The sequence below is a fragment of the Dermacentor andersoni genome, chromosome 8 (assembly GCF_023375885.2).
Source record: "Dermacentor andersoni chromosome 8, qqDerAnde1_hic_scaffold, whole genome shotgun sequence".
Lineage (NCBI taxonomy): Eukaryota > Metazoa > Arthropoda > Arachnida > Ixodida > Ixodidae > Dermacentor > Dermacentor andersoni.
The window spans coordinates 13,313,839-13,556,812 of record NC_092821.1 but is presented as its reverse complement, the minus strand read 5'-3'; the positions used below and the strand labels follow the sequence as shown (position 1 = coordinate 13,556,812).

Genomic DNA, 242,974 nt, shown 5'->3' with positions numbered 1-242,974 from the left:
AATATCGGTCTACAGCCTCGCTCAACAACACCGCTTAATAAGTCATCACTTTTTTTGCCGAATGAAGCATACTGTATTTCCTCCTATATATGTCCAATTTTAGGTGTGACCTTGCACGCCCGCCTATTCTGTTACCCTGACGGCAACCGTTGTCTTCAGGCAGCCGGCAAATTTTAAGCTTCGTCGTCACCAAGAGTACAGAAAGCTGTCTTTACAATCAAGCCACCGGGATTCGAGCCCATGTATTTGTAGCATTCTTAATTTGAGAGCTGGGCACGGTAGCCATTACGGCGCCACCTGCCTCCACCACTTTCGGTATATCTGCCCTACCGCTTCTCGTTTTCGTTGCAGATGCAGACAGAACGGACACAGAAATGAAAAAAAGTACAGATTTCTTGAGCAGCTAACTGACACACGTCCAACTTTGGCCGCCTACTCACCTTGGAGCACATGAGGGTTTGCGGCTGCGTGCAGTTCGTCGCCTTATGTTCATTTTAAATTTGCTTTGACTGAATATTTTCGGTTAAAACTGAAACGCTGGACAAAAGAGAGACCTACCGTTGTATTCTATTATTTCTAGTTTTAAACCAAAAACGCTCATTCCTAAGTTGAAAGAAGCAACAGCTTCACATCAGTGACTTGAATGCTCATTTACACAAATAGTGATTTTTTATTAGAAATGGCATAACGATGCTATATTTTGAGGTCATGTCGCTGCCAATACAGGCCGGCATCGTGTATTGAGGAAAGGGCATCGCACTGCCGATGCGCGCGACTGGTTACTGAATGATGGAAACAAAAAATAAGACTGCTTTTCACTTCTCGCTGCTTCTTTTACGCAGAACACAAGGCACCCGCTACTATGACACATTTTTTGGACAACAGTGACACACAAGAGCGGACTTATGTACTGTTTAAAGGCATATAATTTTATTTTTCCTCGAGGAACCGCAAGCGCAGGAAACGCAGCGCGTGTACCGCCGCCACGTATTGTAGGGGCGCTCTTTTTCCTCTAGCAATATGGCCGCCGGCGGCTTCACGGACTCCCTTAGGCGGCGGCGGCTGGCATAGAGTTTCATACAACAATTATTGTAGGAAACAATGGCGGCTGGGACTGGCACTCCAGAAGGTGACGTGTATAACCTCCTCGCAACGGCAGCATAGTTGCTAATAGATTGTTACCCTAAATATGTTTGGCACGAGGCCGAAAACGGCACCCTGTCTTGTAACGCATTCTTGCGTACGCGTCTCGGTCTTGAAGCAACCCGCACCGTAACATGCTGCAAAAGTGCTTGCGTTGAGCGTATGTAAGGCGAGAAACGCTGTTATAAACTGTCTGTTCTCCAACTTTTGCAGTATACCCATGTTTATAGCATTGCCGCATGTGCAAGTGACGAGTATGGCAACCATAACAGTAATCATAACGGTATAGTCGTAATTTGTCGCGACAGCGCATTTGCAACCCACATAGCCTGCTGTTACGAACGGCCTCGAAAGGTACCGACCTAACAAATTTTCCCAGCCAGCCGCAGCTGCAAGGGTGGCGAGCGTTCCAGGAGCGACCATGGAAGCCTTCCCCACCTGCCGTGGCGACTCGTTCTCAAGGGACGACGGTGTAACGCATCAACACCCCCTAGGCGCTGCAATGACTAAACGCGGTCGGCGGGCTAAGCATTGTTCGTGGATTCGCCGGGCCGCCACGGGTTGTTTGAAGCAGTGGAAATCCGGGGAGCTCCTGGTAGATATTGTCACGTGGTGGTGACGTTAAGAACACAGTGGCAATACTGTGAAAGGCAAAACTAGATTTTATTGGGCGAACCTGTGCCCACAAAACAGGCTACACTTATAGCACAACGAAAGCGGCGAACACAGTCGGCGATCGTCGAAAATCTGATCAGCGGGTCAAGCGCGTCGGCTTTTATACAGAATCGTCGAATGTTCCAGACTAATCGTTGGGACCCGCGTGCCTTCCACAAAGTTCTACACCATTCGCGTCAGGCGAATAAATCAGATAACACAAGGTTCCGCGACAACAGACTGCGGATAGAAGCATCGATAACTTTCCAGAAACTTCGGATACATGCAAGCGCGTCCCGCGCTGTGCGATAAGATTTGTTAGACGGCGAAACGTGGTCGCCCGATAAATATAAGTACACGTGTCAATACCCCCCTCTTAAAAAGCATCGTCCCGATGCTACAAATATAAGAGCGAAACACAAAAGGACACTTATTAAACATAATTAACAAAACAACGAAAATAAAGCAAGTCCAAAGTTCAGTTACGCGAAGTCCCAAAGTTCGTCAACGCTGGTGGTACGGTTTGAGTCGTACAACGTGGACAACTTCAGGTCGTGAGCGGCGTCGCTGTGACAGCGAAATGCCGTCTGGCACGACCTCATAGTCCAGTGCGCCAATACGTCGGATGATCTTGTACGGTCCGAAATAGCGACGCAAGAGCTTCTCGCTCAGTCCTCGTCGGCGTATAGGGGTCCAAACCCAAACGCGGTCACCGGGCTGGTACTCGACAAAGCGTCGTCGGAGGTTGTAGTGTCGGCTGTCGGTCCTCTGCTTGTTCTTGATCCGCAGGCGGGCGAGCTGTCGGGCTTCTTCGGCGCGCTGGAGATAGCTAGCGACGTCAAGATTTTCCTCGTCAGTGACGTGCGGCAGCATGGCGTCGAGCGTCGTCGTCGGATTCCTGCCGTAAACCAGCTTAAACGGCGTGATCTGTGTTGTTTCTTGCACCGCCGTGTTGTAAGCGAATGTTACATACGGCAGGACGGCATCCCAGGTCTTGTGTTCGACGTCGACGTACATTGCTAGCATGTCGGCGAGGGTCTTGTTCAGGCGCTCCGTGAGACCATTCGTCTGCGGATGGTAGGCAGTTGTCCTCCTGTGACTTGTCTGGCTGTACTGCAGAATGGCTTGGGTGAGCTCTGCTGTAAAAGCCGTTCCTCTGTCGGTGATGAGGATTTCTGGGGCACCATGTCGCAGCAGGATGTTCTCGACGAAAAATTTCGCCACTTCGGCTGCGCTGCCTTTCGGTAGAGCTTTAGTTTCAGCAAAGCGGGTGAGATAGTCCGTCGCCACGACGATCCACTTATTCCCGGATGTTGACGTCGGAAACGGCCCCAACAAATCCATCCCAATCTGCTGGAATGGTCGACGAGGAGGTTCGATCGGCTGTAGTAACCCTGCTGGCCTTGTCGGTGGTGTCTTGCGCCGCTGACAGTCTCGGCATGTCTTGACGTAACGGGCGACGTCGGCGGTCAGTCGCGGCCAGTAATACCTTTCCTGTATCCTCGACAGCGTCCGGGAGAATCCGAGGTGCCCAGCGGTTGGGTCGTCGTGTAGGGCGTGCAGTACTTCTGGACGCAGCGCTGACGGTACAACAAGAAGGTAGCTGGCGCGGACTGGTGAGAAGTTCTTCTTCACGAGCAGGTTGTTTTGTAGCGTGAACGAAGTCAACCCGCGCTTAAATGCCCTAGGGACAACGTCGGTGTTCCCTTTCAAGTATTCGACGAGGCCTTTTAACTCCGGGTCTGCTCGCTGCTGTTTAGTGAAGTCTTCCGCGCTTATTATTCCAAGGAAGGCGTCGTCGTCCTCGTCGTCTTGCGGCGGGGGATCGATGGGGGCACGTGATAAGCAGTCGGCGTCGGAGTGTTTTCTTCCGGACTTGTATATTACCGTGACGTCATATTCTTGTAGTCTGAGGCTCCACCGGGCCAGCCGTCCTGAAGGGTCCTTTAAGTTAGCTAACCAACACAACGCGTGATGGTCGCTGACGACTTTGAATGGCCTGCCATAGAGGTATGGGCGGAATTTTGCTGTAGCCCAAATGATGGCGAGGCATTCCTTTTCAGTCGTAGAATAATTGCCTTCCGCTTTTGACAACGACCGGCTAGCGTAAGCTATCACGTGTTCATGACCATCTTTTCTCTGGACTAGCACGGCACCGAGGCCTAGGCTACTGGCGTCAGTGTGGATTTCGGTATCGGCGTGCTCGTCGAAGTGCGCAAGTACGGGCGGCGACTGCATGCGTCGTTTGAGTTCTTGAAATGCGTCGGCCTGCGGCGTTTCCCACTTGAACTCGACGTCACATTTAGTTAGCCCTGTCAGTGGCTCAGCGATACGGGAAAAGTCCTTGACAAAGCGCCTATAGTAGGCACACATGCCAAGGAATCTGCGCACTGCCTTCTTGTCGATTGGCTGCGGGAACTTTGCGATGGCAGCTGTCTTCTGCGGGTCAGGGCGTACTCCAGATTTGCTGATGACATGGCCTAGGAATAGAAGCTCATCGTAAGCGAAGCGACACTTTTCCGGCTTCAGAGTGAGCCCTGATGACTTGATGGCCTCTAATACCGTCGCGAGCCGCTTAAGGTGATCGTCGAAATTTCCGGCGAAGACAACGACGTCATCCAAGTAAACAAGACACGTCTGCCACTTCAATCCTGCTAACACCGTGTCCATCACGCGCTGGAACGTTGCAGGCGCCGAGCACAGTCCAAATGGCATAACCTTGAATTCATAGAGGCCGTCTGGCGTGATGAAGGCGGTCTTTTCGCGATCCCTTTCGTCGACTTCTATTTGCCAGTAGCCAGACTTGAGGTCCATCGATGAGAAGTATTTAGCATTGCAGAGCCGATCCAATGCGTCGTCTATCCGTGGGAGGGGGTATACGTCTTTCTTCGTGATTTTGTTCAGTCGACGATAATCGACGCAGAAACGTAGGGTTCCGTCCTTTTTCTTCACTAAAACAACTGGAGACGCCCACGGGCTTTTCGACGGCTGGATGATGTCGTCGCGCAGCATTTCGTCGACTTGTTGTCGTATAGCTTCGCGTTCTCGCGTCGAAACTCGGTAAGGGCTCTGGCGTAGTGGTCGAGCGCACTCTTCGGTTATTATGCGATGCTTTGCGACTGGTGTTTGTCGAATCCTCGATGACGTCGAAAAGCAGTCTTTGTATCGTCGAAGCAGACTTCTGAGCTGTTGCTGCTTAATCACGGGGAGACTTGGATTTATGTCGAAGTCTGGCTCGGGAGCCACGGTCGTCGGGGTAGATGCAACAGAATCCGAGATGACAAAGGCATCGCTGGTTTCCTGAATTTCCTCGTTGTATGCGATCGCCGTGCCCTTGTTGATGTGCTTGAACTCCTGGCTGAAGTTTGTCAGCAACACTTTCGTGTTTCCTCCGAGCAGGCGAGCGATCCCTCTTGCGACGCAAATTTCACGGTCGAGCAGCAAACGTTGGTCGCCTTCGATGACGCCTTCTACGTCAGTGGGTGTTTCGGTGCCGACCGAAATAACAATGCTGGAGCGAGGCGGGATGCTCACTTGATCTTCGAGCACACTCAAGGCGTGGTGACTACGAGGGCTCTCCGGCGGTATCGCTTGATCTTCCGACAGCGTTATTGACTTCGACTTCAGGTCGATGATTGCGCCGTGTTGGTTCAGGAAGTCCATGCCGAGAATGACGTCTCGTGAACACTGTTGCAGGATAACGAAGGTGGCAGGGTAAGTCCGGTCATGAATGATAATTCTTGCCGTGCAGATTCCACTCGGCGTGATGAGGTGTCCTCCAGCGGTCCGAATTAACGGGCCTTCCCATGCAGTCTTAACTTTCTTCAATTGGGCTGCGATGGGTCCACTCATGACGGAGTAATCGGCTCCTGTGTCTACTAAGGCGGTAACTGCGTGGCCGTCGAGAAGCACGTCGAGGTCGGTGGTTCTTTGTCTTGCGTTACAGTTAGGCCTCAGCGTCGGATCACGGCTGCGTCGAGTTGACCTGTGGTTGGTACGTGGCGTCGTCAAGTGGTCTTTCGTCGGCGTGTTCTTTCCTGCCAGACTTCGTCGGGACGGCGGTGTGACGTCGTTGTTATGTCGTCGAGGTAGTCTTTTCGGCGTCTTCGTCGGCGGCGGAGGATCTTCGTCAGTTCGACGAACAGCAACCGCACCTCCATCGGTTGCTGCTTTTAGTTTTCCGGATATGGGCTGACGGACCGACCCCGGGCTGGGCCAGTGTATGGTCGGCGCTGTGGCGACAGGTAGCGGCCTGGTGACGGCGAACGGGACGGTCGTCGAGGGCTCCACTGAGTAGCGGCGAGGTAGTCGGCGATGTCACGAGGGCGTTGACCTTCCCGAGGGCGCGGTGCGTCGACGGCGAACCCTCGCAATCCCAGGTCGCGGTATGGGCATCGGCGGTACACATGGCCGGCTTCTCCGCAGTGATAGCAGAGCGGGCGGTGGTCGGGGGCTCGCCAAATGTCCGTCTTCCTCGCGTAGGTACGCTGGGCGACGGGTGGGCGTGCTGGCGGCGGCGGCGGCGGACGACGGAATTGCGTCGTTGCAGGGCCCTGGCGTGATCGCGGAGGGGGACCTTGACGGCGTGCGACGGCGGCGTATGTCATCGCTTCTGGCTGGGGCTGCGGTAATTGTGGTTGCAGCTCGGGAACTCCAAGCGATCGGTGCACCTCTTCTTTGACGATGTCGGCGATCGAAGCCACTTGGGGCTGCGACGAAGGCAGGACCTTGCGCAGTTGTTCGCGCACAATGGCCCTGATGGTCTCCTGAAGGTCGCCGGAATTCAGTCCTTGGATGGCGTACTGCGGCGTGAGCCCCTGGCGGTTATATTGCCGGGTGCGCATCTCCAGAGTTTTCACGATCGTCGATGCCTCTGCCGAAAACTCAGCTACGGTCTTCGGCGGGTTACGAATAAGTCCTGCGAAAAGTTCTTGCTTGACGCCCCGCATCAGGAAGCGGACTTTTTTCTCTTCTGACATTTCCGGGTCGGCGTGCCGGAAAAGACGGGCCATCTCTTCCGTGAAGATCGCGATCGTCTCGTTTGGCAGCTGCGCTCTGGTTTCTAGTAGTGCTTGGGCTCGCTCTTTTCGCACGACGCTTGTAAACGTTTGCAGGAAGCCGCTTCGGAACAGGTCCCACGTCGTTAAGGTGGCTTCTCGATTCTCGAACCAGGTCCTGGCGGCGTCTTCCAGTGCGAAATAGACATGCCGCAGCTTGTCGTCGCTGTCCCAACTGTTAAACCTAGCGACCCTCTCATACGTCTCGAGCCAGGTTTCCGGGTCCTCAAATGTTGATCCGCAGAACGTCGGAGGTTCCCTGGGCTGCTGCAGCACGATGGGGGACGCTGGGGCTGCCATTGGGGTTGCCTTGTCCACAATCTTCTTGGTCTTCTCAGGTAGAAGTCCGTGCTCAGGGGGCAGCTGTTGAAGACGGCGGCTTGCTCGATGCTCCGGGACTACGTTGGTGTTCTCTTTGCGGTCCGGGCTTGGATCACGGCTTGTCGGGGGCGTCCGGTACATGAACGAAAAGCACCTCCACCAGATGTCACGTGGTGGTGACGTTAAGAACACAGTGGCAATACTGTGAAAGGCAAAACTAGATTTTATTGGGCGAACCTGTGCCCACAAAACAGGCTACACTTATAGCACAACGAAAGCGGCGAACACAGTCGGCGATCGTCGAAAATCTGATCAGCGGGTCAAGCGCGTCGGCTTTTATACAGAATCGTCGAATGTTCCAGACTAATCGTTGGGACCCGCGTGCCTTCCACAAAGTTCTACACCATTCGCGTCAGGCGAATAAATCAGATAACACAAGGTTCCGCGACAACAGACTGCGGATAGAAGCATCGATAACTTTCCAGAAACTTCGGATACATGCAAGCGCGTCCCGCGCTGTGCGATAAGATTTGTTAGACGGCGAAACGTGGTCGCCCGATAAATATAAGTACACGTGTCAATATCTTGCGGTGCCGTCTCAGGCACCTTGGAAGTCATGGACAGACGCGGCGGCCATTGTCTGCGGAGTCAACACTGGGATGAAGAGGTGCCTGCTCGTATTAAGCACCGTGTCGGCGAGAACCTACTCACCCCGGCGTGGTCAGTGAAACCTGTGTGAAAGTATGTGTGTAGCCCCGCCCCCACTCACATGCGGGTCGGCTACGATGACTTTGAACGCTCCGAATTGGTAGCAGGTGGAACGGCCGTTTTACTCTCACCTAGGGATCTAGGGAGGACAGAGTGTTTATAACCAGCTTTTGTGCTGCTGCTGAGAGTGCATTCCTCTTTCAGTCATGTGAGACTGATGAACTGTAACGTTCTCATCTAGGTACTGTAAATAAACCCATATTCCTCGTTCTGGATGAGAAACGGTCCTTCCCTTCAACAACGTCCTCAGCGTGGACAAGTTGGACGATGGCATGGGCCAGCATCCATTTTATTCCCGACTCCAAACATTACAACTGGCTGACAGTGGAGAGGCGGACTTGCGACGTGCTTCTGGGTCTGCGATGAGTGCTTGGTTCTTGCTTTGACTCTCTAGGCTTCATTTTGTGGTTATCTTCTTTAACACAGTAGGGAAGCTGGATTGTTGATTGATAGCTAGGTTGTGTTTACCTAGGTAGATTTAGCGAGCAGGATCAAGGCAGTAAAGCAGCAATCATGGAGCTAAGGACACTGCTGAGAGACGAATTGCTGATTGTTGGTGAGGAACTGGGCCTAGAGGTACACAAGGAAATGCTAAAATGGGAATTAGTAATGCTGATTTCCGAAAAGGCCAGTAAAGAGAACATAGAAATTGGGCTAGAACTTCTTACGAAAGGAGAGAAACAGGACAGAGAGAGAGAGAGAGAGAAGAACGGGACAGAGAGGAGCGCGAATTGAGAAAAATGAAACTTGAGCTTGAAAGAAAACGTTTGGAGTTGTCTCATTCAAGTGAAGGGGCTCCGGGACGATCAAGTGAGGCAAAATCATGCCGCATGGACAGGCTGCTAAAGCCATTTGAGGTCGGGTACGTCATAGGCTTGTTCCTTGGAAATATTGAAAAGACTTCCGAGAAGATGAACTTCAGTCCGAGTACGTGGCTACAGCGGTTGCTGTCTAAATTGCCGTGTGAGGCTGCGGAAGTAATCGCCAGACTCAGTGCGCAGGATCCATATGATTATGCAAATGTTAAGGCTAGTCTTAATGTAGTACTTCTTAACCTTCGGATGAAAGGCTAGTACCGCTTTTCATCTGAAGCTTTTCGGCAGAGGTTTAGAAGTACAGGCAAGAAGGATAGCGAGGGATATCTCGAGTTTGCATACAGCTTAAATGCCAACCTAGTCGAGTGGATGAAAAGCGTGGAAGCGTACAAGAGCAGAGGCATGATTATTGACTGCATGGGTCTAGAGCAGTTTTACAGAAGCATCCCACAATCTGTGAAGCTGTGGGTGCAAGACAAAGGAAATGTTACCACTGTGGGAAGGGCAGGCTGAATTAGGCGAAGAGTACGGAACGCGTAGAAAGCTGAACGCCAAGGACGGAAATTGGGGCGGTCGAAATCGACCACGGAAACCATTTCCGTTCAAAAAGGGTTCGCAGACTAGACGACCGGAACCTGTAGACGTGGAGGAAAAGCCCTCAGAAAAGAGCGAGGAGAAATCTAAAGGGGAAACCGTACAAAAAGAACAGAAAAGAAAATTCGAATCTTTTAGATCGATACGCTGCTATAAGTGCCACAAACTGTGACATATCGCTGTAAACTACGGGAAGCCTAGCGTAGTTTTCTCCTACGTGGATGAAAAACACGAGAATATGGAACTTTTAAGCCCATATCTTCACGACCTGCAAGTTGATGGCAAACCATGCCGGGTGCTGCGAGACAGTGCCGCCACGATGGACATTGTCCATCCTTCTTATGTGACGGTAGATGACTTCACTGGAGAAGTAGCGTGGATTAAACAAGTTGTAGAAGAACACAGCGTGGTGTCTGCCTGTGGCCAAAACCAAAATCAGTGGACCATCCGTTCAGGGAGGCAGTGAGCGAGGTTGCAGTGTCCAAATTTTTGTCGCTGCAGCACCCTTACGTTTTCTCAAATTGGTCGGATAAGTTACTGCGTGACAAAGGGCTTAAGCTGGGAGAGGGCATAGTACAGGCGTTGATGCAAGGTCAAGCTCGTAAAATCGCGTCGCTTACGGCGGAAAATGCAAAGGCTGCTCTAGCGGAAGTAGCAAAACAATAACTTCAGTAACCGAAAGCCAGCTAGGCTCGAGGGACAAAAAAAAAAACGGTCGAGGCAAGCCTGCCAGCTCACCAGCTCAATGAGAGCGGATCACTTGGGTGTCAAAGCTCTCGCCTGCAAGCAGAGCCAGCTGACGCACTCGCAAGCGAGACAGGGTCGTTACTATCACCGGCCTCAAAGAACTTTGATCAGCTCTTACGTGTGGATAGAGAGTCCTTGGTAGCCGAGCAAAAGAATGATGAGAGCTTAGCTAAATTACATGACACAGCTAAAGAAGGCATTGCTAGGCGCAACGTGACGATACATGAGAGAGGAGGATTGTTGTATTGGCACTACAAAGATCGAAATGGTATGATTCTAGATCAGTTAGTCGTACGTACTATGTACAGGGAGGACCTTTTGGGTCTCTGTCATGGAAATGTGTGGTCTGACCACCAAGGCGCAAACAAATCGAAGGAATATTTGCTTATGTAATACTATTGGCCTGGCTGGTTCAAAGACGTAGAAAACTTTGTAAGATCATGCGACGCCTGCCAAAGCTCGGGTAAACCAGGGGAAACATGGAAAGCTCCACTAAAGGTGGTGCCCTTAATAACAGAACCTTACAAACGACTTGTGATAGACATGGTAGGACGTTTACCAAAGACAAAGTCGCGTTACCGGTACTTGTTTACCATGCTGTGTCCGGCTACAAAGATTCCAGAAGCAATCTCTCTGAAAAAGCGCAGTTCCATCGAAGTAGTAGACGCGCTTTTGACAGTGCTCGCGCGAGTTGGGTTTCCAGCCGAAATTGAGGTGGATCAAGTGTCAGTATTCACCAGCGCACTGACTTCCACATTCTTACAAATGTGCCAGGTAAAGTTGATACACAGTTCCGTCTGTCACCCTCAGTCGAATAGTGTAGAGTTCATGTGCTTAAGCGAGTTTTGCGGGCGCTCTGTTTTGAGCACAAGGAGGACTGGGAGATATGTCTTCCGGCCATTTTGTTTGTTTTGCGAACGGTTCCTCATGAGGCTACAGGGTTCTCTCCAGCAGAACTAGTGTAAAGGAGGACACTCCGTTCTCCACTGAGAATGTTAAGAGAGATTTGGGAGGAAAGAGGAAAGTCCAACAGTGGTAGAACACGCGCTAAATCTGCTGGAACGGCTAAGTGCAACCCAAGAACTAGTCGAAAAGAACATAGGAGTAGCTCTAAAGAAGGCCAAGTTCTATTATGAGAAGAATGCGAGGCTTCGTACGTTTAACGCCTGAGACCAGGTAATGATCCTCAAACTTTCAAAGAAGACCAAGCTTTAAGTTCACTGGGATGGGCCCGTGAAAGTGTTGCACAAACTTTCAGATACTAACTGTGCTCTGAAAATTCCCGGTCGCAGGAAGGAGGTGAGGATATACCACTGCAATTTGATGAAGCCGTACGTAGAGCGGAGCGAAGTCGTTAACAGTGCCGTCAAGGAGCAGGATGACACTAGTACCGGGTTTAATGAGTATAAGGCAACCTCCAACTCTCAAATCAGCCTGGAAGAAGTGGTTAAACATTCGGTAATCTCGCACGCTCTTAGATCCGAGCAGCTAAATGAGCTAAAAGGGATGTTAGGAGAAGAGACAGATTCAGCAATCGGCCAGGGAGAACCGAACTCATAACGCATGAAATAGAGCTGATATCGACTGAACCCATACGATCAAAGCCTTACAGGGTGTCTTTACGACAGAGAGGAATTATGGCGGCAGAGATACAGCGCACGCTAGAGTTGGGAGTTATTGAGCCTGCTGAGAGTGACTACACGTCACCGCTAATACTGGTAGAAACCCATAACAAGGACCCTCGTCCGTGTGTTGGCTACAGGAAATTAAATGCCATCACTAAGGAACACCTATACCCGATACCCAACATTGAGGAACTAATTGAAAGAGTTCGTGGTGCTAAATACATGTCAACTATAGATCTCGTGCGGGGATACCGGCAAGTTCCTTTTTCAGAAAGGGCTAGCCGCTACGCCACCTTTATCTCACCTGTAGGCCCTTTTCGCCCTCTCGCCCTCAGCTTCGGGCTGAATAACGTGCCGTTTAGCTGCTCTAAGTCAATGCATGTTGTCCTAGAAGACTTGCAGGACTTCGCCTTGCCATATCTTGATGATGTAGCAATTTTTTCGGACAGCTGGGAACTGCGCGTATTGCATCTCAAACAGGTGTTCTCACCGTTGAGGGAAGCCGGCTTAACAATGAAAGAGGAAAAGTGTAGATTTGGCTGTTCGCAGGTTAGTAATCTGGGCCACGTTTTCGGCCTGGGCACGAGATGGCGGGCCGAGCTGAAAATAGGTACGATAGAAGAATTTGCAGAGCCGCGCACGAAAAGAGACATTCGTTCATTTTTGGGACTTTAAGGGTACTATCAACGCTACATCCCAAATTACTCGCAAATAGAAAGTCCTTTAACGGACGCCCTCCGAAAGGGAGCACCGAACAGCGTGCACTGGGGTAAGGACAAAGAGAACGCTTTCCAAAATTTGAAAACGCTATTGGTATCTCGTCCTGTGCTTCGCGTGCCATACTACGCAAAGGCATGGATAGATCAGTGCGACGCAAGCGACAGAGGTAGGTGCGTGGTACTTAGGTCGGCGACGATAATGAAGAACATTCTATCCTTCATGCCAGCCGTAAACTAACTGTAAGAGAGGAAGCCTACAGCGCTTCATAGAAGGAATGTGCTTGTTTAGTTTGGGCAGACCAGAAGTTGTCATGTCACTTGTACGAGTGAGCTTCATCTTCGAGACCGACCACTGTCCTCTGGCGTGGCTCAATCAAATGTCACACAAAAATGGTGTTTGCTTCGATGGAGCCTCCCTCTCCAAGAGTGCAACTTCTCCGTTAAATACAAGAAGGGAAAGTTGCATTGCAATGCGGCTGGTTTGAGCAGGCTAATTTGAATTCTGCGTTTAGGTATCCTGCCTAAATTTTGGTGTTGTTATTGTTAATTTTGTTAAGTCAAGAAGATTCCCTCTCATTTAGTAGGACTCCCTGCACTATTGCCCAATTTGTCAGCATGAAATTCCTTCGAAATTGCAGCAGCGAAATCCAGCATTTTTTTTTATTTCTGCATTTCTGTTCTTTTCTTTAAAGCCTAGCGGGTCTCAAGTGTGATGCACGGTACGTCATCTCGGCGGAGAGCATTGCTGTGGGGTCCGTATTGCAGTTGTCTGTCCTTGTTGGATGTTTTGGGGCGGTGTCATCATTTCACAGCTGGTCGCTGCAAGCCAAGGCATCCCCCTCTTGCCACCAGCCATTCTCTTCGCGCCCAGTGGTTAGCAGCACTGGCCAGTCGAGGTTTTCCGGGCCATGGAGGATCTGTTACGAACGGCCTGCAAGGCGGCCGACGTACATAATGTTCCCTGCCAGCCGCAGCTGAAAAGGTGGCGAGCTTCCCAGAAGCGACCATGGAAGCCTTCCCACCTGCCGCGGCGACTCGTTTTGTAGGGACGACGGTGTACCGCATCAACACCCTCTCTGCGCCGCTATGACTAAACGCGGTCGGCGGACCAGGTATTGTTCGTGAATTCGCCGTGGCCGCCACGGGTTATTTGAAGCGGTTGAAATCCGGTGAGATCCTGGAAGATATTTGGCGGTGCCGTCTCACGCAGCTTAGAAGTCATGGACAGACGCGGCGGCCATTGGCAACACTGGGATGTAGAGGCGCCTGCTCGGATCAAGCACCATGTGTGCGAGAACCCACTCACCTCGGCGGGGTCAGTGAAACCTGAGCGTAAATGTCTGTGTAACCCCCCGCCACCTCAAAGGCTACGATGACTTTGAACGCTACGAATTGGTAGCAGGTTGAACGGCTGTTTTTCCATCACCTAGGGATCTAGGGAGGACAGAGTGTTTATAAGCAGCTTTTGTGCAGCTGCTGAGAGTGCATTCCTCTTTCAGTCATGTTAGAGTGATGAACTGTAACGTTCTCATGTAGATACTGTAAATAAACACATATTTCTTGTTCTCGATGAGAAACGGCCCTTTCCTTCAACAACGTCCTCAGCGTGGATAAGTAGGACGACGGCATGGGACAGCTACCATCTATTTCATGCCCGACCTCAACCATTACATTGCCACTAAGGAATAAGCTGCGAGGTATGGCCTATGAATAATTGCCAAGCCGCAAGCGTTTTACTAACCATTTATTACCAATGTAAGAGTTGTGGGACGATCCCACCTTTGTCAACCAGGTGTAGGAGTCGTCGGACGATCTCGCCGCTGCCACCATTTCAAGGAGATGAAGGTCGTAGAGAGGAACTCAGTTTACAGAATTTATTTATATATTAACATTTAAAACAAGACATACATCGACAGTCCAGCGTGACTCCCATATGGAGCCCGCAAGACGACGCATGCAGCAAACAGCTTACGAGCACACAGATCACGAGTACATTTCTCGCACGACAACGAGCACACAGCTCACTAGTACATCTCGAGCATGACAACGAGCCCACTCACGCAGCCGACAACCGCTGCTTATAAGCACTTCCCCCCCCCCCCACCCTTGATTCCAAGCGAACGGGAACGTTCGTCCAGTCATCGTTCGACGTCACCGTTCGACGTCACCGAAGATGACCCGCCCTTTTGGAGGAGGCGGGCTGACATACTCGTGTTGCACACACACACAGGTGTGAAGGTCCGGAGCCGACGTCAGAGAGCTTCGTAGAACTCTGCTCCGTCAAGGTTGGCGCTTCGGGTAGCACATTCCTGAGCTGACCCCGCGCCACGTGGCTGCCGGTTATTCGCAGTTCTCTGAAGTGCGCCCCGGGCGTCTGGTTGGTTGGGAACACGTCCAGCAGGCTGAAATAGCTGGCACGTTGCCACCCCGTCAGGCCATTCCTAACAGCTACTCCATGGCCCGGAAAATCTCGCCTGGCCAGTGCTGGCAACCGCTGGGCAGGAAGAGAATGGCTGGCGAGCAAGACGATGGCTTTGCTCTCTGCAAGCCCTGCGTACATGGAATGCCTTCAACCATCTCACAACAACTGGCACAGAACAGTCGATCCCGGCAACACAATACCGCTCTGCGTTCAAACGCCCGGAATTAGCTCTTAACCCACCAGGCCTCCTATCAAAATTTTAAAGCAAGTCACTCAACTGGGAAACCCCAAAATTTGCCCCGAAATTTTGTGCCGCTAAAGCGAGCGTTCACGTTCCTCTTGAGTTTGACCAAACCCGACCGTTGCGCTGCACAAGAGTAAAGGTTTACGCAGAACTGAACCGAAGGCTCTCAAACACCAATACCCAAACATAACTTAAGCCGCCCAACTTCGCAAACAGCCTCTTCTTATCCTATCACATTGGCGTACTTATCTCATGTACTGCTGCCACCAAACCGTCTGGCCAACTCCACAGGTACGTAAATACAATCGCGCTAGATTTGTGGTCTCTATTCAAAACGCGTACTTGCGATGCTTACTCACATTTGTTCCTTCAGTCCACACAGGACACGTTCCTGAAACAAACAACCAAAATTGTGTAACTTAAGCGACACAGAGGAACTTGGAACCTTTCAACAAATGTGTGTTTTCCTAACTAGCTCTACGCACGCGTACTAAAGAAGTCAGAATACGGCTGCCCTCGACACACACGAGCAACCCGGTCATAAACCTTCTGCTTCCTTCCGTCCGCACAGGAAACGCGCTAATGGACCTGAGAGCTCTTAGTGCAAATCACGCACTTACTGAAAACCTACGCGGTTAACCTTAGAAGATAAAATCACTTATAAAAAGAAAGAAGCTTAACTAAAACACACGCGCGTTACCATAGGCTTCTCAACGATAACCTTGACACTCAGGTTACTCACGCACTCAAAAAAGAAAGCTTATCTACTCATTAATGAACACCTCGCGATACTACATGTTTACAAAAAACACGTCTTTCAAATCTCCGAGCTTCTCAAACAAAACACAAACAAAGCTCATACCTTACATAATGAAAGAAACTCTAGTCTCAAATCGCGAAAATTTCCAAATGTTCAAAAATAAAACAAAACAAAAGAAAACGTTTCCCTTCTACGGAAGCTCCCTTGGCCTCCCGTTTCAAACGTTTACGTCTGACTCATACTTTGAACCGTGCCCGAGGTGGTCGCGGTCCGAAAGTTACTCTGGCTACCGAAGAACAGCAAAACAGCTGACTCACTATCAGCTCCCCCAAGACGTTAGAGTCTCCTGCCAATTTGCGTCCTGGCGCCCCGTTTTCATCTCGACCTCAATTTACCGCGTCGCTACTCCCCACCCGGTCTCGTCTTGCCACCTTGCGCTTCTTTGTACTACACGCTGAGCTTCGAAAAGAACGACGGAACGATGAGGAATTTAACTGCCCGGTGCCCTATGTCCGCGTCCGTGCAGAACATGCTTCTCGGTCCCCCTTTGACCGGTGGCTCGAACGTGTTTGACGCGTCAACATCGTCAATGACGACCGTACCTTTCTTTTCGCGCCTGTCACCGTCTTTGGCATCGCTACATTAGCCACCGCATTCCGATCCCTTCGGCGCTTCTTTCTGCGGCGCTTTTTTCTCGAACTCTCTTTCATGCCGTCATCTCGCGCCTCGTCCTGGCCGTTACACATCTCGTCGGCCCGGATCGGTGTCTTGCCCACACAGTCTGAATGATCCTAAACTAAATCATTCCTCTCTTGGCTACCTAGACTGGCGGAGAGCCGCACTGATCCCTGAACAATGCAGTTGTTCTCTCGTGAGCTACGGAGCTCACCATCCTGAGAACTACTCTCAACTGCATCGTCCAGCTGGCACTTCTCTTCGACACGCAGATGTGACTCGACATGGGTGCTCGTGTCTATCGGGTCAGCAGTACTCTTTACTTCGCTAGCAACCTCGCTAACATTACAAGCGACGCACACGCGCGGTAACTGTGCCAATTTGTTCGCAGCTGGCCTAGCTGTCTCTACAGTCCTCTGTTGGCACCGCACCTCGTCGCTCTCACTCTGGCCTTTAACGGCCTTTGCTGCCACTAAGGCATCGTCAACTTCTAGCACTTTGAGTTCACTTATGAACGTGCTGCTGATCTCGCTGGTGCTACTACTTTCCTCGGCTTTTGAGCAAAATCTGCTATCTACTTCCCACTTTCGCTGCTTCCAGCCTACAGATTTCTTAAGCCGCTGTTCTCCTCGTGCGTTTAACTGCTGCAAATCCTGTATCTGTTTCTTCACTGCTGCCATTTCCTTTTCAACCTCTTGCCGTTTTTGCTCACGCTCTTGGCGTTCTTGCCTAATTGATCTCGTTCCTGTATTTTACTTAGAATTCGTTTGCCCATTTGCTCGATGAATTTCAAATCATTGGTACTTTCTAGAATTGTCTTACGAATTTCTGCTTCTGTCAAGTCCTCATCTACGTTTACCTCGATCTCTTCACACAACCACAACAGGTCAGCTCCCGTCGAACACATTAGGACCGTGGTTGCTACTTTAAGCTTTGGCTCTGCTGTCACACAATACTTGCTGCGATACCCACGCAAATCAAAATACAAGTAAAAGATTCCCAGCGAATCAAATCAAAAACACAGAGAAATTGAAGCCTGGTAAATCTTACAGCCAAAACCAAACGCTCACCCACTGAAGCAGCACCATATCACCAGTCCTTCCCCTCCGTATCCAGTCAGTTGCAAGAGGTGGTCAATCTCAAGTCGCCTCCAACTTGATCAGGATACCGGTCGGTCACCATGTGCCAACGTCCGTCAGCTGCCGTTGCTGTCTCCGAGTCGTAGGCCGATTTACGAGCCGTGGGCCGAGCCCACCGCTGCCACCAGTTGTAAGAGTTGTCGGACGATCCCACCTTTGTCAACCAGGTGTAGGAGTCGTCGGACGATCTCGTCGCTGTCACCATTTCAAGGAGATGAATGTCGTAGAGAGGAACTCAGTGAACAGGATTTATTTACATATTAACATTTAAAACAAGACATACATCGACAGTCCAGCGTCACTCCCATATGGAGCGCGCAAGACGACGCATACAGCAAACAGCTTACGAGCACACAGCTCACGGGTACATTTCTTGCACGACAACGAGCACACAGCTCACTAGTACATCTCGAGCATGACAACGAGCCCACTCACGCAGCCGACAACCGCTGCTTCTAAGCATTCCCCCCCCCCCCCCCTTGATTCCAAGCGAACGGAAACGTTCGTCCAGTCATCGTTCGACGTCACTGCTCGACGTCACCGAAGATGACCCGCCCTTTTGGAGCAGGCGGGCTCACATACTCGTGTTGCACACACACACAGGTGTAAAGGTCCGGAGCCGACGTCAGAGGGCTTCGTAGAACTTTGCTCCGTCAAGGGTGGCGCTGGCGGGTAGCACATACCTGAGCTGCGGTTATTCGCAGTTCTCTGAAGTGCGCCCCGTCCGGTTGGTTGGGAACACGTGCAGCGGGCTGAAATAGCTGGCACGTTGCCACCCCGTCCGGCCATTACTAACACCAAGACCGGCGTGCGCCTATTCAACTGTGAAGGAGGCAATGTCTGACTGTGACTCCAATCATATACTCGCCACATCTCAAATCCACACTGGAAATCATTCGGTTTCTCAAGCTCTCGCTTATTCTCTCTCGACCCTAAATGGCGGCTTCGCCTGCCACCCGGACTCCAAGAGAGAGAGAGAGAGAGAAAGGCAAAGGAAAGACAGGGAGGTTAACCAGAGATTCTCTCCGGTTGGCTACCCTGTACTGAGGGAGGGGCAAGGGGATGCGATAGGTGAGAGAGAGAAGGACTTAAAAAAAACCACACACACACGCACGTACACACAAACTGTTTCTGTGGGCACTGTCACCTAGCCCGCAAAGGCGTTCCTAGTGTTATGCAGTGCACCGTACAATCCTGCGTCACACAGTGAAGTCACAATCTGTCAGAAAGTCCAGTGTCTTTTAAATACCGCAGCAGCACCTTCATAGCCGATCGCGCTGATGTTCCCCCGCAGGGGCGCCTGCGTCAGCAGGCGTTTGGTGCGTTGCGACACCACGTACCCGAGCACACGAGGGTTGGCCCCTCCCACCTTCTTCTTTCCTCTCTTCATCTTTTTCTCCCCACACCCCTTTCCCCGTGCAGTGCTGTTGAGGTGTCCTCCTGTGAGAGACAGTTACGGCACTGCACTTATCTCTTCCATTCTCTTTAAAATCACTTCACACACATGTTCGCGTAGGCCAGTATCCAAGGATCTTGTTTTCTGTCAGTGGGCGCTTGTCCAGTTTGTCTAGGGTAGCTGAGAGGACTGCTCTTTGCGGGTTGAAACGAGAGCACTCACAAAGAAGGTGCGCGATTGTTTCATTGCACCCGCAGAAGTCACAAAGTGGGTTGTTGGACATTCCGATAAGAAAGGAGTACGCATTTGAAAATGCTACTCCAAGCCATAGACGAACTAGAAGGGTACAGTCGCGTCGTGGAAGCTCGGGCGGAATACGGAGTTGTAAATTAGGGTCCAGGGTATGAAGTCGTGCACTTGTGAAATCGGATGAATTCCACTGTGCTAATGTCAGGTCGTTTGCCAGTACGGCAAGTTTTTTTGCTGCGTCGGCTCTCGAAAGAGGAATGGCAACGCAGCTGACGCCGTCATGGGCAAATCGGGCAGCTGCGTCTGCTCGATCATTGCCGTGTATGCCACAGTGACTAGGCAACCACTGATATATGATATCGTGTCCTTCGTCAACTATGCGATGGTGTACGTCTCTGATCTCCGGGACGAGCTGTTCATGTGATCCATGGCTCAGTGCTGAGTACACTCTGTAGGGCTGCCTTGGAATCACAGAAGACTGACCATGCATAGGGTGGTTCCTCCTGAATGAAATGAAGAGCCGCACGCAAGGCTACTAGTTCAGCAGCTGTCGTTGATGAAACATGCGACGTTTTTAGCTGTATTTCAACGGATCTTGTTGGTATCACCACAGCAGCAGCTGAACTTGCAGATGTGACTGAGCCATCGATGTAAACGTGTACGCGGCCACTGTGCACCTCATGTAAAAGTTCTAATGTGGCCTGCTTCAGGGCAAACGACGGCATGTTAGCCTTTTTAGTGATTCCTGGGATGGTGAGGCGTACTTCAGGTCTGTGCAGGCACCATAAAGGTGAGGATGGTCTTGCTGCAGGCATGTAGTTCAATGGCAATGAGGTGCGATTGGCAACAATCATACGACTGATAGTTGCGTGTGGCCTTTCTGCGGGTAGAGCGGCAAGGTGGTGAGAAGGTAGCCGGGCAACGTGGCGAACATGCGCTCTGAGAGCGTCGGTTACCAAGTACGTTGATATTGGGTGATCTCGAGCTATGACAATCGTTACCGCTGTAGACGCACACCTCGGAAGACCGAGACACGTCCTTAGGGCTTGAGCTTGGAGTCCCTGGAGTACACGCAGGTTTGTTTTGCAGGTGTTACCATGCACAGGGAGGCTGTATCTTGCGAAACCGAGGAACAAGGCGTTATAAAGCTGCAGCATTGATCGCACCGATGTGCCCCATGACTTTCCGCCGAGAAATTTGACATGTATTATTGTCAGCAACCTCTTCTTTAGGTACGAAACGTGCGGGCTCCATGATATAGGTCGCGGTCGATAATTACCCCTAAAAAGCGGTGTTTACGTGCATTTGCAACTGCTTGTCCGTTAACACTTGCAGAATAACGCTTCATTGCCTTCCGAGTGAAAGTAACAAGGCAGCATTTCTCTGAAGACAGCTCTAAGTTCTGTTTTCGCAAGTCCAGTGATGTTAAGGTTGCTGCCTTTTGTAGCCGTGCTCGTACCTGCAGTCGCGTTACAGCAGACGCCCAAATGCAGATGTCGTCGGCATAGATTGATACTTGAACTGTGTTGGGCAAGCATCTGACTAGGCCAACGAGCACTAGGTTGAATAGCGTCGGGCTCAACACTCCGCCTTGCGGTACTCCACGGAACGTTTGGTGTTGAGTCGTGGCGCCTTCCTCGGTCATCACGAAGAAATGCCTGTCGGTCAAATAACTGCACAGCCACTGAAAAGTGCGGCCACGGATTCCTGCTTTAATCAGAGCCTCTATAATGACATAATGTGCTATATTATCATAGGCGCCTTTTATATCAAGGAATAATGCCGCAGTGAGTCGTTTCATCCGTTTTGGATGTTGAACATACGTGACCAAATCGATGACATTATCTATGGATGAGCGCCCACGCCGGAAGCCAGCCATAGCATCTGGGTACACGTTGTAACTTTCCAGGTGCCATTCCAGGCGAGTCAAAATCATTCTTTCCATTATTTTCCCTATGCAACTGGCCAGAGCGATGGGGCGGTACGATGACAAATCCAACGGTGATTTGCCAGGTTTGAGAAGCGGAACCAAGCGGCTGCATTTCCATTCACGTGGAGCCATACCATTGCGCCAAGACTCGTTGTAAAGGTTTAGCAGCATGAGTCGTGCTTTCTGCCCAAGATTGACGAGCGCCGCATAGGTAACGCCGCCCGGCCCAGGTGACGAAAAGCGCCTGCAAGTCGCTAGTGCACCTTCAAGCTCCTCCACCGAAAACATTACATCCATGCGGGGATCCCGTGGCATAGGAGCGGCACATGGTGCAAGGGCGCGTTGAGGCTGCGAGCTGGCAAGCCTTGAGCAAAATTCTTCGGCAACGTCTATTTCGCTGCGATCTTGCTGCAAAGCGAGCGACTTAAAAGGAACACGCTGTTGCAGTGATACGCGAAGTCCTCGCACAGTTCGCCAAATCTGAGATAGTCACTGACGTTGATCCAACGACTCACAGAAACATTTCCATCTTTGAAATTGAAGTGCATCAATGCGGCGTTGAATCTTCTTTTGCATCCGCCTTGCCTCTCTGAGATCATGGATGGATTTGGTTCTCCTGTATCTTCTTTCAGCCCGCCGGCGAACTGCTCGTAGTCGCTGCAGTTCGGCTTCAAATTCTTCGTATTTCGGGAAAGGCTGAAAAGCACGCGTAGTATCTTGCATGGCTTTTTGAATTTCGTTTTCCAGACTTGAATGGTTCCCTTGCTGACATACTTCCTCCATGTGCGACTGAAACGCCGACCAGTCAATTCTCCGGAGTGTCGTGGAGGGGCATTTAGATAGTCCCTTGATCTTCAGGTACGTCGGACTCCAAGGTTTCCTCTTTCTGTTCACCACTGCTTTCTCAATGTGCTGAGACCTGCTTCCACCGATGTTTGCCCCTGCTTTTTTCTATATAAATGAAGGAATTCATTCATTCATTAAATCCTTAATTGCTGCAGAAAAAAGCGTGTCTTCATACCCATAACAACCCTGTCTCTCACCTGGGCCTCCCAATGCAAAACAATCTTGCTGTGTTGCAAATGGCTGGGCACCGCATATACAATTTTTAGGAATGGCCAACAGCGCTGCCTACAACATTCCGCGGGTGGTGGTCGTGATAACTTTATTGCACACAGGGGAGTGGCGGACACGCAGGCCCTTGGGCCCCCGCACGGCCCCACTGCACTCAAACGTTCATGTCCCGGAGGCTCATGACGCTGGCAGCCCGGCCTGAGGCGATGGCTTGCTTGGCCGCGTCCTCGGAGCGCAGTAGGGTCTCCCAAGCCTCCCAAGTAGTAAGGAGGCGCGACAGTATAGAGCAGTTTCTCTGCCACTTCCACACTTGGTACTCGGCTCCGTGAGCTACTATTAGCCGCTATGACGAAGTATGGAATGAAACCTAGCTGCGCTGGTCGCGGGCAGCTCTTTTCCGATTCGTGATGCATCAATTTAATATATCAATTTCTTGTCTAAGCCCAAGTTACAGCGATATAGGCGAGGTGAGTTACGGTAGCTCGTTGGTATGGTCTAACGATGCACTTTCGTCTTATGCCTGTTTGCGAACCGGAATAAAGGGCAGGAGGGTAACGCCCCTTCCTTAAATTAAAAATTCGAAATATTTCTTTGTTCGACGGATGGAGATATGTCAAGGGCCCACGATACGAACCACCTTCAGGTGGGTATCAGCTTACAAAAGGGAACTCAGATGAAACGTTTTCAAGCGGATAGGCTTTTAATTTTTGAAAGGACAATTTTTATTTTTATTTTCTTCAGGTTAAAGCTGACAAAGAGGCACTTAAATTTTTCTTGTTATTAAGACCTTTAGTAATATATGGTTTCTGTCTTTTACAACCTCCTAAATTAAAAACTAAGTTATGATTAATAAATTGCGTTAAATGTGTCACACCCCTACAATATTCCGAGTTCCTTTCCCAGTATTCACACAGTAAAAATGTAGCCCGTCTATACTGTAACGTTGTACTGATGTGAAGAAGGCAGGCAGTTCCAAAAGAGCGAATCACTAAACTAACTTATTATAGGTGTACTTGCATAGGAAAATATAATACTGAAATCAGAAGGGCTGCCCGCGAACTAGTGCTTCCTCTAAATCTCATCTACGGATCAAGGCATCGACTCATCAGATAGGAATGCTCGTACATTGCAGCGCAAACTCGGGCGCTCAAATATGATCGAGAATAGACTGTTTTAGTTACACAAACGTAGAGGCTTCACGTACGCAAACGTGAAAAGCCTACGTACCTTACGTGCACGCCATCTGAAACGCTTTTAGCTACACGTACGCGACGCACGTACACGTACGCGGTGCAGTGGTGGCGTAGAAGTAGAACACCCGGCTCGCGTGCAAGAGGTCCGTGGTTCGAATCCCGGCGCCGGCAATTTTCCACCGGATTAAAAAAAGAATCCGCGTGTTGATAAAATTACATAAACAGGCCCGGAGTGTGGTCTGATCCCGGTGACCAGAACCGGCAATGCACTCCCTCACCAGAGTTGGATTGGCCACCCTGGTGCAGTACTTGGCCAGAACCTCCTATATGAACACAACAATCAAACCCCGGCCCTCAGTCCTCAGCAGCTGCGATGCAACTGACCACGGCGGCGGTCAGACCTGCGACGCAGCAGAGGGTGCTAAGAATCCCTCGATCCGGACAGGCCGCCATTGGAATATGAATCTGGCAACGTTTAACGCTCGAACGTTATCTAGTGAGGCGAGTCTAGCAGTGCTATTGGAGGAATTAGAGGGCAGTATATGGGATGTAATAGGGCTCAGTCAAGTTAGGAGGCCAAAAGAAGCATATACAGTGCTAAAAAGCGGGCACGTCCTGTGCTACCGGGGCTTAGCGAACAGACGAGAACAAGGAGTCCGATTCCTGATTAATAAGAACGTAGCTGGTAACATACATGAACTCTACAGCATTAACGAGAGGGTGGCAGGTCTTGTTGTGAAACTTAATAAGAGGTACAAAATGAAGTTTGTACAGGTCTACGCCCCTCCATACAGTCATGATGACCAGCAAGTCGAAAGCTTCTATGAAGACGTGGAATGTGCGATGAGTAGAGTGAAAATAAAATACATTATACTAATGGGCGACTTTAATGCCAAGGTAGGCAAGAAGCAGGTTGGAGACAAGGCAGTGGGGGAATATGGCATAGGCACTAGGAATAGCAGGGGAAAGTTATTAGTAGAGTTTGCGGAACAGAATAATATGCGGATAACGAATACCTTCTTCCACAAGCGGGATAGCCGAAAGTGGACGTGGAGGAGCCTGAACGGCGAGACTAGAAATGAAATATACTTCATACTCTGCGCCAACCCTGGCATCATACAAGATGTGGGCGTGCTCAGCAAGGTGCGCTGCAGTGACCATAGGATGGTAAAAACTCGAATTAGCCTAGACCTGAGGAGGGAACAGAAGAAACTGGTACATAAGAAGCCCATCAATGAGTTAGCGGTAAGAGGGAAAATAGAGGAATTTCAGATCAAGCTACAAAACAGGTATTCGGCTTTAACTCAGGAAGAGAACCTTAGTGTTGAAGCAATGAACGACACTCTTATGGGCATCATTAAGGAGTGTGCAATGGAAGTCGGTGGTAACTCTGTTAGGCAGGATACCAGTAAACTATCGCAGGAAACGAAAGATCTGATCAAGAAACGCCAATGTATGAAAGACTCTAACCCTACAGCTAGAATAGAACTGGCAGAACTTTCGAAGTTAATCAACAAGTGTAAGACAGCTGACATAAGGAAGTATAATATCGATAGAATTGAACATGCTCTCAGGAACGGAGGAAGCCTAAAAGCAGTGAAGAAGAAACTAGAAAATGCCAAGAATCAGATGTATGCGTTAAGAGACAAAGCCAGCAATATCAATACTGATATGCATGAGATAGTTCAAGTGGCTGAGGAGTTTATAGAGATTTGTACAGTACCAGTGGCACCCAAGACGATGATGGAAGAGAAAATAGTCTAGAGGAATTCGAAATCCCACAGGTAACGCTGGAAGAAGTAAAGAAAGCCTTGGGAGATATGCAAAGGGGGAATGCAGCTGGGGAGGATCAGGTAACAGCAGATTTGTTGAAGGATGATGGGCAGATTGCTCTAGAGAAACTGGCCACCCTGTATACGCAATGCCTCATGACCTCGAGCGTACTGGAACCTTGGAAGAACGCTAACATAATCCTAATCCATAAGGGGACTTCAAAGACTTGAAAAATTATAGACCGATCAGCTAGCTGTCAGTTGCCTACAAACAATTTACTAAGGTAATCGCAAATAGAATCGGGAATACCTTAGACTTCTGCCAAGCAAAGGACCAGGCAGGATTCCGTAAAGGCTACTCAACAATAGAGCATATTCACGCTATCAATCAGGTGATAGAGAAATGTGCGGAATATAACCAGCCCTTATATATAGCTTTCATTGATTACGAGAAAGCGTTTGAGTCTGTCGAAACCTCAGGAGTCATGGAGGCATTACGGAATCAGGGTGTAGACGAGCCGTATTTTAAAAATACTGAAAGATATCTATAGCGGTTCCACAGCCACCGTAGTCCTCCATAAGGAAAGCAGCAAAATCCCAATAAAGAAAGGCGTCAGGCAGGGAGATACGATCTCTCCAATGCTACTCACAGCGTGTTTACAGGAGGTATTCAGAGATCTGGATTGGGAAGATTTGGCGATAAAAGTTAATGGAGAATACCTTAGTAGCTTGCGGTTCGCTGATGATATTGCCTTGCTTAGTAACTCAGGGGACCAACTGCAATGCATGCTCACTGACCTGGAGAGGCAAAGCAGGAGGGTGGGTCTGAAATTTAATCTACAGAAAAGTAAAGTAATGTTTAACAGTCTCGGAAGAGAACAGCAGTTTACGATAGGTAGCGAGGCACTGGAAGTGGTAAGGGAATATATCTACTTAGGGCAGGTAGTGACCACGGATCCGGATCATGAGAATGAAATAACCAGAAGAATAAGAATGGGCTGGGGTGCGTTTGGCAGGCATTCTCAAATCATGAACAGCAGGTTGCCACTATCCCTCAATAGGAAAGTGTATAACAGCTGTGTCTTACCAGTACTCACCTACGGGGCAGAACCCTGGAGGCTTACGAAAAGGGTTCTACTCTAATTGAGGACGACGCAACCAGCTATGGAAAGAAGAATGATGGGTGTAACGTTAAGGGATAAGAAAAGCGCAGATTGGGCGAGGGAACAAACGCGAGGTAATGACACCTTAGTTGAAATCAAGAAAAAGAAATGGGTATGGGCAGGACATGTAATGAGGAGGGAAGATAACCGATGGTCATTAAGGGTTACGGACTGGATTCCAAGGGAAGGGAAGCGTAGCCGGGGGCGGCAGAAAGTTAGGTGGGCGGATGACATTAAGAAGTTTGCAGGGACGACATGGCCAGAATTAGTACATGACCGGGGTTGTTGGAGAAGTATGGGAGAGGCGTTTGCCCTGCAGTGGGCGTAACCAGGCTGATGATGATGATGACGCGACGCACGCCAAGAGGGACCCCGTAGCTCCATCTATCGGGAAATGTGAACACACCGGTAGCCAATTCAATTCTGTCGCCGTGTTTCGATGCGAGCCATCTGCGCGCGCGCAGCCCACTATCGCTTTTTTGTGATCTTGCGGAATCCCGCGCGAAGCTGTCTACGTGCGCAAGAAACGCACGCAATGAATTAGACACATTTAGTTACACGTACGTAGAGGCTTCACGTACGCAAACGTGAAAAGCCTACGTACCTTACGTGCACGCCATCTGAAACGCTTTTAGCTACACGTACGCGACGCACGCCAAGAGGGACCCCGTAGCTTCATATATCGGGAGATGTGAACACGGCGGTAGCCAATTCAATCGTGTCGCCGCATTTCGATGCAAGCCGTCTGCGCGCGCGCGGCCCGCTATCGCTTGTTCGTGATCTTGCGGAACTTCCGCGCGAAGCTGTCTACGTGCGCAAGAAACGCACGCAAAGAATTGAATCTCACGTACGTCCGTGAGACGCGCGCGCACCCGCTACGTTGTACGCATGCGCACTGCTGACACGTAGAAGCTCTACGTACGCAAAGCCTCTACGTACTGTAACTAAAGCTGTCTAGTTTTAGACTGTGTCAGAGCTCATATTTCACGTTAATTAAGTAATTAACAGCATAAGTTGACACAAAACCACCGTATTTTCTTCTTTAGGTCCTAAAATGAGACACTAAATGTCAGCTGAAGTTCGGCGTCTGTCCTGTGTGCATTCTTTACGTGTCCTGTTCTGGGAATGCACATTTAAAAGCAAGTTCCACCTAGACAGTCAAGAGATATGTAGCAATAGCCTCATCTCAGTATTTCAGTATTTCTCGTTCTAACGTACATATTCGCGCTGATTCATAAGTTACAAAGTACTGAAAGGCTATCCAATGCCTTACACCAGGCAGCTTTTGTTCTTGATGATGCCAGGAAACCGAAGCTGATGTCACCAACGCTCAGAAATCTAATCGGGAGCACGCAAATTTTTAGGCACACCTTGTGTGATGTATCGTAGCGCTGACATCCTTCTCGTATATCTAGTGGAATCGGTTCTAAAGGCAGAAGTACACGGGTGGACAGATGCGTTTAAGCTTACGAACTTGATTTGCGCCAAGATAACCCGTGCAGTTCCATACTTGCTTTATAAGAAAGCCACTGCTCCATCAATATGCTGACGGTTCTTAACTGCACCAAACAAAGCTATTCAACCAATAGAAATACTGGTGACATCATTTTTTTACACCAAACTTGTATCCCCAGAACACGATCCGCAACAGATATGTTTGCTGGACGACAATCATGTTCTACTTTGAGACAGTCATTGCACCTCGGCATTTAACACATTCTTTTCGTCTGTTTTCACCCGAGAAGACCATTTTGACGTTCCATACGTACCCGATTTTGACTTCCCACAAATGGAACCGATCGAAATAACTGCCGAGGGTATAATACTTCTAATTAAAAACCTTAAATTAACCACTTCAGCCGGCATTGGCAAAATTAACTCTAAAATTCTTAACACTGTCTCCGTTTCTGCTAACATTTCCTACTACCTTTTCGGGCAATCTTTAGCGACAGGTCAACTGCCCTCCGATTGGAAAATTGGTAAAATAGTGCCTGTGTTTAAAGACGGTGATAAACATACCCCCTAAAGCTACCGTCCAATTTATTTAACTTGCATCTACTGCATACTTCTTGAACACATAATCGCTTCTTATGTTTACCGACACTTACGATCTAACAATTTCTTTTTTAATGACCTACACGGATTCAGGAAATGTTTCTTTTGCAAAACCCAGCTACTAGAATTAAGTACAGAACTACATTGCAACATGAACAATCACCTACAGACTGACTGTATTTTTCTTGATTTCTCAAAAGCCTTTAATCGCGTCGCCCATTGCCGTCTGATTTCTATATTATCTGCCCTTCGATTAGACACGCTAACCTCATCTTGGCTCCGTAACTTCATTTTACTCCGCCAGCAGTTCACGGTTATTAACAATTTCCAATCCTCCCTTTCTCATGTAACTTCGGGCGCACCACAGGGGCGCGTCCTCGGCGCCCTATTGTTTTTAATCTACATAAACGACTTGCCAGAAAACATTTCTTCCTGCATGCGAATCTTCGCGGACGATTGCATCATATATCGTCCAATAACCTGTGCCGACGACCACTTAACGCTGCAAAACGACTTTTAGGCATGAACAACTGGTGTAAAAAATGGGTTATGTCGCTCAATACAGAAAAATGCAAAATAATCTCCTTCACACGCAAGTAAAACAGTTGCAACTACTGCTACACCATTAACAATTACCAATTGTTGCAGGCATCATCATATAAGTACTTGGTATTCATTTCACATCCAACCTCCCCTGGTCTCACCATATTACCACCATATACGCAAAAGCTTCAAAATCTTTGGGATATTTACGTCAAAATTTACCTAAGTGTCCCACTCACGTTCGTCAACTAGATTATCAGACCTTCGTTCGCCCACAGCTTGAATTCGCCGTATCTATCTGGTCCCTCTACCCCAATTATTTAATTAACATGCTTGAAGCGGTTCCGAATAGGGCCACCCGTTTCATTTCACGCAATTATGACAACCATAACGGCATAACGCAAATTAAGCTTGACCTTTCACTTGAACCCCTTAGTGCTCGTCGCGAGATTGCCCTTTTATGCCTTTTTCGCAAATACGCATACAGCAATCGACCATTCCCACTTCACCTTGATGCTCCTTCCATTACATCACGTCGGTTGCATAATCACTTAAGTTTCACGCGATTATATGGATCAACTCACGCCTTCAACTCATCTGCTCTTCCTCGCACCATACATTTGTGAAATTGTCTTCCAGACAACATCGCATCCGAGCCAGATCACGATAGTTTCCGTCAACATCTGCACTCTTTCTTTTCGCAATAAAAACTTGCATCTAGTTTTTCCAATCTTGCTTTACTTCCGGTGCCATGTTCTGTATACCACCCATTTATTTATTTATTTGTTATTGTGACAGCTTTAAGACCAAGGACATCCGTCATTTTTTGTACCACTGCGCCCATTTTTCAGTTTTTTTTTCAGTATCCTACTTTGTGCCCGACTGCATTTTTTATATAGATAACTTCTTTTACTGTGCACGCAATTAGTCCCTGCTTTTTTATCATGCCCTACCATTGTGCGTTCTTGAAACCCTGCCAACTGTTCCTGCGCCTAGAATCCGCATATCTGGCTGTCTATCTTTGGTTGTGGTTTCTTTCTTTTTTACTGTTGTCATTGTGAGTGGTATATTTTATAGTTCTTGTGTTCAGGTTCGTCATATGTACAATGCCAGCCAATATTGTTTTTTCGTGTTATCCTTTTTCCCGCCCAACCTTATATTTGCCGTCATACCACATTATCATCGATTCCACTCCTTTTCTTTGTGTTAAAGTGCAAATTCGAGCCTTATGTTTGTACACTGAAAAGTTACTTTACACTTTTTATTACCTTCTTACTCAATGCCCTACAAGGGGCCTGTCAGGTATGTTCAATAAATAAATAAATAAAAATACTGGTATGGTATGGTGAAACTTTAATGAAGTCCTGCAGATTGTGAGTCTTCACGAAGCGGGCCGCTCCCACGTGGGAGCCTCGGCTGCATCCTCTCGGCAGCATCGTGGGCCTGCTGAACAGCCCAGAGCTGGTCAGCCAGAAGAGGGTTGCGGAGAACCGCCTCCCACCTGGTCGAGCTGTTCTCGATGATAGAGCGTGACCGGACACACCGCCAGAGCATGTGGTCTAACGTGGCTATTTCTCCACAATCGTGGCAGGTAGCATTGGTGTAAATATCCGGATAGATTTTATCTAAGAGCGACGGATTGGGATAGGTATTCCTTTGTAGTAGACGGAGCGTTAATGCTTGAGCTCTAGCGAGCCGCGGATGAGGAACAAAGTAGGTTCTACGGCTGAGATGGTAGTGTTTAGTAATCTCGTTGTAGGTGAAGGGAGTTTCCCTGCTCTCTGGGGAGTCGACTTCCGATTGGTCGAGGGCAGTGCGGTGGGCAAGTTCACGCGCAGCCCCGTGAGCCGACTCGTTGAGGTTGGGAGGAGCACTCTTTATCTGACCCTGATGTGGGGGGAAACCAATAAATGCAGTGGTGCGCGATTGCCTTTCCCCAGGAAGTCTTAGGGCCTGTTTGGAAACGGTGCCTTTTTCAAATGCTCTGACTGCAGATCTTGAATCACGATAGATGACATCCCGTAAGCTATCCAGCAGGGCTATTGCAATAGCCGTTCGTTCAGCTACTTCAGAGTCCCTCGTCCGAACCGAAGCAGCATTGGTGATTCCTTGCCGAACATCGACAGTGACGATGATGAACGCCCGAAGTCCCTTACAAGAAGCTGCATCCACAAAGCTGACCTGTCGCTGATCACTGTGTATTTGCCTAAGGAGGTTGGCCGCCCTTGCCCTCCTTCTGCCGCGATTATGATCGGGGCGCATGTTCCTGGGTATTGGCGCGACCGTAATATTCTCACGAATCGACGGAGGAACGTCAGAGAACTCCTCCGCTACTCTATCGGTGTGATATCCGAGTTCCTGCAAGATGGATCTCCCTGCCTTCGCTGTAGTGAGGCGAGTTAAGTGTACGCGCTCCTGGATCTCTGCAATCTCTTCAAGAGTCTTATGAATGCCAAGCTGCATTAAGCGCTCTGTACAAGTGTATACGGGCAACACGAGAACCCGCTTAGTAATATTCTGAAGCTGTGCATTTAATTTATCCCGCTGTGCCCGTTTCCATCGATGCACGGCTGCCACGTATGTAAAGTGGCACAAAACGAAGGCATGCATTAGTCGAATGAGGTTATCCTTGAGTTCATGATGCCGATTTGATACCCTCCGAACTAAAGGAACAGAACTTTCAGTTTTAGCAATTAGCTTGCGTATAGTCTTGCCATTTGTACCCCCTGACTCAACGACCATGCCCAAGACCTTGATTGAATCGACTCTGGGTAAACCGCAACCATTTCTTGTATATAGGTTAATGTCTCTGTCTTCTAACGATGTCCACCCTTTGCGCATTGGATCGCGTTTCTTGGGACTATACAGCAAGAGTTCCGTCTTCAAGGGGGAGCATCTGAGATCGGTGGGTTCGAGACAGGTTTCGATACTGTCTATGGCCTCCTCTAAGGCTCCCTCAACCTGACCGTCATTGCCTCCTGTGCACCATATAGTTATATCGTCAGCATACATAGTGTGTTTGATGCCTTCAATCTAGAGAAGCTTTCTGCTTAGGTCGACCATGGTTATATTGAATAAACCGGGGGAAATGACTGACCCCTGTGGGGTGCCCCTCTCGCCAAGTTCCAGCAGTTGTGATTCGAGATCTGCCACCCCATGGGTAGCCTTCCTCCGCGAGAGGCACAGATCTAACATAGTTGGAAAATCTCTCACCCAAACTGAGCCGAAATATCGAAGCTAGAATATGCGAATGTAGAACGCTGTCGAAGGCCTTCTCAAGAAAAAGTCCCAAAACGGCCCGAGTGTCGCTAGAGTGGTTGTCTATGATTTGATGCTTAATCAGTTTCATGGTATCCTGTGTAGATAGGCCTGGTCTGAACCCTATCAGACTATGGGAGTAAATGTCGTTATTCTTCAGGGACCGGGAGTGTCGACTCAGGACCGCGTGCTCAGCTGCCTTACCCACACAAGATGTAAGCGAGATGGGCATCAAGTTGTCAACGCTAGGTGTTTTGCCAGGTTTGGGGATAAGTACTGCGAGAGCAGTCTTCCAAGGTAATGGGACGGTTCCATTCCTCCAAATTTGATTAATGTACTCTGGGAGGTATGCAATTGATTTGTCATCCAGATTTCGCAACGCCTTGTTGGAGATGCCATCCAGCCCTGCTGCGGATCTATCATTGAGTCCATGTAGAACCCTACAAATCTCCTCAACGCCAAACTCCGCATCCAGGTAGGAATTGGCCTGGCACTGGCAATCGAGATGTACAGGAGACCGCCCTGAGCTGACTGGGAGATATTTGTTAGCAAGCGTGCGGATTAATTCGTCCTCAGAGGTCCTTCATGCGGTCTCATGTATGGTTCTACCAAATACATGCCTCTGATTAGACTTAGTATTGGTCTCGTTAAGCAAATGCTTAAGCAAGCTCTAAGTTTTACCATTGCGCATGTGGCCGTCTATCGAATTTCATACCTCGTCCCACTGCTGTTTAGAGAGGGTTACACAATGCTCCTCAATGTGTTTGTTAATCTCAGACGTCTTTTTGCGTAGCCTACGCTTAAGTCGTTGACACTTCCATCTGTTGAGAATGGACTGCTTGGGCTCTAACAGGTGCGCTAACCTGCTATCCATTTTCTCAACAGGAAGGTCGATGCATACCTTAGAGGAAGCTGAGCCTCACAAATATAGTGGTCACTACCAAGGTTCTCATCCAAGTTGTTCCATTTGGCCTCAGTCACGTTCTTGACGAAGATGAGATCAGGGGTAGAGTATCTACACGTGGATGTCCCGATTCGGGTTGGAAAGTTAGGGTCAGTGATCAGTGTCAGGACCGAATCCATGGCATTCTGCCAGAGATGCTTACCCTGATTGGTATCATATTTATAACCCCAGACATGAAGCGGGGCATTAAATTCCCCTGCGACAATAAGAAGGCTTGAACCTGCCATGTCTACGGCCTTGCGGAGCAGAGTCTTAAATCTTTGCCTTTTTTCATTAGCACTACTATATATGCTAAGAACATATATGCTGTCTCGGTTGACCCCACCAGGTATGATCTCTACCATAACATACTCAATAATACTACCAGCCGATTTGAGATCAAGTGTCACAGATCAAGTGTCACATTCGGGTCCTGGGCATGTTTGTCGAATACAACGGCGGAAACGGAACTGCTCTCCGCAAGCTTATCGCAAAGACGGACAACGCTTTCCGCCTCGTTCGCAGAATCGCAAACCGGCATCGAGGCATGAAGGAAAGCAATCTTCTCAGGCTGATCAATGCCTTCGTATTCTGCCACCTCACGTACACGATTTCTGTGCACAACTGGCTCAGAGCGGAGCGAGACAAGCTCAACGTTCTTATCCGCAAAATAGTCAAGAGGGCTCTCGGGCTACCCATCAGGACCCATACCGAGGATCTCTTGAAGCTGGGGGTACATAACACCGCCGAGGAGATGGCCGAAGCCCAAGAACGCGCGCAACTCACTCGCCTGGGCACCACAGCAGCAGGTAAACGCATCCTCGAAGAGCTGGGTTACCACCCTGCGGGATTCCCGATGGTCAGTACCCCGATCCCTAGGTGCAATCGAGACAAGTTCGAAGTCGACCCTGTGCCCCGAAACGTCCATCCCGTCCACAACGAGGGCAGACGCAAGGCCAGAGCAGCCGCCATCCTCAAACAGATCAAGCAACACGACATTAGCGCAAGCTTCGTCGACGCTGCGGAGTACAGTGACGGGAAGACCTTTGCAGTCGTTGTGGTCGACTCGGGCGGCAACATTTCCAATAGCGCCTCAATTCGCACTTCAGACCCCGGAGTCACCGAGCAAGTCGCCATCGCCCTCGCCCTGCTAGACGGTCGCGGGTCCGAAATTTATAGTGATTCCAAAACGGCAGTTAGGGCTTTTCAAAAGGGTTGCATCGCCAAGGAAGCTGTTCGTCTTCTTAGCGGCTCGAGTCCACATGCTCTCACAAACCATTCAATTCACTGGTTTCCCGCTCACGTAGGATTGGTCGAGGGTGCTCCCCCGAACCTCAATGAGTCTGCCCACGAGGCTGCGCGTGACCTCACCGACCGCGCTTCCTCTATAAGGAGCACTGACTCCCCTCCTCTCTACGGCCACAGGGACGCTCCCGCTACTCACAACGAGATTATTAAATTCTTCTACATGCCTAAAAGGGTCTTTCCACCCCCTCACCCCAAGTTGAATAGGGCGCAAGCCGTTTCGCTTAGACTTCTGCAGACCAGCACATATCCGTGTCTGTTCGCTCTCCACGAGGCTTACCCCGACGTGTATCGCGACGACGCCTGCCCGTCCTGCGGCCAGACCCCCACTCTACCTCACATGCTCTGGGAGTGCGGGTCGACATACACCAAGTTCATCAAGGAGGAGTGGGACTCGCTTTTGCGTAGCCCCGCTCTAGAAAAGCAAATCCTGGCCGCCCGGCGTGCCCGCGACCGGGCCGGTGGGCTAGACCTGCCGGTCCCGACGTGGGACTAGCCGGGTGCGCGACGAGTTCGCGTCCTCGCCGGACCTACAATAAAGTTTATTCACTCACTCACTCACTCAAGTGTCACATGAGTGAATTTCTTACTAACGAGAGTACATACTGGTGACATCATATAATCCCTTGGAGAGTGGAGATCGGTAACCTCTAGAGGCGGAGTAAGTTGAGAAGTTGCGTGCGTAGTTAACGAAGCTACGCTCACTAAATTTTCATATATGTTATTAGGTGACTAAAGAAAATGAGTAGTTTGGAACTCGTACTCGAGAATATCATGCCGAGCGAAGAAATTTTGTTGAAACATCCTTCTGTAAGAGCTATGTAAACAAAAATTTTCCAATGAAACGCTCTTGGAAAGCGTAACCGACACAGAAAAAGAACATCAAAAAGAACAATGCACCAACACCTCGAATGTCACAAGAAATACGTGGGCCGATCCCGATGATAGCGCAACACCGGCCAGACCCGCAGTGGAGGTGAAACAGACGTTAAGCACTCGCTATACGTGGGGCGATGCTGAAGGTTGTGCAATGCCGGGCCGACCCGCGGCGGAGGTGAAGAAGGCGTTAAGCACTCCCCATACGTGGGTCGATGCCGGTGATAATGCAATACCGGCCAGACGCTCGCCTGAGGTGTAGCATGCGTGAGCACTTCCCATACGTGGGCTGATCCCGAAGATAGTGCAATACCGGCCAAACCAGCGGCGGAGGTGAAACAGACGTTAAGCACTCCCTATACGTGGGCTGATCCTGCAGGTTGTGCATTGCCGGGCCGACCCGAGGCGGAGGTGAAGCAGACGTCAAGCACTCCCCATACATGGGGCGATCCTGAAAGTTGTGCAATGCCGGGCTGAACTGCAGTGGAGGTGAAGCAGGCGTTAAGCACTCCCAATCCGTGGGCCGATAGCGTAGATAGTGCGATAGTGTAGATAGCGAATAAGCACTACGTTTGCTTTGGTTCGCGTTCGAGTACCGGTGGACGTAATCTGCCATGAGTGATGTAAGTATTACCGATTGCGCAAAGTGGGAAAAGGCTATAGAAGCTGACTGTCGATCATTAATATGCAGTGACTGTTCGGGACAGTATCACCTAGGTTCCTGCTCTGGCGTGTCAGAATCTAGGTATAAATCTAAAGGGGACGACTATAAACAGTCTTGGAAATGTACGACGTGCCGTAAAACCAAGACCACTGCGTCCAGCTCCAAGGAACCCGATGACAGCACTGTCACGGCGCTTCTGCTCGACATAAAGGGGAAATTAGATGAGCTGCTTCCTCTCAAGAACACTGTAAATGATATGGAGGCTTTAATAAAGCACATGTCCGCCCAGTATGACAGCGTCCTCGCCTCCGTCGCAGAACACTCAGGCGAAATTAAGCAACTAAGGAACAGAGTTTCGAAACTTGAAGAAGTTAAAACAGACGTTGAACTCACGAGAGTGTCTGCGGCTGTAAATGACCTTGAATACCACAGTCGAAAGCTAAACCTTGAAATTCATGGGCTGGCTTACCATGAGAATGAATGTCTTATAACCAGAATAAACGCCCTTGCTGCAAAACTGGAACTTGATGCTCTTAACGAGCAGACCGTCTCCGCCATTCACGGTCTTCATTCACAAAAAGATAAGACACCAGCCGTGCTCGTTCGCTTCACGCGACAGTCGACAAGAGAAAAATGGTTTGAAAAAAGGAAAATTATATCAAGGGTAGAACATGATGCCTATATGTCCGAAAACCTAACCGGGTATAATAGATCGTTGCTCAAAGTTGCAAAGGAATGGGCACACTTAAACAATTTCAAATTTGTGTGGCATCGCAACGGAAGAATATTAGTCCGGAAAGCAGAACATGCCCATGTACATGTAATCAAGACCGCAACCGATCTCCAAAAGCTCAAAGTATGATCCTGAAGTGTTGTCCCTACGTTTTCCTGTTTCGACATGGCTTCTGTTGACTCGTTACCCCAGTCTGATTTGTTGCATTTTGTTGGACCAGACCATAAAAAATCCACTCGATGCTTCCATCTCAACTGCCAGTCAGTGAGAAACAAGCATGACATGCTCGACCTTTTTTTCAGCAGCTTGAACTTTCAGTTTGATGTCATTATGTTGTCTGAAACGTGGTATGACCAGCACTCGGTCGTATGGCAACTACCTAAATATCAGTGCTTTACTAAAAACAGAGAAACGTCGCGAGGCGGTGGTGTCAGTGTGTTTGTCCGTGATAACATTGATGCAAAGTGCATCAATGAATTTTGCTGTATTACTGATGACTATGAAGTCCTAACAGTCGTGAGTGCTCGAACTGTCTACTCAGTTTTCTACCGTCCACCAAGCGGTAATTTAGAAAATTTTTTTCCAGTTTATTGAAAAGTTCTTCCTTTACGTCGGTGAATTGCAAGTTAAACTCGTGTTGGGTGGTGATTTCAATGTCAATATGATGCTCGACAACTCCATGAAGCGAAATTTTGAGGCAGTTATATACGCACATGGCTGCTTCAATGTCATATCATCACCTACCAGAACTACTGATAATACATCTACGTTTATCGACCTATTTATTACAAACATTGCTTTGAGTAAGATTAAATCGGGAGTGTTTTCCTGTGGCCTTAGTGACCATTTGCCTATATTTCTGAGCCTGAATCATGCATGTCAACGATCAACTGCTACCGATACCTTCGTAAAAGTGATTACGCAGAATGCATTCGAAAATTTCCATGCCGAATTAGGAAACATCGACTGCACGGATGTTTATGCCACGCAAATACCGGATGTCGCATATGAAAGTTTCCTCAGGCTATTTTCCTCGTGCTATCGCAAATATTTCCCCTTTACTATTATGAAAAAGAAACCTTCCAGGATGCGCAAGCCGTGGGTCACAAACAATCTTCTCCATCAAATAAAGAAAAAAAAAATGCCTTTATGATAAGTTTATCAAGTCACGAGATACGAACGACTGGACGGAGTTCAAACGTTTTCGCAATCGTCTCACGAACGAGCTTCGCAACGCGAAAAACCATTATCATACTGACTTGTTTAACTCTTGTGAACGTGACAGCCAGAGGACATGGAAACAGCTAAATCTTCTGCGCAACCATACACCTATTTCCCAGTCACGTATTAACATTGTCAGTAACGGTGTTCAACTAACCGATGAGTCACTACCTGATGCATTCAATGATTTTCTAGTCGGTAATATTTAATATTCCTGTATGCATGAGTGCCTGCGATTTCATAAGGACAAGTGTTGCAGACACGATATTCCTGCCCCCGACCAATGAATCGGATTTGATATGGCTTTTTTCTGAGCTGAGCAACAGCCGCAGCCTGGATGTAGATAATCTGCAGATAAAGCCAATTAAGTATGCCCTAGATATTGTTGCCCCATTGCTAGTATACATATACAATTTATGCCTCGATACCGGAGTCTTCCCGCATAAAATGCAAGTCGCTAAAGTAATCCCGTTATTCAAGCGTGGGGACAGGACTCTTATGACAAATTACAGGCCCATATTCATTTTGCCAGTCTTCTCAAAAGGCCTGGAAAAGGTTATATTTAAACGTCTTTCTACATTACTAGAAACTAAAAACCTCTAAACTGACTGTCAGTACACCTTCCGTAAAAACCGGTCAACACAACTTGCCTTGTTGGATCAAAAAGAATTTATTCTCAAAAACATCGAAGAGCGCTTGCTCACACTTGCAGTGTTAATAGATTTTACAAAAGCTTTCGACTGCATTAATCATGAACTTCTACTCTATAAATTGTTTAACTATGGAATTCGCGGCGTCGCCCTTGACTTAATTAGATCATATCTAAGCTCCAGAGTTCAGTTTACACACGTAAATAACCTGTCATCTCAGTTAAGGAACACATGTATAGGAGTGCCGCAAGGGAGCCTACTTGGCCCTCTACTTTTCAATATCTATGTTAATGATATTGTCAATATTGACAATGACACAAAATACATCATCTATGCTGATGACACTACACTACTGTTTTCGTCTCGTCATGTCTCAGACTTGTTAAGGACTGCCAATGCAGTACTAGACAAACTACATGTGTGGTCCGTTAAAAATGGTCTCATAATTAACACTACTAAAACTAAAGCCATATTATTCCAAGCCAAGAACAAAAACGCTACGCTGCCTGCTGATATTACACTAAATTCGGAGAAAATTGAACTAGTGAGCTCAATTAAGAGCCTAGGGCTCATTTTCGACCACGATATGTCGTGGAATGGCCATATATTATCACTTGTCACTAAACTTTCACAGATAGTTAGACTGGTTTTCTCCCTTAGGTACCTTCCACGCCATGTAAAAATGCTAACATAAAACGCCCTTTTCATCAGTCATCTGAATTATTGCTCCCTTGTCAGGGGTACCACATCTGTCATAAATATAGGTAGACTATTCATAATTCAGAAAAAAATTATCTGTGTGATATGTGATGCACCATGGGACTCCCCAAGTGAACCTCTTTTCCAAGAACTGAAAATACACAAAGCGCATGATTTGTACACTTACAAGTTAGTCCGTGCATACGTTAGAGAGTGTAAATCGAATACTTGCTGTATCCGTTCCATAGCTAACCTTAAACAGAACATACGCCATTATCAAACACGATCTCCAGAATATTGCCACGTAATGCAGCCGCGCACTAATTATGGAAAGCAAATGATTGCTTATACGCTGCCTGTCCTGCTTAAGACAATGATCGCCGTTGATATCGATGTTTTACAGTCTTCGTTAACTAGTCTGTATAATTATTATTGCAGCTAGAGCTGGTTTTATGCCTAATACTTTGTACTTGTGGATCACAATATTACTTTTGCAACACTATCTGCTGTTAGTATGCGTGACTGATCTGAGTGTCGTGTTTTTCATACTGCTGATTTCTTAATATGCAATCTAAGTAACTTGTTTTGGTTTGTCAATGTTTGTGTTTATCAATTTGTGGTTTATCAATTTGTGTTTGTTTCTTTTGCGTTAATTTATTTGCCCTTTTCTGCTTAATTGTTATCATTTCCATATGCACTGTTTTCCCCCCTGCGGCTGACGCAGCTTTCTTCTTCAAGACCTGTCCATATTCAAATGTATGTTGTATATGGGAATAAAGCACTTACTTACTTACTTACTTACTTACTTGCCTGCGGCGGAGGTGAAGCATGCGTAAGCACTCCCCATACGTGCCGATCCCGAAGATAGTGGAATGCCGGTCCGACCTGCGGTGGAGCGGAAGGAGGCGTTCTGCCCTTCCCATTCGTAGGCCGATCCCTAAGTTAGTACAATACCAGCCCCATCCACGGTGGAGGTGAAGTAGGCGTCAAGCCCTCCCCATGCATGGGCCTATCCTGAAGGTTGTGCAATGCCGGGCCGACCCGTGGCGAAGGTGAGGGCGGCGTTAAGTTGTCCCCATACGTGGGCCGACCCCGAAGGCAGTGTAATACAAGCCCGACCAGTGGCGCATGTGAAGCAGGCGTTAAGCCTTCCCCATTCGTTGGCCGATTGCGAAGATAGTGCCGTACTGGCCAGACCCGCGGGGGAGGTGAAACCTGCGTCAGCACTTTCCATACGTGGGTCGGTCCCGAAAATAGTCCAACGCCGGTCCAACCTACGGTGGAGGGGGAGCACGTGTTCGGCACTTCCGACACGTAGGCCGATCCCGAAGTTAGTACTATACCAGCCCCACCCGTGGTGGAGGTGAAGCAGGCGTTACGCACTGCCCATACGTGGGCCGTTCTTGAAGATTGTGCAATGCGGTTCCGACCCGCGGCGGAGCTGAAGCAGGCGTTAAGAACTCCCTATACGTGGACCGATCCTGAAGGTTGTGCAATGCCGGGTCGACTCGCGGCGGAGGTGAGGCAGGCGTTAAGCACTTCCCATAGGTGAGCCAATACAGAAGATTGTGCAATACCGGCACAACCCGCGGCAAAGATGAAGCAGGCGTTAAGCACTGCCCATACGTGGGCCCATCCCGAAGACTGTGCATTGACGGCCCGACCGGCGGCGGTGGTGCAGTTCGGCATCATGGGGCTATCATATGTAGCTTCGCTGGTCATCCTTCACAGTGTGGAACGACACTGAGGTTTTTCTATGTTCCTGCTATTCGCCCTGAGTTCGCGAAAAACAAGCTCGACCATGGTGTTCAATTTTCCGGGGAGCCATACACGTCTTAAATTGAAGATGTGCTCGCTCGGTGCCGGCGTGTAAACTCCGCTATGTCCGAAAGCGACTGCATCGGAAACATAATCAAGGGAATCAACGCTATTGGCTTCAACGTCCTGACAGCACAGAACCCTACCACCATGACAGACGTCGTCCTCATGTGCTAATGCCTTGAGGAACTATATTCTCTTCGCTTTCACACCGATACATATGGCGGTCGCATTCCTGAGGCTATGGACCTGAGCACTTTGATCCATGCTATCATATGTGAGGAACTCCACGCGCAGTGCTCTTACTGTGCTTCTGACACTATCACTTCCCCTTCTGTATATTGTGACGTGTTCATTCCCCCTTATCGCCGCATTTCATCTACATGAATTGTGCTCACTACCAGCCTTCTTCATTTCACTGACGGGTGTATAAGGGTTACTGCATTGAACACTACCCCCGATACCCAATTGTTGCCATGTGGATTTCCAATCACATATGCTGCTGATACTCAACTCGTTGTCCTCGATTCTTTCCCTGTTGCCCCTACGGAATCAACTTTGACCCTTCTCAACTCTTCTTGCTTTCTTCTGACAAGTTCCTTCAGCCCATACTTTTCACTTGCTCAGACTCGAGATGCACTACATTTCTTTTAAAAACATAGTGACTTGTTCGACGTTCATTCACCCGTCCTCGGTAGAGCGCCTGTCGCCACTCATCCCATTCAGAGCTATGACTCACTCATCGTCCACGGACGTCCGTGAAAGTGTGTGTTACCAAGCGCAAGATCGTCGAAAAAAATGTGTGCGATATGCTTGACCCGAATATAATCCGCCCTTCCTCGAGTCCCTGGTCCTCCCCTGTGGTTCTTCTACAGAAAAAGGACGGCTCAGTTCTCTTTTGTATCGACTACCATGCGCTCCAGAAAAACACACGCAAGACGCTTATCCCCTGCTACAAATTGATGACGACGCGTTGGACTCATTGCAGGGCGTTGCGAACTTTTCTAGTCTTGATCTTCAATCTGGCTACTGCCAAATACCAATGCACGAGTCTTACTAGGAGAAAACAGCATTTGATACCCCAGACGGGCTCTAAGAAATCGACGTGATACCATTCCGACTCTGCAACGCGCCTGCCACATTCGAGCGAACGATAGACAGTTTCTTACTTAGTCTCAAATGAAAGACCTGCCTGTGCTATTTTGACGATATAGTTGTCTATTGACGCGTGTACTTATCTTTATCGGGCGACCACGTTTCGCCGCCTAACAAATGTAATCGCACAGCGCAGGATGCGCCTGCATGTATCCGAAGTTTCTGGAAAGTTATCGATGCTTCTATCCGGCTGTCTGTTGTCGCCGAACCCTGTGTTATCTGATTTCATCGCGTGACGCGAATGGTGTAGAACTTTGTGGTAGGCACGCGGGTCCGAACGATTAGTCTGGAACATTCGACGACTGCAGTATAAAAGCCGACGCGCTTGACCCGCTGATCAGATTTTCGACGATCGCCGACTGTGTTCGCCGCTATCGTTGTGTTTTAAGTGTAGCCTGTTTTGTGGGCACAGGTTCGCCCAATAAAAGCTAGTTTTGTCTTTCACAGTGCTGCTACTGTGTTCTTTAACGTCACTACCACGTGACACTATTCTTTAACATTCTCAAAACATCTCGAGAGCCTTGATTAAGTTTTAGCCTGTCTTGCCAAAGCTCGACTGCAGGTGACAACAACAAAAAATGCCATTTCGCGAGGAAGACCATCAAGGCTCTGAGACACTTAGTGAGCAAAGAATGGATTCGACCGGAACCAGAGAAGATTGTCGCAGTCCTCAACTTTTCGAGGCCAAAACGTCAGGAAGACATGGGCAGTTTTCTCAGCCTCCCCTCCTTCTTCCGCCGTTTTATACCCAACTTCGCAACGCTTTCAGCTCCACTCCACCAACTTCTTGGAGCTGCCATACCCTTCGATTGGACAGGGGCCTTCGAAGCAGCGTGTCAGGCTCTGAAGCGAGCGCTCACGTCTTCACCGGTATTGTGCCAATTTGACACGGCTTCACCTACTATCGTCTACACCGACGCTAGCGGTCATGACACAGGCGCTGTTGTATTACAACGTGACCACACCTCTCCCGAGCAAGTCATTGCCTATTCCAGTCGTTGCCTGTCCACAGCAGAGAAAAAATATACTATTACTGAACAGCAATGCCTCGCTGTTGTTTGGCCTGTGCAAAAATTCCGCCCGTATTTACACGGCCGCCATTTGACGGTCGTTAGAGACCATCACGCATTGTGCTTGTTCTCCTCGTTGAAGAACTTATCGGTTCATCTTGGGCGATGGGTAATTAGCTTACAGGAGTACGACTTCGACATGATGTACAGGTCCGCAGAGAAGAACCAAGACGCCGACTCTGTCTCCCGTTGCCCGCTTCTGCTCTCGCATCACTCACCCACGCTTCCACAATATAGCCCGTCTCACAAGCCATTTCCATCCCCTTTGCATATAGCAACATTGGACTGGCAAGGCGCTGACTGTCATCACGTCCTTATTGCGCACCAACACGCGTACCCTTACTGTCGGACTATTCTTGACCGCCTCAGTGGTTCCTTTTCGACCCCAAACTCCCGTTTGCGTCGACAACTTGGCCAATTCGAGTTGCACAAGGGCACCTGATACTACTACATTTATCACCCAGGTGGGGACAAATGGGTCCCCGCCATTCCCCGTTCTCTGCAAAGCGACGTTCTACAAGCTTTTTACGACGATCGAACGGCAGGGTAGCTTAGATATCACAAGACGTACGACCAGATCTGAGGCCCGTTGTCTTCGTCTGGCCTCTCTTCCGCCGTGGTCAAGTATATCGCCTCTTGCGTCAGAATAGACTTGTACGGGCCTCTTCCCCTGACTGCGAGCGGTAATCGCTGGATCGTGACAGCTGTTGATCATCTCACTCGTTATGCTGAGACAGCTTCTCTACATCCTCGTACAGCTGCTGAAGTTGCGGACTTTTTCATGCGAAGCATATTGACACGTGTACTTGTTTGCATTTATCGGGCGAAACGTTTCACCGCCTTACAAATGTTATCACACAGCGCAGGACGCGCCTGCATGTATTGGAAGTTTCTGGCATGTTATCGATGCCTCTATCCGCTGTCTGCGACCGAATCTTGTGTAATCTGATTGCATATGTGCGCGACGCGAATTATGTAGAACTTTGTGGAAGGCACGCGGGTCCCAGCGATTACACGAATACTTTGTTTAGCGCAAAACAACAGACACAAGAAAGACGACCAGGACAAGGCGCTACTCTCAACTGACATCATTTTATTGCGTCACTCCTTTATAGACTGCTGAAACTAGAGGAACATGCGCAGTGAGCACCATGCAGTGGAGCCACCGACATCCAATCCCAAGAACGCACTCATGCGATAGAATCCAAAAAAGCAAATTCAGTGCTGTACAAGGTTAAGGAAGTCACTTGCCTTCCTTAACCACCGCTGATGTATAAAACTGATGTATTAAGGATGGTGTATAAAACTGATGTATTAACTGATGTATAAAAGCCGACGCGCTTGATCCGCAGAACAGATTTTGACGATCGCCGACTGTGTTCGCCGTTGTCGCCGTTTTTTAGGTGTAGCCTGTTTTTGTGGTCACAGGTTCACTCAATAAAGTTAGTTTCGTCTTTCAGAGTATTGCTACTGTGTTCTTCATACGCCACTCCACGTGACATCTGGTGGAGGTGCTTTTCGTTCATGTACCGAACACCCCCGACAAGCCGTTATCCAAGCCCGCACCGCAAAGAGAACACCAGCGTAGTCCGGATGATCGAGCAAGCCGCCGTCTACAACAGCTGCCCCCGGAGCACGGACTTTTACATGAGAAGACTAAGAAGATTGTGGCCAAAGCAACCACAATGGCCGCCCCAGCGTCACCCATCGTATTTCAACAGCCCAGAGAGCCCCCTACCTTCCGTGGAGCTAAGTCGGAGGATCCGGAAACCTGGCTCGAAAGCATCGAAAGGATCTCGACCTTCAACAACTGGACCTGTGAGGATAAGCTACGACATGTGTACTTTTTCTTGGAAGATTCCGCGAGGACTTGGTTCGAGAACTGAGAGTCCTCCATTACAAAATGTGAACTCTTCCGCAGTAACTTCCTGAGGACGTTCACGAGCGTTGTCCGTAATGAAAGGGCCGAAGTTCTGCTGGAAACCCGAGCACAGGTACCCAATAAGGCCATCACTGCTTCACGGAAGAGATGACCCGACTTTTCCGGCACGCTGACCCGGAAATGTCAGAAGTGAAAAACGTGCGTTTCTTGATGCGAGGCGTAAAACAAGAACTTTTCGCCCGACTGATCCGAAACCCACCGAAGACCCTATACCGAATTCTTGACAGAGACAACGACGATTGAGAAAATTTTAGAAATGCGCACTAGGCAATATAACAGCCAAGTGCTCACGCCTCACTGCGCCATCCAAGCATTGGGCTCCGGTGATCTGCAACAGACAATCAGGGCCATTGTGCGCGAAGAACTTCGCAAGGTCTTGCCTTCGTGGCAGCATCAAGTGGCCTCGATCACTGACATCGTGAATGATGAGGTTCAGCAATCGCTTGGAGTTCCTGAGGTGCAGCGCTAATTGCTGCAGCCCCAGCCAGAAGCGATGACCTACGCCGCCGTTGCACGCCGTCAAGGTCCTCCTCCGCGACCGCGACAGGACCCTGTAACGCCGCAGTTCCGTCATCTGCCGCAGCCGCCGCCAGTAGGCCCACCCGTCGCCCGGCGCACCTACGCGAAGAAGACGGATATGTGGCGCGCCCCCGACCACCGCCCGCTCTGCTACCACTGCGGCGAAGCCGGCCATGTGTACCGCCGATGCCCATACCACGACCTGGGATTGCGAGGCTTCGCCGTCAACGCAGCGCGCCCGAGGGAAGGTGAACGCCCTTGTGACGTCGCCGACGACCTCCCGTTCAGTGGAGCCCTCGACGACCGTCCCGTTCGCCATCACCAGACCACTCCCTGTCGCCGCAGCGCCGTCCATACACTGGCCCAGCCCGGGGCCGGTCTGTGAGCCTATACCTGGAAAACTAAAAGCGGCAACCGATGGAGAAGCGGTTGCTGTTCGTCGAACTGACGAAGATCCTCCGCCACCTACGAAAACTAGGAAGAGACTACCTCGACGACATAAGGACACGCTGCCGTCCCGAGGAAGTCTGGAAGCAAAGAATACGCAGACGATAGACCACCTGATGACGCCACGTACCAGCCACAGGTCAACGCGACGCAGCCGTGATCCGACGCCAAAGCCCAACTGTAACGCAAGACAAAGAACCACCGACCTCGACGTGCTTCTCGACGGCCACGCAGTCATCGCCTTGGTAGACACAGAAGCCGATTACTCCGTCATGAGTGGACCCATGGCCGCCCAGTTGAAGAATGCTAAGACTGCATGGGAAGGCCCTTAGAACGACAGAAAGCTGAGCTAATTGATAAGGATTCATTACGCAAAAAAGAGGTGAGGCGTGCAGACGGTACACAAGGGTAAAGAAGTGGCCAACACGAACGCCGCGGCGTTCGTGTTGTCCACTTCTATACACTTGTGTACTGTCTGCTCGCCTCACCTCTTTTTTTGCATAATGGGCAGGCCCATCAATTCGTATCGCTGGAGGACACCTCATAACGCCGAAGGAAATCTGCATGGCAAGAATTACCATTCATGACCGGACTTACCCTGCGACCTTCGTTATCTTCCAACAGTGTTCACGAGACGTCATTCTCGGCATGAACTTCCTGAACCAACACGGCCCAATCATCAACCTGAAGTCAAAGTCAATAACGCTGTCGGAAGATCAAGCTATACCGCCGGTGAGCCCTCGTAGTCACCACGCCTTGAGTTTGCTCGAAGATAAAGTGAGCATCCCGCCTCACAACAGCATTGTTATTTCGGTCGGCACCAAACACCCACTGACGTAGAAGGCGTCATCCAAGGCGACCGACGTCTACTGCTCGACCGTGAAATTTGCGTCGCAAGAGGGATCGCTCGACTGCGCGGAGGAAACACGAAAGTGTTGCTGACAGACTTCAGCCAGGAGTTCAAGCACATCAACAAGGGCACAACGATCGCATACATCGAGGAAATTCTGGAGACCAGCAATGTGTTTGTCCTCTCGGATTCTGCCGCATCTACCCCAAAGACCGTAGTTTCCGAGCCAGACTTCGACATAAATCCATGTCTCCCCGTGATTAAGCAGCAACAGCTCAGAAGTCTGCTTCGACGATACAAAGACTGCTTTTCGACGTCATAAAGAATTCGACAAGCACCAGTCACAAACCATCGCATAATAGCCGAAGAGTTCGCTCGACTACTCCGCCAGAGCCCTTACCGAGTTTCGACGCGAGAACGAGAAGCTATAAGACAACAAGTCGACGAAATGCGGCGCGACGACATCATCCAGCCGTCGAACAGCCCGTAGGCGTCTCCTGCTGTCTTGGTGAAGGAAAAGGTCGGAACACTACGTTTCTGCGTCGATTATCGTCGACTGAACTTAATCATGAAAAAGGACGTATACCCCCTACCACGGATAGACGACGCATTGTATCATCTCTGCAACGCTAAATACTTCTCGCCGATGGACCTCAAGTCTGGATACTGGCAAAAAGAAGTCGATGACAGGGATCGCGAAAAGACCACTTCCATCACGCCAGACGGCCTCTATGAGTTCAAGCTTATGTCATTTTGGCTTTGCTCGGCGCCTGCAACGTTCCCAGGCGTGATGGACACGATTTTAGCGGGATTCAAGTGACAGACCTGTCTTGTTTACTTGGATGACGTCGTTGTCATCGCCGGAAATTTCGACGATCACCGCAGGCGGCTTGCGACAGTACTAGAGGTTTATCAATTCATCAGGGCTTACTCTGAAGCCAGAGAAGTGCTGCTTTGCTTAGGATGAGATTCTGTTTCTAGGCCTCGTCATCAGCAAATCAGGAGTCCGCCCTCACCCGCCGAAGAGAGCTGCCATCGCAAAGTTCCCGCAGCCCATCGACAAGAAGGAAGTGCGTAGATTCCTTCGCATGTTTGCCTAGTATAGGCGCTTTGTTCTAGACTTTTCACCCATCGCGGAGGCGCTAACCCGTCTAACCAAATGTGATGTCGAGTTCAAGTGGGAAACGCCGCAGGTCGGCGCATTTCAAGAACTCAAACAACGCATGCAGTCGCCGCCGGTAATTGCACACTTCGACGAGGACACCGATACCGAAATCCACACTGAAGCCAGTAAATTAGGCCTCATTGACGCCCTAGTCCAGAGGAAAGACGGCCTTGAACGGGTGATATCTTATGCTAGCCGGTCGCTGTCAAAAGCGGAAGGCAATTATTCTGCGACTGAAAAGAATTGCCTCGGCATCATTTAGGCTACAGCAATATTCCGCCTTTACCTTTATGGCAGGCCATTCGAAGTGTTCAGCGACCATCACGCGTTGTGTTGGCTAGCTAACTTAAAGGAACCTTCAGGAAGGCTGGCGCGGTGGAGCCTCCGACTGCAAGAATATGACGTCACGCTAATCTACAAGTGCGAACATTAACACTCTGATGCCGACTGCCTATCACGCACCCCCATCGATCCCCCGCCGCAAGACGACGTGGACGACGACGCCTTCCTTGGCGTCGGAAGATTTCACTAAGCAGCAACGAACAGACCCGGAGCTAAAAGGCGTCGTCTGCAAGAATATGACGTCACGGTAATCTACAAGTCCGGACATTACCACTCTGATGCCGACTGCCTATCACGCGCCCCCATCGATCCCCCGCCGCAAGACGACGTGGACGACGACGCATTCCTTGGCGTCGGAAGATTTCACTAAGCAGCAACGAACAGACCCGAAGCTAAAAGGCGTCGTCGAGGATTTGGAAGGGAACACCGACGTTGTCCCTAGGGCATTTAAGTCCAGATTGTCTTTGTTCACGCTACAAAACCACCTGCTCGGGAAGAAGAGCTTCTCACCAGTCCGCGCCAACTACCTTCTTGTTCCGTTATCGCTGCCTCCAGAAGTACTGCACGCCCTACATGACTATCCAACCGCTGGGCACCTCGGATTCTTCCGGACGCTGTCTAGGATACAGGAAAAGTATTACTGGCCGCGTCTGACCGCCGACGACGCCCGTTACACCAAACATGCCAAGACTGTCAGCGACGCAAGACACCACCGACAAGGCCAGCGGGATTACTACAGCCCATCGGACCTCCTCGCCGACCATTCCAGCAGATCGGGATGGATTTGTGGGGACCATTTCTGACGTCAACATCCTGAAATAAGTGGATCATCGTGGCGACGGACTATCTCACCCGCTTCTCTGAAACAAAAGCTCTGCCGAAAGGAAGTGCAGCCGAAGTGGCGAAATATTTCGTCGAGAACACCCTGCTGCGACATGGTGCCCCAGAAGTCCTCATCACCGGCAGAGGAACAGCCTTTAAAGCAGAGCTCACCCAAGCCATTCTGCAATACAGCCAGACAAGCCACAGGAGGACAACTGTATACCACCCGCACACGAATGGTCTCACGGAGCTCCTGAACAAAACCCTCGCCGACATGCGAGCAATGTACGTCGACGTCGAGCGCAAGACGTGGGACGCGGTCCTGCCGTACATAACCTTTGCTTACTACACAGCGGTGCAAGAAACAACCCAGATCACACCGTTCAAGCTGGTCTACGGCAGGAACCTGATGACGACGCTCGGCGCCATGCTGCCGCACGTCACTGACGAAGAGAATCTTGACGTCGCTACCTATCTCCAACGCGCAGAAGAAGCCCGACAGCTCGCACGCCTACGGATCAAGAACCAGCAGTGAACCGACAGCCGACACTACAACCTCCGACGATGCTTCGTCAAGTACCAGCCGGTCGACTGAGTTTGGGTTTGGACCCCGGTACGCCGACGAGGACTGAAAGAGAAACTCTCGCGACACGTTTCGGACCCTACAAGGTCATTCGACGTATTGGCGCACTGGACTATGAGGTGGTGCCAGACGGCATTTCGCATTCACCGTGGCGCCGCGCACGATCTGAAGTGATCCACGTGGTGCGTCTTCAACCATCTTATGGACGCTGACGAACTTCCTTACTTTGTTGTTCTCTTTGCTACAGGTGTTTTTCTTTATTACTTTCGTTTGCAGCATCCGGTCGATGCTTGTTAAGAGGGGGGTATTGACACGTGTACTTGTTTGTCTTTATCGGGCGTCACGTTTCACAGCCTAATAAATGTTATCGCATGGCGCAGGACGCGCCTGCATGTAACGGAAGTTGCTGGAATGCTATCGATTCTTCCAACCGCTGTCTGACCGAACCTTGCGTAATCTGATTGCATGTGTGCGCGACGCGAATGATTACAACTTTGGGGAAGGCACGCGGGTTCCAGCGATTACAATGGAACATTCGACGACTGATGTGTAAGAAGCCCGCGCGCTTGGCCTGCTGATCAGATTTTGATGATCGCCGACTGTGTTCGCCGTTGTCGCCGTTCTTTAAGTGCAGCCTGTTTTTGTGGGCACAGGTTCGCCCAATAAAGTTAGTTTCGTCTTTCACAGTATTAACGCGACAGCGTTAAGGAGCTCGTGTCGCAGAAAAGCCGGTGTCGACGGCGTCGGTGTCGGCGGCGTTGGCCGTGAGCGATAAATCCCAGCAGGCACTTCATGAATAAAAACAACTTGCAAGATGGGCTGGGTGGGAATCGAACCAGGGTCTCCGGAGTGTGAGACGGAGGCGCTACCACTGAGCCACGAGTTCGATGCTTCAAAGGGGTACAAAAGCGCCTCTAGTGAACGCGGTGCTGCCTTAGAAACGAGCTGTTTCTAAGGCTCAGGCGTGTGTCGCTTGCTCAGGCGCACGTTTCGTTGCCGCGCCGAACGCTGCGTTGCTCGACGCTCACCGCGTCCGATGCGGGGCGCGTAGGCGCTGCGCCGTAGCCCATTGTCTTACACCCCTTGGCGGGTCGACGGGAACGCTGTCGCGTTCCACTCTTGAAGGCGAAGCTTAAGCGTCGTCCAGTTTTGCTACTGCGTTCCATACGTCACTCCATGTGTCAATATTTTTACGCCATGGAGCACCACGCGTTCTCCTCAGCGACCGCGGCAAGATGTTCCTCTTTTACATTCTTGTTGAAGTTCTACGAGCTACCAGCACTGTACATAAGGCAATTTTCAGCTACCATCCACAAAGCAATTGCTCGACCGAGCATTTCCATCGTACACTCTCCGACATGATCTCAATGTACACCAGCCTCAACCACACAAACTCGGATGCAATCCTACCGTTTTTGACTTCTGCCTATAAGAATGCCCCTCTACGTTCCACCAGCTTTTCCCCATTCATCCCTGTCTACGGCCGCTCACCAACTTTCTCCCTTGCATCTTTCATTTCGGCTCCTATCTCATCGGCAATGCCTTTTTCAAACATTTTGTTTCCCGCCCACCCCACTGCCACTACATCGCCCACATTAACACCGACATCTCCCAAGATGCTCGCAAGCAACGCTACGACTCCACCCGCCACAGTGTGATTTTCTACCCTGGCGACGAAGTACTACTTTGGACACCTGTACCTTTCCCCAGTTTATGTGACAAATTTCAGTCATTTTCTTGGACGAACATCGGCTGGTAATACGCACTTACATACAACATACACGAGATATGAGAACGAGAACGTAACAAAGAACAATGGACAATACTTATATATTTTCAGGAAAATTATTTCAATTGAATTTGTTTCAACACCAAAATTTTCATGAAAAAAAGCCTTTCTACGGCTTGACAGAGTCCGCTGCCCTTTTTAACAGGGTGAAGTGCTACATTTTCAGTTCTAGTCAACTGAGTTCTATTAATGTGAGCGACAAACACAATGCACATATATAGAATGCGTACAAGTGAAAAATAATGGACATATAGAACATATCAAATGAACGTATGTAATGATACAATTGAAACAGAAAGAAAAAAGAAGAAAGTGAAGGCTAATTACGCATGCACGTTGTACATACATGAAATCAACAAGTGTGTAACGCGAGACACGCTGCAATATTTCAGACATGCTGCAATATTTTCTTTTCTTTTTCTTCTGCTTGCTCCAGAAAAAAGAAAGGAAGTAAAAAAGCACAATAGCGAATGTTTAGACAACGTAAGTTTTGCTTAGACGAAACGGTAATCTAAACTGCAGCATTTGGTAGGTGTGATTAGTCCTTGCCCGTGGCATCCCCCAGAGTTTGCAAGTGTGGGTATTAAGCATCATATCTCTACATTTGAATTTCAAAATAGTATTTAACGTTTTATTACTTTTGGTAATACTTTCCTATACTGGTTAATTAGTGTTTCCTCGTAAATATCAGGTATAGCAACTAGATTGAGCCAGTTCTTTAAAAAGTGAGTACGTATGGGAGTCGTGGGGAACATCCAGAATACTACGGACGGCCTTTTATTGTATCCCATGTAGTGTGGCGATATTATTAAAAGCCGTAGTACCCCAAACAAGATGGGAATAGGTAATTTCACTTAGAGGTAACGACTTGTATAGAAGAAGCTTGATGTCTCCACGGAGATCAGATCTTAATCGGCACAATATTCCACTCACACGTGATATTTTAGAAGCGACTAAATTCGCTGGGTATTCCACGACAAATGTTGCACAATACAACCCCAAGAACAATTTGAATAATCTAGTTATTGAGTTATGATGTTAAGTCTGTAGTGAATTTACAATTTTTCGGCCCGAACAGAACAGCTGTCGTTTTCTTGGCCAGCGAATTTGTGGTTGACCAAGAGGGCAGTTTTATTAGTGCTTGCTTTGCAATACCGATTGCCCCAGTGGAACTCGGTGACGTTACCATAACCCGGTGTACAATCGAGTTCCAAAGTTAAGCAATTGAACGATAGGGATGACTTTTGGTTTTCCAACCACGCCATGTCGGCGTGTTCCAAGAAAGAAATGGGATGTCGCTGCTTGTCTTTGTACATTTAGTTCGTGAAGGAACACGCTCTTGAAATGATTCTCAAGCAGCTCTCGGGGTTTTCTGACGATGGCTTACAGAATCTGGGTGGCTACCTGAGTTGCAGCGGAACTATAGTCTCAGTCGACACCGGAGATATCGTCATCATAGCTGCTGATTTTCCCAAGTTCTTCCTCGTATGCGAGAGGTAGGAGTGTACTTCGGTAGCACTTCTTGTAGCCGACTAGTAGCTGACTATTCTTCGGCGACCTTGGCACTGTCTTCATAGCTTGGGCTTTGTTCACGACATGCGTGAATGTCTAGTATACGTTGTATGTGTACCTCCACATGATGTCATATTGAACTAACAGTGAAAAACAAAGTTTTTCGTACAGAATTCCGATTGCGAATCTTATGTCTTTCTGAGCTACTGGCTTGTCAATTATGAGGGAACTGCGGAAGCTTTCGACATTGTGTGATCTCGAGTACTATTTTCTTCTTCACAAAATGTTTACACAGTGACAGGTGTGTGCCAAGCTGCCACAAATCGCAGTTTAGAAAAATATGTAAGACATTTTCAGGGGCCCTATGAAACAGCTACTAAACAATGGTCTCTGCAAAATACAGGCTTCATGGCATAGTTCTGAATGTCAGATCAGACATTTGCAGGAACATACACATGATCAAATCGATCATGGCAGGCACCTTCAATGTGTGCAAACTACAACCAAGAAGGTGTGTACGCTCCCAGTCTACTGGATAGTGGCCATCAAATAAGTGCTGAAGCAAAGCAGCAGTTGCATGATAACCATTCGGTAGCTATGAGTGATCTCTGGAGTCTCAGAAACGATTAAATTTGCACACACTATCGATTCCTTGTCCATGTGGAAAAAAAGTGCGGAACGAAGAAAAAAAAGGAAGGAATTCTTCCTCTCATTCGCTTTTAAGGGATCACACACGCAACTAAACCATCATTCGCACGAATGATAAGAGGTCGTAACTTATAAACCGGCAGTCCTCATCAAGATGTAGCTGATGAAGGGCGATTTAACTGCTTCATAACTGACAAAAAACATACGGCAAAGCCCATCCCACGGTGACTGTATACGCTAATGCGAGTAGCATTGAAGAAGTGTAGCAGCACACTGTCTTGCTGAATTGACGATATAATAAAACCGGTAGCGATCTTTCTGATACTTCCGTTGCTTCGGCTATATCCGGCACACACTGTCTCCGGTATCGCCCTGATTTGCTATGGCGCTCGCTTTCCAAGGTCATCCATAACCATAACGGCATGACGTCGACTGTACGACGATACAATCACGGCGATGTGAACAATCGACTCATTCGGTATGACCACAATGGTATGCGATAAAGAGAAAACAATTCTGAAATTATAATTATGTTATGAAGACGACAGCGGGTTGGCGACAGCATGAGGAATATAGGATCACGACTAGCCTGTGAATACCATGGGGGGACAATGGCGTTATGACGACAACCGAACGACGAAGGCGCACTGACGTCGTTAGCATGACGCAGTTAGCAAGAAGAGGGCAGTATGAATAAGAATGCATGAAGGCGTCTACTTGACGACGACTTGATGAGAATATTATAATCATGTTACATTAGCCAAAATAATGACGGCATCAGAGAATGTACTAAGAAAATAAGGTATTCTCATATGGGAGCCCTAGTCGAAAGCCCCACTGGTCTTAACCGCCCTTCCAACCTGGTAACCAGGAGATTGCAATAAAAACAGATTGGAATAGTTTTACGTTATAGGGCCCCAGATTGTCTAATTGCTTGGTGTACTAGGTATGTATTCGTGGTTCTGGTATGGTAGTCGTCATTCAATCACCATCATCCAGTATTTGTCGTCCTACTCTCATCATTTCTTCATTATGACTGCTTCGTCGTAACACAGTTACCATGCCCAACGTTACTAGACTAGCTTCAGTTTTCAAACTCGGCGCCGTTGCGCGGAACCGCCACCCGCGCGCCTTCGTGGCGCTGCAGTCGCGCCCAGCTTCACTTTCTCACTACCCGCTACGCGGGCGGGCCGGTCTAAGCACGCGGTGCAGTGAGTGAGTGAAAAAACTTTATTGCAGGTCCGGCGAGGACGCGAACTCGTCGCGCACCCGGCTAGTCCCACGTCAGGATCGGCAGGTCTAGACGAGGCCCGGGCACGCCCACCGGCCCGGTCCGGCGGCCCGGTCTAGTCCACCGGCCCGGGCACGCCAGACAGCCAGGATTTGCTTCTCTAGAGCGGGGCTACGCAGAAGCGAGTGCCGCTCCTCCTTGATGAACTTGGGGTATGTCGACCCGCACTCCCAGAGCATGTGCGGTAGAGTGGTGGTCTGCCCGCAGGAGGGGCAGGCGTCGTCGCGATAGACGTCCGGGTAAGCCTCGTGGAGAACGGACACACACGGATACGTTCTGGCCTGCAGAAGCCTAAGCGAAACGGCTTGCGCCCTATTGAACTTGGGGTGAGGGGTGGAAAGACCCTTCTAGACATGTAGAAGAATTTAATAATCTCTTTGTGAGTAGCGGGAGCGACACTGTGGCCGTAGGGAGGAGGCGAGTCGGTGCTTCTTGCAGAGGAACCGTGGTCGGTGAGGTCACGCGCAACCTCATGAGCAGACTCATTGATGTTCGGGGGAGCACCCTCGACTGACCCTACGTGAGCGGGAAACCAGTGGATTGAATGATGCGTGAGAGCGTATCGACTCGAGCTGCTAAGACGAGCAGCTTGCCTGGCGATGCAACCCTTCTGAAAAGCCCTAACTGCCGTTTTGGAATCGCTATATATCTCAGACCCACGACCGTCTAGCAGGGCGAGGGCGATGGCGGCTTGCTCGGCGAATTTCAGCAAGCATGTCATCCGCGAAATTGTAGCCTTCGCCGACTTTGTTAACAATATCAGCAGTCGATGCCGACGTGCTGCATACCTGGCTGCATAGGCGGCTATCGGAACGATGTCGATAGTTTGGCGCGCCACTTTTTCCGTGCTCCCAGCAATGCGATGCTTCACTCGGCGTGGAACAGAGCGATTCCTCCTGCCGACCGGGAACTCTCAGCGAAATCCACGGCACGCGCTCCTGCCATTGCTCCCGCGTTCGTCGTCGTCTTCCACAGCTGGCTGCGTTGCCGTTCATCATTCCAGCGTAGAATTTCACTTCTCTTCTGTCATCGTAATGGGGAGGCTGCGTTTACGGGGGTATACACCATTGCTCAAGGGAGTATGAGCCACTCATTGTCTTACGTAACGGACAGATTTAATTTTGAAGAAATTTCATTTCGAAGAATCACGAGCGGCAAATGGCGGGCTAACCACGCCGCCGAGCAAACTCGAGACATTGAACGCAAGCGACAACGGTAGACTGCGGGCATACCATCAGTGATGTCGTTCTCTCCGTCGCAGCCGATTGGGTGCGTAACCTCATAATTAAGAAATACTTTAATGAACCCCCGGGATTAACCCAGCGATAAACACAGGGGCCGCACGTTTCAACTTCGCTGGTTAACTATCTTTAAGGAGTGGAACAGCCGACAATGTTTTTTTCTTTTTTGAGTGTGGCATCCTTGTTCAAAGACTAACCTCATGTTTCTATTCCTAGCGCTTCTTTGGCGTGGTGACAAGCTTCGGTGGGGATGAAGATCATCCTACAATCACGCACTTTGGACAACCACGCACTTTGGCTGGTCTTCAGGCTCCTGAGCCTAAACTGCGCGAAACGTTAAGACGACAGGAAGAAACACATGCCATTTAGAAACGCAGCTGCTGCGCTCCCCTGTATGCATTTCTTCCTTTCGGGCAGTTTACCCGTCTTTCAGTATGAACCAACTGGCCCGATAAATCTTATTGCTATAGGTGGACACCGCTTTCTCATGGCATCGCTAATTCGGACAAGGGAGAAAGCCAGCGAGCGACAAACACGCTCAAACTGCCCGTTCGCACGAGCTCTAGGCTGCGGCGAGGAGTCTGCAATTGAGCTCGATGGAACGGCGCTGCCATCTGGCGGCTGTCACAGAAGTGGCGACGGCGGCTGTAAGCGCGCGGGCGGAGAGTTTTGCAACTGAAGCTAGTCTAGTAACGTTGACCATGCCTTAGTCGTCATAGAGTCGCCAAGAGGCCTTCATGGTCTTTTCATCACCACCATTGCCGCTTCGTCATTTCGCTATTTCGATGCTACCGTCGCCACGCGATCGTCGTCACGCAGTCATCCTCAAGTTATTGTGGCCACGCCATCGCCAAGGTATCCTTTTACAATCGTCATAGTTTCAGAATTGCCATACCGTGCCGGCACTGTCATACAGTCTTCGTCCTTCCATCGACGTCATTGCTTCCTTATCATCGTATCGTAAATATACTGCTAGAGGTTGGCTCTGAGAACCTCAATTTTTCTATTCAAACGCACCTTAAACGCTCAAACACTGATGAAACAACCGACTGACCTATTTGAATGACGCTTGTTGCACATTAAACAAAAAGTTAAAATCTGTAGAGATTTCATAGGGTATTTTTATTTGATGTCTGCAGTGTATACCGAAAGTTGCCGAAATTAGTAAGTGAAAAACGAATTACATTCACAAGCTTTAACTCTTAACAAAATGCATACACCGGAGTTCTATACACTGCATCTGTTAGAGCATCTCAAGCAGACCAATTCTGCGCGTAAATGTTTTTACAAGTTATGGATGTTTTTCAGAGTAGTACTTAAGACATCATTTTTTTTTTCAGCTGTTATATTAGGTGTGCTTTACAAAATTGGGAGCACTTCTCATTGCTGAGCAGGGGCGTTGCCGGGGGGGGGGGGGGGGGGCTTGTGGGGCTTCAGCCCCCTGCCCCCCGAAATTTTTTCGTGCTGTCCATGCACCGCCGACCAAAGCAAACCCCGGCGCCGGAAATCATTCTGGATTTTGTCTAGAACGTCTTTTTCACGCTCGAAAAGCCATTTCACCTCAAAAATTGCGAACTCGGGCTGGATTTCGCGGCAACGCCCATGCACCGGGAGTCACATAGCGCAAGCAGCCCCATCCGAGCACAAAGTTTCAAGGACGTTTTGATGGCGAACGGGATCGCCGGGGCATCTCGCTGAGGCCGCCGAATCCACACTCTATCATGGAATCTACGGAGCGCGTGAATGTCAATTCCGAAACTTTATGGGTATAAAGTTCTCATAAACTTTTGATGTGGAAGGTGCATTGATATTTCCAAACGTGTGCTTTAGATTTTCAATTGCGGAACTTTGTAAGTTTAATGTTCCCATAAATATTTGACGTTAAAGGTTCATTAACTTTTCCAAAGTCGTACATCGGGCCATACAACGAGACAAGCCAAATCAACACACTATCAGACAAGTTGACAAAGCCCGCAGCGAGGCCCGATGAGACGAAACGTTGTGGTGGTTCATTCGTGCCGTCATGTCACATAAAAAAATATTAACATTTTTTTCCACCTGCGCCAAAGCATCCAGTGAAGACACTAAAGCCAGCCAAGGTAACTACGTTCTTACTCATTTTTTTCTACTTTGGCATTTATTCGCGAGGACACATTGAGAGTTTTGGACGCTTTCTAGCTAGCAGACGAGAAAAAGAAACAATGGTCGCTCGCCGCCATCACTGTGGGGACTCGATGGATTGCACCGCGTTCGCCTGAGCGCAACCTCTCCAGAAAGTCTTGTCTAGCCGGTGTAGCATACCGAGCAGTATGCGTATGGTTCTCGGTGGACCAAACGTCTCACGATTTCTTCGATATTCTTTCGGTAGCCAAATTAAGTGCCCAAAGTAGGATTCGATTGTGGAGGTACTTTCCTTTGCGTTTCTGTATTTCGGTGCCCCCGCCCCACAAAAGGAAAAAAAAAGACATTAATTGTTGTAGCACAGCGAATTGTCGCATGGTTAAAGTTCGATTTTGTTGCTTCTTCTTTTGCGGAAAGTAATGGGCAATGGAACGCTTCAGCTGCCGGATACCTTTATTATATTATTGCGATAGCAATTATATGGACACTCTAGGCGCATTCCTGCCGTTGCCGTCGCCCTCATGTTCCGCTTAAAGACCAAGGGCGATAACATCATAACCGCGCACCGCATGCTGTATGCGCGATTCACGTAGGGAGGGGGATGGGGGGGCTGCAATGGGTGAGACGACGATGGTGACTCTGTCTTGTGAGCGCAAGGGAGAAAAGTGAGGAGCAAGCGCGCCGCTTACGTCGCGCGCGATACATCGGAGGGAGTGGATGGAATGGGGGAGGGATCTAGGTTTCTGTGAATCTGTGATTGCGCAACATGTTTATTTGCGTTGTTTGACCCATTATATACCGTGACTTTTCTTAGATACGTAGATTTATTGGAGACTTATACGTACGTTTAGATATCTTGTTGCGAGGTTTTGTGCATACGTGCAGTGAACTTTGTTTCCAGTGGCACTTTTTTGCCCTTTATCAAGCTGTATCTTGGCATTTGTATATTCCATTGTATCTTCGCGTTTCTAATGTACGAAGGCGAGTGAAATGAAAGTGAGCCCACCCATCCTGCGCAATTATGGCTTTGTTAATTATCTCAAAGGCCTGCGCGTAGCACACAGGCATCTCTCATTTACAAAAGCGACACGCAGGTGTGAGGATAAATGTTCTTTAATGCGCACATACACTGGGTTGAACATGGTTGCGAGAGGTAATGGACGCTCCAGAAGTTGAGCAGCGCGGTGCCGTGAGGTTTTTGACAGCTGAAGGTGTTTCCCAAAAAGAAATTAATGACCGTATGGCTGCCGTGTACATTACAAGCAAGCAAGTAAAATAAGTAAGTAAGGTAAGTAAGTAAAGTAAGTAATTAAAGAAAGTAAGTAAAGTAAGTAAGTGCTTTATTTCCCATTTACAATATACATTTGAATATGGACAGGTCTTGAGGAAGAAAGCTGCGTCAGCAGCTTGACTAAGTCCTATTGAACATTGAACATTGCGTTTCATTGGCCACTGTCAAGCGTTAGAACAAACGGTTCAAAGAAGGACGTGAAAGTTGCAAAGACGATCCCAGACCGCACGAAAGCCAGCGTACAATCACTCCTAACAAAATTGCAAAGGTTGATGAGCTGATGACACACGAACGGAGGATAAGCATCGTCACGGTTCGATTCACCGTCACCGTTCACGCCATAATTCATGAACATCTCGGTTATCGGCTCTTGTGTGCGCTATGGATGTCCAAGATTTTCAACCACCGCCAGAGTACGGAGAAGTTCGGCGCTGCCTTTACCCTCTGATCCGGTATCGCAATAAGGGTGACGATTTCTTGTCTGCAATTGTGATCGGAGACGAACCATCATGCCACTGCTACGAGCCTGAAACACGACGTCGTAGCTTACAATGGAAACATTCGAATTGACCACCCCCAAAGAAAGCAAAGGCCGTCATTTCTGCCGGAAAGATGTTGGTGACTTTTATTTTTCGATTGTCAGGGGCCATTACTGATAGAATTTGCTAAATCTTGAGAGACTATCAATTGTTACCGATATTGTGAAACGCCGGATCGGCTGCGTGTTGCAATCAAGAATAAACTACGTGAAAAATTTACGAATGGGGTCATCTTGTTCCACGACAATGCCCGTCCCCACGTCGCTGATGTGGTTAACACAAAACTGGCAAAGTTCAAGCGCGAAACGCTGCAACATCCGCCATACAGCTAAGACCTGTCGCCTTGCGACTTCCACATTTTGGGGCAACCGAAAAAACAGCTCAATGGAACCAGATTCCTCTCGGACGATGACGTGAAAGTCAGTTGCAGACGTTTTGAAGAAACAACCCAAGGAGCTTTATGAGACGGGAATTACGCGACTCGTTAATCAACGGGACAAATGTCTAAATGCTCATGGAGGCTACTTTTAAACAAAGTACCCCGTCTGTCATATATTCGCATTGGCTCACTTTCATTTGACTGGCCCTCGTATATTCTGCAGAAGTCCTGCTTTTTATACGTGCTCTCTGTTGCGACTATAATTTCGGTGCAATTACTCACGATACATGACCGGTGACAGCTGCTCCTGCGTAATACATTGGAACAAATGACAGCGGCATTGAGATTTTTCACTGGCCCTTGCATATGTACAAGAATGTAAACAAGGATCTTGAATGACAAAGTTTCATTAACATATTTGTCCTCAACTTGTTAATTTCATGGCCTTTACATTTATCATATCAGCGGCATGCACTGCTTTGCTGGTTTAGAACTGATGTAGTTCTGAAGTTCGTGTGATATTTTCTTTACTTACTAAATAGACAAAAACATGGAAGCATTGACATCAGTTATGTTGGGCACAATTTTTGGCACATACGAGTATAATATTCTATGAAAAGATACATATTTTGCTTGTATTGACAGTGCGTAGCATTGAAGAATTCGTTTGCAGCATCTTTGGTAATGACAATACAGTTATTATTCATGTATTTGATCCCTAGGCAAATTGTTTAAGAGGAAGCTTTAGCTCGGGCCTAACTCCGACGCGGCCTATTCAGATACATGTAAAACGCAGAAACGCTTTTCTGAGATAAATCTTGAATCGCTTTTAATGAAATTTGTTGCATTTGAGAGAGTAAGTTAAATTCTAGTGTCTGTTGGAAGCGGAATTTCTATTTAGGGCCCGAACGTTGTTTAAAATATGTTGAAAAATTCGAAATCCCGAAAAAGGTAGAAGCACGAAGTTTACAATTTAATAGCTCTTCATCAAGAAGAGATATCGTGGTTCTGACAAGGCATCCTTTACACCATTCGAAGCGGTCAAATTCGATATGTCTATTTGAATTGGTTATGTTATGTACAAGGGTTCTGCAAAAGCCTTATTTCCATAATACTTAATTTATTGAGACTCATGTGTGACATCAATTTTGTCCGCTGTAGATGTACTATTATGTGCAATTTACAGAATTGTAATATCAATTTTCATTGATGATTTACAGAGTTGTAAACTTCATTCTTACGTTTAATGAAAATTTTCGATGTTTGCCACTTTTTAATAAAATATTGACGACCTAAATCGAAAATTGAAAACAAAGAATCAATAGAATTTAAGTTTTTCTTTTAAATTCAATAAACCTCATCAAATTTGGTGAACTGGTTGCCGAGAAAAACGAATTTTCCTTCAACATGTATTTAGATAGGAGCATCCGACCTAATGTTTCCTCTTAGGAGGTGGCCGAGCTGCATTGTGAGCCCCCTCCGAAAGAAAATTTCTGGCTACGCCACTGTTGCTGAGTTACCGAGTATTTACCTTCGGAGTACCGTTCTCATAAAATTTACAAATAACAATTGTTATTATACAAATTGACATTATAAGTGAAAAGCGGCGGTACACATCCGACGATGATTGCCGGAGGTAAGGCGTTAGCATTCAATCAATACGGCGACAAAAGGTATTACTGCCGTCATAACGAATTATCTGTTAGGCGTGTACAGCAGCGGGGCTTCTCACTCGCGCTTCCCTAAGAACACTCGGCGCCATGAGGCGCCGCTGTCGCGATGCCTGCACGTGGACTCCAAATGCATGGCGCGCCGGTGTCGGCGAGCACAGATAGAAGCGTCATGCGACATCGGGGCTATAGCGTACAAGACAATTGGCTAGTGAGCTCACTCTCTTAGCGAGGCCGTGCGTTGCCGTGTCTCTGGAAATGGCGACAATTTTTTTTCGCCCAGAGGGCCCACCCAGGGGCGCTGCCGTCGTGTTCAATTAGACGAATGCCAGACAGTTCGTGACAAAGTAGAATGAATTTAATTTATAAAGGTAAGGGGGAGAAATATTCAGACGTATTGACCGTTGCCCATTACATCGGTACTATAGAGGCTAGCTATGCAGGCAATCAAATTAAATCTGCAAGCATGGGCAGAGAATAACGGCATTTTGGGAGAACTTCAGCATGGCTTCAGAATAGGTACACGTTCGGGTTATAATTTATTTTTTCTTACTCAGTGTATTGAAATATCAAAAGTAGAAAGCATACCGTTATATGTGGCCTTTTTAGACAATACAGGAGCCTATGACAACGTAGACCGCAACATTTTGTGGGATATTCTGGAAGGGAAAGGCTTAGGTGACGATTGTCTACAGCTTTTGAGAGATATTTACTTAGAAAATTGCGTTTCCGGCGAATCGGAAGAGATGAGCTGCGAGGAGAAAGTTCATATGAACACGAGAGTGAGGCAGGGGTGCCCTTTATCCCCACTGCTGTTTATGATGTACATGGTGAGGATGGAGAGGACGCTAGAAAAAAGTAATATCGGCTTTACTCTATCACACAAACAGATGGGTACAGTAGTAGATCAGCAGCTTCCAGGTTTGTTTTATGCGGACGAGATTGTGTTGCTAGCTAAAAAGCAAAGTGATTTGCACTATCTGGCTAATATCTGTGGAGATGAAGGCAACAATTTCGGTTTAAAATTTAGTGTTGGAAAATCAGGTGTTGTGGTATTCAATGAAAACAGTGAATAGACATTCGCAATACAGGCCAGGAAATACCTGGGGTTAGAGAATATTGTAACGTGTAGCTGATATACAAGACTATTTACAATATATTTACACGTAGACCAACGTTGGCAAAGATGGCGACGCTATATCAAGCGGGGCCCACGTCGTCTTCTTCCTCCTCAGTGCAGCCTCACTGTGGCGGCTGTTCCGTAGCATCACCCCCGGCAGTAGAAGCACCGCCCCGGTGCTTAATCTACACATCCGCGGTTAAAGGTGTCTGGTATGGCTTTAGTCTCGCCACATGAACGATGTCACTTGCAGCCGACGATGACGCTGACAGGTCGGCGGGGATGACTTCATACGTGACATCGGTCACTTGTCGCACCACACGGTATGGGCCAGTGTAGCGCGACAGCAGCTTTTCGGAAAGGCCCACACGTCGAATGGGTGACCAGAGAAGCACCAGAGAAGCCGGAGTAAAGTGCACGTCGCGATGGTGGCAATCATAGAGGCGTCTCTGATGCTCCTGTCAGGCCTCGAGACGGGTGCGGGCGAGCTGGCGCGCGTGGTCGGCGTGTGCGATCGCGTCCCGGGCGTATTCAGCGGTTGAACGTGTGGCCGAGGGCAACAAAGTGTCCAAGGGCAACACGCGTTCTCGGCCATATAGGAGATAGAATGGTGAATAGCCGGTGGTGTCGTGACGCGATGAATTATACGCGAACGTCACATATGGTAAGTGAAGATCCCAGTCGTGGTGGTCGGTCGCAACGTACTTTGAAAGAATGTCGGTGATGGCCCCGTTGAGGCGCTCCGTGAGGCCGTTGGTCTGTGGGTGGTAGGACGTGCTCAACTTGTGCTTTGTTGAGCAGGAGCGGAGGATGTCCTCGACGACTGCCGACAGAAAGCTGCAGCCACGGTCAGTGAGTAATTGGCGCGGAGCACCTTGCACTAAAATGATGTCATAGAGCAGAAAGTCAGCAACGTCAGTAGCACAACTTGTCGGAAGGGCTCTGATGATTGCAAACCGCGTAGCATAATCAGTAGCGACGGCGACCCATTTATTTCCGGAGCCCGAGAGAGGAAACGGTCCAAGAAGGTCTAGACCAACACGGAAAAAGGGTTCCGGTGGGATGTCGATCAGCTGAAGACATCCAGCTGGAGGTGTGGAGGGCTTCTTCCGGCGCTGACAGGGCTCACAAGCGGCAACGTAGCGCCGCACGGAGCGGGCGAGACCTGGCCAAAAGAACCGACGGTGTACACGGTCGTATGTGCGCGAGACGCCCAAGTGTCCAGCCAAGGGAGCGTTGTGAAGTAGTTGGAGGACAGTCGAACGCAGGTGTGATGGAATGGCGAGCAGAAGGTCAGGGCGGTGTGGATCGAGATTGCGGCGCAATAATGTCCCCTCCTTAAGGAGAAACATCCGGAGGGAGGCGTCGCGAGGTGTTGACTCCAGATGGTCGATGAGGGCTCGTAATGAAGGATCGCGGCGTTGCTCGTTGCCGATTTCAAGCAACTGCGACACAGAGAAAGCGCAAGCGATGGCGTCCGGATCAGTCGGTTCGTCGACGGGGTAGCTGGACAAACAATCAGCATCCTGGTGCAAGCATCCCGTCTTATATACCACGGAGAATGTATGTTCTTGCAGGCGTAACGCCCAGCGAGCGAGTCGTCCCGTGGGGTCCTTGAGCGAGGATAGCCAGCAGAGCGTGTGGTGATCAGTGATGGCACAGAAGGGGCGTCCGTACAAGTACGGGTACATTTCGCAACAGCCCACACAAGAGCGAGGCACTCGCGTTCTGTGATTGAATAATTGCGCTCAGCGGGTGATAGAAGTCGGCTGGCATAGGCTATAACGCGATCATGTCCACGCTGCATTGTGCTAACACTGCAATGCCGTGACCACTGGCATACTTCCGTTCGAACTTTCGTTGAGGCAGACGGGTAAAGTGGGCCAGAATTGGAGGTGTGGTAAGGAGAGTAGTGAGCTGCGAAAAAGATTCGGCATGGTCAGGTCCCCAAGAAAATGGGCCGTTTTTCTTCAAGAGGTCGGTAAGAGCACGCGCGATGGTCGCAAAAGCCTTCACAAAGCGTCTGAAATAAGAGCACAGCCCTACGAAACTACGAACGTCCTTCGTAGACTTCGGAACAGGAAAGTTCGTAACGGCGCGAAATTTGTCCGGATCGGGTCGCACGCTTCTGGCGTCCACGAGGTGTCCAAGGATGGTGATTTGGCGGCGAGCGAAGTGACATTTTGACGAATTCAACTGGAGACCGGTGCAGCGGAACACGTCAAGAATCGCTGAAAGACGGTCTAGATGTGTGTCAAATGTGGGCGAATAAACGATGACGTCGTCCAGATAGCACAAACAGGTGGACCACTTGAACCCCTGAAGCAAAGAGTCCATTCGTTCGAAGGTAGCGGGCGCGTTACAGAGACCGAAGGGCATCACCTTGAACTGATAAAGGCCGTCAGGGGTAATAAAGGCAGTCTTCTCTCGGTCCATGTCGTCGACGGATATCTGCCAGTAGCCGAACCGTAAGTCGATAGAAGAAAAATAGGTGGCACCGTACAAGCAGTTTAGAGTGTCATCTATACGTGGCAAAGGGTAGACGTCCTTTTTTGTGATATTGTTCAGGTGGCGATAATGTACACAAAAACGCCATGTTCCATCCTTTTTTTTTACAAGTATGACGGGAGAAGCCCAGGGACTACAGGAAGGCTCGGTAATGTTCTTTGCAAGCATCTTTCTGACTTCCTGTCGGATAACAGCTCGTTCCGACGCAGAAACACGATATGGACGTCGGTGAATAGGGTTCGCATCGCCAGTGTTTATGCGATGGGTGAGGACGGAAGTTTAACCTAAGGGTTGATTGTCAAAGTAAAAAATGTCGCGATAGCCTTCAAGAACGCGGAAAAGAGCTTCAGCTTGAGCAGATGTAAGGTCAGAGGACACCATATTCTCAATGTCGACGTCAGTACCCTGCGATGCCGTCATGGTATGGGCTGATCTGTGACGAACTTTCACTGTGAATGGCTTGATCTCACCATCCCGCAAAGCGCTAATTATAGCCAATGAAATCCCCTGAGGTAGAACTTGCGCGGTTAGCGCGAAATTGACAAGGGGAAGGCAGGTGCGGTTACCAGTAATGGTCAGAACAGTGTGTGGCACGGTAACACCATCTGGAAGTATAACTGCCGGAATTGGTGCGACCACGTAATTACCGTCAGGTACAGCTGGTGAGGACAACAAGTCGACGTGCGTCACAGATTGAGGCGGTAGGCGAATAAAATCCATGCAGCTCAAACGGCTTGGAGGCGGGTCCACAGGGTCGGCAAGAAGAGGCAAGTCAAGGCGAAGTGAGCTGGCCGAACAGTCAATGAGGGCCGAATGATTGGCAAGGAAATCTAGACCGAGAATGAGTTCGTGAGGGCAATGCTCGATGACGGTGAAGAGAACGACGGTGTGTCGGTGAGACGGGCAGAGCACATGCCAACAATAGCGACAGTCGCTCCGTCGGCGACTTGTAGAAATCGGTTCGGGGCGGGTGTCAGAACTTTCTTGAGCCGACGGCGAAGAGCAGCAGTCATAACGGAGCAGCAGTCACATGCGCCCCGGTGTCAATCAACGCGCACACAGGAACATTGTCGACGAGAATATCCAAAAGATTCTTGTTCGTGGGTAAGGTGAACCGAGGATTTTGAGCCAATGTCGTCTTTGCAGCTTCACCTCCAGAAGCTGCACTGTCTAGTTTTCCGGTCGGGGGTGCGGCGAGTAGGTCGGAGAAGGACCACGGCGTGACGGGGGCGAGTGAGATTGGCGGCGGGAGGGAGAAGGTGAGCGGGAGAAGGCGAGCAGGAGTAGCGGGGTCGTCTCAAAGGTGTCGCAGGGTCAGATGATGGGGCGGGCATAGAAATGGCGAAGGAAAGGACGCGCTAGAGGGGCGAGGGTGGTAATCAGGAGAATAGCGTATCGGAGAAGCCCAGCGGCTACGGCAGTGGCGAGCGACATGTCCAATGCGTCGGCAGTTAAAACAGATCGTCTTGTCGTCCACGGTTCGCCATTCGGAGGGGTTGCGCTGTCTGTAAGAAGAGTAAGAAGAACGCGGTGGGGATGTGCGTGGAGAAAGAGGTTCCGAGCGTATGGAACGAATGGATTGCAGGCCGACGTTGGACAACTCTTGACGGATGACGGCCTGGATCAAGGAGATTGTCACCGGAGAATGATCAGGTGACGTGAATGAAGGGGCCGACGGTTGTGCCGCTTCGACCTCACGACGAATGATGCGGGTCAAGTTGTTACATCGTGACGGCTGGTGGAAGAGGTCGTCACAGGATGACGTAGCAGCTGTGTTGGGAAGTCGCGTGATGTGCTGGGCTACTCGGCGGCTTTTAGCATGCTCGAGACGGCGGCACTCCTTGAGGATCGCATCGATGCTGTTGACGTTCGTAAACACCAGTAAATTGAAGGCGTTGTCAGCAATGCCTTTGAGGACGTGATTAACCTTATTATCCTCAGACATGGTCGGGTCAGCTTTGGCACAAAGGGCCAAGACGTCGAGAATGTACGACAGGTAGGTCTCGGTCGACGTCTGTACACGTGTGGCAAGGGCTTTCTTGGCACTGACTTGGCGACCGAACGGATTGCCAAAGAGGTAGCGGAGCTTCTCTTTGAAGAGATCCCAGCTCGAGATCTCCTCTTCGTGAGTCTGGAACCAGGCAAGTGGAGCTCCGTCGAGGTAGAAAAGAACGATCGCAAGCATAATAGTCGGGTCCCACCTGTGACTGGTGCTGACACGTTCGTATAAGCAGAGCCATTCAACATCAGGGCTGCCGTACCCGTTAAAAACACAAGGATCCCGAGGGGGGAAACGGCGACGTAGGTAGGGGCTGCAGGCGGAGACGGTTGCGTAGAGAAGTGCCGCCAGCAGGAGCCGAAGTTGCACTGTCGCCATTGCGACCGCTGCGAAGCTCCATGTCGGGTACGGGGAACGTCCGCCTCCACCAAATTAATGTTACGTGTAGCTGATGTACAAGTCTATTTACAATATATGTACACGTAGACCAACGTTGGCAATGATGGCGACGCTATATCAAGTGGGGCCCACGTCGTCTTCTCCCTCCTCAGTGCAGCCTCACTGTGGCGGCTGTTCCGTAGCAATATGAATACCTTGGTATATGCATAAACGAAGGCAGTATCTATATATATATATATATATATATATATATATATATATATATATATATATATATATTGTGACGCAGCAGTTATCACGACGTTTATTCCGCGTCAAAAGATTAGGCGAACCGACCACGCCCACAGCACGGAGCACACCCGAGAGCCAGCCCCACAAACGATGATGAAGAAGAACACCATATGAACCCCCCATGATGATGATCATGTACAGATGACAAAGAATAGCTTATAAATTCCCACACTAATGTCCCCACACGCGAGAGCGGCCATCCTGGCCGCAATTCAAAGGGGCGGTGAACGTCTCGTGAAAGGCTTCATACGGGAAACGTGGACAATCTCAGCGGCGCGGCAGCGGCCGTCATTTGGAACAATAACGGGTTCCACGCCATAGTTCACTGGAGAAGTTTGTTCCAAGACTTTGTAGGGGCCGATGAACCGAAGCTGAAACTTGTCACGCAAGCCAGGAGTACGAACTGGTGTCCGGAGTAGTATTTCCTCGCCAGGGCGGAAGCACACGACGCGATGAGAGGTGTCGTAATGCTGCTTGCGGTCCTGTTGCCGTGCTTCGGTGTTGATGCGGGCGAGCTGGCGACAACGCAGAATGCGGGACACATATTCTTCGCAGGAGGAAGGACACTGATGGACAGTTGGCGCGAAGAAAGAGACGTCAAGACAGAAAGAGGGCGAACGACCATAGACAAGGTAGAATGGCGAGTAACCGGTCGTGCGTTGAACGGCGGTATTATATGCAAAAGTCACGAACGGTAAAATTGCGTCCCAGTTTCTATGATCCGGGTCGATGTACACGGCTAGCATGTCTGACAGCGTGCGATGAAATATCTCTGTGAGGCCGTTGGTTTGCGGATGGTAACTGGAGGTAGTCTTGTGGGTGGTTCCGGAGGCTCTGAGTACTTCGTCTAGTAGTTGCGAGAGGAATGCTTTTCCACGGTCGCTCAGGAGGACGCGAGGAGCACCGTGACGCAGTATTAAGGATTGAAGTATGAATGCGGCAACTTCAGAGGCTGAGGCAGAACTCACACAAGTTGTTTCGGCGTAGTGTGTCAAGTGATCAACGGCTGTCACAATACATCGTTTACCGGTGAGAGTCACAGGAAGAGGACCACACAGGTCAATGCCAACGACCTCAAATGGTTGGGACGGACAAGGAACCGATTGCAGTTGTCCGCTTGGAGCTGATGTAGGGAGCTTTCGACGCTGACATAGAGCGCAGGAAGCAACATACCTCGCCACACTGGCGGACAATCCAGGCCAGTAGAAGCGCCCTTTGATGCGGTCATAGGTTTTCTGGAAACCAAGGTGACCAGCAGTCATGTCGTCGTGAGAAGCCTGCAGGACATGAGCACGTAGAGAGCGTGGCAGGACAGGAACCCAGCGTTGACCGTCAGGGTGATAGACATGACGGTATAGGGCGCGGTTGTCAATCTTAAATTGCGTCAGCCGCCGACGAAGGCGGGCGTTAGGCGGACCCGAAGCTCCTTGAAGGTGGTCTATGATGCGCCGACAGTAAAAGTCGGCAAGTTGATGAAATTCGAAGGATTTGTTGTCGTGTCGAGGCATCTCGTCGACAGTGGCCAACAAGCAAGCATCTGAGGAGGGATCGAGCGAAAGCTTGTCACGGATGGTAGTTGGAGGACCATTGCATGGTGTCGTAGGAAGTGGACAGCGAGAAAGCGCGTCTGCATCTTGGTGTTTTTTTCCGCACTTGTAGGTAATAGTAAAGTCGTATTCTTGCAAACGAAGAATCCACCGACCAAGTCGTCCAGACAAGTTCTTCAGCGTTGAAAGCCAGCATAATGCATGATTGTCTGTAACGATCGTAAAGTGGCGGCCGTGAAGATAAGGGCGAAACTTCTGCACAGACCAAATGATAGCTAGACATTCCTGCTCCGTGATGGTGTAATTCTTTTCGGCGTTTGTCAGAACGCGACTTGCGTATGCGACGACCCTCTCACCTAAAGTGTCGTCTCGCTGTAGGAGAATGCCACCAATTCCGTGACCACTAGCATCCGTATGCAGGAGGGTCGGAGCAGCTTCATCAAAATGGCGTAGTACTGGTTCAGATGTGAGAGCGCGCTTCAGATGGGCGAACGCAGATTCACATTCGGGAGACCACGCAAAGGGAACATTAGAACCAAGTAATTTGTGCAGAGGTGACGCTATTAAGGCGAAGCCCCGTATGAATCGCCGAAAATAGGAAGCGAGGCCTAGGGAACTACGCAAATCTTTGGTCTTTTCGGGACGAGGGGAGTGCTGAACTGCGGAAACCTTGTCAGGATCAGGACGAATGCCATCTTTGCTCACAATGTGACCTAGAACTTTGATCGTCTTGCGCGCAAAATGGCATTTCTTGGTGTTTAGCTGAAGTCCAGCGTTGGCAAGGCACGTGAGAACTTCATCCAGACGTTGCAGGTGCTGAGAGAAGGTTGACGAGAAAACAACAATATCGTCCAGATAGCACAGGCAAGTCTTCCACTTTAGGCCACGAAGAACGGTGTCAATCATGCGCTCGAACGTTGCGGGCGCATTGCAGAGGCCGAATGGCATGACATTCAACTCGTAGAGCCCATCTGGTGTTGAAAACGCTGTTTTCTCCTTATCGTCCTTATGCATAGGTATCTGCCAGTAGCCGGAACGCAGATCGATGCTGGAGAAGTACTCGGCACCCTGCAGGGAATCTAAGGCATCGGCTATTCGCGGCATAGGGTATACATCCTTGCGTGTGATCTTGTTAAGTGCTCGGTAGTCGACACAAAATCGAACAGAGCCGTCTTTTTTCCGAACCAAAACAACGGGGGAAGACCAAACGGCTAGCAGAGGGGCGTATTATGTTTCGTTGGAGCATGTCGGTGACGTTCTCGTGAATGACTTTCCTCTCGGGTAGCGATACGCGATATGGTCTACGGCGCACGATGGATCTACCATCTGTCTCTATCCGATGCGTCGTAATCGAAGTCTTTCCCAACGAAGATGAATGCGCGTCAAAGGAAGCTTCATGTTTTTGGAGCAAAGCAAGCAATTGTTGTGACTGCGAAGGTGTCAGGTCGGAACTGATGGCAGCTGCAAGAGTTGAAGGAGATGCGGCCCGTCCGGTACAAGGACCTTCAGAGGAAGCTGGTTTAAAGGAAACAACAGATATAGACTCCGATTCAGTGGCGCAAGCTAATGTAGTGTCGTTAGGGATGAGAATCTTTTCGGATGTCGGGTTTGTAGCGTAGAGAAGTGCAGAGCCATGATCAAACCTAACGAGCACTGATGCAAAGGCTATCCCTCTTGCAAGACAGCGTGCAGATGGTAATACGAGCACGTCGCCGCAGTCAATCACATCAGACGTGATAGTAACGATCCTTTGATGGCGAGTAGGTAGCGTGGTATCTTCTGCAGCAAGGAAGTGAAGGGGTGCGTCATCTGCAAGAAGTGAATAGGTCGTGTCGGTCATGTGGAGAACGCGTTGTCCACAGCAGATGCAGGCGGAGGCCGTAGAAAGAAAATCCCATCCCAACATGAGCTGCTGGGCATACGAACTTAGCACTGCGAATTGTGCGTAATGCAGAAATCCATCGATGGAAATACGAGCTGTGCACATGGTGATAGGTCGAATGGAGGCCCCTTGAGCAGCGAGTAGCGTAGGTCCATCATAGGGGGTCGTAACTTTCCGAAGTCGTGAACACAATTCACGGTGAATGACTGAAAGACTAGCACCAGTGTCTATTAAAGCTTCTACTTGTACACCTTCTACTACAACCAATATCACATTGCCCGGACGCGATGGAGGAATTTCTGTCCTGTTGTTCGATGCAGCTTTTCCTCCAAAAGCTGCATAATTCAGTTTTCCGGACGACGCTCGGCGAATTGAGAAGCAGGTCTCAGTGGGGACGTAGAGCGGCGAAGGGGTGACGGCGAGCGGCGTCTCGCAGGACGGTACGCCGTCTCGGATGCTACAGTAGGCGATGGAGAGCGTCCGCGCGGTGGACCATAAGGACGGCGTTGGTCATGGAAGCTCCCTAGACGTTGGAAAGTAGCTCCGGGCGAAAAGTCATCCCGTTCGTATACGTCATATCCGCGACGCTCGTCTTGCTGGCGCTTGCGGCAAAAACGTGCTATGTGGCCACGATAGCCGCAGTAGTAGCAGATGGGACGAGGAGGACGCCACTGCGGATAGCTGGTTTGGGTAGGTGCGCTGGTAGTCATGGAAGCGATGTGAGCCGGTGTTGGTTTTGGAGGCATTGGTGGGACGATGAGTGGAGTAGCTGCGGCTACTTGTGCGTACGTTGATGGGGCCCTAGGGGTTAGAGGGTCCGTGTACGCTGCACCAGCCATGGATGCCAATTCCTCCTTGATGACGTCTCGCAGATTGGTATCGGAGGCATGAGAAGGCATAGGCCCTGCGGGTAAGCCCAGATACGGGAGCTCTTCTCGAATTATTGCGCGTATCATTGCTCGAGACGTAGGGTCGTCGGCGGTAGTGTGTGCAGTGGCGTCTGGCTGCAACCGTACTGATTCGAGTTCGTCAAGGCGCTGGCAAGTAGCGACGATATCAGCGACGGTAGCGGGGTTCTGGATGGCTAAAGCATTGAAAGCAATAGCTCCGATGCCTTTGAGAATGTGGCGAGCCCTGTCCGATTCGGCCATGGCCGTGTTCACGCGTCGACAAAGAGCAAGCACATCCTCGATGTACGACGTATAAGATTCACCGGGTTGTTGCTTGCGAGTGTCGAGCGTCTTTTTTGCGAGGGCGGAACGAACAGTCGGTGTGCCGAAGATTTGGCGGAGCTGCTGTTTGAAAGCGCCCCAGTTCGTGAAATCAACCTCATGGTTGAAAAACGAAGTCTTCGCTACTCCTGTCAGATAAAAGGCGACGTGACGTAGCTTGGACGCATCGTCCCAACGGTTAGCCGAACTCACTCGGTCATAGTCGTCCAGCCAATCCTCGACGTCTTCACCCCGAAGTCCAGCAAACAGATGGGGATCACGCTGGTGCCCACTGACAACCCAATACGGAGACGCTGGGGTAGCCGAGGCCGAGATGGTGGAAGTAGAAGTGCCTGTTGGCTCGTCCTGCGACATGCTGGCGGATAGCTAGCACAATCGGCAACCCGATCGAAGCTCCAGGAGGTTGAGCGGGGAGTCAGAGGACGGAGGACCGAAGAGCACACTCCACCACTTGTGACGCAGCAGTTATCTCGACGTTTATTTCGCGTCAAAAGATTAGGCGAACCGACCACGCCCACAGCGCGGAGCACACCCGAGAGCCAGCCCCACAAGCGATGATGAAGAACCCCATATGAACCCCACATGATGATGATCATGTACAGATGACAAAGAATAGCTTATAAATTCCCACAATATATATATATATGTATGTATATATATATATATATATATATATATATATATATATATACATACATGAAAACAAAGAAAAAACAATTACAGTGAAGGTGAAGAGAAATGCAGCCATTATGAATCACAGAGCGCTATGGGGATACAACAAGTACGAGGTGCTCCGGGGTATGTAGAAAAGTGTAATGGTTCTAGAATTTACTTTTGGAAATTCGGCTGGTTTGCTTTAAATTGGGTGTAGAATAAGGACTCGATGGGAACCAAACGTCAGTGGGACGCCTCGCATTGGGCGCTCATGGAAAGTCACAAATGAAGCTGTGCAGGGTGATATGAGCTGGGCTAGTTTTGAAGTGAGGGAAGCTCGCAGTAAAATTGATTATGAAGAATGACTGAGGTATATCAAAAAAGTAAATGAGCAGGGAGAGTGTTGAGTTATCTGTACAGGAAAAACATTGATTAACACTGGAGGAAAAGAACTAGGAGGCTTACCAACCAGTATGGAGCCTGTAAGGTGGGCAGTACAGCAGCAAATAACGTTAAGCGGAAAGTCAGAGAGGCTGAAATAATCTCATGGGTGACGGCAATGGAAGAGAAACCTGCCATGAGTAACTATTTAGGAGGAAAAAACGAAATAAGGAAAAAACATATTATGATAACTCAAAGGGAAGCTCATTAATTTTCGCAGCCAGATCGGGATGCCTTGGAACACGCACCTATAAAGAGAGAGATAAGCAAGAAGAAGCATGTGCTTGCTGCGGTAAAGCTAGGGAAACGATGGAGCATGTTTTGTTAGAATATGAAGACGTCTGCCCAGCGGTCGATTTAGGCACCACTGGCCTTCTTGAAGCCCTTGGGTTCAGTGAGAGCAGTGGAAAAGTAAACATGTCGGCAGTATAGATTAGTAAGAGGCGAATGGAAGATTGGTGTAAGTAAAGTAGGCAAACGACAAAAAAACGGAGACGTACAAAAGCAAAGTTTTCAATAGGGGATCAGAAAGTTTGGTTGTAAGAGTTTATAGATCTTTTTCTCTTTTTTTCATTTTAACCTAGGAAGGACATTAGGCAGTATAATATCAAGAGCTTGGTGACGCAACCCACCACCCCGTTCCAAAGGAGACGTTCATAACATCTATCCATGTAAGCCCTCCGCTGGCTTTCTAAGCCTTCACCTTTCAGTATGCAGGCGTTGCCCTCGGTTGTGCGTTCCTTCGGCAGTTCTGAAGTTTTGGTCTCTCCAAATGATGCAGCTTCGTCGCGAGTACTATATCGTACTCCTCGCAGTTGTATGAAAGATCACCACCTTAGTTGAACCACTGCTTTGCGCCCGGATGTCAAACGGGCAACGTATATGTCAAAGGTCCTCCAAAGCCGTCGTTGGTGCACTTCGCAGACAGTGGGAAAAGAACCTACACCGAGCGGACAAGCCGCTTGAAAACGCAAGCTGCATTTGTGAGCTGCATTTTGAGCAGCACTACATAATTCGTGAATGTGCACATCACTGGCGGCGAGGAAGTGCGAATCCCGCGTGGGAAGCCTATGCTAATCAACGATGTGGTTCCAACCATTCTTCTGAATTTGCCAGCGTATCTAAAAGAAAACTAATAAAAGTGAGGCCTCATCCGAAAAGGAAGTCTGAGAGTGGTGCGCCGCCAATGTAGCGCAGAGCGTGCTCCAGCGACAACTCGACGACGCCGTGCACAAGCGCCGAGACTAAGGCGCAGCAAGGCGCTGCAGCCGCAAAGGAAGCAGGCACAGAACCGGCCGCTAATGAAGTTTCTTTCTCAGAATGCCCATCGCACAACCAGGAGCCCATGACATGTTACCTTTTTTGAGGTAACATCGCTTCAATGGACCAGACACAGGTTTCTAGGTCACGACGGCGTTGTGTATATACTGCACGTCTGTGTTGACACAAAGAAACGGAGTGCGCTCAGACCTAATGGTAATGTTCTTTCAGTCACATACTCAGAGCTACTGCAAAGTGTTTATGAGAGCCATTCTGCTGAAAGTGTCGTGAAAACAGGTGGAAGCCGAACAAGTGCAGGAAACAGTTGATTTTATATGCGTTTGCGCTGGAGCAATGCTACGTGAACACTATGAAGAATGTTTTCTTTACGAAGGCACTTAAAGCCCACGCCGTGTCTTTTGGGCAAATGTACTTCAGCGGAAACTTCCGGGGCCAGCCGCCGAAAGAGGTATTTATAATGTGCATTTCGACTACTCTGAGACTTTATTTGATTTTGTCAAAATCTATTTCACACCTATGGGTATCTAATTCACTGCACCTTTTTTGGGAGATACACAGTGTGTGTCCTACCGCTATTCGAAACGTGCACTGCAGACGAGACAATAGCAAGTAAAGAGAACATACAAAAAGAGCTACCAATCTCTTGTACTCAAGCTGGGAGCTCCAACCAAGACGACTCAGAGGCTGTTTGTTCACCTAGGAGATGCAAAAAAGGACCTGTCAAAAATGCGAGAAAGAAATGCTGCCGCACAAGAACAAGCTTTGTAAGCACAGATCATAAAACTCCCACCCGAACAGCAGGAAGCTCTTCGACACTGTTTTTAGGCTTCACAAATGAAACCCAATGTATTACGGTACGCTAAGATCTGGGTCTTAGACTGCCTAATAATGAAAATGGAAAGGCCTCATCTACATGAGCATCTTCACCGCAATAACGTCCTTTCCTTGCCGTGCAAATGCACCCTCAAGCATTAAGTATCAGCATACCCCACCGTGTTTGGACTCGGCGGCAGAGTGCTAAGGCAACTAAAGGCTAAATCAGTTCAGCTGGATGCTTGGAAGAGACACGGTGGGTGGGTCATTTAGGAGCTTAAGCTGTCGGAGCATGTTTGAGTAAAAAGCTCTGGGGTTATTGAGGGCTTTTTGAAGTTAGGTCCATTCACAGAAGCCAAAGACAAAGGTGTACCCTGTCACCGTGGAATGGTTATCCTGGTTGTTCTATTTTAAGGAGCGAGGTTATTGGCTATTTCGCTACACATGGAAACATGAATGGGGACACGCATGCCGAAGTGGTTATTGAGGCTACCATATTAGCCGAAAAGAGTTCACTCTTTGTGGATTTTATTAGCTGCGACGGCGCGAGCTGGAATGGTCGCTTGTGGAAGACTTTCGGAATCCAAGCAACAGCTCACTCTTCATCGTGCAAATTCAACACCACAGCGATGCATCACGAAACCTTTTCTTTATACCAGATGTCCCACATCTGACCAAGTGCCTGCGCAACACACTGCTGAAGCCTGGGTTTAATACCCGGGCTGGCCATGTAAGTTTGCTGTTCATTGCTATATGAGATATGGTATTCAGGACTTTTTTATGCTTTTACTATGCCTTGCGTGTAACAGCGCACAATTATATATGATCTCAAATTTGTATTTAGGTGGATATGCATCATGTAAAGAAAACCAACAAGATTCATCCACTGTGCCCCTTAAAATTAGGCCAGGCCGTTGTCACATTGAGCCCAAAGGGTTTGATAAGATTAGGGTCAGTTATGCCTTCCAATTGCTTGGAACGCGATTACCAAGGCTTTTTTTTTTGGGGGGGGGGGGGGGGGGGCTACACCATTCTCCCGACGGTGGCGCGTGCGAGCTGTCGTCTCTTTCGCGCAGCGCACGATTTTGCGTGCTGTGCAGAAGAAAACATGACTAGCGGTATAATTCAGTGTTACACAAATACAGAGGCAGAACAAGCAGATCGCGGAGCATGATCACGCGCTGGAACACGGTAGAAAATGGCATAGTTTCGGTACCTACAAACGTGACCGCGCGACCGTGGGAACAAGCAGACGAAGCGGAAGTACATCTCTCTTGCTTCGGCGCAAATAAAACAAAAAACAAGCAGACGTTCCGTTTGTGTGTTTTATTATTTCTCTAAACTTCAATTCGTCAAAACAAGCAACAGATCGCACAGATAACACACGTTGTCTTGAAGAATTATCGAAGTCATGTGTCACCACGGACGACGTCACACTGCGAACACGACTACGCAAGCGCAGTGGCACGACCACGCCACCGTCCGGCTTGGAGCGCGGCGGCCGCGAACAGAAGGAAAAACGGCGTTCAGTTTGAAATTTCAGATCTTTCCGCGGCGCGTAGGGATGTAATACTTTGCAGACACGATCGTTATCGCGCAATGTATGCTCTGCGCTAGTCAGCTCAAAATGGCCAGACCTGCACAGACTGGCTGCACAGACATCTGCGGAAATGCAGATATTGAAAATAACATTGAAAGTACTTTATAGTGTCAACAGAATCAGCCTAATTTTACCTTAAAGTATTGTCCCAGCGAACACTGATGTATATGCGCATGGTCTCTCGCACAGGTGTGACAAGTTATAGCATGTAATGTGACCTTAGGGTTGCTGCGGGAAAACCAGATAGGTTGCGAACTTGGTAGCCTGCTTACTTTACTCCGATTTTCCAGTTATATTACGCCCTCTCAAAACACCGTATTACTGCGACATAGCCTTTGCTTTGCATCCGCTTTCTTGCTTTTATAAGGTGAACAGCCAGAGTATGAAATTCGCAACTTTAAAAGAAATGCGACAGTCAAAGATGCATACGTCGCCATAATATACGGTAATGAGGGTAGGACCAGGCACCAGATCCTGTCCAATACAATACACGGAGGGCGCTATTATGATACTCGATTAGCTAATATTGAATTACGCGCATGTAAATACCCGAACTTGCTGGCAATGCAGAAAACCGCGAGGGCTTTAGTAAAATTCTAATGAGGGTTTTTGCTGCAATGCAAATATTACGAATTTCCACCGATAGCGGGCGCAAGCTGAGCAAAACTGACGGTGCCATTAAGCGGCTACAGAACAATCTGCCGACCCATTTGTTCAGACCACAAGGAGGAGGATGCTTCATATAATAGTGACACGTGGACTTGTTTATCTTTTTCGGGTCAGTGTTTTTCATCGTCTAACAAATGTTATCGCTCACCGCGGGACGTGCCTGCAGTATCAGAAGTGCCTTGAATGTTATCGATGGTTACATCCGCTGTCTGTTGTCCCTGAAGCTTGTGTAATCTGATGGCATGTATGTGCGACACGAATGATGTAGAACTTTTTGGACGAAACGCAGACACCAGCGATTTCTCTGGAACGTTCGATGGGTTGTTTATAAAAGCCGAAAAGCTTGACCACCTGGTCAAATTTTAGACGATCGCCGATTGTGTTCACAGCCTTCGTTGTTCTTTCAGTGCAGCGTGCTTTTGAGGGCACAAGTTCGCCCAATAAAACGCCAGTTTCGTCAACAACACTTTTGCTGCCTTCTTCACTGTCACTACTACGTGACAAATAGTGCTGTCCGCATTCGCCCTATTCACCACTGCATTTTGTTTGAATGCCTTTATTAAAACCAATCTGGGAATGGCATCACGCCTGCCTATCATTCTCCCGTTTCTTCGCGCCACACCAACATACACGTTCAGGCGCCGTCCCTGGAGCGAAACATGCTGCACCGGAATGACAGGCGCAGAAAAATCCTCCCATATAAGAAGTTCGATTCGTGAGAACATCACGGTCGCGCCAATACTTAGGAACATGCACCCCGATCATAATCGCGGCAGAAGGAGGGCAAGGGCGGCCAACCTCCTTAGGCAAATACACAGTGATCAGCGACAGGTCAGCTTTGTGGATGCCGCTTCTTGTAAGGGACGTATGGCGTCCACCATCGTCACTGTTGATGGTCGGCAAGGAATCACCAATACTGCCTCGGTTCGGACGAGGGACTCCGAAATAGCTGAACAAATGGCTATTGCACCAGCCCTGCTGGATAGCTCACGGGATGCCATCTATAGTGATTCAAGATCTGCAGTCAGAGCATTTGAAAAAGGCACCGTTTCCAAACAGGCCCTCAGACTTATTAGGGGCAAGGCAATCACGCACCACTTCATTTATTGGTTTCCGGTACATCAGGGTCAGATAAAGGGTGCTCCTCCCAACCTCAACGAGTCGGCTCACGGGGCTGCGCGTGAACTTGCCCACCGCGCTAGCCTCGACCAATCGGAAGCCGGCTCCCCAGAGAACAGAGCACGCCCTCCACTTACAACGAGATTACTAGACACTACTATCTCAGCAGTGGAACCTACTTTGTTCCTCATCCGCGCCTCAATAGAGCTCAAGCACTAACGCTCCGTCTAATGCAAACAAATACCTATCTGAATCCGTCGCTCTTACATAAAATATATCTGAATACTTACACCAACGCTACCTGCCACGATTGTGGAGATATAGCCACATTAGACCATATGCTCTGGCGGTGTGCCCGGTCACGCTCTATCATCGCTAACAGCTCGGCCAGATGGGAGGCGGTTCTCCGCAGCCCTCTTCTGGCTGACCAACTCTGGGCTGTCCAGCAGGCCCACGATGCGGCCGAAAGTCGCGGCCTTCCGGTTCCCACGTGGGAACGGCCCGCTTCGTGAAGACTCACGATCTGCAGGACTTCTTTAAAGTTTCACCATACCATACCATCAGTGGCGTAGCAACAGGGGGGGCCGGGGGGCCGTGGGCCCCGGGTGCAAGGGGCCAGTGGGGGGGTGTCATTTACGGCTGAATGCACCCCTCTTTCCGCCGGCTTGACTGGGCGCAAATCGCAAAGAATGCTCCGGTATCCAGTAGCCCGAGCTCAGGCACCCGATGCGTTGCGCCGCAGAATTGTCGACTGCAGCTCTATCAACACCCCACGAAATAATAGCACGAATGTGCGGGCTAACAAATTTAATTCGCGAAATGGTCGCTAAACTACTCGCCTTAGCGGAACGTTTCATGTGGGGTGCGCTCGTGCTGTGCGTTCATGCTGGGAGCAAGAGTCGCGAAACATACAGTGCGGCGTTGTAAGGCGTTGGGGCTCTTGGGTCCCTCTTCCGTTCAGAACGTGGAGCGAAGACGAACAAAGACAGCAGCAAGAGGGCGTTCAACCAGCACGCCCGGCGCTCGCGTTTACGGCGAAGCGTTCGTTGAGAGCGACGTTGCATAAATGGGGCCGTCAAAAGTCGCGAATGGGATTCTCTGCATCGTCTTCAGACTCGGTTCGGCCGAAGAGTTTGGCGGCGTATGACTCGACAGGCTGTAGTCGCGGGCCCGCCGTGATGTCCGGCTCGCTTTTACTTCCCCTCTCCCGCTTGCTCCGAGAAGCCGCTGCGAAACCTGCCGTTATGTTTCACGCTTTCCTTCTTACCCTCGAAAGTTTCAGAAAACTGTTGTTGTGTGACTTCATGCCACAAGTACAGTGTCTGTATCAGCTGCACAGAATTTTATTTAAAAAAAAGAAAGGTGAATTTTGTGAGGATATTTCCCAATCGAGATTCTATGAAGTTATGTCTTTTTGTGATTACTAGGAATTCGGTAGCGCGAAAAATATGGCAGATAAGTAATAACCATATCCTTAATAATCCCGTAGTTAGTACTTATAGAGGAAGCACTTCAATTTGAGAATTGAGGACTCAAAGTCATATCATTAACTCAACAAAAACTTCTTAAACAAAATCGTTTTAGGTGTTACAACCTACAGTACTTTAGCACTGCGGGCGGCGCCCAGTATGAAACCCGCATTGTCGATATCCTCGCCGTCCTCGACTACATCAGGGGGGGGGGGGGGGGGGAGTGACAGAAGACCTATGGGCCCCGGGTGCCAGGCGACCTAGCTACGCCACTGCATACCATACCATATAAGAAGTTGATCATAAACTGGCATTTCACAATATGAGCTTGTTTCTGAAACAGCTACTACCGGGCTTTCGCGCTGTCGAAAGCAACAAACTGCGAGCGCCGGGAGCCAGCGTTTACACTGAAGACGGCGGTGGCGCCACCTGCTTGCTGACACATAAACTGCGACAGCGAATGCAACTCAGTCAGCCCACTACCCAATAGTCTAGTTCACGTTAAGCGGGCTCCTATCTGGCGCTTGTAAATGGATAGACGGATGGATGCTTGGCTGGATGGATATATGCTATGAGCATCCCCCTTGAAACAGAGTCGTGGCTTGAGCCGCTAAGGTCTTGTTCATATTTCGTCTAATGTCTTAGCTATCTTTCTTAAGAAAAAAAAAAGCACACACACGCACAAATCATTCCCAGCATCCAACTTTTTTAACCGCTACTGGGTTAGAAAATCTGAACCTGGCAACGTTTAAAGCTAGAACGTTATCTAGTGAGGGCAGTCTAGCAGTGCTATCGGAGGAATTAGAGGGCAGAAAATGGGATATAATAGGGCTCAGTGAAGTTAGAAGGACAAATGAACGATATACAGTGTTAAAAAGCGGGCACGTCCTGTGCTACCGGGGCTTAGCGGAGAGACGGGAACTAGGAGTCGGATTCCTGATTAATAAGGATATAGCTGGTAACATACAGGAATTCAAAAGCATTAACGAGAGGGTGGCAGGTCTTCTTGTGAAACTTAATAACACGTACAAATTGAAGGTCGCACAGGTCTACATCTCTACATCCAGTCATGATGACCAGGAAGTTGAAAGCTTGTATGAAGACGTGGAATAGGCGATGGGTAAAGTCAAATTAAAATACACCATACTGATGGGCGATTTCAATGCCAAGGTAGGCAAGAAGCAGGCTGGAGACAAGCCAGTGGAGCAATATGGCATATGCTTTGGAAATGGCAGGGGGGAGTTTGCAGAACAGAATAACATGCGGATAGTGAATACCTTCTTCCGCAAGCGGGATAGCCGGAAGTGGACGTGGAATATGGCATAGGCACTAGGAATAGCAGGGGAGAGTGATTAGTAGAGTTTGCGGAACAGAATATTATGCGGATAACGAATACCTTCTTCCACAAGCGGGATAGCCGAAAGTGGACGTGGAGGGGCCTGAATGCCGAGACTCGAAATGAAATAGACTTTATACTCAGCGCTAACCCTGGCATCATACAAGATGTGGACGTGCTCAGCAAGGTGCGCTGCAGTGAACATATTATGGTAAGAACTCGAATTAGCCTGTACTTTAGGAGGGAACTGAAGAAACTGGTACATAAGAAGCCGATCAATGAGTTAGCGGTAAGAGGGAAAGTATAGCAATTCCAGATCAAGCTACAGAACAGGTATTAGGCTTTAACTCAGGAAGAGGACTGTAGTGTTGAAGCAATGCACGACAATCTTGTGGGCATCATAAAGGAGTGCGCAGTAGAAGTCGGTTGTAACTCCGTTAGACAGGAAGCCAGAATGCTATCGCAGGAGACGAAAGATCTGATCAAGAAACACCAATGTATGAAAGCCTCTAACCCTACAGCTAGAATAGAACTGGTAGAAATTTCTAAGTTCATCAACAAGCGCAAGACAGCTGAAATAAGGAACTATAATATGGATAGAATTGAATATGCTCTCAGGAACGAAGAAAGCCTAAAAGCAGTGAAAAAGAAACTAGGAATTGGCAAGAATCAGATATATGCGTTAAGAGACAAAGCCGACAATGTCATTTCTAATATAGATGAGATAATTCAAGTGGCTGAAGAGTTCTATAGAGATTTATACAGTACCAGTGGCACCCACGACGATAATGGAAGAGAGAATAGTCTAGAGGAATTCGAAATCCTAGAAGAAATGCCGGAAGAAGTGACAAAAGCCTTGGGAGCTATGCAAAGGGGGAAGGCAGCTGCAGTAACAGCAGAAGGTAACAGCAGATTTGTTGAAGGCTGGTGGGCAGATTGTTCTAGAGAAACTGGCCACCCTGTATACGCAATGCCTCATGACATCGAGCGTACCAGAATCTTGGAAGAACGCTAACATAATCCTAATCCATAAGAAAGGGGACGCCAAAGACTTGAAAAATTATGGACCGAACACCTTACTGTCAGTTGCCTACAAACTATTTACTAAGGTAATCGCAAATAGAATCACGAACACCTTAGACTTTTGTCAAGCAAAGGACCAGGCAGGATTCCGTAAAGTCTACTCAACAATAGACCATATTCACACTATCAATCAGGTGATAGAGAAATGTGCGGAATATAACCAACCCTTATATATAGCTTTCATTGATTACGAGAAAGCGTTTGATCCTGTCGAAACCTCAGCAGTTATGGACGCATTACGGAATCAGGGTGTAGATGTTTCGTATGTAAAAACACTGAAAGATATCTATAGCGGCTGCACAGCCACCGTAGCCCTCCATAAAAAAAGACACAATATTCCGATAAAGAATGCGTCAGGCCGGGAGATACGATCTCTACAATGCTATTCACAGCGTGTTTACAGGAGGTATATTGAGACCTGGATTTTGAAGAATTGGGTATAAGAGTAAATGGGGAATACCTTAGTAACTTGCGATTCGCTGATGATATTGCCTTGCTTATTAACTCAAGGGACCAATTGCAATGCATGCTCACTGACCCGGAGAGGCAAAGCAGAAGAGTGGGTTTAAAAATTAATCTGCAGAAAACTAAAGTAACGTTTAACAGTCTCGGAAGATAACTGCAATTTACAATAGGTAGCGAGGCACTGGAAGTGGTAAGGGACTACATCTACTTACGGCTGGTAGTGACGGCGGATCCGGATCATGAGACGGAAATAATCAGAAGAATAAGAATGGGCTAGGGTGCGTTTGGCAGGCATTCTCAGATCATGAACAGCAGGTTGCCATTATCCCTCAAGAGAAAAGCGTATAACAACTGTGTCTTACCAGTACTCACGTACGGGGCAGAAACCTGGAGGCTTACGAAAAGGGTGCTACTTAAGTTGAGGAAGGCGCAACGAGGTATACAAAGAAGAATGGTGGGTGTAACGTTAAGGGATAAGAAAAGAGCAGATTGGGTGAGGGAACAAACGCGAGTTAAATGTCATCTTAGTTGAAATCAAGAAAAAGAAATGGGCATGGGCAGGACATGTAATGAGGAGGGAAGATAACCGATGGTCAGTAAGGGTTACGGACTAGATTCCAAAGGAAGGGAAGCGTAGCAGGGGGCGGCAGAAAGTTACTTGGGCGGATGAGATTAAAAAGTTTGCTGCGACGACATGGCTACAATTAGTACATGACCGCGGTCGTTGGAGAAGTATGGGAAAGGCCTTTGCCCTGCAGTGGGCGTAACCAGGCTGATGATGATGATGATGATGATGATATTGTACTGAAGTCTATCTTTTTGGCCCTACTTTTATAAATAAATTTCCTCTACTTGTTGCCAACTGTCTGGCATTTGCCTGTCTTGTCAGCTTTTTTGAACTGCTTTCAGCAAAATTTTCTTACTTTTTGGAAGAAGTTCACTATTACGCCTAATGGGAACCTAGCATAACCTGTTGCCTGCGCGCATAAGAATTTTTTCTTCACCTTTCCTCCCGCTAAAATTCCTCAGCATCAACTTCTTTTCCATCTCGTTCTCGTTATTTCTCCTTATTTTTTCTCGTAAGGGACCACACCATTGCGAGGAAACAATTCGGCTGTTATTTTTCAGATGTAATTTAATGCCGCGTCGCTTTCCAGTTTATATCGACCTTCGTCTAAGATATGTCGTTATATTGTTAAAGACTTCCTACCTAATACGTTGATGTGGTTCCAAAATATTCTAGATGTGACCTTCTTTTTTCACGTGTTTCCAACCAACGTTCATTTTTACTTTTGGTCGAACCAGTGTATGAATCAGTTTTTTTTTTCTAGGTATGTATTTCCAGTTTTCTGTCTACTTCATTCTGAGGCAACTATATTTTTCATGCCTGCCTCTGCTCTCATGATGCGCTCTGCCATTCATCGATTGCTTCCCGTATTTCCCCGTTGCACCAGTTTCTCGGTTTCTCTTTTTCTTTCCGACAAACGTGGTGCTTCTCTTTCCTCGTTTATCTCGTCATTGCACTTAGAAGTTCAGAATATTCCCACTCTTTGCTTAGCCATCTGGCGAGTTCTCTCTCGACTTTTCTAACAATATTTGTCATTTGTTCTGCATTCCAACTTCGGCTGGCCATTCTTTGCTCCTTACTCTCTTTCTGAACTACTTATCCCATTTTCAAAGTGATGCGTTTATAGTCACTTCATATCCTGCTATAATCTTCCTCATCAATGACCATTTTTCTCAACATATCTCGAATTCCTTACGTCATCAAACATTAATCAATGGTTTATAGGTCCGAGTTCCCGTGTGATCTGTCCATCACAATATGGCCCCGTATTCACAATAACGAGGCTAGGTTACTCACAGAGATCTAGCGTAAACTTCCCATTGTTGCCCGTGTAAGCCTATGGATTCTATATGTGAGCACTCATTTCACCTAACCGGATGATTTCGGCAACATTCCCGAAATCCTCAATGTTCGCACTCAGGCATTCAGCTACCTCTTGATTTTTTTCCTTGCTACTTTTATCCGACCATCAATAGGTTACGCCCAGCCAACTTGTCTTTTCACTCACTGTGCCCGATAACCAAATATGCTCTTGACACTTTCATTTTACTCTTTGCCATTTCGCTCGCTGATATATGAGCCTTCGGACTCCCCCTAGTTTGTCTAACGGCATACGCACCTAATTGCTTTCTGTTTACCTACTCTTCAATCTCTGACTACTTTTCCCGCATTTCTCACAAAACGTGCACTGCTAATTAAGGGAATATAGACTAATTGGACTCATGTGCACGAATCTTCACAATGGCCTGTTTCCGAGAGCTAGTGCTGCTCAACGCGACCAGGCCCACCGAGCTTTGCTAACTATCATGCAGAGAACTGATTTGGCCTGCCGTTTATATTCATCTATTTCCGTGTTCCCACTTTCTTTTGTCCGCGTCTCGGTCATTTGTTTATTTCCTATTTCCTTTCCTATATCTTTGTTTCCTATCTTCTACCTCTTGCCTGTTTTCTTTTCGTCTTCGCGAAAAAGTAGGAAGATGTTGTAGCCACATCGTTCCAATTGTCAGCTTGCTCCCTGCCTGTTTCCTTTGTGTCCTTGTTTGTTTGGATATCAAATAATAATAATAATAATAATAATAATAATAATAATAATAATAATAATAATAATAATAATAATAATAATAATAATAATCAGCCTATTTATATCCACTGCAGGACGAAGGCCTCTGCCTGCAATCTCCAATTACCCCTGTCCTGCGCCAACCGATTTCAACTAGCACCCGCAAATTTACTAATTTCGTCGCACCACCTAGTTTTCCGCCGTCCTCTACTGCGCTTCCCTTCTCCTGGTACCCATTCTGTCACCCTAATGGTCCAACGGCTATCTAAGTTAGCGCATTGCATGACTGGCCCAGTGCCATTTGATGGCTATTAGAATATCGTCTATACCCGTTTTTCTCGCATACCCGCTTTATATATAATAATAATAATAATAATAATAATAATAATAATAATAATCTTTATTCAGTATAGGTAAAACAGTATACAAAACGGAAGCGCCGAAGCCACAAGAGGGCTTGTGCGGCGACAACCGGCAGCCGCGGCAATCTACGCGCCACACCAGAACTCCATCAGAAGCTGGTTGTGCATTTGGCACAACCATCACACATTATCAAAGATGCACTGATAACATCAGTACATATTAAAGGTTCTCTAACGCTTGAACAGCAACTCTCAGTGCTTTGCGGGTGGACAAAGAAAATACATCGTCCGGTAGTTCATTGAAGATAGCAGGAACATAATAGCGTCTTGTTGCTTTACCGTAGTGAGTGCGCACTCTCGGTTTAAGATAACGAGGAACATGTCTCAGTGGTACCGATTTCGTATTTATGTGCCTGTATGCACTGCTCCAAAAATATTTAAGTACTACGATTTGTCTAAAAAGATTCTCAAAAGAAGGCAAACCGGCTGTTCTAAAGACACTGCTGGGCAAATTCTCCTGTGGCATGTAGAGGACGCTTGTAGCGATGTTTTTCAAAATCCTATTAACTCGACATTTCCATGTGAAAGAGCAGTTAAAAAAACAACACATACCGTATCTTAAAACACTATACCCCAGAGCCTGGGCGATTAGTTTTCTGATAGAAAAAGGCATCATGGTTTTTAAGTTAAACAACAAACATGCAACACTTCTAAGTTTCTTACAAATGTGGGTCAAATGAGTATTCCACGTCAGATCACTGTCTATGTGCACACCAAGATACTTAACCGACTGGATGCTAGCTATAGGTTGACAAGAGCACAAAGAGCAATATGAAGGGTGCAAATATATGGAAGCGACGCTTGGTACATCCTTGTACTGGTTACGAAAACAGACGAGTCTGGATTTGGTGCTATTTATTTGTATTAAGTTTGAGGCAAACCAATCACTAACTTTAATAGCGTCCTCTTGAAGGTTAGCCAGGGCACATGAAAACTCAGGGTTGCTTGACACTAGTAAAGTGTCATCGGCATAAAGGAATACGGTGGATGCTTTCACTTGGTCACATATATCATTCACATATAAGTTGAACAACAAAGGCGATAAGATAGACCCTTGCGGGACACCGCACACCAGACTTACCGCGTCACTGCAGATAGGCCCAAACATGACTACTTGTGAGCGATTGTGAAGATAGTTTTAATTAGTGACAAAAAAGGACCCCTAAATCCATATGAATACAGTTTAGAGATTAAAATTTGATGATTTACTGCGTTGAAAGCTTTTTTTTACGTCCAAAAAAAGCCTAAATGCCACCTCATTGTTTTCCAGGCTTTGGTGCAGTAAATCAGAGAGATTTTCTAATAGCACCTGTGTTCCAGACCCACTAACAAATCCGTACTGATTCACACTCATTAGGTCATGTTTAGCAACAAATGCATTCATCACAGAAAGTACGTGTTTTTCTAAAATCTGGGATATGCAGGAAAGAACAGAAATAGGGCGGTAGTTGGCAATATCATTCTTTTTCCCACTTTTGTACAGAGGAACAACGCGAGCACTCTTCAGTGAATCTGGCCATGTACCAGTTGCAATTATGCCGTTTAAAATAAATAGCAGAACATGTTTCAGAGCTGTAATGTTTCTTATCAGATCAGCTATGAAAATGTTGTCAAGTCCGGCGGATTTATTACGTTTCAGACTCGACAAAATGCTGAAAAGATCAGATTCTGTCATAAGAGGAAGGAAGGCTGATGGCGATACACTGTTTTTAATCTTTGTCGAGCTCAAAGTTTGGACTGCGACCCGTTGCTCAGCCGAAAATACGTTATTGAACTCATTAGCCAAAATAGGCGACACTACACCTAAATTATGCTCCACTGCTTCTTGGACGGACGAGCGTATGTTACCACGTAACTGGTTTATCAGAGACCAGGTGTTCCTTACGTCGCGACGAGTGTTGTGAAACTGCTGTGCAAAGAACTTCCTCTTTGATAAGCGGATAAGCGCAGTTACCTTATTTCTGATGCAACGATATTCTGCTCGAAGTTTGTCATTTTTTGGTGCCCTGCGGCATCGAGACCAGAAAGTGTCCTTTTCTTTGATAGCAGCCAGGATTTCCGCAGTCAGCCACTGACAGTCAATTTTACGTTTCTTCACAACCAAAGTTTTTTTGCACACTTTCTTTATTTCGCCTAATATCCTGACCAAGCTATCGTACGCAGTGTCGTTAGTGTTATGATGAGTAAATGAATCCCAATCATATTCAGTAACATGATTATCGAACTTTTTTTGGTCTAGAATGGTCACAACACACCTGGTAGAGTTAGCGTGCTGCATAGAGTCTGTTTTCATAAGGCGACACGCAATGTAATAGTGATCTGCCAGTTTCTGTCTGATTACAGCTCCGGACACTGAAGAAATGTCCGACGCACGGACGTTAGCGTGGTCAATGCAAGTAGTTGTAATGCGATTATTAAGAAATTCTTCTCTAGTAGGATCGGCGACATGTGGTTCAATGCCAAATTCTTCGAGTACTGTTAAGTAACTTTCAGTGTCATGGCGATCACCCTTCATCAAATCGATATTGATGTCCCCTATCATGCACACGTTATATGTAACTATCATGTAACTTTAAATATATATATATATATATATATATATATATATATATATATATATATATATATATATATATACATATATATATATATAAAGTTACGCCTAGCATTCTTCGTTCAATCGATCTTTGTGCGGCCCTTGTTCTCAAGCACGCTTGTCAGACTCCAAGTCTCTGCCCCATATGTCAGCACCGGTAAAATGCACTGATAGTTTACTTTCCTTATCAATGATCGCGGTAAGCTCCCAGCCAGGAGCTCACGATGTCTGCCGTATGCGATCCAACCCATTTTTATTCTATGAGTTTCATTTTCATGGTCAGGGTTCCCTGTGATTAGTTGACCTAGGTAATCTTACTCCTTCACAGACCCTCGAGGCTGACTTGCGAACTTGAACTCATGTTCTCTTCCCCAGTTATTTATCATTATCTTTTTCTTTGGCATATTAACATTCAGCCCCACTCTTACTGTCTTCCTGTTAAGGTCCTCAATCATTTGTTGTAACTCGTCCGCAGTGTTGCTGAATAGAACAATGTCATCGGCAAATCGAACGTTACTCAGGCACTCGCCGTCGATCATTACTCCTAAACCGTCCCAGTTTAATAGCTTGAATACTTCTTCCACGCACGCAGTAAATAGCATTGGAGAGATTGTGTCTCCTTGTCTGAACGCTTTCATTTTAGTATCTTCCTACTTTTTGTGTAGAATTAGGGTGGCTGTAGAACCTCTGTAGATATTTTCCAATGTATTTACGTAAGCGTTCGGTACTCCTTGATTACGTAATGCCGCTATGACTTTTGGTTTCTCTACTGAATCAAATGCCTTTTCGTAATCTATGAAAGCTATATAGAGAGGCTTATTGCACTCTGCGGATTTCTCGATAAGCTGACTAGTGACATGGATGTGATCCATTGTAGAAAACCCTTTCCTGAAGCCCACCTTGGTTGATTAAAGTTCAGTGTTGCCCTTATCCTAATAGAGACTATTTTGGTAAATATTTTATATAACACTGTGACTAAGCTAACAGACCTATTATTTTTCACTTCTTTAACATCTCTCTATTTGTGGATTAGTATAATGTTTGCATTCTTGCAGTTTTCTGGGACCCTTGCAGACGATATACAAGCATTATGTCTTCACCATTTTGATTAAATTGACTGTTATTCCATCTTCTCCTGCCAGTCTTCAAAATGGTGAAGACATAATGCTTGTGTATCGTCTGCAAGGGTCCCAGAAAACTGCAAGAATGCAAACATTATACTAATCCACAAATAGGGAGATGTTAAAGAAGTGAAAAATTATAGGCCTGTTAGCTTAGTCACAGTGTTATATAAAATATTTACCAAAATAATCTCTATTAGGATAAGGGCAACACTGAACTTTAATCAACCAAGGTGGGCTTCAGGAAAGGGTTTTCTACAATGGATCACATTCATGTCATTAGTCAGCTTATCGAGAAATCCGCAGAGTGCAATAAGTCTCTCTATATAGCTTTCATAGATTACGAAAAGGAATTTGATTTAGTAGAGAAACCAACAGTCATAGCGGCATTACGTAATCGAGGAGTACCGAACGCTTACGTAAATACATTGGAAAATATCTACAGATTTTCTACAAATATCTTCACCATTTTGATTAAATCGACTGTTATTCCATCTTCTCCTGCCAGTCTTCCCGGCTTCATGTCTTGCAAGCCTGTCTGACCTCATCGCTTGTTGTAGGACGAGTTTCTCTATCTTGTTCATTACTGCTCCGAATGGAGGTACCCTGACTCCTCTGGGTATTGTACAGGTCAGTACAGATTCCGCTGCTTTTATTATACCTTCGAGATTGCTGAAGATATTACCCTGCTTATCTTTCAGTGCATACATCTTTGTTTATCCTATGCCAAGTTTCCATCTCACTGATTTCAGGCTGCGTCCATTTTTACGGCTTCTTCAGCCTTTTTCACGTTATAATTTGTAATATCATTTATTTTGGCTTTGTTGATCAGTTTTGACAGTTCCGCGAATTCTATCTTATCTCTTGAGTTGGACGCTTTCGTTCTTTGTCGTTTCTTTATTAGGTCCTTTGTTACTTGGAAGAGCTTGTCTACTGGTTGCCTTGGTGCCTTGCCTCCCATGTCAAATGCTGCCTCTGAAGCCAGCCTCGTTACAGTTTCATTATTTACCTCTATATCATCATCATCATCTCTCTGTTCTAAGGCTCAATATTTGTTTGCACGTCCTAAATTTGTCTGCTTCTACCCTTTGTGCCTCTAAGTTGACCTGTTTTTTTTTTCTTCACCAATTTTACTCTTTCTCTGTTCAAATTGAGGTGAATCCTAGGCCTCACTAACCTATGATCACTGCACTTTACCCTACCTATCACTTCTACATCCTGCACTATGCTGGGATCGGCAGAAAGTATGAAATCAATTTCATTTCTTGATTCAAGATTAGGGCTTTTCCAGGTCCACTTTCTGTTGCTACGTTTCCTGAAAAAGGTGTTCATTATTCTCAGCTTTCTGCGAATTCTACCAGCATCTCTCCTCTAGCATTTCTAGAATCGACGCCGTAGTTGCCAATTGCCTGTTCCCCCACCTTCTTTTTCCCCACTTTTGCATTATATTCACTCAGTATTACTGTACACCGAGTTTGTACTTTTTATCGATAATTGAACATCTTCACGAAACTGATCTACTTCCTCATAGTCGTGAATGGATGTTGGAGCGTAGGCTTGTACGACCTTTAAATTACACCTCTTATTGAGTTTGATTACCACTACTACTACCCTCTCATTAGTGCTGGAGAATTCGTCGACGTTGCCCGCTATGTCCTTATGGATTAGGAATCCTGCCCCGTATTGCTTCTTATCAGGGAGACATCTATCGCAGAAGACAGGGCCCTTATTTAGCAATGCGTAAGCCTCACCAGTTCTTCTAATCTCACTAAGGCTCATAATATCCCAAACAATATCTGATATTTCATCAATGAGTCCTGCTTAACTAGCCTCGCTCGAGAGGGTTCGGTTGTTAAAGGTTAGAAGGGTCAGTTTTCATTGGCGTCTTGTTCGGACCCTATTAACTCAAAAGGAAGCTTCTTATTTTTGAAAGCAAGATGAGGATGCCTTACAACACGCACCTATAAAGCGAGATATAAGAAGGAAGAAGCATGTGCTTGCTGCGGTAAAGCTAGGGAAACGATGTAGAATGTTTTATGAGGACATCTTGTGAGGACATCTTCCCAGCGGTTGATTTAGGTACCACTGGCCTTTTTGAAGCCTTTTGCTTCCGCGAGAGCACGGGAAAAGTAATTATGTCCGCAATAGAGATTAGTAAGAGGTGATTGGAAGATTGGTGGAAGAAAAGTAGGGATACGACAAAAAAGAAACGGTGACGGCGAAGCTTTAGCGTACTGCAATTTTTTCGTTCCATCGCTTTTTGCAGGGTCGTACATTTTTCCTTCACCTTCTTTGTTAACTTCCCAGTTTCTGACCCATATGTTAGCACCTGTAGAATGCAATGATTTTACACTCTCTAATGTCCTACTTGTTTGAAGAGATGTTTGGAAGTAACTTGCGATCATGGTATTGTAGTCATCACGCGACGCATATTGTTATTTGATCCCACACGGGAACTGATGAGGCACAGTCCCAAGCAGGGCTGCTTCCTGTATAGCAGCCTTTGTGAATATTACGACATCCGTTGTTCGCAATAAAATAAGGTACAGTAGCTTCGAAAGATTTGAAATTAAGCGCAGCGTCTCCTGAGACCCACCTATTCTGAGAATTTCCGGGACGTTTAGTTAGGATGGGCTCTCCGCATCAAGCAGCATGTGTTACGACTGGGTAGGTGAGCCTCAGCTAGGCGACTGGCCACTGCCATCCCGTCGTGTTGAGCGATCGGGCAGTGACGAGACGCTCTCCCTATGTCTATAATTATCCTCCAGCTTCGTTCTTGACGCCTTTTATGCATGTCCCCCCCTCCTTGTATCCGTCAACTCCTTCCTAATATTGTTTTTCCGTTAGTCACTACTACACTCTTCAAAATTTACCGGTTTGTTGAACAGCGCTACGGCCGCTAACATTCCTACATTTCTGTTTCTGCATGGACTTCAAGGCCATGCACCTACCCGCCCTCCCACCTGTTTGTTGCTGTGGTTTCTTCGCTTCCATGGCCCAGCACCTCCGTCCTTGACATATTTTTCTGTACGCAAATCAGCGTTGTGTAGGTCTTTCGTTCTTGTCCTGTTTTAAAGCGATGCCTTCCTTGCTTTTTACATCGACTTTCCCACTACTGCTGTTGCTGCTGTCTTGCACGCGGCGTCGGAGGTTGTGCCGAGCGTGTATATACATATGTGGTGTTGATCGCCACATTAACCTTTTGACAGCTGTAATTATCGGTGACCCCCCGCAAAAGCACTGCATAAATTGCAGCGCTTACCTTTCTACTATACCCAAGTCCAGAGGAAAGCTAGATGAAAGGGTAGAGAGGAGGCACATAATTCGTACAACCAACACAGTCGCTAAACGATTGAATAACAGCCTTGCCACTCTTCGCTTGCAGTTCCCTTATAAGGGGGTGGATAGGGAAAAGGCGACTTGAGAAGGCAAGGAAACGCTACTACTACAGACACGACAGCAGTTGCGGGGAAACTGGATGAAATTAAGTTCAAGGTGCGGTGACATCGCGCTAGTCGGAAGTTTGATTCTGTTGAGGTAGTCGGAAGTCCAAATCCCCCGCCCCCGTTTTTTTTTTCTTTTTTTGACATTCTCTAGTGCACTACATTTGGAGGCTTAGAGTGACGCCTGACACCGGCAAAAGATGCCGAGAGCGAGTGGGGCTATGCTAATCCAGGTACAGCCAAATTAGGAAGGCCCACTAGCCTTGAACAAACACTCCCTCACCAGAACAGGAATTGCCCTCCCTGGTGCAGTATTCGTCCACAACCTCGCTGATGATGTCTACAATTAGACAAATAACCAATGGCCTTCAGTTCCCAGCAGCGGCGGAGCACCTAACCAAGACGGTGGTCAGACCTCTAACGCAGCAGAAGGTGCTAATAATAATAATAATAATAATAATAATAATAATAATAATAATAATAATAATAATAATAATAATAATAATAATAATAATATAAACGCTCAGTGATCTTTCGTCTTTCCTTTCCTGCTCTTTCTGGTATTGACGGTGATTCTAGTCTGATGTTTCCCTAGGGGACCTTCTTCATTAGCACCTACTCTGGCCTCCTAATTGCCCATGCCCCCCCCACCCCCCCCCCCCCCAAAAGAAAGAGAACTACGCGACCTGCAAGTCGCCAGCACACTTCTCGTTCAAGCTTATTATTTAAGTGCATTCTATCTCGTTGAAAACGGCAACACCTTGTCACTGCACTGTTTGCTTCCACAACCTCGACGCATTTCTCTCGGCTGACTCTCCATATAGCCTCATCAGCGGCCGCAACCGCTCCTTTGTAGGTTAGTGTGACGTTAAAACTCCTCCGGCAGCGTGCACACCAAAATCTGCAGACGAGGGTACATCTCGCGCAAGTCTACACCCTCCGCAATATGCTGGGCTATTCCTGCCTTTTTTATTCTTTAGCACGCCATTCAGGCCGCCTGCTAGTGCTACAAGGTTGCGTACCTGTGCATTCTCCGCGAACTTTTCCCTAGCTCGCTCCATGACATAGCCCAATGTCTGCCATAAAAACGTCCCTACTGCCGCTCCTTTCTTCCATTTCACCTCCTGTATACAATCGCCACTGAGATCCTAGTCGGCTTTGACTAAGTGCTCATGGTAGGTGAACCTCCTTCCAGCAGTCGTAAGCGCACGTTTCACGCCTTTTACACGTAATAAGCATTCCATGTTATTTGTCGGCACTTCTGGTCCTTTGACACCGGGAGGCGCCATTATATCGTCACTACCATTTTTATTCTGGATGATGACCCTGTTCAGCATCCCTTCTGCTGCTGCCAGTCTCTCTTCTACCACTTTCCGCGTATCACATTCCATATTGAACTCATTTTTTAGCTATAAGACATGTTTCGCAATTTCACCTGAATATTGAATATTCTCAATTTTCCTTAGTCTGGCATCGACATCGCAGTGTCTGCCGATCGACTCGATTTCATTTCCATTTTGATCCTTCCGCTCATCTACCTTTGCGAACCCCGCATACAGCGCATACTTAATCGTTTCTTTTTTTAAAGCGTAAGCGTTTCTATGGTTACCTAACGAGAAAACTACGTCCGTTCCTCATTCGCGTAAGATGATCGCTTTAGATGGGGCCCGCAAGCTGCGGAAGACGACAACGATCGCGCAAGCTGAGGCACGAGTGCGTCTCTGTGACCACGTGACGCGTACAATCAGGCACGCACCAGAACTATGGAGCAGCCGCGGCTTCGGATCGGGACCTCATCAGCGCGCCTTGCGCCGCCTTCCACAGCAGTTCGTGTCGCTGCAGCGCTGTCGCGTTTACCGCAATGGCGCCAAGATTCAGTGAAGAATAACGGAAACGCAAAAATGCAGAGCATGAGCGTGAATGCAGATTACCTGACAAACAAATGAACGACGCTGCGCAGAGCGGGGAACTACAGCAACGCGCTGCCCAACACAGCAAACAAGAGGAACGACGGCCCGCCGACGCCGCCCGATACCGACGTTCCAGAGAAAACTGCACACGTTTCCTTCGTTTCACACATCTCCCCTCGCCATTCCAGCCCCCGTCCACATCCTCTGCTGGCTCTTTATAACACGAGTGAATATTGCTTTCACTCGCCTCTTCTACGTCGTCTTGTGAAGGTTCTACTTAACACTTCGGTGTTGAAACCGCGCTTCTCCGTTTCATGATTCTTTTGATTATTTCGCGATCGTGCTCTTAATTATATCAAACACGCCGGCGCACGAGCACTCAACACCACGTCGTTACTAGAAAATTCTTACGCATCATTCAGGTAACTCCCTGAAGATGTTCTAAGTACAAATCTTTTTGTTTTGGCCACGTGTTGCACTTGGCAATGTTAAAATTGTAGAGGAAGTCCTGATACAGCTTTCTGTTGCTCAATACAAGCTACATAATTTTTTTTTCTGGCGTAAATGAATCCCGCAAATAAACGCAAAATCTCTCGAGTCACGCGGAAATTTTGCGTGTATTCGCGGGCTGCTTTCGCGCTCGGAAAAACACTTTTATGTAGCACGTATTCAGCAACAGAAAGCGGTATCGGGAGTTTTTCATGTTTCTCGACAATTTTCTCATTGATACTTTTCATATAATTGCAATATCTGAGAATTTGACTAATTAATGAGGACTGAATATCTGATTAAGCAGAATGAAAAAAAAAAGAATCTTAGTATATCCAAGCGACGGCAAAAAACATTATCTTTGTTCTGTCCAGCTACGAGGCATTCGCACATTTTTAATATTTGACTCAAGTTACGTGGGACATCCGGTATACAGAGTGTATGAAAACCACCATTTGCAAAATCGGAAAGGTATAGAGGAGCCACGAAAGGGGGTAAAGACGACTGACAGCAAATTTAGGGCGTCAAGTAGAACCATATGTAACGATTGCACCAAACAAGAATAGATAACCAGGCCCGCCGTAGCAGCTTAATGGCTATGGCGTTGCAGAGCTACGCTCGAGAACGCGGCATGGAATGCTGGGTGCGTTGCCTACATTTCGATTAGCTCGAAATGCAGGAACCCCCGTGTGCCGCGCATTTCGGGCACGCTGAGGATCCCCAGGTGATTAAACTTAAGACTGAGTCCCCCACTAGGGTGTGCGTCATAATAGAGTCGTGGATTTGGCACGTAATGCCCTGCCATATATATTTGAATAATTACAAGTTCATATTACAATATATTACAATAAACACCACATAGTAATACAAAGTGGAATGAATGCGCTAACAAAGCTGTCGATAAGGATGTGGCCTGACGACACTCAAACGACAGTGACCCGATAGTGCTTTTGTACGCGTTAGTCTAACAACAATGACAGACACACATAGCGAACTCATTTCCGTCCATTCGGTTGGACAATGTCGCCCTAATATTTGCGGTGGCGCTCATCACGGAAGAGTGAAAAAAGGACAATAGGCCAACAGTGTCCTTCTTCCTGCGCTTTCCACCAACTCGTTTTCTTTTCCGATGTGGGTTGCTTCCGATAACGGTACGACCAGGTTTCGCACCGAGAGAATGAAGTCATGGGTGTCTCTTCGCTTCCCTCTCGCTTTCTTGCTTCCCGCAGGAGATGCTGGACAAACGCCAACGACAGGAAGAGATAACTAAAAAAAAAATCTAGCCGTACAGTGGTGGGGTCTTGTCTGCGCCAACCCTCGTTTCGAAGCGATCACGACAAACAAACTAAAAGCTGGTTGTGCCTCATTGTTTCGAGGCGCCTTAATCGCTCTCTTCAGTCGGCCGGTTCGCGAGGGGAAGGAGGAGACGGGGAGCGAGTTTCTTTTGCGTAATGTCAGGATGGCCAGCGGAACAAAAAAGCATAAGTGCTGGCGCGTGTAGGACTCTGCGGGCAGTCGAAGTCAATTAAAGGGAGGGGGTATGGGTTAGAGGGCACTTCGTGGGCGAGAAGGTGCTCGCCACCCCGCCTGCTTCGCCAATTGTATGCAGCGCTCACCTTGCGTCTGTGTCGACTTTAGAAAAAGGTGAGACTGGATATTTTTATTATATTTATATTTAAAACAATGGTGCTCGAAACCAAACGGCAGTTTTCAGCTTGAATAGAACATAACGAAACACATTTTATTGAAATGGAAAAAGCCATCGGAGTTACCAATTGCCCGAATTTTAACTCCGTGCGAGTCCCTTTACACAGCGGGATGTTGGCTTCCTTTTCTTTTTTCGCCTGCTCTCACAGAAGGGGTGCTCTAAATCCGTAGTTGTAGCGCAACAGATTATACGGCACGGTAATGCTGGTACTATATAGCTAACGTTCGATACATTCGATCATTGTCCACCTCTGATGCCTATAATGTTTAGATACGGGCTCTTAAATGGTTCGAGGTTTCAATTTATTGGTTAAATACTAGCTATCCTCCAATACGACGTCAGTCACGTCATGCCAAAAAAAATAATAGTTTGATTATTATACAGCCTAACACTGCCTCTGATTTTTGTTTTTCGCTTGTGTTGGTAGCTGTGTGTATCAAGCAACAAGCAAGAAGCTTCATATTAGTGCGCAATTAACTGGCTCCGTGGGCAACAGGGGTCATTACAGATTACAGGGAGAAGCCTTCGCCCTGCAGTGGACAAAAAAAAAAAAGAAACAGGCTGCTGCTGCTGCTGCTGCTGCTAATGATAATGATGATGATGAACCGACTGCTGCTGAGCAATGGTATGGTTCAAACTCGAAATGCTGCGGAAGAAAAAGGATGCACGCATAGGCGAAATGGTTCGCTGGTCGGTTGGTTTTATTTTACTGATCAGCTGTAGATTTTCCTGTATTCATACGTTTTGTTCTTTTGTCTTTCCTGTGGCCATTTGTTGTGCATCCCATTGCTGCAGCCTCTGCGCTGCTATCAGGTGCTAACCAGTGCTGTATAAATAGTGGAGTTAGCTATGACTGTAACGTATGCGTTCATCTGAACGTAGCCATAATCAAATCGTGTAATACGCGAGGCCTAATACGCGAGATGTTCCACGTTCTCGGTAGGTATCCATATACATATAAAGCACATGTTGTCACATAAATGGTACTGATAGCGAGGGTCTCTACACTTGCGCCGGAGTGAGACCCTTAACACAAACAGAGAAACAGATTTCGTGTAGAGTAGGGTCACCGTGTGTCTACCCGTTCCAGTTCATTTGTTCCGGACTGTACTGCACCGAACATTGTCCACGTGCTTTGCCCCCTCCTCTCGTCTTCGGCGCGGACGAGATGGGCGAGCAGCAAAGGAGCCGCCGCTCTCCTTGAGGCCGCCCAGTCGGTCTGCGGAAGACAGCCTATCACGACTCCGTTCCGCCCCCGCTAGCCTTCCGCCAGTGGCGGGCTCCCGGCAGCGATAAGATTGCAGACTCGCAAGGCCGGCTCTACGGTTTAGCACATTTCTCTTTTTGCTTCCCACTTGGCAGTGGCCTCACCTGCGGACAGCGACACTCATCCAAACCGAGCACGTGAGTACATTGATTGACAACGATTTCTTCTTTTATTTCTGAAAAATGGTGCCTAAAATATGACAGTTTTATGAAGTCTGTGGTGCATTATGCACATTAAGGTGCTGCCGCATTTTCATATGCGTCGTGAAAGTTTGTATTTAAATATTTCAGCGCGTTCTTTTGTTATTAAGAGCAGAAAAAGATTAAAACTATCCCACGGCTGGATAATATATATTCCACGCATCACGCATAGGTTTTCGTTACAATTCTGTTCCAGATTCTTGTGTTTAATCTCCCTTGTTCTTAAGAATATGTCATAAGAAAAAAGTGTTCATCCCTAGTTTATTTCCTTCCTTAGTACTAGATGATGTTCAGGTTTCTGCCTCATTGTTGGTCCTGCCGAAAACTATCACAATGAAGGGATTATACTTCACTATGAAACAATGACTACCACTTGCGCATCACAGGTGCGTAAGCGTGCTCATTTTTCGTCCTCGTAAGTAGTGTAGATGCTTCTGCAAGTCTATGATTCCGTCTAAAGTAACTTTTAGCAATGCTTTTTACGGATTTTAAAGTGACTGATTTTACCACAAGCTTTTGGTGATTCTTTCCTGCTCCTGCTCACCCAAACCGTCTATTTTATTTGTGCACAGAGATGTAATGAAGTTTTTGCACTATACGATTATGACTGTAGCACGAGCGTTATCGAGTTGTCTAAGACAATGGTAGGGGCGGAATGCATGACAACACCCCCCCTCCCCATTTCAAGGTACAGAGTAGCAACGAACAACAATTTCAGCCCCCATGTCGCCATTACACACACCCTCGATAGTACAAACTCTCGCACCAAACATGTCCTTATTGTCCAGGCACAGTTTTATCTTACCTACGTATCGACATATACACGGCGTGATCGCGCCAGAACAAATGTGTTGCTCATCGAACGCACTCAGACTACCCAGTGAAAAGAAAATGAAGAACTGTGCATCAGCTCAACAGCTTCGGACGATAACAGGATACATACATGGCTTTGGGGAGCAAGGGTTTTGATGACAAAAAGGTTTCTGGTTGTTTAGTATATTTTCGTTTCAATAACAATTATGTGGACACTTCAGAAGCATTTCTACCGTCGTCCTTACCGTCGACGTCCAAGTGTGATACATAGCCGCCGGGCGCTGTGTGATGTATTCGCAAGCGAAAGCATGCGAGTGTAAGGCGACGATGGCTGCTCGCTTAAGAGGAAGCTTTAGCTCGGGTCCGACTGCGACGCGGCCTATTCAAATATGTACAAAACGCAAAAACATTTTTCTGAGATAACCCCTTGACCGATTTCAATGAAATTTGTTGCATTTGAGAGAGAAAGTTAAATTATGGTGACTGTTGGAAACGTAATTTCGATATAGGGCTTGAATTTTGGTAAAAAGATTTTCAAATATTCGACGGTTTTAAAAAACATAGAACCACGAAGTTCACAAATTCGCAGCTCTGCATAAAAAACATATATCGCGGTTCTGTAAACGGCATCCATTAGATCATTCAAAGGGTACAAATTCGATGTGTAATTTTTGGTCTCACGTTAATTGGTTACGTAGGTTAGAAGAGTTTTCCAAAAGCTGTATTTCCTATTAATGATATTTTTATATTCATGTGTAACACGTCAATTTTGTACGCTTTAGATGTACAACTAGATGCAATTCACAGAATTGTATTATCATTTTTCGTTGTTAAGTTATAGAGATTAAACTTGATACTTTCATTTTCTGATAATTTTTCATTTTTGCAAGTTTTTAATAAACAATTCACAACCTAAATCAAAAATCCAAAGCAAACAGTCACTACACTGTAAGTTTTTCTTTTAGATGCAACAAACCTCGTCAAATGTGGTGCAGTGGTTGCCGAGAAATACGAATTCTCCTCTTACATGTATTTAGTATAGGAGCACCCGAGCTAAAGCTTCCTCTTAAGCGCGCGGAAGGGTGGAAAACGCAGAACGTGCGTTCCGCCTTCCATCGCAAGCGAGGAACCGTGGCTCAGGGAAGGGGGTGTAAAGCAAGGGGGCGAAACTTTGTGGGTGTAAAGTTCTTTTCAACATTTGATGCGAATGGTGCATTGACATTTAGAAAGTCGTGCTTTGTAAGTTTGTGGGTTTAATGTTGCTGTAAAGAATTGACACCAAAGGCGCATTGACTTTTCTCAAGTCGTACATTGGACCAGACAACGAGACAAGCCAAATCAACACAATATTACATAAGCTGACAAATCACGTAGCGAGGTCCGATGTGACTAAGCGTTGTGGTGCTTCATTTGTGGCGTCATGTACGTCACAGAAAAGAATATAAACATTTTCTTTCACCTGCGCCAAAGTAGCCATGTAATGACACTAAAGGCGGCAGAGGTAACTACGTTCTTATTTACTTTTACTTTGACTTTCATTCGCGAGGACCCATTGAGCTTCTTCAATTTTCTTGTTCTCGCTACGCGTGGGCTGCCAGAGCCAGCCAGAGTGCATGCGTCAAGGATACCGTGTCGCTGAAAATCCGCTGTCAGCATGGGACGTTGTGCCGGCAAAAAGATTTTCGAACGACGCATACCCAGGCCCTCCATGTGGCGCAAGGAATTTACTGAGCTAATTGAATTTCTCAACAATGTGGAAAGTTGGGCGAGTGGGTGAATAACCATCCTACATTGGGGGTGAAGCAGCGCACTCACAAGGACAAGGCGAAGACACACAAGTGTCGTGCAGCGAGTGTCGTGTATTTCCGCGTGTCTTTGCTTTGTTCATGTCAGTGCGCTGCTTCGCAAACAAGGTATGATTAATTTCTCAAGCTAAAATATATAGTAAAAATTGTAAACTATGCCTTACAAACAATCTACAGACATGGTAGCTCTCGGATTGTAGTTTGACTGTACGAGCAAACGTAATGCCGTTGCACGAAAACTCGAAGAAACCCCTCTTTCAGCGTTTCTACAATTCACAGACCGGCCGCAGCATCCGCCATTCTCGCACGCCGGCGCACGGGTGTCTTGGGGGCCACGGAGCGGCCCGCCCGGTTCCTTGCAATAGCTCCAGCTGGCGCTCGCTTCCGCCGCATCGCGGCCCACGCAAGAGGCCACGTTTCAAACAGAAACCCCGCCTTCGTTTACAGCAGCCGACAAACATTACGGTTACATGCGCTCCACTTGCCAGGAATTGTGAGAAGCTGCCAGGGATCTTTGAATGCTGTTACGCTCCACTCTTAAAGTCGAAGTTAACCGCCATCGAAATTTTTTTCTTGTGTTGCCCAGACCACTGCGCGGCGCACTTCAGTGCGCGTTCGTTTTTCTCTGGCCGAGGGGATTTTCGCTTGGCATAGTTTTGGACGCTCTCTGGCTAGCAGACAAGAAAAACAAACAATAATGGCTTGCCGCCATCACTGTGGGGGCTCGACGGATTTCAACCCGTTCGCCTGAGCGCAACCTCTCCGGAAAATCTTGCCTCGCCGGTGTAGGATACCGAGCAGTATGCGTATGACTCTCCGTAGACCAAGCGTCTCACTATTTCTTCGATAATCCTTCGGTAGCCACGTTAGGTGCCCAAAGTAGGTATTCGATTGGGGCCACCATGCATTCCTTTGCGTTTTTTTTTTATTTCAGGGCCCCCGCAAGACACATAAAAGAAGACGTTCTAGCGCAGCAAATTGTCGCATGGTGAAAGTTAGATTTTGTTATTTCTTTTGCTTAAAGTAATCAGCAATGGAACGCTTCAGTTGCCGGATAGTCTAATTATATTATTACGATAGCAATTATATGTACACTCCAGGCGCATTCCTGCCATCGTCATCGCCCTCATGTACCGCATAAAGTCCAAGGGCGATAACATCGTGACCGCGAGCTGCATGCTTTATGTGCGAGTGAAAGCGAGAGCAGGGGGGTGGGGGGGTGGCACGGGTGAGCCGATGATGGTGCCTCAGTCTTGTGTGCGCAAGGGAGAAATTCGGGGAGGAAGCGCGCCGCCTTCCGTCGCGCGCAACACATCAGGGGGAGTGGAGAGAGGAGGGCGGGCCTCAGGATTCTGTGGTCTCTGAATCTGTGATTGCGCAACTTGTTTATTTGCCTTGTTTTCCGCGTTACATACTGTGAATTTTTCTTAAATACGTCGATTTATTAGAGACTCGTGCGTATATTGAAATATATAGTTGCGAGGTTTTGTGTGTGCATGCACTGAACTTTGTTTCCAGTGACACTTTTTTGCCTTCTATCAAGCTGTATCTCCACATTTGTATATTCAGTTGTTTCTTAGCATTCCTAATGCAGGAGGGCGAGTCAAATGAAAGCAAGCCGACCTACCCCGCGCCATAATGGTTCGCTTCGTTATCTGCGAAGCATGTGCGTAGCACACAGGCATCTCTCATTTGCATAAGTAACACGCAGGTGTGAGCATAAAGGCTCTTTAATGCTCTAATACACTGGATTGAACATGGTTGCGTGACATAAATGACACTCCAAAAGTGGAACAGCGTGATGCCGTGAAGTTTTTGACAGCTAAAGGTATTTCCTAAAAAGAAATTAGTCGCCGTATGGCTGCCGTCACGTTGAACATTGCTTTTCATTGGCCAGTGTGAAGCGTTCGAGCAATCGGTTCAAGTGATGTAAAAGTTGCAAAGGCGAGACAAGAGAGGGCCAAAGCCATCGTGCAATCACCCCTAACAAAATAGCAAAGGTTGATGAGCTGATGAGACAAGAACGGAGGATAAGCATCGATGAACTTGCAGACCGTGTAAACAACAGTCACGGTTCGGTTCACGCCATAATTCACGAACATCTCGGTCATCGGCACTAGTGTGAGCAATGAATTCCTAAGATTTTAAACCACCGCCAGAAGACGGAGACGTTCGGCGCTGCCTTGGCTCATCTGATTCGGTATCACTATGAGGGTGACGACTTCTTGTCTGCAAATGTGACCCGGGTCGAAGCATGGCGAAAATACAACGATCCTGAAACAGGACGGCAAAACGTTCCGTGGAAACACTCGAATTCACCACGCCCAAAGTAAGAAAAGGCCGTCATTTCCACCGGAAAGGTGTTGTTGACTTTCTTTTTCGATCGTCAGGGGCCATTACTGAGAGAATTTGCTAACTCTTGAGAGACTATCAATTGTTTTGGATATGATGAAACGCCGGAACGGCAGCCTGTCGCAATCAAGAACAAATGACGTAGAAATTTGACGAATGGGGTCATCTTGCTCCACGACAATTCCCGTCCCCACATAACCGATGTGGCTAACACAAAACTGGCAAAGTTTAAGTGGGATACACTGCAACATCAGTCATACGGCCCAGACCTGTTGCCATGCGACTTCCCCATTTTGGGGCAATTCAAAAAACTGCTCAATGGAACCAGATTCGTGTTGGACGATGACATGAACAAGTCAATTATGGACTTTTTGGAGCAGGAACCCAAGAAGTTTTATAAGACGAGACTCATGTGACTCGTTAGTCCGTGCGACAAATGTCTAAATGCTCATGGATAATACTTTTACATAAAGTGCGCCGTTTGTCATATATTCCGACTTGCTCACTTTCATTTGACTCACCATCGTTTATTTTGCAGAACTCCTGCTCTTTATATGTGCTCTCTGCTGCGACTATTATTTCAGTGCAATTACTCACGATACACGACTTCAAACAGCTGCTCCTGCGCAATACATAGGAACAAAGGACAGCGTCATTGAGATTTTTCCCTGGACGTGGCACATCTAAAAAAATGTAAACAAGACTCTTGAATGACAAAGTGTCATTAAAATATTTGTCTTCATTTTGTTCATACTAGGGTCTTTATATTCTTCATATCAGCGGCATGCACTGCTTTGCTAGTTTTAAACTGATATAGTTCTAAAGTTCGTGTGATATTTTCTTTACTTTTTAAATAGACAAAAAACATGGAAGCATCGATATCAAGCATATTGGACACAATTTTTAGGGCATACGGGTATATTATTATACGAAAGCATACATATTTTACTTGTCTTCTGGCAATGCACATGTGAGAGTTTGAAAACCTATGTATCTGAGTGATCAACCTTATGCAAGGATTGCGCATCGTTACCGCGAAATCGTTCACAAAGTTGTGAATTTGATCAAAGGAGAAATTTATATTCTAAACGACAGCGTGTAACTAACTGCTTTACCACGCTAAATCTCCCAACATGCCCCTAGAAATCCTCGCAATGTTCTGTAAGTATGGCCCCCTGCTGAGGTGGCTTACTGACTATTGTATGCGTTCTAGTGCTGAGCCCGAGGTCGCAGGTTGGATTCCCAGCCATGGCGCCGGCTTTTTCTATGCTGCGGATTCGAAGAACGCTACCGTGCCGTTATTTGCGTGTAACTCCAAGGGGTTTCCTTTAGTGCCTGGGAATTCCTTTGGAAAGATATTTCTTGTCAACGAATAAATCACTCAGTGTACATTGCATGTTTATAACACACAGTTCATCCCAGCCGTCGGCCGCCCCAATCATAGACGGTAGCCAGCTGGGCGTGTCGGTACATGTGTATTGTTATTACTTAAAGCGCGCACTGAAAGGATCGAAACACAGCGCTCCTGTTTCGTCTCTTCTTATTCTGTATTTTGAGTGCGGGCTTTAAAAAAAGGCGAACAGTACACGGCACAGTTATATCTCACGCAGACGAGAAATATCCCAAACACCTTGAAGTCCATCAGTAGGGGTCCATTTAGGCACAAGAATGAAAAGCTTTATCTCGATCATCGGCCTGCCATAATTTGACATCAAATGTTAGCATCCAGTTTGCACAAGGCAAACACTTCTCACAGGTGAGGTTCTAAGATAGAGGCCATACGCGATCCTTCGTGTTCTATCACAGGTACTAGGAATGTGCGCATTCTGCCTCGGTTCTAGCTTCATCGCATCAAAGGCCGTTGTCGTGTGACAAGCGTTTTGGATTCATCTTTTTAGTTTAACTTCATGTGCCTTTCACGACAGGCCAAACCTACGAATAATGGATTCGGAGCTACGCTCGTACAGTGGCAGTAGCGCGAAAAGTAATTCACTTGGAATATGGCTGCTACCTTATATCAGCTCAGGGTTCGTTTGTCCAAGAATGTGATCGTTAAGGATGGAATGGCAATTTATCAGGCCTTCCTTTTAGAAAGACCACGCTTATTTCAGCTATTTTCTCTCACGGCCGAGGTAATACAGAGACGAGTGGATGGTAGCTGTGTATTTTACCATTGTGGTAATAAATATTTCACAAAGGCATTTTTGAATTCACTGGCGCAGACGACGCAAACGATGCAAGCGGGAAGGTGGATCCAGTAGCCCCCCGCCCCCCCTTGGTTGTTGGAACTATAGAATTCAAGTACAGGCTAGGGCGACGTCAATCTTGAACTGCTAATCGGTTCTGAAAGAAATGTACAGTGAGGGTAACAGAAGAGCGTCACCTAAATTAAGGTTTTGACGAGAGATTTTACAAAAAAGACAGATGCACAACGTCTTACCACGGGTTGACAGGTTAGGCAAATCAAGATTGTACTTCATTAAAGTGAGACATGCTGTGTGCGAGTAGTTGGATAAAATAAAACGTACTGGGCGCTTTCGAATCGCTTCTATGGTGAGAATGAAGACACTGACACGAAGATCCCAGATTAAAGATGCATATTCGACTTTGGAACAAACTAATATTTCATCAAGATAAATATTTAAGTTGGAGGGCGCTACACTAAAATTAAGGGTAATTGGAGATCGCAGGGAAAGGCCTTCGTCCTGCAGAGGACATTTAATAGGATGGTGATGATGATGACACTAAAATTACGTATATATAGCGCCATTCATCTCTGAATGGCGAACATGTTTTTGAACTTAAACTATAAGTGCCTGAAATATATGACACTAATTGCGAATGCAACCTTAGCAAGTCACAGGTCGACGCAGGAAACCGCACCTATTTGTGAGCCACGTTACACACGCATCTTAATACACAGGTGATGCTGCAATCTTGGTCTGCGTGACTCTTCTAAACTAAACATCTCGCAGCGGTCGATCCACGCAGCGGTAGTGAAATGGTAGAGCCTGTATGTCGGTCGAACCGCGCAACTCCCGACACAGAGCATGGCGTCCTACCCACGACTGCGGTGGCCTTTCGCAGCGCTTTTAGCTGCTCACGAGTCGTGTCTCCAGGCAGCAACATTGCAATGCACCGGCTAAATCGCTAAATCCTTTCTTTGGCCGCGAGTATGCAGGTGTTGGCATTTCTCACGGCGATACTTGAAGAAAACCTTGTTAACGCGTGCATTCGTGCATTGCGCTGGTTTGATCCAGAGTTCATAGTACAGTGTGTCCCAACTAAATTTAGCGAAAGCTTAAAAATATGCCCATGCACTTCTAAGACGACCCGACCAAATGCATGTTGCTGACTTTTGCATGGAGTAAGTCACATTGGTTTTTGTATTCTGATTATTTCAACAATTAGTCAAGAATAATTAGCCAACTTCTGAAGCGACGAAGCTAGGAAAGATTTCCAATTAGAAAGCTGTAGAGTGGTTTGCAAAACTTCTGAATAAACCGTTTCTAAATTTCTATCTTTTGAGTGTTAGTTGTTTTTCACTTACTGCAGATGCCCGCGGAATACAAAAAAGAGAAGAACGTGACGTGGCCGCTAGCGCGCCTTGATTGCATTGGTCGCAAACGTTCCGCGTACAAACGAACATAAACATCTCGAAGGGTGTGCTGCCGCTTAAGAGACGACAGGACAGCGATGCGGGCATTGGTTGTGCCATTTACGCCAGCAACCGTTATCGCTTGTGCTGGGGCAACGGATGCCCTGTCGCCTTTTAAGCGGCTGCACACCCTTCTGAATTCTATGTTTGTTTGTAGGCGGAACGTTCGGGAGCATTGCAATCAGAACCCAGGTAGCACAAAAGAGATATGTAGCGTTTTCGTAGCGTTTATCCAAGACGATAAAAACGGGTTAAAGAAGACACGAATGAGAGAACTTCGTTGGGAAAACGTCGTATATGCCTGCTATTGTCCGGCTTAATTACTCTCTTGAGACGACCTAGAACAGGTCTGCAAGATGTACTCGAAAAGCTGGTCTAGAAATAGGATTGTGAAAGACACAAATAATTCCTTTGCCAACACTATGGGTAACCAATTTCTAAACGTTTTTGGGACGTTATCAAAAAAGCGGTCTAGAAGTGGTCTTTAAAATTTTACGATAATCTGACGCGAATTTTCACGGGTGCCAGGGGCGCAATCGGACATCGTTGTTCAAAACGCGCGTTCAGTTTCGCCTCACGCGACTGGCCTATGTCGCGCCGACGTCGTCAGCCGCATACGTCGGCACGGCCTAGGCAAATCGCGTGAGGTGAAACTGAACGGGCGTTTCTAACAACGATCTCCAATCGCGCCCCAGATGAGTAGAAGCGTCGGTGTTGACTGTAAGAGCCATGGCGCAGTGCCAAGCACTGTTGCCCGCATGGACGGCGCATCCTCTACCAAGTGACATGAAAATGAGCCTGTTTGGAATAATGAATCCTTAATACAGCCTTTAGTAAGCTACGATGCTTACAACCAAAATGGGAATGATATCCTGCAAACAACAAATGCTCACGTCTTGGCAGGCGGCCAGACCAAGGCCTTCATGCCAAGAGTGCATGAAATGAGAACATTGTGACCAAGCAAAAACACTTTATTAAAATATAACGCTTATGCCAGGTTCGAGCAAAATGTGTGATAAATACAAATATAAGTAAAAATACATCAACAATGACAAAAGTCGCAGAAAGGATTCGTAATGAACTCGAAAGTGAGCATTCACTAGTACATAAACTAAATTCCAAGTACACATACAAAAAGGAACAGAAAAACATGGATTGTACTAAAGCTTCTCATTTATCATAGTAAAGAGCACTTGCTATTAGATGGACTAGAGTTATTCAGAAGTGACATCAGAGCGAATGGAAGAAGTAGACTGAAAAATGCAAGAGTTTGAATCGGATGGTAACTGCCTCCAAGCAATGTTACCAATCAGCTAGAAGCTTGAAAGGAGCTCAAATAGAAATACCACCCCATACCATCATAAAACGATCCTGTGACAGAAATCAAACAATGGGAACAATGCAAAATTGGAAATATTGCCTTTAGGATATATCAAAGAAGGTAATGGCGAGAAAAAGAACCATACAACAAAAAAAAGCAATAAAGTGAAATTAGTACAGAATACTTAAACGGAGGATTCAGTGTAACAAGTGAGCTCTACTGTAGTACAGTGAACGATGCGACTAGAAACTGAACGATGATATTAAAAACTTACACAAACATGGAAATAAACTGGAATGCACTAGAAGCTGCCTTTCTGTAACAAAGGAAGCAATGGTCATAATACATAGTAATTGGTTTATCTAAAAGGCCCTGCACGAGAGGCAAATTTGTACCACTCTGGCAAAAACAAAGTTGCAACGAATAATTTGCAAACCAGCAAATACAATAATTAGCACACTGGCATGTCGCAATTTGCGCACATCTCCGGTCTCTTAAAGTAAAAAACGCACTCTCAATGAGAAAAAGGTTCAACACATGTAGCCCAGAGCGAATTCTATACCAGTTCGCCCACACTTTCACATCCAAAAATATTTGCCACAGAATCCAGGCACAGTTCTACTGATGTTTACCCGTTCACGCCCACTTTCACGTCCAAAAATATTTGGCACGCAGTCCAGGCAGAGCTTCATCGATGAACACCTTTAGAGCACGCTACTCAATATTCCGCAGTCCCGCTGGAAATAGAACCGCCGCACATGCTGGTAGTGGTTTCAATGTAGACACACTTGCTGCCTTGGACAGGTATGCCCAGATATCTACACTGGTGCTCCATTTTGTCGAAGTAGACACATTGATGCACTACGATGGTAGTTGAAATGTTTTGACTGCACAAGCATTGGCTTCGCCAGAAAGACTTGCCCACATAGCACCGCAGGCACATATATACACTTGCTCTTCACTCAGTAGCATTGAACTGAAAGTGTTCCCTATGTGGGAGCCATGTGTAATACCGGTGCCACACGACCACTCTAAATCGCGATCAAGCCCGATCCGGATCTAAATTATCGATACAATTGGCTCACTCGCGCAGCTTACGAAAGGAGCCAATCACGACCGAGAAATTCGATTTGTAACGGACTGGATTGCGGTTAAAAGGGCCCCGGGTGAAACCGTTATCAAATAATGCACAGACGTACCGTAGGAAAATGTGTAGCACAAGGACAAAAAACTGTGGCATGCCCTGTTGTGCGAAGCGCGCATCATCATCATCAGCAGCATCAGCCTGGTTACACCCACTGCAGGGCAAAAGCCTCTCCCATACTTCTCCAACTACCCCGGTCATGTACTAATTGTGGCTATGTTGTCCGTGCAAACTTCTTAATCTGATGCGCCCACCTAACTTTCTGCCGCCCTCTGCTACGCTTCCCGTTCCTTGGAATCCATTCCGTAACTCTTAATGACCATCGGTTATCTTCCCTCCTCATTACGTGTCCTGCCCATGTCCATTTCTTTTTCTTGATTTCAACTAAGATATCATTAATTCGCGTTTGTTCCCTCACCCAGTCTGCTCTTTTCTTAACCTTAACGTTACACCTACCGTTCTTCTTTCCATAGCTCGTTGCGTCGTCCTCAACTTAAGTAGAACCCTTTTCGTAAGCCTACAGGTTTCTGACCCGTAGGAGAGTACTGGTAAGACACAGCTATTATACACTTTTCTCTTGAGGGATAATGGCAACCTGCTGTTCATGATCTGAGAATGCCTGCCAAACGCACCCCAGCCCATTCTTATTCTTCTGATTATTTCCGTCTCATGATCCGGATCCGCCGTCTCTACCTGCCCTAAGTAGATGTATTCCCTTACCACTTCCAGTGCCTCGCTACCTATCGTAAATTGCTGTTCTCTTCCGAGACTGTTAGACATTAGTTTAGAGTTGGGAATGTCGCTGGAGCCACGTAACCGACATAGGGGACAGCTGTATTTCAGTGGGTATTATGTGTCTGTCTGACAAGAGTGAATCTGCTTGTTTGTAGTATGTATGTATGTATGTATGTATGTATGTATGTATGTATGTATGTATGTATGTATGTATGTATGTATGTATGTATGTATGTATGTATGTATGTATGTATGTATGTATGACAAGTCAAACCGTCGTCTGTGTGTATGTCTAACAGTCGGTCAGTCACTCTGTCCGTCTTTGTTATTTGGCATGCGGACATATCCATTTTATTATGCAAAAAGGTAAGGCGTGCAGACAGGACACAAGATAAGTGGACAACACGAACGCCGATTCGTGTTGTCCATTTCTCTTTTCTTGTGTCCTGTCTGCACGCCTAACCTTTTGGCATAATGAATCCTTACCCACTAGCTCAGCTTTCTGTCGTTCTATCCATTTTAGTTATTAGGATGTGGTTAAAATTTTAATTGACATTTTTATGGTTCCATAAGCGAAGTGTGCTTTGCGCGGCAGGAATATCGTGTGGTAAGCTGCTGTACTTTCCTTTAACATACATGTCAGACAAGGCTGCTGTAACTTTTCGACCATGGCTAGTTATCTCCGTCAGTATATATAACCTTAAATCACCCTTCTTTCGTTAACTACTTCATTCTGTGTCTTTCGTCGAGCTAGTGTGCAACGCTTTGAAATAGAGACATTATCTTTTATTCTTTTATCATATCATACTGCCACATGCATTTGACTGTAGCGCTACCTCAATGGTAACGCTCCGACGGCAACTAGAATATTGTCATAGCCCACTGCTCTACTTTGTTATGAACTATTGATGTAACGCGACTACTACATGTCGATTTCAAGAAATGTCAAGCACAAGCGGGAGCCGTAGGGTGTAACTATTCGGTCTCCGAAGAATTCAGTTTGGCGGTAGCGTCACATTTGGGCGGTCTGCTGACGTAATGAAAACGAAAGGAAGGACAGAGGCCAATTGGCGCTCAGATTTTTTTCTGGATGTTAATGTCACAAATAAAGCCAAAATATAGCAAATTAGGAACGCTTCTTCGTTACAACAATTACTACAAATAATTTGTTGATGCTATTGACAAGGTTTATGTCTTTAATTATGAAGCGTGTGTTTTCCATACTGGGGGTTTGATTTATCGTATCTTGTTTACTTCGCTGGACCCATTTATACCGCAATGTGGTGCATCATACGTTAACATTTTCTGCAGAAACTCCACTCCAGTCGATTAGTTATGCGTAAGCATACCGCCATTTTAGATGAACCATTCCGAAATTTTAGTTCACCCACCCACAAATTTCACGTTGGTCAACTCTCATATTTCATTTGGCCCACCCGTACTACAAGCTCTACAAGAACGTCGATGTCGCCCGTGCTCACGGTGTACGCACAGGCTCTTCACACGGCACACGTTGCCTTCGGGAGACACCGAAGCACCTCGCGCCATTTCACTTCGCAGCTGACAAACAAATTCGGTGTGCACATGATTGGCATGTGCGTCACGTCCACATAACATGTGTGCGCGTCCCGAGCCGATGGTGTCACCCAAGCGGCGACCGATTGCTGCTGGCACAAAATACGGCTCGTCCCAGAATACGGCTCCATTTTCCGGATTATTGAAAGTGTCAGCGTGCAGTGAGTACATCAACGTAGCCGGCATCAGTGCTTCCGGTCTTCTCTCGGCGGCTGCCGGTGGCCGCCCCGCTTTTAAATTAGTGAAATTCGGTGTCATTTGTTGCCCATATCCTAAAATGGTTACGGCCTTCCTTAATGTTTCAACAGGTGCGCAACAGAGCTTGAGTCAGAACTCGTGCCGAAGTCATTGGGCACGGGAAAGCTATAAAAAGTATGTTAAGGACACCTCACGAAGGCAAATATGGCCGTGACATCTCTAAGACACAGGACACGTCCGAATATTAAAGGGTTATGAAATGAAAGGGCGGCTTTCTGTCTGTTGAAGTGTTGGTTTCAGCTAGTTGGTAACTCTAAAACAGCGCGAGTAACAGACTACCACTACTAAAGCTCGATTTTGACCCTTAAGGGCACGTGAGTTATATATATATATCTAGACAGCCGATGGAGATGGCTCACACAGCGGCGCTGGATCTTTGCCACAGAGGCTGCCAATGCTCTAAGCGAAATCTCGGCTTTAAGAAACCTAAATTATTTACATCGCCTCGTTTTCAATATGCAATTATTCTGAAGGTCGTCAATTTTCTACAACCGCTTCAACAATTTAGGAAACACCATAGCTTAATGCCTTTAACACGATTCGGAGTGTTAGCACTCGCATTCAGGATACGCTCACATGCAAGGCGAATGCAGTTGTCCATTGAATACCCTATTGAACACGAAAAATTTTAAGACTTTACGAAATCTACCACTAGAACGCTTTAGCCAACTCCACAGTATTTTAACAGAGGTATCCCTGAAACGATTAAGGTCGCAGATTTATTGATAATTTCTGATCCTTTTTCTGCAGCTCACGGCCTTCCCAAACCCTCACCACGAAGTGCGGCTGCTCGAGCGTCGACATGACGCTCTTTTTTTTGCTGGTGGCTGGGCTTTGTGCGGCGCAGCTGTCGCTTGCGCAGCACGAAAGGAAGGTTGGGCGCCTGAGTCGACCAGGAGTGGTGAGTTTCCGAGATAACACGGGCAGTAGTCGCAGCAGTCTCGTTGTTTGGATAAGCCAAACTGATATGTGCAGGTTCTGCACAAAGGACTGGAACAAATGAGATCACCCACTAATTGGCGACAACGGAGAAATTTTCCTAGCATTCAGGCCGCCACTTCCCTGAGTTTAATGGAGCATGCGGGTCAAACGCAGGGACGGTTAGAGCATGGGTCCTCAGAGGAGCGTACTACCCTTGGCTAAAGAACTGACGAATCGAAGTGAGCACAAGAAGTTAACAATCAATTGCCTCGGTAGTCGAGCCAGGTAGCCGTTGTTCTTCTCGGTACCAGCGTACTACAGTACTTTCGCTGCTGGCACGACCACTGTGCGCACGCATGCTGTAAGTCCACTAGCATTCCTGCTGAGCTTCTGCGTCACTGGTCCGAGCGGAACGGGCAGCAAATGTCGAGCACGCGTTGTCTCATATTGCACTGGGTGCTGAATGTCCCTCATATTCCCCCCTCTGGCTTATTTTGCCCATCAACAACGCCTGTAATGATATCGGCATCGCCCCCTATTACGCAAGCGTTGTGAAACGCCTGGTAGCTGCCTGAGCGATGCTCCTTCCGTCGAACAGTATAGCTGATTGCGTGCTGCGTCGGGCACATAGGTTGCAGCCTCGTATAGTTGGCCCATCTTCCCAGCAGTTCAAGTACAAAACTAGCCATTGGTATTTATACTTTTTTAGGTTTTTATGTTATGTTTTAAATATCCAAGATTACGGGAATCATTGTATAAGATGGTGTCTGTCCATGGCACTGACGATGTCGTTTTAACACTCGGCACTTGTAGGACGTAAAATAACTGATAGGAGCAGAATAATTTGACAACTGGGAAAAAGTGCGCGTCCTCTTCCGTGCAGCGCCCGAACTGCGAAATCTGGTTGGAAATCAAGATATACCCCCGCTATTCCTATCGGCCATATTGGACCGCTTCTTGGCTAACTGAATTGGAGTCAGTCCAGAGATCAAGTCTTTTTTTCCTCTGTTTATGTAAACAATTTGCGTATTACAATATAAAATCTGGGTGTTCGCGACGAAATTAATTTCCGCTAAGTATTGATGACGTTATCTCTAAGAAATTCGCTAAGACGTTCAGGCTTCATCCTAGAACGGTAACGCAAAGGCATGCGTCTACCATGCGCAGTCGAGCGATTATTTAATACATACTGCGCGAGTGGCAAATGGCCGTTCGGTCAACGCTTTCTAACCACGCGAAGCGACGACACGTGCAAGAGTAGTCCATGCGGACCAAGTTCACTCGAAACCATTTTCTCCGATAAACCGGGCAGCTTGCACTGAGTTAATCGTGCCAAGGGCTGGGTCATGCTGGTGTAAAGAGCCTCGCAGGTGAAACTTGCGCTTCCAGTGTACTTGGTGCGCACGCGCTAGTCTTGCTGATCTTGTGACTTCGCGCTCTCAGAAGGCACTGACTGGCTGGCCACTCGACGCTTTCGCGGTACTGCTAAAGAATCGGTCAACTGTCCCTGTGCGGCCGAATGAGCTCTCATGCAGTTATGCTTCGAAAATGTCTTTCTTGCCCTTGTGCAGAATATATTAAAATGATGAATGGGTGTGATTTGTTAAGCGGAGATTGTGGGTGACCGACGGAGCTGTGACGGCCACGCTATGACGCGTTAACTATTTTTTGTGCCATAGCGCAATAATGTTCACATTCCTTTGGAGGATCGTGATGTCGTTCAAGCTTTTAATTGGGGAATATGTGACGCAATTCTACACGAATAGACACTATAGTTTATGTTGTCTCGCAGGTCTTAAGACGAAAGCCTTAGACGGATCATGGTAAAAAAAAATTAAATGTCCGGCGTTATGGGGTCCGGCGTTATGGCACAAAAATTCAGAGGGAGTCGAACCCACGACCTTTGGTGGGAGTCAAACCCTAGACATTGGTGACAGTTGATCTGGCCATACCTCCAAGTTGGATTCTAATTGCCATCGCCAAAGTCGAGAGTCGAACCCGTGACTTTTTGTGGGAGTGGAACCCTCCACCTTTAATGAGAGTGAAACCCAGTTGGCGATATGTGATGGGGAGGTGCGATTTAAGCCATTTCAATGTCATGCTTAGAACATCATATTAAAAGGCGCTAGGACTGTCGGTCAGAAGATCTACACAGAATTTGTTAAAGTTGGGGGTGCATAATACAACAGATAATTAGGGCCCACTTATTAAATCTATATGCCAGGTTGGCAGGAACGAAAACGAGACGCAAGGTGCTGGAGCACTTGAATATCAGGTCTCCTTACTATACGGCAACAAGACAGGACATTCCGAAGGAGTGAGGAGCGAGCAACACACTGCCCCTTCCTGAAAACGTACACCCAGAATATCATCAAGCAAGCAGTAGGACAAATGCCAAGAAGACGGACCGCATCTCTACTGAATTAGAGGAAGCCTTCATCGTGGATGCTGCGGGTCTGCCAGGACGAGTCTCCACATTATCGGTAGAACATCAAGGGCAGACGGTCAATGGAATTTCTGTTTGGCATGAGGAAATGGCAGAATTAGAAAAAGTGGCTATCACCATGCCAACTTCTCATTCCAATTCCGAATACATCATTACGGACTCCCAAACTGCATACAAATATTACACGCGGGGCTGAATTGCGTATCGCTAGCGTGCAGAGTCTTGAAACAATCTGGGGTCTTCACATCGCGCAAAGAGCTTATTTGTGTGCAGTTCATGAGGGTGTCGAGGGAAATGAGCGTGCACACGCCGCAACCCGAGCTTTTCTCCCCCGAGGTCCCTCCTCTTCCCTCCCCAAAGACCCGGACTTCCCATTGCCATTAGTAACTTAGGCAGATGTGTCACAGCATTTGCGCTTATTGCGTCGAAAATACTTGAACCGGCCAAGAGATTAAAGCAGAAGAATGTCATTTACGGAGATAAAAACCATCTGATCAAGCTACATGCTATTGAGCCACAGCCCTTTTCAGCCGCATGTAAATTCTGCGGGCAGAAAGCAGATTTGTATCGTGTGATAGGGGCTTGTGAGGCCTTAGAGGCTACACGACAGCCAACGTGGGAAGGATGCGAGGCGGTGCTGTCCAGCTCAACCATCGAGGACCAGCAAGCCCTCGTGGAAAGAACCAGGGCGGCGGCCTCAGCCAGTGAAATTCCGAAATAAGAATCCGACCACCCTTCTCTTAACTGCCCTCTTTTCCTGCCAATAAAACGTTGTAATGATAATGATGTGATGATGATAATCATCATCTAAGTTGCATTCTAACAGCCATCGTGACCGTCGATAGACGAACCCACGACCTCTGTGGGAGTCGAATGCTCGACTTTTGGTGGAAGTCAAACCCACTTGGAGATATGGGCGAACTGGCCATATCTCCAAGTTGGATACTAATTGCCATCGTGAACATCGAGAGCCAGAACGCGTGACCTTTGGTGGGATTCGAGCCCTCGACATTTGTTGAGAGTAGAGCCCACTTGAAGGTAGAGGCGAACCAGCCATATCAGATAGTTGTATTTTAATTACCATCGCAAACGTCGACAGTCGAACTCACGGCCTTTGGTGGGAGTCGAAACCTGGACCTTTGGTGACAGTGGAAATCACCACCTTTCGCGTTTTCTATTAAATTATGAAAGGATAGGTTGATTCCTGCCTGTGGCGGCGGCTAGTCCTCTGCTCTTACACAACGTTATAGTCGGAAGTTTGCGAACAACCTCAAAACAGGACTAATAAACACATGAACTAATATCCACGTACTAACTCTTAGTACTGCAATATAAATAAATATTCGCCCAAGAGAAGGAATGACAAAGGATAAATACCCGCGAAACTGAAGTGTTCCCATGCAATGCAGAGTTCACACCGCATGAATTTTCGCAAAACCAGGGTGTCCACAAAGAGGTTGTTTAGCACTTGAATGCCGCACTTTAAACACAACAAATACAATACTACATCAACACAACGACAGAATGAACATGTAAATAAGGGTGCCTGTTAATAATAAAAATGCGAGCAATAACTGTTCTATGGCTTAGTATTTTTTGATAGTTTTTATTCCTCCAAAAATTGTACTAAGGCACACACAGCGATGTTTCGAAGTTTTTTGTTGTTGTTGTTGTTGGCCATGAGCCTAAAGTTTTTCCTAGAAAGAGTGGCCCTATTCAAGCCGTGTAGTTTTATCGAAAGGTTTTTGCGAGGTGCATCCTAATTCTTTAACGTGTCGATGAAGGCGTTCTATGTGTTCTTCAGCCTTATCATACACAGGATGTTTTTAGCATAGGCAGTGCCTAGCGCCGAAGCTTATGAATTGTTGTTTAAAGAGGGGCCCTGTAACGCAAAACTATTCCAGTATGTTTTTATTCCAATCTCCTGATGTCAAATTTTCGCAACCGCCGACGCAAGCATCAGGAGGTGAACGGCAGCGTTGCCTGAACAGCCCAGTCATATGCTCTCCTATACTGGAGAAGTTAAAAACCATTCCACAGTTAAGCGCAATCGCCGTCCGCTTCTTCATTATCTACGGGAAGGAGACAATGACTGGAGTATTTCCAACGTGGAGCATGACATCAAGCATGCGGACCTCAAGAGTCATTTGACGTCATTGGTGCGCATTCTTGAGATTCAGTGCTTGGGGAGCTTCCGATGTATCAAATAATATTTGCTTCTGCGACACTAATAGCGTCTTTAAAAGTGAGCTACGTGATACACCGTGTACGACCATTCGTTATGAAGCCTGTTCAGTGCCGGAAATGTCTAAAGACAGGACACGTGAGCGCTTTTTGTAGAAGCAAAGCCACCTGCTCGCGCAGCGGCAGAGAGCATAATACCACCGACCGTGATGCGTCTTCATTTAAATGTCCCAAGTGTACTGGCTCTCACGAAGCGACTTCGACGGAATGCCCAAAGATGAAACAAGAAGTTTGTATTTGTACATTGTTATTTTCCAGTAGGCAGATCGAAGATCGACACTGAATATGTATTCGGCCTCCTGCCGTCAGCCCGACACGTCATCATTTCGTGGCAGGTGATAAAGGTCTTTGCGTGAGAGACCTGAGGAAGGCGTATACTTTCTGGGCAAGCATATCGCGCACATTTTTTTGATAACCTTGCGCTCAGTAGCAGACACTTTATAGACAGAGGTGAACGATGCAGGAGCCAACGGCCTGAATGCGATGGATGGCGGCATGCATTTTAGCGAGGACGGGTGAATGAACGACGAATAAAGCGCCTTGTTATTTCAACGGATCGAGTAGATCTCGAGCCTGAATTAGTGAAAGGTCTTGGCTCATGGAACCGGTCAGAAGAGACCAAGAAGAGCCGAGAAGAGGCAAAGTTGACTCCGTCGATACAAAAGTCAAAGGAACGAGGACAACGAGTTGAGTATCACAAGCGGATCTGATAGCTGATCCACAGAGTAACAGTTTGGGATCGGGAGCAGCATTTATTGCAGCAACTATTGCGCATCCATCAGTGAAACGTAATCAAGGAGTGCAGGAGGCTTACGTGAATATCTGGGAAAATATATACAAAAATTCCGCAGCTACCATCATTTTCCGCAAGAGAAGTTGAAAGACACCTATAAACTAAGGGGTCAGGCAAGGACACACAACCTCTACAATGCTATTGCCTATATGCTTAGAAGTATTGAAGCTATTTAACTTGGAAGGCTTAGGTGTGAAGATTAACGGCAAATATCTCAGCAACCTTTGCTTTGCAACCGACATTGTCCTGTTCAGCAACACTGGGAACGAATTACAACAAATGATTGATGACTTTAACAGATAAAGTTTAAGAATGGCATTGAAGAATAATATGCAGAAGACAATGATAATGAAAAATAGCCTGGCAAGGCAACCAGGGTTCAGGATCGCCAGTGAGCCTCTAGAGACTGTGAAGGAGCATGTTTACCTAAGTCACTTACTCAAAGGGGACCCTGGTGAGGAGAGGGAAACTTACAGAAGAATATAAGTGGGTTGGAGTGCATACAAAAGACATTGCCAGATCATGATTGGAAGCTTACGACTATCATTCGAAGGAAAGGTGTACAATCAATGTGTTTTACTGGTGCTGACATATGGGGCAGAAACTTGGAGACTGGCAAGGACGCTTGAGAACAAATTAAGGAGCGCGCAAAGAGCGATGGAATGAAGCAAGGTCTGACTACGGGCTAGTTGGAATTCCATGGTATAACTCGTCAATTACAGCGCAAACATAGACGGAGGACAAAAAGGTGGGGTGATGACATATAGGAAATTCGCAGCCACAAGTTGGGTCCGGTTGGCGCAGGACAGTCATAATTGGTGACCGCAGGAAGAGGCCTTCATCGTGTAGTTGACAAGAACTAGATGGTGATACTGATGACTCGTTGTTTACAGCGCTTGTCTACGTCGTCTTTTTTGTCCTCCGTCTATGTTTGCGCTGTAATTGACGAGTTATACGATGGAATGAAGCATGCTCGAGAGGAAGAGAGCGGTTTCGAGTATAGAGTGAACGGCTATAGCTGGTATTCTAATTGACATTAAGAGCAAAAAAATGAAGCTGGGCAGGTCATGTAATGCGCAGGTTAGATAACCGGTGGACGATTATTGTTACAGAATTGTTGCCAAGAGAAGGCAAGCGAAGTCGAGGATGGCAGGAAAATAGGTGGGGTGATGACATATAGGAAATTCGCAGCCACAAGTTGGGTCCGGTTGGCGCAGGACAGTCATAATTGGTGACCGCAGGAAGAGGCCTTCATCGTGTAGTTGACAAGAACTAGATGGTGATACTGATGACTCGTTGTTTACAGCGCTTGTCTACGTCGTCTTTTTTGTCCTCCGTCTATGTTTGCGCTGTAATTGACGAGTTATACGATGGAATGAAGCATGCTCGAGAGGAAGAGAGCGGTTTCGAGTATAGAGTGAACGGCTATAGCTGGTATTCTAATTGACATTAAGAGCAAAAAAATGAAGCTGGGCAGGTCATGTAATGCGCAGGTTAGATAACCGGTGGACGATTATTGTTACAGAATTGTTGCCAAGAGAAGGCAAGCGAAGTCGAGGATGGCAGGAAAATAGGTGGGGTGATGACATATAGGAAATTCGCAGCCACAAGTTGGGTCCGGTTGGCGCAGGACAGTCATAATTGGTGACCGCAGGAAGAGGCCTTCATCGTGTAGTTGACAAGAACTAGATGGTGATACTGATGACTCGTTGTTTACAATTTCGACATGGCCAGCGCGGACGAAATATGGCTTTACACTAAGAATAGCTTTACTGATTCCGCTTCTTGGGGTTGGAATATATTTGTGGGAAGGACGAACGTTTACGACGACAGAAGCAAGGAGACAGAAGCATCAACGTTCATCATCATGTGTTCTTGTTTTAGTGCGTCCAAAAGACTTTCTTCGCTTCGCGCACACACAAATAGCTTATAATAGCGCTTCAGCTTTTCTAGCTACTCGTGTTCCATTACAAGATAGTCCGATTATTACAACCTGAAATAGAGTACCAATCTAAAGCCGTAAATTGAAATAAACCGACACTTTAATGAAACCAAAGAAGACGAAATGTCTGACCTCTTCGACAACATCATTTTGGTCGGCATTTTAATAACTGCATTTCTAATAAAAATCAGCTTCCCGACCATGCGAGAGGTCGAATTATTGAGTTTAAACATAAGCAGCAACATGTTTCCGAACAATGCTCCCTTCCAAGCAAATTATCGGCACGTTTAACTGAAGTATGCTAGCAATATATTTAATGCAATAATTTGTCAAGACTGATTATGTATCCTAATGGGGGAAGATGGAGTACGTGATTGTGTTTTTCATAACATTCTTTGGCTTTCTAGGAATGTGTATGTTTTCATAGGAAATTTAGGAAGTTCAATATATGTTTAGTTGATGCGTCTTAGTGCCTACAGAACAACGCTGAACTTAAACAGAGGCAAAAAAAGAACAAGAAACTACACGAACACAAGAACAGCGATGACTGCCAATATATTTTACACGAATAGAAAGCGCTTCTTTAAGGCTGTGCAATGGAAACGGCCAAAAGGAACACATAGTAGCATCCATGTCACCACAGCACCTGCCATCACGAGTGTCTTTGGGCGAACGTAGAAGTAAGTGGTTCTATGTGGTGGGATTGTGCTCAATGATGATTCTGCACGGGGAATTTCGGTAATTTCATTTGGCAATCACGTATATGGTTTTCATGAAAAAAAAAAAAAATTGTTTCGAAGTCGATGCTGCCCCTGCAGTTTCTTGTTTATTGTCTCTGTGTAAGTTTAGTTTCCTGCTCAAAGCATATTTCTCTGAAACATTTAGGCCATCAGTAATATGCAGTTATTTCTCTTATCATTCCCTTTTTCCTTCAGTCTAATATTAGCGCGGAAGGAATCAACATATTCATTTTTATATATAGCAAATCAAGGCGCATTAATTAACTGCGTTTTCCATCGTGCTCTTTGGGACAGGTGTTTCCAAGCCGTGGTGAAGCGTGGCCCCAGCCAATGAACCAGACGACGGGCTCCAACGTGATCCTGCTCGATCCAAGCACATTCGCCTTCGTGTTTGTGGGGCCCCCTGGCGGCTGTGACGTGGCCGATAGGGCGCTTAAGCGATACCGTGACCAGTTGCTTTTCAATGGCTGTGCGCGATCGGGAGTACCGACTGGCAACCTGCGAAGGGTACCCCCCCGCCACCGTTTCGGTGGTGTGCCCGTAGCCAGCATCAGCTCGCTGCTTGTCCACCTTCGCGGGCAATGCGAGCACACACCACAGCACGACATGGACGAAGCTTGTGAGTTACACGATCACTATTAAAGAAACAACCCAAGGAGATTGTGAAACCGATGAAAGCTTTCTTTTTAGTTACATAGTCCCACAATTGAACTATTCTTTATGAAGTAAGTTATTCAGGTAAGTCCCAGAGCCGCGCACAAGTTATGAAATGCAAGCATTGAAGTTTGTTCTTCCTTCAACTCTAAATTATCATAGTTTAAATGATTTGCCTAATAAAAAGCTTTCCTATAATAACCTCGAAAATATTTTTGACTTTCTCCTGCAGTACTAAAAAATGTTGGAGAGATTTTTCGTTTTAGATTTCAGTTTGTTATTATTGTAGTAGCTGAAAGTGTTGTTTGCTGTATACTTGTCACGTCGATTATCTACCTGCATATTGCTGCGCCATGTGCTTTCGGGTGATAGGAGCTGTGTTAGGCCGTGATACAGTGACTTTCACCCCATCTCTTAAGCCATGTGATGTAGCACACCTCTGCAAAAAAATTAAATATTCGAAAACTCAAAACTCACAGAAGGCTTATCGTAATCGCACGCGTATTTTTTTGTTTCGAATTTTCCTTTTTGTCTGTGTCACGTCCCACCACGTGCTGTGTGTATACTGAGTGTCATAGCCGTTCGAATTATTTTACTATGTATGAGCGATGTTTATATAGTCGCTAACCGCTGAGCTACCATGTAATTCGAAGTTGAGCCTTTCTCAAGTCGATCGTGTGGCATTTAATCCTATGGCCTCCTTTCCTGATGAAGGAAATAGACGAATTCAAGAACTTCGTCGACTCACACTGATGAAAATTTGCCTTTTACCTTCATAAGGGTCGTGTAATAACTAATCGCTCCATTTTCGTGGATAAGAAACCAATGTTTTAAATCTATGTGGGACCACTTTTGTTTCGCAGACACTCTGCAGTTGACGGCCCAGTCGCAGCCTTCCCTGTCCGCAAACTCCGTGTGGGGCCTGCTCCGGGGCCTGGAGACGTTCAGCCAGATTGTGTATCCTTACGACGGTACTCAGGTGGGCTGCGATGAATGCTATTATTCAGCGGCTTGACTCCAAGTGCGAGTATGGGGAATGGACTCCACAACAAAAACGGGACAAATTGCGGTCCGGATGGAATGAAACTGTTGCTCTGTATTGAAATATTAGCTGGCATTAAGAACATTCGGGGAAGATTAGCTGAAAAATTAGTGGTAAAACTAGCAAATCTGTATACCGGATTACCAGGCTCTAACTATCTATCAAAAATCAATACAGGTTATAAAACGCCACGCGCAGTGGCTGTTTGTTACTCCAAAGTGTTAGCGCTCTTAGTGTTAACATTACACTACACTGTCGCGAACAATCTTTGGAACTCACTAGGTTAACTCCCTCCTTTTGTTCAGCCTCGCAGACAATGCCTCTCTATTGTCTAAACCAAACAACAAATGAACTTCAAAAGGGCTGGGGAGCAGCACCTTCTGATAACGTCGCATTCTTTATTGAAATATATTGTTTTAGTCGTGGATGTACCTATCTACGAAGCACAATTTTTCATGCAGTTGTGTTGTAGCATACTTTGAGTAGCATGCTAGGCAATTAGCCATGCGAATACGTTCGGCATATTGTTAAAACTTTTACGGGTATCTTCTTGTAGCGTATGGGCTACTAGTTTTTGCCTTCCCCTTTACTACTACCAACGCATGTTGCCCAAGTATGTGCATGGCAACAAAGACTCCGCCAACAGTACAAATATAGGAAGTACGTGTGCGACTGGCATGAAAATCTTTTCCACAAGTCCATATTATTGTATCAAAAGGAAAATCTTGTGATACGATTTCTTTCATGCACCCATCTGGTGTTTCGGTTACGCTGCCGTTGAAATGTAAGGCCTTAGCCCTGGTGCCCTTGTCGCGCCGTCTTCAATAGGCCACTTTCTCATGCTATAAGCTTCACAGTCACCACATGAAAAAAAAAAATCTAGTTTTGCCCTCCACTGCCACTAAACATAGAGCTGAAGTCCATACGAGAATGTGCTGTTAACTCTGAGATAAAAAGTTACAGTGACGTTTCACTTCGTGAAGGCGGGTTACGGGTAAGCGTATGGGTGCTATAACGCGCACAAAGCTATCGGCCCTCGGTGCGCCTAGACGCCGACACTGTACGCATCGCAGAGCGTATTCAAGACAGGGCTCACGCCGCCACGCCATAGCTAGCAGCCGCCGGAGTGAGAGTTCTACCCCCCCCCCCGCCCACCCCCGCGGGAAGACGCGCTCTGCCACGCTTTCCGCCCTTGCGCACGCGAAACTGGGACGCCATCGTCGGCTCACCGTCGCAGGCTCCCAATGGCACTAGTTATTGGTTGAATAATTTGATGAAGGATTCATCATTGGTCCCTTTAACCTTTAATCGAACGATTGCTTTTGATGCAGGGTTTTTCACTAATCGAAATTTTCGAAGGTTAAACAACTTCAGGTGGTCAAAATGATTCAGGAGTCCCCAGCTACGCCGTGCCTGAGTCACAATCAGATCGTCGTTTTCGCACGTAATACTACAGAATTTACGTTTATTTTTGTTGAAATTCTTGTCGGGCAGTTTAAAAACGTTGAAACACAGTTCTTTATCTTGTAGGACCCTATTTTAATGATTGTGAGGTGGAACAAATTTAGAAATACAAGTGTATAATGTTTGATAAAGACTAATCCTTAATTTGTTAAAGACTAAATACACTTCGCACTAGTAGCCCTTGAAGATATAAACAATATATGTTATAAAATGGCACTTACAGTAGCATTATAAAGAAGATGAATCACACTAGTTAAGCCCTCTACACTACAGTTAGGCAAGAAATAAAAAGGGGAAAGGGAAAGCTGAGGTCGAGCTAAATTATCCAAGAAATTGCAATATGCACAGGGGAAAATAAAATGTCTGGTGGAGGATTTTCATTCACGTGCTCTTTTCTACAGAGCTAAGTAATGTGAATTCACTGTGCTGTTTGGGTGAAACCGACACCTTCTCATAACAGTCACAAAACCAGATTGTAAGAATAGACGCTCGGAAGCTATAGATTTGCTGGAATCGACATGAACTCTATCGCTATGTCACATACATACTCTAAACCGGCGCAAATGCTCTGCCGCGTCTCTAGGGGACTGGGAGTGAAGCGACGATGAACGACTGGGTTTCTACACTATGGCTTGGATTGTGAGGGCACATCAAGCCTCCGGGTTCGAGCCTTGTGGTGGCGTGTGCCGTGTGGGGGAAGAAAAGGGGAGCGCCCGGCTGCGCATCACTCGGCACACGGGAAAAGAGTCGGCAGTCGCTTTTCCACAGCCGCAAAGTCACTGCTCGTGCTCCGCCATTCCATTTCGATCTCAAAATTCGCGCGCAACTCATGTCAAGCTCTAGAAAACAATTATTAGAATATGTCTAATCGATTAGGTCGATTGATTTAAAGGTGGACATCGATGACGATTAATCGTTTTGCGGGATATTATTCGATTAATTGCTTACAAATATTACGAACCCTGACTCGCAAACGCAGCGTACGGTGCGTCGAGATGATGTTATCACGGGACGAACCTGGTACGTCCATATCTCAAACAAAACCTGTAGCAACTGCCAGGGCGGTCAACCAAGCGCTCCGCCTTTCTTCCTCCTCATTTCTCCTTCGCCCACCCTCTTCGCTCATAGTCATCTAGGCTCATCTAGGTGGCGTTGCTTTGTCGCACGCTTAGCGCGCTCCTTCGTACTTTCCCCCAGCGCGCGATTTTCTTCGCCTCCAGCGCCTTCCTGACCTTTCTTCGCGGCTTCGAAGATACATTCACCGATTGCATTTGCTGGCCAGTTGCGCTTGTACGTAAAATACCGCAATTTCGTCACGGGCAATGCAAAAAGTATACATATACATTATAGTGCAAGGCGCGCTAACCACTGCGCTATAGCTCAGCTTTGGCGATTCGTAATATTTGTGAGGTTTGGCGCACCAAACAAATCATAGAACTGGTGCATTTGGCGCCTTTATTTTAGAGTACACAATAGTCAATTGATCTTTTTTGTAATGTCAACAGTCCTGTGGAAACGCGCGGATATATTTGGGTTTCCTCCATCATTGCGAAGGTTAGCGCGCTAAATATGAGTGGCAACGCAGCATACACTCGTCAATTCTTTCAATAGCAGAAGAACGGACAAGTGAAAATTTTCTTGTAAACCGTGTGCTGTCAGTAATCGGAACGGTGTTCATGAATTCTTCTGCGTAGGCGCTGCCATGCTGCCATACGGGCACTGTATGGTAGCCTGGCATCGTCGGCCCGCACGCACGCACGCACGCACGCGCGCACACGCACACACACACACACACACACACACACACACACACACACACACACACACACACACGCACACACACACACACACGCACACACGCACACACACACGCACACACACACACACACAAACACACACACAAACACACACACACACACACACGCACACACGCACACACACACACACACGCACACACACACACACACACACAAACACAGAAACTGACTCGCATGTGGCAGCTCATATTTGGTGGGAGAGTATATGCCCCACAGGCATAAAGTGCGTTCCCAGCAACAGGGTCGGTGGTAGATTCTGGCATTCTTCCTACGCACGCGCCCACAACGTGTCATTTACCAGAACAAAGCGAAAGCATAAATGGGGTGAAGACTTGGCAGAAGCTCCGGTGTTTATACTTAGTAGTACGTTGTTCTGCAGTCCATCACAGTTGATTGTAGTTCATTACCGTATTTTTAGGTAGCTGAGAAAGTTTTGGTGTCATCTGATACTTGCTCGATAAGTCAATTAGACAAACTTTGAATGCAGAGCCACATTACATTGACCGCATAATGTCCATGTAAGTTGTAGATTAACTTTAAGAATTTCATTTTCGAATGGGGGGAATCTTAAAACGAGCCTTGTAGAACCACGTATAGTGTTCCAGTCGAACATGTTGCGACTGTATACTTCAGAAAGTGACATTACCTGCCAGCTTTTTTTGCTTTATAGGTCCCAGCAAATTCAGTGTATATTTTCATTGGCTGCAGCTTAATATGCCGTAAGCTTCGTGGTTGTCTTTCTTCCGTTAGGCCTTAGGTATCTCATTAAGTTCTTCTATCAATATTGATAAAATGTTCTATATATAATTTTCTTTTTGTATTACACATCACATCACTATTGCAATATACTATTTCTATATGTGCTTTAGAAATGCATATTAAGGAAATCACCATTAACGGAAGTTCAGTTCATTGCATACCCTTGTGCTTATGCCTAAAGTGTTTATGCCGTTCCCATACTAAGTGCCTAATTTGACCTGCCATAGGTAAATCTCAGTTATAATGCTAACTGAGACATGGTATAACGACCATGACACTATACATTTGGACGGATACAGGGCTGTTTATTTGAATAGGAAATCAAAAAGGGGTGGCGGTGTTTGCATGTTTGTAAACTTGTGTATTAGCTGCGACTACCTAGATGATCTGTCATGGTCCACAGCTGATATTGAAATTATTTGTTCAAAATGCGACAAATGTCTGTTTGCTGTGGTGTACAGACCACCTGATGGTAATTTGAGCGAGTTTTTCAAGTATATAGATGCTGTTTTTTCGTATGTTAATGCAAATCAATACACTTTAATTTTAGGAGGTGACTTAAACATCGATATGTTGGTTAAATCCACTAAGCAAAGTGAATTATCTGCAATCCTTGATTCTCATTTTTTGTCGAATATAATAACCACCCCTACACGTATTACTGCCAACAGCGCAACACTTATAGACCTTTTCATTACCAACCTATCACTTGATGCCCTATTTTCTGCTACCATTAATGTGACCCTTAGTGACCATTTGCCCATTTACTTAGTCACTGACACATCTCATACGGCAGAAGACATCACTACGAAAATAATACATCAGGACATCAACACGGTTGCACTGTCTCAGTTCTGAGATGAACTTGTTACAACTGATTGGAATGAGGTTCTTGCGTGCTCTTCGGCTGATACCGCATATGAGTGTTTCATTGAAATTTTTTCCTCTCTCTATAAACGATGCTTCCCTTACAAAGAAATAACGAAGCCAAAACGCGCACGTAAACCTTGGATAACAATAAGTCACTTAAAAATGATACGTACAAAAAACAAGCTGTACCAGGCGTTCTTGAAAAATTGCGATTTAGATGCGCTAAACATGTTTAAAACTTACAGAAACAGACTTGCCAAAATATTAAGGCTAGCCAAACGTAATTATTACTTTACTATTTTCGACGGCATCATAGACACCAAACAAATGTGGAAAACCCTAAATACAATTATATTTTCACGTAAACAAGCGCCCCGCGTCAACGAACTTAAAATTGACAAACATGTATTTAAGGGAAAAGCGTTGGCCAATAAATTTAACGACCACTTTAGTTCTTTATCGGACAGTACTCACGATGGCAATGCGTTAAGTTATTTACCCACGCCAATAACACCCTCGATATTCATTTGCCCCACAGAACAATCTGAGGTAACTAATTTTTTTATGAAACTTAAAAAAAGTAAAAGCGAAGACATTGACGGCATAAAAATGGAACCGGTTATTTTTGTCCTCGATTTATTAGTACCTTGTTTGACCCATATATATAATCTTGTTTTAAACACAGGTCTGTTCCCTCAGCGTATGAAAAAAGCCAAGGTCGCGGTACTTTACAAAAGTGGCGACAAAAACGAAATGAGTAATTACAGACCAATATCGGTATTGCCAGTATTTTCAAAGGCTCTGGAAAAAATTATTTTCACTAGATTTTCAAGATTTTTGGACATGCATTCTGTGATTACAGCGGCACAATACGGTTTCAGGTCAGGTGTATCGACAGAGACAGCACTTCTACATCAGAAAGAGGTCATACTAGGCAACATTGAAGCAAGAAAGCTCACACTAGGCATATTCGTAGATTTTACAAAAGCGTTTGATAGCATTGATCACCAAAGATTGTTAGAAAAATTGCCGTATTATGGCATCACAGGCGTTACACTTGACTTAATAAGGAGCTATCTTAGCGACCGGTACCAGTGTGTGTCAATAAATAGGGAAATATCTATGCCCCAAAAAATCAAACGTGGTGTACCGCAGGGAAGTATATTAGGCCCTCTCTTATTTAACCTTTATATTAATGATATTGTAAACATAGATCGATCAATAACATACATTATCTATGCAGATGACACGAGCTTATTTTTTACAGGAACAAACCTAAATGAGTTGATTCAAGCCGCTAATGAAACTTTACATAAATTATCCGAATGGTCTTGTCGCAATTCATTACAAATCAACAGCTCTAAAACCAAGGCCGTTCTTTTCCGCGCGAAAGGAACGGCTTGCAAGTACTCACATAAACTGCTACTAAATCATTTTGAACTTGAACTTTCAGAGACTGTCAAAACATTAGGTATTATCTTTCAGCAACATATGCTGTGGGATTCTCACATTGAAGAATTATGTATTAAACTAAGAAAAGCCCTAGGTATGCTAAGGAGGTGTCAGTCGTTTCTGCCGGTTCCCCAGAAACTTCATATTTTTAATGCGCTTTTTAGTTCCCACCTACGCTACTGCCAGTTGGTATGGGCATCTGGAACACAAACATTAAAGAAAAAGATATATACACTCCAGAAGTGCGCTTTGCGGGCTGTTGCCAACTTAGGCTATAGAGATCATACATGTCATTTATTTATGAAGTTTAAGGTTTTAAAATTCAGTGTTGCCTATGAACATCAATTGTTGTTGTCGTTAAGGTCAGAAATTCGTAGAAATAGCTTAAACTTGAGAAGTTTAGCGCAATTACAGCGGAACATTTCATTGCGTCCCATCAGAAATTCTGAACACTGGCACATTCTCCGAACACGAACGAACTACGGTCTCCAAATGTTAAAATTCACCATTCCACACGTACTCAATACGTTCAAGCTTACAGAAGATCACTTGCGTGTCCTTTCAGGCAGGGAGTTATTCAACATGTTTACATAATCTGCTACAAGCCTAGAAAAATTCTGTCTAACTAAAGCCCTCCTTTCTGTTTACAGTATGTCTTACTGTTATGTTACCTTGCAATAATTTTCTTGTCGTTGGTTCTGGTTTTTTTGTGCGTGAATGATTGATGTACTTGTAGGCACCCAAGGGCGCATATAATTATGTATACTTGACAATTATTGTACTGTACACGTTTTTACTTATTTTTCTTTTTCTATAATACGTTAAGACTGTATGAAGTTTGAATGATTGATGTACTTGTAGGCACCCAAGGGCGCATATAATTATTTATACTTGACAATTATTGTACATGTTTTTACTTATTTTTCTTTTTCTATAATACGTTAAGACTGTATGAAGTGTGCTGTGCTGTCGTTCTGCTGCTTTGTACGGATGGGAGGTGGGGCTAGTCAAGCTGCATCAGCGCAGCTTTTTTCCCACTTTCCACGCCACAACTATTCTGTGTAAAACACACTGTACTGTTAGTGGTGAAAATAAACTTCAACTTCAACTTCAACTTCAAATATAATTCTCAGTAGTGCAGTGACCAAGAGGTTTTAACAAATATAAACAAGAGAAACCATATATCTAGAGGAGACAAGAAAGGCCATATGGCAACGCTCACCATCGAAATACTTTTATGATGGAAAAGCGGGTACATTTTGACGTTATGAATATATCGCTCTATAGAGTCATGATTACTCGTACAGTATATTCAACGAATTGGGATTTATATGCCCACGAGATATACCCTTTCAGAGCCGTCCCATGACGCTTTGACCAGGCACTCTGCTTTTCACATATAATTCAATAGGAATTTATTATACAAACTGTGGTTATTTATTAGGAATTTGGTGTCCGGCGGTTACCACAAGAAATTGCAGACAAAAGCAATGCTTGTTTCTTCATATTTCTCTGTATTCGCTGTGTTTCGCCATAACTATGGTGGAAATACTGAATGCTCCTATCTTCCAAATTTTTTTCACCATATTGGTACGTGTGCTTGTTTATCTTTTTCCGGTGACCGCTGTTCAGCGGCCAACAAATATTAAACGTCATCGCTCAACGCAAGACGCGCTTGCACGATTTAGAACTTACGCGAGTGCTATCGTTCATTTTGTTTTTTGTGTATGACCCTCGCCGAACCTCGTATTATACGATTACAGACCCGACGCGAACTGTGTAGTAGTTTCTGGAAACCACACAGGCCCCAGCGAATACACTAGAATGTTTGACGAGTGACCCTTAAACGGAGACGCGCTTGACCCGCTGATCAGATTTTCGACAATCGCCTGCTGTGTTCGCCGCAAACTTTGGCCTTTTCTTGTTTTTGTGGGCACAGGTTCGTCCCATAAAAAGTTAAGCTATTCGCAGTCTACCGACTGTGTTCATCCTCGTCTGTACTTCGTGACCGCTGGTGGAGGTGCTAGTGCGTTCATGTACCGAACGCCCCTGCACAGCCTCGGTGCAAGCATAACACTTGATGCTTGATAACACCACCGTCGCCAAGGACCAGCGAGCTAGCCGTAGGCTGCAAGGACTGCTACAGGACTACATGCCTGTTCCTGAGAAGACCACAGAAATCAAGGCGAAGTCAACAGCATCAATGGCTGGCCCAGCGTCCCTATCCTACGGCAACAAGCTCGGGAGCCACCAACCTTCCGTGGATCATCTTGCTGAAGAAACCTCGCTGAAGGCTTACGGAAGAATGTTGATTTTCAACAACTGAAACTCTGACAAGCTAGGGCATGTATATTTCGCCTTAGAAGATGTTGCCAGGACGTGGTTTGAGAACAAGGGGACAACCCTGACAACATGGGGCCAGTTCTGCAATGACTTCCTGCAGGCTTTTACGGGCGTCTTGTGCAAGCAAAGGGCCGAAGCTCTGCTAGAAGCGCGAGTAGAACTACTCAGCGAGAATATCGTGATTTTCATGCAAATGACTTGCCTGTTGAGACACGCCGACCTCGACATGCCAGAAGAGAAAAAAGTTCGCTTCTTGAAGAGGGGTGTCCAGCAAGAGCTCTTAGCCATATTTTTATGCAACCCGCCCAAATCTGTTGTTGAATTTGTTTTTGAGGCCACAGCCATTAAGAAGACGCTCGCTCTCCGGACAAGGCAATATACAAATCGAAAAACCTAGTCTATACAATATACAATAGACAAGTATATACAATATACAAAAACCTAGTCAGACCGATAATCGAATATGCTAAAGTAATATTGGATCCTCACACAGCAACTAACTGTGACAAGCTTGATAGGTTTCAGCGACTAGCTGTAAGGTTTATCTTGAATAAATACCGGCGAAACCACTCTTCAGCAGATCTCTGCCAACAAGCCCAACTACCTATGCTACAAACCAGAACCAGATATGAAAGACTAAAAACTCCTTACCTGATTATCAACAATGATCTTAAAATAACTAAATCAGATTACTTTGAAATGAAAACTAATGCATCAGCAGGGCAATATCTTAGTAAGTTTACCCGATTGACGACTATAAAAAATAATCGATTAAAGTTTAGTTATTTTCCACGAACCTGTAGAGGCTGAAACTCTCTTCCATATTCTGGTGTTTGTTCGACATCAATAGCAGAATTTCTACGCCACTTAGAAAATTTCGTCAATGGCACTAGCACAGGGCGATGAGGTTAGATTGCTGCAGCATAACATGGCGGTTCGGATTTCTGAGTGATGCATTTTGTTTTGTTTGTGTGTGTATTTCACGAAAAGATTCTTTTATTGACTAATGTATAATTATGTGTTTCAATATGTTCTGTATTACTTATTTTGCTGTTGAGTTTTGTTTTGTCTTTTCCACTCCTGTTGCAGCCCCTGAAAGAGGCTGACAGTATTAATAAATAAAATGAAATAACTGCCAAACGCTGAACACATACTACATCGACGTTCAAGCACTCGGCAGCGACGACCTGCGAGGAACTGCAGAAGCTCTTTCTAAGGTAGCTCCATCAAGTGGCGTCAATCACAGATATCATGAAAGAAGAGGTTAGCGATCACTTGCAGTGCCTGAGCTGCAACCACAATCACGACAGCCCCAGCCAGAAGCGATGACGTACGCCGCCGTCGCACGCCGCCAGGATCCCCCTCCGTGCCCGAACCACGGTCACACAGCGCTGCAAGTCCTTCGTCCGCCACCACCACCAGCAAGCCAGACAGTTGTCCATCAAAGCTTCACCAGGAAGAGAGACGTCTGGCGCGCTCCAACCACACCCCGTGCTCATACCACGAAATGGGACCAGGAGGGTTTGCCGTGAACGCCCCGCGCCCGCAGCAACGCGAATGCCCTCTTGATATTGCCGACTCACTCGCCGCCACTGAATGCAGCTATCGACGACCGTCCCGTTGACCTTCACCAGGCCACTACCTTTCACCGCAGTGAGGACCATACACTAGTCCAGCCCAGGGATTTTTTGCAAGGCCATATCCGGAAAACTAAAAGCAGCAACCAATGGAGGTGTGATTGCTTCGTTGAAATGCCCAAGTTCCTGCCCCGCCGACAACACTTCAAAATGTAGCTAGATGATGCTGCAACGACATACAGCCATCGCGACGAGGACTAGAAGCACAGAATACGCCGGCTAAAAAAAAACCTTATGACGCACCACACCAGCCACAGGTCGACGCAACGCATCCGTGATCCGGCGCCAAGACCAATGTGCAGCGCAAAACAAAGAACCCCCGACCTCGACGTGCTCCTCGAGTGTCACGCAATCTCCGCTTTAGTGGACACAGGGGCCGACTACTCCATCATGAGTAGACCCATTGACGCCCAGTGGAAGAAAGTTAAGACTGCATGGTAAGGCCCTCAAATTCGGACCGCTGGAGGACACCTATTAACGCCGACAAGAATCTGCATGGTGTCAGGATTGGGGGCTCAATCCCATCGCTCGAGATCCGTTCCCAAGATTGGAGTCCGGCATGAATTCGAAGGTAGCTGGCCCATGCCGTCGTCCAACTTAAACACGCTGAGGACGTTGATGAAGGGAAGAACTGCTTCTCATCGAGAACGAGGAAAATGGGTTTATTTACAGAAATTAAATCAGTCTAACATGACTGCTTAAGAAAAAAAGTGTCAGTCCAACATGACTTCTCAAGAGAAAGTGTGTCAGTCCAACCTGACTGCACGAGAGAAGTGTGTCGAGCCTCCGCCCAACAGCCGTTTTTAAACGCTCGGTCCTTCGGCGATACAAGGCAGCGAATGTTCGTTTCGTCATCGCAAAACTAGCCGCCTCCCGCGACAAGGTGACGCACACACACACGCAAACACACAGGTGCGAAGGACTGGAGCCGCCGACAGAGGGGAGTCCTTCCGGGAAGCTCGGAGACATTCTGGGTAGCTCGTTGTCCCGCAGCGGCTTGCTCATGCGTAGCGAAATCAGGTTCGCACTGGGGACCACGGGCACAATAGTTCGTCCGTCGAACCCGTTTCGTCACAACGGAGATGGGGCTCGTGGATGGAGGTGGTTTTCAGCACAAAGCCCGCTTCTTCGAACGCAGTCTAGCTGCAGCGACGGAGAGTGGGGGATGCGCGCCTTGTCCCCCAGTCGTAATTGGGTGGCAATTTTTCCTTGCAGCTCGCCATTCTTAACAACGGCAAGAATTACCGTTAATGATCGAACCTCCCCTTTCGCCTCAGTTATCCTCCAACAGTGTCCATGAGACGTCGTTCTCGGCGTGGACTTCTTGAATCAACACGGCACAGTCGTGCACCTGAAGTCTATATCGTTAACGCTGTCTGAAGATCAGCCAATACTGCCGGAGAGTACTCGTAGTCACCATGCCTTTCGTGTGCTCGAAGATGAAATGAGCATGTTGCCTCGCTACAGCATTGTTATTTCCATCGTCGCCGAAACCGCAGATGTACAAAGCCTCATCGAGAGTGATCACCGTCTACTGCTCGGTCATGAAATTTGCGTCGCAAGAGGAGTCGCTCGATTCCACGGAGGGAAAGCGAAAATGATGCTGACAAACTTCAGCGTGGAGTTCAAGCTCATCAGTGAGGGCGCGATGACCGCATACATCGAGGAAATTGCGGATACCAGCAATGCGATGGTGCTGTCCGACTGTGCCCCACCAACCTCGACGACACAGTTTGCGAACAAGTTTTATACGAGAATTTCAGCCTCCCCATGAGTAAGCAGGCACAGCTCATGGGTATTCTCTGACTAGGCGAAGACTGTTTTTCGAAGTCATCGAGAATTTCGTTAAGCCCAGTTGCAGAGCATCGCATAATAACCCAAGAATCGGCTCGGCCACCCGACCAGAGCCCTTCCCGTGTTTCGACACGAGAACATGAAGCTATAAGGCAACAAGTCGACGAAATACTAAGTGATGACATCGTTCAGCCGCCCACAAACCCATTGACATCTTCTGTAGTCTTGGTGACGAAAAAGGACTTAGCCATACGTTTCTGCGTCGATTACTGGAGACTCAAGATCACAAAAGAGGTTGTATACCCCCTCCCACAGGTAGACGTCGCATTAAGCCAGCTCTCGAACAATAAATAGTCGTTGTCGATGGATCTCAAGACTGGCTACAAGCAATCAGAAATCGACGAGAGGGATTGCGAGAAGACCCCATTCATCACGCCGGATGGCATCTATGAGTTCAAGTTCATGCCATTCGTAATGGGCTCGGCGCCTCCAGCTTTCCAACGTGTGATAGACACGGTGTTAGCAACGTTCAAGTGGGAGGCCTGTCTTGCCTGTGTGGATGACGTCGTTGTCCTCGCCGTGAATTTCGACGATAGCTACGGCGGCTTGAGAGCGTATGGCGACAATCAAGTCATCCGGACTAGCCCTGAAGCCGGAAAGTGCCGTTACGCTTACGAGCAACTTCTGTTTCTAGGGCACGTCACCAGCAAGTCTCGAATCCGTCTCGACCCACAGAAGACAGATACCATCGCTACGTTCTCTCGGCCTGTGTTCCTTGGCCTGTGTTCGTGTTACAGGCACTTTGTGAGATACTTTTGAAGAATTCCGTCGCCATTCACCCATTTCAAGAATTCTGGCGTCGATATTGAATGGAACACACGGAAGGAAGACGCATTTCATGAGCTGAAAGGATGGCTGCAGTCATCACCGGTGCTTTATTATGCCGGTGAAGATGCCGAGACGGAAATCCACAGCGACGCGAGTAGCGCAGGCCTTGCTTACCTGCTTGTTCAAAGGAGCGGTGGAGTCGAAAGCGTAATACCTTGCCCCTAACTGGTGACTGTCGATAGCGGAAGCCAATTATTCTACGACAGAGAAAGTATGTCTCGTGATCGTTTGGGCTACAGAGAAATTTTGGCCTTATATTTATGCCAGGAACTTCAAAGTGTTCACTTATGAGCTTTGGTTTGATGTCCGAGTTGTTTTACTCAAGTGTACTTACGAAGGCCCTCCGCATGTGCACCATGTGGACCAGGCTTTTTCAATCAGTTTCCAATATTTTCGGGAAAGTGTTTCTCGTAAAATCCCTGCAGTGGGCGCTGCCAGTGTCACTGCGCAGTTTTCGAAAGTCGTTCCCATGGCGTGGTCCCGCGCGGCTGCATCGCGACAAAATCGTGTTCGAAACTATGCTGCACCCGCACTTCAATTTATTAATGAGGACAAGAGTTATGATACCTAAGATGACAGCAAAACATATTCAAGTTTTAACGGCGAAAATATTTTGACTCAGCATGTGACAACCGCAGCTGTTCACGGGCGAGTTTCCTTTACGGATTTAAGCGGTCTCTTTTAATGTGCGCGCTCATCTGCCGATCTTTTTGCATGACCTGAAAGCTCTACTGATTATCTTTAGGGTGCATACTTCGCTTGGTTAAGATGTGCTGCCATGGGAAGCAAGCAAATTTCCGTTCACGTCAAGAAGGCCACCCGTAGCACATCTCGGCTCAGCACTACGGATCATCACGAGAGAGTTTACTACCGCGTGGGATTTCTTTCTACTCCTCTTCACTGCAAAGGGGATAAGGGCAATCTGGAAAAATGTAAACAGATATACTTAGATGCATAATCTTGTAGTTACCCAGCTACGCTGAGAGCCATCGGTCTTAGAAAAAGCGCATGACTACACGAACTGGTGAAGTATGCTCCTAGGATTTCTCATCAGAGCATCATCAGAAGATTCGAGAGAGGTGGAACAGCAAAGAGTGTAACGAGGACGGCAAAGCTGGACAAAAACCAGACGTTTTTTGGGAAAAGGGCGGAGTGCACCTATGCTTCACAAAATCCATGAATTGCTTCATCGCATGGCATAAGTGATGAACTGGTCCTAATTTATTTTTCGTATTCAAGGAACAGCGGTGTACTAAGCATTTATTTTTTTCACACTATTTCTGGGTTATTTATCTTTCAAATGTATATTCTAAATTTCCTTTGATACTAATGTTTTTGGTGATATGTTTTTGTTGTTATTTTTGTCACATAGCAGCAATAATGGCGTTTTCTAGAATTTTTATGTTTTACCTAATAACCTTTTTGCTTGGAAATGTATGTTTTTCGAAAGAGCATATCATTATGCACAATACCCTATGCTGCAATGTGTGCTGCAATATTATTTGTAGTGGTAAATATTATTTTCCCGAGACCCATAAAAACGACCCTTTTCTCGCGGTAACGAAAGAGTTAAGTCGCCTAATACGATTCGAGTGTCAGACATCATGAATTCGACATCACGATAGTCTATAAGTTCAGGAGGAAGCATTTTGATGCCGATTGCCTGTCGCGCGCCCTTGCAGACCCGCCACCGAAAGAGTAACTGAATGAGCACGCCATCCTAGGAACAATAAACACAGACGAATTTTCCGAGCAGCCGCGAGCGGACCCAGAGCTAAGTCCTGCTGAGTACTTGAAAGGCAACACTGACTTGGTCCCGAGGGTGTTTAGGCGCGGACGGTTGTGCCGGCAGCGCCCCGGTCAGAAGTCCTGCACGACTTACACGACGATTAGGCCGCCGTGCATCTAGGGTTTCCCGTGCACTCGCAAGAATAGAAGTGTTATTGGCCGCGCCTGTCCGCTGACGTCGCCCGTTGCGTCAAGATATGGCGTGACCGGCAACGGCGCGAGACACAGCCGACAAGGCCGGTGGGATTACAACAGCAGATCGGGATTTATTTGTTGGGAGCTTTCCGGCGTTAACATCGGGGAATAAGTGCACTGTCGTGGCGACGGACCACCTTATATTCGTCGCAGCAACGAAAACTCTGCCGAAAGGTGGTGCAGCCGAAGTTGCGAAATTCTTCGTCGAGAACATCCTGCTGGGACATGGTGCCCCAGAAGTTCTCATCACCGACAGAGGAACGGCTTTACAGCTGAGCTCACCCACGTCATTCAGGAATAGCGTCAGACAAGCCATAGGAGGACAACTGCCCAGCACCAGCAGACCAATGGTCTCACGGAACGGAAGAACAAGACCTTCGCGGACATGCTACCAATGTGCGTCGACGTCGAGCACAAGATGTGGGATGCTGTACTGCAATACGTAACCTTCGCTTATAACATGGCCGCACATGAAACAACGCTGAGCACGCCAGTCAAGCTGGTTTACCGAAGGAGCCCGACGATGACTCTCGATCCCATGCTGAAGCACGTCACTGACGAAGAGAATCTCGACGTTCCCGCCTATCTCCAGCTCACCGAAGAAGCCTGACTGCTCGCCAGCCTGCGCTTGAAGAACAACTGGAGGACCGACAGCCGACGCTACAATCTTCGACGTCGCTACGCGGAATACCAGCCCGGCGACCGTGTTTGGGTCTGGATTACTATATGTCGACGAGTACTTGGCGAGAAACTGTTACGACGCTATTTCGTACCCTACACGATCATCTGACGTCGTGGCGGACTAGATTATGAGGTCATGCCATACAACATTGTGCATTCACAGCGACGCTTCACACGACCTGAAGTCGTCCACCTGGTGCGTCTTAAGGCTTTCTGCGCTCGTTGACGAACTTGTTGCTGATTCTTCTTTATTATTCGCTGTTTGCTTTCGACTTTCATGTTTGTTTGCAGCATTGGGACGATGCTTTTTAAGAGGGCGAAATTCGCCCGTGTGGTTGTTTATCTTTCTTCGGTGACCGCTGTTCACCGGCTAACAAACATTAAACATGAGAGCAAGACACGCCTGCAAATTTTGGAACTTGCGCGAATGTTATTGTTTATTCTACCTGTTGTGTTTCTCCTCGCCAAAGCTTGTATTATGAGATTGCATGGACGACACGAATTGTGTAGTAGTTTCTGGAACCCACGTGGGCACCAGTAATAACACTAAAATTATATAGAAAAAAATTCAACAAGAGTGATTGAGTGAGTGAGTGAGTGAGTGAGTGAGTGAGTGAGTGAGTGAGTGAGTGAGTGAGTGAGTGAGTGAGTGAGTGAGTGAGTGAGTGAGTGAGTGAGTGAAAACTCAGGCAACAGGAAGTGTGTCAGGCTAGTATTAGTGCCGTCCGTTAGCTGCTGCGAGCATCGAATAAGAAGAATGTGAAATGAAGTTAACGACATAGTTTTTACGGCGAAGCTGCCTATAGCTAGGGTATGAGAAAAAGAAAATGTGCCCGAGATGCTGCCAAATGAAATCATCCTGTGTGCCGTTCCTGGCGGTAGTGAAGAAAGGGTCGAAGCTCCATGGCACATGCGCCCATGGGCTCGGAGACCTGTAACGTGTCATTGAACTACCCCTATCTTATGTGGGACACCAAGAAGTCCCAGGCAAAAAGGTACAAAGAGATGTTCTTGAAAAACAATTTTTGTACAACTTTTTCAATGAGGACTGTTAAAAATTTCTTGGCGCCAATCGCGCAAAGGCGCGAGTACGACTGGTCGCGCGTTCGTCGTTGCCGTCTTCATGCGCAGCTGGCTCTCATGTGCTAAACACTATCACCACCAGCAATGGCTCGAGCGTCGTCGTCTTTTACAGCTCATTCCGTTGCCGCTCATCATTCCAGCGTACAATTTCTCTTCTGTCGTCGTAACGGGGAGGACGCGTTTACGGGGGTATGAGCCACTGCTTAAAGGAACACTAAAGGCAAATACTAAGCCGACGTGGACTGTTTAAATACCATTCCAGAAACCTCGCAACGCCTGTTTCATGCCAAGAGAAGACTTAGTTTACGAGAAAATTGTATATGAAGGGTCCGAATACTTCATTCAAAATTCAAATCTTGCGCCACCCAACCGGGGGAGTAGTGACGTTGCATACGCCATCACCGCCTTTTGCGGCCGTCGGTGAGTAAAACGGTGCCTGACAGACGGCGGCACCGAGCATAGACAGAGCGGCCTATTCCCCGCTGCAGCTGCTTTTTGGTCAAGTGGCGTAGAGCATTCGGGTATCACGCGACATCACATGGAAATTGAATTCTCTGCTATTTACAGTTTGTACGAGTTTCGCGAGCCAGCAAAACCAGCGCAGCACTACGCGATCAGAAAAGTATTGAAACGCGAACGCATGGGCGGCGCAGAATCGGGAGAAAACAAAACCTTTCGACCACCCGCGTTGTTCTCAAGGGAAATTTCAATTAGTTCTTTTTTATAAACATGAAATGGAACTGGACAAGTAGCATTTTATTTCATCTTATAATACAATATGAGCATGTTTTTCGCAACGTGTAGTTGAGTACTAGTGACAAAATTTCACTCAGGAGGGCTTTCGTCCTCGGGCAAGTGCTTGAATGTCCTTAGGTAATCTCCAATCATGTCCTGCATTTACCTGGACTTCTCGATTAAGGCTCTGTTCGCGATAATACTGACGCTTTACAGATTCTCGAGCACTAATCTATGACTTTAGATTGACAGTGTTTGTCTTTAGTGTTCCTTTAAGGGGGCATGAGCCATTCATTGTCTTACGAGAAGGACACATTCAATAACAGAGGTGATAAGCCAACGTGTATACGTACCTATATCGCCATGATGACCGCATATTAGGACAATAAATTTGTTCCTGCCTTTGTGCAATATTCTGCGTCCCCTCTGTGTCGGGCGCTAAGCAGCTTCGGTTGCCATCCACCGTCAAAGAATGGAATGGGTCATGAAGGAGACGAAGAAGCAGAAACTTTATTAAAAAGAATGGTCCGGCAGTTTTTGTTCTGGTGGCCTCAGGAGGCTGCTAGAAGTCATTGGACTCGGGCGCCATCTTCGGCTTGCCGGACGGCCCAGAGCTGTTCTTACAACTCCAAACTTTCGAGGCCCGCCTCCCAGTGGCGGCGAAGCCGATGGAGAAGGTCCCCGGCTGCCCCCGCAGCTGGGGCGGCGTCAGGAAGATGCGAGCGCGAGGCTTCCTGTACTCTGGCAACGGCAGCGGTTATGAACGGGTCGCGAACGAAGTTGGTTTCAGTACCGTTGTTGCCGGCACATTCCCAGAGCATGTGTCGCACGTTGCCCTCTGTCGGCAACCTTTACGCGGTTCAGTTGGGTATTAACATGGGCAGGAGGGATCTAAGACGGCGGGGCTAAGGTAGGTGGGCTTTGGGAGCAAACGTAAGGTTACCACCTCGTTCCTGTTTAATTTATCGTGCAGTGACGGAAATGTGGGTCTTTTGAGTCTGTAGTGTTGGGTGAGGTTTCTGAACGTGGTCAGGGGATCGCCCCACGCCCATTGTGATTATTTTTGGTGCATTTCTGCCGTAATGTTCAGACCCGGCCAATCCGATGCGACGCTCTCGAGGCAGGAGACGGCGGCCACATAATATACGGCGGCTCGGTGTGTGAGACCTCGAGCCGTGGCGTGGACCGCCTCGTTGCCCGGGACGTCGGAGTGTGCTGGGTTCCAGAGGAACAAGACCGTACGATTTTGGGTTTCCAAGGGCGATGTCCAGTCGCTGTTGTCACACATGGCTGATGAATATTTTTGCCACTAAATCTAAACAGTTTTGCATAATAATGGCTCCCCCACTGTCAAAGGACATGCATCCCACACTACATGAAGGAAGACAAAGCAGAGCCAAGGGGATACAGAAAAGATTTGGACGAGATAAAGCAGCAGTTTTTGTAGAGGCAGCTAGACTGAAATGCAGGAAAGGATTCACAGCAGTCGTAGTAAATCGCAAAAATGAATGTGCAACAAGCGTCACAACGGCGACAGCATTAGCTATAATACAAACTGAACCATACATAATAATCAGTTGACTCACAAGCAGCTATTCGCATCTATGCAAATGGCCGAATCTCTGGGAAGGCAATACTCATATTATTGAAACGAGCCAAAAAAAAAAGCACAAGAACGTTCAATTACTATGGACACCTGCCCATACTCCAACCTTACCAGGTGACGGCGGAAACAACGAGGCGGAATGCAACGCAGCTCGAGGGCTAACCGACCGATCTGCGACAAACATTGGTGCCGTCCACTCGGGGGCCGCTGTAGAAGGTGACGATAGAGATTTGGAGTAGGGAGACAGATTAACCAAATACAATTGTATAACAATACAAAATTCAGAGGTGCATTTATCCGCCCCCTAAAAAAAAAACTTAATAAATCGCAGTCCGCCCAGTGGCGGCAGTTACAGACGAGGACTTAGTGTAATCCAGTAATGTGGAATATAATTTATCCAGATATATATAAGTTAAGTTAAGTTATATATAAGTGTAAGTTAAGCGGCTTAACAGCAACTCTTGAGCACATGCTCTGGGACTGCAATTGGCTGACGAGTAGCAATTGGGAGAAAGCCTCTAGCGAAAGCCTCCGCGCTCTGGTGTGATGTGGGGCTCTGGTCAGCCCCGGAAGATCAGCTGTGCGCAGTCCATCGTGACGACGGCGCCGCCAGAGCCCAAGGCCTCGTGGCAGACGCCCACCGTACTAACTTGCCGGACAAAATTAAGTTTCTACCACCACCACCTAAATGAACTTATACTTTGTGAGTTATTCTTCTTGCATTGCGTGGCAACAAGCATAACAGCACGCCAGACGCGCCAGATTATGCGTCATGCGTCAGTCACGGCACCGAAGCGAGTGAGGCCGGATGCACGTGTGAAGTTCGCCTGTTCGGCGACCCTTCTGTATGTCTTGTTTATTCCTTCTTTATGATGTAACTTGGTTTGCTGAACTCCCGGCATATTCTTGTGTTCCTTCTGCCTTTCGAAACGCACCACTGCACTAGGGGACTACCGTAAGGTGAGAAAGCGTCGTCTTGCTGTACTGCACAATCAACGCTGGAAGTCGTTTTGTGAGTCTCTCGACCCACGTAAACCTCTGTCGGTTGTCTGGAGAACAATCCGTGGTCTCTCAACAGCGTCGTCCATTTAAGTCTCTAGCCCTACATCAAGGACGCCGAGAAGTCGAGGTGGCCGAAGATTACTGCGCAAGGATCGCGGGTCCGGCGCTCACGTATTCGCCTTGCGCACCTATTCCCATTGTGCCCCCTTGCTCCCGGGATCCTCGTATGGACGCTGCTTTCTCCATCGAAGAACTGGAGGCCGCACTTGCTGGTTGCAGGCGATCTTCGTCACCAGGACACGATGGCATCACATACTCTGCGCTTGTAAACCTTGGTCAAGAGGCCAGAGATGCCCTTCTTGGCCTATACAACGCATCATGGCGTGACGGCTTGGTCCCTACAACGTGGAAATCCAGCCGGCTTGTTCCACTCCTCAAGGCTAGCAAATCCCCGTTGGAATTGTCATCTTACCGTCCAATAGCACTGGCCAGCTGTGTCGGCAAGGTAATGGAAAGAATGATACTTGCACGGCTAGAATGGTACTTGGAATTCTACAACGTCTATCCAGAGGTAATGGCTGGTTTTCGACGTGGCCGCTCGTCAATAGATAGCGTTATCGACCTGGTAGCATACGTACAACACCAGAAACATCTGAAACGAATCACTGCGGCCCTATTCCTTGATGTTAAAGGTGCGTACGACAATGTAGATCATCAGGCAATTCTGGACGCCTTAGAAGCAGTAGGGATTGGTGGACGCACCTTTCGCTGGATATGCAACTATTTGCATGGAAGATCTTTCTTTATTTTGACTGAAGACGGACCAACGCCATCTAGCTATACCAGTCGTGGTGTACCGCAAGGCGGAGTACTCAGCCCTACCCTTTTCAACCTGGTGCTCGTTGGTCTCGCTGATTCGTTACCGCAAACTGTACAGCTCTCCGTATATGCAGACGACATTTGCATATGGGCTTCAGGCGTGACACGTGTACAAGTCCGCGCACGACTTCAGAAAGCCTCAACGGCTGTGTCAAGATACCTAAGAAGACAAGGCCTGGAGCTTTCTGCTGAGAAATGTGCAGTCGTTGCTTTTACTCGTAAATCGATGTCCCCGTATGCTTTGCGGATTAATGACCAAATCATACGATATAGACGAACGCACCGATTTCTTGGCGTCATCATTGATAGAGACTTGTCTTGGAGCCCTCACATCTCGTACATGACAAAGCGTTTGGCCGCCATTGTGGACCTTCTTGCGTTTCTCGGCGGGAAGTCCTGGGGCGCAACAGTACCGTCAATGTTGCAACTATATCAAGCACTGTTTTTGGGCTTCCTGCGGTACAGCTTACCTGTAATAGGTAATACTTGTACTACGAATATTCGCAAACTCCAGAGCGTGCAAGCCCAAGCACTCAGGACTTGTCTCGGTCTTCCCAAAACAACGTCATCGATTGCGACAGTGGCCATAGCCAGAGACGCGCCTTTGACAGTCTACATTGATACAGATGTCCTGAGAGCGCACATCCGACACCTGACTCGGATTCCCTCACACCATCTTGCTTGCTTGCCAGCAAAAAGGCCACTTTCAACTTTTGCTAAAACTATTGTAAGACATCAGTCGTACTTGCCATCAGAATTTACGCCCGCTTCACGATTGTCAGATCCATTGTGGTGTCTGCACCGGCTGCAAGTGCAACTGACAATTCCAGGAGTCAGAAAGAAAGCTGGAGCGCCATTACAAGCTTTGAAGCAAGCAACTTTGGAGCACATTCACAACGTGCACAGATTCCGGAAACATATATACACAGATGGCTCAGTAAAACTCAACAGCGCTGCTGCTGCAGTCATCATCCCGGCACAATCTGAGGAAATCAAATTAAGAACTTCATGTGTGACCACATCGACGGGTGCAGAACTCGCGGCGCTCCGTGCTGCACTTGATTTCATTAAGCAGAAACCACCGCAACAATGGACAGTCTTCAGTGACTCCAAGGCAGCCCTTCAGTGCATACGAAGCCCAATGCGCCACGGACCCAATGAACAACTGGCCTCAGAAATTCGGCACATATATAATCAAAGCTATGATAAGGGTCACAACATAATCTTTCAGTGGCTTCCAGGACATTGTAACATCAGCGGGAATGACCAAGCCGACGAAGCCGCCCGATCTGCACATTAAAGTGGTCAACGAGTTTTCATTCCGCTTTCGCGAACAGACGCTGCGGCTGGGCTGCGATTGATGTCCCGTGAGTGTACTTTGCCCCTGTGGGACTCAAATGTTTTCACCATGTGTCGGTTGCGTTCGTTGTCTCCGGACATACGGATGCACCTCCCGCCTGGATTACCACGACTCGAACAGACCATGCTTTACCGTCTGTGGCTAGGCGTTGCCTTTACAAACGCCTATGCTTTCCTCATAGGAATGGCCAACAGCCCCACGTGCGACACATGTAACATCGACGAGACGCTCGCACACATTATCTGTGTCTGCCCGCGATACAGTGCTGAGAGACAAGTGATGTGCAGGGTACTGGACCAGCTGGACAATCGTCCACTTTCAGAACTAAAAGCTTTAGGCCAATGCTCCGAAAGAACATCCGCGTTGAAGGCCTTACTCGCGCTATTAACGTTCTTGCGGTCTACGGGGCTTCACGACAGACTCTAAGAATGCCGCCCCCTATCGTTCTGTAGTGTGCGCGCTTTGTTCGTGCTTGTCTCCCTTTCTTTCTATCTCCCCCTTCCACTCTATTTCTCTTTTTATCCCTCTTAACCCTTCCCCCTGCGCAGGGTAGCCAACCGGAACTACCTCTGGTTAACCTCCCTGCCTTTCTTTGCATTATTTTCTCTCTCTCTTTTGTTTGACAATCTGCGACTAATTTCAAGCAATTAGGCTTACTGCACGGAGCTGATACTTCTGACCAGTTAGCGGATAACAGCTCGTACCTTCTGGCGCAGGTAACTGGAGTTAAGGGATCGTACTGGGAGATGTTTGTGACGCTTTCTATAGGCAACAACATTATTTTAACTTATTTCGGTAGTTTACGGGCGCGCTCACTGCACCTGACTTTGTGACGCAATTTGCGAAAAGCAGCGCGGCCGTGTGACGCAGTTAGTTTCGCTTGTACTGAACCTTACTGAGGCAAGTTCGTGACGCTTTCTCTGACCCCAACAATATTACAGCGAAGCTCTCTGTGGCTAGGATCTGGCGAATCGCGTCCACGCGTAGACCAAAAATTTTTCATGCGTGGACTGATCCCGAAGGCAGTGCAGGCGCCTGCTTCACCTCATCCCGCGGAGGAGGTGAAGCAGGCGTTAAGCCAAGCCATATGGGGCCCGATCTCGTAGATAATGCAATGCTTGACCGAGCCGCGGCGGAGCTGAAGCAGTTATTAAGGGGCCCACAACACAGCTTCGCTGGTCATCCTTCCTCACAGAGTAGAAGAGCACTGAGTTCTTTAAGATTAATTTCGTTACGTTTTTGGACCCTTCTGATGCACGCTCGCCACGCCTGGCATTGTGACGCAGTTAGCGAAAAGCATCTCGGCCGTGGGACGCAGTTATTTTCGCGTGCACTGAATTTTACTGGGACAAGTTCGTGACGCTTTTTGTGGCCCCGCAACAACATATGCCTTATTTCAATACTCGCGCTTCTGGAAAACGCGACTAGCGATTGGCAAGGGTGATAACGCAAGAGTGTATTGCTTGCGCTGGTAGAACACGCAAAAAATTAACCGGAGGAGCTCAAGAACTAGGTACTTGTAAATCGAAGATTGTCTTCTGAATGTCTGAAAACAACCTTTGCACCCACGCATTTGTATTGAGGGCGAACAGAAGACATTCGGAAAGCGTCTAGCATAGTATAGCTGAGAGCCTGTGTTGTGGGTGCCTCACTGTACTTTGCATACCATCGCGTCGGCTGAGGCCAAGTTGTTTTGGAGACGTGTAGACGCCTGTGTATTCGGCTCCTAAAGTGCAGGAAATAATGGCCGGGATTGTGCTAGTGCTTGGCAATGAGATGCTTTCTTCATATTTTAGGGCATCCTTTGAGATCAGTCCGGCTTTTCTACGTCATGTGTGTAAAAGTGAATTTCTCTTGTTTGCTATGCCATCCACTCACGACTTACGCACATTTCTATATTCCTATATTCCTATATTCCTATAGGGAAATATTCCTATAAGGTCTAAACACCAATATGCACATGCTTGTAATTTCCTTTTTTCCATGTGTTGTCGTCCGGTCGAGCTTCGTACGGGAACCACTGCTGCTTACCTGGTGTCACAACGTTCAATTAATGCACAAAAATCGAAACGAGCATATATATACATAGACAGCAAAATAAACATTTCATCGTTTCAGAAGTTGTTTTGCGTCTACTTTATGAACTTTCGCCAGGTACAGATTCGATGGAGACTTGTAAAGATCGTTCGCAATACTTTGCACTTTATAATAAAACGATTCCGCACCAAAACCGCGCACGGTTCAGCAGTAGATTGGGAAATAAAAACATGCCACGCCGATTAGCGCAGCCGGCCTCACGTTCAAAACGCGGGTGCCCAGAACCCAAACCGGAAGTCTGGTTCAGGTATTGATGCGGGCGGCTTGGTGCGCTACTGTCAATTTGGCCGCCGGGCTCTATGGGAATGTGCGCTCTTGTTGAACGTCTTTCTCTATTTTAGAACCTCCAACGAGTGATGTGTAAAAGCGGACGCGCTTGAGCCGCTTATCAGATCTTCGACGGTCGCCGACTGTGCTTGACGCTATTGTTGTGCTTTTATTGTAGCTTCCTTTGGCGGGCACAGCTTCGTCTAATGAAAAGTTCAGTTATTAGCAGTTTGTGTTTTTCCTCGTCACTACTAAATGACAATATGAACTGTATCTGACTGCGCACATTTCCGTTAGACAGTTACCGCTGTTACCAATATTGGCTGCAGCTGATTCCTACTAACTACTTTAGTTAACATGAAGGCATGATTGTGACGCGACATATGCTCAAGAACGCAACACAACCTTCCTTTATTTCGTTTCGACATGGGGCCACATAACGTAAAACTATTCCAATATGTTTTATTCCAATCTCCTGACGTCAAATTTGCGTAACCACCGACGTAAGGATCGGGCGGTCACTCGCAGAGTTGTCTGAATAGACCAATCAAACGCTCTCCTCGTTCAGAGGAGGTCCCTTTTGTTTGCTTGAAAAACGAATAACATTGCCTACACTGAGCGGCTTGTCTTATCTAATTGGCTGACAAGAGGCGAGGAGCACGCTCAAGTGGAGAGGGATTCGATGGGGCCGAGCCACTGCGCCGAATATCGATGACCGGATCAAGATGGTGAAGCCGGCGTCTGCGGTTGGTCCGCTTTTTCTTACTATCTTGCAGTGCCTCGTCGAAAATTGCGGCGGCATGAAACGGAAGCTTAAGAATGACGCTGAAACGGATCCTCGGCAAAGAAGTGTTGGCAGAACGAGGTCGTAAACGTGCCGAAAGTGCTCGAAAACGTTACACGGCCACGCAAGAAGTTTTATTAGACGCAAATAAACCCATGCTCTCCGGCAGAGGCGAGTAGCCAGCGCCGGAGCGATCGGTGGCAGCCATCTTTTATTCCTTTCGGAACGGGCAGCCTGCGGCTATTCAGAAGGAAATTCACTTTTGCTCGGCATATTAATGTATCTTTAACGCGTACACGTCAATTCAACGCGGTAAGTTTTTGCGGTTTTGTGACGTCACGCGAGAAGCAGGTGAAGTGGGTGCAGCCCGAAAACTTTGGACCAATAGCCGAGGGCTATGGCGAAAAGGCGTCGAATCAAAAATAACTCTTTTTGTTTTGTTCGGTCAAATTATGCATAATCAGTGTGTACACGTCATATCAGATGGGGAGCTATCACGGTTTTCATGACGTCGCGTGAGAGACAGGTTAAGAGGGGGTGGTCCAAAAATTGTTTACCAATCGTCGAGGGCTGATCGCAGAATTGGAATAGAAAAGTTTGAAATGGTTTTACGTTATAGCGCCCATGGTATTCTATTTAATGCATTAGCAGCGCAACTAACACCATACGCACTAAATAAACCTCTTTCCTATAATAACGAATAACTGTTTTCGCTTAGCAAATAACTGCTTCATGAACAGAACACCCATTTTGCGCAAGTGCTCCAGGCTATGGTTTCTATGATGTGAAGTGGAGACAACTTCTCTTTAACCATTACTTTCCGCTCTATTCTCTCTGTTCAGTTCGCTGTCAACGAGACTGTCATCCACGACGCCCCAAGGTTCAAGCACCGTGGTCTCCTTATCGACACTTCCAGGCACTTCCTCCCACTCAAGTCAATCGTTGAGACATTGGTGAGTCTTCTCGGGGTGAATAATGAAACGTAGGACATATGAGACGGACCGAGAAACGGCTCTCTACCGTAAATATTGTGAGTGTGTATTAGAAAAGAGTGCTAAAATGGTATTCGAGCCTAATTGGAAATTGGCAGAGGAAAGATCACGGTTCACATCGAAATGTTCTCTGCGTTTGGTATTGGAGACGCTACAGCTTGTTGTTCCTTTCACCACTTTGCCAAGCATTTTCCCCATGCCCTCGCTTCATATTGCGAGTAGTTAGCACACGTGTAGTCGCGTTCGAGGAATTCATTTGGTCTCCATGCTTGTGGAGCAGTCTCTGCTGGAATGTTTATCTATCTTGTGTTTAAGTGTTGCTGCTTTCTAATTATTTTGCACATATTTGTACGTGTGTATATACTTTTTATTTTCTGGCGTAATTTCTTAACACTGAAATTTGAAGTTTTCTTCGTGATGTGGTACCTAGCTCGATGACGTGTGCGCGACGCAAAAAGTTAACGAATCGTCATGAACGTCTGGGTCTGCATTAGTCACTGATTCACAATTCGCACAAAACTGCGATCTTAAGTAGTAATTCCCCCAATTTAGTGGCTGCCTAGTTCGTCTGCCATGCAAGTGACGATTCTGATTTCAGGACGCCATGGCCTACAACAAGATGAATGTGTTGCACTGGCACGTTACAGACGACCAGTCTTTTCCCTTCGTCAGCAGAACGTTCCCTTCCTTGAGTGAAAAGGTAAGGCAGACCCCACCATTGGCTTGTCAGCGCCTTTATTTTTCAGCTCTTGAAGGGAGTTGTAACTGCCGTATGAATTTGTACACGATCCACCACTCTATCCTTGCTTGGCGAAACAATTGGTGAGCATTATTGGTCAACGTGAAGCATATTGTGCTTTCTTTGCTAATTATGATGTGCGCGGACGTGGAACCTAATCCAGGCACAATCTCTCCGATGCTATTCACTGCGTGCTTCAAGCTATTAAACTGGGAAACATCAACGGTGAATATCTCAGCAACCATCGGTTTGCAGATGACATTGTCATGTTCAGCAGCACTGGGGACAATTACAACAAATGACTGAGGACCTTAACAAAGAAAGTGCAAGAGTGGGGTTGAAGATTATCATGCAGAAGACAAAGATATTGATCAAAAGCCTGGCAAGGGAACAAGAGTTCAGAATCGCCAGTGAGCCTCTATAGTTTGTGAAGGAGTGTGTTTACCTAGATCAATTACTCGTAGGGGACCCTGATCATGAGAAGGAAATTTACAGAATAATAAAAGTGGCTTGGAGCGCATACATACATTGGAGCAGACATTCTCAGATCCTGACTAGAAGCTTACCATTATCATTGAAAAGAATGGTGTATAACAAGAGCTTTCTACTGGTGCAAACATATGGGGCAGAAACATGGAGCCTAACAAATAAGCTCGAGAGCAAGTTAAGGTCCGCGCAAACACTAATGGAACCAAGAAAGCAGGGCGTAATGTTAAGAGACAGGAAGAGAGCGCTGTCGATCAGAGAGCAAACAGGGATAGCCGATATTCTAATTGAGATTAGGAGAAAAAGATGGAGCTGAGCAGGTCATCTAATGCGTAGATTAGATAACCGGTGGGCGTGCCTCATAATCGGTTCATGCTTTTGGCACGTGAAACACCGTAGTTTAATTTACATGGAACCGGTGATGTTTGAACCGAAGAGTTATTATGGAAATTATGCGGAATTTAGTAGAATTTTATATAGATTTCTAATTAATTATATGGAGAACATATGAAATTATTGTATTGCATACGGAACGTTTCAGCAGCATTGGCCAGAATATTTTCTTGTGGATGTCACGCCACCTATGAACGTGCCATTACCGTGGCAAATGAGTTCTGCGGAAGTCCGCAAGGTGGAACGAGGTTCATGACAGCGAAAATTTTCATGCACCCGAGGGTAGCTGGAATCTACAAAGGAAATCCTTTTGCATAGGTGGGCAGGTTTGTAATGCGTGGGGCGCAAAGCGTATGGTCTATGAGACCTAACGAAGAGCTTCAACACTAGGGAGACGCAGTGGAAGGCGGCAGAGGAGTAGGTGCTTCGAAGAGATTAGAAAACTCGCACTCAGTAAATGGGGTCAATTAGTGCGAGACACGGGTAATGAAACATTATATGGAGAGGACAAGCTCATGAAAATGATAAATATTGCTATTAAGGTTGCGTTGAATGTAATGTTCAATGCGCGCTGTAAACTAAGCGGTTTTTTTATGAGCCCCAAGTTTGTTTGTTTTGTGTCTCCTGTGAATGCTTTCTACGAACAGTTCCAAAGCTGAGGCAGACACAAATGAACAGTAAGGTAAAGTAGATGGCAATTTTAATTTAACTTTCAGAGTGATAGGACCGTATATGAAAAGAATGACTTTATAGCGGGTGACTTCGTCAGATGTTTTTTTCACTGTCAACTACTGTGGAGTCTGCTTAGCTTCGCCTATGCCAACTAATCCTGCTTGAACACAATCTTACTATTGTATAGACCAATTTACTAAATATTCACTTTACTTTTTTTTCTTTGTAGACTACCCTACTTTCGGCATCTGGCCATAGTTATTGCTGAGTAAATGTACACTTCGGCTTCCAATTTTACGATCGCATAATTTGAACGAGTGTATCCGGGATTTACTTAGCGTTTTTCTTTCTCTTATCACGCAATACTACTGCTTTGTACATAGATACACGTTAAATTAATGCTTTCGTTTTCATCCCGAGCGTCATTTCGACACCTGTTGTGTGTCCAGTGTGACATAATGCGTCAAGTTGTCTAATTTATTACGAGACAAATATAATTCGATACCAAAAAACCACGACTGGTCGCTACAAAGATCTATTCAAGGAACAATTCTCATAAACTAAGTCACGTCGTATTCCGTCATGTAGCGGTCGTCTTGGGGTAATCAAGTAAACGATCACGCCAATTCCATTTTATGAACATTTGGATTTCCCGAATTGGTGCATAACACCGCCTACAAAGAGATCTGTGAAGACTGCTTCAAGGTTGGTAATCGCGATTAATCTTTAAAGCGTCTCATATTTATTCCTCGAATGTAAGTTACAGTGAACAAGACAAGCCGGATAATAAGTGTTACAAGTGTTACGTTGAGTTATCATTGGTTATAGGCTATACACTCTTGATGGAATAGCGGAAAGCAATGGGAACGACACCAATGTATGTCAGCGTGCGGATGGATGGCGAGTTCTTGTTTTCATTCTCGTATTAGATGTCATGCATGGACCTCATATGTATGTTGATGCAGTTCTACTTTGTTTACGCTATCAGACCTTGTTGCTGAAAGAACAAAACTAAAATACAATCGCTACAAACTTGTAGACTGGCAAAGAAGCTTCAGAACAAATTAAAGAACGCGCAAAGAGCGATGGAACAAAGAATGCGTGGCATAACGTTGACAGACAGAAATAGAGCGGTTTGGATCACAGAGCAAACGGGTATAGCCGATATTCTAATTGACACGAAGAAAAAAAGATGGAGCTGTGCCTGTCATGTAATGCGCGGGTATATAACCGGTGGACCATTGGGGTGGCAGAGTAGGTCCCAATAGAAGGGAAGCGCAGTCGAGAATGGCTGAAGACTAGGTGGGGCGATGAAATTAGGAAATTCGCGGGTTCTAGTTGGACTCGGCTGGCTCAGGACGGGTAATTGGAGATCGCAGCGAGAGGCCTTCGTCCTGCAATGGACATAAAATAGGCTTATTATGATTATGGTGACGATGAAGATGATGATGATGACAGCTACAATAACTTGTTAGCAACTAAATTTCTCTGTCGCACAATGCGCAATAAAGGACAATTTCTGTAAACAAATTAAAAATAAGAGTTTCAGTAGAACTTCATTTAGGCCTAGTTGGTACATAATTCAGAACTTAAACTTACAGCGCAAGCACCTAAGACGGACCACAAAAGGAAGATAGGACACACACTGGTGCTGACTAAATACTTCTTTATTTCTTAGTCGTCGATGCATACGTAAAGCCTAGGCCACACAACCGCGCAGGTGCGGTAGCATAGCTTTGAAAGCTTGTTAGGCGCAGAAAAAGCAAAAGGAACGCCATGCCTGCAAGCTGCTTTCTTGAGTTGATGGGTGACCTTATGTATATAAGAGAACACCGCATACCTTCGCGTTTCACGGTCGGTGGCAGGCCTGTTTGAGGTTTTTCTACTCTGAATCAGAGCTTCAACCACGGCAGCCAAAAGCGACATAGGGAAACCAGATGCCAGAAGTCGGCTGATCTGATTATCAAAACTTTCTTGCATCTTCTACACACGCGAACTCTTAAGAGCCAATTCCATACACGAGGACGCAATGCCTCTTTTCAAAATCTTCGAGTGCGCAGACTTAAAGGACAAAAGTTCCTTTTTCGCACGGGGTTGATACTCCCAGCACACATGGCGATCACACGTAAGTGAAACATGACATGACGTACGTGAAACGGGAAGGCCGCAGTGGTCCCTTATCCACATAAGGTCATTCATCAACTCAAGAAAGTTGCTTGCAGGTATGGCGTTCCTTTAGCTTTTTCTGCGGCTAACAAGTTTTCAAAGCTACGCTCCCTCACCTGCGGAGAGAGCAGAGGAGGATGCCGAATTCGGCATGTTGCCTCATGCGTGTCGTGCGCTGTCGGCGTGGTTTCTGCCATTCTACTCTCATGTGGTAAGACGTACGTTCACCAGACATGGCGTTGCGTCAATGAGTGACCCAGGGAACATGCGCAAAATGTAAACAAAAATGTAGATAGAGGAGCTCACCTTGTTACGCATATAAACTCTTGCAGCAATTGAAAGGCGCGACTTGATCGGACGTTAGTACTTGGCAAAAGCAAGGACGAGCATGCGCGGCTTGCCTTAGAGGCCTACCACATAAAAAGACATAGCGATAATTGCATCAATGACATATCTTGGTGCCTGCACCCACATGAATTTGAATGCCTACGTTCGCGCATGTAATAATTTGGCAGATCTCAGTAATGTAATCAGCGCGCCTGCGCGGTTGTGTGGACTAGGGTTCATATATGCACAGATGACGAAGAAATAAAGTTGTTAGTCAGCGCCAGTGTGCGTCGTATCTCACTTTTGTTGTCCGTCTTAGGTGTTTGCTCCGTAAGTTTAAGTTCAGAATTTTTGGGAGCTTGGATGAGTGCCTTAATTTGAGCGCACAGAGGCAAGAAACATATTTCGAGCATTTTTTACGTTGGAGATAAATTATTTATTTATTATTTTATTTGAAAAATACTGTCCACCTTATACAGGCCCTTGCAGGGAGTGGACGGGTCGGTACATGTAGGAGTACAATTTATCAACCATACCTCAGTAATCATAACCGATACAACCGCAATCGATACAAAATCCTGTACAACCGATAACAAACAAATCGTGAGCCTCACAAGTAAGCATAAAACATAAGTAGACATAATATAACCAAGTATAGCATGGTGCATGTTGCATAGTGCGTATTGCATATGGGTTCGATTAGAGAAACAGCAACCTTAATTTGAAAGCGTCAATATGCAGCATGCCAGTTAGGGGGAGCAATACAATGTTTACTGTTCTGTGATGTATTGTTACGTACGTAAAGCACAACGTGACGTACTTCCCAGCAAATAAATTACTTAGACGCAAGACCAACAAAATATCGACAACTCGCATACGGAACGATACCGTTTTCTTCGTTCTTCTCCACAGCGTTTGCACTTTGGCGTTTACGTAAGTAGTGCTGTATCAATATTTATATAAAACTAAAAGGACGATTTTCCGTAAGGCTAGAAAATTCATGAATTATGATGTGTAACAGGCAATGAATTTACCAGACTTTATCAGCTTCACCAACATCCACTAATGAGGAATAGGCAGTGGCAGGCATGGCTAGCGGATGAGGTTCGGGAGAGCCAATTGGCTCTTCTGGACCAAGCTGAGCGAGTCGCTCGTGCCAGTGAGGCCCTGTAATAGGGGCGCCAACCATCATGCATTATTTTCGTGATTTTTAATAAAGCGTTTACCCACTCACTCATCAGATTTTGTCACAGTGATGCTATGAACTGCTAAAATGAAGTAGAGTATGCGTCTCAAAGCCTGACCCGATGCACTTCGGCTTCGACTGGGGTGGGAAGCTGGAGCTCACGTAAAGGCAAGTGTGTAAAGGCAAACCTTCTTTCTGCAGGTGGTTCAATGACAATGCAGCTCCGGCATATTCACAGTGCAATAACAGTGCTTTTAACCGATGTTTCAGGGGGCCTTTGACCCCGAGACTCACGTGTACAAGCCCACTGAAGTGCAGTACGTTATTGACGAAGCCGCTGCCAGAGGCATTCGAGTTATGGCCGAATTCGACACGCCTGGTGAGGGAGGGCTGTCTTGACATTTTCTTTTGATTTAGCTGTGGCTCGTCCCTAAAGATTCAGCGATGCTCAGTCAGAACGGCACATACCTTTGGCGTGGAGTAATCAGACATAGATACTTTAGCTTTAGCCGGTAAGACTTATTTTGTCTTTGTAGAAGTTTATACCGAAGAATAACCATGAATTACGCTACGAATTTTCTTTAAATAATTCTTTGTCTCTTCTACCAAAAGAACACATTCGAGCGGCGTTAAAACAATTTGTTCAAGTTCTATTTCGCTGAAGAGCATGAAGAACGGGGCAAGTCGGGATTCATTCATGGTTAGCGCATAGTGAAACCGCGGCTAGGATGAGTACTAGCGACCCCAGACAAGTGGCTCGTCTATTTCCATTGTGGGCGGTAGCTTGTCATCGCTCCAACACCATTACATGGTCTATATTTTTTTTTCATTTCACATACCCACTGCAGTGGTTAAATTGGTACATGACAATTGGCAATTGGTAATTGAAGTGAAAGGTTCAGGGAACGGCCATGATGAGAAAATTCTCGCAGAGTGCAAAGAACAACGAAAATACTAATAACCAACATACTTTGGCATATTTTAAAGATGTTCGGGAGTTCGTATTCAGTGACAAGCAAATAATTTCACACTATGTCACATCTCATGAGCAATATCATGAGAACCCAACAAACACTGACACCAAGGACAACATAGGGGAAATTACTTGTGCTTAATAAATGAAATAAAGAAACAATAAGTCAACGGAAATTAAAGTGGATGAAAAAACAACTTGGATGAAAGGCAAGTGGATGAAATGCGAAGGTTGTGGGTTCGGTTCCCACCTGCGGCAAGTTGTTTTTTCATCCACTTTAATTTCCGTGAATTTATCGTTTCCTTATTTCATTTATTAAGCACAAGTAATTTCCCCTATGTTGTCCTTGGTGTCAGTGTTTCTTGGCTTCTCATGATATGACTAATAAAAATCGGGCGCCTCGGTTAACCCCCTTTCTTCTCGTTTATTACATAACGAGGGTCTCGAATCCGGCAACATTGATGCATTCAGGTACCATATGTGGGTATATTGACCAGTTGCCTTAACCCAAAAAGATCATGTTCTCGTGACGCCTGCGGCAAAAAGGACGTTCCACGTTCGCCGCCCAGGTCTGTGAGTGGTGGCGCTGGCTAACACTCCCAGAGTTCTACTAGTACACATAAATACCCAAGAAAGTGAATGGGGAAACGCCGCCGTGGTAACTCAATTGGTAGAGCATCGCACGCGAAATGCGAAAGTCGTGGGTTCGGTTCCCACCTGTGGCAAGTTGTTTTTTCATCCAATTTAATTTCCGTTAATTTATCGTTTCCTTATTTCGTTTATTAAGCACCAGTAATTTCCCCTATGTTGTCCTTGGTGTCAGTGTTTGTTGGCTTCTTATGATATGACTAATAAAAATCGGGCTCCTTGTTTAATCCCTTTCTTCTCGTTTATCTCATGAGCAAATTATAGTTGGGCCGCCTGAAAAACGACTGCTTGTGAATGTGCTTTGCAAGTGCTGGATTTGTGCATTGTTTGTACACTTTTTCTAGTATTTAGCGCCGAAGCTTATAAAAACGCGAATCACGGCTTTTTATTCCCAAGACAATATCAAGCTCGTTTTTACTATGAACCAGGGAGGAATAATGTTTCTTTCCACGATAAGGATATCGAAAGAATACTAACACACTCTTTGTCAGATTATCTATTGTTCAGACACAATTAATAATCTTGTAATTTCGTCCTTCTGCCTGCGCGCTACAACGCATTCATGAAAAAGAGGCAAGCGGGCTGCAGCTGAAGTGCTGTAGCATGCTGGCGTGCTGCAGTACGCGGCTAACCAGCCGTCGCGTAATTTTTTGACAATAATGTTAGAGGGGTCTCGAAGGCTGTTCTTGCCTGACGCGATTTGATAAATGATTTCTTGTGCAGAGGCAGAATGTCGAAATGACCCTAGTGATAATTGGATCGAGAGCAATAGAAAAGTTTGGCGAAGTGCGCGTAAGTGCTGCGCTGATATCCTAGAGAGGTAGGAGCGGTCGTTCGTTATCCGTCTTCTTATGAGCCATTGGAGAAAATAAAGCCAGTGTTTATCTGCAATTTTGTCCGTTCTTCACGTTTCTGCGCTGAACACTTCAAAGGTTATGCATGCAGACCTGAATTCGTGCCTGACGTTTCTGATAACGTGAAAATCATGCAGTTCATCACTTTTTGGTGCGGTGCGCTAACAAATTGTAAGAGCGGATTTGGTATGAAATCAGCATCGTAAGTGGGGGGGGGGGGGAAGAGAGAGAGGCTTTTACGGTGTTGCGTGAATGTGAGAAAATAGCTAGCCTTTTGCGTCGAGCTGGCATGACACCGGGATTCATTTCAGTAATGTACGTCAGTATGAAAGGTCGCACTACTTTAGAAGGTCCGGATGCTCCCATGCTGGGCGTTGTTTATGGACTGGGTACGACAAAAATGAGATAACGCGAAATACCGAATATGCATGCTTTAAAGCGTTCGCCCGAATTTACGTTGCGACCGAGTGGTCAAGCGCGATTGTGACTATAGTGGCTATAGATGCGGACTAAGATTCGCTGAGGCTCCTTAGCAGAACATGGAGTAGTGACCATAGAGCGTGCACTGATTGGTCGCAATGGCTTTAGTCAGCACGGACAGCCTATTCCTGTGGAACCATTCGACATTGATTTCAATATCCGTTGTAGTAGTGGCAAGGATTTGTGCAACAAATCTGGACATGAAATGTGAAGATATTGCGTCGTCCTAGGCTCGCTTGTCATGCGATCGCACGCGCCAGCTCGTCAGTAGAGCGTGACACTTATAAGGACCACACGGGGTTATCGCGCAGTGTGCTATACAGACCCATTCCGTGTTGTTCATAAACGTCCTTTCTTGTTGGATTCCACTCGTGGAATGCCTGATACATCCAAGTCTCAGGGGTAAACATTTTCTGTATGCAAGACGTTCAGGCACAAAATAGACTACGGTTAAGAATGACTTCATGAATACTTCATTCATTTCATATGTACTGTCGTGCCGAGTGTTGCGTGGAACATGCGCCTTCATTTCTTACCGCCTACATGGAGTCCTGTACTAACGTATTTTTATCATTTGTTCTCCAGAGAGAGTCATTCATGTTCTATTACATAACAGCATACGTACTTTTTGCGTTGCGCTGCCATTTTTACTAATGCAGGATGTAAAAGAAGTTTTGTTTTTGAGTATGCTCCTTAAAACCCAATTCAATATTTCTGGTAACGTGAATTAGTGTTTTTTTACAGGGAGCTGCTTTTGCAATCGAGCATGAGTATCACTGCCAGTTTTTCACTTCTACGCAGCATTTTCTACCAGTAAGCTGTTGCTTGAAAGAAAACTTAAATATTTTATCTTGTCACCCTGTATGTTCCTATATTGTTTGCCTGTTTGTTTTCGTTTGTGATCTTGACATGTGCAAATAAAGTATGCGAAAATTGCAATCATTATAAACCAGTGTCTGCCTCGTCTTCCCCGCCGTTCCCTCAGGCCACACGCTTTCCTGGGGTGAGGCATATCCCGAGCTGCTGACCACGTGCTATGATGGCCACGTGCCAAATGGCCGGCTTGGGCCGGTTGACCCGACGCGCAATGAGACGTACGCTTTTCTTGGCCATTTCTTCGCCGAGGTTGCGCGCGTGTTTCCGGACCAGTACCTGCACCTAGGAGGGGACGAGGTCAGCTTCCTATGCTGGTAAGTGTTAGTAGCACACGCGGCCGCAGCTCCGCTACTATCTGTTCATATAACCTAATTTTCTTAAGGGGATCATAGCCCTGAGCGACGTAATTTACCGTGCCATGGGAATACAATGAGGTCATTACTTTTTAGATTATGTGATTAGAGTATAATACAGAGACTACGAACCGAAGACCGCGGAATATAGGAACGAAGGGGTAAGATAATGAGAAATAGGAGTCGAAAGTAAGCGAAATCGCCGAACTCAAACAGGAATGACAGACGGTCGATCCAGCAAGGAAAAGAGAGTCGTAGCTTCGCGCGAAAGGTGCAGTATTGATTGCGATAGCAAATTATTAGACACCTTTGTGAAGTAAAAGTAAACATAGTAGATTTATTAGCCGTATAAATTTGTAAACATTCGCTTAGGGACTAAGCTACCAAGTAGGGTGTCACGCACGCACAGGAAAACATGAACACATCTGACTTGATGACCCTGGACACTCTCTGTCACAACGTTGGAAATGAGGATGCGCGGCGGCAGCAAGTGAGCAGACCTTCGTGCTGTTTCTCACTTCAACGCAAATTAAGTGGCGAAAACACAGCATACACGAAGCTCTAAGCCATCGGCACACCTACAATGTGACCCCATCGCAGGTCGCTTTCAAAGTAGGGCCCTCGCGATGGAGCTTAGTCGCGCCATACGCCCCCGCCGCTGGAGTAGAACCCCCCCCCCCCCTTCCCGCTCCCACACCAGTGCCTTGCGAACGATGGAAGACGGCGTACTTCATCCCCGCCTTCTCCCCTTGCGCGCGTGAGATGGAGCCAGCGTCCTTGGCTCACCCTCGCAAGCTCTCACTCGTGCTACACAGCGTACGGTGAGAGCCCGCGATATTCTCACACTTGGCCTTATTACGGAACATCGCGGAGATGGCGTAAATGTGCGTAGAGCACTTATATATTTGCTATAGCAATTAGAAGAGATTTATTATGAACTCCACTACTTTGTGCCGTTACTGTCGGCGATTAAATTTCCTATCCTATAAAACTATCACTACGTTCGCGCCTTGCAGAATCCACTGGGTGGGATGCTAACCAATGATCAAACAGTATTCTACAGACTATCCAATGTTGGCGAATGCTGCGTGGGCGACTGCACGTATTATTCATAAAGTTGGTGTTCTTTAAAAATTCGCAAGTGCTAGCTGGAAATGGTTGGCGCAGGACAGGGGTAATTGGATATTGCAGGTAGAGGACTTCCTCCTGCAGTGGACATAAAATAGGCTGATGATGGTGATGCTGGTGATTGTTGTTGTTTCTGCAGGATGTCTAATCCAAACGTCACTAGCTTCATGCGAAAGATGGGTTTTCCTTGGCGTTTTGACAAGCTGGAGGAATACTACATCCAGAGGTTTGTTATGGATTTTCTCAATATCAAGGTGTTGTCTAGGTTCTGTGGCACAAATAAGTGAGCAACCGCAGTGGATTTTGATTAATATATGAGGTTAATATGTAAATTTGCCCCGTGCACATAGCTCTTATTTCAGACGTGCCAAGACGTCTCTAAAAGCTAAGCAATAAGGAGCTGCAGTTATGATAAAGTTGTGAGGTGCTTTTACGTTCTACACGTAACACCGAATGCGCACTGGTTACACAGTTTGATAGCGCATGGTGATAGTGACCACCACCGAGCTACATTTGCAAATACTGACTCGTGTTCGTTTGCGCAAGGAAATGGTAACTTTCCCAGTTGCACTAAACCGACCTGGAACAGTAACCGTGTCGTAAAAACGTGTTTCAGAACAGTAAGCTACTGGGCTGGTTGGTTTGACATTATGTCTTGGAAAGGAGAGCTGGAGAAGCGTTGCGGAAAAAAGGAGACCAAGACAGTGGGCTCCTTTTTCCTGCAACACTTCTGCGCTCCTATTAGCAAAATATAAAAAACGAATTAAGGAACTTCGAAGCAGCGGACCAAACAGCAGCCCCACAGTCTGGGGCTTTATAATTTATTTGTTTTATTTTAGCCAAAGGTTTTCGAACAGCAGCATCAATTTTTTATCGCTCACGTAAAAACTTTACCATAGAAATACCTTTATTCCGCTAAACGGGAAGCGAAACTCGTTGGTGTTATATTTTATAGTGATAATCGGAAGTGCCCACCCTAAATCTCAATCTCTTTCAGCGTGGGCATAGGACGCAGCTAGTGACATTCCGTTGGACGTTCGTATTGCTGCACGACGAGAAGGCGTTCCTGGCCATTGAGGGGCAGTTTGTGGTCGCATAAGATGTTTTCGTGAAGGCAGAAAGAAGTACAGTGAAGGGACGGGTGTGGGAGAGCTAAGACTGTCGATGGTACAACGTAAAGCCGAGTCGCGGCGTTGTTTGTAACTCATCCTAAGGAAGTTCTAATAGACAAGATGCAGGCGTCGATGCCTCACTGAACGACTTGGGCGGATGCATGAGATGCTGTGACATCCACATGGTATCTTGGTGGAGGTTACCCGGTATTAAAACAGCCGAAAGCGAGTATTCTTGAAGACGGGGAGCCCAAAGGCCAAGGCAGCCTGCTAGGTCTTTGGCTGTTAGGCTGACGGGTTAGGCTGACGCGCTCGTACATGACGATCCAGTCCCTGACGTCTGAGCCATCCACGTGATCAATTTCCCAGGCACCGAGGGTGCAAAAGAATCACAATAGCTTGTGACTGCTCCGCCGTCGTTACGCAGGCTTGCAGCTGTTGCGCCGGTGCAATCAAGAAGGTGACCGCTTCGAAGCTTGGTTGACGGAATGAGCACGCGGGGCCGGCTTACGCAACACTTCCACAAGAAAAAATATTTGCGGTGATGGCGTACCTTTACAACTTGCAACTGTATACAACGTTACAATTGGTAAAACAGCTATGAGCAGCGGCGATGGCTGCAAGGCTCTCGCGTGCTTTTAGCCTCTTCGTCATACTCGTCGTCATCGCCCGATAGTACTAGTCTGTTCGTTGTCTTCTGACAATATTATAGTGGTTGTTACTGTAGATTTCATGCTCTAGTTCTTCCAGTTATTTTATGGCCAGCCGATTTCTTTGTCTCAGTAGCTGTTCACGTCAAAACAAGTGTTTGATATAAGGATAATCCCAAAATGTGGCTCTCAGGTACCCTTCAAACGAAGCAATGGCACCACGAAAGTCCTTACTTCCTCACAATAGCTGCAGTGCTCTTTAATTTTATCTGTTAAATTTTCTAGGAACACACACTAACAGTTGCACAAACCTGCATACGCGTGTGGGAAGGTTAATCATGCGTATTTTTGTGTTCATTAAGTTTGCGTAAATGAGTAAAAAATTTTCGCCAGATAGCAGATTTCCTTCCGCTTAGTCCACAAACATCAAAAGTGAACGCCACCTAAATTAGAAAAAGAAATGTGGAATTATCCAAGTAACGTACTCTTTAATTGAAATATTTAGGTATTATGTGGTCATCTATAGCAATGGCAGCGTTCAAAGAGATAGGTGCAGCAAGAGTGTCCCCGTAAATGCACTGACGTTCGTGTTGAAAGATATTCATGCCCCGCGCGCTTTGTGCAGAAGTTAAATGTCAATACATATCGCTGCACACAACCGCGGCCTTCAAAAAACTATATATGTATACGTAGCAGAAGACTAAAATGAAAAATGTAATAAATTTGCTGGCGCCAATAAGGTTCATGAATAAATTTACGAGGGGGAGGAAACGGTTGACTTTTTATGCGGCAGCGTCAAATGTCCTACTGAACGAAGAAGCCGCCGTCTGTAGCAGCGAACCGGCATCTAAATTTCCATTGGCCGCTACGCCACGTCACGTGCACGGCTTGACGGTGTAGAGCGGCCAAAAAGGAACGTCTGCTGTGCGCTGGCGCGCCAGGCATTGTGCGAGGCGATAGCGCATCGCTGCGAAGCCATATCACCCTCCCTCTCTGACGCCTGTGTTATCCGCGTGTTTTTTTGTGCGCGAAAGCTCTCGCCTGCGTCCTAACTTCGCTTCGGTAATCCCGAGAAAGAAATTATTTTATAAACATATGGTTGAGCATTCTTTCATAACTACCATTAGAAACCGAAAGTGAAATGTGTCTTCTCAGAAACTGCTTTATGTTTGCTTCGTGAACTCACAGTCCACAGCAACAAAAGGCGCACGATTTGTGGGTCGGCGACCGTGCTGCAGGTTTGCTTGGCCAGCGGCGTCCTCTTGACAAGCGGCGTCGTGCTGCCGAGTCCCTTCGGTGAAGGTACGAGAAGGTCGCGCTCCATAGTGCTTCGGCCATCCAGTTGAGTAGCGACGCGCTCAGCTTCGAGAATACGAGTGGCAGAGTTCGCAGCGTGTGCCGCGAACGCGCGAAGGGGTTCTGCTTCACGCTGGCGTATCTCCTCTCCAGACCGAAGCGAGATTCGCCCGTCGACGTCCTTGCTTTTCTTCCATTGGAATCGAACTAGTAGGCGGCGTGTAAGCCCTGCTGATGCATGTGCAAGCTGTACTACGTAGGCGACGAGGCGTCACAGGCTAACCGGGCGCGAATGACAGACCATGCGCAGAAACTGCGTCGTCACCTGAACAGAAGACCTACTCCACCTAATCCTATTGCATTCCATTCGGCCTATTCCTACCCCTAATGCATTTGTCACCAGTGGCTTGCTGCAGCGTGTATCCCTGTCTGACACTTGAAATTTTTACCATACGGGTCAGTGTGTATCTGCCGAGTTTTTGTTGTATCTATCACACCTTCTCCTGCCGTTGCTGCTGCTGCTACTGTTGCTGTTATAGTGCCTACTTTTTCTTAAGCTGTGCATTACTGCCTCTCTGTATCTACTTGTAGTGTTGTAATTAATCTTGCAACTTTGAATTTCGCAGTACTTGCATAGCATGACAAAGGAAATGCATAAGTTGTTTGAGGACGAGCGAACAATGATGCAGTAATTTCGTGATTTTCGATAAAGCCTTGATAGGGATTTAAGAAAGAACATCAAGGAAATAAAGGCTAGCCTGAACTTCACACATGAAGGCTACGACTAAATGAAGGTGTCCGTAGATTGAGTCGAAACAGAAAATCAAGCTTTAAAAGAAAGTGTTATGGTGTTGGAGGGTAAGCATGATGCCCTGTGTGCGGAGCTGAAGCAACATGAGACTAGACTTATGCACAGTGAACAGCACTCGAGATGCAATAATGTAGAAGTCAAGGGCGTGCCACATGCTTCGAACGAAATATCAAAGAAATCGCCAAAAAACAAGGACAAGCAGTAGGCATGCCCCTTGAGGACTCTAACATTAAAATCTGCCATTCTTTATTAAAGCATCAGGCAATACTACTGCTCCTAACATTGTAATTCAATTTGCGCGAAGATCATCACGAGTCACCTTCCTAGACAGGGCTAGGAAAGAAAAGCTATCTTCCGATGTCTTGGGATTTTCACCTAAGTTCCCGTTCAGGTAAACGAGAATTTGTGCCCTGGCATAAAGCGGCTATTCGGTGCCGTGAATGAAAAGAAGAAAGATTGTAAATGGCAGTATGCGTGCACAAGAAACGGCAAGATATTCGTTCGCAAATCAGCTGGGACGCCTGCTGTTCTCATAAATAGCCTGGATGATTTAAGGAACATCGTGTAGGAAAGCTCAGTCGTTTTTGTGTTTTCCTTTTTTATGTGTTTCTGCTTCAGTTATCGGTTTTATATTAGACGATGTTAATATACTGGTGAATGCAAAAAGACCATCACTGTCATTTTTCCACCAAAATATTCGTTCATTAGTAAATAAAACTAATGAAATGGAAATGCTCCTGGAAAGCCTAAATGTGCCGTTCACAGCTATAATGCTTACGGAAACGTGGTACACTAACATGTCACAAGTGTTTTGTCCCCCCGGTTATCAAAGTTTTTATCGAAATGAGGAGGTGGTGTTTCTATTCTTGTTAAGGAGGCCATCACATGTGAAATTGTGGACGATGTCTGCGCTATCAGTTCTGATATCGAAGTACTTACACTCCGAAACCGCCACACTATTTTTTGTGTCATCTACCGGCCGCCCTCCGGTGATTTCAATCGCATTTTGAGTTTCACCGGAAAGCTTTTCAGCCATGTTGCGGAGGAAATTTTTAACCTTTTTCTAGGAGGTGACCGTAATGTGGACATGCTTACGCACACGCACTATTAGCAACAATTTCAGGACCAGATAATCGCGAACAGTTTGACCAATGTAATTGCAGCGCCAACACGCGTTACCCAGGGAACTGCCGCACTGTTGCACATTTTCATCACAAACACTTACTTTGATCCCGTAATAGCGGATATTATATAGACAGATATCAGCGACCATTTAGGTAGTGCTGTGTTAATTAACAGTACCTTCCGTTTAGTAAAAAAGAGCACAGCAATTCGCGATGCTCAAGACATAAGGGCACGTTCTCTGGAAGATTTTCGCAGCTCCATCAATTCGTAGCAGTGTGACAATTCAAACAATAGTGAATGTGCATATTCCACTTTCGTCATTACATTAAAAAAATATACCATGAACAGTTCTGACTAAAAAAGTTAGAAAAAGCTCCGAAAGCTCGTAAACCTTGGGTTACTTATGAATTATTAAACATGATTCAGTATAAGAATGCGCTGTACGCCAATTTTGTTTAACAAAAATACCAGCTAGTTTGGAAGAATATGGGTTGTACTGAAATAAACTTACAAGTAAACTGAGAACAGTTAAAAACTTATATCTAGAAAACCTATTTTCAAAACCGGAGCTTACGCGATCCCATGTGACATGGAGAAATTTAATCTTTCTGCTAGACCTTGGTTAACCTCACATTATTCCCCATAACTTTCTACGTCAAGGCAAACAGCTATCTGGCGCAGCACTAGCAGATGCTTTTAACGATTTCTTTATCCAACAAGTTAACCCCTGTACTGATTTACAGCGTAGTCATTATGATGCCTTGCCCAATAAAACATGAGTGCGAAATCGTTTTTCTTCACTCCTACGAATTGTGCTGAGGTCCTTTCTTTTATAAGCTCTGTTAAATATAGTAAATCGCAGGACACAGATGGTATTAAAATTGGACTTATAAAGCATGTCCTTGACATCATTCGTCCTGTTCTAACTCACATTTACAACTTGATTCTATCGTCTGGCCAATTTCCGAAAGACATGCAAATTTCTCGAGTGCAGCTGGTGTTTAAAAAAGGTAACAAAAATTTGCTAGCCAACTGCCATTCAATTTCGATCCTACCAATGTTTTCGAAAGGCATTGAAAAAATAATTCACGCTAAAATATCATCATATCGTGACAAATATAATTTTCTAGGCGGTTTACAACATGGCTTTAGGAAGCATCGCTTCACCGAAACAGCGCTTTTAATTCATAAAGAAGCCATTCTACAAGCGTTCAACAATAAAATATTACTTATGGAAATATATATATATTTTTTCAAAGCATTCAATCTTGTAAATCATAAAATTTTACATGCTAAGCTGCTAGCTTATGGTATCCGTGGTATTGCCTTGGAGGTCTTTGAATCTTATTTATCGCATCGAGCACAATCTGTAGAGTTGGAAAGGAAAAAGTCCAGTCTTCCAGCTGTAAAAGTTGGAGTGCCGCAGGGAAGCATCCTTGGACCACTCCTGTTCGTGATGTTTGTAAACGATATGCCACAAAGTTCTAAACGGGCAAAATTTATTTCTTATGCTGATGATACAGCAATGTTTATCGCTGCTAAGTCAGAAACTGATCTACACCTTCATGGGAACCGAGTGTTAAGAGAATTTAAAGATTGGACTGGTGCAAACTGTTTGCGAATAAATGCCAGCAAGACAAAAGTTGTTGTCTATATGCAAAGCGGCAAAATGTTACGAAGTACAATAAACATGAAAATAGATACGGGTCAACTATATATTGTTAACACGGTCTCTGTCTTAGGCGTAACATTCGCTAAAGATTTAGGTCGGAATGATCACCTGGAACATGTAAGTAAAAAGGTATCTTCTGTTGTAGCTATAATAGGTCGATTGAAATCCTTTCTTCCTGTTCAAATAAAAATTTTCTTTATTATACTTTAGTATTGTCAGTTCTGCAGTATTGTAACCTTGTTTAGGGCACTACTAGCAAGCTAAACCTTACGAAATTGCATTTGCTCCAGAAAAGAGCAGCGCGATATATTGCCAATGTCCCTCGTTTATTTTCTACGACAAATCTGTTCTCAAAGTTTGAAATCTTGCCTGTATGCTCTTTGTACAACTATCGTTTAATTTTACGCTACAGGTCATACTTGAAGTCTAATAAATCTATTATGTTTTCACTGGCCGATTTAAAAGCTAACGGTAGCATCCATGATACTAGGCATAAGGAGGAATGGCACGTACGCACACCTCGGACCAATTACGGTAAACAATCATTAACACTTACAGTACCCATTCTGCTTAATCAACTCGCACAGGAAAACTTTGATCATTTATGCAACTCCAATAATGAAATAAGACTATTTTGTAAGTTATGCCAAATAGACTAGAATCTCATAATATATTTATTCGCTTATTACTATCATGAGTGCATGTTAGCACACTTGTCCACACGTGTAGATAGATCTGTGTGCACTGCTTGTGCATGTGGTCTGTATCTGCATGTGTGTATATATGCATAAATGCGAAATTGTATGTGTATATAAGTATGTATGTATTTTTGTGTAACTTAATACTAGATTTTTCTTTTTGTTAAAAGTGCATTTGTTTCCAGTATTTGCTGCAAGTGTTGCATTTGTCGTGATGTTTCTGCAGTGCTCTGCCGTCAAACGTATAAGGGGGCGGGACGCTCGTCGAGCTGTGCCCCATCTTTTAGTCCTGTCTCCTCTTTTTCAAAGTGAAAAGAAATAAAAAACCATTGATTCATTTATTCATTCATTCATTCATATATCAGAATACACCGCGTTGGATCCTCCGCCACGCTGGGACTACCGAAGCGCTCACTTTCGCGGCTCGTTAGTTTTATGATGCAGTATTTTGCTTCACCGCCCCCAAACGGCAGCGCCATCCCCGCCAAGAGAGAGTGTATTGTACGCGTTCGCGCCGACGTCACATCCGTTATAGAAAGTTGATGCTGGACCCCGGCATAAAACATTTTCTTCGTAAAAACATTACATTTCCGAGGAAAAACTTCAGCGGTAAGGAGTGTCGAACCTAGGACCCCACGTTTAGATGCCGAATGTCTTACCCCCTGGGATAAACCAGCACCTGGTATATGGCTGACCTGTGCCCTCTGCTTTATGACATCACGCTACTGGGACCGAAATTTTCATTGCGAAGCCACTGTTGACGAAAGCGGTGACATCGAAATCGCCAAGGCATACTCGGTAGCGACCCCAACACATCTTGGGGCAGTCGGGCAAACACGACGTCACGGATCGAAGTGCACTTGCCTTGTGCTATCTAGGAGGCGTTGGCCAAGCGTCTAAATGGGCTCGCTTGCTCGAGAGGAGTTCATAACTCGAAGAACCGCTGAGCATGTGCTGGTAGGCGAGTTGTTTATACATGAACACAATGCGAATGCTTGGCAGCAGCTGTTTATTCCTGTGTCAAGAATTGAAGCGCTCAGTTGTTAGTGTGCCTTCGTGGCTGTCCCGTGTCGCCTTCCTTCGTCCGTTGCTTTATTTGGCGCCTTCGTTGTAATTGAAGAACCACCCAGCGGCCCTCAAGTGAAGATTGCAGCTTTTGCATTCACAAATCGCAAGAAATGCTTAGATGTCCTCGGATTTTTAGAAGGCTATTCTCTGACACTACTTAACCAAGAGAGGCAAGCAGGTTCAGTTGTTAAAGTAGAAAATTTGGGTGTGTTTTGGTCATTGCATCAATGATAATGCCACACTAATGAAACAAAGCAAACACGAGAACGGTACTCAATTTCCCGTCTCTTATGTACACTCTACAGACACCTTATGATCATATAGCCGCGATGCTATCTGTGCCCAACCACGCTGACGACGAAGACGACGATCTCGAGTGTGCAAGCGAGGCGCTATAGAAGAAGAAGCCTCAACTCAACGCGTGTTCTAATTGCCACGAATAAATACAGCTCTCTGGTCTTGTCTCAAGCGAGCCGTGGCACCGAGCGTGAGTACAGTTCGCAAAAGTTTAGCCGTGAACGCGGTTCCCTTGTCGGTTACGATGACCGCTGGAGCACCGTGCCTCAGGACGACGTTTTAGATGAAGAACTGTGAGGCCTCGGCTGCTGTGCTGCTCGAAACTGCCTTGGTTTCTTCATATCGCGTGCGGTAATCTGTCGCGACTATGATCCACTTATTTCCCCGCAGATATTGGGAATGGGCCCAAAAGGTTCATTCCAGTTTGGGCAAACGGCATTGCCGACACTGGAACGGGATGTAACAGTCCGACAGGTTTCATACGTGGCACTTTTCGTCGCTGACAGTCAAGGCACGTTCGAACCTAGTGCTTCACCTGTGCTGCAAGCCGTGGCAGGAGTACTTCTCTGATTCGTGCTAATGTTCTTGTGTATCTTAGGTGACCGGAAGTAGCTTCATCGTGACAGGCCTGCAAGATTTCATAGCGGGGAGATTTAGGGACAACTAGTAGGTGTCTCTTCCCTGTTGAAGATAAGTTCCTCCTAAAAAGAACACTGTTGCTCATGCAGAATGATGACAGGTCCCTTGAGAACAATTCGGGCTTGTTTGTGGTGCGGCCTTCTGAGAAACCAATTAGTGAAGCGAGCTCTTGGTCCTCTTGTTGTTGAGAAATGGTGACCACATCAACAACTCCTAAAAAGCCTGCGGGTTTGTCATCATCTCCGCCTGACGACTCAATCGGCGATCTGGAAAGACAGTCGGCGTCTAAGTGCTGCCTTCCCAATTTATAGAGCACTGTCATGTCGTACTTTTGAAGCCAGGGGATCTAGCGTGTTAAACGTGCAGATGTATCTTTCATGTTGGTCAACCAACAGAGAGAATGGTGGTCACTTGTGGCTAGAAATGGGCGGCCGTATATGTACAGACGGAAGTTGGTAACTGCCCATACTACAGCCAAGCATTCCTTCTCTGTGGTGGAGTAGTTGGACTCGGCATTTGACAGTGTTCTACTTGCGTAAGCAATGACTCGCTCAGCGCCGTCTTGCCGCTGAAGAAGGATGACGCCTAGACCCACGTTGCTGGCATCGGTGTGGATCATTGTAGGCGCATCCACGTCAAAGTGGACAAGAACAGGCGGAGTTTGTAGACGGCGCTGCAACTCGTTAAATGCCGCCTCCTATTCCTCGCCCCACACAAACGTGACATCTCTGGTTAGGCAGGTGAGCAGTGAGGCGATTCGTGCAAAACCCACAAGAATTAGCCGGTAATATGCGCATAGGCTCAGGAAGCGTCTGACTGCCTGCTTGTCCGTAGGCCTTGAAAAGTGCGACTGCTGCGATTTTCTCAGAATCAGGTCTGACACCTGTGTGACTTAAACGTGGCCGAAAAAGTGTAGTTCTTCATAGCCAAAGTGGCACTTTTCATGTTTTAAGGTAAGCCCAGCGGACCATGTGGCTTGAAGAACTCACCGTAGCCGTTTGAGATGTTCATCAAATGTGGCAGAAAAAAACCACATCGTATAGGCACCCTAAGCAAGTCTTCCACTTAAGGTCTGAGAGAACAGTATCCATTAGCCTTTGGAACGTGGCTGGGGCGAAGCACAAACCAAAAGTCAGAACTTTGAATTCATAGAGCCCATCAGGCGTCACAAAAGCAGTCTTTTCGCGATCGCGCTCATCGACCTCTATTTGCCAGTATCGATGAGAAGTAACGTGCATGCCGTAGCCTGTCGAGGGAATTGTCGATGCGTGGTAAGGGACACACGTTTTTTTCATAATCCGATTGCGCTTGCGATATTCGACAGAACACCGCAGGCTACCATCCTTCTTCTTAACGAGTACCACCGGCGATGGCCAAGGACTTTTTAACAGCTGGTTACTTCATCCTTTAGCATTTTCTTGACTTTCTGCTGTATTTATTAACGCTCTTAGCCACGCGATACGGATGCTGTCGGATGGGTATTGCTGTTTCCTCCGTAATGATGTGGTGTTTCATTAGTGGTGTTTGACGCATTCGGGACGTTGTAGAGAAGCAGTCCTTAAAATTTAAAATGGTCAAGCAGTTCCCTGAGACTTTGTTTCTGTTGCGGCGCTAAACCTGGGTCAATGTGGACGACGTATGCATGTGGCGTCGTATCAGTGGTTGATTACTCTTTTACAGCAAAGCAGTGTTGAACGTGGTCAATTTCGTCATAGTATGCCACAGCGGTGCCTTTACTGATGTGCTGGCGTTCATTGGTAAAATTTGTCAGTGTACCTCTGTGGGACCACCGATTCGGCAGAAGATACCCCGAGCGATGGCAACACCGTGATGGAACAGAAGTGCAGTTAATTGTTCGGCTACACCGTCCTTGTTAAACTCTTCTCCCCAACTGATGGAGACAATACTGCATGATAATGGTGGTATGCAGACGTCGTCATCGGCGACACGTAACGATGTACTCTTCGTCGTGTCTCGTCTCTGTACTAGTTGACAGGGTTATCTCGCCATCCCGTATTTTCACTACGGCGCGTACTCCCGCAAGAAGTCCATTCCAAGTATGAGTGATCTGCTGCACTCTTGTAAATTCATAAAAGGATCGACAAAAGCTGTATTTCCTATCTTGAGTTGTTCAGTACGTTTTTCTGTAGGGGTCGTCACCTGGCCTCCGGCATCTACAATATAAGGGTCCGTCCATTGCATTTTGACTTACTTAAGCAGGCCTGCCAACTGCTCACTCGTTATCGTAAAGTATGCGCCAGTATCAACTAAAGCTGTCCCGTCGTGCCCATGAATCGTTAAGACTAGGTCGACACTCAGAAATTCGTCGGCTTTCCGTTTCTCCGGGTTGCCCTGTTCGTTTCTCAGTAATAATGGGGGATTTCTGGCGATTCGACGACTTCCAACCTTCCCCCCGGAGATCGCTGATTTCAGTTTTTCCGCCTGCGACGGTTCGGCGAAGAATAACGTAACGGAGACGGTGAGCTGCCTTGTTCCCGAGTGACACTGTCGTCGACGCGCAGATGTCTCTCTGGAAACTGTGTAGGGGGGGGGCAGGTGACATTTCCTGGATGCCACCCTGGCGATGAGGGCAAAAACAGTAAATGTGCCCTGGTTTGCCACACTGACAACACGATGAACGGCGATCAGCAGTACGCCATACGTCGGTCCTGTGAAGCTGGGGTTGCTTGAAATGCTCCCTCTGTATCCAGCAGGCAATAGGTGGCCACTGGTGGCACTGCTGTACTGCCACGGTAGAAAGCGGGCGACGGACGGGTGCGTGGTTCGAAGCACGGCTCGGGATATGGTTCAGAGAGTGGCTCAGGAAATGCTTGCTGGATTTCTTGGCGGACAACTTCAGCGACCGAAGCAACAGTAAACACCTTCGGTGTCGCAGTTTGCTTAGCGACCTCCTCGCGCACAATGTATCTTATCAGTTGACGCAGCGGTCTCATCACTGACAGTACTGCGGCTCCTGCAGGCGCATCGTTGGTCAGGCGTTCGTATTGCCGGCAACGCTGCTAGGGCGCCCGCTTGATTACTGTGGCTTCCTTAATAAATTCTTCCACTGTTGCAGGCGGGTTACGCACGAGACCAGCGTATAGCTGCTCTTTGACGCCGCGCATGAGATGGCTCAGCTTCTTTGAATCAGGCATCTTGGGATGCGAGCGGCGAAACAAACGAGACATGTCCTCGGCACACATGGAAACACCTTCGTAGGGCTTCTGAATGCGCAACTCGAAAAGGCGCTGTGCATTATCTCGGCAATCGGTGCTTCCGAAAGTATCAAGTAGCCGACGGCAAAACTCGTCCCGCGTTGTCAAATGTCCCTCGCGGTTTTGGAACCACGTCCTTGCGCTACCTTCAAGAGCAAAGTACACATTGGAAAGCTTCTTATACGGACGCCACTGATTGACCTTAGCTAGGCGTTCGTACTGGTCCAGCCAGTCTTCGGCGTCTTCATACTTGTCACAGTGGAAGCTTGGGGGAACTACATTGTTTTTAAAAGTCACCTATGTTGGACTTGCAAGCGCCATTTCCTGAGTTCGTGAGGTCGCTGACACAGTTTCTTGCAAGAGGCCGAATTCCGGATACAGACCTTGCAGGTAACGCCCTGCGCGGTGCACAGGTGTCGCGACGCGTGGATGATGTCTTGACGGGCTGGATGCAGGGCTACTCACAGGAGTCATCCCTATCATTAGGTGATGATGCCGTACCTAGCACGTCCACCAGTGCCACGGCTCACTTGGTACAAGAGCGGAGAGCGGTATTTAATCGAGACAATTAGAACAAGCGCTCAGTTCAGGCTTCTTCTTCGCTAGCGCTTCGCTTGCACACTCGAGGTCGTCGTCTTCGTCGTGGTTGGGCACATATAGCGTCGCGGCATTTTGACATTGCAAGTGGAGTGCACCCATTCTTAAGCAAATGCGATGTCTTTATATAAAGACAGAAATAGTAATGTTGATTTTATGAAGAGCGAATATTTTGTGAGGTAATCTTATGCAATGCTGAATTTTGTTCTTCACAGACTGCTGGAGATCATTCAGACCCTGCGTAAGAGTTACGTGGTATGGCAAGAAGTGTTCGACAATAAAGTGCAGGTGAGCGCTACGCTGCTTGAACCACTTGTACGGCCGAGTTTAACTTCTGCAATGTACCTTTTCTTTCTGAATGCATGAGAGAAACACAAGTGCATGGTGATGTCAAGAATGACACATTATTTTAAGAGCACTGCTCCTAGGCACCCGTTCCGGCGGCGAGCGTCGTTGTGGGCGTCCTACCTTGTGACCGTGTGAACGAGCACAGCGAAAGATGTAAACGAACGCGGACCCCAGCGGGGGATAATATATCCCTCCACCTGTCTGTCACGCGACGTCACGAAAACCGCGATAGCTCCCCATCTGATATGACGTCTAAGCACTGATTATGCATGATTTTACCGAACAAAATAAAAATAGTTACTTTTGATTGGACGCATTTCCGCCATTAGCCCTCGACTATTGGTGAAAAGTTTTTTGGCTGCACCCACTTCACCTGCCTGTCGCGCAACGTCACAAAACCGCAAAAACTCACCGCATCAACGTGACGTGTACGCGTTAAAGATGCATTAATAAGGCGAACAAAACTGAATTTTCTTCAGAATAGCCGCAGGCTACCCCGTTCCGAAAGGTATAAAAGATGGCTGCCGCCGATCGCTTAGGCACTGGCTACTCGCACCTGTTGGCGAACATGGGTTTATTGACGTGTAATAAAAGTTTTTGCGTGGCCGTGTAACGTTTTCGAGCAGTTTCAATACGTTTACGACCTCGTTCTGCCAACTCTTCTTTGATGAGGATTAGTTTTAGCGTCATTCTTAAGCTTCCGTAGCATGCCGCCGGAATTGTCGACTAGCCACCGTAGGCTAAGTAAGAGAAAGCGGACCAATCACAGACGCCGGCACCACCCTCTTCATCTGGTTATTGATTTTTATTGCAGTGGCTCAGCCACATCGAATCGCTCTCCACTTGAGCGCTCTCCTGGCCCCTTGTGAGCCAATTAGATAAGACAGGCCGCTCAGTGTACGCAAACAAAAGTGACCACTATGAACAAGGAGAGCGTTTGATTGGTCTGTTGAGACAACCCTGCGGGTGACCGCCCGATGCTTGCGTCGGTGGTTACGCACATTTGAAGTCAGAAGATTGGAATCATAACACAGTGGAATGGTTTTGCGTTATAGCGCCCCAGCTGCGCTCAAATTTTGCATCAGGGAGTATTAATTATTTGTGAAATTTGTGATTTTTTTCTTTATTGCAAGTATATCCCGCAGAGCCCAAGGATGTTACAGCAAGGAATAGAATGCACCTTCACTGTTACAGTGAACTTGCTCTTCATTCTGCTTTGTCACTTGTCTAATGCTCGGACAAAAAAGGAGTAGCATACACGTTCGTCTTAATTTGGTACTCCAATTTTACAGTCGTGATCATTACGTCTTGATAATATAAATGAAGGGGTTATTATATGTTTGAATACAAGTTTGAATCAAATTAAATCTTGATTTGTGAAGTCGCCGATATGAACAATTTAAACAGATGAAGCAAACATTGCCTAGATTGTTTTATATGTTCATTGCATTTCTTAGAGGCTCCGCCTATGTTAATATTGTCACGTAGTAGTGATGGTGAAGACAGCAGCAAAACTGTGATTAACGAAACTAGCACTTTATTGGGCGAACTTGTGCCCTCAAAAGCAGGCTACACTCAAAGAACAACAATGGCGGCGAACACACTAGGCGATCGCCGAAAATCTGATCAGCGAGTCAAGCGCGTCGGCTGCTATACATCAGCCGTCGAACGTTCCAAAATAATCGCTTGGACCCGCAGGTCTTCCACAGTTCTACATTATTCGGGTCGCTCAGACATGCGATCAGATTGCACAAGGTTTGGTCACAGACAGCGGATGGAACCATGGATAACACTCCAGAGACTTCCGATACATGCAGGCGCGTCCTGCGCCTGCATGTAGACAAGTAATACAATGTACAATGATAGACAAGTACAAGTAATACAATGATAGACAAGTACACGTGTCAATATTTATCAGCCATACTCCTAATATAGTATTGTGCCTGTTCGTTGAGTACCACTCTTGTGAAAATTCTAGCAGCTCTTTTTCAGTTCTTTGATACGTGCGCGGGACCTTCCACGGTAAGCGTGCCGATCGCTGTGAGCTTTTATTTCTGTACAGAATTTGTAATAGTACTTTGCGTGCAGTGTGTCAGAGAGCGTTGTCTTCTTTTACTCGTTTCTCATTAGTCATCCCTGTGTGTGGCATTTCGTCGTCTTCTGTGGCAAATCCTCCTCACAAGTCTGAAACACGTTAGGTGGCACAACAAAACCTGCTCCTGCACACTGGGGGCTTGCTTTAGTCAGCATATTGTTGTCGTGAGCATGGGAATGAACTCATCCGGGCTGCTAATAATATGAAGTGGGTACTAGGTTGTTGGTTTTACCCTATTCGTCGACCATGAAGTTTACATTAACGGCACACAGTGAAAAAAAAATCAGCAGAAGTCACCTCATGATGACAGTTGAAGTTATAGCCATTAGCATTCAAGCAATGTAGTAATGTACCATATTGTTAACGACACCTTTATTTACGAATCTGCTCTGATCACGCGGACATCTGCGTAGCTTTGGGTGTATGCGACGTACACTACTTCCGAGGTAGGCCAACTTTTTGATAACACTCGCCCGACAGGATGAGTCATGGCCACGATGGTATCACAATGACTGTAAGACACCGAAGGTGACGATGTCGGAATAACGATATAGGAAGGACGACGATAGAACGGCGATGTTAGTATGACCATGAAGGATGACGAAACAACGAGAAGATGATTCTGAAATAATTACGGTAGTGTAACGACGGCAGCTTGATGACCAGGCATGAGGTTAATAAGCTGACCAGGAGTGTATGACCACGATGGCATGATGATAACGGCAAGACGAGAATCAGATGATCGCTGTAATTACGACGATAGGATGACAACAAATGCATGATGATGACTATACGACGATGACGCAATGACAGCGATGGCATTGCACGGCGAAATGATCATAATTGAATTACAACAGAAATATGATGATGGAATTACGTCGATGGATTAAAATGTGGTATGACGAAGACGCTTGGCAACGGGTGACGATTCTGAAATGGTGACAATAGTATGACGTTCGTGGCATGACGACAAGGGGATGACGACCACTCTGTGACGACGAATGCGCGGTAACAACTCTATGACGATGCCATAAGGGCAAGGGTATGACAATGAGTGCGGGATAATGGTGACATGACCAAGATTGAATGACGAAAGCACAATTACAACAGCAAGAAAAAGCACAAATGGTGTTGATTGAAAAATGAAGGCAGCATGACGACTTTCGGATGATCTTAAATAATGACGGTCCTAAGACGGATGACAGCCAGTCTACAACAGCATGTACCAATAAATTGACGACGAATGTATGACAGTGGTGGCGTCATCATGCCACCACTGTCACCACTATTAGAGCTCGTTCAGAGAAAGGCAGTGCGTTTCCTTATTCATAAATCAGACTCCCCAACAGACTCCCCAACACAAGTTATGAAGGACAATAAATCTCGTTGCTTAGTACACGTAGAAAACTGAACCGCATTTCTTTCCTTCATAAAATTTTGACAGGAAAGCTTAGCCATGCTCCCCCCTCATTCCTCAGGCACTCCACTTCTCGAAGGACCCGACATTATAGCGAACACTCATTACAGGCTATATTTGCTAAAACAAACTCATTTAAACGCAGTTTTTTGCCTCAAACAATAGCTGATTGGAACGCGCTTCCTGAATTGATTTTTCGCTCTCCTGACGTGGAACAGGCCCTTCAAACTTTGTTTCTTCAGTAGAAAGTAAGCAATTTCAACGTTCATTGCTTTAGTTTCTGCTCTGTCATCTTTTAATTTTTGATTCTCTTGTATGTCACATGCAATGTAATCTTTTTTTTTCTTTTTTTTTGCATTTGCGTGCTGTTATGATTTGTGTTTTCGTGCCCCTCCTGCTTGGGCCAATTTGGCCTGCAGTATTGTGAAATAAATAAATAAATATGACGATGATGCTATGACAATTCCGGCATGATGATGATATTAAGAGGAGAACTGTACCAGGAAGATGGAACAACGAGGATGGAACGCTTATGACGGCATCATGACGATGGTATGACAAGAATGGATCACTACGGCATGTGACGATACAGTGACGACGATGACATGATATTGGTGGCATGAGCACAATTCATTGACAATAGCATGATCAGGATAGCGAGACGACAGGAGGCTAGTAAGGATTTTAGGTGATATTTCTACGCATGTACCCATGGTCTCATTTTAGAGCATCGGGCTGCTGTGCTGAGGAAACCTTATTGAAAAGCAACCATCTGAAATGTTTTTAAAAAGTGCGATTAGCATTATTTGCCTGCTTCACGCGTTTTGAGCCTATCTGTCTATCGATGCATCTCTTAATGCAAATAGCATTTTTGACTACTTCAGCCTTTGGTGTTTATCTATCTATCTAGCCCCTTACGCAGACCCGGTGGCAAAAGTAGTCTATCTGCTTGGGCCACTACGTATGTGCTCCTGATAGCGATACCGTCGTGACAGCTTTATCTTCGTTGTTTTATTTTGGGGATCTTACTCTCGCAATGCCGTCTTTATCGCACATTCCATCACGGCCGAATGGGTCAAGTTGTCTAATAGCTTGAGCCACTTGGTCAGGGTTTGTGCTTGTAGTATTACCCTCATTGCAGCTTTGTCATCCACGCTCACCATGGCGTTGCCGCCAAAAATTCGTCGTCATACCATCGTCATCATGTCATCGTCGTCCGACTGTCACTTTGTGGCTGTCAACACTTTCGTAACGTGATACGATTGTCGTATTGCCGCCGTCGTTAAATCGCCGTTGTTGTTCCTTCGACTTTATTATTTGTTCATTACGTTGTACTTATAGTGATTTAATTCTATTGTCAATATGCCACCCTTGTCGTTCTATCATTCATCCTCAGACAGTCGCTATTATGCAACCGTTGTGAGGCACTTGCCATGCCGTCGTGGATGTGCCATCATCGTCACGTCGGATTTACTATTTTGAATTCATCGCGCAATCGTTGTCATAAACGTCTCATGACACAGTAATATTCACGCCATTGACATCAGGCACTTGTCAATACCGCATTGCCCCCATGCCGCTGTCATCCGATCGTCGTAATTGCGTCGTCGTCATACAGTCGTCGTCGTGCACTTGTACCGTCTTCGGGATGCCGTCTCTGTTGTTCCATAATTCGGATTGTAACTTCAACATCCGACTGTCGTCATGCTGTAATTGTGAGCCATCGCCTTCCCACAGTGGTCGTCAAGCCATTGTCATAATTCCGTTGTCCGGCGATCGTTTTCACACAGTCGGCATCATGCATTCTTTGTTATAGCGTCGGTTTGATGCGGTTGTGTTCATTCCATCGTCGTTATTCTAACTTCGGCATCCGCCTCACATCACGCCGTCATTGTGACGCCATCGTCGTCCCAGTCATCGTTATTACGTTGTCACCATGCCGTCATAGTTGTGCCATCGCCGTCAAACAGATGTTACTATGCATGCGTTGTCATACCGTCTCTATAATGCCGTCGGGTTCATTGCATCGTCCTGATTCTAACTTAGGCATGTGGTCCTTGTCATGCCGTGGTCGTCAGGCCAGCGTCATCACAGTTATCATAATATCATTATCGTCAACCCACTGTCGTAACTTTGATAACGGGGTACCATTGTCGTCATTCCGTCATCCTCATGCCGTCTTCGCTGATCCATCGACGTCATTGCTTCTTCATAATTTCAAAGTAATCATCCTTTATGGTCAATAAATCATGGTTATGCCGCCTGTTGTCATTAAACTGTCTGTAAATCTTCATTCGAACTTTATTTCTTTTTCCTCATACCATCGTCGTCGTCGGCATCGTCATCATTCCATTGTCACCGTGACGTCGTTATACTGCCTTTAGCGTTCCATCCACGTCACTTATTCGGTGTCATACAGTCATTCTCCAGCCATGCTCGTGGGCAAACTTGGCAAGTGAGTGCCATAGCGATGTCAGGCGATAGCGGAATATGCCGCATATAAGTGAATGAATGGAAGTACGAGAATGACCACTACAGATGCTAATTAAACGTGATCTTAGAAATACGCTATGTTACTACATACCTGAAATGCTCATCGTTGTACTATCGACAGCTATCGTAACATCAGTGCTGTCGTAATTTTTTCTGGTACCGCTTTTTCGCACGTCTCATCCACAGATCGCCCCAGACACCGTGGTGCACGTGTGGAAGCAACCGCAAGAGCTTGAATTGGCTTCGGTAACGTCGGCGGGCTACAAAGCACTGCTGTCTGCCTGCTGGTACCTTGACCACATATCGTACGGCAGTGACTGGAAAAAGTACTACGCCTGTGACCCACAGCAGTTCCCTGGTGAGACAACGCTCTGCGATACATTAGTACGCCTAAAACAAATATTTTATTGCGCCACATACTACTGTGTCATGGGTATTCAACTAGCCAAAGAAGTATTTTACACGAAGCATACACAAACGCCCAGCACGAAGAGGTGATGCACACAGACAAACTCGTGTGTTTATCTTCTTTGTCCTTTGTTATTGGAATACATTTCACCACCATTAACCATATTGTTATTCATTGAGAAGATTTGGGCAAACAATTTCTTTACAGTATAGATATATATCTACACATTACTACACTTACTTCCTTCATCATTGCTGCCCATTTGATCTGTTTCTTGAACAGCATCACCACCGGAGCTCAAATCACTGAAGCTTGTTGCACCTTCAACACAATGAACACCTGTTTCGCTTGTAGCTGGGCTAGTTTCCTCTTCTTATACAGAAGTGGCAGTTAACTCGTATTCGCACGAGCACATACTCCTGTAAGGCTGAAGCTGTTTTGCCTTGAATCATCACTGTGCTCTTGAGTAAAAATGCCACAAGTGGCTTCCATCAGAGGGCTGTGCAGGTTGGCTGGTGTGTTCAGAAACAACTTGGACCAAATGAAAAATGGAATATTATCACACGGAAATCATTCGAAACTCACGTTTTCTATATGGAAATGTGCCTTGCAGTAAAGCTTTGAGGAATGTTGACGCACACTAGCTAAATTGTGCAAGGTAGAGCGTATGTATTGCAGCATGAATTACATGCGAAGTCGGCTGCCTCCAATTTTTTAATTCTTCTTTATATTCCATTCCGGAAACGGGCAGTAATTAGCTGCGCATTCAAAGAAATGCCTTACGTCCTCAGCTACAGGATGTCCCGTGGTTAATGGTGAATACCTTCTGCACCTTCAACGTACGGGCTCAGTGCGTTCCGGCAACGTTAAACAAAATAAATCCTGGTGTTTCACGCGCAAAACCTAAGATCTCATTATGAGGCACGCCACAGTGGGCGAGTAACGTGCAGTTAAACTTAGGTACCCGATAATTTTTGCGTTCCGCTTACATCGAAATGCGGCCGCCGTGGCCGGGATCCAACCTCGAGCTCAGCAGTGCCACGCCATTGTCTACCGCTGTGGGTGCCGGTGCCGCGCTCTTGCGTGTGTCAAGAGGCGTTATAGTTCGATTGCTAAAGCACTCAGATAGCAGAGCACCGCAGCAAGAAAACACAGAGCTTCGGCAACACAGGCACAAGGGTTCCAACCACACGTTGTTGTCGTCTTTCTCTAAGCAGTGCCTACTGCTCGTTCTTCTTCAGTACAATTGCCTCCCCGGGGAAGAGGAGCCGTCTCGGCGACCTACGGGCAAGATAGCACAGGTGGGTCAAAGTACGGCTTGAGCCGCTGAACGTGCACGATTTCGCGCCCTCGGCGGCGCTTATCGGAAGGCGGCTCAAGGGGTTCTACCAAATAGTTCACAGGAGACGTTTGACTGACGACACGGTAGGGACCCTGGTACTTGGACACAAGCTTGGGTGAAAGTCCAGGGCTGGTAGCGGGAACCCAAAGCCAGATTAGTGAGTCAGGGGCATAGGGTGCCGGAGAAGAGGGAATATCGCGAAGGTGTTTCTGTCGCTGCTGATCTTCCGAAGTAAATGTGCGGGCGAGCTTCCGGCACTCTTCCGCGTGCGCAGCAGCCTCGGACAGGGTAGTAGCCTCCGTTGTGTCAGGGCGATACGGAAGGATGGTGTCCATTGTGCAGGAAGGCTCGCGTCCGTAAAGAAGAAAGAACGGGGAAAATCCTGTAGTGCTCTGTGTGGCGGTATTATAAGCGTACGTCACGAAGGGTAGAATTCGGTCCCAATTGGTTTGGTCAGATGCGACGTACATGGCTAACATATCGCCAAGAGTGCGGTTAAAGCGCTCAGTCATGCCATTGGTTTGCGGGTGGTATGCAGTAGAGGTACGGTGAATTACGTTGCACTCCTTGAGCAGGGCTTCTATAACATCAGACAGAAAGACGCGGCCTCTGTCGCTCAGCAACTCTCTGGGGGCTCCATGGCGAAGTATGATATTACGCAGAAGGAACCAGGCAACATCCCGCGCAGCCGCGTTGGGCAGAGGCGAAGTTTCGGCGTAGCGTGTCAGATGGTCAATCGCCACTATCACCCAGCGGTTGCCATCTGAAGTACATGGAAGGGGCCCATAGAGATCAACTCCGACCCTGTCAAAGGCCCGTCCTGGACAAGGCAATGGTTGCAGTGGAGCGGCTAAGGCATGAGGGGTATTCTTGCGGCGTTGGCAAGCGAGGCAGGAGCGAACATATTGGCGGACGAATCGGTACATCCCGCGCCAGTAATAACGAATTCGCAGGCGCGCGTATGTTTTGAGTACTCCTGCATGTGCGCATTGCGGGTCATCGTGAAACGCTGCACATATATCCGAACGTAGGTGCCGAGGAACCACGAGTAACCATTTGCGCCCATCCGAGAGGTAGTTACGGCGATATAGGAGCCCGTCACGAACAGCAAAGTGGTGTGCTTGGCGACGTAATGCACGGCCAGTAGGAGGCCCTGATGGGTCTGACAGGAAAGCCAGCATAGCGACAATCCATGGATCCTTCTGCTGCTCCGAAAGCATATCCGTGGTGGTGAGGGAGGACTCGCATATTTGTACTGTCTGATGATTGGGCTGGCCTGACACTGGGGAGCGAGACAAGGCATCCGCGTCCGAATGTTTACGGCCAGAGCGGTACAGCACTCGAATATCATACTCTTGGAGGCGAAGCGCCCATCGCGCGAGGCGGCCTGAGGGATCTTTTAAGGACGACAGCCAGCAGAGTGCATGATGGTCTGTGATGACGTCGAACGGGCGGCCGTAGAGGTAAGGACGAAACTTAGTTATGGCCCAAATGATAGCCAGGCATTCTTTCTCTGTAACGGAATAGTTTGCTTCCGCTTTCGTGAGTGCGTGGCTAGCGAAGGCAACAACGTATTCATCGAAGCCAGTCTTTTGTTGCGCAAGAACAGCGCCAATGCCGACGCCACTGGCATCTGTTTGTATTTCTGTCGGTGCGCTTGGGTGAAAATGTCGGAGTATAGGGGGTGAGGTTAGAAGACGACGCAGCGTCGTGAATGCGGCATCGCAAACTGGCGGCCAGGCCAAGAGGTCGTGGTTACCCGCATGAAGCTGCGTCAAAGGCGCTATTATGGTGGCGCAGTTGTGGATGGAACGATGAAAATAGGAGCATAATCTGATGAAGCTGCAGAGTTCTTTGTGGTCGTTGGTCTTGGAAATACGGCAACGGCTTGGAGTTTGGTTGGATCTGGGAGCACACCATCTTTCGAAACAACGTGGCCAAAGATGACTAGCTGCCGGGCGGCGAAGCTACACTTTTTTAAGTTGAGCTGGAGTCGAGCATCGGCAAGGCAAGTGAGCACGCTTTTGAGTCGGTACAGGTGAGAGGAAAAGTCCGGGGAAAAGATGACAATGTCATCGAGATAACAAAGACATGTCTGCCATTTGAGGCCCCAGAGGATGTTATCTATCATTCTTTCAAAGTTGCAGGCGCATTACAGAGGCCAAAGGGCATCACAGTAAATTCATATAAGCCATCAGGCGTAACAAATGCTGTTTTCGGGCGGTCTGCGTCAGCCACGGGGACCTGCCAATAACCGGATCGTTAGTCTAAGAACGAAAAGAATTCAGCGCCTTGGAGGCGGTCCAGTGCGTCGTCGATACGGGGAAGAGGATAGATACCATTCCGGGTTATCTTATTTAGACGTCGATAGTCCACACAAAAACAAATAGTTCCATCTTTCTTTTTGACCAGCAGTACCTGAGAAGCCCGGGGAATGTGTGATGCCTGTATCACGCCGCGTCGAAGCATAGAGCATGTCTCCTACGTGCTCATCGAAGACACGGCGCGCCGTCGCGGACACATGGATGGTATGGACGTTAGCGTAGAGGCGCGCAGCCGGTGGTGTCGATGTGATGAACGACTGTGGAGGTACGTCCTAAACATTGTTTTTCGAGGTCGAAAGAAGTTCGAAATTGGTTAAGGAGGTCGACGATCTGCGTGCGCTGACTCGGAGTGAGGTTAGGATCAATAAATGGAACAAACGTTCGGTCACATGCAGGCGCAGGCCAGAGACAGGGAGAGCCATGGCGTCAACGTGAAGAGGAGTCGAGTCATCAGGCACATCGTACACAGAGCTCGTGTCGAATTCATCAGCAAAACCGAGGCACTCGCCACGATGTAAACTTGATGGACACGAAAACGGATTCGAAACGTAAAGTGCGCTGGAGCCCTGGCGAAAGGGAAGGAGGGCAAAGGGAAGCAAGAAGGGATGACGGCGTGCAGCAAGTTGAGATGGCGTGAAAAGTACTGTGCAATTACAGAAATCAGCACAGGAAACGGCTACAAGGGCGGAAGAGAAAGGAGGGATATCAGCATCGGTGGAGACGAACACCCGAGCAGAAGGTGGAGGCAAATCTTCAGAAGGACTGCCGCAAAATGGAGTCAGTGCAAGTTCGGCACGGGCACAATCAATAGCAGCGTGATGAGATGAGAGGAAGTCCCATTCTAGAATAATGGCATGAGAGCAGCGGGGAAGAAAAACAAACTGAATGTGGTGTAAACTGTCTTGTATGGCGACACGGACGCTACATGTTCCTAAGAGCTCAATTGGCTCAGCGCTTGCTGTACGTAGCGAAATGACAGAAAACGCGTCGCGACTTTTCGGAACCGACCGCGAAGCTGGTCGGCAATGACGGACACTGCGGCACCCGTGTCGACAAGCGCGTAAACGGCGACACCTTCGGCAAAAACTTCAATAATGTTCGTAGGGAATAAACGAGGGCTTGAGTAGTTCGAAAAGATTGCAGTTCTTGCCTCCGGAACTGCGCCTTTTAGTTTTCCTCCACAGCTGGAGGGCGGCGGACGATGGGGTATAGGGAACGTCGGCGGGGAGATGGAGATCGACGAGTGTTGAAGCTTCGGGGAACAGGAGATGAAGGAGCGAAGTGCGGAACTGGTGGCGAATAGCGGGACTGGGAGTCAGGAGCATGCATTCCCTTGACATCTCGCAGTATGGGGAGGATACCAACCCCGCCGGCGGTAAAACCGTGCCACGTGGCCAGCAAGGCCACACGCGAAGCAGATTGGCCGGTTGTCGTGGGTACGCCACGGATTATCAACAGGTGGCCTAGGTTGCGGTGCACTGTGTTGAGCTGGGCGTAGGGGCTACGGAGGCGCGCAGAAGCCACTTCTTTGCAAGTTGTTCGCAGCTGGAGAAGGCGAGGCGTATAAGCCGCTTGTGGGGGTGTAGTGCGCAACTTCAGGCGGTGGTCTTGGCCTGGCGACAACGGCAGCATACGTGAGCGGAACCGGCGCTGAAGGTGGCTGATTAGCGAGAGGTAGTGCGTCGCTGACTTGTTCATGTATGACGCGTCGGAGTTCCGGGGACAAAGAGGACTCAGACGACTGGGTAGCAGGCAGCAGTGACAGTTGGCGCGCGACTTCTTCGCGAACGAATTGCTTTATTTGGCCGAGGAACGAAGAGTGGGCGGGAGCAGCACTGGAAACGTCAGTTAAAGCCGAAATCGTGTCGTTGGTCGCGGCAGCTCGGCGCCCAGTAAGGCGTTGTTTGCGGAGCTCATCGTAGTTCTGGCACAGTGTAATGACCTCGTAAATCGTTTGAGGATTTTTCGCCAAGAGCATTTGGAAGGCGTCATCCTCTATGCCATTCATGACATTCTTGATCTTTTCAGAGTCGGGCATGGCGGGATTAATGCGCCGGCAAAGGTCAACTACGTACTCAATGCAGCTGGTGAAGTTTTCACCCTTTTGCTGAGCGTGACTACGCAAGTGTTGTTCTGCGCGAAGCTTGCGCACAGCAGGGCAACCGAACACTTCTTTGAAACAATGGGTAAATGCTGTTCAGGTGGAAAGGTTGGATTCGTGATTCAGGAACCAGAGATTAGCGACTCCAGAAAGATAGAAGATGAAGTTAGTCGGTTTAGCTTTGTCATCCCATTTGTTATGCGCACTCACGCGATCGTATGACGAGAGCCAATCCTCCACGTCATGGTCGTCGTTGCCGCGGAGGACCGTCGGATCTCGTTGGCGTAGAGCACCGGAACAGACGACAGGCGATGCCAGGGGAGGATCGGGCTGAGCGGCGTCCTGAGGCATGGCATAAACGGTAGGGAGCGTCCGGCTGCGAAGTTCCAGGTTTGGGAAGGGCCCAGCACGTCCACCAAATGTCAAGAGGCGTTATAGTTCGATTGCTAAAACGCTCAGATAGCAGAGCACCGCAGGAAGAGGACACAGAGCATCCGCAAAACAGGCACAAGGCTTCGAACCACTCGTCGTCGTCTTTCTCGAAGCAGTGCCTGCTGCTCGTTCTTCTCCAGTACAATATATATATATATATATATATGCAAACATACTAGTAATAAATATGTTATGTTTACATAATAAGTGCCAATACCATGTTAACGGCGAAAATCGGGAGGTCGGAGCACCGTCTTGCCTGCTCTGTTTAGCTACGCCTCCAGCAACAATATATCACCTAGGAGCGGCATTACAGTGACTTGAATATGTGTAACCGCGCAAATAGACAACTGCCGAGTTCCATCATCAACGCACAAAATTCGACGTTCTAGTATTTTACAGCAAGCCATGTAAACAGTGTACCAATTCGAACAAGCAGAAATAAAGGCTTACGCTTTTAGTGCTTGCAAGCTCCATAACTCCTGTAGTGCTGAGTGTCTCTCAGTTTCGAAAAATGTTTTTTAGTGCCAATTACTCAAAAACAACGAATAAACACAGTTCGTATATTGTCAAACATCAATGTAGAAATTTAGAATCTGTCGAACCATTTTTATAAACGTTTTAGCGTGCGAACGTGCTCTAAATTGCAGAGGTTTGTTGCATTACTTATAGGAGCTGACTGTCGCGACGTATCATGGATATTGTTCACCGGCTTGCCTACTCATTAAAATTATATTTAAAACTTACGTTGCAGCTAGGATAAAGTGAAGCTGTCTGTTCCTGCATGAATACCACGCCAAGTAGTCACCCAGCGTTAGACAGTGTTTCTGTTTTCTCGGAAAACACGCTGAATCGACGCAGCTTCCACCTACGACGGTTGCGCGTTTCCGCAGGCGCGGAAGGGAAAAGTCGCATAAGTAAACCTTTGCTTAGTGGTGTCTTCTGTGTTATTAAACTGGTACTAATAATGCGTTTATGTTTTGTATTCTCTAGTATAAATTAACGCGCATTAGAACGCAGGACTTGTTCGGAGGCGCTATCACTTGTGCGCGCTTTCCCTCCGTAGCTGTCCCTTCATAGCCTCAGAAAGTTGTCCCCGAGTATACACTCTAAGAACAGTTTACACCCTTTGGAGTGCCCCTTCTGCCACACAACAATAATCGTCATCTGCGTTGATGAGTTTCCTTTCTTTAACGCTGCGAGCCCGGTACTTTCGAGTAACGAACGGCACGTGCGTTATCAGCATGATAGCATTGCCGACAGGAAATGCTATCATGCTGATAACGCGCATGCCGTTCGTTACTGGAAAGTACCGGGCTCGCAGCGTTAAAGAAAGGAAACGCATCAAGGCAGATGACGATTATCGTTGTGTGGCAGAAGGGGCACTCCAAAGGGTGTTCTTAGAGTGTAGTGTGCATCCACATAACTTAAACCCGTGAGCAAAGTTTAATTCCGCAGGAATCTGTGCTTGAATTTTGGCATAGATTATGAAAGGAGTCGTGCATAAACATCAACACTGCACAAGAATGAAATTGTGACTAGTGCGGCGTATAAACATTACGTGAGATGGAACCATGTAAAGGATGAAATGAAAAGAAAACTAATGCCATTTAATTCCGTTGTATCTAACTTACCGCTTCGGGAAACGTTTGCGTGGCGTATGTTCCCATGGGTGCATTGTAACTCTATATACAATTTTTAAATATACAGCAGCTCTGTCTATTCTCGCGACATTGCGGTTTGCACCTTTCTGCTCGTTCATGGAAAGATAGTCAAGTTAAGCCTCTAGACATCTGCTTTCTGGACTAGTTGACAACTTGTGCCACTGGGTTTGTGCCCTAACTACAGAGAAAGAAATCTTTTATGTTCGGAACCTGCCTTGCGGTGACAGTGCCCGCGGCCGGCGCGATAGCCTCTCGGTTTCTCGAGATGATGATGACAAAATGTATTTATTAAGGGATGGCGCGAAGGCCTATAATGGGGAATAGGAAGAGGAGGGGGGAGGCGTATTCAGAGCCGTCCTAGAAGCTGCGCGTCCTTGGCGAAAGCCAAGAGCGAGTCCAGAACGACCCTGTCGGAATTCATCGAGCCAGTTGCCGGTCTAATCCACTCCTCGTAGGACGACACTCGCACCGCCCTCAGGTGGTGGTCCCGCTGCTGAGCGTGTCGCTGGCACTCCCAAAACAGATGGGCTGCGCATGGCCGCGTGGCCATGTCGCAGTCAGGGCACCTGTGTGGCGTCTGGAGCGCTTCTTGGTCCGCGGAGGCTGTGGGATGGCCGGGTTCCTGCGATGGAAGGGAGTTGGGAGACGAAGATGGAGATGGAGGGCGTCTTTCCCGGCGTGGCCGGTACTGCCGCCACCGCTCCAGCACATCCGGTGTGAGGACGAAGCCGGAACGGAGCCTATGCAGCAGCACCTGCCCCGACCTGGGAAGACCCGCAGGAAGTGGGTCTGGGTCTGAGGGCACACTCGCACGGAGTTCCCTCTTGCGTCGGTTGGCTGCTGCTCTCAGAGCTCTGTCTGGGTCATACGGGGCTCCATTTGTCGTGTTGCTTGTGCTGGTTGTGAGGGCTTTTGAAGGATCCCGGAGACGACGTGGTTGGAAAGAAGGGCGCGCGCCGCCTCATGGGCTCTCTTATTTCCCTCGATGCCCTGGTGACCAGGGATCCAATGAAGTGTTGCAGTGACCCCGTGGGCCTCCGCACGCCTGAAGGCCTGCTTGACGAGGAGTACTTCCGATGATGCTGTGTGGCGCGACTTGCAGGCGTGCAGCGCATACTGAGAGTCGGTGTATATATCGATGTGTTTTGCTTGCGTGGTGCTTGAAACTCTATCTAATGCCCAGACTATTGCGCGGAGTTCAAGGTCCGTTGGTTCGTCAGCATCAGCAGTTGTAAAGGTAGAATATGTCTCACAAGAACCCACTACGTGGTAGGCGACTGCTCCTTCGCTGGTGCGTGGGTCGAAAGCTGCGTCAGTGTACACTTGTGCATGGCTTGGCGGTGCGTCTGCCAATGTCTTCGCATGGCGCGCAGCGAATGCTGCCCGGCGGTGCGCATGTTGGGCGCCCATGTTTCGGGGCGTTGGTGTAGTGTCGACGACAGCAATGTCATCCCACGGTGAGATGTCGGATGGCAGTTGTGGCAAAGTTGTTATATCCTTTCCCATGTAGGCCAGTAGAGTCCTGCCTTGTCTGGTGTGCTTCAGACGTTCCTCGTGTCCTGCCTTCGATGCTTCGATGGTTGCACGGAGGGTAGGCAACTTCGCATAGCGATATAGCTCCTCGACACGTGTGTGTTTCGGGAGCCCTGTGATAACACGGAGAGCTGATCTGTGCAGTACCTCTAGCTGTGTCCAGTGCCGAGCAAGCAGGCCATAAAAGCGCGCTCCGTATATCGCTCGGGATGTCAGCAAAGCAGTAACAAGCTTTCGGCATACGTCGGTACCACCACCGCCCATGCGGAAACAGATTCGGTGTATGAGGTGCAGAGTGTTGTGCCATGTCCGTCGAAGGTCTGCGAGCCACGCATCCGCTGTGCCTGTGCGGTCAATAGGCATCCCGAGAACGCGCACAGATTTTTCTGCTCGCTGCAGCGTTTTGCCTGCTAGAGTGAGCGTGAGGGCTGCTTCGTCCTGCGTTGAACCTCGGATCACCACATAGGTTGTCTTCTCTGGAGATGGCCGCATGCCAGTTTGTGGCAGGTAGTGGTCAATAACGTCAAGTGCCGCCTGCAGGGTCTCCTGCTGCTCATCAATTGGTCGTGATGCAGTCCATAACGTGATGTCATCTGCGTAAATTGTGAAGCTCAGTTCGGAAATAGCCTCCAGTCGCTCAGCCAGGCCTATCATAGTCAAATTAAAGAGGAGGGGTGATAGTATGGAACCTTGTGGGACTCCCACTATGTTTGGGTAAACCTTCCCGACGTCTCCGTCTACCCGTATGGAAAAAGTGCGATCTTGAAGGAAGGAACGCACAAAGTTGAGGGGGCGGCCCGTGATTCCGTGCCTCTCAGCTGCCTCGATGATTGCCTCATGCGTCACAGTGCCAAAAGCTTTACGGAGGCCCACCGCCACCAGGACGCTCGGGTGTCGCTTTCCGCGACCGACTGTCTTTCGACGCAGTACACCCTCCCTCACAAGTAGGAGGCTGTCATGAGTGCCAAGGTTTGGTCTAAACTCTGTCTGTGCTGGATGAAAGCGGCCCTCTGTTTCCAGAAGGTGAGATATGCGTGTCAAGGCCATTCGCTCCGCCAGCTTACACGTAGTAAGTGTGAGAGATACAGGGCGCATGTTCGACAGTACATCTGGCTGTTTGTTTGGTTTCGGTATGGGTGTGACTATCGAATGCTTCCATCCTGCCGGGATTTCACCGTTGATCCACACTTCGTTAATCTCCTCGAGAAGTTGCTTTTTAGCGTATTCTTCCAGATTCCTCAGAGCCGCCCACGTCACGCCGTCATAGCCTGGCGCGCTGCGTGCGTTGATGGAAGAAAGTGCCTGTTCGAGCTCGAAGAGTGAGAATGGGGCCTGGATGCCCTCATCGGTCACTGGCGGCGGTTTCCGGTAAATGTCGACGTTCGGGGGCGTCGACGGTTGGGGAAAAAACGTGTTCGTGGCATCATCTTGGAGTTGGCTGACTAACTGGCTAGTTTTGAGCAAGACATTTGAAATAGCGCTGCGTGTTTTACGCTGACCTGTCATAGCCTTGAACGTGTGCCACACCTTGTGGAGGCCAGTTCTTTCGTTGAATGATGAGCAGTGCTGGCTCCAACGTTCCCGATACAGGCGCTTGGCGTATCTTCTAGCGATGGCAGTGCGACGTCGAAGTCGCACACGGTCGCGATGTCGTCGGCCATTGGCTTCGTACGTCAATTGTGCTCGCTTGCGCGCATCCCAAAGGTTTAGCATATGTATGTCCGGCGCCGGAGCATCAGCTCTCACCTCAGTCTCAGTAGTGGCCTTGCGCAGGGCGCGTTACGCCCGCTCCCGTACGGATGAAGTCTTGGGTTGCTCCGCAAATGCTCTCATGTAGGCATCCCATCTGATCGTGCGCACAGTGCGCCCGGCCGCACGCTTTCGTCCCACGTTCAAAGTAATCCACAGTGGATAGTGGTCGCTGCCCCAGGCGTCTGGATCGCATCGCCAGTCTTTCACGTAGGCTGGTGGGGATAACGTCAGGTCTGGGGTCGTGTTACGTTGTCCACTATGCAGGGCCGCGCGGGTGGGGTAGTCGGTGTCATTTGCGAGCGCTAAGTCAGCTGACTCCGTGGCATCTGCGAGTGCCGTTCCACGGAGCGTGTGATAATCATAGCCCCACTGCGGATGCTTGGCGTTGAAATCGCCACCTATCAGGAAGTCGTCGTTTGGGTAACGTCTCCGCAAAGCCCGAATCCACGTGAGTGAACCGCGTGTACGGGAGCTAACTTCAGGGCGCATGTATACCGATACCAGCACTGCATTTTGCTTTGCAATCGTGCAACAGACAGCCACCACCTCTTGCACGGCAGTCGAGTACTGAGAAGTGTCAATCTGCGTTTGCGGAATGTCGGTGCGGACAAAGACAGCCGCTTGTCCCCGTATTACAAATTCTTCGGCTGCACTGGCGATACCATTGTGCTGCGGGTTTCGGTGTCGTTTCCTGTTTCTATGCTCTATTGACGGTTGGTAATAACCATTGAACTGTCGTAGTGTCCGATCTGTGCCATTAGTTTCTTGAAGTAAAAGCGCAAGGGGGCGTCCGACACAGCAAACAAGAGGTTCAGTTCTGTCGCACAAGTGCAGAGCCCTCGGCAGTTCCACTGCAAAACGTGTGGAGTGGGACTGTCGAGGGCAGTACGCGAAGCCGGGTGGCTATTGACGCGAGGCGAAGAGCTGTTGGAGCAAGCCATATTGTCGTTGGAAGTGCTTCTCCTGCGCTTGGAGGAGAGGGTGCAAAAGTTGTTGTACCAGCAGAGCCAGGTCTGTCTGCTGTGTGGTAGTAGAGGTTGTTTCTTGCATTTTAGTGAGCTCCTGCGGATTGCATGGCTGCTGCTGTCGCTTGGCACGAACACGTTCGAGCAGTGCTGCATGCCTTTTTTCGTTCTCTTCTAGTTTCGGCCGCAGTTCGACGTTCTGTCGTGCGAGTTCTGCAATCTCAGCTTCTACACTGTCTTTCGATGTATCAACCAGCTGGAATGGTGAAGGTAGCATAGGTGTGGTATAAGGTGAAGAGTTTGCCGGTTTGTCTCCACTTGGTTGAGTGCGCTTGAGCGCTGCTGCGTAGTTGAGGTAGCAGCCGTTTCCTCCCGTTGTTGGTTGTGCGCAGTTCTTTGAAACAATCTCGTTCACTGCTTCCTTTATGGTACGTGGCTGCGTTGAGATGTTTTCACGTTCAAGTAGCTGCTGCGTCGATTTGACGTCATGGCACTGGACAGTTCTAGTGCGGCTTCTCGATCGGTGTGCGCCGTACCTTCTACGACGAGAGCGGGGCCTTGAGCGGAGTTGCTTAGCAATTTTTGCGTCGGACTTCAGTTTAGCTGGACACTTCGGGTCAGTCACCGTGTGACCTTCTTCATCACAGTTGCGGCATCTGGGCATCGTCTGTTTGCATTCATTGCCAGTAGTGCTACCTTCGTGTGTCTTGCCGCATGTAGGACATACCGCTCCGTGCGGGCAGACATCCTTTTTGTGACCAAAGCGATGACAACGAATACACACGATGCTTTTAGGTTCGTAAATTGAAACCCGGGTGATGCGGCCGTAATACACGACCCTGTTAGGGGGGTGGCGTCCTTCAAAAGTCAGTAGACATGCCCCACGCTTTCCCATTGGGCGCGCGTCAAGGATACGTCGGTGCTCACAAGTCAATGCTGCCCGAAGTTCAGCCTTAGTTTCATTGCAGTCAATGTTGTATATAACACCTCGGCACATGTCTCGTCCGGGTGCCTGATACACTTGTACTGGTATCTGTCCGTGGTTCACGTCTAGGTGTGCAAGCTTGAGAAGCCCGTCTGCTTGCCTCTTGTCGTGAACGAGCAATCTAATGGTATTAGATGCTGGTTGCAACGTGTACGTCAAACGCTTGGTGTTGACGGCAGCGGGTGTGGCCATCACGAAGTTGCGGTGGAGGTCCTTGCCTGGTACAGTCGTGAGCGCCACGTTTACCCGTGGTTTCACGACTAGCACAAAAGTTTCTGGCGGTGTTTCCTTCTCGGGCCGCGTTTGGTTGTGCTTACGGCGTTGCACTATCCACGCTCCTTCATCACCGTAATCTTCAAACGCGTCCTGGGAGAGGGCTGTGGCGTCTCGAATTGTCTCTAGCTTCTCAGTTGAGTTTGCGTAAGAATACAGTTCTTGAGACGCGTGCAATGCAGTTTCTGTTTGACGTGGCGTTGTCCCATCAGACTGTAGGCTTGAGGATGTCGGTGGTGCTTGTGTTTGCATGTCGTCTTCGTCACTGGAAGGGGCGGACGCGTCTTCGTAGGTCGATGACGTGAAAGAGTCTTGCCGCGTTCGTTTCGATACCGCACTGGCTGTCGTTGGCAGACTTGCAGAGCGGTCTCGATCACGACGGTGGCGGCTGCGGCTGCGTTCGTTCGGTTCCCTATTGCTCTTTCGTCTTTGGCGTTCGCGTCTATGTTGTTTGGTCAGGGGTAGCATGCCCACAGCGTTCTTCATGCATCCCAGCAGAGCGTTCTGTGGTAGACGCTTCCGGAACGCCTTCGGGACGTAGCGTAGCCGCTTCCTGGCCCCAGTCTTGGGCAGGCGTCATCAAAGCTGATTGTCCCTGGCGTTGTTCATGGTCGTCAGATGGAGGTAGCTTCGATGACCCGGGCTCGGTCATCAACGCAGTCGTGGCCATGCATTAGGCTTAGCAAGGCCGCCCGCTGGCGCGTAGAAGCGGCCGTAAGACGGCCAGAAAGCAACGCACCTTTCCGAGGCTTGTCTGGACGTGTGGCCGAAGCGACACCGATGAAGAGGATGTGCGACAGAAGATGATGAGACGCGAACAGCGCGCGTAACTCGTTTCTCGAGAAAATAGCGTTTCGTCGCAGCACGACAGAAGACGCTGAAGACGCGTCGCAATCGTTTACATGCTCTTCTATGGGCGTGATGCACAAAATTTCGGTGTCGTTGCATAGTTTCTAAATTTTTCTACAGTTCAGGCCATGATGTTACCAAACAGAAGTGGCGGACGTTTTGCCAGCAGTAACGACTTAGTTAAATTACATGCCACTTTTACGGAAACAAGCAACAACAGTACCCCTGAGCAGACCACGTCAGCCAGCCCCACGAATGTCGTTTGCGATATGCGTGCATGCGTACGTGCGTGCGTGGATGACCTGGGGAGGAAAGTCTCGGATTAGTTAGGGCGCGATGTGCTCCAACAAGCAAACTGCTGCGGTTGTCTTGGCGTATTACAAAATTCTTGTCTCTTGTTCTCATTGGCTCCCTCACTGCGCCGGCGGCACCGGTTTCGCAGATACGCGAGCGCGTTTTTCACATTCTTGCGAGGGAGAGAGCTTTCCATCCGTCTCACTTGAAAATGGAGTGAACATAGGTCACGCTAAACTGCAGCAGTGGCCACGTATCCTGCAAGGAAAAAGTAAGTACCTTCAAGGCTCCCAGTGACTCGGTGCAGTTGAAAGTGCGGGCTCGTGTAATGCCGAAGAAAGGTGGAGAGCTAACGCTCACGACTGCGTTTGCGAGAAACACTTCTCGGAAAATGACTTAGGGAGGAGGCGGTGTTACGCCGAACCAAAGGGCGGAGTCCTAGACAAGCGGAAATGTACTGTTTTGTTTCGAGCCGCCGTGGCGTCAATATTGTCACGTTGTAGCGACGATGGAGGACACAGTGGCAAAACTGTGAAGGACCAAACTAATATTTTATTGTTCGAACCTATCGCCGCGAAACCAGTTGGCATTCGAAGCCCAACGATAGGGGCGAACACGGTCGGCGATCGCCGAAATCTGAGCTGCCGGTCAAGCGCGTAGGCTTTCATACACGACTCGTGGAAGGTTTCAGCGTAATCGCTGGTGTCCGGGTGTCTTCTACAAAGTACTTCACAATTCGCGTCGTGCATAGAATTATGTTGCAGGAGGTTCGGTGTAAAAAGACAACGGATAGAACCACCGATAACATTTCAGAAAGTGCAGATTCAGAAAGGCGCGTCTTGCGCGTGACAATAAAGTTTAACGTTTGTTAGCAGATTAAAACCGGTCACCGGTGAAATATAAATATGTAGACGTTATAGACTATAAATATATAAAATATATAAATATAAACGTGATGGTCAGTGATGATGCTGAAAGGACGGCCGTGGAGATAAGGACGAAACTTGCCCAATGCCCAAATGATGGCCAAGCATTCCTTCTCTGTAACGGTGTAATTCATCTCAGCTTTTTTTAGGGTACGACTGGCATAAGCCACGACGTATTTTTCAATCGTGGCTTTCCGTTGGGCCAACACCGCACCAAGGCCGACACCACTGGCGTCGGTGAGAACCTCTGTCGACGCAGTTGGGTCGTAATGGCGAAGATTCGGCGGGGAAGTCAGCAACTCGCATAACTTGTCAAAGGCTTCATCTCATGCTGATGACCATGCGGAAATGCCTTTGCTTGCGGTAAGCAGCTCCGTCAAGGGTGCGATAATAAAGGCGAAGTTCTGCACGAAGCGTCAAAAATAAGAGCACAGGCCTACGAAACTTCGCCGGGCCTTGATAGATGTGGGCTTCGGAAACTCGGTGACTGCGCGAAGCTTGTCGGGATCAGGAAGGATACCGTCTTTCGAGACAACGTGACCCAAGACAGTTAATGTTCGGGCAGCGAAACGGCACTTCTTGAGGTTGAGCTGTAAGTCAGCTGAAGTGAGACAGGTCAGTATTTCATGCAGACGGGCGAGATGTGCGGAAAATCCGGTGAGAAAACAACTATGTCATCGAGGTAACATAAACAAGTCTTCCACTTGTGTGCACGAAGGATGGTATCAATCATGCGCTCGAAGGTGGCGGGAGCATTGCAGAGCCCAAAAGGCATCACGTTAAACTCGTACAGGCCATCGGAAGGGATGCAAGCTGTCTTGGGGCGGTCAGCCTCAGCCATCGGGACCTGCCAATAGCCAGAGCGGAGATCTAAAGACGAGAAGTATTCGGCACCTTGCAGACAGTCAAAAGCATCGTCGATCCGAGGCAGTTGGTAGACGTCTTTTCTTGTAATCCTATTTAGGCGGCGATAATCGATGCAAAACCGAATGGTGCCATCTTTTTTTTGCACTAGAACGACAGGCGACGACCAAGGGCTTTGAGACGGCTGAATGACGCCGCGCTGCAGCATGTCGTCCACCTGTTCCGTGATAATTCGGCGCTCTTCTGCGGAAATGCGATACGCACGCAGTCGCAAGGGGCACGGGAACCGTTGTCGATACTGTGAGAAACACTTGTGCGACCCAAGGATAGTTTGTTGCAGTCGAACGAAGAAACGAACTCGTTCAGTAGTGTAAGAAGTTAAGTGCGATGAGACGGCGAGAGGTCTGCGGCGATGGTGTTGTCGAAAACTGTTGAAGGCGGTGATCATGAGACGCAAATTATGGCATCCAGATGTAAAAGGGGACCGGCATCATGAACGTCAAGGTCTTCAATACACGTGATAGCTTGCACAAATCCTAAGGTCTCACCGCGCAGTATGGTCACTGGTACCGGTGCGGATTACAGATGGGTATCAAAGCGGATTCAGACCTAACAGTGAGGATGGGGAACGGGAGAAATAATTCCTTGCAGTGAGCAAGGATGTCAGATGACGTAAACGCCACAGTTCAGTCTGGCACGGCAGCACACGACAAGGTCGCAAGCACCGATGTCTCCGGAGGTAGATCAATATCATCATCAACGAAGACATTGTGAAAACTGAGGTCGGCGCCGACCGATGGCGAGTCACATAGCGGCGAAAGGGCCACTTGCACGCGAGAACAATCGATGATGGCACATTGACGTGACAGGAAGTCCCACCCGAGTATGAGATCATGAGAACTCCGGCACCCATCATCAAGACTAAATACACCATTCCACATCACATACACGAGAACCTCTACATCCCCCCACTTCCTAAAAAAATGCACCCTGTGCATCACAAACAGCGCAGGAGGCAGCGAGCAAAGGCTCCCCAAAAACAATTCTCCACCTCTAAAGACGTGCTCTACGTTGATGCCGCCGAATATGGGAACAGAAATCATTCCGCAATATCAGTCATTAACTCTCACGGCCAGCTCGCTGCGGCCGCCTCCATTCCTGGCTCTTCCTCTGAGGAGGCGGAGGAAGCGGCCATAGCCCTGGCCCTCACAATTCCAAACTCATCAGTTATCGTTAGCGACTCCAAAGCAGCCATACATAACTTCGGAGCGGGTAGGGTCTCTAAGCCAGCTTTATCTCTCCTCTTGGCCCATCCTTTCCATCAACCTGTGGCATCAATCTGGACTTCCGCGCATGCGAGCCTTGCCGGAAACGAGGCGGCTCATGGAGCCCGAGGATTTACAGTCCGGGCTCTGGCATCAGATGTGTCGGACCTCGCCACGGAGGAGGCGCCGTTTACAGCGCGGGATCGACTTATTACTTACCACGACATCTGCACACACTACCGATTAGACCGCTTAACCTTTCCGCCACTCATGGGCAAATCCCCGCGTAGGTGTGAAGTTCTGTGGCGACAGCTGCAGACTCGCACCTTTCCGTCCCCTTACCTCCTCCACCACATTCATCCCGCCATATACCTTTCTCCCTGTTGTAAATTCTGTGTCTCTCCCAGAGCAGACTTAAACCACACCCTGTGGGGGTGCCCTAAGCACCCCGTTCCCCCTTTCCTCAAGCAATTAATATCTAGTGAGGAGCAGTGGGAGGCTGCCTTGCGCAGCTCCACGCCTGATCTTCAGGAGGCCATCCTGGAGTGGGCTGAGAGGATAAAGGAGGCCTACTTCAAGTAGTTCCTCCCCCCACCCTCTATTCCATTGCCCCCTTCCCTTTAAAGAGGGATAAATAAAGTTTTCCATCATCATGATCATGAGAACAGGAGGGCAACACAAAAAACTCGATGATGTACAAGATGTCTTGGATAACTACACGGATGGTGCATACAGCTGTAGCATGAATACATTGCGCGTTAGCAGTGCAGAATGCCATGTCAGATGGAGAGGTCGTGACTTTTTTCAGCTTGCGACAAAGATTTTCATGGATGACGGAAACTGCGGCCCCGGTATCGATAAGCGCTTGAGCGGATGCTCCCTCGCCATGGACGTCAATGACATTCTGCGGTGAAAATAGAGGCCTTATTTATAAAGTTCAATGAGCTTGCAGTTCTTGCCTCAGGAACTGCACTGGTCAGTTTCCCTCGGCCGTAGGTGGCCGACGACGTATCGGCGACAGCGACCGTCGACGTGGAGACGGAGAACGGCGACTGGCTGAACGGCGGTCGCGATCGGAGGGTCTCGGCGGTGAGTCAGCGGCATCTTGGCGGCGTATCTCGGCGGCATGTTGTGGCGAGTAGGGAAACTGGTCGAAGGCGTCATGGTGCGAGGGCATGTTTCGACGACAAAAGCGGGCAACGTGACCAGCAATGCCACAGGGGAAGCAAATAGGCCTGTTGTCTGGCGTGCGCCACGTGTCGGCTCGACGAAAAAGCTGGGGTGACTGCCGTGGAACGGGAGCAGGCGGAACCCGGTGCGTTTGTGGTGGGACGGAATATGACGGTGGGAGTGGCCGTGTTACAGCGGCAGCATAGTTGAGCGGCGGAGGTGTCACCCGCGGCGGGTAGTCGGCTAAGAGAGCGGTGCCGTCGGAGATGCGAAGAGCGGTGGGTAGTCAACACAGGAGAGCGGTGCTGTCGCAGGAGCTGGCGGGCGAACGGGGGTAAGTACGTCAGATATTTGAGTACGGATAGCTTGTTGTACGGCCGGAGGTAGTGTTGGTGCAGGCTCCTCGCTGTGAGGGAGCAGCGACAGCTGGCGGGCCACTTCCTCACGAATGAAATCCTTCAGCTGAAGGACGAGAGCAGAAGGATCGGTATGGCCAGTGGCATCTGCAATGGCTGAGACCGAGTCAGCGTGTGGGACGTTTTGGCGGGTGATGTTACGTTGGTGGCGCAATTCGTCGAAACTCTGACACAGGTTGAAGAGTACGGCGACGCTGGTTGCACTCTTGGCCAGCAGCATTTGAAACGCGTCGTCTATAATACCCTTCAGAAAATGGTTGATCTTCTCGTCCTCCGCCATCGCTTGGTTAACGCGGCTGCAGAGATCTAAGACATCCTCAATATAGGTTGGGAAATTCTCGCCCAGTTGCTCTGCACGCTTGCGTAGACGCTGTTCAGCGCGTAGCTTGTGGACCGCGAGGCGGCCAAACACTTCGACGAGATGTGTCTTGAATGCGGCGCAACTCGAAATGTCAGATTCGTGGTTCTTAAACCTGAGATTGGCGACGTCACCAGGTAAAATATGTCGTTATTCAGTTTAAACTGGTTGCCCCACTTATTGTGAGTCCTCGCACGTTCCTAGGAGGAGAGCCAGTCTTCGACGTCATGTTCTCCGGTTCCGCAAAAGTTGGCCGGGCCGCGCTGACGGGAAACGCCGGCGCAAGTGACAGGGGCCGCCATGGGTACCGTCGGTGCGTAGGTCGCATCAGTCATGGTGACGGTCGGCAACGTACGATTGCGGAGTTCGAGGTTGACTTGAGAGATTCCAGCAAACTCCACCAAATATAATGATGTTTAATTAAAGGCGAGGAGCAGCAGATAAACAGCAGCCTAGCAGCAGCGAGCAACCCGAGCTCTCTTGCCAAACACAGCACGGGTCGTCGTCGTCGTCTCCGAGCCGCTCTGGGAAACACAAGGCGCGTCTGCTTCACTACAGTGTCAATATTTCCGTTCTGTCCTGTTACTTGTGTTCTGTTTGCGAAATAAAGAAAACTGAAAGAGACGTCAAGTACAATCGTGACGAATATGAGCGGGAACCCGCGAACATGCGGTAAATAGTCCCGAAGCCGAGTGAGAGCGATACGGGGATGGAGCTGTCGAAAACAGAAGGCCAAGGAAGCTCCTCCTCCGCTAACAGTTCGCACTTCCACTGCGTCTGCGTTTGTCGAAATGAGCAGCCTACGGCATTTCGCTGGCCACCGACAGCCGATGAAACGACGGCCACCGACAGCGATGAAACGGATTGGGCGAGTTTGTATTAACATCGCACACCGCAACATGGAAAGCAAGAAAACAGTCGAGCCGGACAGACGAGCAAACAGAGCGCTGTTCTTGTGGCAGAGCTCTGTTCTTTCTTCTGGCCGGCTCGGCGTGTTCCTTCCTTTCCATGTTGTGCTATACCAGTTTAGAATGCGATAAGATAGGCGTGGGTCACAGCGATTCACAACCTAGTTTCTTTTTGTGCTTTTTCATAATTTTGTGCGTGCAACCGCTTGGCGGGGCTTTTAGGTATTGGCTCGTATTTTAAACCGATACTTTTAAGTCACTGGATGCGACGAGTTGCCAGTTGTACCTTGTACAATGTTGCGGTGGCGTTCGAACCAATGACGACGAACTGTCGCTTGTGGGAATTTTTTTGTCCATCCACGACACACTAAGTTTCTTCAGTAAAATCGTGAGAATCCAACAAACACTGACACCAAGGACAGCATAAGACGAATTACTTTTGCTTAATAAATGAAATAAACAAACAATAAATTATTGAGATTAAAGTGGATGAAAAGAAATTTACCCCAGAAAGGAAACGATCGCACAACCGTCGCATGCGGAGGTTGTGCGATCATCCCTTTCATCACCACTTTCATTTTCATTAATTTATTATTTCCTTACTGCATTTATTAGGCACAAGTAATTTTATTTATGTTGCCCTTGTGTCGGTATCTGTTGGCTTCTCATGATATTTACTAATAAAAATTGGGCCCCTCGGTTATTATGCAAAAAAGACGGGAGGCGTGCAGACAGGACACAAGAGTAGAGAAGTGGACAACACGAACGCTGACTAAAACTGAAGGGAGCACTGAGGCGAAAAAAGAAAGAAGACACAAAACTCATCTGCGCAAGCTCAGGAATGGTATCACCACGTGTCAGTCGGGTACACGTGCCGGTCGACGTGAGAGATAACTGTTAAAGTACTTGAACTCTTCCTTGTGTAAAGTAACCGAAGGCTGACTCACGCATGCATTTCCACCATTATAGATATGCCATGCCTCTACCATAAGACGCGTATCTTCATTCTTATGCCTGTACAATATCGCGCATTCATCTAACACAGGCGTGCAGTTACAATCTTGGCAATGCAGGGAAAGATTAGAAGGCGATCCACCAGTTAACGACCTTTTCTGTTCCATTACCCTCTGATTGATACACCACCCCATTCGCCCTATGTATAATTTGCCACATGTAAGGGGAATTTTATAAACCACACCCGCACGACAGTCAGTAAAACTGTTGTTCTTATTGTGCTTCACTGGACAAACATCTGTTCTTTTTTTTCCTTTTACCTGCTCCTTTTTCCTCTGCAGGGCAGCGCATATCTTACCTAGCTTATTGGGAGCAGTAAAAACCACAATAACATCATGTCTACTTGCAACTTTTTAAAGCCTGTGCGACACTGAATGAATCTACGGAATAGCCACTACTCTTTTTTTGCTATTACTGCTTTGAGTAATCACGTCCGTCCCGCTCGAAACCGACTTCTTTAGGCGCTCAGCCACAGTGGACACTGCTACACTACGATAACCTGCTTCTAATAGACAGCGGACTTGCGCATTAAAACTGGCGCTCATTTTGTGCATGCAGAATCTGGTGAGAGAAGACTTAAGGAACGACATGGCATTTCCGTTTTTTACTACTTTGCAATGCTTGGATTGAAAGTTTAGCAACGACTTCGAAGATCTTGGGGAGTACTGCCAACAAACGTGATTTTGGTCGAAGACCAAGGAAATGTCAAGAAACTGAATTACGCGTCGCTGAGGAAATTCCTTTGTAAACCTTAATCCTCCTCCATAAAGTTTAAATTGCTCACTTACTGAGGTAGCAGCGGAATCGAATTCTTCCCTATTGCAGAAAATCAGGTAATCATCAACGTAACGAAATACCTTGATAACGCTATCACCTAAGGCTTTCTCTAAGCAGCTGTCAACCTTACTCAGGTAAATATTACTAAGAATATGGCCAACTTCGAGCCAATACAAATGCCTGATTTCTGCATAAAAACGCCATCTCTCCACCCAATCAGCGTCGACTTCAGGTACATTGAAATAATTTCTAGAAAAGCTCCCGTGGAAACACCACATTTGTCAATAAAAGCCGACCCTTGGACTCCTTTAATGCACTCATTTACAGAATTTAGCAACCCGTCATGCGGCAAGGAATAATACAGGTGTTCGATATCGATATCCATACTAAAAGCTGTACAATCACCAGGATTTTCTTCTCTGAAATACTGAACTAGTGCCTGAGAATTACGCGAGCAAAGGGGGTCTGAAAAAACTAGGTAAGCTAAGCAGTTCTGTAGGAAAGTAGCGACACAGACCTACCACGTCCCTTTCTCTAACACTATAGCACGAAAAGGAATTTCTTGCTCATGGGTCTCCGCCAAGAAAAACAGTTCTAAGGTGAGGGATTTTGCTTTCTTGACATTAGAAACAACCCTATCAAGATTATGTCTTGACAGGAGGTCAACCGTACGTTGCTTAACTGCCGAAGGCTTGTGTTTTACTGGCTGTAATTTCTTTTCTATGGCTGAAATCGCTTTTTCTGAAAACATGTCATCTGGCATAATTACGAAATAACCTTCCTTGTCAGATATTACTGCTCTAAGCTTATGCTCCACAAGGTAATTAACTAACGCTCGGACAAGGTCAGGCGTCTTAAAATCAGAATTTGATCGTTTAATGCTAGCAATGCAATCTGAAATACAGCACGAGCGGTCTTCTTCCGGGACAAACCTGGTTATGGCGGCCTGGCGGATAGGTACATTGATCAGCCTAACGGAAACCTCGTCTAACCCTGTGGCTGTGCGCTTCGGAATTTTCCCTTCGGCTTTCTTCCAGTTTAAATTTGTCAGCACCAGCTCCTTCTTCATGTAGTTCTCTTTCATGCTCTTGTTTTGTTCAAATAAAACGTCGTCAATTCATTGGAAAGATTCTCCTGTTATTTTTCGGACATAGTTTATTGCAGCGTCCCCTTGCAGTTTGTTTTTGTTTCCATCTTCGTCCAGGATTTGTGGTTGTATGGATGCATACTTCCTGCCTAATAAATTTATGTGATTCCAAATATTCGTAGCCTTTCTTTTTCTCCCGCATTTATGACAACCAACGTTCACTTTCACCTGTTATGTTCTGTTCAAACACTATTTCAGGGATAGATTTTTCTCCCGGTATATTTGGAATTTTCTGGCTACTGCATCCTGCGGTAACTGCGTTTTTGTTTGCCTGCCTGTTCTCTCGGCAGGCCTTCCGTCGTTCAGCGATCACTTCTGGTATCTCCCTCTTCCGCCAGCTTTTCGGTTTCTTTTTTCCTTTCAAACAAAAATGTTGCTTGTTTTCCCGTATTTCTGTTGTATTACACATAGAAGCTAACCATATTCCCACTCTTTGCTTGACCATTCACCAAGTTTTTCTTTGAATCTTGCGACTATATTCTCGTTAATTGCGATTTCTCTCAACTTATCATGAAAGCCTTCTGTCATCAGGCAGTATTGAATGGGCGATCGCCAGTTTCCGAATTCCCACGTGGCCTGTCCATCAAAATTTGGCTGTATTCAAAATAACGAGGTTATCTCGATCACAAAGATCTAGCATTGACTCCCCGTTTTTGTCGGTATAGCCATCGAGATCCTGTAGGTGGGTATTCATGTCACCCAATAGGATAATTTTGGCCCCACTCCCAAAGCCCTTAATATCGGCGCTTATGCATTCTACTAACCCTTCATTCTTCTCTCTGCAATTATTTCGGGTCCGCAAGTGCGTTATGCTCAGCCAAGTTTTCTTACCACTCATTGTACATGATAACCAAAGGTATTCCTGACATTTTGAGTTTACTGTTTTCCATTTGGCTTCCTGACGGGTAAACATTCCGACTCCCCCTCCCTTTCCTTCCGATTTAGTTATGTTGCTCGCTTCCCAAATATTGTTCTCAATCACTGGCGGCTCTTCCAAGGTACGTTTCTGTAACTGCATATCTCCACCCACTTTTCTTATCTCCAATCTCCACCACTTTTCTTCTGCCGCTCTGCATGTTTAGTAGCCTACTGCATGGCGAGCTCTCTTTCTTGTTTTTGTCCTTTTCCTCTTATTGACGGCGATGCTATTCCGAGGTACCGCTAGGAGACCTTCGTCATTACTACCTACACTGGCCTCCTGTTCGCCCCTGGACCCCCCAAAAGCGCCATCGCGCGACCAGAAAGTCGCCAGCCCACCTCGTCCAAGCCTGTGATTGAAGTGTATCCTGTCTCGTTCAAAACCACAACACCTTCTCGCTTATCTGTTTACTTCTACAACCTCGAAACCTTTGTCTCGGTTCCTTATCCATATAGCCTCATTAGTAGCCACTACGGCTCTTTGTACGTTACTATCACATACAGGCAACTTCTCACTGAATTCCTGAGCAAGGAACACTAGGCGCAATGTAAAAAAAAAACAGTTAAAACTGAAGTAAAATATGAGCTGCAAGAGACAGGGCCACCGCCTCAGAGAACTTAGTCTTGTTACGGCTTATATTTTTAATTGAGCACTAAAATCGAGGCCACGTGTCGGCGGCCAAAGTTTAGCTCATCCTGTGCCCTGTGGTCTGAGAATACGTATGCCTACGAAGGATGGCAGTTCTCTCTATATTAAGTGAGACGTCAATACGATGAGATCTAAAAAAAAATGTCGAGTAAAACAACGTACCACCATTAATGAAAAATCATGTAAACTGCTCAAACAAGGGGGATGATGCGAAATGAAATGCACCTAACCTACGGAGTGAATAACTGTCGCATGAATCCTCACACACAAACACACACACACACACACACACACACACACACACACACACACACACACACACACACACACACACACACACACACACACACACACACACACACACACACACACACACACACGCACGCACGCACGCACGCACGCACGCACGCACACACACGTGTCAGAAAGTGGGAAGATTATTATGCAGCAAAAAATAATTATTTTGAATAGCCCGTCAAGCGAACAATAATTCATGTTCGGCTGCCAGCCTCTAGAGTTTGTGCAGAAATACGTTTACTTAGGTCAATTACAAACACGGACTCCTCATCATGAGAAGGAAATCTAGTTAACAATGAAAGCTCATCGGAGCGCGTACGACCGGCATTACAATATGATGATCGGGAGCTCACAGCTGTCTTTGAAAGTAAAAGGGTGCAATCACTGCATTCTACATATAGGAGATAAACCTGGAGGCTAGCAAAAAAGCTTGAGACGAACTTATAGAACGCTCCATTAAGCGGCAGAATGAACAAATTTAAGCATAAGGTTAGGAGACAGAAAGAGAGTTGTGCGGATCTGACAGCAAACAGGTGTAGGGGTAGTTGACATTAAGAGGGAAAGCCGACCTGCACCACGTGCTGTGGGTTTGCCCTGCATTGAAACCGACGACACTCCGGCACCTCACAGCAGCGGGACTTTCGCCGCATATTCCTAGCCATTACACTGCTTGGACGCAGTGGCCACATTATTCATCCCTCCTGGACTTTAGTAGATCCGCAAATATTTTTTTTCACTAATTTAACCATCCTTGTTCCCCCGCATCCCATACCCATGTACGCCCTGATGCATGAAACCTCGCATTTAAAAAAAGGGAAATCGGACCTTGACAGGTCGCGTAATTCGTAAGTCACATAAATGGTGGTTCATTAGAAATACAGAGTTGGTGCTAGAGGAAAGTAAGCGCTGTCGAGGACGGCAAAAAATTAGGTGAGGTGGTAGAATAATGAAATTTCCAGGCACATCTTGGAATCAGCAGTGTATGTAAAGGGTTATTAGAGATCACAGGGAGAGGTCTTCGCCCTGCAGTGAATATAAATAAACACTTATGACGTTTTGCAACCTCAAAAATTTGTCCGGGATTGTAAGAAACTGTTGCTCTTGAGCTGCAGTTCGTTTCGTTATACGAGACCGCATTCGTATGTGTACAGAATGGCGTCGGGTGCCGCTTTGACACCACTACCTCAAGTTGGCATCGTACTATACGTGCAGTGATTGCTCTGAACAAAGTGCGGAAATGTCGCAAGATCCACTATTTGAACCGACTTTATCCAAAACAAGCTAGAATGTCGAAGTGTTACGTGCGTCATGTACGGTGCTGTAAAGTATTCTGACGTGCCCTTGAACACATGTTCTAAGAGGCTCGTCAATTTATTGAAACATTGGCGATATTAATTGTGGTGAAGTTGACTTCTTAACCTTGACTTCTACGTGGCATCACTTGTACTATGAGAGACATCATAGACAACCTACGATTTATTACCGGTCTCCAAAATTGATGCGTACGCACCTTTGTGCATTTCGCCTCTGCGGGATTGCGGCCGCCGAAACCGGCAACAACAAACTCTTTAGCTGGTTCAAGGTATCATCGGGTTTTATCAGCTAAGGAAAAGCCAAGAAGCGATGAACGCTAATACGATGTCAAACTGCGATTGCCAGCGAAAGTTGCAAGTGGGGTTATACGTAGTGAAGTTTTCTGTCATGAATTGGGAGGTTCGGTATCCACGGCATCTTTCTGGGTTTCTTGTTTAGGGCTACTTTAAAGGCTCCCCGTGCGCTCGACAGTCATCCTATAGGAAGCAGATAGCTGATGTTGAGCCTATGCGTGGTAGTAGAACTGCACCTGAAACCGTTACAAGCGCGGTTACATACCCTACCGGTGAGTGTAGGGGAGCTGGGCTCATTTTCTTGATACTATACGAACTATTTACTATGGAGCTTTTTTTGTTCACTTCCGTAGTCAGTGTTGCGATAAAGACATTTTGTTGCTTTGTAATACGGTGGTGGTAGTCATGTATAAAGGCAGTTATCCAGGCAGACTTGGCCAGCCATTGATCTGACTGAGCATTTCTGTGTGCGCCAATTATGTCACCATGTGTCCATGAGTCTTCTCTCTCTCGCAGAAATGTAAGGAGAATGCGTAACACTTCGACTGCAATACTTTTGACGGCCGTGCGGTGACGGGGAAGCGCGGTTACGCTTGTACGCGCTGTAGCAGACGGCCGGATAGGAAGTTGTGGAATAGCGATGTGCAGCCATTCGCCGTAAGAGGATATATCCACAACTACATACGCTTGATGTGCTTGATGAGTCGCTTAATCCGACTTTTGTTTTCCTCCTTGCTGTCAGACGCCAGAAGCTAAAGGCGCTGTCACCTCCGTTGAATCCTTACCTCAGCGTAGGAACTTTCTGGTTAGATAGCTGCGCACGAACAGCGCAGCTAAGTGAATTCCATCCGAGGTTCTTGGTCAGCGCATGTATTGTTGATCTTTTTCGTCCTCGTTTTACGCGTTGTTGTTACGCCGGAGCGAGGGCTGTTTCGCCTAGTGAAAATTCTTGCTGATGCCTTCGGCAGTGGCAGTGCGATATTATTGAATGCCAATTCTTGGCCAATTCACCGTAGTTAATGTCCCATATTTACAGAAGGGGTATGTAGGTTTAGATATACTAAATATATATTGCCCTATACACGGCAGGCACCTCCGCGTCAAGCGCAGCCAGTTATACATAGACATTGCAAATAAATCGCAGCCAACCTTTTAGGAGTAGTTCGGGTTTCGAAAGAATTTCAAGTGGTGTGCTAGGCTAGCAGCAATATATATTGCGAAATTACGTCATTTTGCACTGTAGTTGGCGGTGAGATTGCTACATGATGTGTCTGTTGACGCGCGCCTGCAACAGTTCACATGATGATGCGCAGCTGGTCACAAAACAAAGCTGTCGCTGATATTGACAATCATAGTCGATCCTAACTTCCACATTTTTTTAATCTTTGTATTGTACTTCTTTAAATATCAACCAAACGTAACGGCACGCAAGTTTTTCCAATCTACTCTTGTAATGTTTGTTCAAAAGCAAACAATCTACGTTCTTTTCATAGACTTCTCGCAAGTGTCAACAGGCTGCCAAAAATACGTTTGCATATATCGTGAATTTTGTATTTTTGTTTTACATAGCGTGCTTAGTAATGAAAAATTAACGAAATGGCTAACATCGGCAATATTATGATGAAATTTTAGCACCATGTATTGTGCAGTTGATCAAGAGAGAGAGAGATAACAACTTTAGCGAAAGAGAGAGAGAGGAAAGGGGAAAGGCAGGGAGGTTATCCAGAGAAAAAGATCCGGTTGGCTACCCTACGCTGGGGAGAGAGGGGAGGGGGAGGTAAAGTGGTAACAAAGTAGAGATAAGGAAAGGAAGGAGCATAGACACACAATCACAATCGGTCACTGTCACCGAATACTGTCATCGCACAGCACAGTGACACTTGCAGCACTGTCAGCATGTGTTCAGGCTACAGCCGCCTGTCCAATTCTGTCGCCCTCAAAAACCGCAAAAGTGCCCTCGTCGCCCTTTGCTGCGATGGTTTATGATGGCGGTAAAATGCCTGCAGAGTCGGTGAGGCTCCCTCCACGCAGGCAGGACAAGCTTTTACCGCGACGCGGCCACTACGTCAGTCTCGTGCATTGTGCTCCTCGAGGTCTTGGTTCCTCGCTACTTCCGCGGATCCGAGAGGGCCGCCGCTCCCTTCCTCGGGGTGCTGCCCCCCTTCTCCTCGGTTTCGCGTGGTCGCTGCCTCTCTAGAGCTGCCGAGACCTGCTGGACGGCCTTGAGTCGAGGGAAGGCAAGGACGGAAGGGAAAGGAAGGGAACGGAAGGCAAGTCGAGGGAAGTCGAGGACGGCCTCGAGCCGAGGGAAGGCAAGCAGCAGAAAGACGTACCTATACCGGATAACATCAACAGAAAGCTCAGGGTCTGCCTGATCCCGAGGAACGTGAACCCCGAGCACAACAAGAAGCGGAGGTTGGCGAGGGCCAGGGCTCTCGTGGACCTCCACGCCAGAGAAGAAGGCGCCGTCTCCGTGGACGCGGCGGAGTATCGAGAGAGCAGCGACGCATACGCGGTGGTGGCAGTTGACCAATGTTGCGAAAAAAAAATTCAATTTTCGCTTAGCCGCAATAGTGTAGACTTTCTAAATGTACATAATTTTCGGAATGATCAAAGACTCTTCGTTCTTCCGCATAGAGTGGTCCTTCAAACAGTCGCTGCTGCATTGCAACAAGCTACGTCAAAGCTGCCTATTTTGTCCACAGGTTGTGAAAATAACGTCCTGCTGTTCGCTTCTCGCAGGTACCTCAGAGCAAAAATCGTTGGTGCTAGGTGGTGAAGCCTGCGTGTGGGGCGAGTTCGTAGATGGCACTAACCTCATTAGCAGGACATGGTAAGTTTAGCACTCTTATTGAGTTATTGTTTATTATTGAGCGCCAATATGGGTCCTTGCGCTCCATTTAAAAACTTATCAAAAATATTTTTATAATGCATATTGCCTACGCATGTGTATTGGGTTGGTGGATTCATTTTAAGTTATCTTAATAATACACTCGTTACGTATATGAACTTTTCTAAAAGCATAAGTGAGGAAGTTCGCCCTAGAATCGCTGAATGAGTTGCGATGCCAGCGTTTCGACAGCTAGTTTCCGTGGTCATTCAGTCAGATGTGTTCATGTTTGCTTGTGCTCACGTGACACCATGCTTGTTAATGCAGTTAATGTGTTTATGTTAACCAGTTTACACAGCCAATAAAACTGCTGTCCTTACTTGGTATAGCTTTCCACTAATTCGCTATCGCAATCGATGCTTCGCATTTTGGGCCAAACTGACTTTTTCTTAAAGAGTAGGTTTGAACTTCGTTGTCTCTAGCTACACAGACTAAAAAATAAGTTTGTAAAATGGATCAGATTGCGTAGTAAAACTACGGGAATTGTTTCGATAACAATAACTACCGCACATAAAAGCTGAAAACATATGAAGGAGAAGGGTAGTATATAAACGGCGGATTTAAAGTGATTAATACGTTCAAATCGTCCCTATGCACTTGCCCAGCGTACTGACCTCCATAAAAATCAAACATTTCTGTCGTGCAGGCATGTCCTGGGTTTAACCAATTTTGGTTTCGTAGTGCCTAGCTATATCTTTTTTTCTAGCCTCCTGCTCAGTGCTACATGTGTGTTTCTAAGCTTTTATGCGCATTCTGTGCATATTCGCTAATTGCCGTATTGCGCAACTTGCCCTAGACTCCACTACAAAAAGTCGGTGAGGTGGAATAGAGTACAACGCACCATTTTAGCCATTGTAATCTAATGCATAAGCTGAATTTCACAAGCGAAATGAAAAAAAAAGCATCTGAACAGGTAGACGCGGACAATAACTTACATGAGTCGTTTACTCTCTCATGTGTCTATTGTGCGTTCCTTCATTTCACTTCATTTGATTTCATTTCGTGCTTTGCCGCACAGGCCACGTGCATCGGCGGCCGCTGAGCGGCTTTGGAGTCCAGCCACGTTCAAGAGTGCCAAAGATGCCGCCCCTAGGCTAGAAGAGCATCGCTGCAGAATGATGAGGTAAAACAACAACAGCAGCAACAACAACAACAACAATATTAACATTAATTATAATAATATTTTATTGCACAAAGGAATACAGGGTACAAGGAACGAGCCTGTCAAAGCCACCAGTGGCTTAAGGGACTTGGCCCGACAAAATCAGTGAACCAGCGTGCAATATTTACTTTCACATCTACATATAACAAGATAATTAAGGATCAATAACAGTTAGAAAGCTTAACGTGAACAAGGAGCAAATCATGGAGCTAGAATCAACAATTGGTACCAAGTTGGTAAGATGTACATGTTTTACAAATGTGAACCACTATATTTTAAATCTTAAACCAACCGTGTTACAGTGAACAAATCACATTTTTCAATGCATATTTTTATGTTTGGGAAAGTGCCTCATTTGGCCGATCGTTCTGAGTTTTCGGCACATACACACAACGCCTAGCATCACCATATCTCGTTGAGGATTGGAACTACAAGGCGAACACTGCTACGAAGCCTTCGAATGGCTGTGTACCATACCCTAAAATCAGTGAACCAAAAACGTCATAGCACAGAGTCCGGAAGCATGGAAAGTTAAGTGCTGGGAAGATGTTTTCATTTGTGAATGACGAAGTGCTGTAGGCTATGTTTTTTAATATATTTTAACAAATAATCAACCCAGTTTTGCCATCGGGTAGGGCGGAAAGCAAGAACGGTAATCCCATATCAAACAGTGCTGTAGATAAAGGCATGCGCAATGGTTTTTATTTTACAAGAAGCGGAACGATAGTTTTAATGTGAAAGAATAACGACGCAGCGCTCCTAAGCTTATCGCAAATGTGCGATAGTTAACTATGGCATGAAATGACATAGTTAACTGACAAAATGAAATGACAAGAATGACATTTGTGACTGTGCAGGAAAATTGGTGCGTCTATTACTGTTAGTTTTAAAGGGAATCAGAAGCAAACGAGTTAGGTGTTTGAGGCTCTAACCGGTAGACAATTATCAGTGAATCAGTTATTGTCTTGTGTACATTATCCGAAAGATTCGAGATAGCCATGTAATGCGAAAAGTGTTTTGACAGCAACACAGTGTTGTCAGCGTTTTGAACTATCAAACATTTTGAAACAAACCGAGATAAATTATTAATGCGTATATTGACAAAAATGGAACCTTGAGGAACTCCGACCTTCAGTGGAAGCTTACCACTTGCATTTATCGTTTTATCTAAGACAACCACTCGCGACCGTTCTGCAAGATAGTTTTCGAGGACATCTTAAGATGTACCCCTAAATCCACTGGAATATAATTTTTGTAATAGAATCCCGTGATGAACTATATCGAAAGCTTTAGATATGTCCAAAAATGAAGCAACGCTAAACAGATTTTCATCAAGACCTGAAAACACTTCATCCGAGAACTCCTCCAGAAGGGCTGTCGTGTCACGACCGGTAACAAAATCAAAATGTCGAGTCGAAAAAATGAAAAATGTTTAAACAAAAGATGACATGGGCTTTAAAGACATTTTTTATTAACTTGAGAAAGCTGGCACTTTCTGTATCTTATCAAAGCAACTACCCTATTTCTTATGGCTTTGTACTTGAGACGTCGGTTTTTATTTTTTGAGGCATGTTTACCCCATTTCCAGAGCAAATCTCTCAGAATTGGCACGCATTATGTCCGCGGTCAGCTAATTATAATCATTTCTACGTTTCTGTATTACGATGCATTTATAAATGTTTTAAAACTTTTTTATTTGGTCGGAGAAGATACCTGTTCTCTGGTTAATTTGAATCAGTTATAGCCATCCAATCAAAACTGTTAATGAGGTTGTCTAAGACCCTCTGGTCAGTTATAGTGATGTAGATTAAGTTATTGAATGTGGTGGTTTGACGAACAGTTGGCATTGGAAAGTACGAAGACGAACGAGAAGAGATGAGATAGTGATCTGCAAAACGTTGCAAAATAACACAAGAAGCAAAGTAGTAGTAAGGAGCGCGTGAAGCGATATCATCTAAACATGACATTGTAACTTGGTCATCAACTATTTCTTCCCTGGTGGGAGCGGTTATAGTATTAGCAATACTGTACGAGGACAAGAGGGACAAGTAATCGGATACAGAGCCTACTGTGAAACGCAAGGTATTTATATTTATGTACCCACTAAACATAATTCTTCCAGTGAAATCCATGAGATCAAATTTTTTTTCGAGTTCGAGAAGAAAACGGGTAACACTGCTGCAAGGTGGCCGATACAGAGCAAGCAACCTTAAGCACCTAGTACCGAAAGACATCCTCAGTGCTACTCATTCAGCTCGAACAACGTTCACGTCAGTGGACGTAACGTCAAACGTATCTCTAACAAAGATAGTGATCCCGCCCCCTCGTCGGTGACGCCGAGTCACAAAACGGCATTGATAGAATGGCACTGAAAACGTATGCATGCAGCTATCTGAAAATTTGTTTTTGTCAAGGAGAATACGTCAAATAATCCAATTCCCAATGTGGCAACTTGCTTAAGTTTTTCCCGGTGTTTCAGAAGGCTTCTTATACTCCTGTTTACGACAGTGAATTTATTCTCTAAGCTATGACCAAATGTGTCCTTAAAATACTTAAAATTTGGAACCTGGCTGCAGGCGTTCGCCATAGTAGTTAAATAATTTTTTCCAAGTCTGCCGGTGCGGTTATTCAAAGAAGGGTCGAGTTTTCGAGCTTTTTCACATAAATCTTGCCACGCTTAATCCAAGCAAACCTGTAGTCATTCTGTTTGCCCTGGTCCTTGCAGGTCAGAATAAATATCTATTCCGCGTTATCAAGTCGTCGATCAAAAATATCGTTTGGCTCGTTCCAGGTTCGCAAAGATTTTGAAGCTACCTGCGGGCTCAAAACAACTTTTGTCTGGATGCAATGGAAATGAAGCGCACAACAACCCTAGCAATATCGTCACGTCTGCCCGGTAGCCCATTGATTGTTTCGACTTCCGAGAGAGAAAAAGTTTGGACTTCTAGCTTTCCTGCGATTTCACATAAGACTTCCTTGAGTTTTTCGTCCATTTCATCTTTGTGACCATGGATTTCCATGTTCATGTTGCGGCTGTACTGTTCACTTTCATTTAAATCGGCTTGTATTCGTTCGAGTTGTTCGGCTTGCGTCTGGACAGCCGCTCTGAAGGCGGATACTTCCGCCTCTCGAGAAGACGCTTGTTCCTTGGCTGCTTTTAGTTCTTCGAGAAAAGAATCCTATTCTCGTGACATATAATTCGCCGTGCTCCCCTATCTTGAACTGTTGTGGTTAGTGTGGTCACTTCTGTTCTCAAATGGACCAGCGAATCATCCTTGGTGTGAAGCTCCGGTAAGCATTGTAGACTTTTTTATATCTTGTAGTTCCGAAAGCAATGCTGATTCCACGCCCGTATTTTCATCGACCTCGGCAGCATCAGACTGTGAGTTGGAACCATCTGTGCATTTTTTATGCCATTCAACACGTCTTGCATACCCAGACGTCTCTTTTTGCTGTACCCATTTTGTTGAATGTGTTTGACGAAGTTCCAGAACAGTCTTGTTCCAAAAGATAACAAAATTTAGCAAATTAAATTCTGGGTTTTAACGTGCCAAAACCACTTTTTGATAATGAGGCACGTGGTAGTGGAGGACTCCAAAACTTTTGTCACTCTGGGGTTTTTTACCGTGCGCCTAAATCTAAGTAGAAGGGTGTTGTCGCATTTCGCCCTCATCAGAATGCGGCCGTCATGGCCGGGATTCGACTCCGCGACCTCGTGCTCAGCTGCCCAACACCATAGTCACTGAGAAACCATGGTCGGTAAGAAACTTTTTTTACAACTCGCGCAGGTAGTCAATCTGCTACCATCGAGCAGTGCCTTGTAGCAGGTAATTGTCATGCAGAATTGTCACTCGGTCATTGTCATGCAGGTAAGGCGTACACAGTGTGCAGTCAGCGGCAAATTGAAAGTCGATAGATATCAGCCAAATGACACGCTAACTGTTGGAATACAACGTGTTAGCTTGGGAAACGCCCTCGCCGCTGACGGCAAGGGATCCCCGCGGTCCACTGGTTTAGGTAGCATCCTGGCGAATCCTGGTCTTCAGACGAGTTGGCCCCTTGTCGCCCAAGTCAGCAGAACGGTGGGTACTGATGAAGGTGATAGCAGGTGCTGGGGTATCGCGAGGGCTGCATCAAGGTCACCACCTGTTGGAATACAACGTGTTAGCATGACCAACGCACATGTTAAATTAAAATAAAATAATGGGGTTTTACGTGCCAAAACCATTTTCTGATTATGAGGCACGCCGTAGTGGAGGACTCCGGAAATTTCGACCATCAGGGTTTCTTTAATGTGCACCTAAATCTAAGTACACGGGTGTTTTCGTATTTCGCCCCCATCGAAATGCGGCCGCCATGGCCGGGATTCGATCTCGCGACCTTGTGCTCAGCAGCCTAACACCATAGCCACTGAGCAACCACGGTGGGTGGCCAACGCACTCTCCACTGACTGCTAACCATTGAGCAGTATAATAATAATAATAATAATAATAATAATAATAATAATAATAATAATAATAATAATAATAATAATAATAATAATAATAGTAATAATTATTATTATTATTATTATTATTATTATTATTATTATTATTATTATTATTATTATTATTATCAAATCTGCGAGTATACGTACAGAAATCGGTTTCGCCTAAGCCATCACAGTGGCTTGTCACGCGAAACCCGGCAGTCAGTAACAAGACTCAGCCAGAAACTGACTTTTCTTTCTTTTGCAAGAAATAAAAATAAAAAGGACATTGAAAACTAAGGTAGCGAATGATAAAGTACAAGGCAAAAAAAAAAATGGCAGTAACACGAAAAAGCAAAACAAAGAAAACAAAAAAGCATAGAAACGACCAGAGAGTGAAGACACGTTTCAACAATGACAGGAAAAAAATAAAAATATGACGCCTATAATCATTCCGTGTACAATGTCTTTAAATTTTTGCGAATGTCGTGCACAGACTTACAGGAAGAAATTTCAGAAGGAAGGGCATTGAATATGTCGGAAACATAAAAGGCTCGAGTATATCTGCCAAATCTAGTACGTGTGTGAGGAACTCAAAAAGCAGGTGCACGCCGTAAAGGACGGCAAGGTACAGTGGGGATTTTAAAGGTATCCGTCCAGAAGTGTTTCAGTACCACTGTTTAAACAAACAGTGAGCGCATGTTCGGTATTTTTAGCATCTGAAAAATGTAGATCTCTTGTGGTCTGTATACGTCATAAGTAACACTTTTTAACATACATTTTAGCAACCTATTTACACGTTGATGCCAGGTACCAGAACAATGTACGAATGTTGTAATCCCATATCTGAGCACACTGTAGGACAACGAGTGTACCAAAAGTTTCCTAACAGACAAGGGTAAAAACACTTTGGTGCGGTACTGTAAACAGACGATTTTACGAAGTTTGGCACACATGTAAGATAAGTGAGTAGAAAAAAGACTAGAATCAAGCCATATGCCCAAATACTTCACAGAGACCAAAAAATTTATTGGAGGGCAGGAACAATTAATACATCGAGAGCTGTGCAGATAAAGTGACGAAGAAAGTGAAACACGCTTGAGTGGGCTATGGAAGCAAACCAACTTTGATTTAGAATGATTGATGTCAATTACATGTGCATCAAAATTATCCATTAACTGCCCAACGTCATTTTGAAGGATTGAGAATGCGTCTGGAAAATTCACATGTGTGGCTAAAAGTGCAGTATCGTCTGCATATTGAAATAACTTGCAGACAGATAGCACATTGCACATGTCCTTAAGAGGAAGCTTTAGCTCTGGTGCTCCTATCTAAATACATGTAAAAGGAGAATTCGTTTTTCTCGGCAACCACAACACCAAATTTGACGGGGTTTGTTGCATTTAAAAGAAAAACTTAAAATCTAGTGACTGTTGGTTTCGGATTTTTGATTTAGGTCGTCAATTTTTTATTAAAAATTTACAAAAATTAAAAATTTTCAGAGAACGAAACTATCAAGTTTACAACTCTGTAACTCAACCACTAAAAATGATAATACAATTCTGTGAATTGCATCTAATAGTACATCTAAAGCGGACAAAATTGATATGTTACACATGAATATAAAGTAATTTAATCATAGGGAAATACAACTTTTGCAAAACCGTTGTAACCAACGCAACAAATTCACGTAAGATGTAAGATGACATATTGAATTTGTCCGCTTTGAATGATCTAATGGATGCCGTTCACAGAACCGCGATATCAGTTCTTGATGTAGATCTATGAATTTGTAAACTTCGTGCTTCTATTTTTTTCAAACGGTCCAATATTTGAAAATCGTTTAAAAAAAAATTCCAGCCCTAAATCGAAATTCCGCTTCCACCAGTCACTAGAATTTAACTTTCTCTTTCAAATGCAACAAATTTCATCAAAATCGGTCCAGGGGTTATCTCATAAAAACGTTTTTGCGTTTTACATGTATTTGAATAGGCCGCGTCGGAGTTGGGCCCGAGCTAAAGCTTCCTCTTAACGTATATATTAAAAAGTAAGGGAGACAGTATGGAACGTTGTGGCACACCGGCCTTCAGAAAAACACGGTAACTGCAAATGTCTGAAATGGAAACAATCTGGGAGGGATCTGTAAGGAAATTGCGTAACAATCGGAAGAAAGGTCCTCGAAAACCTAAATTGTAGAATTTCTCTAGCATAATCGAATGGCAGACCGTGTCAAAGGCTTTTGCCTCATCTAAAAAAAGTGCGCAACATACAAGATTTTTCTTCATGTGAAGAAAATAAATGGTCACTCAATTCTTCAAATAAAGCCTGACTGCCCTTTTTTTCAATAAAACCGTATTGACAGTCGGAGACCCCCCCGCTTTGTTAATAAAGCTGTTCATTGCTAAGAATATATCTTTTTTTCTAGAACTTTTGCTATACTAGGCAGGATAGAAATAGGGCGATAATTATGCACACACTTAGCACCACCTTTTAGAAGTGGTCGAACTACGGCCGTCTTTAACCACGTAGGAATACTTCCGCTTGTAATTATCCCATTTAGGATTTCTAGCAAGACATTTTTCAGAACGCCGAAGTTCCTGTATAGATCAAACATGCGAATTTTATCGATACCTGGTAATTGATGCCTGCCAAAGCTGCCCAATAACGAGTAAAGCTCTTCTTCCGTCATAGTGGGTAGGAAAGCGGATTCAATTACAGGAGTAGCAGTGCTACCAGTGTAACATGATTGCTTAGACGCCCCAGAAAACTCAGAGAAAAATTGGTTAAAATTGTCAACGACTGTTGATAAATCTGAATCAAAATAGTTCTGAAAATAATTAGCCGAATTTGAAGGTAATCCTCCCACCTCGTTTATTAGAGACCACTTTTTCTTAGGATTTCTACGAGATTCATAAAACGGTGTCTGTTGTACGAACGCTTGGCTGCACGAATAAGGGCATTAACTTTATTTCGAAAAGCTTTAAATTGTGTACGCAGAATGCAATCACTAGGCGAATGTCTGCACTGTTGCCAAAGCAGGTCTTTTTCTTTGATAGCGGATAATATGGTGCTGTTCAACCGGGGCTGGTTCGGGCGGCATTGGCGAACGTAAATTGTCCTTTCACTGGATTTATATACAATGTCCATCGAACGTGAAAATTCATTATATAGCTCGAGCCTGTCGGTATTTTCAAGCAGGCCTGGCCAGTCGAACAAGGCCACCAGTTTATCAAAAGTAGCCGTATCGGTAACAGCGTGGCAAGTGTTGGGGCTAGAACATGACAACAACCGAGAAGGAAAGCGTAACTGACAAGCTATGAAGTAATGGTCGGCAACTTTCTGTTGTAACACTGCACCATGAACTGAAGCAGACTCTGTGGGGATGTTGAAGTGGTCAATGATTAAGAATACCTATATTGAAATTAAAATGTTAGGAACTAACGTCGTCCTTTATAAATGTCCCTCCAGCTCATTTAGAAACAAGGACAGGTTACCTGAGGGTGGTCTACATAATGCCAAGAGTGAAATTAAGTTGGTTTAAAATGTTCAGTTCCAAAGATTCCGCACTAGAAAAATTAGCCACTACCTGATCCACACTACAAGTATCCTGTACGAAAATTGCTATCCCCCCCGCCTATTTGAGTGTCTCGAGTGAACCAAAAGGAAACGAATCCTGGAAGAGTGAAAAGGTTAGTCTCGGCCGAGCATATATTCATTTCAGTAAGAACGAAAACGTCCACTTTATGTAAAATGCTATCAACGTAAGTACAAAATGTGTCCCAACGCTTTCGCAAACTGCTGATATTACCGGATAATAATAATAATAATAATAATAATAATAATAATAATAATAATAATAATAATAATAATAATAGTATATTGGGAGAAGAAGACTCAAGACAGGCATACCAGAAGAATAATTATTTTTGCACACCAATAAGCGCCGTGTTCTCGAGCGCTTTCCTCGTCTTTGAGCCCTTCCTCCAGTCCACCGCCTAGATTTGAGTTATTGAGACTCTACTGTTCTCAAGAAATTCCGTAGAATGCCAGTGCATGGAATACGCGCTTAGCCCACCTGATCTCGGAGGCCATTGTGAGTAAAGCGGAGGGGCAATTTCTGTCGCAGAGCAGTAGCATTTCCACTCTCGCTTTATGTTTAGGGCATAGAACGACGATTGGAAAGCAATGGATTAGGTTTTGATTCACCCTACAGTAATGGGCAATACAGGCATACCGATAAAAATTATAATCATCATCATTTAGTAGAGGCAAGCTCTTGAGTGGAGAGTCTTTTAGGAGTGCGGATATTAGAAGAGATACAAGAGATGCGGTGCTGTTGAAGTCTGGTGTAGCCTTTATTACTACGCTCGTAACAAAAATTTTATCATTGTGATAGGATTGTGCGAATATTCGGTTTTTTTAACATTCCATGTAATACCATATTCGCTTCAGCTCCAATTATACTATTCCAAGCTTTCATATTTTTCGAAACGAAAGAGCGTACATATGCTTCTGCACATAAGCCCCACTGCCACTCGCAACACCTCAGGAAAAAAAAACATGTACATAACGAACAGAAGTAACCACGCACCACGGGAAAATGTTCGTAAAAGCAGCCTTTTCGCGTATGCATGAATTATCCACGTCGTATCTTCCGCCAGGGCCTCTAATCCCGACCTTTTTGATGACGGTGACGGCGGAGAAATTTGACCTGGAAGCAACTCCACGGCAGCTTGCGTAAACCTGCACCTGGATGTGGAATATGAAATACCGTGAAGCCATGCATCAAGTCAAATTTCCCACGAAGCTGCAACCCCGATTTCACTGCTAAACCTTTTCAACTTTTGCTGCGTGTTATACGCTCACCAAAACCATGCATCTGCTCGCGTATCTAAACATATCATTCAAACATATCATTTGCAGCGGCTTTATGAGTTCTCGAGAGCCGGGCGGCTGCTGTGATGTTTGATGCAGCGTTTAGGCACGAAGACTTTTCCTTCGAATCTGAAGCCTTTTATGTATTAACATTGGTTCTCGAGTCCTTGCAGCCCTCGGAATTCAGGCATCAAGTTCCAGGTGACATTGGGTCTATGAGGTTCCTCGATATATATTTTCATTTGCATGCGAAAAGCACGTACGTGCTGGCCTTACGATCCTGGGAGAAAGAAACCATTGTTGTCATTTACCTACTCTCAATCGAAATCGATCAAGAGCAGCATCGTCAGACACCTCCTTGATAATGCTCAAAAAGGTCATGCTCCCATCTAGTGGGGACAGCCTTGATGGCCAAAAGGCTCGCATCACGCAGGCAGGATATAGCGGCCACATTTGGCATCGTTTGCGGAAGCACTACTCGGAAAACGACCTTCCATCTATCAGCAGCCTATAAGGCTGTCTGTGATTGCCGAGGAATGTTTGCCCTTATGGCGTACCTGCTGAAAATATGCCAGCACGTACAGAAATGTGAGTGCCCGGGCAAATGATAGCCTAGTTTTGAGGACCCCGAACAAGCCGAAAATATGATGCAATAGCAACAGCCCACTTATGGATAAACGGGTAGGCTGTGACACGAACCGCAGAACGCGGTGCGTAACCTGCAGAGAACGCGTCGTATACCAGACACCACTATTGTGTGGTAGACGCTACGTCGGGTAAACCAGGTGATATCTAAATGATAGGCCCTGAGAGCGCTGTAGTAATGTAAAGAAAGGTGGTGATCGCTGGTTAGCAGCCCACTGCAGCACGTGTGGTTGCGCACCTATTTTCTAAGAATGTTTCGTTGTGCTCAAACGCAAAGGAACAAATAACGAGACTGATAAATGAAAGTGCAATTATTGATTTCGAGATTGTGTTAGCACGCCTTTACTATCTCTAACTAGGAAATTATTGTCGTATCTCAATTAATCTCAGTTTCCGCATGCCAGAATTGTTGCATGACATATTTAAAATAGCGAACTGGCTTCCAATATACATTATGTTGAAAGTTAGCACTTGTCTGTGTCCCTTCCTGTGTCCGTATGAAAAGGTCTCCACAATAAAACATTATATTAAACATATCGCACCAAGGCCAGAAGCCAATCCTTGCCAAGGCTGGTGAGAATAAATTTTCGTCTACGCGGCAATCGACCAAACTTTGGTAGCCGACACCCGATGAAGTAGTGCGCATTATGCCTAACAGAGAGGGCAGGCGGGGCGATGACCGACAAACCTTCGCAGTTAGTTGGCCGCTCATCGGTGATAGAGCCACAGTTCATGCGTCTCTGCTAGACTAGGAGCAAAAGAGCGGTGAGCTGCCCTACCAAATTCGTCTGCGCGCTTACCGAGCGGAATTTGTCAGGATCACCAGTAGACGGAAGTAGTCAAGCTGAATTTGTGCAACACAGTCTAACGGCCGGACTAGCGCCGTCGAGGTCGCACTTCACAGCATCGCCACGATGCACGATTGGCGAACGCGAAACACTCCCGCAGCCACAACAAGGGCAACATTTTAAGCAGACTAAAGTTCAACAGTGAGCAAGAGCCTGTAAACAAATTTTCTATGCTGCTCGCATTGTAACAGATGTCGAACCTGCATGTTCTCATTGAACTACCTGAACAAAGGCCTTTTGAAAGTAAACTGACTAAAGAGAATAACGCGCTTCCTTTTTGGCAAGTAATGCGACTTTCTTTGCTACATTTGCTGTCATTTGGCTCCTCAGTCGAGATTTTGTGGATATCAGGCAACTATGCGAACTTTTCAATTAAAAGTTACTCGTCAGTAATTACTACTCGCTTAGACTTCGGACCGAGAAATTATATTTGCACAAACCTATATATTGTCTGTGATTATATGGTCACAGATATTGAAGACACACTATAGCTATCACATTATTACCACAAGCAAGAGATGATATGATCACACGGGCAAATATTGTTCTGGGAAGACTTGTAACATAAACAATTAAAATGTGGATAGCAACATTTTTACACTTGTGGCAAAATCTAAATCGGGCCAACTATAATGCATGAATCACCTTAATTTCAACATAAAAATTAAAAACTTCGCATGGACGATGGCAATTTAAGGGCTTTCTCCCTGAACAAGAAAGGAACTATTTCGTCGCAGTTCACAGTATATTTGGCCACGCAGCCGCATCATACACGATTATAATTCCTCATTTACGAATGGGAAATGTTGAAGGGCATGTTGTCCCATAAAGTAGCGGTGAGAACATGCACGATTCGCAAAGAAAACATGCCGGCCCGTATGTCCGTTTAACATGTGTAGCGTCCGTATGCGTCCCGTCTGTATAATATAAAGTGTTAATAAATTTTGACGAAAAACGGTGCGCTTCAATAACGAGTAAAGTAAATAAAACTGAATTGTAGAAGATATTGTCATGCTACACTGAACCTTGACAAAAGCACGTCTTCCAGTAAAACTGTAAATATGAGATTGCTATAGAAATCGAAACGAAGAATTTACTGTGATCCCGCATCTCAGTATACTGTACGCAAGTGCACGCACTTCAATATTATTGGAATGATAGCGAGATCATCATCATCAGTATCAGCCTATATTATGTCCACCGCAGGACGAAGGCCTCTCCCTGCGATCTCCAATCACCCTATCCTGCGCCAACCGCTTGCAACTAGCGCCAACGAATTTGCATATGTCATCGCCCCACCTATTCTTCTGCCGTCCTCGACTGCGCTCCCCTTTTCTTGACACCCTTTCAGTAGCCCTAAGGGTACACCGGTTATCTAACCTACGCATTACCTGGCCTGCACAATTTTATTTTTTCTGTTTTTGTCAATTAGAATATCGGCTGTCCCAGTTTGCTCTCTGATCAACACCTCTCTGTCTCTTAAAGTTGTCTCTTAATGTGCTCGAACATTCTTCGTTCCATCGCGTTTTCCGCAGTCTTTAACCTGTTATCAAGCTTCTTTGTGAATTGTCTTTGTCAGTATTTGTCAAGCTTCCTTGTCAAATAGCTTTCCTCCAAGATTCTGCCCCATATTTCAGCACTGTTAAAATGCACTGATTGTACACCTTTCTTTTCAATGATAATGATAAGCTACCAGTCAGGAGGTTACCATGTCTGCCGGATGCGCTCCAACCGACTTTTCTTCTTCTGTAAATGTTGTCATGGTAAGGATTTCCTGGGAGTAATTGACCTACGTAAATGAAATCCTTCACAGATTCTATAAGCTCAGTGGCGATCCTGAACTCATGTTCCCTTGCGCGGCTATTGATCATTATCACTGTCCTCTACATATTCATCTTCAATCCTACTCTTACAGTCTCTCTGTTAAGGGGCTCTATCATTTGTTGTAACTCGTCCCCAGTTTTGCTCAACAGGACTATGTTATCTGAAACTGAAGCCTGTTGAGATATACACCGTTGATCCTTAATCCTAAGCCTTCCCAATTTAATAGCTTAGATACTACTTCCAAGCACGCAGTGAATAGCAGTGGAGATATTGTGTTTTCTTGTCTGGCCCCTTCCTTTATACGCATCTTGCTACTTTTATTGTGGAGAACTTCCGTAGCTGTTTAACCTATAGATATTTTCCTAGATATTTACGCAAGCATCCCGCACTCCATGATTACGTAATGCCTTTATGACGGCTGGTATCTGTACTGAATTAAATGCATTTTCGTAATTTATGAAAGCCATATAGAGAGGAGGATTGTACTCTTCGGATTTCTCGATTGCCTGATCGAGGACACGGATGTGATTCATTGTAAAGTATCTCTTTCTAAAGCCAGCCTGTTTCTTTGGTTGACTGAATTACAGTGATGCCCTTATACTATTGGTAATTGCCTTAGTATGTTATATAGTACTGGGAGTAACCTAATGGGCCTATTATTTTTCAATTGTTTAACGTCTCATTTTATTGCATTAGTATAATGATGGCATTCTTCCAGTTCTCCAGGACCCTTGAAGTCAATAGACAGTTCGTATAAAGGGCCGCCAGTTTTTCAATCATCATGTTTCCGCTATCTTCGACTAAATCAGCTGTTATTACGTCTTCTCCTACCACTTTTACCCATTTCATGTCTTGCAAGGCCCTTCTAAATATAGTTATAGGAGCAGTCTCTATAGCCTGTTCATTATTGCTTCGAATGGAGATATCGTGGCTGCACTGCTATACAGGTCAGTATAGAATTATTACACTGTTTTTTAATATATATTGAAGATTGCTGTTGATATTACCCTCCTTGTCTTTCACTGCATACATCTTGGTTGGTCCTATGCCAGGTTTTCTTCGCACTGATTTCATGCTGCGTTCATTGTTCACTGCTTCCTCAGTTTTCTCACGTCAAAATTTCGAATAAGCCTTATTTTCTGCTTGTTGATCACTTCTGAGAATTCCGCGAATTCTGTCTGATCTCTTGAGTTGGGCACTCTCATTCTTTCTGGTTTCTTTATTAGGTCCTTTGGTGCTTGGGAGAGCTTACCTACTGGTTGCCTTGATGTCGTACCTGCCACTTCAACTGATGCTTCTGAAGCCAACCTATTTACGATTTGATTCATTACCTCTATGACATCTTCATCTTTTTGTTCTAAGGCTGCATATTTGTTTCCAAGTACCAGCCTAAATTGGTCTGCTTTTATCCTTACACCGTCTAGGTTAGCCTGTTTCTTCTTGACCAATCTCACTCTTTCTCTCTTCAAATTGAGGTGAATCCTAGACCTCACTAACCTATGATCACCATTTGATGAAAAAGAGAATGATAACCAACAACGAAGAAAATTTAAATAATAGACCTTTCACCTCCGACTAGGGACCCTTGATGACCTTATATTAGAAAGCAACAACGCAACGCTCCTACATTAACGGAAAGGATGTAAAACATGAGGCTGCCACGACATGGTGCTGATAAATATAAGCCGACATACCGTGCACTGTCCACGTAATCACAAGGAGTACATGAGCAGACATGTACAGTGTCATCTGCTTTTCGAGAAAACGCGTTATCAATATTCAAACCGGTATTAGTTTAATGTTTTTTGTACATAACGGGGCAAATTGCCTGATATGATGTACAATGATGATGTTGATGAACGAAAGAATAGTTTTCAAAATTTTTTTGCTAGACATCAGCTGCTATGAGCTCATGAATACCAACGATGCGTTTCCTCTAAAACTGGCCGACCCTGCACATGAACTGCATAGTGCGATTCTATGCAAGACTATGGGAACGTTTACTAGCGTGGTCTTTATGGTTGCCGATGGAAATGAGCTACTTTTAATTCGCGTTTATCTTAATAGACTTCACGCAAACACATCATTATATGCTGTATGGATACATGATGGCTACAACCTGTGCATTCAAATAAATGCTTCGTTAAGACTGAATTTTTTTTTCATACTGAGAGATATGGGATTTCGTGATTACTAGCAAAAGATTCCACATCAAGCTTATAGAAAAGGGGCACTGAGATAAATTCGGTCCCTGAAGATAAGCAGCTCGAAGCTATAGTATAAAAGGTACCTCTAGTGGCCCTGAACATCTGCGACATTTCATATACGTAGTTTCTGTGGACATTAAAAAACTGTCCTTGGAAGACCCACGCAAATATTTGGGGCACACAGGGGTGTGTTTATGGTAATCAATTTCTTGCACGTACGGAGCTACATTATATGTAAAAGCGTACATAAGTTGTATGAGAAATTAAAATGAATTCTTCACTAATTTATAACGTTTCAGTGATTAGCGTTTACCTAACTACAGTTCGGCCCATAACGTAATTGGAGAACTGTTGCCTGTGTCTTTGAAAGCCATGTCAACCTAGAACGAAATCTAAAACGACACCACTTCATATATGCGTTGAAAAGCTTTAGCGAATAAATGCGTTGGTGTTACAGCAATTTCCGAGCTTCTTGTTTAAAGGCACAGGTGGATCAACGGAACATTTTTACCGCATATATGGCACCTCGCATTAGAGAAACTGCTCACAGTTTCAGAAATTGTTTTAATTGCATGGGCCTCGTGAGATCTCCGGTTTCCATTCGTGTATTGCAATATATACACTATGATACTCAGGTAGAAGTGTCAATATTGAAATTTTGTGTAATATTTAATTATACGTCTTGATTTGAAGGGTAAATATTGTCCGCTTTTTCAAATATTCTAGTTCAATGGGTGAATTTGGACTGCATTCCATAGGCGAATTTTTAAAAGTTCCTTAATAATGAAAAAAGACACTGCATATTGACACGTGTACTTATATTTATCGGGCGACCACGTTTCGCCACCTAACAAATCTTATCGCACAGCGCGGGACGCGCCTGCATGTATCCGAAGTTTCTGGAAAGTTATCGATGCTTCTATCCGCTGTATGTTGTCGCCGGACCTTGTGTTATCTGATTTCATCGCGTGACGCGAATGTTGTAGAACTTTGTGGAAGGCACGCGGGTCCCAACGATTAGTCTGGAATATTCGATGACTGCTGTATAAAAGCTGACGCGCTGGACCCGCTGATCAGATTTTCGACGATCGCCGACTGTGTTCGCCGCTCTCGTTGTGCTTTAAGTGTAGCCTGTCTTGTGGGCGCAGGTTCGCCCAATAAAAGCTAGTTTTGCCTTTCACAGTATTGCTACTGTGTTCTTTGCCGTCACGACCACGTGACATCTGGTGGCGGTGCTTTTGGTCCATGTGCCGGACGCCCCCGACAAGCCGTGATCCAAGCCCGGACCGTAAAGAGAGCACCAACGTAGTCACGGACCATCAAGTAAGCCGTCGTCTACAACAGCTGCCCCCGGAACACGGACTTCTACCTGAGAAGACCAAGAAGATCGTGGCCAAGACAACCCCAATGGCTGCCCCAGCGACCCCCGTTGTCCTGCAACAACCTCGGGACCCACCGACCTTCCATGGAGCAGCAACTGAAGACCCGGAATCCTGGCTGGAGACGTACGAGCGAATCGCGACTTTCAACAACTGGGACTCCGACGACAAGTTGCGGCATGTATACTTCGCCCTAGAAGACGCCGCGAGAACGTGGTTCGAGAACAGGGAGTCGACATTGACAACATGGGACCTATTCCGTACCGGCTTCCTGCGCACCTTTACAAGCGTCGTGCGCAAGGAAAGGGCCGAAGCTATGCTGGACGCCCGAGTGCAGCTACCTAACGAGAACCTCGCCATGTTCACGGAAGAAATGAACCGCCTGTTCCGCCACGCCCGGATATGCCCGAAGAGAAGAAAGTCCGCCTTCTCATGCGTGGCGTGAAGGAAGAACTTTTCGGCGCAATGATACGAAGTCCACCGAAGACCGTAGAAGAGTTTCTTCACGAGGCCACCAGCATCGAGAAGACACTCGAAATGCGGAACCGGCAATTCAACCGCCGCACGAGCTCTACGAACTACACAGGAATTCAGTCACTGGCCACCGACGACCTGCGCGAGACTATCCGAGCGGTCGTGCGGGAGGAACTACAAAAGCTGTTCCCGTCACCGCAGCCTCAAGTGGCTTCGATTGCCGACGCCGTACGTGAGGAGCTCCAACAACAACTCGGACTAGCCCCTGAATCGCCGCAGCCTCAGCCGCAAGCGATGACATACGCCGCTGTAGCCCGCCGTCACGTTCCCCCTCCGCGCCCACGGCAGGGCCCAGTGACGACACAGTTCCGTCGTCCACCACCAACCCCGCCGCCAGCACGCCAACCCGTCACCCCACGCGGCATTCCAAGGAAGACTGACGTTTGGCGCGCCCCTGACCATCGCCCGCTTTGCTATCACTGCGGAGAAGCCGGGCACATCTACCGCCGATGCCCATACCGGGAGATGGGACTCCGAGGGTTCGCCGTGAACGCGCCGCGACCACAGATTGGCGAACGACCTCGCGATATCGCCGACTACCTCGCCGCCACTCAGTGGAGCCCTCGACGACCGTCCCGTTCGCCGTCACCAGGCCGTTACCTGTCGCCACAGCGCCTACCATACACTGGCCCAGCCCGGGGCCGGTCTGCGAGCCCATATCCGGAAAACTAAAAGCAGCAACCGATGGAGGTGCGGTTGCTGTTCGTCGAACTGACGAAGATCCTCCGACGCCGACGGAGATGCCGAAGAGACCATCTCCACGACATAATAATGACACGCCGCCGTCCCGACGAAGTCAGAAAGCCAAGACTACACCGACAAAAGACTACGTGACGACGCGACGTTCCAGCTTCAGTTTAACGCGACGCAGCCGTGATCCGACGCCAAGACCTAACTGCAACGCCAGACAAAGAACCACCGACCTCGACGTGCTTCTCGACGGCCACGCAGTTACCGCCTTAGTGGACACAGGGGCCGATTACTCCGTAATGAGTGGACACATCGCCGCCCAGTTGAAGAAGGTTAAGACCGCATGGGAAGGCCCTCAAATTCGGACCGCTGGAGGACACCTCATCACGCCGACTGGAATATGCACGGCAAGAATAACCATTCATAACCGGACTTACCCTGCCACCTTCGTTATCCTCCAACAGTGTTCACGAGACGTCATTCTCGGTATGGACTTCCTGAACCAACACGGCGCAATCATCGACCTGCAGTCGAAGTCTATAACGCTGTCGGAAGATAAAGCGACACCGCCGGAGAGCCCTCGTAGTCGCCACGCCTTGAGTGTGCTCGAAGATCAAGTGAGCATCCCGCCTCGCTCCAGCATTGTTATTTCGGTCGGCACAGAAACACCCGCTGACGTAGAAGGCGTCATCGAAGGCGACCAACGTCTATTGCTAGACCATGAAATTTGCGTCGCAAGAGGGATCGCTCGACTGCATGGAGGGAAAACTGAAGTGTTGCTGACAAACTTTAGCCAGGAGTTCAAGCACATCAACAAGGGCACGACGATCGGGTACATTGAGGAAATTCTGGAAACCAGTAATGCGTTTGTCCTCTCGGATTCCGCCGCATCTGCCCGGACGACCATGGTTCCCGAACCAAACTACGACATTAATCCAAGTCTCCCCATGGGCAAGCAGCAACAGCTCAGAAGTCTGCTCCGACGATACAAAGCCTGCTTTTCGACATCATCGAGGATTCGACAAACACCAGTCGCCAAGCATCGCATAATCACCGAGGAGTGCACTCGACCACTCCGCCAGAGCCCTTACCGAGTTTCGCCGCGAGAACGTGAAGCTATAAGAGAACAAGTCGACGAAATGCTGCGCGACGACATCATCCAGCCGTCGAAAAGCCCGTGGGCGTCCCCTGTTGTCCTGGTGAAGAAAAAGGACGGAACCCTACGTTTCTGCGTCGATTATCGTCGTCTGAACAAGATCACGAAGAAGGACGTATACCCCCTCCCACGGATAGACGTCGCATTGGATCGGCTCTGCAATGCTAAATACTTCTCGTCGATGGACCTCAAGTCTGGCTATTGGCAAATAGAAGTCGACGAAAGAGATCGCGAAAAGACCGCCTTCATCACCCCGGACGGCCTCTACGACTTCAAGGTTATGCCATTTGGACTGTGCTCGGCGCCCGCAACGTTCCAACGGGTGATGGACATGGTTTTAGCAGGATTGAAGTGGCAGACCTGTCTCGTTTACTTGGATGACGTCGTTGTCTTCGCCGGCAATTTCGACGATCACCTTAGGCGGCTTGCAACAGTACTAGAGGCCATCATGTCATCAGGACTTACTCTGAAGCCGGAAAAGTGCCACTTCGCTTACCAGGAGCTTGTATTTTTAGGCCACGTCATCAGCAAATCTGGAGTGCGCCCCGACCCGCAGAAGACAGCTGCCATCGCAAAGTTCCCGCAGCCCATCGACAAGAAGGCAGTGCGTAGATTCCTTGGCATGTGTGCCTACTACAGGCGCTTTGTCAAGGACTTTTCACGCATCGCGGAGCCGCTAACCCATCTAACCAAATGTGATGTCGAGTTCAAGTGGGAAACGCTGCAGGCCGACGCATTTCAAGAACTCAAACGATGCATGCAGTCGCCGCCCGTACTTGCGCACTTCAACGAGCACGCCGATACCGAAATTCACACTGACGCCAGTAGCCTAGGCCTCGGTGCCGTCCTAGTCCAAGAAAAGATGGACATGAACACGTGATAGCTTACGCTAGCCGGTCGTTGTCAAAAGCGGAAGGCAATTATTCTACAACCGAAAAGGAATGCCTCGCCATCGTTTGGGCTACAGCGAAATTTCGCCCTTACCTATATGGCAGGCCATTCAAAGTGGTCAGCGACCATCACGCGTTGTGTTGGCTAGCTAACTTAAAGGACCCTTCAGGACGGCTGGCACGGTGGAGCCTCAGACTACAAGAATATGACATCACTGTAACATACAAGTCCGGACGAAAACACTCAGATGCCGATTGCCTATCACGCGCCCCCATTGACCCACCGCCGCAAGATGACGAGGATGACGACGCCTTCCTTGGCATAATAAGCGCGGAAGATTTCGCCGAACAACAACGAGGGGACCCGGAGCTAAAAGCCCTAGTCGAGTATTTGGAAGGGCACACCGACGTTGTCCCTAGGGCATTTAGGCGTGGATTATCTTCGTTCACGCTTCAAAACAACCTACTCGTGAAGAAGAACTTCTCACCAGTCCGCGCCAACTACCTTCTTGTTGTTCCGTCGGCGCTGCGTCCAGAAGTACTGCACGCCCTACATGACGATCCGACCGCTGGGCACCTCGGTTTCTCCCGAACGCTATCGAGGATACAAGAAAAGTATTACTGGCGGCACCTAACCGCCGATGTCGCCCGTTACGTCAAGACATGCCGAGACTGTCAGCGACGCAAGACACCACCGACAAGGCCAGCGGGATTACTACAGCCGATCAAGCCTCCTCACCGACCTTTTCAGCAGATCGGGATGGACTTGTTGGGACCGTTTCCGACATCAACTTCCGGAAATAAGTGGATCGTCGTAGCGACGGACTATCTCACCCGCTTCGCTGAAACTAAAGCTCTACCGAAAGGCAGCGCAGCTGATGTGGCGAAATTTTTCGTCGAGAACATCCTGCTGCGACATGGTGCTCCAGAAGTCCTCATCACCGACAGAGGAACGGCTTTTACAGCAGAGCTCACGCAAGCCATTCTGCAATACAGCCAGACAAGTCACAGGAGGACAACTGCCTACCATCCGCAGACGAATGGTCTCACGGAGCACCTGAACAAGACCCTCGCCGACATGCTAGCAATGTACGTCGACGTCGAGCACAAGACGTGGGATGCGGTCCTGCCGTACGTAACATTCGCTTATAACACGGCGGTACAAGAAACAACACAGATCACGCCATTTAAGCTGGTTTACGGCAGGAACCCGACGACGACGCTCGACGCTATGCTGCCGCACGTCACTGACGAGGAAAATCTTGACGTCGCTTCCTATCTCCAGCGCGCCGAAGAAGCTCGACAGCTCGCCCGCTTACGGATCAAGAACCAGCAGCGTACCGACAGCCGACAGTACAACCTGCGACGACGTTTCGTCGAGTACCAGCCCGGCGACCGTGTTTGGGTATGGACCCCGATACGCCGACGAGGACTAAGTGAGAAGCTACTGCGACGCTATTTCGGACCCTGCAAGGTTATCCGACGTATTGGCGCACTGGACTATGAGGTCGTGCCAGACGGCATTTCGCATTCACAGCGGCGCCGCGCACGATCTGAAGTGGTCCCCGTGGTGCGTCTGAAACCCTTTAACGCACGCTGACGAACTTCCTTATTTTGTTTTCTTTGCTACGGGTGTTTTCTCTGTTACTTTCGTTCGTATGCAGCATCGGGTCGATGCTTTTTAAGAGGGGGGTATTGACACGTGTACTTATATTTATCGGGCGACCACGTTTGGCCACCTAACAAATCTTATCGCACAGCGCGGGACGCGCCTGCATGTATCCGAAGTTTCTGGAAAGTTATCGATGCTTCTATCCGCTGTATGTTGTCGCCGGACCTTGTGTTATCTGATTTCATCGCGTGACGCGAATGTTGTAGAACTTTGTGGAAGGCACGCGGGTCCCAACGATTAGTCTGGAATATTCGATGACTGCTGTATAAAAGCTGACGCGCTGGACCCGCTGATCAGATTTTCGACGATCGCCGACTGTGTTCGCCGCTCTCGTTGTGCTTTAAGTGTAGCCTGTCTTGTGGGCACAGGTTGGCCCAATAAAAGCTAGTTTTGCCTTTCACAGTATTGCTACTGTGTTCTTTGCCGTCACGACCACGTGACAATATAGAACCCAAGGCTAAACGTGTCATGCGCCATTGCTACGTGTATAAACAGGGCACGACTGTGTAGGTTCTTTTGGAATGCTCTACACATTCATTCTTCAAGTTTTCAAATAAGCGATACTTTATTGGCAGCATGCCTGAATGGTCTTGAGAAAAAAATATTTTGCGAGGAGGAAACATTGGTGTATCTCACCGCCTTCTTTTCAATGCGGAGCAGCGTATAAGCCATTATACACGGCTGGCAAAAAAATCTAGGCTTTTCACTAAAGAGTCGTTCTTTTTTTTTTCGTTTTTGTGGACAAAACCTGCTTGCGAAGCACCCTTAGCTACAGCGTTGAGACAACAAAACTAATTAGAAAATGTGTGCCTTCTTTGTGTGATGCTGAAGACGATTTAAGTTTGCTACGCTTCATCAGGTTAACGCAGCGCTAAATGCTAATAAATAAAACGGTCACAATTCGTCTTGTTATTTCTTTGTGGCTGAAACAGTTGCCTTTTAGAATTCATTTCGAGAGACACGGATGCCAGACAGAGCTATAGTGCCTTGTTACGGAGATAACTTACAGGGATATATATAGCTCGCCGATGAATCGTAATGTCCAGATAAGTCATTGTAATTTAGCAGCTACCTTTCCTATGTTACATTTCGGGGCAAACATTCCTGTTGCAATATTGCAGCCAAACACATACGTCAAAATAACATAAATTATAATACGCACTACTATCGTGATATAACAGGCAGTGGAGTTCCAAGAGATTCACTGCAGCCACCACTTCTGAATGGCCATGAACCATTTTTGAATGCCAGTTCCTAAAATCTACCCTCTAACACTTCTTCGGATTTCAACTGGACGCATAAAGTATTTTTTCGGCTATGTCGAGAAGGGTGCTATTATTACAAGCACGGCTTCATCCCTAATCGCATTAATTTCACAAAGAAATTAACAACTGGTCGTATACAAGTGTGGCTTCCTCGCATTTCAACGTGACTTGGGCTCATATTCACAAGGAGCTTGTGCACTAGAACTGTTCCTAAATGAAAATTTCAGGCACAACTAATGCTGGAAATATTGGCAATGGCGACCAGCTGATGGCAAAGATCAGTTAGAAAGAAAAGCTTCACAAAATGCGCCCTCTGTATAATAAACACAGCCGTTGTGAAGCGCATATTTTTCATTTTTCGTTCACAATAATTAGTTTAGTAATTTATTTATTTAATTATTTGTTTATTTGCTCATTTATTTATTTATTTATTCAAATAACTTGGAGACCATAGGGCGATAGAGAGGGGAGTGGGTACAATGGTAATATATTGCATACAGCAGCAGCAACAACAGAATCAATACAATAAAATTAGCAACGATAACAGGCATCATGTAGCAGTTAGGTAGTTACTGACAAAGCAAATTCGTAGCACAATTTCTAAAAGCAATAATAATGTCTCTAATGGCGACAACATTGTTTGGAAAGCGATTCCAACACGAGCATGTACTGGGAATAAATAAGTCAGTGTTTGAAAATGGAATACCGACTTTACTAAGATGATCAATGCGTGTGGAACTGTAGGATACTTTTGTTAGAAGCCTACTCTTAAGCAATGAAATGCTAGTGAGCGCTGGCGATGACCATCCCTTTAATGCGTCAAAAATGTTTGTCCATGTCCCTTTGCACAGCAGTGTTTAAACATGAAATCTAATCTGCTCCTGGGATCATAGCACTCTTGCGCTTTCTTAAACGAGAGCTCCCCTTTCCATTAAATAGATTTATTTCGAAACGCCATACGTTGTACCTTTTCACTTTCTCTGCAGGCGTGGTCTTGCAGTGGAACCCCAGAACGGGCCTGGATTCTGCGAGTGCGACATCGCTGCTTGAGCTGCGCGGCTGCCGCAGCCAAGTCCGTCAGACACGGCGCACTCTCACGTGCCTCAACCGTCGGACCACAAGACAACGCACAAGATCGTCATTGCTTCAGGGAAAATGAACACATTGTTACAATCGCCAATCGAAAGTAACTTATACTAAAAGAAAATGAAAGTGAGAAAAGATATGCTGTACCTTTAAATAAAATATTTTATTAATACACCAGCTTGCACACATCAGTGAAGTCAAGATAAAATATTAACCCTTTAATTCCTCAACACAATTCCACATAAAAAAATTGAAAAATTCGTGACATTTATCTCTGGCCGTAATCTACAATTGCAGAAATATAATGTTGTCTCAGTTATAATCTAATTACCGTACTAATTAATAAGTAATTATTTTGCTATACTTATCCACAAATGAAACTATACTCAAGCTTATAAAAATGCATTAATGGGCTTTGCATTAGGTTTTGTGCAGATCAATCTGCATTTCAAGGCATCAAACTCAGCAAAACATATATCATACACTCTGCATCACGAGGTTAACCTTGTAATGCCCAATGTATCGTGGCAAAATTCATTCGACGGAAAGCAAACTGCTTTTCTGAAAAGCAACAAGGAGACAATGTCTTTTTGTTGTATCGGGGCTCACAACTGGACGCTGAATGAACACTGAAGCAGTTGCCGGACAGGGCGTCAATCACGTCATCCACCGCTCAAGAATTGTCGTTGCAGTCGAGAGTCGCCGCTGCCAAAGCTGACGTGAAAACATCGCACTCGGCATACGGGAGCCACGGGAGATTTTTCTCGTGTAATAAGAGACCACGCGCCAACCGCTTCAAGCACGATTACCAACACGTAAGGAAATTCCATTGCATCGGAGCAGAATCCGAGATCGCACGCTAACGTGGGAGCCAGGGGCGTAGCCAGGGGGAGGGCTGATGGGGCTTCAGCCCCCCCCCCCCCCGAAATTTTTTCGTGCTGTCCATTCACCGCCGACCAAAGCAAGCCCCGGCGCCGGAAATCATTCTGGATTTTGTCTAGAACGTCTTTTTCACGCTCAAAAAGCCATTTCACCGCGAAAATTGCCAACTCGGGCTGGATTTCGCGGCAACGCCCATGCACCGGGAGTCACATAACGCTAGCAGCCCCATCCGAGCACAAAATTTGAAGGACCTTTTGATGGCGAACGGGCTGGCGCGGCATCTCGTGGAGGCCGCGGAATCTACACTCTATCATGGAATCTACGGAGCGCGTGGATGTCAATTCCGAAACTTTATGGGTATAAAGTTCTCATAAACTTTTGATGTGAAAGGTGCATTGATATTTCAAAACATGTGCTTTAGATTTTCAATTGCGGAACTTTGTAAGTTTAATGTTCCCATAAATATTTGACGCCAAAGGTGCATTAACTTTTCCAAAGTAACACATCGGGCCATACAACGAGACAAGCCAAATCAACACACTATCCGACAAGTTGTACAAAGCCCGCAGCGAGGCCCGATGGGACGAAGCGTTGTGGTGGTTCATTCCTGCCGTCATGTCACATAAAAAAATATCAACATATTTTTCACCTGCGCCAAAGCATCCAGTGAAGACACTAAAGCCAGCCAAGGTAAGTACGTTCTTATTTATTTTTTCTACTTTGACTTTTAATCGCGAGGACACATTGATCCCCTTCAATTTTTTTTGTTCTCGCTCCCCTGCCCGCGGGCTGCGAGAGCCAGCCAGAGCGCATGCATTTTTCTCGTGTTGCCCCGACCACCGCGCGGCGCACTTCGGTACACATTCGGTTTTCTCTGGCCGAGTGCATTTTCGTCTGGCAGTTTTAGACGCTTTCTGGCTAGCAGACGAGGAAAAGAAACAATGGTCGCTCGCCGCCATCACTGTGGGGACGACGGATTGCACCGCGTTCGCTTGAGCGCAACCTCTCCAGAATGTCTTGCCTCGCCGGTGTAGGATACCGAGCAGTATGCGCATGGTTCTTGGTGGACTAAGCGTCTTGTGTTTTCTTCGATATTCCTTTAATAGCCACATTAGTTGCCCAAAGTAGGCATTCGATTGTGCCCAACATACTTTCCTTTGCGTTTTTTTTATTATGGTGCCCCCGCCCCACAAAAGGAAAAAAAAAAGAACGTTGAGGCGCAGCGAATTGTCGCGTGGTGAAAGTTCTATTTTGTTACTTATTTTGCGGAAAGTAATGGGCCATGGGACGCTTCAGCTGCGGATACTCTTATTATATTATTGCAATAGCAATTATATGGAGACTCTAGGCGCATTCCTGCCGTCGCCGTTGCCCTCATGTTCCGCATAAATTCTAAGGGCGATAACATCGTGACCGTGCACCGCATGCTGTATGTGCGAGTGAAAGCATGGGGGGGGTGAGGGGGAATGGGTGAGCCGACGATGGTGGCTCAGTCTTGCGTGCGCAAGGGAGAAAAGTGAGGAGCAAGCGCGCCGCCTTCGGTCGCGCACAATACATCGGGGGGAGTGGATGGAATGGGGGCGGGATCTAGGATGCTGTGAATCTGTGATTGCGTAACATGTTTATTTGCCTTGTTTGACCCATTATATAGCGTGACTCTTTCTTAGATACGTAGATTTATTGGAGACTTATACGTATGTTTTGTGTATACGTGCAGTGAACTATGTTTCCGGTGGCACTTTTTTGCCCGTTATCAAGCTGTGTCTTCGCATTTGTATATTCCATTGTATCTTCGCATTTCTAATGTACGAGGGCAATCAAATGAAAGTGAGCCTACCCACCCCGCGCAATTATGGTTCTGTTCATTATCTGCAAGGCGTGCGCGTAGCACACAGGCATCTGTGATTTACAAAAGTGACACGCAGGTTTGAGGATAAATGTTCTTTAACGCTCTCATACACTGGGATGAACATGGTTGCGTGACGTAATGGACGCTCTAGAAGTGGAGCAGCGTAGTGCCGTGAGGTTTTTGACAGCTGAAGGTGTTTCCCAAAAGGAAATTAAGTCACCGTATGGCTGCCGTGTACGTCGAACATTGCATTTCATTGGCCACTGTGAAGCGTTAGAACAAACCGTTCAAAGAAGGACGTGAAAGTTGCAAAGACGATCCCAGACCGGGCCAAAGCCATCGTGCAATCACACCTAACAAAATCGCAAAGGTTGATGAGCTGATGACACAAGAACGGAGGATAAGCATCGATGAACTGCCAGAGCGTGTGAACATCGCTCACGGCTCGGTTCACCGTCACCGTTCACGCCGTAATTCATGAACATTTCGGCTATCAGCTCTTGTATGCGCAATGGATGCCCAAGATTTTGGACCACCGCCAGAATACGGAGATGTTCGGCGCTGCCTTCACTCATCTGATCCGGTATGACAATAAGGGTGATGATTTCTTGTCTGCAATTGGGATCGGAGACGAACCATCATGCCACTACTACGAGCCTGAATCACGACAGCAAATCTTATAATGGAAACATTTGAATTCACCACCCCAAAAGAAAGCAAAGGCCGTCATTTCCGCAGGACAGGTATTGTTGACTTTTATTTTTCGATTGTCAGGGGCCATTACTGATAGAATTTGCTAAATCTTGAGAGACTATCAATTGTTTCCGATATTGCTAAACGCCGGATCGGCTACGTGTCGCAATCAAGAACACACTACGTGACAAATTGACGAATGGGGTCATCTTGTTCCACGACAATGCCCGTCCCTACGTCGCTGATGTGGTTAATACAAAACTGGCAAAGTTCAAGCGGGGAACGCTGCAACATCCGCCAGACAGCTGAGACCTGTTGCCTTGCGACTTCCCCATTTTTGGGCAACCGAAAAAACAGCTCAAGGGAACCAGATTTGTCTCGGACGATGACGTGAATGTCAGTTGCAGACGTTTTGAAGCAGCAACCCAAGCAACTCTATGAGACGGGAATTACGCGACTCGTTTGTCAATGGGACAAATGTCTGAATGCAAATGAAGGCTACTTTTAAGCAAAGTACCCCATTTTTCATATATTTGCACTGGCTCACTTTCATTTGACTCACCCTCGTATATTCTGCAAAACTCCTGCTTTTTATACGTGCTCTCTGTTGCGACTATAATTTCGGTGCAATTACTCACGATACACGACCGGTGACAGCTGCTCCTGCGTAATACATTGGAACAAATGACAGCGTCATTGAGATTTTTCACTGGCCGTTGCATATGTACAAGAATGTAAACAAGGATCTTGAATGACAAAGTTTCATTAGCATATTTGTCCTCAACTTGTTCATTTCATGGCCTTTACATTTTTCATATCAGCGGCATGGAATGCTTTGGTGGTTTCGAACTGATGTAGTTCTAAAGTTCGTGTGATATTTTCTTTATTTATTAAATAGACGAAAAACATGGAAGCATTGACACCAGTTATGTTGGGCACAATTTTTGGCACATACGAGTATAATATTTTATGAAAGGAACACATATTTTACTTGTATTGACAGTGCGTAGCGTTCAAGAATTCGTTTGCAGCATCTTTGGCAATGATAATGCAGTTATTATTCATGTATTTGATCCATAGGCAAATTGTTTAAGAGGAAGCTTTAGCTCGTGCCGAACTCCGACGTGGCCTATTCAGATACATGCAAAACGTAGAAACGCTTTTCTGAGATAACTCCTGAATCGCTTTTAATGAAATTTTTCGCATTTCAGAGAGTAAGTTAAATTCTAGTGTCTGTTGGAAGCGGAATTTCGATTTAGGGCCTGAACTTTGTTTATTTAAAATATTTTGAAAAATTCGAAACTTCGAAAAAAATAGAAACACGAAGTTTACAAATTAATAGCTCTGCATCAAGAACAGATATCCCGCTTCTGTAAACAGCATCCATTGCACCATTCAAAGCGGACAAATTCGATATGTCTATTTGTATCTTACGGGAATTGGTTATGTTATGTACAAGGGTTCTGCAAAAGCCGTGTTTCCATAAGACTTCATTTCTTTAGACTCATGTGTAACATATCAACTTTGTCCGCTGTAGATGTCCTGTTATCTGCAAATCACAGAATTGTGATATCAATTTTCATTGGTGATATACAGAGTTGTAAACTGCATTGTTTCGTTTCCTGAAAATTTTCGATTTTGCCACTTTTCAATAAAATATTGACTACCTAAATCGAAAATTCGAAACAGTCACTAGAATTTAAGTTTTTCTTTTAAATGCAACAAACCTCATCAAATTTGGTGCAGTGGTTGCCGAGAAAAACCAATTCTCCTTCTACATGTATTTAGATAAGAGCATCCGACCTAATGTTTCCTCTTAGGAGGAGGCCGAGCTGCAACGTTAGCCACCCCCCCCCCCCCCCCGAACGAAATTTCTGGCTACGCCACTGGTGGGAGCAACAGCGTGCCTAATTGCAGTGGTTTCCCACTGGCGACATCATCGACCGCGCCAGCCAATCGGACCACAAAGTCTTCTGCCTTCGCTGCACTGATGCTACGTCGTCTATTCACATTCGTACATGCTACCCGCTGCCTAGTGTTTACAAGTGATCTGATAAAACATTTTCCACGGCAGGGAAAATCCAGTAAGCACCCAAACAAACAATACCGATAATACATGAAACACATCTGCAGTTTCTTCACATGTCAGTGTCATGTTATGACGTGTTCAGCCTAATGAATTTGAGTTTCTTAATTCTCGAGTACTGATTGCATGTGTTAAAGAGGCGTGAGGTTGCTGAAGCGCTGAGCATATACGTAATGTCCCACATAACTTGAACAAAGAATTTAAAAATAAAATCCGCATCGGAAGCGAATTGAGCCGTACGCATGCTGTTCGCAATAGGCCCAATAGTGGTAGTGTGCTCCTCTCCAGCGTGCGTTCGGTGAACAAGGTCGGCTGCATCGTGACTGGCGACGAAGAAGTGGCAGGGCGTTCTTTAGCTCATCGGCAGCACTCGGCCAGCAGCAAGCATTTTTGCCGTCATCCAACGGGATACCACTGGGCAAGTGCTCCGTAACGTGGCTTTTTTTTTTTTTCATATTTCGCGCGCCTTCCTTGCAACCCGGAAAAACGCACTACGTGAGACGCCATCATCATAATCAGCCTAATTATGTACACTGCAGGACGAAGGCCTCTCCTTTCGATCTTCAATGACCCCTGTCTTGCGCCAACCGAT

At 46.9% G+C, this 242,974-nt stretch overlaps 1 protein-coding gene across 3 annotated transcripts; it reads left to right on the top strand.

The window, feature by feature from the left end:
- Positions 1-98,705: 98,705 nt before the first annotated feature.
- On the top strand, positions 98,706-237,049 carry LOC126526656 (beta-hexosaminidase subunit alpha-like). Of its 3 annotated transcripts, XM_050174524.2 has the most exons (15): positions 98,706-98,761; positions 100,188-100,229; positions 114,704-114,854; positions 123,334-123,658; positions 124,557-124,672; positions 151,079-151,189; positions 151,827-151,928; positions 157,468-157,576; positions 161,138-161,342; positions 162,649-162,735; positions 175,905-175,977; positions 182,229-182,400; positions 212,024-212,114; positions 213,190-213,294; positions 236,773-237,049. In XM_050174524.2, the coding sequence occupies exons 1-15, from the start codon at positions 98,721-98,723 to the stop codon at positions 236,834-236,836; spliced, it is 1,794 nt and encodes a 597-aa protein (XP_050030481.2). In that variant the 5' UTR covers positions 98,706-98,720; the 3' UTR covers positions 236,837-237,049. The 3 variants fall into 3 exon arrangements, with proteins under 3 accessions (XP_050030481.2, XP_072145686.1, XP_054924307.1); XM_055068332.1 differs by lacking the exons at positions 98,706-98,761; positions 100,188-100,229 and adding an exon at positions 101,246-101,271; XM_072289585.1 differs by lacking the exons at positions 98,706-98,761; positions 114,704-114,854 and having other exon boundaries at positions 100,202-100,229.
- The last annotated feature ends 5,925 nt before the right edge of the window (positions 237,050-242,974 follow it).

Bases quoted from the DNA above. Each gene is read 5' to 3' on its own strand.
- LOC126526656 (XM_050174524.2), top strand. From the start codon at position 98,721: ATGCAGCGCTCACCTTGCGTCTGTGTCGACTTTAGAAAAAG. The intron at 124,673-151,078 runs GTGGGCTGCGAT...CTCTCTGTTCAG, and splicing joins ATCCTTACGACGGTACTCAG to TTCGCTGTCAACGAGACTGT. The intron at 182,401-212,023 runs GTGAGACAACGC...CGCTTCTCGCAG, and splicing joins TGACCCACAGCAGTTCCCTG to GTACCTCAGAGCAAAAATCG.